Source organism: Stomoxys calcitrans, chromosome 3 (genome assembly GCF_963082655.1).
Source record: "Stomoxys calcitrans chromosome 3, idStoCalc2.1, whole genome shotgun sequence".
Classification (NCBI taxonomy): domain Eukaryota; kingdom Metazoa; phylum Arthropoda; class Insecta; order Diptera; family Muscidae; genus Stomoxys; species Stomoxys calcitrans.
The window spans coordinates 100,666,646-100,932,368 of NC_081554.1; the positions used below are offsets into that span (position 1 = coordinate 100,666,646).

The 265,723-nt window shown below is 36.4% G+C and overlaps 2 protein-coding genes and 2 long non-coding RNA genes across 7 annotated transcripts in view; 1 reads left to right on the forward strand and 3 right to left on the reverse strand.

The window, feature by feature from the left end:
- Window positions 1-56,910, reverse strand: part of LOC106095579 (embryonic polarity protein dorsal) — a 75,552-nt gene extending 18,642 nt beyond the window's left edge. The window contains exons 1-4 of one of the 3 annotated variants that reach the window (XM_013262813.2): window positions 56,627-56,910; window positions 40,307-40,822; window positions 4,382-4,429; window positions 1-421 (exon numbers count right to left, since the gene is read on the reverse strand). The exon at window positions 1-421 is cut by the window's left edge and continues 131 nt beyond it. In XM_013262813.2, the coding sequence (XP_013118267.1) occupies window positions 1-421; window positions 4,382-4,429; window positions 40,307-40,328 (491 nt within the window). In that variant the 5' untranslated portion in view covers window positions 40,329-40,822; window positions 56,627-56,910. Of the gene's footprint in view, window positions 422-4,381; window positions 4,430-40,306; window positions 40,823-56,614 lie in introns of all 3 variants that reach the window. The other 2 variants (XM_013262814.2, XM_059365803.1) reach the window with 2 other exon arrangements.
- LOC131996270 (uncharacterized) lies at window positions 23,197-25,130 on the reverse strand. Its single transcript, XR_009397740.1, has 2 exons — window positions 23,592-25,130; window positions 23,197-23,515 (listed from the first exon to the last, which is right to left on the reverse strand). It is a non-coding gene; the product is annotated as an uncharacterized LOC131996270 (long non-coding RNA).
- On the forward strand, window positions 25,150-26,948 carry LOC106095580 (uncharacterized). Its single transcript, XR_001222767.2, has 2 exons — window positions 25,150-25,826; window positions 25,887-26,948. It is a non-coding gene; the product is annotated as an uncharacterized LOC106095580 (long non-coding RNA).
- A 62,949-nt stretch (window positions 56,911-119,859) lies between the features above and the next one.
- Window positions 119,860-242,951, reverse strand: LOC106095578 (embryonic polarity protein dorsal). 2 transcript variants are annotated; one of them, XM_059365264.1, is made up of 11 exons: window positions 242,772-242,951; window positions 241,870-242,034; window positions 193,626-193,683; window positions 171,134-171,556; window positions 170,901-171,079; window positions 170,444-170,838; window positions 170,298-170,376; window positions 166,944-167,048; window positions 144,855-144,917; window positions 126,643-127,154; window positions 119,860-120,796 (listed from the first exon to the last, which is right to left on the reverse strand). In XM_059365264.1, exons 4-11 carry the CDS (start codon window positions 171,535-171,537, stop codon window positions 120,521-120,523), a joined length of 2,013 nt encoding a protein of 670 aa, XP_059221247.1. In that variant the 5' UTR covers window positions 171,538-171,556; window positions 193,626-193,683; window positions 241,870-242,034; window positions 242,772-242,951; the 3' UTR covers window positions 119,860-120,520. The 2 variants fall into 2 exon arrangements, with proteins under 2 accessions (XP_059221247.1, XP_013118266.2); XM_013262812.2 differs by lacking the exons at window positions 119,860-120,796; window positions 126,643-127,154; window positions 144,855-144,917; window positions 166,944-167,048 and having other exon boundaries at window positions 168,289-170,376.
- Between the last annotated feature and the right edge of the window lie 22,772 nt (window positions 242,952-265,723).

Genomic DNA, 265,723 nt, shown 5'->3' on the forward strand with positions numbered 1-265,723 from the left:
ACTCCATGTTCACAGCCCTCTTTTCCAACCAAGTTGTGGGGATGTGGTCGGTAGGGTTCATCGGCTGTCACACATGAGACTATAATTTTCACATTCCCTGTATAGCCAACAATTTCAATTGTGGGATAGGTTTTATTCTCCGGTGTCGAGTTAATGCCTGGAAGGGATCCAGCTGAACGCCCCTCACATATGTAACGGAAGCGGAGGCCTTTAGGGTGTGGCTGTTCAACGATTCGTATGTAAGGATTACCCTCAATTACATTGGCCTGGGGTGATCTTTGTGAGAGACTGGTATACGTGGGCGAAGACGACGCAGATGATGAAGATCTGGATCCTGGGCTGGCCATTGGCTGGGTATCCATTGCACTTGGCGTCTCGAAGGTTCCTGTGCCATTGTTCTCTAATATCTGCAAAATATCTTCTAAGAAGAAAAGCAAAAAAAAAAAAAAATAATTAGAAAGCAAGTAAAATCGTACAAGTTCGGCCGGGCCGAATTTTATATACCCTCCACCATGGATCGCATTTGCCATATTCTTTGTATGAATTTTTCAAATATATATGAGCTATATCAAGTTATTGCTCGATATAGACCGTACTTGTCATGGCTGTTAGAAGTCATAGAAAAACACCTCCAAAATTGTAGACGAATCGAGTAATAATTGCGCCCTCCAGAGGCTTAGAATGTCAAATTGGGAGATCGGTTTATATGGCAGCTATATCAGGTTATCAACTGATTTAGACCATCCTAGGAACAGTTGTTGGAAGTCATACCAACACGATATATGGAAAATTTTAACCAAATTGGATAAAAATTGCGCCCTCTAGAAGCTAAAGAAGTCTAATCAGGAGATCGGTTTATATGACGGCTATATCAGGTTACAGACAGATGTAGACCATACTTAGCACAGTTGTTGCAAGTCATAACAAAACACTTCTCACAAAATTTCAGCCAAATCGGATAAGAATTGCGCCCTCTGGAAGCTCAAGAAGTCTAATCGGGAGATCGGTTTATATGGCGGCTATATCAGGTTATAGATAGATTTAGACCATACTTAACACAATTGTTGGAAGTCGTACCAAATTTATATGTACAAAATTTCAGCCAAATCGGATAAAATTGCGCCCTCTTGAAGCTGAAGAAGTCTAATTGGGAGATCGGTTTATATGGCAGCTATATCAGGTTATAAACTGATTTAGACCACACTTGGAACAGTTTTTGTAAGTCATACAAAAATTATATGTGCAAAATTTCAGCCAAATCGGATAAAAATTGCGCTCTCTAGAAACTCAAGAAATCTAATCAGGAGATCGGTTTATATGGCAGCTATATCGGGCTATGAACCGATTTGAACCATAATCAAGAAGTCAATACTCAAGATTGGCATATATAGCCGTTGTATCAAAACATGAACCGGTTTGGTTCATTTACAATTTCAACCGACCTTCACTAATAAAAAGTATTTGTGCAAATTTTCAAACGCCAAGCTTTACTCCGAAAGTTAGACATGCCTAGGTCGACTTAAAATGTCATGACGATCAAGAATACTTTTGGGGACCTTGGTCGCATATTTCGAGATGTTACATACGGAATGACGAAATTAGTCTACCCCCATCCTATTGTTAAGGGTATAAAATAACCAAAGTAAGACATATATGTATGTAGGTACAAATCAAGTTCTTGCTATAAACCATTACACAATTCCCAGCAGTCCAAACGTCTATCATGACATTGTCTTCAAAGGCTTCTTTAAAATAAATTGAACTTTGTCATCGATATGGCATTTGTGCTGACATGTCTTGCATATTATCTGTTATAAAATTTTTATTGTCGACCAATTCACTAACCGTGTTCACAAAAAAGTCAGCAAAGCTTTTTTGTTTAATTTTCTCTCTCTCATTAAATATTTACACTCTTTACTCTGTAGAGGACATCTTAGGAGACAATTTAGTAAAACCATCATCAGACAAAAAAAATTCTTTTGTACATTAATGAAAAAGAAATCTAACTGTATCAAATAACAAAGAAGAATGTGATGTAACGTGACCAAGTCATTTGAGTATCAATGTAACCTTAAGGCCTAAACTGAAAATAGAGTTAAGTTCCGATAAGTGCACAGTGAACAAAAACATATAGACATATTTAAAAAGAAATTGTTGGTAAGTATACTTTTTATATTATACATAGGAAAATGTTCACATATTTATATATTTTTTTATTAGAAGGCGTAAATGACGAGGCGCTGGAAAGTATCCGAAAACTGTATTTATTAATTCGGAAAACTAACACCAGCCATCATAAACTAAATTCCAGAAATCTAAAGGAGAACCAATATTAAATAGCATCTTTAAAAAAAAATTTAATTTTTTTCTGCATAAAAATAATTTTAATATTAAATGAATTCGTCCACTCATAGAAAAAAGTTTGCTGAAAATAGCAAACACTTTCTGCTGAATATTAATAGTTAATTTTGCTGCTACTGTAGCAGTAATTCTGCTATTACATCAATAGCATTGCAATTTTAGGGTAGCAGGCTAACTGCTGAAAAGCCTGTTGGATGTTAGAAGAAAAAACTTGAACACATATATAAATGTGTGTCTCAGTGGATGTTTATAATCATCACTGAATTTATATTTTCCATAACCTTTTTTCTTTAAATTTAGATACAAAAGGACATGCCAGTCATGTGCACATTAGTACAGCAATAAAAAAAATGCGAGCTAGCTCGGCCACATTTCGGAATCTATATATGAATGAATGCATCAGGTGGCTTATTTACAGTAATATTCCACAAATTAAAATCATCTCTTCCAGCAAAATTTTTAAAAAAAGATTCTAAAAAATGCCTAAAGTAATCAAAACAAATAACAGGCAACCATAAAAAGTTGCATACCAATTTTTTTCAGCAGACTTGTGCACTAAAACAGCAGATTTTGTTAGTTGAAATAGCAGTAAGAAATGTTTGCTAATACAGCAGACCTATGTTTGCCGAAGCAGTAGTAATGTCTGCTTTCCCAAAACTGCTGCTTTAGCAAACATTTTTGCTGTTTTGAATAACAATTTTGGTTGAGTGTCAATAACAATTTTGTGGATCATTTCCTCTTTTTTTGTCATTGAAGACAAACTTGCAGAAATGTTGGGATATTGTCATTAACGAATATATGAGGGATACTGTCATCAATTGCGTTGCCCAAGAAGTAATTGCGGATTTTTAAAAAGAAAGTAAATGCATTTTTAATAAAACTTAGAATGAACTTTAATCAAATATACTTTTTTTACACTTTTTTCTAAAGCAAGCTAAAAGTAACAGCTGATAACTGACAGAAGAAAGAATGCAATTACAGAGTCACAAGCTGTGAAAAAATTTGTCAACGCCGACTGTATGAAAAATCCGCAATTACTTTTTGGGCAACCCAATACATATTCATTGAAGACATGTTCGTTCACAATGTCGCTTAAAATGGCATGCATGATTTTCGCGACAACTATATGAAAATGTCATCAACGATTTATATGAGTTGACGGCTTTATGTCTTCAACGAATTAACAAGGTCATGCACCCTTCTTTTAAGACGTCTTAACGGCGCAGCCTGCTAGACACGTTTTATGGCTCACACTAGCGCCGTTTCGCTCGTAGCTTACCATTTACTGTGACAGCATTTGCTCTATAGCATAACAAAACACACAGAGGTTTATAACGCCGTATAGCGCCATATCATAGCAGCCATATCATTCTGCCGTCAGACTTAGGTAGACGTTGTCAGAATGTGAACGGCTGTGAACAATTTCGAACGCTTCAGTCACAAAAAACTGTTGTTGATTCATGAATATTTGGGTTTGATATGTTAAAATCTGTCCGTTGATTCACTTTTATGAACCAATGGGGTCATTCGACAGCAGTGGGTTTGATTTTTCTACGCGTGTAAAGGTCCCGGGGTCCCTACTTCGATAACTCTTTTTTATATAATCGGTTGGGTCTACATTGTCCTAATGGGGGAATATGTCTACTAACGAACGAATGTGCAAAATAACTATTTTCCCATTTAAGTCCCATGTTATTCGAGTTTCTTTGATTTTCAAATGTATCAGAGTGCGGATATGGCTGAAGCGATTTAAACAACTTTTTGATTGCTGCCTTAAAGTGTATGTCCATAGTGGCATGGGGCGGATTAATATCTGCACCCTCTTTTCAACCTAACATAACCTATAGTAAACCAAAACACACATAAGAACTCAAGGTTTAATTAAACAAATTCGGGGCTGCCTTTGGAGATTTAAGAATACCCTCCAAACATTTGGTCTCAGTTTCTAATGTCAGAGTCTACATTCTACGAGCTAAAAGTTAGGTTAGATGTAAATTTGTTTTCATGCTAGATTACTTACTTAAAATTGCACTGTCCTGTTGTCCACTTTCCGGTTGGAAATTTGTATCTGCAAAGAGCAATAACATCACGTAAGTTAGTTCAAATGTGTGAAAATTATGTATATACTCTGATGTAAAAAATAATAGGGAATATTAACAAAAAAAGGAAAGGAAATAGTTACACTTCAATGAAAGGCTGAAGCAGACTATTCGTGCAATAGTTCATTTCCGTAGCGCAGAGGTAAGCATATCCGCCTATGACGCTGCACGCCCGGGTTCGAATCCTGGCAGGAACATCAGAAAATTGAATCGGACAACACTCATTGATTTGTGAGAAGTTTGCCCCAGTTCCTTAATGGAATGTTCATGGCCAAATTTGCATTTGCAATTCATTTCAGAAAGGTGAACTAAAATTTTATAATTAATCTCATTTAAGTTCAGTTAAATTCACTTCGAAGAAGCTAAATTCACTTGGAAGAAATAATAGGGACAATTATCAACATATTTTTATTGTTAAAGAATACTAGTTTATTTGTAACTCAAATTTTGAAAGGAGAAAACACCAACGGGCTGTGGTGATTTAAATGGTTTTTTGCAATATTCGTTTCGTAATTAAAAACTTTGACTCTTGAAGATGGTTTGCAGAGTAACACAACTGAAAACAGCAAACTAAGTGATTAAAAAAGTAAAAATTGGGGAAAAATTCATCAAATAAATCGCACATACAATGACTTGGTGGAGAATAAAAGTTTTCTATGCAATTCAATCAATAACATCTGTGGAAAATAGAGGATGAAAGCGAAAGACTTTACATCTTTTGATAAATATTTACTCAACCCATCAGCAAAATAATCCATTTATAACGTTTGAAGAACTACAACAGTTTTTATATGTGTCAATTGCAAGTCCAACAGTTTGAAATAGGCGTATGTCTGCCAGATTTATAGGTAAAAGTCCAAAAAGCGTTTTGACTCAGCAAAGGACGGCGTGCCGCAGTGCAACACCTCTTTGGGGGAAAAGTTTTTAACAGTTTTTAGCAGTACTGTTACTGATATATATTTTCCCAGACCAAGGGGCTGAACCTATAAACTTGTAATTTAGAATAGAGCTATATCCGAATATGAACCGATTTCAATGAAATTAACCTGTAATGTCGAGCGTCATAAGAAAATTCTTCCTGCTAAATTGCGAGCTACAAGTAGTATATATAAGGGGGTTCTGAAACTTTGAGTATCGAGAGTATGAGTCATCGATGACGTCATAACCCCACCCCACCCCAAACCCCACCCCACCCCAAACCGCAAACCCCACCCCACCCCATTGATGACGTCATAACCGCACCCCACCCCACCCCATTGATGACGTCATAACCCCACCCGACCGCAACCGCAGCCGATCGTAGCGCAGGTGGCGACCGCAGGGGGGTATGACCACATACGGGCCGCCGGTTGAAATGTGTGGACGGACATTAGGGTGCAGATCGCAGGGCGCAGATCGCAGGGCGCAGATCGCAGGGCGCAGATCGCAGGGCGCAGTGGCAGATTTCGATGATGACTCATCGCCCAACTTCAACTAGTGTTGGAGGGTGGGTGATGTAGATTGCTGACCGCAGGCTATAGTTTGGTTTGAGTGTGAGAGTTTATGATTAATGTTGAATGTTGTGTGACCACCACACTGGAGTGTGATGAAATAATTGTGGTCAGTGTAGTTCTATTTTTTCCCAGGAAGAACAAGAGTAAAAAATTATATTTGTTTTCGTATAAAAAGGGCAAACGGTTTCATATTGTAATCATTATATTAAAAATCATTTATTTAATCAAATTCAAAATAATTGTTATAAAAATGAGAGAATTTGTATGTAATATTTGACAAATTCATTTTCATATAGAATTTTTATAGTGGTTAATATTTATTTTTCATGAGCTAAATTTAATTCATAAAAATGTTTCAGTGGTTAACATATATTTATAAAAAATATATATTTCCACAAAACTCAGAATTTTTATAGTGGTTAATATTTATTTTTCATGAGCTAAATTTAATTCATAAAAATGTTTCAGTGGTTAACATATATTTATAAAAAATATATATTTCCACAAAACTCAAAAGTTTTTATGGTAGGGTGTTATAGTGGTTAATATATATTTATAAAAATATACTGTACCACATATGCCTGCAACAGTTTTTGTACTAGGGTGTTATGTAAACATGTTTTCAGTGGATAACATATAATACCTGCTATGCTTACTCATAATTTAAAATTTCAATCATTGTGGTGAAGAAAATAACAAAGCTCAAACTCAAAAGTGTTGCGATAATAAAAATTGAAAAGTTTTCTGTTCTAGGATGATTTAGTGATTGACTTATATTTATAAATATTTGCTATACCACACATATTACTAAACGCAATTGCGGTAAAGGAAATTAAAAAAATTCAAGTTGAAATTAATAATTGGTTTCAAGTTTTTATGGTAGGGTGTTATGGTGGATAATATATATTTATAAAATATACTGTACCACATATGCCTGCAACAGTTTTTGTACTAGGGTGTTATGTAAACATGTTTTCAGTGGATAACATATAATACCTGCTATGCTTACTCATAATTTAAAATTTCAATCATTTATATTTATAAATATTTGCTATACCACACATATTACTAAACGCAATTGCGGTAAAGGAAATTAAAAAAATTCAAGTTGAAGTTAATAATTGGTTTCACGTTTATATAATTCCACAAATGCCTGGTATGCTTTCTCATAATTTTAAATTTAAATCATGGTGGTGAAGAAAATAACAAAGCTCAAACTCAAAAGTGCTGCTATAACATAAATTGAAAAGTTTTCTGTACTAGGGTGGTATAGTGGTTAACGTATGCAAATGCAATGCAACAATGTAAATGTGCCCATGAACATTCCATTAAGGAAGAGGGGCGAACAGGGTGGTTAACTTATATTTATTAATATTTGCTATACCACACATATTACTAAACCCAATTGCGGTAAAGGAAATTAAAAAAATTCAAGTTGAAGTTAAGAATTGATTACACTTTTATTGCAAAGAATGCGATAGTATAAATTGTAGAGTTTTTGTAATAGGATGTAACGATTATATTTAATTATACAACTACAAATATTTATATTTATAATGAAGGAATTCATTGGTTTACGTTCAAAAATGTATTCAATTAAGATTGATAAAGTAGATGAAGAAATAAAGAAAATAAAAGGTGTAAAACATTGTGTTACAGCAAAACTTTCAACCAACGATTTTAAAAAATGTCTTTTTGAACAAATTAATTATTATGATTCTATGTATGTTTTTAGATCAAAAATTCATCAATTGTACACACAACATATACATAAATTAGTTTTAAATTATTTAGATGATAAGAGATTTATAAGAGAAAATGGTGTTGACACCTATGCTTGGGGACACTATAAAATAAAAAAATAATTAAAAGAAAAAAATGGTTTTGTTTGTTTTGTTTTTTTCACAAGATATTATATTTATTAAAGAGAAATTGTATACATAAATGACCACAATTGTAAGTATTAAATTTTTGTTTTTGTTTATAATTGTATTCGATAGGTGGTTTTAAATAATTAATAATTTCCAACGGTGGTTGTAAATTACCAAAACTATCAAAATATTCCTTATAGTTGTAATTTTTGTAATAGGCAACCCAATGTGTTCCTGGCCCATTAGTTGTATCTAAATTAACTATTCCACATTCTTGTCGTAGTGGTTTGTTTGGTAATGAGTCACGCATAAAAACCCCTCTAAAGTGTTTCAATGGCTTGCAGTACTTAACCAAATCGATATCCGTCAATGGTCGATTGGGTAATCTACTTAGAAGTTTTTTGGAGCTGGTTTATAGTAAAGTCCATATCCTTTTTTATAAGGTTTAAGATATAATCCTTTTCCCATAGCAATTGATTCCATATATCTGTTATGACGAGTAGCTTCAGCTAATTGTTCTTTCCCATTTTTGATATCCTTAACTGCTTTTACAATAGCCGATCCTCCAGTTGCTAAACCTCCAAGGGCTGATAACGCAGTTAAAATTGGAACTATTGGTAGAAATCCACCAATTTTTGGTACTCGAATGACTCTTGGTACACCAATATTACTCTTCTTTTTATTTTTAAAACTTGAATGTACAACGTTTTTTGCAATTTTTACAGCATCATATATATTGTTAGGTTTCTTATCTTTTAATACTTTTAAAGTATTCTTAACTGTCGATGCAAATAATTTTTGCTTACATTGCTTTTTCTTCATTTTTCTTTTTGTTGTCATACCGAGTCCGAATTTAACTTTTGCTTTAAGTAAGTTTGTTACTAACCAAGCGTTTGCTCGTTCTTTCCAATTGCTATCTGTTGATTTAACTCTTTGCCAAGCTTTTTCTATTAAAACTTTATCAGCTTGATGACGAGAATGAATATCTTTATTTTGTGAGTATACAATATCGTGTTCTCTACAAGCTGAATCCAATAAATTTATTCCTTTGTCTCCTTGTGCTAAACGTTGTGCTAACTTAGTTCCTGGTCCACAAAATTGATATCCAGGTAAATGCACTTCAAACGGAAGATTATTAATTAAGTTGTTTACCAATCCAAATCCAGTAACAGACTGTTTACATTTATTATAAATCTTGTAATTAATAACCATAATTTTTTTTTGATTATGTAGTGATAGGGTACACGATTTAAATGAAAATAAGAGTTTTTGTATATATATACTTAAATTTATATTGAAAAAGTTTAGTTAGCAATATGCGTTTAATAGAACAAACTAAACAGATTGCTGTGAAAAACATTGATAATGTCTGTTCACAGAAAAAAAGGATTGTACATAGTACTTTATTACCAAATTCTATACGTGCCCTTATAGTAGGCCCATCAAATTGTGGTAAAACAAATGTTATGATTAGTCTCATAGAAAGCCCTAATGGCCTCAAATTCAGGAATATATATATATATTCTAAATCTTTATATCAACCAAAATATCAATATTTAAAAAAATTGATTACTCCAATCAAAGGAATAAACCTATTCACATTCTCTGAAAATGAAAAAGTTATAAGTCCAGCCAAAGCAAATATGCATTCTATAATGGTATTTGATGATGTAATTTGCGATAAACAAAATACTATAAGGGATTATTTTTGTATGGGAAGACATAAACACATTGATTGTTTTTATTTATGTCAAACATATACAAGGATTCCTAAACACTTAATACGTGATAATGCAAACATGATTATCATATTTAAGCAAGATGAAATGAATATTAAACATATATATAATGATCATGTCTTGGGTGACATGACATTTAAAGATTTTTTAAAGCTTTGTAGTGAATGTTGGAAAGATAAATATGGATTTCTTATTGTGAGCAAGGATGATCCCATTGATAAAGGTCGATATCGCAAAGGATTCAATTGTTTTATTCAGTTATAATATAAATCAGATTGATAACAGATATAATGTAGATTATAAACAGAATAGAGAGCAGATTGGTGACAGAAAGAAAGCAGATCGGTAGCAGATATAAAGCAGATCGGTAGCTGATATAAAGCAGATCGGTAGCAGATGTAAAGCAGATCGGAAGCAGATGGATACATAACCAAAAAAAATAAAAAATAAATTATCCAATCATGAAGAGACACAATTTGTTGAAGGAAATTGTAAAAACACGAGCAGTATTGAAAGAAAAGTTAAAAAACATTAAACTTAATCAAATAGATAGGGATAATCTATTAGAAGATACATTTCAACCAATAACCAAACCTTTGAAGGATATTATAGGAAAACTAGATGAGAACAAAAAAGAAAGTAATCAGTATTCTAATAAATATAATGATAAAAATATTTATGATTATAATAAACAATATGAAGACGATGGAAAACTTGATAAAAACAATAAGGATGATGATGATGATGATGATAGCTTTATATCAGACATTTATAATGATGATGATGACTATATGTCTAGCAATGGACTTCAAATGAGAGATATTACCTCAAGTAATGATAATGAAAGATATAATAATCAACATTCATCAACAATATTTCCGAATATAGTAAATTCTACACATAAAGAAGATAATTCAGAAATAGAACAGATGGATATAGAGAAATTTTCACAAAAACGAAAATTTTCATCAGATGAAAATAACACTAATAAAAGGATAAGAAAAAATTATAATATTCCAGTTGATTTAAAGAGAAAAGATTATACACTAGAAAAATGTGGAGTGAATCGGAATGAGCTTAGAGAAAAATTAAAACGATCTAATGATAACAATCTCAGTTTATTTGACGATAACGATAATAAGCGGATGAAAAAATCACATCTATTTTCAAAACGAAAATGTGAATTTCAGTTAAATACTAATAAAAAACGTATAAAATTAACTAACAACAAAATCATAAATATAAATAAACGAAAAAGACCCTCACAATTAAATACTGATAGAAAACGTTTAAAATTGATTAATAACAACCAATTAAACTTGAATAAACGGAAAGGTGTTTCACAATTAAATCTTGATAGAAAACGTATAAAATTGAATAATGATATCTCATCAAAATTGAATAAACGAAAAGCTGTTACGCAATTAAATATTGATAGAAAGCGAATAAAATTGAGTAGTGATAATCTATCAGACATAAATGTAGCATCTTCATTACCCAACGTTCTACAAACACTTATCGATAATAGACAATTAGATAAAGTTTATGGATTTCATATAGATACAAATGGAAATATGTATTTTGGAAAAAATCAATTAAAATTTAATGGATGTAACTCTATTCAAATTGGGGAATCTATTTGGAAAATGTCTCCCGGACTATTTCAACTCATGTTTCACATTAAACCTCAACATTATACAAAGAAGGATTTAAATCAATATAAGGATATTTTGATGAAAACAAATGCTCATAAAAGAAATTATTCACCAGGAGAACAAATTAAGGGAACTCAAGCTTATAAATATCAATTTATAATAAAACGGTTATTTGATGTGAATTCAAATAGGATATCCAAAGGTAATGGATTGAGTTTGAAATCATTAGACAATCACAAACCAAATTATATATATTGGGATGACCCTAACGAATTGGTTGACAGATTAAGATTGCTCCTTTCATCTGAAGGTGTTGGTCACAACAATCACAAAAACGAAATTATTTCAATTGTTGAAGAATTGCGAGAAGCACATATTATTAAATAAAAAAATCAAAAATGTATACAATCAATAAATTTGGAGAGAGCGGAAGTAAAAACCAAGTCAACAATGCAATGCTAAAATTGAGTTTAGGTAGATCACTTGGAATTACTATTCACAACAATGCTTTAAACTTTCATGGGAAGAAAATAACTAATTTAAGTGCTCCCTCTGATCCTGATGATGCTGTAACAAAAATATTTTTGAAAAAAAAAATAGATAAAATCGAAAATAAAATCAAAAATCAGCAAGATGAAATACTTAGAAGATTCGAAGAATTACAGAACAAACTAAAAGAAGACATACATATAGAAAAAATGAAAGAATATATTTTCAAATGGGTTGAAGTGGAAAAAATTGTTCTAGAAAATAAAAAACATATTGAAGCTATAAACAGTGATTTAACTAAACTAAAAAGTGTGATTGATCAATTTAACAACAACTTGAGTACCAATTTGAATATTTTGAAAAATCATAATATTGAAGATACGAAAAAAATTATTGAAGATACTTTAAAAATAATAAATATCCGATTTGATTCCATCGAAGATTTTCTTTTTCAAAGTATTGGATATACTAGAAAAAATAAATATTTTAATTAAATATTTAAAATCAAAAATAAGATATAGTAGAGGGTATATAACATCAAAACAAAACAATTTTTACTTCAATCGACAACATCAATATGGAGCTTAACCAGGATAAGAGAGAAATTGTTAATGAACTACACAAGCAAGCACGAAAAAATTTTGGAAGGAGACGAGTGGTTATGAAGGGTATCGATGATTTGTGGCAAGCGGATCTTGTTGAAATGGGTAGTTATGTGAACTTTAACAGCGGATATCGATATCTTTTAACCGTTATAGATACATTCTCGAAAAAAGCTTGGGTTGAAGCAATAAAAAATAAAACAGCTCAAAGTGTAGTAAAGGCTATGCAGAAAGTTTTCAATCAAAGTAGTCGAAAACCCAAAAATTTACAAACTGATGATGGAAAGGAGTTTTTTAATAACAATTTTTCTCAACTTATGCAAACAAATCATATAAATCATTATTCAACATACAGCACTCTAAAAGCATCAATCATAGAACGATTTAATAGAACACTGAAAGGAAAAATGTGGAAAGAGTTTAGTTTTCGTGGAAATTATAAATGGATTGATATATATAAAAACCTAGTTAATATATATAATAACACATTTCATCGAACTATAAAAATGTCGCCGAATGATGTGAATTCCTTAAATGAGAAATCACTTTTAGATTCAGTCTACAACAACCTCAAGGTATTTAAAAGACCAAAGTTTAAAATCAATGATAATGTGCGAATAAGTAAATATAAACAACATTTTGAAAAAGGATATACACCAAATTGGACTACCGAAATATTTACAGTTAAATCTATTAAAAATACAAATCCTAATACATATATACTTAAGGACTATCAAGGAAGGGATATAGAAGGTGGTTTCTATGAATATGAGCTATCAAAAACCAAATTTCCACACACATATTTAGTGGAAAAAGTGATTAGAAGGAGAGGAAATAGACTTTATGTAAAATGGTTAGGATTTTCTTCAGAGCATAACTCTTGGATAAATGCTAATAATATTTCACAATAAAAGAATAATCAATTACATAAATCATTTATTCTAACGTCAACCGTAGAGATGTCGATAACATTAACCTTAAATGATGAAAAATCAGTACTTGTCGCCAACTACTTTCCACCAATAATTTTGAAACAAAGCTATGTTTGCGGTTTAATAAGTTTTGATACATATCACTCAATACCAAATGTTGATGAAGAGAACAATAAATTTCATATAGGTGGACATGAAATAACTATTCCTCTTGGATCATATGAATTTTCGAATATATCTGAGTTAATAACGGATGAATATCGCAAGCTTAATAAAAAAAATGGAAATCTTATTATGAAAGCAAATTACAATACACTTCAAACATATCTGAAGAGTACGCTTGATCCAATTTATTTTGATAAAGAAAACACTATTGGTTCATTATTAGGTTTTAGTAAAAGAGTACTTGAATCGAATGTTGATCACTATTCTGATAAAGTGATAGAAATTACAAAAGTAAACACTATAGTTATTGAGTGTAATATTGTAACAGGATCCTATATAAACAACAAGTCAGCGCACACTCTTCATCAGTTTTCACTCGTCGTTAGCCCAGGATATAAAATCACGGAAAATCCTACTAACGTTATATATCTACCTGTTAATACAAACACAATAAATACCATTGTTTTGAAAGTTGTTGATCAATCTGGAAAATTGATAAACTTTCGTGGGGAAAAAATTTCAATTAGATTACACTTGAAACCATCTAAAGAATGATAATATTTAACAAAAAGGAGGTATTTGCGGATATAACAATCACTCAACCATCAACTTTGAAGGGATACACAACTAAAATATCACATCACCACAACAGGAAACATAAAGGATTAAAAAGGAAAAAGAGAAATATTTTAAGTAAAACTAACCAAGAGTTCCTGGAAAGTTTGGGTTTCACACTAAAATAATAAAGGGTTGAGTTTAAAAATGAGTAACATTATTAATGTTTTACAAAAACCACAATTTGATAATGCTATAATAAGAAAGGAGTATCACAGCTATATATCATATTTACAATCATTTCAAAATAATGATGAAATTAGGATTTCCATTCAAAACCAAGACCTGTATGTCGTTCCTGGTGAGAGTTTTTTATACATTGAAGGTTTTGCAACAAAAGCGGACTCTACAGTATCAGCATCGATAAAGTTATTAAACAATTGCATAGCACACTTATTTGATGAGATAAGATATGAACTTAATGGTATAGAAATTGATCGTACACGTCATTTGGGTATAGCAACAGAAATAAAAAATTATGTATCATTAAATGAAAGCGAAAGTCGAAATCTAGTCAACGCAGGATGGGCTCCATTTAATACAGATGATCTTACTCTTGTGAGTGGATATTTTAATTTTTGTGTTCCACTGAAAATGCTTCTTGGATTTGCTGAAGATTTTGATAAAATTATAGTTAATGCTAAACATGAATTAATTTTATTGCGATCAAAAGATGATACGAATGTATTGAAATCTATCATTTCCAGTGAAACCTGTAAACTATCAATTTTAAATATTACATGGAAAGTTCCACATATTCAACTTGCTGATGTATACAAGCTGCAAATGCTTAAAGTAATTAATAACCGTCAACCACTAAATATATCATTTAGAACATGGGATATGTATTATTATCCTGCAGTTCCATCGAATACAAAAGTTTTATGGAATGTTAAGCTTGCAAATGAAAATGAGCGACCACGTTTTCTTCTTTTAGGATTCAAAAGTAGTGAAAAAAAATTTATTCACTGTGATATAACAAACATTAAGGTTCATTTGAATTCTGATACATATCCATATGATGATCTTAACCTCAAGTTTGATAGGAACCGTTTCGCCCTACTTTATGATATGTATATAAAATTTCAACAAAGCTATTATACACGTGAACCGCAACCTCTATTAACGCGCGAAAAATTCAAGGGTGAAGCACCGATTATTGTTCTTGATGTAACACATCAAAATGAAACAGTAAAAACTGGCCCCATCGATATACGAATTGAATTGGAAACATCTAAAAATATATCACCGAACACATCTCTATACTGTTTAATTATTCATGATAAAATGTTTGAATATATACCTCTAACAAATGAAGTAAGAAAATTATTGTAAATGTAACTATATTTTTTATCTATAGAAATCATAAAATAAATAAAAAGCAAAAACAAACACAAACAAAATGATTTTTTTTATTAATAATGTAAAATTAATATATAGGTGAGTTGTTTAAATGTAAAGAGGGAGAGGTAGAATTATTGTTTAAATATAAAGAGGGAGAGGGAGAGGTAGAATTATTATAAATATAAAGAGGGAGAGGGAGAATTAATGTCGAGAAGAGAAAGAGAATTTTTATTTCGTGTTTGCTTTACATTTATAGAATATATAAGGTTGGGTATTTATACTACATTAATTAGTATCTCTCCAACACACCTCCAATAGTGTAGATATAAGAAAATAATAAATTAACATAATGAAATTATATTGGGTATTACTTTGTTTTGTTATACTTCATGTAACAATTCATAATTCATTATCATTGCCAGTTGTATTTGATTCCACAACTGATTCAGCGTTATCCATTACATCTGATCCTACAATCGACTTAAATTCAAAAACCGTTGAATTTAATTTAACACTACCAAACAAAGATATTCTTAAAGTAAATATTTCATTTGTTATGATGAAAGAAAGTGAAATATTAGAAAACAGAGATGATTTTTATATAAAAAATGAAACAGATGATGCAGACTTATCAACTAGCACCACTACAATAATTCCTATAGAAAGTGAAGAAAAATATTTTACTGTCGATGAAGCTATAGAAGCATTTCGCAAAAGGTTAATTACAAAAGAAGCAGATATTGGTGGTATACTGGATGCTGCAGAACCTTTTTATCGTCATTTTAATTTACAATATGAAGATTTAAATATACCAATCCGTTGTACTTATGATAGTAACTACATGTTACGTCAACTAAAAATAAGTTGTTTTGAATATCGTGAAATTGAACAAGAACGAATTTTAAGTAATGGTGAAATTGAGAAAGTTCGAGTTCAAGATCTCAAAAAACATTTAGAAAATATTGTAATAACTGATATTGAGAACTATACTCAAACATATAAAATGGAAATAAGTTAGAAAACAGCAATTAGTTCTCTTATATACATTGAATTGAATAGTAGTATGTATTTAAATAAATTAATATACGTTGTTGTTTTAATTATCATATATAGAATATATCCTAGTATTCAACAACAACAACAACAATACTATCCAATACCTTACAATAGATGTAATCAAAATCATCAATATGATAGATATAATACCAATCAAAATGCTATTTTTGATGGTGACACTAGTAAACGTATAGAATTTCGAATAAAACTATCAAATAATACAGGAGCAAGAGTATATTTATCAATTCAATTATTAAATAATACAACAATCGATGAGTCACTAACAACAACAACAACACCGAGAAATAGTCAAACGGATAGACCTAAAATTTTTACTATTGATGAAGCCATTGAAGTATTTAGAAAAGACTTAATAGAAAAGGAAACTAATATTGGTGGGATCATTCAAAGTTCTACAGTATTCTACCGTCATTTCAACTTAAAATATGAAAATGTAGAAATTAGACTCATATGTAGCTATTACAGTAACTACACATACCGCAAACTCAACATTTATTGTTTTGAGTATAATGCTAATAAATTTGAGTATAATTACAAATATAATCAAAGTACGAATGAATTTAACCCATTATTTGAAAGGGAAGAAAATGGTATAAATATCAGGACGCTTGATGTTAATGATTATTTGCAAACGTTACACATGAGTATACAGTAGTTCTCACCGGAATAAGAAAAAAAGCAATATGATTAAAGAAATATATAATTTTTTAAAAACATTTACCAATATCGTTTCCGAAGAAGATAAAAATAAATTAATTAATATAAAATCTCATCTGGAATTTGTGGATAGTTTAAAATGTAAAGAAAGTAAATTTGGTAACCACTATGACTGCTGTGTTTGGTCAAATGATAACGCACAATGTGGTCCAGATACATGTAATTGTATATTCTATGATATGGATAAAAGAAAGGGAGAGGCAGCTGCTGCGAAAATAATTAAAAATTATAAAAATATTTACAATACAGTTAAAAACAATCATTGTAATTTTAACAACCGATGAGTAAAAATGTCTAAAAACAATTTCATAATTATAGATGTTCAAGGTTTTTTCTTAAATAATAAATTTATTGCGAAGGAAATTTGTATTTTTGAACATAATCAGACAATTAAAAAGTTTATTATATACCCCCCTTGCAAATTTTCTTCCTTATCATTAAAGGAAAAGATTACAAATAACTGGCTTACGAAACATTTTCATGGGTTGAGATGGAATGATGGTAACATAATTTTTAAAGAATTTAACGATTATTTAAATAAATTTATAAAAAAACAAGAAAATCTAACAATATTTGTGAAAGGATGTGAAAAACAAAAATGGATAAAGCAATTAATAGAAGAAGATATAAATATAATAAATTTAGATGATGCTAACTGTTCAAACATATGTAATCTTTATAAAAATAATTTGCATATGAAAATTTGTAGTTATCATAAACAACACCCTAATTATAGATGTGCTGAAAAAAATGTTATTTTATTAAGTCAATTTATTAATGTTTTTTTAAAATAAAGCAAATAAAATAAAAACATATCGTTTTTTCTTTATTTAGGATATATAAGGCTATGTAATGTAAGTATACATTAGTTCCTTTTTTCATTTTGTTGGGGTAACTTCTCAAAGAAAATGATATTATCAACGAATATAAAATATCTATTAAAAGAATACAACTCCTACATTGATAAGGAACATAAACAATTTTTTGAAGAGATGATTGAAGAATTAAGGATATATAAAAATGTATATACTTCATTTATACAAACAACACATGGAATTCATACATGGGACTGCAAGCTGAACTCGATAGAAAATATAAATATTTGTAGTTGTATAATTAAATATAATCGTTACATCCTATTACAAAAACTCTACAATTTATACTATCGCATTCTTTGCAATAAAAGTGTAATCAATTCTTAACTTCAACTTGAATTTTTTTAATTTCCTTTACCGCAATTGGGTTTAGTAATATGTGTGGTATAGCAAATATTAATAAATATAAGTTAACCACCCTGTTCGCCCCTCTTCCTTAATGGAATGTTCATGGGCACATTTACATTGTTGCATTGCATTTGCATACGTTAACCACTATACCACCCTAGTACAGAAAACTTTTCAATTTATGTTATAGCAGCACTTTTGAGTTTGAGCTTTGTTATTTTCTTCACCACCATGATTTAAATTTAAAATTATGAGAAAGCATACCAGGCATTTGTGGAATTATATAAACGTGAAACCAATTATTAACTTCAACTTGAATTTTTTTAATTTCCTTTACCGCAATTGCGTTTAGTAATATGTGTGGTATAGCAAATATTTATAAATATAAATGATTGAAATTTTAAATTATGAGTAAGCATAGCAGGTATTATATGTTATCCACTGAAAACATGTTTACATAACACCCTAGTACAAAAACTGTTGCAGGCATATGTGGTACAGTATATTTTATAAATATATATTAACCACCATAACACCCTACCATAAAAACTTGAAACCAATTATTAATTTCAACTTGAATTTTTTTAATTTCCTTTACCGCAATTGCGTTTAGTAATATGTGTGGTATAGCAAATATTTATAAATATAAGTCAATCACTAAATCATCCTAGAACAGAAAACTTTTCAATTTTTATTATCGCAACACTTTTGAGTTTGAGCTTTGTTATTTTCTTCACCACAATGATTGAAATTTTAAATTATGAGTAAGCATAGCAGGTATTATATGTTATCCACTGAAAACATGTTTACATAACACCCTAGTACAAAAACTGTTGCAGGCATATGTGGTACAGTATATTTTTATAAATATATATTAACCACTATAACACCCTACCATAAAAACTTTTGAGTTTTGTGGAAATATATATTTTTTATAAATATATGTTAACCACTGAAACATTTTTATGAATTAAATTTAGCTCATGAAAAATAAATATTAACCACTATAAAAATTCTGAGTTTTGTGGAAATATATATTTTTTATAAATATATGTTAACCACTGAAACATTTTTATGAATTAAATTTAGCTCATGAAAAATAAATATTAACCACTATAAAAATTCTATATGAAAATGAATTTGTCAAATATTACATACAAATTCTCTCATTTTTATAACAATTATTTTGAATTTGATTAAATAAATGATTTTTAATATAATGATTACAATATGAAACCGTTTGCCCTTTTTATACGAAAACAAATATAATTTTTTACTCTTGTTCTTCCTGGGAAAAAATAGAACTACACTGACCACAATTATTTCATCACACTCCAGTGTGGTGGTCACACAACATTCAACATTAATCATAAACTCTCACACTCAAACCAAACTATAGCCTGCGGTCAGCAATCTACATCACCCACCCTCCAACACTAGTTGAAGTTGGGCGATGAGTCATCATCGAAATCTGCCACTGCGCCCTGCGATCTGCGCCCTGCGATCTGCGCCCTGCGATCTGCGCCCTGCGATCTGCACCCTAATGTCCGTCCACACATTTCAACCGGCGGCCCGTATGTGGTCATACCCCCCTGCGGTCGCCACCTGCGCTACGATCGGCTGCGGTTGCGGTCGGGTGGGGTTATGACGTCATCAATGGGGTGGGGTGGGGTGCGGTTATGACGTCATCAATGGGGTGGGGTGGGGTTTGCGGTTTGGGGTGGGGTGGGGTTTGGGGTGGGGTGGGGTTATGACGTCATCGATGACTCATACTCTCGATGCTCAAAGTTCCAAAACCCCCTTATATATACTACTGCTACATCCAAATCTGAACCGATTTTTCTCAATTTCAATAGGCTTCGTCTCTAGGCCGAAAAACATGCCTATACCAAATTTGAAGACGATCGGATGAAAATTGCGACCTGTAGTTTGTACACAAATTAACATGGACAGACGGACGAACAGAAAGACACACAGACGAACAGACAGACAGATGGACATAGCTAAATCGAATCGGAAAGTGATTCTGAGTCGATGGGTATACTTATCAATGGGTCTATCTCCGTTCCTTTTGGGTGTTACAAACTAATTCACTAAGTTATAATACCCTGTACCACAGTAGTGTGTAGGGCATAAAAAGGATATGAAAAGTATACATTCAGTGGTGATTATAAACATCCACTGAGACACACATTTACATATGCGATTTATTTTTTCTTCTAATATCCTCTTCACTATAAAGCAGCAGTAATTTTCAGCAAACAACAGACTTTTCGGCAATAAGCCTGCTGCTCTGAAATTGCAGTACTACTGCTGTAATAGCTACTAAAATTCAGCAAATAGTGTGCTATTTTCAGCAAAATTTTTTCTGAAGAGCAGGCTTTTGGTATCATAGGCTAACCTCTGTGCCACGGTGGCCTTCTCGGTTAATGCTGTCTAGAAAAGGGAGATTTTTTAGCTAGCAGCTCACGCAAGTTTAGTGTTTTTTTTTCATTGTCAAACTTCTTCAGTTTGGTCGTCTTACAAACGAACTGAATTTCGCATCAAATTTACATTGTTGGACATTAAACCATTAACACACTTACGTAGAGTGCGAACTGAAGAAAATACCGCAGCTGCATCGGCCAGTGTTAATGATGACCATCAATTATCGATTCGTCGCCGTTCGCAGCAATAGGGCCTCTGTTACTCAATAACGTGAAAAATTTTGCGGAAGGATTTAGGTGTGAAGACGATGCCACATGCCACACAGCACGCGTAACAATGGACTTATTAAGAGGCGAGTTCGGTGAACATTTTATTTCACGTTCGAGACCGGTCAATTGGCCATTTTGTGGGGCTATGTTAAAGCTCATGTCTATACAGACAAGGCCGCTTCAATTGACGCCTTGAAAGACAACATTGAAGCATTTATTCGTGAGATAACGGCCGAAATGTTGGAAAGAGTATGCCAAAATTGGATTCAGTGGATGGACTATTTGAAGCGCATTCACGGTCTACATTTGCTTGAAATAATCTTCAAACACAAAATTGAATGGACCGTACTACCGATTCAAATAAAGATTTCAAGCAATTTTCTGAGTTTTATGTGTTTTTATACCCTCCACCATAGGATGGGGGGTATAGTATATATATTCTTGATCGTCGTGACATTTTATGTTGATCTAGCCATGTCCGTCCGTCTGTCTGTCGAAAGCACGCTAACTTCCGAAGGAGTAAAACTAGCCGCTTAAAATTTAGCACAAATACTTCTTATTAGTGTAGGTCGGTTGGTATTGTAAATGGGCCATATCGGTCCATGTTTTGATATAGCTGCCATATAAACCGATCTTGGGTCTTGACTTCTTGAGCCTCTAGAGTGCGCAATTCTTATCCGATTAGAATGAAATTTCGCACGATGTGTTTTGTTTTGATATCCAACAACTGTGCCAAGTATGGTTTAAATCGGTCCATATCTTGATTTAGCTGTCATATAAAACGATCTGGGATCTTGAATTCTTGAGCCTCTAGAGGGCTCACAATTCTTATCCGACGGATTCTCTCATGACCATCAACATTCGTGTTTATTATGGTCTGAATCGGTCTATAGCCCGATACAGCTCCCATATAAATCGATCTCTCCATTTTACTTCTTGAGCTCCCAAAGTGCGCAATTCTTATTCGAATTGGCTGACATTTTACACAGGTTTCCAACATATAATTTAATTGTGGTCCAAACCGGACCATATCTTGATATCGCTCTAATAGCAGAGCAAATCTTTTCTTATATCCTGTTTTGCCTAAGAAGAGATGCCGGGAAAAGAACTCGACAAATGCGATCCATGGTGGAGGGTATATAAGATTCGGCCCGGCCGAACTTAGCCCGCTTTTAATTGTTTTTGAAATACTTCCCTATAGCTTCTTGTTGATGTTTCTGTAATAGTGTTTTTAGATGGAAGGGGGATTGGGCCATCGCATCGGTACCTTGTGCTGGGGCTGCCAGCAACCCGGGCTTTTTTGATAGTAAATTTTCTGAAGATCCGTGAGCTCCACGTTGGCTCATCCGCTGCCGACCCTATTGCACAGTCCCATCGTATTCGCATACCTACAAGCGGTACACCCCCTTCTTGTGCTAACTAAAAGGTACCCGTCATATCTGATGAGCTCATCTACCACCTGAAGAAGTAGTATAAAAACTCAGCACGGACGTGAACATGATAAATTATATTTTGTTGCTGTCGCATACACATTTGTTTAGATAGAATGTCTGGTTAAAGTAGTCTGTGCATGATTTAAAAGTGGAGGAAAGACAAATACTTTTATTTTATGGGTTTTTTTTCTTAGCCAATTTTCTCCTTAGATGAAGTGAAGAAATATAAAGGAAGAAATTTAATATGAATCTACTGCAGGGGTATAGCAGCAATAAGTTTTCATCGTTATAGCTCAGAATAGTCTCATTTACAATGTCCAAAATGTTGGTAGACCTAACAAATTAAAATTATTCTCCGTTGGTTTAACTTTTAAAACAGAAATGTCAACTATAATATATTAATATATGAGATGCTTTCGATAATGTTTTATACTACTATTTACAGTAGAACCTACAGACTGAAAATAAAATTATGTATCTACACTAAACAGTCTAATTTTTTTTCAACAGTTTTTCTCTGATACTATGAAATATTGTGGCTAAGTCGTAAGAGAACAACTATGAAATTTGTCATGGTGCTCATCCTATTACGACTTACTTATGATTGGGAGTTTCTCCAAAGCTATTGAGAACTAAAAGCAATCTATGTATGTATACATGTTTTAAGTATTGAAACGCAACGAAGTAGTTTTACTTTCACTAGGAGTTTATTAATTAAAAGAAAATGTAATAATTTTACATTAATGATGTTTTTATAAGATACGAACAATTAAATTAACTAACACTCCTCTTCCACATCAGTCTTCATTCTGGCGAGTATCTTATTGTGCGGCTCCAACACTGATGGATCTACGTACTGGAACTTGGTTCCCCTGATTTCCAGCTCTTGGTTCAAGTTCCCTGTTGGTGTCGTTTTCGCTTGTTCTCATTAGAATAATTCTCATCGCCTTCCTTCTCTCCCTTAGAGGCAATTACTTGAAAGATCGATTGAGCTGTTGAAAATCCTGCAGGAGATGTAGCGTCATCATTAGAGTCACTCTATGGGGATGTAGAAAAATTGTTTGTAGTATTATTACTTACGACAGTAGCATCTCGAAGGGATGTAGTGGAACAATTATATTGGGATGTATTGTATTTCCGATTCGTTGAGACATCGGACTTACTCAACAAGGCGTTAAATGCTCTTTGCATCGTATCAATCCTGGCAACCATTTGTTTAAACGGGAGTTGTTGTTGTATTGGTTCAAAACTGCGGAAGGTTGCATTAAATTGTCTATACTGCTTCTCAGTAATCTTTGGTGTCAAATCCGGAGGTAGACGTAAATCCAAATAGGTCCATAACATTCGTCCAATAAACAATATTGCAGGCGGTTTGTCAGTTGTGTACTCAAATGCTTCTGTTTGAACCCATTGCCTTGAGTACACCTTTAACTGTTTGCACTGATCGTTCTGTCTGGCCATTAGTGGATGATTGGTATGGTACCCTGAACATATTTGTGAGTAACTCATTGAATTCAGCTGATGCAAAGTATGTTTCTTTGTCCGAAGTGACTGTATTCTGTACCCCGTAGATGGCGAATGGTTCATCGAGGATATTGATTGTAGCGGTTGAGCTACACGTCGGGGCTGTTTTGACCTCAATCTAATACTGTATGCATAGCCATATGCTCTCCAGAATCCTCAATATCTCTCCCAGCTCCACGTGTTTGCGTATTACCAAACCCACTCCATGCGCATTTGATGGCAGTTGTTTTATTACGAACAAATCGAAATCATAGTGTTCGACTTCCATTATCCTTTTCACGACATTCCCATCATTGGCCAACGAAGGCCAACGCCTATAATCCATATTGGCGTTGGCCTTCGTAGTCTTGAACACGACATCTCCATTAAAGTCGCTCAGGAAATTAGCATAGTTTGTCATACGACTGATGCACAAAACAGGTAGGGATTTAGGCGGATCCAACATTTGGGTAAATAGTATGTGATACGTAATAAGTGTGAAATGGTGGGCATAGAAGTAAAGGAACAATTTTTATACGGCCCACACTATTGAAAGGGCATATTTGTCTACCTGGGGTATTAAGATTCAGTGGCTATTGGCATTCGGCTCGCATTAGCTATGGGTCTCTCTTTACCGTCTGCACGCGGTGAGCCAAAACGGCGCCCTAACCCGTATTGCTGGCATCTGTAGCCATGATACGGGTTTGTACAGAACCAGTACTTGTGATAAGTGCAATCTTAAGGTCCTTGTATGTGTGCTCACTAGAGTTGGGTATTTCCGCATGGAACTAGTCCATTGAAACTGAATCAAGTTAGAAACTGCTGGAACTAGTTCCATCTCTTTCCTTCTCTTAGTTTCATAGTTCCTTTTTTGCATGTACACTTTTGTTAATTGTAGACCAGCCGATTGACATGCCATATTTTTCAGCTTCATACAACAACTAAATAAAAGCGTCAACTTTTTTAATGTACAACAACTGTGTACGTTGTGATTTAGGTGAAAGGAAAATAAATTATTTGTGACAAGAACATTAAAAGAAAGTGGTGGCACAAATATAGAAACGTGGTGGCATCCACATATTATTTTTTTTATTGTCAAAAAATCTAAATTGTTTTGATGCGCTCCGATTCGTGTTTTTTTCAGCATCGAGACTTAATACTTGTTTAAAACAAAGAACAAAAAATTAATTTTAAATTCAATTACATATACAGTCGGAATGTTTGTATCTACATGCACAATTAAAAACACTCATGTTAAGGTTCAAAACAAAATTCAAAGCTCTTTTTTTGTATAAAAGAGTCAAATGAAAAAGGAACTAGTTCCTTTTGTGAAGCGGAACTAAAAGGAGCGATCACTAAAAGGAACTAAAATGCTCACCTTTTGTTCACTGGAATGGTTTCTTTAACAACATATCATGCAGTGGTCTGCTACGTGCGGACAGATCAGGTGTGAACGACCCGTAGTATGATAACTACAATTCCTCATGGCTTGTTGGCTGAGGAGCATTCCGTCCCTGACAATTCTATGGTCTAAAAAATTCCACTGACGTTGCACCAAATATGCATTTAGAACGATTTAGCTTCAGTCCTTTATCTCTCAAGCGCACCAAAGCAGTCTTGAATACGGACATCAACTCATCAAAATCATTCGCATAGATTAATATATCATCGAAAAAGATGCACACGTTCGGAATGCCCTGCAAAACAGACTTCACAGCCCGCTGCCATATTGCTGCCATATTTGCAACGCCATACAATCATGGTGGACATATTCAATGTAAGGGCATGTGTCAAGTCCTCCTCGACCTTCAGGTGAGAATAAACATCAGTAATGTCAAGATGACAAGCAATTTTTGCTCCACTTATTTCCAGCGCCAGCTCTACTTAGCCATCCATTTCGTCCGGCTCTTCGGAAACTTGTGCAGTTCTTGATTTTCATACTTTTGTAATGTGACCGCTTTTTTCGCATCGGTAACATCTCATGTTACGGAATTTAAAAAAAGGTTCCTGGTTCCATGGTTTCCATCAAAAACTTAGCACTTTGACCGACCTATGTTAGTGTTTTTCACACTGTCCTTGCTGGCTCCACGTATGCTGACAACGAAACTGTAATCGCAGCAGAATCTAGAGATGAGGACAGCAGGATGGCGGTAGAAATGAGCGAGGGCTTTGTTAAGCTCACAAGAAGACCGATAAAGCAAGGAGATAGAAGAGTATGATACGTCGACAACGCAATCGGGCGAAAGTGCAGGATGCTGGAAGAGATAAAACTGACATTCCAGGCACTTCTACGGTATTCTGCCGAGGGAGACAAAGCCCGAACAGGAACGAAGGAAGCACGCATGGTCCCTGAGTCTTAATGGAGGACTGTGACTTCCAAAAGGAGGCTACAGCCATCACGGAAGGAGAAGATGTTCGCTGAGAAAGATAAGGAGCCGCCCTATTATGCTAGAGTGCCAACCGGTAGGATTCCACCAGATCATCGGTCCCAAGTAGAGCATCTAGTAAACGAACTGGTTTTCGAACATCTGTTGAACTCTGAAGAGGGTCCACCCATGCAAATTAAGAGCTGCGAGACTAGAGGGGATCTTTACGCTGCGCTTTGCGTCAACAGAATGTATTGATACTAGAAGAATCCACACTCCCTGTGGTGCAAAAGTTGCCCTTGTGAGAAAGATGGCGACGGTGTTCATTAGGGCCACGGTCTTCATCAAGAGTGAGGGCGGAAAATACGCAACGTAACGCATGATAGAAGTCTTAAATAAGCAAAACCAAGATTTAGTCGTGAAGAAATGGGAGGCCTTTAACAGGGAGGAGAAGGAAAAAGTAAGCAATTGAATATAAATAATTAAAACAAATGTTTAAATGTAAATATTTGAGTGTAGTTATCAATAGTATGAAAAATGTAAATAAACACTTTTTTCGTAATTAGGACTAATTCACACAGAATAAATGGGAAACAAAAGGTTGAAATGGCTCAACTCATGACCATCAGAATACGGCAATAAAAAATATGTTCACACAAAAAAATGTGGTCGTTTGAATTGGAAAAACTTCCTCTCAGCTACCCGATAAATCTAAATTAAACGCATTTTTATTGATATTATAAATGTGCTCATTTAGATTACGTTTGTAAGCATTATTCGGCAATTCCTTCGGATCACTTTTATCTATCATTTCTTTGCGAATACGCACTAAGCTATTGTCCTCTTCAGTTTCAGAGGACGACAAGCACGACAAAAGGAATGTGCAAAGTTTTTTTTTTATTTAAAAATTGCCGCATGTTTCCAAAAATTTCAACAAATTTACATTATTTTACAAAAGCCGGGGTAGATGTTATTTTTCATTTGTGTTGTTTTGTTTTGCCACAAACGTATGTTCAAATCAACTCTGAAGCAAAAACTAATTGGTAGCCATTTGAATGTATGGACTATGTCTAGTGAGGAAACACTAGAACTACTCGTTGATGGCTTTGAAGAAAAAGGTGTAAAAGTGGTCGCGTATGATGATGTGAATATTGCGGTTAGGGGAAAGTTTCCCAGCACTCTCAGAGATATACTTCGTGAAGCTTTACGTGCAACAGCAAAGTGGGTTACCGAAAGTGGTCTAGGTATAAATCCGTGCAAGACAGAAGTAGTTCTTTTCAGCAGGAGATACAAGTTGCCTACAGCGGAACCTGTTTCCTTGAAAGGAGAGAATGTTCCATTTACAGAAAGCACAAAATACCTTGGTGTTTTGCTGGACAGGAAATTGAACTTCCAATCCAACATTTTGGAAAGGGCAAGAAAGGCAACTCTTGCCCTATACACCTGCAAGAGAGCCATTGGCAAAAGTTGGGGGTTTAGACCGCGTTCCATGCATTGGGCTTATACTGCAGTTGTCAGACCTATAATGCTATATGATGTTGTGGTCTGGTGGAGGGCGCTTCAAAAGTCCACCTACTGCTCAATACTTAACCGGATTCAAAGGATGGGTTGATTGTGCATCATAGCCGCACTGATGACGACCCCATATAATGCACTGAATTTAATGCTACATCTTATGTCTCTTGTCATTGTGGCTAGACAAATTGCAGCGACCACTGTCGTGATGATAAGTGAGCTTTCTCTTTGGTCATGTGGCGGCTATGGACACTTTGATACAAATCCGATGTTTCAGACATTGCCTGAGCGGCTTATTGATAAAAAGTACTGTGCCACTATTCTTAATAGAAACAGTTGGAACTACGATATTCCTGGCAACAGAAGTTACATAGACTTCTATACGGATGGTTCCAAACTAAACGACCAGGTGGGTTTTGGGGTGTACTCTAAAGATCTAGAACTGGTCATAACGAAAATGTTACCCGACCACTGAAATGTGTATAAAGCAGTGATCCTAGCAATTAAGGAAGTGGTGAAAATTATGACGATTAACATAAATATCTTCTCAGACAGCCATTAAATCCCTGGAGAACGTATTTCTGAACACAAAAACCGCCTTCGACTGTCGCAGATCAAACAAACAAAAGTCAAACAACAACACACAACAAAGACAACATCATTGAATCAGAGTTGATTCATTCCCATTTAGTGATACATAGGCAATTAATTGAAGCGGAATTGGTGCAGCGACATGTCGCTACTATTTTGCTTATAGAACTCATTACCATTTCTACGGAATGTGTTCGGATTTTCTTCGTCCCCATTTTTTTTATAATGCGTTTTTACAGTTATTCGGCCGAAAAGTCAAAGTCAGTACTAGCCTTTAGGTTCTCATTTCCTTGATAACCTGTTGGACTTAGCAGATGTGAACATTCGCAAGTTATTGGGCTTTTTGAAGCGATCTGGATGGCTCAACGGTAGGAACTAGAAGGCATCCTGTGGTATCACAAATTAGTCTGATGGCAAACTGCCACTTAAACTTAACCTTAAAAACTTTCGATACAACAGCTTTCGGGTGCGATAATGCATCCATTCGATATGTGACGAAATCTCATTCGATTTAAAAACGTTCACGATCACTTTTGCGGTAATTTGGCGGCAGGTTAAAATCCGATAAGCTTTCATAATAAGTCGAAACCCAATTGCACAAAATTCGGAAGACTAATCAGAAGAAAACTTTGGCAAGATTACTTAGATTGTTCAAGCATGGAAGACATTGACGACAATGTCAAGAGGATTACGATTGCGATTGGAGGCCTTTCGAAGATAGTTGTCCTCATCGATAAAGGAAATCAGCCCAAGAAAAATCCTGGATGACCGGGGAGATTCACAACATTGGGAAAGAGGTCCGCAGATTTTGCAACGGAACACGTCGTTAAAAGGGCGAAAGTTTAGTGGGATGTGTATTACAAACGGCTTGAGGAATACAATAAGATTATCAGAGCGGCAAAACGTGCGTCCTGAAAGCTTTTCTGCGAACAGCTCGATAGCGTTCCTGATGCCGACAAGGAGAAAAAGTTTCGCTCAAAAACCCATGCCCAAACTGAAACTTAAGTAGGCGACATGGGAGTGAGAGCAGAGACAGCGGAAGCCATGTTGAGGCTTTTCATGAAAACGCTTTTTGCCCAGAATACGACGGGACTCACGGAGATCGGAATCTTGGAATAATGAGGTTGATCGAAGGCTAATCATTACGGAATTTATGGTAAAGGAAGCCTTGAGGAGTTTGAAACCATTTAAGTCACGCGGACCTGATGGAATATTTCCGACTTCGCCACAGAAGAAGGTCGACTATCTGGCGCCCCATCTGGCCACTATTTTCGCAGCGTGCATAGAACTTGCATATACTCCGAAAGCCTGATATCAAAGTTATTACGAATGTCTAATATTTACACCTATGTATGTATATTCACCTCCCTTCCATTGCTTGGGACAATATTTATGAGGATTGTTGATAGTATCTTTTTGATTATAACAATGGTATAATCCTGCTCTTTTTAGCACTTGCGTTCTTCCCGCTGACAGTTTTTCTCTGACGCTTTGACAATCCAAACTCAATTAAACATTGTGCTTCAAATATAATTCAATTCCATTCATTCGTACGCCAAGTTATCAACTTTTTTTTTCTATTTCTTTGTTCAATTTCAACAACTGTGGTCTATTGATACCATCAACAATGATTGTGATTTCTTGGAACACCTATTGCCAACATTTCTGTTTGATGTTCCATTATATATCGCTGATGCTGCTTCTTTAATTTGGCATTCCATTCAATACCCCAATTAAAATCCAATTGAAAATGGATTTCTTTGAGCAAAGAATGTTGGGCACATTTTAATGTGGCAGGATAGTCTTGAATTTAAATTTTATATTGTAATTCCTCGAAATGAGATTGCTTCTTTAAACTTGCGGTTAACATCGCAAATGTGCGTATATTGCACAATGTTTTGCTCAAATTTCATTTTAAATTTTTGTGGTGATTTTCATCGCATGCCCTCCCTCACACATGCACAACGAAACATACAATTAGCGTTAGCAAAGTTTGGGACTCCAATATTTCGGGTGGGTGTGTCCTGTTGTTACGGAATGGTATCGACAACGACATTGAACAATCAGTGCCGGCAGCGGACTAAATGACAACAACGTAGCAGTGATTGAGACATCAATGGAGGCTTTTCAGATGGTATCCTGTGGCGATACAAGCATCGGTACATGAAGAACCCTTTTCCCAAATTAGTTGTAGTTAAATATAGACAATGGGTTGCAGATACATATGTAGAGTAGATGTGTGCATGCATGGATTAGGGTATATTAGGGTATGCAAACATTAAATGAGTAAAAGAGATGGGAAGCTATCTTAGCCGAGTCTAAACGTATTTGTGAAGAAGATGTCGAATTTTAATGAATAAAAGTTGAGATATCCGTAAAATAAGGAAATGTTTCGAAGCAACATCGCCAGGAAGTAAAGGTATTTGTAAGCGGGTTAGGACAAAATCGAAAGTATTTAAAGTTTTAAGAAATCAAAAATAATGAATAGGTTGTAACTTACTGAAGAATACAGCTTTTAAAATAATCACATTTTTACGTTGGCAAAACTATTTAAGAGCTGTAGCATCGTAATATGCATGAAGAAAAATTCTTGTTTGAACCTTCTAGAAGGGAACTTTCTTTTCATAAAAGAGGAATCTTTGTGTTGCTGGTGCTATATTACGATGTGCCACACTAATATGCACACATTATTATCTCCACCTAATTCCAATGAATATACTTCATTAAATGATGGGTAAGTATCCATTACATTTTATCATCTGCACCCTTTGATGTTGTTAAAAACCTAGAGTACAGAATATCTGATGGAATGCCAATGGGAGCTTTTGGGTGGGCTTATGCCCTAAGACCTCACCGATGCTAAGCATAAGTATGTATTTCTCTTATACTATGGAATATTCTGTATATGCATTGATGAACATTTCGATTTGACACTCAAACAAAACATTTGTGATGCGAAATAATAATGACGTGTGCAGCTTCATCTTTATATCGGAAAATTTCATGAAAATCTGTGTTGTAACACGGTTTACTAATATGAAATTAAGCCCCCATTAAAAATTTTCATCTGTCAGTGCGTCATTGCACAATTTCTAAGAAACTGTAAAGAAAAAAAATCAATATAGCACAAGAGATTAAAAAAGAAGCCTTAATCTTTAAAAGAAATAAATTTTGCAGAAATTTTTCTTAAGGGTTGTACTTTATAGGTTTCTTACAATTAGATTTTCAAGGTCATGGGAAGAAAAGAAAATAGCAGTCGTTAGTGTAATGGAATTGAAGATTTGTATCATTTTCTCAGTTTATGTCCGGCCTTAAGTCATAGAAGGAATAAGATACTTGGATCTGGAGGTATTAAAAGAATTGGATACAGAAAAAAAAGATGGCTGAAAATATACGAAGAAGAATTTTATTAACGATTACGAGCCAAAGTTGTCTTTAACAACAAGACGCAAAGCCAAGGATCTATTAAACTACCATTTAAGATAAAAATTCTTATTATCAAGTAAAAAATCTTTCACCAAAGGAAATGTTGGAAAATGGGTTAATTTTAAATTAAGTTCGCGATCTTTGGATCGCAGGGAATTGTAAAGCGGACGAGCTTGCGAGACTAGGGACTACCTTACACATTCCAGGGAAACTGGAATCTGTGGGTATGCTTCTAGCGACATGTAAGCTGAGTTTTCAGGACCAGGCCCGAAGGACATCGAATGATAGATGGTCACTAAGAGGGGGCTGTAAGCATTCCAAAACTTTGTGGCCTAATCCAGACTTGAGAGGTCTACCGCTAGAACAGACGTCTCAGTCATTGTGTCCGTCATGACAGGTCATTGTGTAATCGGAAAACATGCTGACAGACTGAAGGTTTCCAGCAACGACTTTTGCAGAAGCTGTGAGGACATCAAAGGAGAAGAGACAATGGAACACCTTCTGTGTGTGTGTCCCGCACTAGCAGTCAGAAGAACGGTAGGCACTAGAAGGCATCTTCCTTCTACTGTTCCTGTGGTATCACAATGGACGAAAACGTGTATATATATTCTCAGGAAACCAAACTAAACTCAAAAGCTGCCCTTGACTGTGGCAAAACTCTCAACGAGATGATTAACAATTTTCAAATTCATCTGTTCTGGCTGAAGGGTCACAGAGATATCCAAGCAAATTGCAGATCAAATAAACTTCCCAGACTAGGAAGTAATTTACAAATTAGGAAGGAACTGATAAGCGTTCGTAAGGCTCTACCTATATTCAAACTATTTCTTCGAGATAAGGCCCGAAAGGTATTGAGTTGGGACTTCAAGCTTTTGTGACTCAAATTAAACTTGAAGACATCTCACGCTTTGCAGTTCTTGGTTAGAACAGAAGTCTGATTGGAAATTTGTTTTTGTAAGGCCGCCAACCTTGTACTGAACATTTGACTCATCGGGAATATCATTGGAGATATGTGTCTGGTTTGAAATTTCGTGCATATGTTTTCACATCTGATAGAGCACCCCTGTGGCTGCAAGTTACCTGTGCGATAATCGTTGGTACCATACCCTTATAGGCTACTACCGAATCAAAGTTTACTACCAATTGGGAATGGTATTATTAGCTAAACAAAACTGCACATCCATAGAAACATCTCGTGCTTTATCGAATCAGGAACAAATTCAAGCTCTTCTCCGTCTTCATAAGTAAGAGCATCACAACTCTAGTAAATACAAAAACACTGCGTTAAATTTAAGAACTTTAGAAACTAATTTTAAAGAAAACGCGCCATACTATGGTTAGTGTTGTGGTATCTTCTGGATTTACTTTTCCATATTAAAAGAAACTATTCGACCATTAAGCTCTTCTCGGAAGAAGAATAAAATCAAAAATGAGAAAAATAAGATAAAATGATCTTCGCCTGAGCCCGCCCGGAATTTGAACCTTTCGAAAAATGCACAGAAACATGTGTAAACCATGGAAATCATTGTAGTAGCGTTGACAAACACAAAAACTTGCATTGGAAAAAGAACAGCTAGCAGATAAAGTGTCGATTTCGATTAATGTCGACGATATGGGAGTGAGTGCAGAGATGCGAACTGCTTAAATAAAGATCCGAACCAGCTATGCAGAAGGGCCGAAAGGGTTTTGCATAGGGCATATGATTGGGGTTGACCCAGAGGTCTCAATGTTAACCCAGAGAAGACTGAAATATTCCTGTTCACGAGGAAGACGAAGTTGGGCCAATTTGACGCACATCGTTTCCGTAATAAAACGATTTGATATCTGACAAGGTCAAATACTTAGGAGTGATCTTTGATTGGAAACTTCTCTCACTTTAACACCAGAAATTCGTCTAGCTTGAGAACTGCAAGAAGCCGCTTGAAAACCACAAAACAAAGAATTGACTACTCTGGCAGTGTGGAATTCAATTGGGAGAAATACCAATGCATTGTCAAGTTTTAAAAGAATTGCTGGTACATTATTGAAAAATAATCGATCAGTATTTATTGATGATTTTTATTGTTGTTGCCAATCTGCTGCAATATAGCCATCTGAGGCATGAAGCAATTTAATTTTGAATTAAATTTTTTGTATATAATCGCTGAATATTTAAAAAAAGAGTCCACATAAAGAAATCGCCCAATGAACACTTAAAGGATAGGTGTTGCATATTTTATACACGGCACCGTCCGACTCTTGCCTCTTGTTTCACTTTAAACAGAAGTGCGACTGCATTTATCTCTTTAAAATCTACACTTTTCATGAAAACAAATGCACATCATTTTATTAAAGCATCGCCCAAACCAGCAGACAAATTTAAGTAAAAGAGAAAATCCAATATTGCAAGCATTTGCGTTAATTTAATGGTTAAAATCAAAATCAACGAAAATAAAGCATCCTTTGGCATTTTCTAATTATACCTCGAGTGGGGGAAGTATTTATGTTCCATTGTCTACTGTACTATGGAATGGAGCGGATGATAGAAAGAAGCCTTTTTGTCTCGTTTGTGGGCGAGACCAACCATTTTCGCTACATCGTTGGCTTTAAAGCAAATAACAGTTGACAAGCGCTTACACGGCCTCTAATGCGTATACATAGATAAATGGCCTTAAAAGCAGTTTTTAGGCCAAAAGCATGTAATTCAATTTACTTTAATTTATATTTTGTAGAAAAAGTTTCCCAAAATAATATGAGCTGGCAATATAGGCACTCGTTAGTGAAAGCAGTGTGTAAATGTCCTAAGCGAAGTGAAATTAATTGGAAAGGATATTCTAAACAGGTAGGATAAGCACCAGCTTCAAAAGATACAACATTTAAAACCGTTCTTTTGATACCCTACACCACATTGGGTATGCAGTTGCTTAAATCCGTACATATTGTAGGAGTCATATAGGAAATCGTTGTGCAAAATTGTAAGAAGATCGGCTGGCAAATGCGTTTGCAAAGGCCCTAAAAGTGAAAACCGGGGGATATACATATATATGGGAGCTATATTTAAATCTGAACCAATTGACCGGTCCCGAACGTGAAATAAAATGTTCACCGAACTCGCCTCTCAATAAGTCCATTGCAGACTTTTGCAGCTGCGTGGAGGATACATCTGAGGCCTCTAGGCTAAGGAAGATTCTGTCCTCGAGACCTATTACGGAAGGGTATATTCAGAAGTCAGAGAATGCATGGACAATGTCTAGTGAGGAAACACTAGAAGTACTCGTTGATACACATTTCCCGGGAAAATCTCCAACGGACAACGTGACGCCAGATGAGGTTTTCACTGGCATGCATTCGTTGGAGGCTATTAGGGAAATTGTGTCTGAGCCGAAAATCCTTTGGGCGAAAAGAAGTTTCGACTCCTTTAATTCGCAAGGCCTTGATAATGTATCACCGTTTGAATTACAAGCTGTGTCTGATAGACTGGTTCCCTGGCTTAGGGAGATATACTCTGCTTGTATCACAATGTTATATATACCTGTGTGATGGAAGGACACGAAGGTCATTCTCATTGCGAAAGCAGGGAAACCCTCCCACACCAAGGCAAAAGATTTTCGTCCTATTAGTCTGTCATCCTTTAAGCTGAAGACTCTTGAGAAACATATCTTAGGGCAAATATTCCTGGAGATCGCCTGTCGCGGCAGCAGCATTCATATAGTAAAGGCAAATCCACTGAAACAGCCCTTCACGACCTAGTCGGCTACATAGAGGGTTCTCTCGCTGTCAATGAATATACAATGGTAGCATTTCTTGACATTGAAGGTGCTTTCAATAATGTAAAACCGACGTCAATCATGAATGAGTTGGATTTCTAGACATCAACTCTACCGTAAGAGAGTTTATTAATAACGTACTTACTAAAAGATGCATTACGGCAGGCTTGGGATCTGTGGATGTTAAAAGATTGGTCAGTAGAGAAACACCTAAAGAAAGTGTACTGTATCCCCTACTTTGGCGGCGTATGCTGATGAAGTGCAATTGCGGTTAGGGGAAAATTTCCCAGCACTCGAAGAGATATAATTCAGGAAGCTCTACGTAAAACAGCAAAGTGGGCTACCGAAAGTGGTCTAGGAATAAATCCGTGCAAGTTGCCTACAGTGGAACTTGTCTCCTTGGGTGGAGAGAATGTTCCATTTACAGAAAGCACAAAATACCTTGGTGTTTTGCTAGACAGAAAATTGAACTTCAAATCCAACATTTTGGAAAGGGCAAGAAAGGCAACTCTTGCCCTATACACCTGCAAGACCGCGTTGCAGTTGTCAGACCTATAATGCTATATGGTGTTGGGGTCTGGTGGAGGGCGCTTCAAAAGTCCACCTACTGCTCAATACCTAACCGGATTCAAAGGATGGCTTGTTTGTGCATCATAGCCGCATTGATGACGACACCATATAATGCACTGAATTTTATGCTACATCTTATGCCTCACCAAATTGTAGCGATCACTAAAGACTAACCGACCACTGCAGTGTGTATCAAGCGGAGATCCTTGCAATTAAGGAAGTGGTGGAATGGCTAAGATATAATGTCATTACGACGATTGGAATAAATATATTCTCAGACAGCGAGGCAGCCATTAAATCCGTGGAGAACGTATTTCTGAACACAGAAACCTCCCTCGAATGTCGCAGATCTCTCAACGAGATGGCTGAACAGTCTCTAGTGACATGTAAGCTAAGTTTTCAGGACCAAGCCCGATGGTCACAAAGAGGGGGCTGTGAGCATTCCAAAACTATGTGGCCTAATCTAGTCATGAAAAGGTCTACCGCTTTGATGTCATTGGCTACAACAGACGTCTCAGTCATTGTGTCCGTCATGACAAGTCACTGTCTAATCGGAAAACATGCTTACAGACTGAAGGTTGCCCGCACCGATTTTTGCAGAAGCTGTGAGGACATTGAAGAAGAAGAGACTATAGAAGACCTTCTGTGTGTGTGTCCCACACTAGAAGTCAGAAGCAGTTCCACTTTAGGTTCGCATGTCTTTGAGAACCTGTCTGATTTAACGGATGTTAACATTCGCAAGATTTTGGGCTTTTTTAAGCGATCTGGATGGTGCAACGGCAGGAACTAGAAGGCATCTTCCTTCTTCTGTTCCTGTGGTATCACAATTGACGAAAAAGTCTAAGTGAGTCTGATGGCTGCCACTTAGACCTAACCTAAGTTCATTGTTAAACGTGCGGGGTGGCATGTGGCACCGTCTTTTTGAAACCTCATCACATGCAAGTCAAGCTCTTGCATTTTTGCCAAAAAAAAGTTGGATCACCACCACCATTCACAGTTACTTTACGATTTACATCATCTTTGAAGAAGTACGATCCAATGATGCCATCAGCCCATAAACCGCACCAAACTGTGAATTTTCTGGGTGCATTGGTAGCTCTTGCAATGATTCTGGCTGATCTTCACTGCAAAATCGACAATTCTGCTTATTTACCCATTGAGCCAAAAATGAGCTTCGTCGCTCAATGGAAGAAGCGCGCGATGAACTTACGTAACAGAGCACTCATTTTGACAATATAATTCAAAAATTTGGAAGCGTTGTTCGTTTGTGAGACGATTCATGATTAAATTACAGGCCAAACTGAAGATGTTTGACAGTGAAACAAAACACGAAATGTGCGTGAGCTGTGTAAATCGGACTTGCCAGAAAGATAATAGCTTTTTATTGGGTTGCCCAAAAAGTAATTGCGGATTTTTCATATAGTCGGCGTTGACAAATTTTTTTCTCAGCTTGTGACTCTGTAATTGCATTCTTTCTTTTGTCAGTTATCAGCTGTTATTTTAAGCTTGCTTTAGAAAAAAAGTGTAAAAAAAGTATATTTGATTAAATTTCATTCTAAGTTTTATTAAAAATGCATTTACTTTCTTTTAAAAAATCCGCAATTACTTTTTGGGCAACCCAATATATGGCAGCTGTATCAAAATCTGAGCCGATTTCTATGAAATGTACTTGTGACATTAAGAGTCATAGGCAAATCTTTTCTGTCTAACATGGACAGACAGACAGACGGACATAGTTAAATCGAATCAGAAAGTGATTCTGTGTCGATCGGCATACTTATCAATGGGTCTATCTCTCTTTCCTCTGGGTGTTACAAACAATTGCCCTAAGTTACACTGCAATGTACCACAGTGTAGGGTAAAATTAGTTGAAAGGCATAATTTTACTCTACGTAATAAATTTCAGCCAAGCCCGGCAAAAATCCAAGCTTCTAGGAACCGAACAAGGATAATCGAGAGATCGGTTTATATGGGAGCTACATCAGGTTAAAGACCGATTTGGACCGTATTTTGCGCAGTTATTGGAAGTCGTTACAGAACACCAAGCGTAAAGTTTAAGACAATTCGGACAAAAATTGTGGCTTCCAGAGGATCCAGACGTAAAATCGAGAGATTGGTTTATTTGGGAACTATATCAGGTTATGGACCGATTGATTTTAACCATACTTGGCACAGTTGTTGGATGTCGGAACAGAACACCACATGCAAAATTTTAGCCAAGTCGGATAACAATTGCGGCTTCTAGGGGCTATATATGTCAAATCGGGAGATCGGTTTATATGGGAGCTATATCCAAATCTGAACCGATATGGCCAATTTTCAATCCCCAACGACCTACATTAATTAGATGTTTCTGTGCAAAATTTCAAGTAGCTAGCTTTACGTGTGAGACCGCTATCGTTATTTCTAAATCGACTCAAAATGGCCAGACAATCTAGAATAGGTATACTTGATGGGCTATGAACGGAATAACTAGGTTAGTATACCCTCCTCTTATGGTGGTGGGTATAAAAACGATAGTAGTGATATAAAAACCTTCCATTTAAATATATTAAAGCATGTAAAGTAAGAACGCCGAAAAATGGATTCCATGGATCCTGTTAGAAAGTTATCCCATTCTGAACTGATAATGACTATTTGCAATCCCCAAAGAGGTATCTGTGGACATGTATATCAACTCAGAATGTTAAGACGTTCAAGAATATAGACTCCACAACATTTTTGACCACTACGGTTCAGATAGAACCATATTTGGATATATGTACCTGCCATATATGCCGATCTCTCGATGCAAGGCCTAGGGCTCGTAAAATCGCATTTCGGTGAAAATTGTTACGGAGAGTGGCAATCGGCACTTCGAAATACATGCTTAGAATTGTCTAGATCGGACCATATTTCAATATAGCTGTCATATAGACTGATCTTGCTGGCCCCATTAACCGCACATTGATTATCAAATTTCGCTGAAATTAAGCACTGTGAGTTTTTAAGGCTTCCCCCGGTTGTAGGCCTTTCACCAATTAATGGCGTCTTTATTACCCGATTTTTCTGAAATTTGTTACAGTGTTTTGAATAAGGCCCCTCCTCCCGACTATAGTACAGAAAAGACCATATTTGGATATAGCTGCCCTATAGATCGATCTGCAGTTTTTAACCCATAAAAGACCCGTTAATTGCCCGATTTTGCTGAAATTTTCCAAACGTTGTAGGGCCATCCAGCACAGAAAAGTGAATTTTAATGTCTTTTACATAAACTCGAACAAAGAAATTGACCATAAATGTGTTTCTGTAATATAGAAACCATAAATGCACCAGGACACTTAACTGCTACTAACAAGCCAATATCACCCCAAAATATGACCTTATATGACGAGCTTCACTTTATTTAACAAATTTCGTTTGTTTACTTTATTTTAAGGAAACCCGCATTGGAATGCCTCTTTCCAAACTCAAGCCAGAATTTTTCTGAGGCAGCTCTATTTTTGGGCGTTAATGGTTTAAGTACAATTTTGAATATCATCATACCATATAATTTTCAATTAGGAGACAGAATTTACCACCTACGCCTACGTTTAATTTCATCGCAACTATTTGTATAGCTTTTACCGAATTTCGCCCAACATTTGGGAATAATTTTTCTCATCGTTGCAGTGTTTCTTGTTTCTAGTGCTATTGACAGCGAATTAGACATCGAAACACCGTTAGAGTGTTTTATTTTGCAAGTGAACGAACTACTGGTGTTTATGAATTTAATGGTCGCAATTAATCATCCAGATTAGATTCCTTGGCTGACATGCACACATGTATGTGTATACTTGTACATCCAATTTGTCCAAAGTATCAAATGTTTCTAGTGCCCATGTGCGTATAAGTGTTGCGACTGATAAGCAAACGATTGCCGAAAAAATCGCAATTATCCGACACCGTGCATTTTTTCATGCTCTCAACCAATATCCAAATAAGAAACACTTTTGCATATACCAATCTCTTTGCATATTCCCACAAATCGCATTATGGCGATATGCATACAAACATACACATGTCAAATACATGAGAATAAATTCGCAGTCTAACTTACCCATAGCATCATTTGGCTCCATTGCTGTTGCGTGTTCTTATTTACGTTTGCTTTTATTTTGCGGCAGCTGCACTCCCTTAAACACGTGCGTGTGCAGGCTGTATATTGAGGCCACTGGTGGAGAAAGATGGAAGTGGCTGTAACTTGAATTCGTTAAAAGTGAAGCTACGATCAGCAGAATTACGAATGGAGTTCCGAAAAATGATTTGATCCGATTGTCACGACTTCTGTCAACCTACTCTCAGTGGAGGTTGTTGCTTTTTTTACTCAAACATCCCCCCACATACTTGAAGTTGACATAGTCTTCCACTGTCGTTGTGATTGATCGCCGATGACGCCGCTTTGATTATTTGACCTACAGTTTGAATTGAATTTACTATTCTCACACTTTACCTAATACCCATCTATGACATTTTCCGGGTCTTCAAAGTGATTTGGTTTGTGTGTTGACTTTCTTTTAATTCACTTGATTCTGGTTCACTTTTGTATCGAGATTTTTTTAAGCATCTGCAAAGACTGAAAGTAAAACAAAAGGTTAATCGCTCGTATGTACTCTGTTCTGGTTTCGCAATAGTTGTGCAAAACTTGAACACAAATATCTTGTTTTGTATAAACTTATTAATTGTTTCTAATTGTTCTTCTATAGCCTTTGGCATAGAGTATTTTAATTATTCCACACATTATTATACCCTCCACCAAAAGACGGGAGTGTACCAACTGTGTCATTTCGTTTGTAACATCTCTGTCAACCAGTCTGCCGATTAGGATAAGGTGGGAATGAGTAGAGAACACTCGAGAGTAAAGAGATTCACTCATGAACATATATCCCAGACAACTCAGTTTATGGTAGGTCATTTTATATCTTCCAATAGCCATCGCAAATACAGGGATGGTATCCAAGGCTCGGCCTGGCGAAACCTAATTCAACATTTCCACATAAATGCCTTTGGCCAGATTCCTAAAAACATTGAATAAGACAGTGTAGGTTTAATACACTGGTAGAGCCCAACCTGTTCCCATTTGAATTGTAAACACGGAATTAAAAAGAAAACACAGTTGCACAATAGTAAGGTAAACAAGTAAGAGCGTGCTAAGTTTGGCCGGGCCGAATCTTATATACCCTCCACCATGGATCGCATCTGTCGAGTTCTTTGCGCAGTATCTCTTTTTAGGCAAACAAAGAATAATGAATATGGACGGAGGAGGAGGTGGAGCTATATCAAGTTATAGCCGGATTCGGGGCTCAAGAAGCAAAATCGGGAGATTGGTTTATATGGGAGCTGTGTCAAGCTATAGATCGATTCAGACCATATTGCACACGTATGTTGATGGCCATGGGAGAAATCGTCGTACAAAATCTGTGCCAAATCTGATGAGAATTGCGTTCTCTAGAGGCTCAAGAACTCAAGATCCCAGATCGGTTTATATGGCAGCTATATCAGGTTATGGACCGATTTGAACCATACTTCGCGCAATTGTTGGAAGTGATATCAAAACCATATGTGCAAAACTTCAGTCAAATCGGATAAGAATCCCGCCTTCTAAAAGCTCAAGAAGTTAAGACCCAAGATCGGTTTATATAGCAGCTATACCAGGTTATGGACCGATTTGAACCATACTACGCACAGTTGTTGGAAGAGATATCAAAACACTATGTGCAAAATTTCAGTCAAATTGGATGAGAATTGCGCTCTCTAGAGGCTCAAGAAATCAAGACCCAAGATCGGTTAATATGGCAGCTATATCAAAACATGGACCAATTTGGCCCATTTAAAATCCCAACCGACCTACACCAATAAGAAGTATTTGGCTAAAATTTCAAGCGGCTAGCTCTACTCCTTTAAAAGATAGCGTGCTTTCGACCGACAGACAGACGGACGGACAGACAGACAGACGGACGGACGGACATAGCTAGTCCGACTTAAAATGTCACGACGATCAAGAATATATATACTTTATGGGGTCTTAGACGCATATTTCGAGGTGTTACAAACAGAATGACGAAATTAGTATACCCCCATCCTATGGTGGAGGGCATAAACATTAAAAGACGGCTAGTATTTATCGACTGCCATCAGGTGACGTGGTCGCGGTTGGCCTCGCCGCTTATCCAAACATGTTGGCGGTTTGGTTTGGGCATATTAACTGGTCCAGCTGAAGGTTTAACGGATGCTTATTTGCGGTAACTGCGATCATGACTACGGCGTTAGAGCCACCATACGCTTTGAATTTTCAAATAAAAGTAAATTTTAAGATTACAAGATTTCTTTTTTGAAAGGCCAAGACAGGCTAAGTCGGTCAAAGCCTACCTTTTGACACCCTACCCTAAATTGGGTTAGCAGGCCAAGTGTTTGAAATTCTTTTAATGTGCTTTAATTTGAAATAGAATCTCGACGAAATCCATACAAGTTGTGGGAGTCATGGAGGAAAACAGTCATAAAATAAGACATTGTACAAAAAACTGACAAAATCTGTTTAGGAATATACTAAGAAAGGCTCTAGAAGTGAAAATCAGGTGAGACATTTATATGGGAGCCACCGACGTAGCTAGAGCTTGTCTAAAGCTGAGTATTCTGTTCAGCTTTTCAGGCGGAATGCTGCCAAACTCCATATAAAAACTAGAAAGGAAAGGCAAAAGGCTACTAGACTATATATAATACCCTACACCTACCCTACAAATATAAATTCGGACAATTTATAAATATATATGTATACGAGAGCTTTATCTAAATCTGAACCGACTTTCAAACAGATCGTTTGAAAATTGTTGTTATTATGGCAATATAAGTTCAAATCCGGATATGTTAAGATCAGTAACAAAACAATTCGTGCCAAATTTTGTGCAGATCGGTCGAAATTTGTTGTTAATACGGCCATATAAGTGCAAATCGGGCGATACATATGTATGGGAGCTAAATCTAAATCTGATCCGATTTTGATGAAATCTAGCAGATATGTTAAGATCAGTAACAAAACAATCCATGCCAAATTTTGTGCAGTTCAGTTGAAAATTGTAGCTACTACGGCCATTTAAGTGCAAATCGGGCGATACATATATATGGGAGCTATATCTAAATCTGAACCGATTAAATTTTGCAGATATGTTAAAATCAATAACAAAACCAAAATCAATAGCGTCCGTCCTTGGGCCGAAAAAGTGATGTGTGGAAAATTTCGTGATGATTGGACAACAAATACGTTCTGCACTTTGATTACAAGAATACGTGAACTCACAGACGGACATGGCTAAATCGAATCAGAAAGTAATTCTGAGTCGATCGGTATACTTATCAATGGGTGTAGCTCTTCTCCTTCTTAGCGTTGCAAACAAATGCACAAATCTATAATACCCTGTACCACGGTGGTGGTGTAGGGTATAAAAAACGTCGGCGGTACGTTGGCTAAAAATAGGCGGAATAGTAGTACTCGGCTTATAGTGAGGAAAATGGCAAAAAAAAACTATTACAGTGGCAAATGCAAAATTGCAAATTTTGCCCATGAACTTTCCACTAAGGAACAGGGGCAAACTTCTCTCATATCATTGAGTGCAGTCCGATTCAATTTTAAGCTCAATGATAAGGGGCCTCCTTTTTATAGCCGAGTCCGAACGGTGTACGACACCTTTTTGGAGAGAAGTTTTACTGGGGATAAGATTCGGACCCAGGCGTTCAGCGTCATAGGCGGACATGCTTACCTCTGCGCTACGGTCTATTATATCATGTAAACTACGGTAACATATCCAATTACCAAAGAAATTTCAATTACTTCATATACTTAAAGTGGGTATACAAAGTTCCTACAATTTTTCCTTGCAACCAGTTTTAAAAAATTAAACTTAATTTCAAGGGAAACAAAAATTACATCCAATTTACGTTTTGGAAGCACGTAAAAAATAATATTTTAATTTTAATTAGTGTAGAATAAAAGGAGGTATATAATTAATGTCAAGTTCTTAGCTGCAAGTAAAACATATTCCCCCTTTACAGTCGGAATTTATTTAAATCTGGGGCCTAATTCTCGCATCCGTTATCGCGTGAGTTTTTGTTCGAAGATTAACTCAGTTCTATAAGTAAAGGGTGATTTTTTTGAGGTTAGGATTTTCATGCATTAGTATTTGACAGATCACGTGGGATTTCAGACATGGTGTCAAAGAGAAAGATGCTCAGTATGCTTTGACATTTCATCATGAATAGACTTACTAACGAGCAACGCTTGCAAATCATTGAATTTTATTACCAAAATCAGTGTTCGGTTCGAAATGTGTTCATTCACCGTAACGTTGCGACCAACAGCATCTTTGAAAAAATACGGTCCAATGATTCCACCAGCGTACAAACCACACCAAACAGTGCATTTTTCGGGATGCATGGGCAGTTCTTGAACGGCTTCTGGTTGCTCTTCACTCCAAATGCGGCAATTTTGCTTATTTACGTAGCCATTCAACCAGAAATGAGCCTCATCGCTGAACAAAATTTGTCAAAATTTGAACACATTTCGAACCGAACACTGATTTTGGTAATAAAATTCAATGATTTGCAAGCGTTGCTCGTTAGTAAGTCTATTCATGATGAAATGTCAAAGCATACTGAGCATCTTTCTCTTTGACACCATGTCTGAAATCCCACGTGATCTGTCAAATACTAATGCATGAAAATCCTAACCTCAAAAAAATCACCCTTTACAAATTGGATGATGGCTTACGATCGTTATTCGTCAAAACGTTATCGATTTTGGGGAAGGAAAAATCGATATGCCGAACATATTTTGCCATCTCAAAAGTAAACAAATCAAATGGTGGCTGTTGAAAAAAGTTTTTACACCTATAAAAAAAAATAATAAGAAAACGTTTTAAACAATATGCCATTGTTTTTTTTTTTTTAACAATATGTTACTATTTTTACACAATAAATTGTTGTTTTATGTACAAGAGGACAAACAAATATGCGGATTACGTCGCCTCTAGCACAGCCAACGGTGCTTGTTTGATGCTTGTTTTTTCGGACAGACACAAGAAGAACAACACCCAAAGTACAATTTGATAAAGTTACAAACTTTTCCCGGAAAAAATTTCCCGCACTCGAATTAATCGATAACGGATGCCGTAATCCAAAAAGTGCGAAACTCGATCGTAATAAGTCGATTGCGGACGCGAGAATTAGGGCCCTGTTTTGTTTTGTTTACATAAATATCATGTAGGCAATTATCTGCTTATTATAGTGTTGTTGGACGGCTTAGTCAGTTGGCTTTATTACAAATTCGGGTGCGCATCGCAAACAAACCTATTTTGGGCGTTTTTGTGGGGGTGGGGTGACCCCCTATACTACGACATAAATTTGTATGCCAGATTCGTTATATACCCCTCATACTTTTCATTTGATGCCCATATTGTCTTTATCGGTCCACTTTTGATTTTGGGTGGTGTTTTTGGGGTAACGGTGGAGGGTCTGCCCCCTTCCGTTATCAATAAATCATAAAACTTTTTCCTACTTCTTGATCGAATTCGTAAACTATTCCCGAATACCTTTCAATTGTGTCCCATATTGTCAAGATCGCCAAATAAACCTGTTTTAAAGGGTTTTGGGGCTTGGACCCAACTTTTATTATGAAATTGGTTTTCTACTCTTGAAAACCTTTCATTTGAATCCCATATTGTCCCGATCGGTCCCTCCCGATATCAAAAAAATATATAGCCAACCTACACAATCTGTGAAAATTTCAAGGTTCAGCCGTTTTTTGAATCTATACGGAACAAACAAACAAACACAAATTGAATTTTATATATGGGTTGCCCAAAAATTAATGGCGGATTTTTTAAAAGAAAGTAAATGCATTTTTAATAAAGCTTAGAATGAACTTAGAATGAAATATACTTTTTTTACACTTTTTTTCTATAGCAAGCTAAAAGTAACAGCTGATAACTGACAGAAGAAAGAATGCAATTACAGAGTCACAAGCTGTGAAAAAATTTGTCAACGCCGACTATATGAAAAATCCGCAATTACTTTTTGGGCAACCCAATATAAGATTAATTAATTTTTTTATTAATGTATTTATAAATTTAAGTTATTTATTTATCTTGTTTTGCGCTTTTGCCTAAAACTTTTTTAAGGGTTTTTATTTCGCTTTCCATTTTAAATAGAAACAAAAACGTACCCTATATTAATTTCAGCTGGACAAATGAATCCAACAACGTAATTTATTTATTGTTTGTTATTTATGTAATTATTTACCTATATTTATATATTATTTATTTTTTTTATTCATTTATTTGTGTATTTGTATATTTATATATTAATTAATTAATTAAATTATTTGTTTTTTTCATTTTATTTTTTTATTTAACTATGTATTTATTTCTTTATTTTGTTTCTTGAACAAAAATAATGAATTAATTTTATTTTATTTATATTTTATTATTTCATTTAGTTTCATGTTAATTTTTTATTTTAAATTGTTTTATGTTAATTTATTTTCGGTTTTCATTTTAGATATTCTAGGAAGGTAATAAAAATCCGGTTAAAATTATTATTAAAACCACAAGCAACCATGGTTTTGGCAGCAGATAGATATCCATTTTAGACAAGTTCTTATTTACCTATTGAATGTATATAAGTAGTTTATAAATAGAAACTTCAATTAATTGTTTGTTGTCTTGTTTTCATCATTCTATGCGGCAAATTAAAATTTCGGTTAATGCAGCAGATAAATATCCATAATTATAATTTTTACATTCCTTTTTGCAAATGAATACAATATATAGTAAATTAGGGTGATCATACGAGGAAATTGTTTGAAATTGGTAGTAAAACGCTTAAGAATTTTTCTTATAACTATTTTGAAAAATATGCTGAAATTAACTGAAGATATTCCAATGTCTTGAAAATTTCAGCTAGATTTTAGTTCACTCTAATATATTGGAATTGGGTATTGTACACCAAACGAGACAAAAACAAGTGAGAGCGTGCTAAGTTCGGTCGGGCCGAATCTTATATACCCTCCACCATGAATCGCATTTGTCCAGTCCTATGCGCGTTATCTCTTTTTAGGCAAACAAAGAATATTGTACAAGAACTGTTATGCTATTGGAGCTATATCAAGTTATAGTCCGATTCGGACCATAAATGAATGCTGAACATTATAGACGTCTTTGTGTAATATTTCAGTTCTTTCGGATAAGAATTGCGTCTTGTAGCGGCTCAAGATGCAAAATCGGAAGATCGGTTTATATGGGAGCTGCATCAAACTATTGATCGATTCGGACCATATTAGACACGTATGAAGAATGTAATGAGAGAAGCCGTTGTACAAAATTTCTTCCAAATCGAATGACAATTGCGCCCTCTAGAGGCTCAAGAAGTCAAGATTTCAGTTCGGTTTATATGGCAGCCCTATCAGGTTATGTCCCGATTTGCGCCATACTTAGCACAGTTGTTGGAAGTCATAATAAAACACCTCATGCAAAGGCTCAAGAAGTCAAGGACCAAGATCGGTTTATATGACAGCTATACTAGGCTATGAACCGATTTGAATCGTACTTAACACAGTTATTAGAAGTGATACCAAAACTCTACGTGCAGAATTTCAGCTCTCTAGAGGCTCAAGAAGTCAAGACCCAATATCGGTTTATATGTCAGCTATATCAAAACATGGACCGATTTGCCCCATCTGAATCTGAACAGAGCTGTAAAAGTTTACTTGATCCAAGAAGTCAAATCGAGAGATCGGTTTACATGGGAGTTTTATTCAAATCTGAACCGATATGTCCCATTTGCAATCCCCAACGACCTACATCGATAGTAAGTATCTGTGTATCAAGTAGCTAGCTTTATGCGTTCGACCGTTATCGTGATTTCGACAGACGGACGGGCGGACATGGCTAGATCGACTCAGAACTGGACCGAACTTGGTGCAGTTGTTGGAAGTCGTAGCAGAGCACCGCATGAAAAATTTCAGCCAAATCGGACAATAGGTGCCTTTCAGGGGCTCAAGAAGTCAAATCGGGAGATCGGTTTACATGGGAGTTTTATTCAAATCTGAACCGATATAGCCCATTTGCAATCCCCAACGACCTACATCGATAGTAAGTATCTGTGTATCAAGTAGCTAGCTTTATGCGTTCTATCCGCTATCGTGATTTCGACAGACGGACGGACATGGCTGGATCGACTCAGAACGTCGGGACGATCAAAAATATATATTCCTTATGGGGTCTTAGATCAATATTTCGAGGTGTTACAAACGGAATGACTGGATTAGTACACCCCTAGCCTAAGGTGGTGGTATAAGAAAGACAGCGCAAACAGATAAAAACAGTTACGAAAATGTCAAACATGTGCTGTTTTTACTTGTTTGCCATTTTAAACATAATATCGAAATAGAATGTGTGAAAAAGAAGGGGGACATTTCTGGTTTTTAAACGACAAACTGAATAATTAGAATAAGGAAGGCAAGTTTTGAGTTACGAATGTAGTGAAATTGTGTACTCTAACAACTTATTAGTTACTTACTGAAAATATCATATTTGACTAATTCGAATAAATCAACCTTTGTTGAATAATCTATTTTGACGACATTGATATCCATTTTATTCATAAACTTTCAAAAATTAAAGCTTTTGAAGAATTGAAGAAATAACCACGAAATAACCACTGTGGCGCAAAGATTAGCATGTCCGTCTGTGACCCCAAACGCCTGAGTTCAAATCCCGGCGTAAACATTGGACATTTTTTCGGCGATGGTTATCCCCTCTCCTCCTCTACCAAGTAGTGACGCTATGCGGCACACCGTTTGGACTCAGTATAAAAAACGAGGTCCCATATCATAGAGCTTAAACTTTAATATGACTGCACTTTGATATGAGAGAAGTATCCCCTGATCCATAATGGAATGTGTATGGGAAATTTGGAGGTATTTAGAAATATTGTAATAATTTTATTATGTAAACAGATTGATCGTTCTTAGTTTCGCCTCACAATTTTCGATTCTCTGATGCTAGTTTCTGGTTTGGGTATCAATTTCAGAATTTTTGAATCTGATACTAATCACACCGCTTCGATCTGTCTATATCTGCCTAGGTCACAAATAGAAAACTCAAATTAAATTTTTTGACCTAAACTCATGTTTTAACAATTCTACGAACAAAAAAACGGCTTTTTATTCACTTTGAGTAACAGTTTTTAATGAATTTGCTATATTTTTAAACGAATTGATTTACTGTCCCTATTATTTCGCCCAACCTAAAATTTGGTTTTTTGTAGCAATAGTGCTTTCTTGCGAAATACAGTACTTGTGTAGCATTTTCATAACGAAAGTTGTTTTTGCAGTGTATATGCAATAAAAAATTTCTTTAAACCAAAGCGGATTCCTAGTCCCGCTGGGATAGGAAAATCGAAAAGTAGCACACATACCGTGTAAGCAACTTCGTGTTGTTCCTATTTTACATATCTAGTTCACGCGGTTGACTGTCGGCTTTTACTGCCAATAATACAAACACATAAAACCAACGATTGAGCTTTCATGTTATACGCTTTAGAATCCTTCGTCTAGCCGCTGTCCCTATTTTTTCGCATATAAATCTGAAATGATTTCTATCAATTCATCAGTGATGTCGAGAGTCATAAGAGAATTTCCCTTGCCAAATTTCGTGCGAATCGGTTAATAAATGACGATATTATTGGAATTCTTGTCCAAATCGGACGAACATATATATACGAATATATGGGAGTTATATCTAAATCTCAACCGATTTCGTCCAATTTTAATAGGCTTTGTCTCTAGATCAAAAAAATAGCTGTGCCTTATTTGAACATAATCGGATGAAAAGTGCACCTTATACACAAATAAAAATGGACATTCAGACCGATTAACGGGCACATGGCCATAGCTAAAGCACCATAACTGAAACGAATGCACTAAGATACAATACCCAGTACTCTCAACAAAATTTGTTATACAAAACAGCTAAAATGTTTGCTAAAACAGCAGGCAGCGGATATGCTCCAACGTATCATCATCTACCCCCTTGCCCTCCCCACACATGCTACCATTTCCCGCACCGATTTTGCATAAGTGTGCTCGTTGTCTTATGTGTCCCGTTATGATACCTACAGCTATATTGACCTCTTTCTTACTTCCTTTCAGTAATAGCCTCGTCCTCTCATGATCAGGGTTAACCCATAGGATTTTCGTCGTCCTACCGACCATTTCGCTGTTCCACAGTGTTGGAAGGGGGTTTGTCGCCCACGCACTTAACCCGGAATACGGCGCCCCGAACAGCTTGGGTTTAACCATGTTAAATGACGCCAATCCTTTGACCTTTATTGTCAAATCATCTGTTCTTTAATTTCCCCTTACTTTGCTATGCGAATCGTTAATCTCCTTTCTACACTCCAAGACTGTTCGTGGCCTTACCGTCTTGGTTGTTATTGCCCTGATGGCCAGTTTACTATCCGTAAAGATTTTCACAATCGACGTTCTCGCGTTAACACCGTACCCACTGACATATTCCGTGATAGCCCGGATCTCCGCCTGCAGGGCCGTATTTTAGTCAGGCAGTCGAAAACAGATCTCAGTGCCTGGGTTCTCAACTACCTTGTCCTCTAATTCTGATTCATCTGTGTATCATGAATTTGCCGATGGCAAAACCAGGGTTCCGTCAATCCAAGACTGTGCCTCTGGTAGCAGTGTCTCGCACTCAACCTCAAGTTTAATCTCAGCTATTCGATCGGAAACCTCCTCTGGTTTCCTATCGTCGCCTTGATTATAAAGCTATGGCTCCTATCTTCTATCCATTCTTCCATTTAATCTGTATGGCTAAAGGTCGTATATTTAGAATAGTATCCAGTGCCCTAGTGGGCGTGGTCATCATCGCTTCGCCTATGCCAAGACAACATATTCTCTGAACCCGTTGTATTATCTTTATGTTGCATTTTTTCTCCATCGCAGCCCACCAAACTGCTGAGACGTAAGTAGGTATCGATCTAATAACGCTCCTGTAGAGCCAGTGTACTATCATCGGATTCAGGCCTCACTTCGAGTCTACTGTCTACATTATATAAAGGATTGGATCAGTGTGTCGGTCCGCCAAAGTGTACGTCTTGGTATCGAAGGGTTCTTCTATGTTATGCACAAACTCGTGCAGGGCAGTCTCCACCGATCTTCCCTTGACATAGGCACGCTGTTTGTATTTGAGCAGTTCGCGGGATGTCCTACTCTTTATTATGGTATCCACAAGACGTTCCTTGGTTTTGAGTAGAAAGGAAGTATGCTTATTGGTCTGTTGGCCTGAAATATTCCATCAGGTCTGGGCGACTTATATGGTTGGAAGCTCCTCAAAGCTTCCTTTACCATCAATTCCGTAATGATAAGCCTTCGATCAACCTCTTTATACTAAGATTCCGGCGATTCCGTGAGTCCCGTCGTATACTGCGGCTAATATCCTCAGTAGTCTCCGCTCTCACGTTTCAGTTTGGACATGGACGTTTGAGAGAAACTTTTTCATCTCAGGGGCGTTGTTAACGCTATCGATCTGTTCGCAGAAAAGCTTCCAGGAGGCACGTTTTGCCGCACTGATAGTCTTTTTGTATTCCTTGAGACCCGTGTAATACACATCCAAAAAAACGTCCGCTTTTTTACGCCCTCTGTTGTTGCTCTGTGGTCTGCGGACCTCTCCCCCCCAAAAGTTGCGAATCTCCCCTGTCATCCAGGGTTTTTCTTGGGCTGATTGGTCTGGCTGTATTGAGATAGCGTTTGTTATATGGCTCAACTCAGACCTCTACACTCGTAGCAGTAGCCATTCTGAACCCATTAATTGCTTTCCTAATTTGGCGTTTGACGGTCGACGTTGGAGTTGTTGTTTTTGTTTTTACTCACATATAAATACAATACTCTTTATTGTATTTCCAAGAAAATTAAGATTTTGAACATTCTTTGGGAACAGGTTTGTGGCTATTGTGATTTTATTTATTTTCGCAGTTGGTTGGACATCGGGTTTTGTTTGCTTGTTTGGTTTTGCGGAATGCGGAGGGAGGCTATTTAGATTAGAATTTAATTTCGGCTCCACCATCGCATCTATACAGAGGAGAGCAAACGCACGTTCGCACACAAATACTCGACATTTACCCGATTAAATATTTAAATGATATTCACTTCATTTGTATATTCGTAGTTTTTAGCTGCTTTTATTTTTATAAATATTTCACAACAAATATATGTAGCGATATCAAACGTATTCGCTGTATACACAGCAGCGCTGTATTCGAGGTGCGAGTACTGTGATGACACGCTAAAATCTAGCCATATGAGTTGGTCGCAGCGACTTCGGCGGCAGCTGCAGCTTCTAAACCACAAAGCTTTGCAGCAGGTTTCAATCAACAAAAACACTGGTCGCGCAACTGAAACACGAACAATTACAACAACAAAATAATAAACGGAACGAAATTTTACTAAGCCACCCAGTAAAGGGGCGTTTAGTGATGACGGTTCGAAGCGCATATTCATTGTACTTAGGTATGTATTACTCACTTAAATTCCAATAAATTACATTGGAGCCATCGAAGAGTCGAGATTTGAAAGCCTAACACTATCCGGCCACTTACGTCCATATCAGTCAGTTCAATCTAATTGTTATACATACATGTATATAGCTTCCATATGTCTTTCACCCGATATGGGTAGGTCCGATCTTCACAAAATTTGCTCGAGGAATTTTAGTTGACGTTTAAAAATGTGTGTGAAATTTCTTCAAAACCGAATCGGATTAAGACACAGCTCCTTTATATATATTTAACCGACACGCAACAATAGTTAAAAGTTGTGGCTACTAATTTTCACCAATATGTTCTTATTTGATGTGTTATCAAAAATTTGGAGAGCCTTTGATAAGAGGATTTTTGGAAAAATAAAAAAACCCCTTTCTACGCCATACTACAGGCTAATCGAACTTTAATTCAAGAAAAGAACTCATGATATCATTAAATATAAAAGTCAGTTACTATGTCACTATGCAAAACAAATTGCAGCACTGCAGCTGTTACAAATAGAAATTGACGGTTGGACAATTGAAGTAAACTACCAATTAGAGTTAATTACGATAGATGAAAAAGTTGCGCAAGCGTTGTCTGATATAAAGGGTTGATCAAGTTAAACTTTGGATAATACCTTGTGTATATTAACAAGAACACGATTTATGGAACCAAAACTTGAAACGCACAAGACCCACAGTGTCAATAAGAAACAAAACCACCAAAAGAAGTTTAAAGAAAGAAATATATTCAGCAAGAATTTCTCAAATGCTGGTTGATTATAGACCAATCACATCAAGGATCAAGCAATACGAATGATGAAAATGCGCCAATAGAGTTCTTTTACATTTCAAGAAACCATCTGATATTTAAGAATTATCGATGTGCTTATGCGCCATTTACAAATTGGTGGTAACGAAATTTGGAAAATAGTATATTCTGTAAGGAAATAGCACAAATACATACTACTAAATATTCATGCGACTGTTCGCAGAATTCCCTGTCATAAAGGGATCATTGAGCAATCTTTATTACCAATCGGAGATCTACCAGAAGAAGCCCAGTAAAAACCATACAACAATTAAAAATTTTATAGAAAGCATGACACTAAAAAAATATCACCTAATTGTAAAAACGAAGTTCTTTTTAAACTTTGGCCACATCAGATCCTCTCTTCTCTAGCGTTCGTAACCATTGGAAAGTAAAACATCGAGACATAGATACTGAAGCAGAAATCGACATCTCAATACGTCTCCAAAAGCTCATCAAAATCTAATCAGATTTAGCTAGAACACATAAACATATATTATTGATTCGGTATGCCAATTGAGTTGGTTGAAGTCACAATTTGGAGGCCACCGGTGCGCAAAGGTTAGAACGTCCGACTATGACGCCGAACGCCTGGGTTCAAATACCGACGAGAACATCCGCAGCGGTGGTTATGCACTTACTAATGCTACCTACATTTGAGAGGTATCCTGCCATGTTAAAACTTCTCTACCAAGTGGTGTCGCTTGAAGTCGGCATAAAAAGGAGGTCCCTTATCATTGAGCATGAACTTATAAATATGACTGCACTCATTGATATGAGAAATTTTGTTAGTAATAGTAGCCACAATTTTACTTGGATATTTATAGATCAATGGTAGCACAAAATTTTATTGAAATCGAGAAATATTTATTTATAGCTCCCATATGTATCTTCAAGTATATATATGTTGTGATCGCGGTAGCCATTTAAGCCTGGATGTAACAAAAACCTTCAAGATGTCGATTTAATATGCTTTGTCAATTTCATATGCTCTTGCGGTTCCATTCGACTTTTGTCTTCCCTTACTTGTTTGCCTTTGCTTCAGTTTTAGCAATTTTCTAAATAAGTTTAAGTATAATTTTTCCGCCATATTTCTCGTGGAGATTATATGGTTGGATACGGTTTTGAGACCCGGCTACTTCCAGACGTTAGTTGTGGAAAATGTTTGATAAATAAACAAAAGTTCGATCAAGTCGAATCTAATATAACCTCCACCATGAAACGCATTTAACAAGCTCCTTGTTCGGTATCTTATTAGGGAAACAAAGGATAATGGATGCGAATTGTTATGCTATTGGAGCTATATCAGGTTATACTTGTTTATACCAATTCGGGTCATACTTGGTTTGGATGTTGGAGACCATAGTATTGGGCAAAATTTCAACCAAATCGGATAGAAATTGCGCCCTCTACACAAAAATAAAATCGCCAAAATAAAAATTTAACTAAAAATTTAATTGAAAATAAAATTGTTTTCAATTAAAAAAATAATTGACTAAATAATTTTTTAATTGAAACGATTTTTTATCAATTGCAGTTGTGATTGAAATTTTTTACATTTTCAATTAAAAAATTAATTTATTCAATCATTTTCTAGTCGAATCTTAAAAAAATTTCAAATTTGGTGCTTAAGTAAACTCAATTAAAGGCTATTTCGTCTATATTTGTACAATATAAAGGGCGGGAAAGGGTACATTTCAACAAATCTAAAGCAATACCATGGCAGTCGGTTCAAGGATTAACCCGATGGAGTAGTTCATCGTCCTTGGGCTGCCGAAATTATTTGGAGAATCCCCGCGGGGGAGTTTCTTTTTATACAGGTGCCCATGGACCTTTGCCTAAACAATGCACCTGAAGTTCATGTTCCAGGAGGTGAACATCCGTGTACCTAATGTAGAAATTTTCAAAAATTTCAATTAAATAAAAAATTAATTGAACATTTTACAAAATTTTTTTAATTGACAATTTTTTCAATTACTTTTTCAAAAACGACGATTGATATTATTATTTTCCTGATTGAGGTAGTTTCAATTAAAGAATTATTTGGATCAATTAATTTCGTTATTGAAAACGATTTTTATTTTTTTCTTTTCTATATGAACCGATTCAGACCATGTTTGGCACGTACAAAGGTTATAGTATAAATCGTTTTGCAAAATTCCAGTAAAATCAGACAAGAATTGCGCCTAGAGGCTCAAGAAATGCAATTGGGTTGATCGTTTTATATGGGAGCTTCATCAGGTGCAGTTGAGAGAAGTCACAGTAAAACATTTCAGTCAAATCGGATAAGAGTTGAGCTTTCTAGAGGCTCAAGAAATATATTTGGGAGATCGGCTTATATGGGAGCTATATCAAAACATGGACTGACAGACGGCAGACGGAAGGACAGGCTAGATCGAATAATAAAAATGCCATGGCGATTAAAAATATACATATATACTTTATGGGGTATTACACAAATATTTCGATGTGTTAAAAACAGAATAACGAAGTTAGTATGCCCCCATCCTATGGTGGAGGGTATTAAGAGCAAGACAATAAAAACAAAACACCAATAACAACATGTACAAAGCTATAATGACGACATGACAATAAACACAAAATACAAGTCTAGTGCACATTTAATTATAGCCGAGCAATTGGAGAATGTCTGCTGATCGTGGTTTGTGTATTATTGGAATGGTTGGTGTAGTTGTTATGATGACTGTTACCGCTGCCATAGCTGTTTCTGCCGACGGTGTTGGTCGAACCAACACTGAACAATGATCGTGTTTTGTTTATAGCCCTAACCCTAAAACAGTTGACAGTGCGGATGTATTCGATTTTGCTACTGCTCGTTAACCATTTAGCTGTGGCCGAGATCAGAAGCGGATTGCTATATTTTCATATAATGGTGCGGTGCATATCTTTTTAGAATGAAGGATGCCTTAGCACCAATAACACGAGTATACAAACATATATCATCTCACGTTCACACCTGTATACGTACACTTTGGAATAGTTGTTTGTTTGAACGAGGGGGAGCGGTGGATGATAGATAGATTCTAATCGATTTAATATGTATTGCGCCACGATAAGGGAATACGCACACACACACACAGGCACACACGTAAACAGCGAGATACTTCGCAAAAAGCACTTGGAACAAGTCGTTTGTTTTGCTAAGACTACAACGATATGGAACGGGGACGCGGTTGCTTTACCGAACTCTGGCGCGTTAACAACGTTTAGCTGACGGTTTGAAAACACAACTGCGACCAACTACAAGCGTGCCATAGCAAATCGCTCAGCAATCCAGCCGATAGATCGCTACAGCGAGCGAGCGAGCTTGTAGCAGTGACGGAATTAGTATTTCATGTATGCTTTGCACCAAAATGTGATGGATAACGGAGAAGTATTGTCATATACTTACTTGCTTATAAATATACATACGTATATACGGATACAAAAATTTTCAAAAAGTTATAGAAAGCATTAAAGAAAACTCAATAAAATCGGGTTTGATGTATCGAGCTTACACAGAATTGATTACACTTACGCTGATAGAAAAAGGACGGTACTTTGCGTTATTGGCAAATATTCTTAATACAGTTTGGTATCAATTTAATACCAGACGAAGGATGATATTAATAATTGACGGCGTCTCATTTGTATTCTTGTCATCGCGGCAAAAATGTTGGTTAGCTTTGTACTCAAAATATTGACACCGTTATAAAATATTTATTTCAATAATTATAATTTAATAAAAAGTTTTAGTACGATTTGTGTGCGCAAAAACTTGTTCCAAAACTCGAAAGCGGTGAGAAAGGAAATAGTAAAAACTCTAAGGAAGTTATATGTATCAAAAATATGATAAAGTCTCTTGTGTGTTACACGATGTATATGAAAACCACTTGTAGAAATCAATGGTATGGAATAGATTGCTGAATACAAAGAATCGAGGTTACTTTATTGTAATTATTTATTTTAACAAAACAAATCAGTTCATTAGAGGGTGGAATATTCTAGTGATTAAGAGATTGATACTAAAACCAATAACAGTTTCGTATTAAAACGGTACTAATCAGTTTATGTTTCATCCATACCATGCGTTATTGCTTTGTTAACTTACGGTGTTGCTTTACTATCAATACCGTATGGTACTGACGTGAGCACATGAGGTATCAATTTTTCTATGGGTGTATAGAAAAAAGAAGGTACATAGCCGATACTTACTGGTATTATGTTATTAACATTTTTGGTAAGAATATGTAATACCATTTGAAATTAATTCAGTACCAGACAAAAGAAACTACTGGGATTGTGTCAATGAAAATAACACAAAGCTCTGAAGATATATTTTTTTTCAAAAAGCTTTTAAAAACATTACGTCGGGGTATCTATAGAATTGTTGAAGTCGAGGTTGGTAGGGATGTAAATTTGGAAATTTTATTTTGATTCATTGGATAATATGAGGTGTGGCAGTTACAGTTAGTGACTTTTGGGCTTATAGCGTGATAGGAAAATTAATATGGGAATTATACGTTCAGGTTAGCAAGAATGTCCGCAAATCTCCTGAGTTCGAATAAGGAAAGTCTCCCAGCTGGTAGCGGAATTAGATCACTAGCGGGTGTTGGTGTATTCAAATTCCAAATTCAAAATATAACACTATTTTTTGTTATAATTTTAACACAAACACATCCAATTTTTATGTAAGCATCATCTGATGTTGCCAAGTTTCACAAAATGTTGAAACAATACCACGAAATTAAGCTACAGTCTTGTGGACATAAGCAGAAGCAATGGTAGTGAAAAAAGTTAAGCCAAAATGAATACTAATGACTGCATTGTCTGCACCCAAGGATCAATTGATCAGGCAATATCTTTTCCGTAACTTTTTAATAATCAAATCGTCCCTCCTAACATAATTCGCATGGTCATTTAGCTAGACTCCATGCCATTGTTTTAATACCATACAGGTCTGTTTCAATATCATAGCAGTGGTATTGAAATAAGCACGTTTGGTATTAATTTTTCTATCAGTGTATATATCGGGCGAAAATATTTTCTTCTTTGGCAGCTGGTTCTTATGGAATTTTTTAGAAGTAGGTTTAGATTTAGATAAAGTTCCCTAACCGAGCTCATTTGGGCTACTCGATAGCAAGCTTATTTGTCTACAGATATTCCCGAAATTTTAAACAAAACTATTTTTCTATCACCAACACTATGCAAATGCAAATTTGCCCATTGATATTCCATTCAGGTACAGGGGCAAATTTCTCACATACTCGTATCTATGAGTGCAGTCCGATTCAAGTTTAAGCGCAATGACCTCCTTTTTTATAGCCGAGTTTTAACGGCGTGTCGCAATGCGACACCTCTTTGAGGAGAAGTTTTACATGCCAAAGTACCTCAAAAGTACCGCCTGCGATAACCACCAATCAGACGTTCAGCATCATAGGTGGATATATTAATGCCTGTGCTACGGACGGCCACCCACCACAACCTATATTCACTGAATATTGTCGAAATCTGTTCAAAACAGGTCCAAAAATTGGCTATTTAAGGATTGTCGATAATTGCTTTGAGTACATTTACGATTTTATCTTTTTAATGGTTCGTAAATGAGAAAATTTAATTTTTATGTATTCATTTATATAACACATTGATTTTAATTTGTGAATTATGGGAACGCGAACATATTCGATTGGATTGTCAATCCGATTAATGAATTTTAAATTTGAAGCACAGACTCTCTATAATATAGGTAAACTATCGTTCTCAAAGGGAAATGACAACTACGAACAACGATTAGAAATCTGACGTTTTCTTTTGTTTCATTCTAAAGAGTCACCTAAGTGAGGAGAAAAAGAAATAGGGGGAACATAAAAACTGTAGAAAAACACAAGTCAATTAACAAAATGAAGCTACAAATCGGATAAGAATTGCGCCCTCTATAGGGTCAAGAAGTCAAGATCCAAGACAACTACGAACAACGATTAGAAATCTGACGTTTTCTTTTGTTTCATTCTAAAGAGTCACCTAAGTGAGGAGAAAAAGAAATTGGGGGAACATAAAAACTGTAGAAAAAAACAACACAATTAACAAAATGAAGCTACAAATCGGATAAAGATTGCGCCCTCTATAGGGTCAAGAATTCAAGATCCGAGTTCGGTTTATATGACAGCTATATCAAAACTTGGACTGATACGACCCATTTACAGTCCCCATCGATCTACACTAATAAGAAGTATCTGTGCAAAATTTCAAGCGTCTAGCATTTCCTTCGAAACTTAGCGTGACTTCGACAGATGGATGGACAAGGCTAAATCGACTTAGAATGTCAAGACGATCAAAAATAAATATATACTTTGTTGGGTCTCAGATCTATATTTCGATGTGTAACGATCGGAATGACGTAATTAGTATACCCTCATCCTATGGTGGATGGTATTAAACATGTTTTGCAACAATAAATTAAAGTTTAGAACCAAAAAAGGTGCCACACTTGATTGAAAATTAGCTTAATCAGATTTATTGTTAATTCACAGTCTTTATATATTTTCTCTTCTCTTAATTTTCTGCGTTTATTTTTAATCTTAATAATTAATTTAATTTTAATTTAATCGGAAACCGAATTTTATAATTTTTTACTATATACGTATATTTATTTTAAAATTTTGTCTTTAAAGCATATTTGAATGATATATTTTCTTTGGAGAAGATTTGATTGATATTTTGTCTTCGGAGAAAATTTGATTTCATGAAAATTTAAGACCTTTTCTCAAAATTTCAACGATTTTTTCGGCAGAAGAACTGGCAGTACTGCCTCTCAAGTATATATGTATATACATTTTGTAAACCTGTGTTTCACTGTGGTGTAGGGTGGCAAAAGGTCAGCCTTGGCCAACATAACTCGTGTATTTCTTATTGAGTTCGAATAAATATTTAGTAAGAAAACTGTTGGCACCATTAAAGTTTATTCTAAATACATATGGATGGAGCAGCTGGCGGGAAAGACATTAGTCGAAAGTCGAGACGAATCGTGAGAAAAAATCTCGGTAGTGTATAGTTTGTCGAGTCTTGTATTTATGACAAACATTCTTATAAAACTCTAGTTCATATATCTAAGTTGTATTTCATCTTAGGTCCGATGTATGTATGTATGTATCTAAGGTCTTATGATGCCATACGATTTGAACAGTAGTTGGATCTCTAATGACTGGTACTCTGTAGGTTTTTCACCGTTGAAACCCCTTTTTTCGCGATTACTTTTTGAAACATTGTGAAAATAACAATGATAAAATAAAATTTTTGTTAAAATTTTATCATAAGTACTAAGGCAATGTCCTACTGAATGAAATCAGCAAGTTTTTTTGCTGTTAAATCTATTATCTCAAAATAGTAATAGGCGAAAAATATCACGAAAAGCGAATATAGTACCAGCCTTAAGGTGCCGTCCACCAAACCATAACAACATATATCTACACAGGTGTTACAAGCTAAACAACAATACGTTGCTTGAACTGTCAAAGAGGGGTTATTTTTACCAAAAGTTTGTACTACTGTACATATGTTTACCATCACTGGCCTGTACTTGGAAACTTTTTTTATTTGAAGCAGCTCACGGCTGTTAAGTTCTGCGCTATTTCGTACTCTTCACACGCCATCAGACATTGTCGTGTGTGTATGATGGTATATTCGCATACGGAGAGAGACGAGAGAGTTATAGCTTACCGCGTTGTAGAGCTATAACTTGATTTAACAGATGAGGGCTAAGCGTAAACAAAACAATTGAATCTTGTTCGTGTGAAGGCTCCTTGGCAGGCGGGAAGTATGTGGGGCTTGGGCCTGTATATCGATGACGAACAACATTCATGGCAGCACACACAATACATGTTTGTTTGATGGTTTGTCTGGCTTCCCGCTGTTTTTGTTTTCGTTTGCCAAAGAGATTAAGCCCCTCAATCAAAAGCAGTGATGCCAATAATTTTCAGCCATATACAAGTAAAAGGAGTCTAAAAAAAACCTTTGGATAAAAAGTGTAAAATCTTTACCTAACCCAAGGTCTTACATTCGATTGGTTAACCCATTGAATTTAAACATAGGTAAAATTAATTTGTAAGAATACTACTACTAACTTCTATCCTAAATTATCAATGAGTGCAGACCCATTAAAGTTTAAGCTCAATGAGATGGGGCCTCTTTTTTTATGCCGAATCCGAACGGTGTGCCGGCCACACCACTTAGTAGAGAATTTTTAACATGGCAGGTCGACGGACCACTTTGTATGGAAGTAATATCCAAATCTGTGCCGATATGGCTCGTCTCGAGATAGAAACAAAACGAAAAAATGAGAAATTAAATTGTCATCGCCCTAACAGGCAAAAGCAAAAACTTGAAAATAAAAATTCGGTAGGCCGGGCCGGGATTTAAACCTGGTCGCACGAAGCAGCAGCGATAGCCGTTTATTTATTTTAATAAAACAAAATGCTATAGAATTATGTCTTAGAAAAATGTTTGTCTTTCAGAACAATTTTTTTACAATTTTTTTTTTTGACAAGGAAATTCCATGAAGATTTTGGCTTAAAGAAACTTTTAATAACTTTTCGTTTAAAACAATAACAAAAATGTTATCTTGTGAAAAAATTACATTGCAATTCGGCCTTTACAAAAAATTTAATCAATTTATGGCAATAATTCTACTTCTATTGACAGCATGTGGTATTTTATGCCAAAATCATTAAATCCAACTTTTTTCGCTAAATATTTAAATAAATATTTTTAAAATTCAAAATATTTAAAAAACTTGCTATGTCAATATAAGTTCTCTAAATCATGAATATATAAAATTTTATAAAAATCGGTCACCGGAATCGAATATCAAAAATATTTATTGAAATTTGTACATATATAGGAAAAAATTTCAGGAAAATGTTGTTTGGTACGGATAAGCATAATAAGACTTTTATGCAAAATGTAGTGTCGCACAAGCAAAAGTTTATTGAAATTTTGGCTTTAAGAATTAATTTCGAGGTTAGGTTGTCTTCAGAGAGTATTTCGTTGAAATTTTTTCCTTAAAAAATTCATTAGAAATTTTTTTTTTGAAAAAATTTTTGAGGATGATATTTCTTGGTCAAAATTGAAATCGCGATACGGGTAACCAGTCAATTGTTTCTAGCAACAACACACTTTTGCTAACTTTTAAATGTTCTTTGCTATACTATTCTTTGAATAGAAAGCACTAAACAATGGTATTAAGGCGGCCCTGGCTCTAACCCTGGCCCCAGCAAAATGTTGTCTTTGTAGAATATTATAAATATGAAATTTTGTCATTTTAAAAAATGTTTCTGAAATTATGGGGGTGGGGCTCGGGCCCCCCTTCTGGTTACGTCCCTGCATACTACTATACAATTTGTTATATACATCACACAAAGAGCGAAGCTGATTGGTTAATTCGTAATAAGGTCTCACTAAAGGTAGTCTAAAAGGTATGTAATGTCAAGTATTCCAGAGAGGAATATTGAAACTTAATTCCCCAGTTAAGAATTGTGAATCAATCTGACCACGCAATAATTTCACAATAAATACGGCGTTGGTAAATCAACATGTTTCAAGCGGTCCTCGTAGGGATATTCAGCCGAATTCCATGGTAAGCCCCTAAGCGCAAAAAGAAGAAATTGTACCTGGACTGAATCAATCCCATATGAATAGCACTTGTAGAATGGGTTCCAAACTCACAACCGTATTACAATGTAGGCCGGACTAAACTTTTAAACAAACGTTTGGTCACATAAGGATCATCAAACTCCTTGGACCAACGTTTTATAAAACCCAACCACAAATTAAAACGTAACCCACTGTCCAAAGAATAACACCAAGATCAGTAAAAGAATCTACGTTATCCAATTTATAAGATCTTATATAATAGTCACCTAGAAAAGGTCTAGCCCTGAAAAGAGACATATTCTTGCACTTCTAAAGATTAAACGCCATGCCAGTAAAACTGCACCAGTCCACCAGAGAGTGTAGATCGCTCTGCAAGCACTGTGCCCGATATGGAGAATCCAAATTCCGAAACAGCTTCACATCATCGATGATAGAAGATCATTCAAGTAATGAAAGAAGAGCAATGGACCCAATGTCTGCCCTGTGGAACAGGGCAGCTATATCCTATATCCAGAATAAGCAGGTATATCATTGGAAAGAATATTATTAAAGTAAACTTACTGTCTTGTAAATAAGAAGCTATCCAATTCAAAAGAGCAGATGGGAAACCCATCACGTCAAGTGTAAGCAACAATAAATCGTACACCGCAGCATCGAAAGCCTTATTGAAATCATTGTGACACGTCAGTTCTAATAGTTTGGTCAAAGTCGACCTCCCCTTTCAGCAGTTCAAACAGCTTTGGTATAATTTTCAATAATACATCTGCTACCGTTTTTATGTAAAGGAATTATATAACTTGACCTCCATGAAAGAGGAAAATAGTGAATCTTTGAATATGGCCGTAAGTGACCTATGTATATAACTCGTCGGTACAAGATTAAAGAATATTCTTCGGTACACCATCTGGCAGTGGTGTCTTGGAACTCTTCAATGACTTTAAACCACTCAGCACATCATCTTCAGTAAGACTAATCCGATGGAAATAATTCAATCTATTAACTTCATGCAACAAGGGAATTCCCGAACCTTCCTCTTAGAATTCACAAACTTATAAAAGCTACTGGGATTACTGTAAAAACAAATCCTTAACCTGACAACATAATCAGAATATTCAGTGTTAGACTGAGCCCTCGCTCTTGAAAAACTGGTATAATACTATGAAGTACTACATTTTTAAAAAGGTCTATCTTTAACATTACGCAAGCGTCTCAGATACGGCTAGACCACGGCGGTTCCCTTTCCGAATTAGGCCCTACATCACATTATAAAAAGACGAAAGTCGCAATCAGAAACCCAAATAAAGAAACGTCCACGATCGAGGTAAACATCAGGTCCAAAATCCTACCACTAACATTACGAATGTTATTTATCGGAAACAGGCAGTAGCCAAAAACTTTCTCCCAGAATGTACTCATACCAACTGAAGAAACAGGCACATAGCTAACGGCGTTCTTTTTCGAGATTCGCGATATCTGGGGTAACTTGAAGTCACCGAAACAAATAAGTTCGGAATCTGCATGCAGATCCGATACCTCCCTTATCAATTCTGAATGTATCAGGTAGATATCCATCTCCGAATTCGGTGCAATGTAGGAGCACATTAAAATGAGAATCTGGCTCAAATATTTCGCTTTGACGCATAAAAACTCAATATCATCATAATCCGTAAGTATAGCCCGTTCAGTAGCCACGAAGTTTTGAACTGCTATAAGCACACCTCCACCAAGTCTACCTACTTGATATTAATCAGAAAAAAGTTCAGTGTTACCGATGCCAGGACCTTTGCGTCTGGTTAGATTGTTCATTGCAGTATGATCGAGATCAAAATATACATTCGCTTCGTACCAAAACAATTTAGTAATTAAACAAACATTTTTGCTGCTTTGGCGACAAGTTTTTTGCCTCCAAAATTTATCATCTGAAAAGTAATTGTGTAAATTTTTCAAATTAATTCCAATATGAAATATTCAGGGGACCAATATGCTTTCCTGTTTGTCACGCAGTTTTGGAATTTCTTGCAGCAAAAATCACTAAGTTGGCATCACTGAACTTAATTTTGTCATATTTCAATATACACTCGTTTGAAATTCTCGTGTTATTAGAGGGAGACGAATATTTAGTTTAGTTTCTGGAATCGAGTACCCCCTCACAATCTTTACAGAAACTGGGTTCAAGTGACGTCGTAGTTATGCTGTGCCATGGGCTTAACGTATGCAGAGTTTTATTTTTGCTGTTTGTTTTTTCATGTTTTCCAGTATCTTTCTGTTGCTTATGGTGCTTTGAAGCGATGTTCCATCGTCATGCCTCTCTTTACGTCATCTCATAGAATGATGTAATCGATCGATCAATACCTGTTTGCCTGCAATGCGAGTGTGCGCAAAATGTGTTCCGTCAAGATTTTCTCATTGATTCGCAGGAGCACATTTTTATTGGAGACTCGACCAACACAATGGCGGTAGCTAAGTGAGCACATAAGTATAGTTGCACTACAATGCTGCAGTAGCCACAATCAGTAAGCCTTGAAACATTATACATATGTATAGACCATTTTGATTATTATTGCAGCATTAAATAACGATCGAAAGTTAAAACATTTTTAACTATTAGAATTCTATGGAATGTAGATAAGTATCTCTATTTCGGAAAGGGGAATTTACATATTTTTTATAGCGTGAGCCTACATGCCAGGTAAAAGGTTTGCACATATGTATTATACATAATAAACTTGCTATTATTGCATAGGGCTATCCATTCCAAGAATCTAAGTACCTTTTCGAACAATTGCAATTTGACAGGTAAAACAGAGGACACTAAAGTTTCTGAAAAACTGTTTATTATATATAGTACACGTCTTTGGAACATTATCCCGTCAAATATATGTACATAAGTCATGATAGGTTGGAAGGCTGAACTCAATTTTTGGTAGTGTTTTCCATCATATAAAAACCAAGTTCATTACTGAAAAAATCGTCAATGACAACTCAAAATTCGTTTCTGTGTGATCGTTAAGAGTGAAAAACAAAACCATGGTTGTTGAGGGGTCAAATACCATTACAACGGGTCTCACTGCTTTAAATTTCAGTAAAAACGACGTAAGTTCTGATATTGACTGAAACTGGTAAAAATTTTAAGAGATTTCTTCCAAACTTCGTAAATTTTGCGTTGAATGCCTTCAATCGGAAATCAGCGCTATGAGCCAGCTGCATACAAATATGGTAAGATCTAGTCCATATTCAGATGTTGAGGGGTCCATGCAACTCACTGCAACAGTGAATATGGATAGTAAAGCGAATTTTTGGTATCAAACATTTAATTCGGCAGATCGCTTTATCCAAATTTGGTTCGGTTGCTCGCTGAAATCAGGGCAAAACTACAACTTTCTGGACTCAAAATTTTTTATCGGGAGATCGGTATAGATGGTGATATATCAAGACATAAGCCATCTTTGACCATTTTGCCATTCCATATGTGTTCCAAATGGAATGGCAAAATGGTTAACTCTTCGGTGGTGGGTTTAAAAACATATGCCATATATTTGGCTTTTAAAACATTTGGTAGGTTTTGGCCAGGTTTGGAGGATTTTTATTAAATTTTGGTAGCAAATAATTTTCTTGAGTGGCAACACTGGTCATGAGCAATGCTGATAAATTCAAAGTGAAGTTTATGATTATTTTAAGTACACTTTGTATATTTAGTAATATACGTTGTAAGAATTGTAGTATAATATGTACAGTCGAATTCCGTTTAATTGAATATATCGGTTAATTGATATACAAATTATGTTGGAAAAAAGCACATTTCAGGGATATAATCTTCTTTTAATTGAAAACATCGGATAATTGAAACAAATTTTCCATATTTTGCAGATTCGATTGTATATGATGCCAACAAAGTATTATGAATTATGTTTTGCGCAATATTCGAAAGATCAACACTAATCTGAACCAGCATATTTGATGACAAAGACAATATTCAAGCCAATCCATGGATTGGTAAATGGTTTTCTGATTCGGCTACGAGTCGAGTCAAACGGTTGAGAAGTTGTTTGCTAACTTCAAATCAAAGAAAAATCGTCCTACCAGAAAGGCATTGAAATGTTGGAGAAACGCTGGAATGATTTTATTATCTTCGGAAGAATAAAGATAAATGTTGATGGTTAGGTTAGGTTAGGTTTAATTGGCAGTCTACCATCAGACGGACTTAGACGTTTTCGTCCATTGTGATACCACAGGAACAGAAGAAGGAAGATGCCTTCTAGTTGCTACCGTTGAACCATTCAGATTGCTTTAAAAAGCCCAACAACTTGCGAATGTTCACATCCGCTAAATCAGACAGGTTCACAAAAAAATGAGTACCTAAAGTGGAACTCCTTTTGACTGATAGTGGGGAACACATACACACACAAAAGGTGTTCTATTGTCTCTTCTTCTTCGATGTCCACACAGCTTCTGCAAAAGTCGTTGATGGCAACCTTCAGTCTGTCAGCATGTTTTTCGATCAGACAGTGACCTGTCATGACGGACACAATGACTGAGGCGTATGTTCTAGCCAGTGATAGCAAAGCGGTAGACCACTTCAAGTCTAGATTAGGCCACATCGTTTTGGAATGCTCATTGCCCCCTCCTTGTGGCCATCTTACATTCGTTGTCCTTCGGGAAAACTTAGCTTACATGTCCCTAGAGATGGATGTCCACAGATTCAAGTTTCCCTGGAATGTGTAAGGTAGTTTTTAGCTCCGCAAGCTCGTCCGCTTTACAATTCCCTAGGATATCTCTGTGGCCCGGCACCAAGAACAGGTCAATTTTGAACTGCCATCTTGTTAAGAGATGAATGTTGATGAATACAGCAACATTTTTTTTTTTATCAATAAGTTATGTTTTATTCGTTATCCTATGGGCTTATGTTACAAGGTAATCGCGGTAGCACCTGTCTCCTTGGGAATGGGCTTACCTGGGTTTTTTGCTGAAGAACAAGTTGAAATTCCATTTGAAAGGGAAACTCTTGCAATATACACCAGCAAGGCATACAGCAGTCATCGGTCTCATACCATTATGATGTTGTGGTTTGGTAGGCGATGCACTGCGGCGCTTCAAATATCTACCTACTGTTCAATACTCAGCCGGATTCAAAGAATGGCTTGTTTAAGCATCATAGCCGCAATGAGGGCAACACCATCTGATGCACTCAATTTAATGCTGTACTTAATACTTCTAGACATTGACTAGCTACTACTTAACACATTCCAGGGGAACTAGATATTGTTGGTAAGCCTATAGCGACATTTTGAGTTCATTCGTTTTAAGGCCAGATAACAGTTTATCACTAATTGGTTGCTGTGAACTCTACAAGATTATGGAGCTCAATTTTGAGCTTAAAGTGGTGCTGTTCTTAGCTTGAACTGAAATCGCACTCGTTGTCTCCTTCATAAAGGTAATTATCTGATTTGTATATCCCACACCTATACTGCAGTAACGAGTACTATAACTTAGTGCGTTTGCTTGTACCACCCAAAAGGAAGAGAGATAGATCCATAGATAAATGTACAGATCAACTAAGAATTATTTTCTGATTCCATTTAGCTATGACCGTCAGTCTGTCCATGTTAATTTGTGTACAAAGTACAGGGTGCAATTTTTATTTAATCATCTTCAAATTTGGAACAGAAATCTTTCTAAACCTCTTGAAACCGGAAAAAATTGGTTCAGATTTGGATATAGCTCCCATATATATGTTCGTCCGATTTTGACTTATATTGCAATATTGTTCGCAATTTTTAACCGACTTTCACCAAATTTGGCACGAAGGATTCTCTTATGATTCCCGACATTGCTGTGAATTCCATAGAAATCGGTTCAAATTTGGACATATATGTATATGTATCACCCAATTTTCAAATCTGGTTTAACAATAAGTTAGTGTGTGTTGATGGCGGATGACCCATCAATTTGGCGTTTTGCCCGTTCAAAAAGACGCTACACAGTTGGCCAAACGAGATAAAAATTGGAAATAACCTAACAACCTTTTATGCATTGATCTTAGGGATACAAAATGTTCTAGACATTTGTAGATTTGTTGGTCCATATCTTAAATACAGGGCGATATACAGGATATCAAAGTTCAGCACTTTTCACTTCTCCAACCTTCTACTGAACCGATTTGCGTGATTTAGGACTGAAGAGAAAGAGCATGATGTTTAAATGAATTCTAATGAAAAAAAACATGAATAATGTACCATTGTTTAATTTAAATACTTGGTTTTCTCAGTGTTTTTTAATAACTCGTCAATTTTTGAGTTACATTCAAATTATGCCAATATGGAAATTTCTCTACATGGCAATCTCTACAAACCAATCTCTAAATTAAAAAATCTTACGCTTATAAAATTAATATTTTTTATCCGATTTGGCTGAAATGTGGAACAGGGAGTTTTTTTATACATATTAACTACGCCGAATATGATCCAGATCGATCCAACTTTATGTGTAGGTCCCATACAAACGTACCCCCTTGTTTTTGCTTTGGAACCACATTTTTGTTAAAATTTTTCTAAATTTGACATTGCGACATTTTCTCGGCATGGAAAAAGTAAATTTCATTATATGGACGAATCGATCAATACTTTTACGAAGCTCCCATATAAGGGTACATTTCAAAAATAGCACCTAGTTAAGTGAAGTGTAGATTGAATTTAGGGTAGATCGAAACCGATTTGGGAAATATTTTATTTTTTTAATGTACTTCAATTATATGTTATCGACAATATATATTACAAAAAATCGGATCGAATAGAAATATTTTCATATTTTTTGGGAACATCTCAAGCCTTAATTCAAGCCCAAAAAAAGTGAAAAAAATCCCCGTGGAACTTTTTTGCCAGTAAGAAACTTTTGAAATTTAATTACTTAAGCCATATTGGTCTTAAGACAACGGGATGGTTCGTTGCCAAAATGAGTCAAATTAGCATTTAAAATATTGCCTTCACTTTGTGAAAATTGAAATAAATGATAATGCTTTGACGACCAAAGTTTGCGAAAACTTGAAGGAAATGGAAGCATCTTTTTTTTAATAATTTTGTAAATTTTTGACAAAAAAACATTTTTCATATTGAAAACGATGTCATTTTGAAACCCCTAAAATATCGACATGGCTCTTTTTTAATTTGTGCATACATATACTGGTATAATTTGTGTGTAATTTTAAGGTTATAGCTCAAAAATTGTCTCTGTCATTTTAAAATTCAAGTCTATATTTAAAAATTAAACAATTCATACCTCGTTAACTGTACACCATGGCATGGTACATTATGCACTTTTTCTAGAGTCCTAAACCATGCAAACCGGTTCAATAGCTTAAAAGTTATGGCCACCATAAAGTTGAAGAAGTGAAAAGAGGTCAACTTTGACACTCTGTATCTCAACCTGTATTAAAGATATAGACCTACAGCAGCACTTTCTTGAAAGGCTATGTGCTCCTCTATAAATGTCCAGAACAGTTTGTAAGATCGCTAAGATAATCAGAGACAAGTTGTAGACTAATTTCCAATTTTTTGCCGTTTGGCCCACTGTGCTGGTTTGAGACGATGTGTGAAAGTGAACAATGTCATAGTGAACAATGTTTCGTCTTCTCTTGTCCGTTTTTCGAATTTCTCTCAAGACTTCAAGGAATCAAATTGTGGTGTACCACTTAGAATTGACCGCCCTACGTTGCTCAAGCGGAACAGTCGCCACATGACCAGTTTTACCAGAAAAACAGGCGGCGATTTGTTTTGAAGTGCTTATTCAACGGAAAACTTTCATTGGGTTTAGATCAACCGTGGTCGATTGCACAATTCGCCCCCTTCGACGATCTTATAAATTTATTTTGAAGCAACACGACCGTATTTTTTTTTTTAATTTCTTCGCTTTAATCGGCACGAGCCCTTTTTTGAGCGATTATCAAATTGTGCGGAATCCAATGAGAAAAAAAACCTTTTTAGGGCAAGGTGTTCATGCATTATCGAATGTATAATGGTGGAAGAAATACATGTCACTTGACGATCTTGCATTAAAAGTTCACGTTCTGGTACAATGCACGTTTTTGTATGCCCTTCACTGAATTCGACTTTGAGCGAGCGTCGTCCCCGACAGAATTCATTTAAACAGACCTTTTTGCAAATATTAATGCTATCTCGTGGTGATAATCTACATCGATAGTAGTGAAAATTGTAGCACAAATATGTTCACGAATTAATAAAATTTTTTGTCAAATTAACAACACAAATGATGGTTGGTAGTACGATTGCGCTAGAAAATATCATATGAAAATGTTAGATTGAACACGCCATCACTTAGTGTTGCCTAGGCCAGACACTTATATAGCAGTCCTCGGCCTTTGGTTTATGGTGGATGGTATAAAAAAATTGGTCCAGCCGTACTATTGTCGTTTTTACTTGTTTTTTGATTTATTTTTGATTGTTTTTATTAAAATAATTAAGAGTGTATACATTTCAGATTGACTATGTGATTTGATTAATTATTCTTACCTTCCCTCCACTTATTGAATCCTGAGCAGACTTCAAGTAACATCAACATTGTGCGGTTTTATATCGTCCGATAAAACGTATACTCCAAATCAAATATGGTTTGATATAGTCAGCGTATTTTTTGGCCGGCTTCAAACTCTAAATACCTATGTGATCTCGCAAATAGATCTGTAACCGTGAGTCACACAAAATTCCCAACAATAGCCTACCGGAATTCAATTTCCCACACTTGTGCCTTCTGTGCTGGAAACCAAGCTGCATCACCCGCTTCAATGTAGTCTACACGACATCTATCAATTAAAGGTTGCAAAATTGATCAAATTGTTTTTTTTTTAATTATTTTTTTGTGGCACAAAAATGATTAATAAATTAACGGCAAAATTGTGTGTAAATGCAATCTTATCAGCTCTGCTCTAATTCGTTATGATTGACTACATTGTGATCGGTCACATGGGTATCCAAATTAATCCCTATCCAAATAAATAGACAGTTAACATACAATGTGGTTGGAACGCCACATTTTCCTTTTATACCCAACACCATAGAATGGAGAGTATACGAGTACTAAACAAGTCAATACGTTTAGTTTGGTATTTAATTGGGCAAGTTGGGAATACATCTATATCAAAAGTTTTCTCATTTTCATTTCTCTTTCGAGGCGAGCTTAATGATCGAAGAATTTCTTTGCGATGGAAAAGTAAAGCCAGAAGAGGCCACAACGCCAACCATAGTGTGACGCGTTTCGATTTTTGGTGGAAATCTCATCGGACACTTTAACGAGTGAAAGGTTCAACCAACGTTGGTAGGTTGTACCTATATTGGAATCGAATTCATTGCGAAAACGCCTTTATGATATAAATACTACGCTTGCCAAGGTCGACATCCTATCTGCTAGCAGTTCCTTTTCCAATGCATGTGTTTTTGTGTGTTGTAGTGGTAGTCTTTTTTTCTATGCAACTACATTACTCCCATTTCATACACATGTCTCTGCAAACAAGGAGTGTCTTATTTGCTTGTAAAATATTTACCCAAAAATTGTATACAATTTTACTTCAACTTATGTAAGTTTTCTCTTTTGTTATGAAAATTTACTAAAATACGGAAATCACACCCTAATACTAAATATATAGCAATAAGTTTATATAGTTGGAATAAGTATATAAATTTCCTTAATTTTTTTCTCTTATACCAGCTAAAAAATATATGTAAAACCCCTTTCGCACAATCCGGTGAAAATTGGATAACTTATGCACCCAAATTCGAAACGGGCATTGAGTGGTCTAATAAATATATGTCATTGTTGGATTTTGTATTTAAAATTTCAACAAAGTCGGGGAACAAGAACAAGTCGGGGCACAAATAAAGCTTCAGACCCTTAATCGACATATCGGTCTATATGACAGCTATATCTAAATACAGTCCGACCATATTTGGGTCAGATGACGGGTGGCCTAAAACTACTTATTGTTTCAAATTTCAGCTAAATCTGATTAAAAATAAAGCTTTTATGGGCTACAGACCCTTTATCGGCAGATCGGTTTGTATGGCAGCTATATCTTAATTTATTCCGATCCGAACCATAATTGGGACGGGTGTCCTAAAACTACCCACTGTTTAAAATTTCAGTAAAATCGGCTAAAAAATAAAGCTTTGGGCTTCAGATCCTTTATCGGGAGATCAGTCTGTATGACAGCTATATCAAAATGTAGTCCGTCAACCATATTAAACTCGGATATCGGGAGGCATAAAATAACCTACTGTTTCAAATTTCAGCGAAATCGGGTAATAAATAAAGCTTTTATGGGCTTCAGACCCTTTATCGGCAGATCGGTCTGTATGACAGCTATATCTAAATATAGTTCGATCTGAACCACATTTAGGTCAGATGTCGGGAGGCTTAAAATAACCCACTGTTTCAAATTTGGGCTTCAGGCCCTTTATTGGCAGATCGGTCTATTTGACAGCTATATCTTCATAACGTCCGATCTGAACAATATTTGGGTCCTATTTTGGGAGGCCTAAAACTACTCACCGTTTTAAATTTCAGCGAACTCGGTTAAAAAATAAAGCTTTTATGGGCTTCCGACCCTTTATCGGGAGATCGGTCTATATGGCAGCTATATCTAAATGTAGTCCGATATGAACCATATATAGATCAGATGACTCACTGTTTCGAAATCGGGAAATTAATAAAGCTTTTATGGGCACTAGACTCTTTATCGACAAATCTGTCTATATAGGAGCTATATCCAAATATGGTCCGATTTGGGTCGTTCAAAAACTTAACCAGCGTGCATCAAAAATACTTAACTGTGCCAATTTCAGCTCTATATCTCAATTTTTGAAGGCTGTAGAGTGATTACACGGACGGACGGACAGACACACGAACTTTGTTAAATCGTCTTAGAATTTTACGACGATCCAAAATATATACACTTTGTAGGCTCAGAAATTGATATTTCGATGTGTTGCAAACGGAATGACTAAATCAATATACCACCTATCCTACGGGGGTGGGTATATAAGTAATATGTATGAAAAACAAAATTATTTAAAATTGGGTTGCCCAAAAAGTAATTGCGGATTTTTCATATAGTCGGCTTTGACAAATTTTTTCACAGCTTGTGACTCTGTAATTGCATTCTTTCTTCTGTCAGTTATCAGCTGTTACTTTTAGGTTGCTTTAGAAAAAAAGTGTAAAAAAGTATATTTGATTAAAGTTCATTCTAAGTTTAATTAAAAATGCATTTACTTTCTTTTAAAAAATCCACAATTACTTTTTGAGAAACACAATAATTTTTACTGAAAGTTATTGCCATCGAAATTGAGGACTAGCTCGTTTGAAGTTCATAACGTTGTAGAAGCAAGTAAAAGATATTTGCTACAACAAATCGTTTTTAGTGTAGAATAAAAAGAGGTATATATGTTGCTAAAAAATTTTAAGTGCACTTTTAAGATATTTTTCATAGCTTCCAGATTTACGGTAAGAATCTGCTTTGTTTACGTTTTTACAATTGTCATCAATGAATATATGAATGGCAGTGTCCCTCATATATTCGTTGATGACAATGTTCAAAATTTTCAATTTTTTATTTTTTTTTTATTTTTTTTAAAATAATATAACAAAGGTTCTGAACACGGCAGACGTTTATACTTAAATGACTTGGTCACATTCCATTACATTTTTTTCTGTAGTTTGTAACAGTTATATTTCTTTACCAATAATGTACAAAACAAAGTTTTTTGTCAAATGACGGTTTACACGATACGGCCTGCTTAGATGTCCTCTACAGAGAAAAAGAGTTTTTTTTGAGGGAGATGAGAGAATGAAAAATTGCTTTGATAATTTGTTTGTGGACACGATTAGTGAATTTGTTGACAGTAACATTTTTTAACAGATAATATACAAGATTTGCCAGCGAAAATGCCACATCGGTGACTATATTCAAATTGTCTTAAGGAAGTCTTTGAAGAGATTTAAAGAATCTGACATTAAATGGCAATTGCATTACATTAAGGAACAGCGGGGATACTTCCCTTATATCAATGAGTGCCGACCGATCTCAGTTTAAGTTCAATGATAGGGGTCCTTATTAAGATATTCCGTGGAATATCTTTGGGACAAACAAATCTGTTTTATTGAGGAAGTTCTATGTAACATTCCTCGCAACGTTGAACGTTAGTAGTGAATTTGCTACTTTTTGATATAAAAGTCACTTCGTTTATAGCAAAACCTTAAATGTTTGTGTAGTAGAGCAAGTTTCCTTTACGCTTAAATTCGAAAATTCTTTTAAGTCAAAATTGTTTTGTTTACTTTATTTATGTCTTTACCATTTGGCAGAGACTGTGAGCGCAGAAAGGCGTACGATCAAAAGACACAAGGAATACAACAGATGGCTTTAGCTTTTGCTATGCATCATAAAATCCAAATCAATGTTGCAAAGTTAATTTGAGGCATAATCAACTTTCAAAATAAAAAATATATATATATATATATATATATATATATATATATATATATATATATATATATATATAAAAGAAGACAGTTTTTTTAATGGATTTATAACGAAAAACCATGTGAAACTTCTAATAACATGTTGAGTATTATTTTCTAGGTATAAACGGTATTATCTGGGCAAACTTTATATTTGTCATAAATTCTTGCATAAAGTTATTATAAAAAACGCAATTTATTCGTAACAACCATTTTACTTGTCAGAAATTTCGTTTATGGCTAGTGAATTATTTTTTTGCGTGCAGTCACAGGAACAGGAGAAGGTCGACGAATTCGAATTTTTGCCTCGAACTTTCCAGATCGCTTTGAAAAGCCTAACAATGTGCATGAGGGGAGAAGTTTTCACATGGCACCTCACAAATGTCGTCAGCATTAGGAGGGGTTAACCACCGATGAAAACTTTTTTGTGATGTTCTTGTGAGGATTCGAACCCAGGTGTTCAGCGGCTTTGGTGGACATGCTAACCCCTGTATGTGTAGATTGCAACCTATTATATATAATCGTTAGAAGGCAAAAGTCGAAGAATATCTGCGGAAAAATATGAGACTGACTATCGTTGGATTAGCTTCAGCCTTTGCGAAAATGCTGCTATGTTTCCGAATGCTGATGAGTTTTCGAATGCATTCTACGGCAGTGTCCCTCGTTGACCTGGGAAAAAATTGAAAACTGCCCTTCATGAGCTAGTCGACTACATAGAAGGATCTCTGGCAAGCAAAGAATATACAGTGGTGACGTTAAGGGTGCCTTCAATAAAGTAAAAAAAAAAAACGGATATAAGAAAGTCCAAACAAGTAAGAGCGTGCTAAGTTCGGTCGGGCCGAATCTTATATACCTTCCACCATGGATCGCATTTGTCGAGTTCTATACGCGGTATCTCTTTTTAGGCAAACAAAGAATATTGGATAACAACAATTATGCTATTAGAGCTATATCAAGTTATAGTCCGATTCGAACCATATTAAATGCTGAACATTGTAGAAGTCATTGCGTAATATTTCAGTTCATTCGGATAAGAATTGCGCCTTGTAGGGTCTCAAGAAGTAAAATCGGGAGATAGGTTTATATGGGAGCTGTATCAGGTCATGTATTTGCGCCATACTTAGCACAGTTGTTGGAAGTCATAACAAAACACCTCATGCTAAATTTCAGCCAAATCGAATGAGAATTTCTCGCTCTATTGGCTCAAGAAGTCAAGATCCAAGATCGGTTTATATGACAGCTATAACAGATTATAAACCGATTTAAATTAACACAGCTGTTGTAAATCGGGTGAGAATTGCGCACTCTAGAGGTTCAAGAAGTGAAGACAGAAGATTTTAATTTTATGAAAAACTTATTATTCATTTTTCAATGTAATCATCTAATGTTTTTTATATTTTTTTCTTCTTCTTTTTTATACCCTCCACCATAGGATGGGGGTATACTAATTTCTTTATTCTGTTTGTAACACCTCGAAGTATGCGTCTGAGACCCCATAAAGTTTATATATTCTTAATCGTCATGTCATTTTAAGTCGATCTAGCCATGTCCGTCCGTCCGTCTGTCTGTCGAAAGCACGCTAACTTTCGAAGGAGTAAAGCTATCCGCTTGAAATTTTGCATAAATACTTTTTATAAGTGTAGGTCGGTTGGTATTGTAAATGGGTCAAATCGGTCCATGTTTTGATATAGCTGCACTATAAACGGATCTTGGGTCTTGACCTCATGAGCCTCTAGAGTGCGCAATTCTCGTCCGATTTGACTGATTTGACCGATTTGCGCGTGGTGTTTAGGTATCACTTCCAACAACTGTGGTTAGTATGGTTCAAATCGGTCAATGTTTTGATATTGCTGCCTTATAAACCGATTTTGGGTCTTGACTTCTTGAGCCTCTAGAGGGCGTAATTCTCGTCCGATTTGACTGAAATTTTGCACGTGTTGTTTTGGTATCACTTCCAACAACTTTCCTATGTATAATTTAAATCGGTTCATAATCTGGTATAGCTGTCATATAAACCGATCTTAAATCTTGACTTCTTGAGCCAATATAGCGCGCAATTCTCATCCGATTTGGCTGAAATTTTGGATGAGATGTTTTGTTATGACTTCCAATAACTTTGCTAAGTATGGCGCAAATCGGTACATAACCTGATAGCTGCCATGTAGACCGATCTGGGATCTTGACTTCCTGCGACTCTAGAGGGCGCAATTCTCATCCGATTTGGAAGAAATTTTGTACAACTGCTTCTCTCATGACTTTCAACTTACGTGTCTTATATGGTCCGAATCGATCAATAGCTTGATGCAGCTCCCATATAAACCGATCTTCCGATTTTGCATCTTGAGCCCCTATAAGGCGCAATTCTTATCCGAAAGAACTGAAATATTACACAATGACTTCTACCATGTTCAGCATTCATTTATGGTCCGAATCGGACTATAACTTGATATAGATCCAATAGCATAACAGTTCTTGTTCGATATTCTTTGTTTGCTTAAAAAAGAAATACCGCGCATAGAACCCGACAAATGCGATCCATGGTGAGGGGTATATAAGATTCTTGATAAGATACTTGTTAAGACTGTATTTTTTATGGATTTTAATAGGTTTTACGTAAGTAGAAAATAGAAAAATGTAACAGGAAAATAGAAAAATGTAATAGCAAAATAAAAAAAAGAAAATAGGAAATATGTATTCCTTAATGCAAGTAAAATATACTTCAACTTATTCTATCCTTACTATAAACGTTGGAAACCACTTGCGCAGTAAAGAATAAACGAATTACATTAAAGAAATATTCCACTATATTCTAATATTATATGTATTACATGAAGGCTTATCATTAGACTTCATTTGAAGAAGTTTGTTATAAAGGATATGAAAAACGCCTTGTCATGAGAAACTGTGCGAAATTTCGCGCTCATTGAAAAAATAAACATAGTTTTCTGTAATTTTTTTTTAATATTTTCCGGATATTTTTTTACGGTATCTTCCCCTTTTTGGTTTGGAGTTTGTTTCAAAAAGGCTTCCCGTTTCTGCATCTTTTCCAAGTTGGTATTGTTTGCTAGACTCGTTTTATTTGCTTGCTTTCTGTTTTTGAGCTTTGCTGTATGCAGAATTTTGGTTTTCAATGGCTTATGTTTCCAAGTCTTGAAAGTGTCCAGTATGCAGCAAGAATATTAGTTAAATTGTGTATAGTGTCGGCTGCAGTCCGCTTTGTGTAAAGCAAAAAAGACAGGTAAAAGTTTGAGTGTCGATGCGTTGGATTCTAGAAAAGGTTCCCAACAAGCTGGGGTGTTTCCAGAAGGGGTAGTGATGTGGTGCCAGAGAACAACAACGATACTGCTAACGACAATGTTGGTAGGAGTATGCAAAATTTGTTCGACAGTGTGGCAGCGTTTATGAAGAAGAAATTCAATCAGCAAAAGCAGAACTGTTTGTCTGACGTTCAGCAGCTGATCGATAAGGTGGTTGGAAACTCTCGCAATGAATTTTTGGCGGCTTTAAAGTGTGAAAAGTCTGAGATTCTCGTGTGGGCAATGGAAAAAATATTTTGATTAATGTTTTGCCAAGTTCCATTATTGACTTGCGTGATCCGGTTGCCAAAATTGCAGATAAATGCAATTTTGTTTTGGGTCCGGCTGATTTTCAACATTGTTGCAATGTTTTTGGCGCTAAATTAGTTTTAGTAAAAGTTTAGTTCTGTGCATACTCGCGATATGGTAATGGCCAGCTTTTCGCGCATGGGGCCCATTTATCAAAAACATCGTCTGCTGCCAACCTGATTTGCGTATTTATCTTAATGATCATTCAAGTCTTTTCGTTTCGAAATGTCGCAAGACGAGAAAGAGTAGTAATTAAGTTTGTCTTAACATGACGTGCGGAATGTCGTACTACTTTGCCAAATAATTGAGAGAGTGATTTCACCAAATGAGTTTGCTGAATTCTTTGGATCAAGCTGCGAGAGTAGTTAGCTTGGAGTTGGGATTTTTTGTTTGCTTATTTTTTTATTTATTATTTATTTTGTTTCTTTTTTCTGAAATCTTTTTATTATTATTTTTTGTTTTATTGGGTTGCCCAAAAAGTAATTGTCGGTAATATACAATAGTAGTAATATAGTCGGCGTTGACAAATTTTTTCAACGGCTTGTGACTCTGTAATTGCATTCTTTCTTTTGTCAGTTATCAGCTGTTACTTTTAGCTTGCTTTAGAAAAAAAGTGCGCGAAATTTTGTTTACATTTGTTTGTTTGGCGTCAATTTTAATTTTGGGTACCACATGTATTGAAAGAAATTCATTTAACAAACCGAATCAACGCTTGTGATATGCACCTTAATCCGAATCATAACTGGAGATGAAAAATGGATTGTTTACAACAACGTTAGTCGAAAACGATCATGGTCTAAGCATGGTGAACCAGCTCAAACCACTTCAAAGGCTGATATCCACCAAAAGAAGGTTATGCTGTCTGTTTGGTGGGATTGGAAGGGTGTGGTATATTTTGAACTGCTTCCAAGGAACCAAACGGTTAATTCGGATGTTTACTGTCAAAAATTGGACAAATTGAATACAGCCATTAAGGAGAAGCGACCAGAATTGGTCAATCGTAAAGGTGTCATATTCCACCAGGACAACGCTAGACCGCACACATTTTTGGTCACTCGCCAAAAACTGAGTGAGCTTGGCTGGGAACTTTTGATGCATCCACCATATAGCCCTGACCTTGCACCATCGGACTACCATTTATTTCGATCTTTGCAGAACTCCTTAAATGGTAAAACTTTCGGCAACGATGAGGCTATAAAATCGCACTTGGTTCAGTTTTTTGCAGATAAAGGCCAGAAGTTCTATGAGCGTGGAATACTAAATTTGCCAGGAAGATGGCAAAAGGTTATCGAACAAAATGGCAATTATATATTTGATTAAAGTTCATTCTAAGTTTTATTAAAAATGCATTTACTTTCTTTTAAAAATCCGCAATTACTTTTTATGCAACCCAATACTTTGTATTTAGTTCTTGATTTATTTTTGCCAATACAGGTTGTTTTGTGATATGATTAATTGTAACCACGGCAATGTTATTTATGATAATTCGTTTCTTCGTTAAGTGCTATTCCTGAAACTCATTTTATTGTTGATCATTTTAACTGTCGGACTCTCTGAGAGGTCCACGAAGCTTTCTGAGATTCGAAATATTGTTGAGGAGAGTATGCTAAGTGGTGTGGGTGTTAGTGAAACTTGGTTTAAGCCTAATGTGTCTTCGAGTAAGGTAAAAATAGCCGGTTATTCACCACCCCTACGCCCTGTCCGTAGGGGTGGTGGCGTATCTTTATTTGTGTCTAAGTCTTTAAAGTACAATGTTGTTTTTTTTGCTAATTTTTATGTGGCGGACAGCTTGTTTATTGAATTATTAATTGGGAATCGCAAAGTTGGCGTAGTGTTTTAGAATTGAGAATCCATTTACTTTCCGCTATGTAGATGGGAATGAGGTTTTCGAAAGCATTCACAAAATAAAATCCAATGCTATGGGATTAGATGAAATTGATGCACGCTTTGTGAGTCTATTACTACCTGTCTTAATACCCTACATAACTTACATTTTCAACTCTATATTGACTAAATCGATTTTTCCTACTGAGTGGAAAGTCGCAAAGATTTTACCAATTCCTAAAGCAAATAGAGAGTACCGCCCCATAGCTATACTACGTTTCTTGTCTAAAGCTTTAGAACGCATTATATCTGATCAAATTAGTAATTTTCTAACTGAGAATGACTTACTATGTGACAGACAATCTGGATACCGAAAGAAAAGGGCTGATGCACCGCTCTGTTAAATGTTAGTGAAAACCTTCGCCAAAACATGAATGACAAAATGGCGTCGTTCTTACTTCTTTTGGACCATAGTAAAGCATTTGATACCGTTGATCATCATATTCTGATTAAAACTGTAAAAACTGTTTAATTTTTCTCATACCGCATGTAAACTTATGCTATCATATATGTCACAAAGAGCACAAGCGGTAGTAACTGACAGTTGTTGCTCCAGTCTACTTGAACTATCCAAAGGCGTTCCCCAAGGATCCATTCTTGGCCCTCTTCTGTTCTCCATTTATATAAATGATCTTCCGGATGTTGTAGCTAACTGTAAACCACAAATGTATGCTGATGATCTGCAGCTATATATTGGTACAAAAATAAGCGATATTCAAAAATGTGTATCTGATATAAACTATGATTTGAATCAAGTTTATAAATGGGCAAAAACAAATAAACTTTGCATAGACGTAAACTAACTATCCTGGATAATTTAATTATACATCTTAATAACACTTCAATACCACGAGTTGAAACTGCTTGTAACTTGGGTTTAACTTTTAACTGCAATTTAACCAGGACTAATCACATCAGTAAAACTCTTGGCAAAGTTTATGGAATGCTGCGTAATCTGGGGGCAGTCCACCTCTCTACACCATTTCAAATCTGCATGCTGCTTGCAAAATCATATCTTATTCCCACTCTCCTATATGGCTGCGAAGTTTTCTGCAACTGTGATTTTGAAGATAATCGCAGATTTACTGTTGCCTGCAATGACATTACCAGATATATCTTTAATAGAAAACGTCATGAATTTGCGCTACAAGTTTTTAATATATCATTTAAAAATTCTCTAAATATTAGAAGTCTAATTCTGTTTCACAAAATTATCCAAACGAAAGAACCTGGGTATCTCTTCGCTCATCTAAAACTTGCACGATCTAATAGAGGACTGAAAATTATACCACCCAGAATAAACTGCCTGAAGTCAGAGAGACAATTCTTTATTGCTACAATACGTCTCTGGAACAACCTTCCTTCGAACATTCAACGCATAAGCAATTTTACAACTCTCAGAAAAGAGCTTTTCTCATGTTCCAATAATAATTAAAAGTTTTTTATTTTTAAATATTAAATTATTGTATTATTTAAAATTTAAATCTATTTTTTTATTTAATATTTTTGATTACAATACATAATGTTTCAATTTTTTTGTAATCTAGACTTAATTATTGTCTACACATCTATGAAACCAACACTTTCATATATAGGAGCATCTCTTGTTGTGTTATTATCACAAATAAAATTAATCGTAAATCGTAGTTTATTTGCCCCGTCGTGATTTTCGTGATTTTGATGCAGACATATCAGATATGCTAGTGCGATATTCTGAGGTGGTCTGTGTTAGGTTGAATGTTGAAGTTGTATATAAGAGTTGGAGTGCAAAGTTCTACGTCTCCTTTTGATTTCTCCTAGTTTAAATTTTAACCGTCATGATCAGTTTGCCTGGCCTTCCATTTCGGAAAATTCGTTCATATATTTGTCCTTTGATGATAATGATGCGGTGGATTTGAATGATTTCGAAAACGTTGCTAATTCTTAAAATTTTTTGGATTTTTTTGCTTCTGGCGATGTTAACCGGCAGTGTGATCGTCTTAATGAGTGTCTTTCGATTCTTCATTCTACGTTTCCTCTTAGGAGAGTGAAGTATTCGGAAAAGAACCGATGACTGGATTAACTGTCCCGCTATTTCCTTCCCTATCTTCATGCGTGATGTAGCGTTTAAGACTTACTTGGATAATAAAACTCCCCAGAGTTGGTGAATTTTATCAAGAGCTAGGAATGAGGCGAAATCAGTGATAAGACGGGTGAGACGAGAGGAGCATTCCAAAATATTTGAATGAATTTTTCAAATCTAAGTGTTTTGGGTGTGATTTTATTCCGAATAATTTGAATGAACAATTTGTCTCGAATCAGCTGGAGTCGTCTGTTAGATTTGTTGGGCATTCTGTTCATTTTGATGGTTTCTCATTTCAGTGCATGAATGTCTATGATTTGGATGAGGCATTTGCTTGTGGCCTGAATGATTTCACCCTGAAGTTTCTAAGGGTTATGTGTCCTTGCATATCTGGTAATTTTTGCATTTGGCCAACAGAATTCTGTTGCCTCGTATTTTCCCGCTGCGTGGAAAGTTTCACAGATAGTTTCTGTGTGTAAAAAGGATCCTAGTTCTACAAATGATTATCGTCCAATTTTAATACTTGCTCTCCTATCTAAAGTGGTGGACAATTTAATGAAGTCGCAGATATTGATTTATTTAGAGAGCAATTCGACCTTGCATGACGCTCAATGTGGTTTTCGAAGCAGCAGTAGCACAAAGTCTTTGTTTTTTGGTTTAACTGATTGAATTCGAAATAATTTTAGTGGCGACAGGTTGTATATGCTCTTGTCTTTTTTAAAAGTTTTTCGACCGAATGGTTCTTATTTAAACTGCAAAACCTTTATGGGTTCTCGTGTAGTGCGTCTTGTTGTCTATTTACATATGTGGCACAAAACAAATGGTTTGCATTAATGGTAATAGTAATGAAGTTCTTAATGTAAGAGGCGGAGTGTCGCAGGGGTCTGTAATGGGTCTCCTTCTGTTTATTTTATTTATAAATGATGTCTTGGGTGGATTGTCCGATTGGTGTGTCCTTTTTGCGTTTGCAGCTTCTTTTTAAGGGATTTTGTGCTTGTTCTGCTGTCCTAGAATGATTTGGTTTGCTCAGGTTCCGTTCTTGGATGATTGATAATCTCCTCTCGATGAATCCATCTAAAAGTAAGGCCCTTTTGTTTTCACCCGTTGGTATTGAAGGAGTTCACATCAGGTACAATAACGTAGAAGAAAACTTTTTAAGTCAGATTAATTGACTGGGTGTGTTGTTGGATGATAAGCTGGCCTTAGACCGCCATGTAGAATGGGTTGCTTCCAAGTTTGACTTGAACTTAAAGAATTTATACAGTACCAATTTGTTTTTGCTGCTCTCTGTCCGACTCCATCTCGGAAGGACGCTTATTATGCCCATTGTGCTTTGCTGCCTTGTAGTTTATTCTGGGACGACGTTGTCCAGCGTGAATGCAGTTCAGTTAGGGTGCCATCACACTATATGTTCTGGTCTTATGACATGTCCAATTTTGTTATTGTTAGAGTTGCACACATAGTGTGATACGAATTAAACTAACGCACCAAAATCACTTTTCAAAATAGCACTGTTATATTTTCGATTAGAAAATCAGTTTTTAAAATAGCACTGTAATTTTTTGCGATTAGAGCGGTGCGCTATTAGGTTAGGTTAGGGTTAGGTTGAAAAGAGGGTGCAGATATTAATCCGCCCCATGCCCCTATGGACATACACCTAAGTCAGTAATCGGCTTGTTGTAACAACCAAAAAAAAAATTAAGTTAGTAATTTTGTTATTGTTAGAGTTGCACACATAGTGTGATACGAATTAAACTAACGCACCAAAATCACTTTTCAAAATAGCACTGTTATATTTTCGATTAGAAAATCAGTTTTTAAAATAGCACTGTAATTTTTTGCGATTAGAGCGGTGCGCTATTAGGTTAGGTTAGGGTTAGGTTGAAAAGAGGGTGCAGATATTAATCCGCCCCATGCCCCTATGGACATACACCTAAGTCAGTAATCGGCTTGTTGTAACAACCAAAAAAAAAATTAAGTTAGTAATTACAAAATCCTTAATTATTTTCAATACCACTCCCCTAAGTTGGTCCATGTCCGGTATTGTGTCTCCACCTAAGTGGTGATATCTGTTAGACGCGAAAGCCGGGTAATGACAAAGGAAATGCTCCAACACTTCATCATCTTCCACGCATGCCGTACACATGCTATCACTTGCCGCACCGATTTTACATAAGTGAGCTCGTAGTCCTATGTGTCCCGTTATGATACCAATAGCTATTCTGACCTCCTTCTTTCTTCCTTTCAGTAATAGCCTCGTCTTCTCACTGTTCGCTGTTCCACAATGTTGCATGCACATTTGTCTATGGGTTAACCAAGTTTGTTGATGGCAGTCCTCTGGCCTTCACCGCCAAATCCCCTGCCCTTTCATTTCCCCTTACTCCGTTATGGCTTGGCACCCAAACGATGAAGATGTTCACTCGACGTGAACCACTTTACTGCTCTATTCCTTCTGATAAAAACATAAAGAAATCTGCTCTTTTTGTTGTAAGTTGAATGAAACCAACCCCAAATGAAGTTACTTCAACAATTTGTAGCCATAAAAAAATCAGCTTTTGCTCACATATTTAGGTTATGTCGTACAAATATAACATACTAGTCTGATAGCAAAAATGATGAATCGTATGTAAATTGTCAATTTTGACACACATAATGAAATACCAATGACATAAAAAAGATAGAGCCTTTAGCGGCTAACCGTGTTTGTTTGAGTTGTGTTCAACCTTAATCGTCGTGCACATGTCACACCATATGTTGTTAAATTTCTTTGTAGTTCCTTTCCCGTGCATGTCAACTTAACGTTGCTTCTATTATTTTTATACCCACAACCATAGGATGGGGGTATTCTAAACTAGTCATTCCGTTTGTAACACCTCGAAATATTGATCTAGGACCTCATAAAGTATATATATTCTTGATCGTCTCGACATTCTGTGTCAAACTAGCCATGTCAGTCCGTCCGTCTGTCGAAATCACGATAGTGGTCGACCTCGTAAAGCTAGCCTCTTGAAATTTTCACAGATACTTCATATTGATGTAGGTCGTTGGGGATTGCAAATGGGCCATATCGGTTCAGATTTGGATATAGCTCCCATATAAACCGATGTTTCGATTTGCCTTCTTGACCGAATGGGCTGAAATTTTGAATGTAGTGTTCTGTTATGACTTCCAATAACTGTGTACTCCTTTACGTTCGAAGGTATTTCAAGCCATGTCTGAGTTTCGTATCCCTGCAAAATTAATAAGACTCTGCAGGATGACGCTTGCTGATACGCGTTCCTCAGTAAGAATAGGAAAGAATCTCTCCGAACCATTTAATACCAAACGAGGTTTCAGACAAGGAGACAGCCTATCGTCTATGCCTATGATCTCTTTAACATCCTGCTGGAGAAGATTATACGAGATGCAGATGTGAATAGATATGACACAATAATCACAAGAGAACACATGCTACTCGCCTATGCCGACGACATCGATATCATAGGTCGGTCACCGGAAGTAATAACAGCAGCCTTTGAAAGAATCGAAAGAGAGTCAAGGAAAATGGGTCTGGCAGTAAATGGAGATAAGACGAAATGGATGATTTCAGCTCCCAAAAAGCCTTGCACAACCGAACAGATAAAGAAAACGGAGAAAGTTGGGAACCACAACTTTGAGACAGTCAGTAACTTTATCTAACTCGGCATCGCTGTACCCGAAACGAATGACACCAGTTTTGAGATAAAGCGAAGAATAATACTGGCAAACAGATGCTACTTTGGACTAAGTAGGCAGTTTAGAAACAAGGCCACCTCTCGACAGACGAAGATTATATTATACAAGACACTGATACTACCCGTGCTGTTATATTGTTAAAGCAGATGAGGCAGTGCTTGGGGTATTTGAGAGAAAGATTCTTCCTAAAATATATGGACCAGTTTGCGTTAATGGAGAATATAGGCGACGTATGAGCTGTATGACGACGATAGCATAGTTACACGCATCAAAATACAACGGCTGCGTTGGCTAGCTCATGTTGTCAGAATGGATGAAGAAGCTCCAGCAAAGAAGTCTTTTGAAGGCAAACACGGTGGTAGACACCTCGAAACTTGGTGTAAGAGATTTTAGAATGAGCGCAGAAGATCGTGGCCCTTGGAACGCTATTCTACGTTCGGCTAGTGGAACAAATATTCTGTCATAGCCAATTTAAGTAAGTAAGTCTCTTCCACTAAAGAGAAAGAGTGAGTATTTGAGCATATAGACCAGTGGTTGGCAAAAATACTTACTCTATTGCACATCACTTTGTATGTACACAAGAAATAACCCCAAGGAGACCCAAAGGCTTGCAAATAATTGTAATTGTGTGCTCATCAGCCGTATAGACACGTTCACAAACACATTTTCTTCTTTTTTTGTTTTGACTGAAAAAAGAAAGAGTAGTTCATTTTAACTCTACCATTGGGTCACTTTTCTTAAGTGTATGTTTGCTTATGGCAATTGAAAATCAATATTTTTTTGCGATTACTTTTTAAATGACAGATTTTGAAGCAAAATCATTCAGTAGGTCTGTATGGCAGTTATATCTAAACAGGGTCCGATCTGAACCACATTTGACGGGAATGGTTGATAATGACCAACCAGAACTCAGTGTGCCAAATTTCATCGAAATCGGATATAAAACCTATAGATATAGAAACTATACTCCGATTTTATGAGATCAAAAGGTGATGTTTATAGACAAAGAATACGAAATCATAAAAAATTGTTTGCAAAGTGTTTTATATAGCCCAGATATCTGCAAAATTAAACAAACTCAAATTTTGGTTTTGGTATTTTCCCAATTTACTGGATAAAAACGTTTTGGGTATTTACCCATTGCCCACCTTTTCTTTTTTACTTATGAAATCATTTTAATAAGAGTAGTATGTTATCATTTAAATTTTTGTAGGGCTTCAAAAATTAATAGAGAAAAATAAAGATTTTCAACGAAAAGCGACTTTGCTGGCCCCATCAGTACACAGAAAAAATATAGACCTACATTAACATGGTATTGACTTATAAAAATCTTTTCAAGCATTTTTATTTAATGCTATAAATTGTGTATTGACCAAGATTATGGATAAATGCCAAACGCAACAAATTGGTGGACATTGTAGAATGTAAACAAGTTATTTATAAATACATATTATTAATATATTCTTATTTTATTATCCATAGGTTATAATGACTTGGGCGCTGAGGATGGAAGATAACACATGTGGATCTAAATTTCGTGGTATTCCACGCAAAATGCTAAGATTGGCATTTATTACGATGCATTTTTAATATGTATGTACAGACGGTGTCGCCGACAACGAAGAGAGGCTCAGAATGGAATCGACAATTTCTTGTTTTTAGAAGCCTTGAACCATTAAAAAATAGAAATATTTTTCATGTTTTATACGCAACTAGTCTCACCGGGCCGCTCCGCTGCGCCTTCTTTAACTCTCTAATATCTTTTTAGGTGGGGACACTTCGCCCTGAATGCGGATATCGAATTCTTGCCATTATAGCATATGACGCTGAACTAGTTCGAATCCTGGCGATATCATCGGACAAAGCGGTGGTTATCCCCTCTTAATGTTGACGCATTTGCGAAGCAAAACGCCATGCATGATCATTAAAAAATTTTTCCCCAAAGAGGTGTCTCACTGCCGGACGCCGTTCGGACTCTGCTATAAAAAAAGGTCTCTCATCATTGAGTTTAAACTTGAATCGGATGGCACCTCAGACATTTAGACTCAAATATTGATATCAAATTCGTGCTCCACTTCCAAATCCCTTTAGTTTGAGCCCCATATTGCCATGGCCGGTAAATAAGAATCGTTTGGAGGGTGTTTTGGGGTTGGGTGCCCGGCACTTTGCACTGAAAATAGATATCAAATTCGTTCTTCCTTCCCAACGGAAATGAAGTTCAGTTTAGGGGGTGCTTTACGGGGTACCCCAAAACACTTGGCTCCAAAAATCGTATCTTTAGGAGGAAAGGCGCCACCTATTCTTGAACGCAAATTGTAATGTCATATTCGTAATCTACTCCCAAATACCTTTTATTTGAGTCCCATATAGCCATGGTCGGCTAATATGCCATTTGGGCCTTTACTTGGACCTAATGTTTTATGCCATATTTGTAATCTACTGCCTAATACTTTTCTTTTGAGTCCCATATTGACATGAACTTCGAATATATCTGTTTAGAGGAGTATTGGAGTTGGGCGGGGACCTCTGGGTACTTGGACCCAAATTTTAATACCATATTCGTTTCTGGTCTCCAATACCTTTTATTTGATACCCTTATTGTGACCATTGGAGCACTTTCGGATATGGGTGTCTTTTTTGGGGTACGGGGGAGGGTCCGCCTCCACCCGATATCTAAAAATTATATAGCCTATGTTTCCTTCTAGACAAACGTACACAATCAATGAAAATTTTAAGAAAATCGGTTTAGCCAAGTAGCATATAGTCATAAAGGGTCTAATGGTGTTTTTGAGTAGTGGCGAGACCCCTATACTTCAATCTGATTTATGCCAGATTCGAAATCTACTCCCGAATACCTTTCATTTGAGCCCCATATTGAAATGAACGTCCAATATGTCAGTTTTTGGGAGTTTTGGGATGGGGGCGGCTTTATGGGTACTTAGACTCAAATTTTAATACCATATTTGTTTTCTACTCTCCAATACCTTTCATTTGATACCTATATTGTCCCGATCGGTCCACTTGGATTGTGTTTTTGGCATAAGGCATAAATCCTTCCGATATCGAAAAATTATATAGCCTATGTTTCCTTCCAGACTAACCTACACAATATGCGAAAATTTCGAGAAAATCGGTTCTGCCGTTTTTCAGTCTATACGGAACAAACAATCCGAGTCCCATATATCCGTTATTGGCTAATGTGTATATTTTGTGCGTTTTTGTAGGGGTGAGGTGACCCCCTATACTTCGACATGAATTTGTTTACCAGATTCGTTATCTACTCCCGCATACTTTTCATTTGATACCCATATTGTCCTTATCGGTCCACTTTTGATTTTGGGTGGTGTTTTTGGGGTAGCGGGTGGGTCCGACCCCTTCCGTTGTCAATAAATTATGAAGCCTATTCCTACTTCCTGACCATATTCGTAATCTATTCCCGAATACCTTTCATTTGAGTCCCATATTGTTCCGATCGGTCTACTTTTATTTTTGGGTACTACTTTTGGGGTGAGGGGGAGGGTCCGCCGCCCTCCCGATATCAAAAAATTATATAGCTTTCCCGACCAACCCACACAATCTGTGAAAATTTCAAGGTAATCGGTTCAGCCGTTTTTAAGTCTATACGGAACAAACAAACAAACCGACAAACAAACACAAATTGAATTTTATATATATGATTTAATCTAATGAAATGAAAAGTTATTTATTAATGTGAAAAATGTCAATTATTTTATTTTTATCAAAACAGTTATTTAAAAGAAATGGCAATTTCAATTGAATGGTTTGTTGAGTTATTAACCACTTTAATTGGACTTTTGAGCTTTTCATAAATCCAAAGTGTAAAATTGTTAATCAATAATACAGATTCCTTTATAGGTCCGATTTCAACAAATCTTTTAATTGAATGTACAAAATTAATTGAACATAGTTTTTAATTTTTTTCTGTGTAATTGCTGGTTATCCGACAACAACATACAACAACATAAAAAAGAGGCTCGTAAAGTTTTAAGCTACTCCAAGAAATATTTATTAAAGAAGGCAATAACATTTGGTTCCTAGCTTTGCTCATATCCACGATGATGTATAGATACGTTTATTGCAAAAAAAAAAAATAACTGGCAATCTCAAGGTCGTTTAAATTTCAACGTTAACAGCTCGGGGGGAGAAGCAAAAGTTAAAGATCGTGTTTGGAGATCAGGGAAACTTATTGCAAAATACCAAAATTATTTGTAAGTCGGCTCAGAGCTGTTGCATCTGTTTGGACTGGCCAGCAAGGTTCTTATCAAAGTGTGACCATTCAATGCCTTTCTTTCTCATACCAGTTGTCGACCATGCTCTATGAGTGAGTATGTACTAACGAAACCAGAAGGAGACCCAAACCCCCCTAAGTGGCGTGTCCATAAATATTTAACATCAGCTTGTAAAGTTTGTTTGTTTGTTTATGCAAAAGGTCGTTTGTGTCGTCAAAGAAACTAATTTAAATTCACGAAGCAAGAAGAATGCCATTAAAATACGCAGCGGCGCATCATTATGTGTCGATTCTGTTTGGAATCTGCTGCCGCTGCCATTACCTGCGCTCGTTGGGGAAGTTGTTGCCATATTCACTATATAAAATGTTTAAAGGCAAAAAGTAAGAGTAAATAAAATTATGCTCACAGTAGTCTAAATGGCCAAAAACGTGTTAATCTAAAAGAAGCGAAATGTACGTATACGCCGCTAATTAAGTCGACCTGGCCATGTCTGTTTGGTGTGAAGCATGCTATCTTTCGAACGGTCCATGTAGTTAATCGGTTCATGTTTAGATATAAGTCCAATTTATACCGATTCCCCCGAATACGCTCCTTGAGCCTGTACAGAGGTCAATTCTGCTTCGATTGGGCTGAAAGTTTGCACATGATGTTTTGTTATGACATCCAATCGCGCCTAAATTGGTTGCATCGCGTGAAAACGCTCCCATAAATACAGATCTCCCAGTTTGACTTCTTAAACCTTTAGAGGAAGCATGTTAGCCGATCGAAAAATTCTAATTGGGAACTCAGATTATGTGTAAGTTAGTAAATATGGACTGATTTAGCCCTATTTGCAATCCCAAACAGTCTACAGTAAAAGGAAGTAAAATTCCCATTTGTCCATGAACATTCCATTTTTGGGGCATTTTTTCAAGCAGCCATTGGGGTCAAGTAAATCAAAAATTTTCAAATTAAATTGGGAGGAAATTAATATTGGGGTATATTTTCATTTTGCTGCGGGGCCCTTTTCACTTTTTTTGCGGCTATGTTTATGTGAACAAAACGGATTTTTTTTTAATAAAAGGCAAAAAAAGCAATAACTGTCAAAATTGGCATTTTTAGCAGAGTGGATCTGAAAAAGTCCGACTTGGGTGACCCCAGTTCTTTTTCAGTGTTCCTCAGTGAAGTGTTCTGCATCAAAAAGGCTAAATTTCAGCTGCACGAACTTGCACCATTTGTCTGGAAATCTTTTCGTTCCCATTTTAAAAATATGGTTAAAAACTCCTGAAAATGGGATTCTATTATATGAAAATATTCTACAAAAAGGTACGCGGGAAAATTCTCCTATAGTCCCTTGAATACACCAAAGCCCAAAATATAAACTCCGTGAATACAACAAAAATGACATAAGCGCCGAAAATCAGTAAAACGCAATTCAGGGATAATGCCGTATGTTAAAGTAAACGTCTTCTATGGGATTAAAAACTCAAATCAGGAGATTGGTTTATATGAGAGCTATATCGTTTTATATATTGATTTGGACCATACTTGGCAGAGTTTTTGAAAGTCGTAGCAGGGATCATTATGCAAATCGGGAAATCGGTGTATATGAGAGCTACTTATATCATTGAACCATAGTTCACTTTTGTCTATATAACACTTAAATATAAATTTGTGCAAAATTGTAGAGCTCTATGTTAACTCTAACTATTTTTGTCCAACGAATGTATGAAGAGACAACACTGTGCGCGGTTCGGACTCGGCATAGTATGCCCCATATCATTGAGCTAAAACTTGAATAGGACTACACTCATTGATATGAGACAAGTATTCCCTATTGCTTAATGGAATGTGCATGATAGAAATGTGTATGAACATTTACATTGGTTGCATGAGATATCCCTTTCGCTGTGCAAAATATGAGAGGATCGATTGAGAAATGCGTTTGCAAAGGCCTTAAAAGCGAAAATCGGGAAATAAAGGGTGATTATTTAAGGGCAATGGGAAAGTTAAAAAAAAAATACACAACATTCAGAAAAACCCATGAAATCTTAATTCGAATCGATAGTACGGTCCATATACTTTAAAGTTTGAAGGTTATTTCATGAAAATGTTGACCTTGACAGCGCCTCAAATGGTCCATCCGCTTAGTACAACTTTGGCATACTCTTTCCAACATTTCGGCCGGTATCTCACGAATAAATGCTTCAATGTTGTCTTCCAATGCGCCAATTGAAGCGAGCTTGTTAGTATAAAATTCTTTCATTTTGGGCAAAAAAAAAAATTGATATCATCTCACGGTAGCGCTCACCATTCACTGGATTCGCATCATCTTAGTACTGTCCAATGATGTCACCAGCCCATAAAACGCTCCAAACTGTGACTTTTTCATGATGCATTGCTTCTCGCGGATCTTCACTCCAAAATCGACAATTCTCCTTATTTACATCCCTATTGAGCCAAAAATGAGCTTTGTTGCTCAATGGAAGAAGCGCGCGATGAATTTTCTTAACAGAGAACGCAATAATTTGCAATTTTACGGATCAAACTGAAAATGTTTGATAGTGAAACAAAACTCGAAACGTATGTGAGCTGTTTAAACCAGTGTTGCCAAAAAGATAATAACTAAAAAATCACCCTTTACACATACATGCGAGCTATATTTAAATCCTAACCGATTTCGACGAAATTCATCCGTATTGTCAAGAATCATAAGAGAAACCTTGCTCAAAATTTCGGGAGAAGCGGTTTATAAACTTCCACATTATTGAAATATTAGGCCAAATCCAAATTTAATTCGCCTTTGGACCAGCAATGATTACTGTACCAAATTTGAAGTCAATCGTTAATTGCAACATGTACCTTGTACACAAGTTAACATTGACAGACAGACGGACGGACATAGCAAGATCGAATCAGAAAGTTATTATGAGTCGATCCGTTTACTTATTAACGGGTATTATAACTTACTGCATTTGGTGTTAACAACAAATGCACTAAGTTATAGTACCCTGTACCAAAGTAATGGTGTCTGTAGTGGTCGATTGAAATTCGATGAAAAAATTGATAAACACCTTACGACTTGTGTGTCACAGTTGTATATTAATATTATGTTGATAAACTTCTTACGGTATAAAAAATATTTTCAATAAAATCCTTACAATTTCTGACGTTGAATATTTAAACAAGTTTATCGCAGGATAATTAATAAATATGTCCATGGGTCTTCGTATTGTGTATCATAACAAAACAATATTTTGAATTTAATCATAACAAAACAAATATTTAAAAAAAATTGCGCGGTTTTGAAAATATTTATCGATGGCGGCGCATTCTTCATCGTTAAAATATAAAATGTTTGACTGCGGCACAAGTCCAAAACAAAATTAAAAATATTTTCAAAAGACAAGCGATTTTTAAAAATATTTTTGGCTGCCGTACTTTATGACATGTACATGGAATTTTTAATATATTTCTTGCCTGCCGCCTTTTCTGAACATTAAAAAAAAATTAAATATACTTTCCATATATATTATGAAAGTATTTTTGGCTGCGGCTCCTTGTAACACTCTGAATAAAAAATATTCAAAAAATTGAACCATTCTTGAAAATATTTTTCGCCTGTGGCTCTTTCTTACTTGTACATATCAAAAAAATAAATAAAAATATTTCCAAAACATTGAGTTATTTTTATACCTTCCACCATACGATGGGGGTATACTAACTTCATCATTACTACCTTCGTAACACATCGAAATATTGGTCTAAGATCCCATAAAGCTCGTCTCGAAAGATAAATAAAATGAGAATTATGAAATAGAAGTGATCTTGAACTTAACAGGCAAGAAAATTGAAAAATAAAATTCGGCGTGATTCGAACCTGAACACTCGGTGAAACAGTGAGTCTGGCTTTCAAAGCTACACAACTTCCGAAAAATCGATAGAAATATATGTAGGTATACCATGGAAGTCATAGTAGTTGCATGGACAACAAATCTATCACTACAACGCTAACATATCCATTGGAATATGAACAGATAGAAGACAGGGTGCCGAGGTTGGTCAATGTCGTTTGTACATCGTAACAGCGTTTTCGCAATGAATTCGATATATGTAAGTACAACCTACCAATATATAGCCTTTAAAAACAGACTAGTTTGATTGTTTACCGTTGAAAAATGTAAGTATTCTTGTCCTATTACTTCTCTCTCTTACTTATTCTTCTCTGAGTTCAGTTAACTTTCAAGCTCGTTATTGAAATTATTTGCAAAATTGTTCTATGCGTTTACACCCCAAGTGTGAACTGTACTTACTTACTTTGCATTAATTGGCTAAGACAGAATATTTGTTCCACTAGCCGAACGTAGAATAGCGTTCCAAGAGCCTCGATCTTCTGCGCTCATTCTAAAATCTCTTACACCAAGTTTCGAGGTGTCTCCCACAACTTGATCTTTCCATCGGGCTTTTGGTCTTCCCAGTTTGCGTGTACCACCGTGTTTGCCTTCAAAAGACTTCTTTGCTGGAGCTTCTTCATCCATTCTGACATCATGACCTAGCCAACGCAGCCGTTGTATTTTGATGCGTGTAACTATGCTATCGTCGTCATACAGCTCATACAGCTCGTGGTCACTGGTACATATATTTTACGAAGAATTTTTCTCTCAAATACTCCAAGCACTGCCTCATCTGCTTTCACAAGTACCCATGCCTCAGAACCATATAACAGCACGGGTAGTATCAGTGTCTTGCATAGTATAATTTTCGTCAGTCGAGAGGTGGCCTTGTTTCTAAACTGCCTACCTAGTCCAAAGTAGCATCTGTTTGCCAGTATTATTCTTCGCTTTATCTCAAAACTGGTGTCATTCGTTTCGGTTACAGCGATGCCGAGTTAGATAAAGTTACTGACTGTCTCAAAGTTGTGGTTCCCAACTTCTCCGTTTTCTTTATCTGTTCGGTTGTGCAAGGCTTTTTGGGAGCTGAAACCATCCATTTCGTCTTATCTCCATTTACTGCCAGACCCATTTTCCTTGACTCTCTTTCGATTCTTTCAAAGGCTGCTGTTACTACTTCCGGTGACCGACCTATGATATCGATGTCGTCGGCATAGGCGAGTAGCATGTGTTCTCTTGTGATTATTGTGCCATATCTATTCACATCTGCATCTCGTATAATCTTCTCCAGCAGGATGTTAAAGAGATCATAGGCATAGACGATAGGCTGTCTCCTTGTCTGAAACCTCGTTTGGTATTAAATGGTTCGGAGAGATTCTTTCCTATTCTTACTGAGGAACGCGTATCAGCAAGCGTCATCCTGCAGAGTCTTATTAATTTTGCAGGGATACGAAACTCAGACATGGCTTGAAATACCTTCGAACGTAAAGGAGTATCGAAGGCGGCTTTGTAGTCAAGGAAGAGATGGTAGGTGTTGATTTATTCTTCTCGGGTCTTTTCCAGGATTTGGCGCAGTGTGAATATCTGGTCTAGGGTGGAATTACCAGGTCTAAAGCTGACATATTTGCAAATTTTATTTTCTGAAATTCGAACATAAGTTTTATAATTTATTTGGATTTATTTTCTATTACAATATCCATAGAACTTTGTATATTTAGTCTGAACACTTTAGGCATAGGCAACACGAGCCGCTATTGTAATTGGGCCAAATCATTTTATATTTCAACTTCATGAGTAACTAGATGTCGTAATTCTTAATCGTTTTTAGTAAAATTTACATATGGTGTTTTTTTGAAGATTCGTGCTGCCTACAGAAAAATACTGTACCGAGAACATAACACCGCATCCTATGGTTGAGGGTATATAAGACATGGTCCAGCCGAAATGGAGTTTTTCATATTTTCAATTTATTCTCAAAAGCTTATCAATGTTAAAGTTTATCCAGTTTATTAAAAACATTGAAAAAAACATTAAAAGCGTTGAAGGCGGCTTCGGTTTGTTCAGTCATTTTGGTTAAGTCCGTATATATTCACCCATCTCTTAAAAATTGCCTTCCTGAGGGGGATTCGCTTCCCCTTTACAGTTGATGTCTGAATGTGGCAGAAATGAAGCACACCAATTTTAGTACACAACCAAAATCATACTTCTTAAGTAAGCAAACACGTAATGATAAGTGATGAATGTGTATGAAATTTTGGCTATTCTGACAACTGTGCGATGACAGACTTCTTAATAGAGCTTAAACGTCAACGTCTGACAATCAGACAGCAGTAAAAACGGCTGCCAAAGTTATCGGCGAACAATACACACACACAGATGCATTTCAAAATATATCGAGCTATGCATAAACAGAAGAGTTCAAAATCAATGGAAATTTATAGCGGCCAACCAGTTGTGGTGTTGTTTTCGTCGTTGACAAGTTTCATTGGGACGAGCACCAGAGTTAGTTTTGTTAGCACCTCTCTTCTTTGATTTGGCTTTGTGGATTCCCCGAATTATAGTATGAATCATCCGTCCAATAATAGTCGAACTGGCCATGCCGCAGCCGTAATAAAAACACGCGATCTATTCGTTCACTACCAACGCCAGCTAAATACAACAACAACATCGTCCAAAACTAAACACAAACTAGAATCTATATGCTGCTCACAAATGGAAGGCGATCAATTTTTTCAAATTATGACTATGAATTATCACAAAAGCTGAGAGTTAAATAAAAATAAATTTTTTGGTCTCTGAACTTCGAAAGAAGATTTGGATAGACTTTTTTTCAAAATAACTGGTGAAGCGGCTGCTCCAGGCTCCACTAGCCGACAGACAACTGGCCAGCAGGGGCTTTTGATGAAAACGACTGGTTCGATTTTTAAGGACAAGACCGAACCTATTCTATCATGCTTATAATTTGGCTAGGCCATTCCCGCCTTCTCCGGCAAATCTACACGCTCTTTAAGAGGTTGGAATAATATAAAACGCATCGCTCTCAGGCTTATTGAGAGGCTTGGTGCGGATGATCCTAAGACTCTCACTAATAGGGAGAGAGACTCCCTAAATTGGGTTCGGGAATTTGCTGAACAGGCTACCCCAAAGACTACACGTCCAGATTCGGAAACTGCACCGCAGTTAGCCAAAAGGCTGCGGTCACCTGGAGGGCATCCCAAGCCTAAAAGAACTAGGACGAACATAAGTAATATGGGTCCAAGAATTTTTGGCAATGTCGCTAGGGAAAGTTTGGTGATGGAAGTTGTTGACAAGGGAGAAGAACAGGGCATCATACCTAGGAATAATTGAAATGGGTTAGTCGATGGACTGTCATCAGTATACTCCGATGTCCATGCGAGATTTCCTGGGTCTCCTCCAGTTTGTGACGATGCAGGCTGGTATCGGGCCGATACAGACGAAGTGTCTTCGGGATCAACGCTCAATTGAAATGTATCGTTGGGCCCTAAAGAAGATTGGTGAGATCTGGCCAGGGGCAGCACTAGATTTAGTCAGGAAGGACGATATTGCTTCTCGACCAATGGTGCATACTTGGATACCAAGGATTCCCTCAGATCCTGAATCGATACTTGGAAGACTAAAGGAATGTAATCCCAATCTTTCAACAACAGACTGGAAGATTGGATGAGGCTGATGATGACCGGACACATGCAGTTTTCATACTAAACTCCGGCTGTATCACAGATCTCACCAAGTCTGAAGGAGTTGGGAATCAGGAGACGACTCAGCAGTTGTTGCTGAACACTTGCCTGAGAAACTATCGACCACATCGCTAAGGTCTGGCTGATTGCAGGAGACTGAAAATCCCCCTACCACAATCGAGACAGGAGGGGCGGGTCATCTGGTTGGACTGGGCACAAGGGGAAGCACGGAACTCAAAAAGTACTTCGTCAGCAGCAGCTAGTGAAGCATCTAAGGAGGAATCGTCCACACCGCAAGTGTCCAGTGTCCTGAGGAAGAGTTGTTCCACTTCTTTCTTACCTGTCCCTGGATGCGTATGGAAGTTCATCATGACAAGATCTTACGAATCTTGTGAGGATGAAATTCTTGCGGAATCAGAAGGCGAGGCTAACGCAACAGTGGTGGAAGTTCTAACTACTGACGATGGTCCGGTTTCTGCAGATAAATCTTCACCATTGCAAGGCAGCTTCGGCGGCACTAAAGGTCCTCCTAATGGCAGGGGGATTTGACGTGGTCTTATCCATGAACCATGGGTGTTGAGGAATTGTTAGTGGATTTAAACTACTCAAGGGCCTGTATACTTGCAAAGAGCAGTGTTAATGTTTTTCTTCTTCCGTGGCTAAGCACTGAAGATTTAGTAGTAGCCAGTCATTACTGACTGGCTTCCCTATATACGGCGCACGATTCAGAGATGCCGTCTTCAAAGAAGAGCCTTATTGTAGGAAGTGATGCTAATGCACATCATCAGATATGGGGAAGTTCGGATGTCAACGAAAGGGGTGAGCTCTAATATATTATAAGTTGCAATCTGGCGATATGTAATAAAGGGGACCACAGCTTCTCTAATCATCTTTATATTAGTTTCAGCCTTGGTAAAAATATTGCAGAAGTGGTCCCTCGGCTAAACAGAAGAAAGGCGGATTGGATAAATTTCGGCATAAATTCTGCACCCCTATCCCTCCTAGACCAGAACAGGAAGTGGAAACTGCGGAGGATATAGACATAATGGTCAAGCGAATCACGAAGGCCCTGAATGACTCGCTTGTGTCAGAATGTCCTAGTGCCAAGCCAAGGGGCAAACAGCGACCGCCATGGTGGACCTCAGAACTGGTTGGTCTTAGGAAGGACTGCAGAAAACTCTTCAACAGAGAAAAAGCCACAAGAGCACTACACGATTGGGACATCTATAAGGCTGAGCTATGAATATATGAGGGCAAACTGAGAAAGGTTTAGAAATCTCTTAACATTGAAGGTGCTTTCAATAAGGTAAAACCGACGTCAATCATTTAGGAGTAGGAGTTTCTAGGCATTAACTCTACAGTAAACAAGTTTATTAATAACTTACTTACTGAAAGATGCATTACGGCGGACTTGGATCTGTGGATCTAAAAAATGGGTCAGCAGAGGAACACCTCAAGGAAGAGTACTGTATCCTTGACATATGTATGATAACCATTAATAATATGTTATTGGTTCGAGAAGAAAAGGTGTAAAAATGGTCGCGTATGCTGAAGACGTAGCAATGGCGGTTAGGAAAAAGTTTCCAAGCACTCTAAGAGATATACTACAAGAAGCTCTACGAAAGTGGTCTAGGTATAAATCCGTGCAAGACAGAAGTAGTTCTTTTCAGCAGGAAATACAAGTTGCCTACAGTGGCACCAGTCTCCTTAGTAGGAGGGAACGTTCCATTTAGAGAAAGTACATAATACATGGGTGTTTTGCTGGACTGGAAATTAAACTTAAAATCCAACATTTTGTAGAGGGCAAGAAAGACAATTCATGCCTTATACAACTGCAAGAGCGCTATTGGTAGAAGTCGGGGGTTTAAACTGCATGCCATGCAATGGATATAAACTTCAGTTGCCAAACCTATTATGCTATGTGGTGTTGTGGTCTGGTGGACGGCGCTTCAAAACTCCACATACTCTTCAATACTCAGCCGAAACCAAAGCAAGGCTTTTTGTGCATAACAGCCGCACTGAGGACGACACCATCTGATGCACTGAATTTAATGCTACACCTAATGCCTCCGAACATTGTGGCTAGCCAAATTCCGGCACCTACGCCTTTATACAATGCCCTATATTCCAGGCAGTGTGGATTACACATTGCCTGAGCCAAAAACCATCCTCGATTGTCTCAGATTTCTCAACGAGATGGCCGAACAGTTCAAAATTCACCTGTTCTGAGTGCCGGTCAACAGAGATATTGTAGGGTATTGTATTGTATTGTAGAACACACATTCCAAGGGGACTGAAATCTATGTGTGCGCATCTAGGGACATGTAAGCTTAGTCTTCAGGATCAGGCCCGAAGGCAAGGATGATATATGATCACAAAGGGTGGGTTGTGGGTATTCCAAAATTATGTGGTCTGTCTTGGACTTGAAGAGTTCTACAGCTTTGCTCCCACTGGCTAGAACATACGTGTCAGTTGTTGTGACCGTCATGACATGTCACTGCTGACAGACTGAAGGTTGACAGCAACTTTTGCAGAAGCTGTGAGAACATCGAAGAAGAAGAGACAATAGAATAACCTCTGTGTGTGTGTCCGCACTAGCAGTCAGAAGGAGTTCCACCTTAGGTTTCCATTTCTTTGTGAACGATCTGGATGGTTCCACGGTAGGAACTAGAAGGCATCTTCCTTCTTTTGTTCCTGTGGCATTACAATGGACGAAAACGTCTAAGTGTGTCTGATGGTCGACTGCCATTTAAACCTAACCTAACCTATATACAATTTGAATTTATTTTATTTACCAATATTGAGTACATATTTTATGATTCTTCTATTTTGTTTTGTAAAATATTTCAGTTTTATTAAGTTTTTGTGGAAAACCATTCCTTTGTCCTTATAATTTGTAAAAGTAAAACGAGTCGTTTACACTGCTTTATAAAGGGAAAATGAGCAGTTTACTTAAAACAGCTGTTGGGACTGAACTCTTTATTTTCACATAATTTAGTGAAAAGAATACCCAAAATTGGCTTAAAAATTATATTACGCTTTTTGAACATTTTCTCTACTTTTATGAAATTTTGCGAAACTGAGGGAACATATCCACTGTTTTCAAAGAAATTGCAGTCATATTTTAAAAGTGGGTATAGAAATTTCCTAAAAATTTTTCTTTCTAAACTGTTTAAAAAACTTAAATTCTCGTTTAAAATTAGTCACCGAAGGGACAATTACATCTTCAATTTTGATCTGGGAAATACCAAAAACAAGTTTTGTATGAAAAAAAGAAATCTAAATCTAGCAAATGTTTACTAAAGCTCATTACCATATATTTTGAGTAGATGTCAGTATGAAGTCCGCCACGTTGAAAATCGCAAGTTTAATATACGATTTGATAGTCAGTGGGGAATGAAACATGGTATACATGATCAAACATATACAAAACAGTTAGCATGGTTTGTTATGACTTTTTTCATTAACGAAAATAATTTAGTTATTTTGCTAAATGTTATGTTTAAAATAATATTTTTCATAAATGGTGGCAAGTGATGATTGATCACAGTAATCCCAATTTAACACTTTTCAACAGGATTTCAGCAAAGTTGAGAAATTTGTTTGTGTTTTTGAAGTTTAATGTGTCTTGTCTTTCATTGAATTCGTTTGTGTGGGTTTTTTGTGGTTTTCTCTTAGAATTAAAAATAGGCTGGCATTTGTGGGTGTCTGTATGAGTCCGTAAGCCCGTTAAAAAGTGTGTGTCTGGTTGAAAAGTGTGCGCTAGAAAAGTGTAGGATTTTTAAGTGTGATTTAGTTGCTGCCCACACGTGTGTATATAGCGGCGTGTCGATCGGAGACTGTTTATTTTTATACCCACCACCGAAGGATGGGGGTATATTCATTTTGTCATTCCGTTTGCAACACATCGAAATACCCATTTGCGACCCTATAAAGTATATATATTCTTCATCAGCATAAAAATCTAAGACGATCTAGCCATGTCCGTCCGTCTGTCTGTTGAAATCACGCTACAGTATTTGAAAATAGAGATATTGAGCTAAAACTTTGTTCAGATTCTTTTTTTGTCCATAAGCTGGTTAAGTTCGAAGATGGGCTATATCGATCTATATCTTGATATAGCCCCCATATAGACCGATCCGCCGATTGAGGGTCTTAGACCCATAAAAGCCACATTTATTATCCGATTTTGCTAAAATTTGGGACAGTGAGTTGTGTTAGGCCCTTCGACATCCTTCGTCAATTTGACCCAGATCGGTCCAGATTTGGATATAGCTGTCATATAGACCGATCCCCCGATTTGGGGTCTTAGGCCCATAAAAGCCACATTTATTATCCGATTTTGCCAAAATTGGCGACAGTGAGTTGTGTTAGGCCCTTTGACTTCCTTCATCAATTTGGCCCACATCGGTCCAGATTTGGATATAGCTGTCATATATACCGATTCTCCGATTTAGGATCTTAGGTCCATAAAAACCAAACTTATTATCCGATTTTGATGAAATTTGGGACAGTGGGTTGTCTTTGGCCCTTCGACATCTTTCTTCAATTTGGCCCTCATGTGTTCAGATTTGGATATAGCTGCCATATAGACCGATTTCTCGATTTAAGGTTTTGGCCCGTAAAAGGCGCATTTATTATCCGATATCGCCGAAGTTTGGGACACTTGGCCCAAATTGGTCCAGGTTTGGATATAGCTACCATGTAGAACGATATCTCGATTTAAAGTCTTGAAATTTGACACAGTGACTTATGTTAGGCTTTTCGACATCCGTGTCGTATATGGTTCCGATCGGTTAATTTTTAGATATAGCTATTGTACTTACAAGTATATGGTCCAAATTGGAACATATTTCTGCTATGGGACATAAGGTATGCAATTTTCAGCGGATTTTGTCGAAAGATGGTTTACATATATACCCGATGTGGTGGGTATCCAAAGTTCGGCCCGGCCAAACTTAACGCCTTTTTACTTGTGTCTATTTGGCATGTGTTTCCTATTTTACTTGATAGAATGCGGAAAAATGTAACAAGGTCAGCGATGTCAAGCCCCTTACGGTAGCGTTGATGGCGAGTCACACGTATTCTTATTCCCTTTGTTTCAGTCGCTGTTGAGACAGCAACGAATGAACATGCGCTGTTTATATCCTACACCACCACTGTGGTACAGGGTATTATATTGGGTTGCCCAAAAAGTAATTGTCGATAATATAGTAGTAATATAGTCGGCGTTGACAAATTTTTTCACAGCTTGTGACTCTGTAATTGCATTCTTTCTTCTGTCAGTTATCAGCTGTTACTTTTAGCTTGCTTTAGAAAAAAAGTGCGCAAAATTTTGTTTACATTTGTTTGTTTGGCGTCAATCTTAATATGGGTACCACATGTATTAAAAGAAATTCATTTAACAAACCGAATCAACGCTTCTGATATGCACCTTAAACGCAATGAATTCGATCCGTTTTTAAAAGGAATCATAACTGGAGATGAAAAATGGATTGTTTACAACAACGTTAGTCGAAAACGATCATGGTCCAAGCATGGTGAACCAGCTCAAACCACTTCAAAGGCTGATATCCACCAAAAGAAGGTTATTCTGTCTGTTTGGTGGGATTGGAAGGGTGTGGTATATTTTGAGCTGCTTCCAAGAAACCACACGATTAATTCGGATGTTTACTGTCAACAATTGGACAAATTGAATACAGCCATCAAGGAGAAGCGACCAGAATTGGTCAATCGTAAAGGTGTCATATTCCACCAGGACAACGCTAGACCGCACACATCTTTGGTCACTCGCCAAAAACTGAGTGAGCTTGGCTGGGAACTTTTGATGCATCCACCATATAGCCCTGATCTTGCACTATCAGACTACCATTTATTTCGATCTTTGCAGAACTCCTTAAATGGTAAAACTTTCGGTAATGATGAGGCTATAAAATCGCACTTGGTTCAGTTTTTTGCAGTTAAGGCCAGAAGTTCTATGAGCGTGGAATACTAAATTTGCCAGGAAGATGGCAAAAGGTTATCGAACAAAATGGCAATTATATATTTGATTAAAGTTCATTCTAAGTTTTATTAAAAATGCATTTACTTTCTTTTAAAAAATCTGCAATTACTTTTTAGGCAACCCAATAGATATGTGCATTTGTTTGCAACGCTAAGAAGGAGAAGAGCTACCCCCTTGATAAGTATACCGATCGACTCAGAATCACTTTCTGATTCGATTAAGCCATGTCCGTCTGTGAGTCCATGTATTCTTGTAATCAAAGTGCAGTTCGTATTTGTTGTCCAATCATCTCGAAATTTTGCACATATCACTTTTTTACCCAAGAACGAACGCTATTGATTTTGATAAAAATCGGTTCAGATTTAGATATTGCTCCCATATATATGAATCGCCCGTTTTCACTTAAATTGCCGAGAGTTTTTTAATGGGCATTAAAACAGTGATCTGAGAGAATCAGACCAATAAAACTATATTTTAAGTAAAAAAGTCAGGGTTAAACGCAACTGGAGCCTTATTTTGGATTATTATCGTGCATTAAAACGAAATATGGCCCTTAAAGTATACTAAGAGTCGTGTTTCTCCAAAACGATTATCCTATATTTTCATCCATTGTATTCATCACAAATTTCTGAAGTTTTATAGTAAACCAAGTAGTAAACATATTGTTTACTACTTGGTTTACTATAATAGTTCAGAAATTTTTGTACGAATACAATGGATATATATAAAGGGTGATTTTTTTGAGGTTAGGATTTTCATGCATTAGTATTTGACAGATCACGTGGGATTTCAGACATGGTGTCAAAGAGAAAGATGCTCAGTATGCTTTGACATTTCATCATGAATAGACTTACTAACGAGCAACGCTTGCAAATCATTGAATTTTATTACCAAAATCAGTGTTCGGTTCGAAATGTGTTCAAATTTTGACAAATTTTTTTCAGCGATGAGGCTCATTTCTGGTTGAATGGCTACGTAAATAAGCAAAATTGCCGCATTTGGAGTGAAGAGCAACCAGAAGCCGTTCAAGAACTGCCCATGCATCCCGAAAAATGCACTGTTTGGTGTGGTTTGTACGCTGGTGGAATCATTGGACCGTATTTTTTCAAAGATGCTGTTGGACGCAACGTTACGGTGAATGAACACATTTCGAACCGAACACTGATTTTGGTAATAAAATTCAATGATTTGCAAGCGTTGCTCGTTAGTAAGTCTATTCATGATGAAATGTCAAAGCATACTGAGCATCTTTCTCTTTCACACCATGTCTGAAATCCCACGTGATCTGTCAAATACTAATGCATGAAAATCCTAACCTCAAAAAAATCACCCTTTATATATATATTTTATGTTGCAAAATATTGTCAAGCAATCTATATGCTGCAGAATTTCTTGTTGCCTCCAGCCTGGGCCCGTTACGTGCGAGGGTTTTTGTTGCGGTATTATAATTACGATCATTTTTTCACCTCAAGTAAAATTTGAAAAATTTTCACATTTCCAGTTTTCTTCCGAGTACGATCGCGAAACTCCCAATACTAAATTATAGCTTTCTGAACCTCTGCCAAATGGAAAAAACATAAGATATAAACAAAAGAAAAGAATCATCATTATCTATTTTTGGCTTAAGAGAATTTGTGAGGTTCAAAAGCTCATCAAAGCTTTACCATAACCGAAGTAACGTTAACTTAAAAATGTTAAAAATTCACAAATAACGTTCAACGATGAAGGGAAATGTTGCACAAAAACTTTACTTTCCTCAGAAAAGAGTCTTCTTTGTCGCAAATATATTCCAAGCGTTTAATTTATTGCGGGTAACACGGTTATTAAAAAAATATATCTTTATCATGTCATATCACTAATACGTAGATTTTTCAAAATTAAACACTGTGGGTCTATGACTACCACTGTTCCTTTTTTTGAGCAATACAATTTGAAAAATGCCTTATGGTTTTTCCTCACTTCTTCAAAATTCATTCAAACATTTGTGATACTGGACTAGAACAAATCATAGATGCCACTTAACTTACCAACTGTCTGGTCGATATTCACTTCCCTGGAGGGAGGCTGCCTGCTTAAGGTATATGCGTCAGTTTGTGATTTTGAAAATCAACTTCACATTCAATTAGATTTAATTTGAAAGCGTATGCAGATTAATATACTGAGCTAAGCGCTTATGTACATAGGTACCTGTGGCAGAGAGTGTTTAATTATATGTCATTATGTATTGTTTTTACGAATCGAATTTTTATAAACGGCACTTAACCGACGCTATCGCATAGCACGATTATCAAAGGACTTTTATGAGCGGAAACGGGTACGAAATAAGGTGGTGGAAAAGACGATGCAACAAGTAACGGTGATAACGACTATGTCAACGAACCGTAGACAATGACTGCCGATTGAACAATGAGAATGCGGAACCCACTGCGTGCTTGTCTGCTTGGCAAAGTTGATGTTCCTACTGTGTTCTGTGCGTAACGATGCGAGTGAGTAATGTTGTTGGTGGGTCTACTACGAAAGGAATATTTGCGCATACGCAATGCGATGGGAAGACCCCGACCCCACGCAGATGAGAACAACACAGATTTGTTTTTCGCTGTCGGCTATTATTACCCAATAACCAATATTCTCATCCCACAACTGATGAATCTTCCGCCCATCATCTGATACATGGGGCATACAGAAGTTCGACATGCTTTCTTGTTTATGTTTGGCGCTTGTGTTCTTCCTTTTTAATGTTTTTTTGAGTATTTGTTTTGGGAGCGTACAAGTTATGGCCAGATATATTTGCTACATAAATAGGTATATTCTTCCGCCCTACAGACGTTGCACATTGGGCTATTTGGAGTTTTTAATATAACATTTATTTAGGGGGAGCACAGTTTTCAGTTCCATTTTGGTTTTTATTCGTATTTGCCAAATAGTTTGTTTCCACATTTAATGCCAACAAAAAGGCCAAAACATATTTTGATTGAAATACACTAACAAGTCGTTGAAATTATGTTAAATTATTTACAGTGAATTTTATTCATGGAAAAGTGGTTATCGTCGTAAGCGTAAATAAACGAAACAGTGAATTTTATTCATGGAAAAGTGGTTTTCGTCGTAAGCGTAAATAAACGAAAGACGGGTAATTTTCAGTTGGCAATTGAGGATAGGCGTAAGCTTTACTAGACTTTCAAAGAATGTACGAAAGGGGTAAACGAGGTAACCTTTTTATACACTCAAAGAGTTTTGAACCTCAACACTAGTTAAAATTAACTTAATTTGGGAAATATTGAACTTCTCTTAGCGCTAAAGAATTATATGTTCGAGATATTGGTGGGTACATCTTAATTATACAGCAAATTTTGTCCACCCTGTCTCTCGGCCCCACGTTCTCGATCGTTTAGCTGCTCTGTTGTTGAGTTGAAGCAAGAAACTTCTTTTTACAAAACAGATTCTTTACGCATTCATCCAAATTACTAAATCTACGACCCAACAAAAAATTCTAACAATTTTTTTTTTGCTTTCTTTTAAGAATACAATATTTCGTGTACTTATGTCTCATAAATAAATCCATAGGATCGTTTTCCACCACATTAAAGGTCTTTATATTAGTTTCACGAAAGCAATCAATCACAGAAAAAAAAAGAACTAATGTTTCCAGTACTTTTTGTCGATTTTTTTTAGCAGAAACAAAGTTTCTTAATTCAATTTAAACAATTCTTATAATAGAAAAAACTTTTTCTGCGTAAGCATTATTGCTTTCGTCGTCACAACAACAGCTTAAAGTTATTTTGTCCATACGCCATTTTTCGTTTTCAGAAATTCAGAGGTCTGAGTCTAACAAAGAGCAAAAGTCGGCAAAATCGATCGCACAGGTCGGTTCTTATGATAATCTTGACGATCGGTTACCGATAACACGTGCTGCAGAGGCATTCAAAATTGGAATATTGAATTTTTGGGATCCATTGGATGATTTTATTTTTTAGAATTTAATTTGAGCACAAAGTAAACATTTATGTGGCACTTATTGTCAACTAAACACAAGTTACACCTAGAACCACTAATTTGCCAGTTAATAGTGTATCGATCGACTGGGGCGACTACGACCATTTAAGCGAAAATAGATCGATATATGTATATGTATAGGAGGTCACCGTAGCGCAGAAGTCAGCATGTCTGCATATGGTTTCGAATCCTGACGAGACCATCAGAAACAATTTTTAGCGTTGGTTTTCCCCTCCTAATGCTTGCAACATTTGTGAGCTCCTATGCCATGTAAAACTTCTCTCCAGAGAAATATCCCACTGCGGCACGCCGTTCGGACTCGGCTATAAAAAGAAGGCCCCTTATCATTGTTCCTCGGTGAAATATTCATGGACAAAATTTGCAGTATGTATATATATATGAGAGCTTTATCTAAATATAGACCGATTTTTTACCAAGTTGTAGCGTTTGTCTTTGGGCTTTAGAAGGGATATATATGCAAATTTTCGTGATTGGATAGCAAATGCGATCTGCACTTTTGTTACAAAAAACGAAAGACGGACTATCAGTATAGAAAAGATATGCGGACAGACGGACATGGTTAAGCCAAATCAGCAAAAAGATCTGGATCGAACTACACATTTTATCATAGCCACAGTAGTGGCGCAGGGTACAGTTTGTGGTTTTCTAATCAATTTCATAGAAATGTACACCTAGTTTTACAATTTCATGCTAGGACCTAAAGTACTCAACTGATTTTTTCGAAAGCATACATCCAACTTCGGACGTCGTGACGGCACGGGTTGTCGTTAGCCGATCGCCATAATATTTCGTATTTTGCTTAATGGGATCGAAAGCAAAAAATTTGGAGGGCATTCGTTTCAAAAAATACTTTTTGTGCTTGGGTACAATTTATAAATATTGACGAAAATTGTGGAGGGTGAGGGCTGCATATTCTCTGGGGTTGGCTAAGCCCCCCCCTAGCTACGCCGATGGTATTATGTAAGAAAAACTTTAATGAAAGGATTAATTCGCCCATTGCCACTATACTCATTAAAAAAATCAATCACGGCGTTGACAAAATTACCACATTCGTTTATTAAGTGAATCAATTCACAGATGTCATTGGATCGACCACAAATGTTTATAAACCAATAACAGTTATTTTAAACAAAAAGTCCACATCCGTTCCACACATTCACACACACATCCGTCCCATCCACATTCTGACAACCTCAAGTGCAACATTTTTTAAAAGATTCCAAAAAGATTTTCTGTGCCCCTTAGTATCGAACCTGTGTTCCATCCATCCCATTGTGTGTTTACAAACGCCTTTCCACATTGTACCACGGCCGCATTACTTACAAAATATTTTAAAAATCAGTTGAACTTAAGGTTTGTATACATACACATTGCGATGTTTACAACGGTTGGTGCATGAAACAAAAACGCGTGTTCACAAAATCATCCAGGCTTGTTGACGTTATTTTCAACAATGCAACATATTTTGCCTATCAGTGTATGGGCATACACCTAAGCAAGGAAATGTGTTAAAATAGCAAAGATTTCTGTTAAATCCTATTAGTCAGCAGATTTTTTCTATGAGAGCAAGTTTTATATTTATAACACTTACGGGAACACTTGCCGCTAGGACATTTAACATCAATTAGTGGGCATCTTGGGCTAGTTGAATGAAAAAGTTTTCTAGAGAAATTGCTTTTGAGAATATTTGAAAACTTATTGAGATTCCATTGCAGGATATAGTCCGACTTAAGACCATTGCTTAATGCTTTCTATTCAAAGAATAGTATAGCAAAAAACATTTAAAAGTCAGCAAAACCTGTGTTGTTGGTAGAAGCATTTGACTGGTTTCCTTTATCGCGATTTCATTTTCGACCAAACGCGCCGCCATGCCGCCTATGGGACAGGGTCCGGTGATGACCCCTGTGAACGGACTCATTGCCCTCTTATCGAACGCCAGCATCAATCAACTAAATGATTTCGTATAATTTTCATACGATATCTTTTTTGAAAAACCATAAGTCATAAGTCCTTAAAACTTTTCTTCAGTGGAAATCATAATTTCACATTTTTATGTTTTTTTAGAAAAACATGAAGAAATAGCTGGTTATTTGAACAAATTAAGCTTTAAATCTTGGTTTTTATAATTCAGGGGATCGTGGATTCAAAAAAGCTTTGGCCGTGTTTTCCCATTTGGATTTTCAAAACTTTTTTTTTTAAATAAGTCGATGCCAAAAATCACATATATCGTGTATAATTGTGTAAGTTTATTACTAGTCTGCCCATTTGGCTTAACCAACTTTCACATATTTTCGGTCCAATCGGTTGTTGTTTGTAGGTGTAATAGCATTGAATATATATATATATATATATATATATATATATATATATATATATATATATATATATATATAAGCCGACTATAACTGTAATATCTTTTTAGAGTGGGCGGGATGGTTCCTGGTGGCTGGTGGTAATGTTCTTCCTTAGGGTAATGTTCTCATTAAGGGCGGGATGGCACCTCAGATATTTCGTTATCTAAAAAAATGACACAGATCAACTGAAACTACAATCCGACCTTGACCGATTATACGATTGGTGTCAACTTAATCTAATGGAATTGAACATAAAAAAATGTTAACATATATCGTTTTACAGATTAAATCATCTAACAACAATTTACTCTATAAACGGTTCGCCCCTAGAAACTGTGGAATCAATCATGGATCTTGGCTTCTTGTTAGATCAAAGGTTAAACTATAGATCACATATATCTTTGACGATCAATAAAGCCTATGGTTCTTTAGGATTTGTTAAGCGTTGGAGCAAAGAGTTTGTTGATCCAATCGTCACAAGAAATCTATACACATCCTTGTTCGACCGATACTGGAGTATGGTTCTATAATATGGTGCTCAAATTATAAAATCCACTGCAATTCAATTGAGTCTGTGCAAAAACGGTTCGTGTTATTCTGCTTACGTAGACGTAACTGGACATTTAATACTTTACCATCTTATAAAGAAAGATTAAATTTGATCAAATTGCCTTCGTTGGAAAGTCGGCGTACAATGCTGAATCTGAATTTCATGTTAAATATACTAAACGGAAACTTGAAGTCGGAGTTTCTGCTGGACCACATCTACTTGAACGTGCCGCTGAGACCTTCACGAAATTTTAATCTTCTTCATGTTGAATACTATCGTACGAATTTTGCGAACAATGACCCATTTAGGCGTTTATGTGTTGAATTTAATAAATTTTACAATAATATAGATCTGTGCGAAAACAAATATTCTTTAAAGAAAAAGATTATTATTTTGCTGAATTCGTAGTTATTAAGCTTAGTTTGTATATATTGTATATAGTCTAGTCTGTAAGGATTATAATATCTATAGACTAATAAATAAAAAAAAAAAAAAAAAGATCGGTTCTGCCGTTTTTCAGTCTATACGGAACAAACATACCGAGTCCCATATATCCGTGTTTGGCTAAGCGCCCATTTTGGGCGTTTTTGTTGGGGTGGGGTGACCCCCTATACTTCGACATGAATTTGTATGCCAGATTCGTTATCTACTCCCGCATACTTTTCATTTGATATCCATATTGTCCTTATCGGTCCACTTTTGTTTGTGGGTGGTGTTTTTGGGGTAACGGTGGAGGGTCCGACCCATTCCGTTTTCAATAAATTATAAAGCCTATTCCTACTTCCTAACCATATTCGTAATCTACTCCCGAATACCTTTCATTTGAGTCCCATATTGTCATGATGGCCAAATAAACCTATTTTAGGGGATTAAGGGGCTGAATTTGAAGTCTTTATATAAGATATATATATCTTTATATATAAAAATCAATTTGTGTTTGTTTGTCGGTTTGTTTGCTTGTTTGTGTGTTCCTTATAGACACAAAAACGGCTGAACCGATTTTCTTGAAATGTTCACAGATGGTGCGTAAGGATCCCGTGGTGAAAATAGGGTCCCTCTCCCTTACCCTAATTTTCAGAAATACCAGATCTCGAAAATGGGTGGTGCGATTTAGGCGAAAATTGGTTAGCTCTCTTATAGTAACCTAAACACAAAAATTTGGTATCCAAATTTCGGATGGAGTATCTAGGGGTGGGGCGGCCCCACCCAAAACCTACCAAATATATATATAGACCAATCACGACAATATGGGACTCTAATGAAAGGTATTCGAGATTAGAGAACGTATCTTATATCCAATTGTTGGACCAAGTGTTTGGGTGGCCGCCCCACCCCAAAAACTTCTCCCAAAGAGGTCAAATTTACGACCCTAGAAATTTGAGGCTCAAATGAAAGGGAGTAAAGCACAAATCTGTTATCAATATTCGGGAAAAAGTGTCTATGGGGACACCCCACCCCCATAACACCACCCATATAGGAAGGATTTGCTGACCAATGCAATATGGGGCTCAACTAAGAGATATGTTAGAGTAGAACACGAATCTGATATATATTTTCGAGGCCAAGTCACTGAGTGGCCGCCCCATCTACCAAAACACTCCCCGAACTGGTCATGTTTGCCGACTAAGGAAATATCTCGCACAAATGAAAGGTATTTGGGAGTAGACCACGATTCTGATATCAACATTCGGGACCAAATGTTTAGGGAACGTCCCACGACCACACTAACCCCCAAGTAGGACGTATTTGCAGTGGAGCTCGTGTTGATAGTTTTTAGGGTCCATACCACAAACTGGATATATTTACTGACTTTTGCAATAAGGGGTTTAAATGAAAGGTAAATATTAGTATTTGGTCCAAATCGGATCATATTTCGATATAACTGCTATGAGACATAAGGTATGGAATTTTCAGCGGATTTTGATGAAAGGTGGTTTACATATATACCCGAGGTGGTGGGTATCCAAAGTTCGGCCCGGCCGAACTTAACGCCTTTTTACTTGTTTAGGTAAACAAGTTTTAAAATAGGGGTGGGAAACTTCATTTGACTGCAAAGAAAAATATAGACCTAAATTTGACCGACTAAACATGGTATTGAGTTATTAAAAATATATCAGCACCGTGCTCTATTCTCATATATCTATATGTCATTTATTTCAACCCCATATTGCCATTGGCCCCGAAATTGTTGATATCAAATTCGTTTTCTTATCTCTAATATGGTTGCCCAAAAAGTAATTGCGGATTTTTCATATAGTCGGCGTTGACAAATTTTTTCACAGCTTGTGACTCTGTAATTGCATTCTTTCTTCTGTCAGTTATCAGCTGTTACTTTTAGCTTGCTTTAGAAAAAAAGTGCGCAAAATTTTGTTTACATTTGTTTGTTTGGCGTCAATCTTAATATGGGTACCACATGTATTAAAAGAAATTCATTTAACAAACCGAATCAACGCTTCTGATATGCACCTTAAACGCAATGAATTCGATCCGTTTTTAAAAGGAATCATAACTGGAGATGAAAAATGGATTGTTTACAACAACGTTAGTCGAAAACGATCATGGTCCAAGCATGGTGAACCAGCTCAAACCACTTCAAAGGCTGATATCCACCAAAAGAAGGTTATGCTGTCTGTTTGGTGGGATTGGAAGGGTGTGGTATATTTTGAGCTGCTTCCAAGAAACCACACGATTAATTCGGATGTTTACTGTCAACAATTGGACAAATTGAATACAGCCATCAAGGAGAAGCGACCAGAATTGGTCAATAGTAAAGATGTCATATTCTACCAGGACAACGCTAGACCGCCCACATTTTTGGTCACTCGCCAAAAACTGAGTGAGCTTGGCTGGGAACTTTTGATGCATCCACCATATAGCCCTGACCTTGCACCATCAGACTACCATTTATTTCGATCTTTGCAGAACTCCTTAAATGGTAAAACTTTCGGCAATGATGAATCGCACTTGGCTATAAAATCGCACTTGGTTCAGTTTTTTGCAGTTAAGGCCAGAAGTTCTATGAGCGTGGAATACTAAATTTGCCAGGAAGATGGCAAAAGGTTATCGAACAAAATGGCAATTATATATTTGATTAAAGTTCATTCTAAGTTTTATTAAAAATGCATTTACTTTCTTTTAAAAAATCCGCAATTACTTTTCAGGCAACCCAATATATTACCGACAATTACTTATTGGGCAACCCATAGGTACATGTCATTGTTCAATTGTGTATAACAAAATATTGGTGTTTTTATTAGCTATATCTAAAAATAAACCGATCTAACATGAATGTCGAAAAGCCTAACATAAGTCATTGTGTCAAATTTCAGTTAAATCAGATTATAAATGCCCCTTTTTTGGGGGCAAGGCTTTAAATTGAGATATCGGTATATATGGCAGCTATATGCAAATCTTCGGCGATTTGGACCAAATAGCAGAAATATGTGGAGGGGCTTAACTTAATTCTCTGTCCCAAATTTCGGCAACATTGGACAATAAATCCGCCTTTTATGGATCCAAAACATTAAATCAAGAGATCGATCTATATGGCAGCTATATCTAAATTCGGACCGATCTAGGTGAAATTCAAGAAGGATGTCGAAGGGCCTAACACAACTCATTTTCCCAAATTGCGGCGACATCGGACAACAAATGGGCTTTTTGTGGCCACAAAACCTAGAACCGAGAGATCGGTCTATATGGCAGCTATATCCAAATCTGCACCGATCTGTGCCATAATGCAGAAGTATGTCAAAGGGCTTAACTTAACTTACTGTCCAAAATTTTGGCGACATCGGATACTAAATGCGTCTTTTATGGGCCTATCACCCTAAATCGGAGGATCGGTTTATATATATCCAAATCTGGACCGATCTGAGCCAAATTGACGAAGGATGTCGAAAGGCCTAACATAACTCATTGTCCCAAATTTCAGCAAAATCTGATAATAAATGTGGCTTTTATTGGCCTAAGACCCTAAATTCGCGAATCGGTCTATATGGCAGCTATATCCAAATCTGTACCGATCTGAGCCAAATTGACGAAGGATATCAAAGGGCCTAACACAAATCACTGTCCTAAATTTCAGCAAAATCGGATAATAAACGTGGCTTTTATGGGTCTAAGACCCTAAATCGGAGGATCGGTCTATATGGCAGCTATATCCAAATCTGGACCGATCTGAGCCAAATCGAAGAAGGACATCGGGGGGCCTAACACAACTCAATGTCCCGAATTTCAGCAAAATTGGATAATAAATGTGGCTTTTATTGGCCTAAGACCCTAAATCGGTGGATCGGTCTATATGGGGGCTATATCAAGTTATAGTCCGATATAGCCCATCATCGAACTTAACCTGCTTATGGACAAAAAAAAAAAGAATCTGTGCAAAGTTTCAGCTCAATATCTCAATTTTTGAAGACTGTAGCGTGATCTTAACAGACAGACGGGCGGACATGTCTAGATCGTCTTAGATTTTTACGCTGATCAAGAATATATATAGTTTATAGGGTCGGAAATTGATATTTCGATGTATTGCAAACGGCATGACAAAATGAATATACCCCCATCCTTCGGTGGTGGGTATAAAAAGAAAATATATACATATGAATATATCAGAGCTCAGAGATATTATATGGAACAATTAAAGGAACTTCATATATAAGACTTACCTGATGTTCAAGGTACGCCTGAACAGTTTTGAACATTATATTACCGTTCGTTGAATGATGTTCCTCAGTGTATGGAGTAAGATTATTAATGTTCCTTAAATTAGTGTTAGATCTCTAATCCAAAGCAGGAAAATCTTTCCAGACCATACGGGGTTCACCATACACGAGCAGTCGTCATATGCACTATTTTTTTAATTGTATCCGGCCTTACTTCGGACATAGCGATCTGAATCAAAACGTTTTTTTTTACTTATACTAAAATCAAAACATTTTAAGTCCATGATACCTGAACTTAAGCTCCGCGTTCCTTTTGTGGGATTTGTGTTCAGAGTAGCATTTTTGTAACGCGACACTCAAAAAGAAAGCTCAACGCAGCAGAAAGCTGAAAACAGCATTGGGCGTTCAAATAAGTTAGAAACGTCTACTTTCTAAACGATCTAGGGTCTTGACTTCTTGAGCCTCTACAGGGAGCAATTCCTATCCGATTTGGCTGAAATATTGAATGTCGCGTTTTGTTATGACTTCTAACAACTGTATTAAGAATGGTTCAAATCGGTCTATAACTTGATATAGCTGCCACATAAACCGATCTGGGGTCTTGACTTCTTGAGCCTCTAGAGGACGCAATTATTATTCGATTTGGCTGAAATTTTGCATGAGGTGTTTTGTTATGACTTTCAACAACTGTACTAAAAATAGTTCAAAACGGTTCATAATCTGATGTAGCTGCCATATGAACCGATCAATTATTAACCGATTTAGCTGAAATTTTGTACAACGGTCTCTCTTGTGACCTTTAACATACGTGTCGAAAATGGCATGAATCGGCTTATAGCCTAATGCAGCTTCCCTATAAACCGATCTTCCTATTTCACTTCTTCAGCCCCTAAAGTGCGCAATTCTTCCTAGATTTGGCTGAAATTTTACACAATGACTTCTACTATGGTCTTCAATATTCAGTTCAATTATGGTCCGAAATGAACCATAACTAGATATTGTTCCAATAACATAGCAATTCTTTTCTTTTATCCTTTGTTTGCGTAAAAGAGAGACAGTGGCAAGAGCTCGACAAATGCGATCCATGGTGGAGGGTATATAAGATTCGACCCGGCCGAACTTACCACGCTTTTACTTGTTTTATTAATTTGCGAAAAAATGAATGAAGTAGAGAAAACAAAAAGTGGAGATAAAAAAACGTATTTTGATATGGAAACTAAAACATTTGATCTCTGTCAAATTCTGCTCGTGGAACAATTACAAATTTTCGCGACTACTCCGAAAGCAGGATAGAATACCAACCCTATGACGGCTAGGTGTTAGTATTCAACACCTAGAACGCCAATCTTGTTGATCTAGATTCGTCTACATAGACATCTTTTGGTATTTATTTTCGATGAGTTATAGCCTCTTAGACACCGACGAATCTACAAATCGACATGCCTTCTTCTTGCTCAAATCAGCGCCTTTCGGGTCGACGCAGTCCGAGTTAAGGGAGTGGGCGACGAATGCGCATGCAACATTGTGGAACAGCAACACGGTCAGTAGGACGGCGAAAATCCTATGGGGGATCCAGATCGTGAGAAGACGAGCCTATTACTGAAAGAAAACAAGAAGGAGGTCAGTATAGCTATTGGTATCATAACGGGACACACAGGACTACGAGCTCACTTATGTAAAATCGGTGCGGTAAGTGATAGCATGTGTAGGGCATGCAGGGAAGATGATGAGACGTTGGAACATTTCCTTTGTCATTGCCCGGCTTTCGTGTCCAACAGATACCGGTACTTAGGTGGAGACACAATATCAGACATGAACCAACTTTGGGGAGTGGTATTGAAAACAATTAAGGATTTTGTAAGTAGCACGGAATTCCTAACTTAAAATTTTCTTTTTAGAGGTTACCTTATAGTTTTTAGAGTGCACAACAATCCGATTACTGGCTTAGGTGTATATCCATAGTAGCATGGGGCGGAGTAATATCTGCAGAAAATTCTGGTGGATGCTACAGATTTGCTGTGGGGTGCCAATGGTTGCGATATAAGTAACATAATGGAGTTGCCAATGTGACAACACGCCCTGGTGTTGTCCAGAATGACTAGCATCTTATTCCAGATCAGGAAATATTTGTTAGTTTTTCTTTCAATTTAATGTCGTTTAAGATGGGGGTATATTCATTTTGTCATTCCGTTTGCAACACATCGAAATATCCATTTCCGTCCCTATAAAGTATATATATTCTTCATTAGCATATAAATCTAAGACGATCTAGCCATGTCCGTCCGTCTGTCTGTTGAAATCACGCTACAGTGTTTGAAAATAGAGATATTGAGCTAAAACTTTGTTCAGATTCTTTCGATCGATCTATATCTTGATATAGCCCCCATATAGACCGATCCACCGATTTAGGGTTTTAGACCCATAAAAGCCACATTTATTATCCGATTTTGCGAAAAAAAGATTTGGATATAGCTGTCATATAGACCGATCCGCCGATTTAGGGTACATAAAATCCACAGGCCCATAAAATCCACATTAATTATCCGATTTTGCTGAAATTCCAGACAGTGAGTAGTGTTAAGTCACTCGATATCCTTCTTTAATATGGTCCAGATTGGTCCAGATTTAGATATATCTGCCATATAGACGGATCTCTCGATTTAAGGTCTTGCGCCCATAAAACGCGCATTTATTGTCCGATTTTGCCAAAATTTGGGACAGTGAGTTGTGTTAAGCCACTCGATATTCTTCTTTAATTTGGCTCAGATCGGTCCCGATTTGGATATACCTGCCATATAGACCGATATCTCGATTTAAGGTCTTGATCCATAAAAGGCGCATATATAATCCGATTTCACTGATTTCGTAAATGGCTTAGATCGGTTTATTTTTGAATATAGCTACTAAAAAAAATCAATATTTTATTATACACAATTGAACAATGACTTGTACTTTTTAGTATTTGGTCCAAATCGTAATATCGAAATATTGCAGCTATAGGGGCATAAATTAAGCATTTTTCACCGGATTATGACGTAAGGTGGTTTACATATATACCCGAGGTGGTGGGTATACAAAGTTCGGCCCAGCCGAACTTAACGCCTTTTTGTTTGTCTTTTTTTATAAATGTTGCAACGCGTTGGTTGAATCAAAACTGTGTCCGAGGTCGTTGCTTGTAGTATCACATATCACTGATTTCAACGTAAATTAAGGTCACATGTGTCCTTGTGTTGAGTTCCCTTGAGATAATTTCTTCTCAATTCATTTTGTGGTAAATGAAGTCAGGACATATCGCAAGTTTCACGCCTACACCAATAAAAAAAAGGTACTTGCGAGTCATAGAAAGCTTAACAGCCTCAACCTTATTCATTTAATAGAATTGCATTTTGATTTAAACGAAATTTTTTACAGTTTCACTTTTATTCATCACCAAACATTGAGTACCGAATAATAGTTCTCAGAAAAAATCAAATGTTCAATTTTCTAGTAGGCCTACTTTTTATCCGATTTCATATAGAGAAGTCGTCTGATTTGAAGTCTGAGAAAAAATAGACCTCTGACATCCGATTTCCATGAATGCCAGGGTATATTAGCTGTCTTATATACATCGACGTTTAAGAATCTTTGTGTTGTCAGCACCAAAAATATTTGCACATTACTTTATATTCCGATATGATAAGAAAAAAAAATTCTCTAAAAATATGTAATCTTGTTATTAACTATTTTCTTTTTTTTTAATTGTACAGCGGTATAAATAAATAAAACTTATTACGAAACTAGTGGTATAATGGAAATTCTTCATGGAAATTTTAACAAAAGTGCGAGAGTATAACTTAAACAACATTAGTGAAAACATGACTTCATTTCTTAGTATATTCGTTGTTTTAGCTTGTAATTGGTGAATATTAAATTTGGAAAGAAGTGCTTAAGGCGAAGTATATAAGGGGTAGGATGAGGAAAAGAATTTAAATGATGGTATCTTGTATCTGCGGTAAAATCGTATTGTCCTTGTCCTTTTTGTAGGCCCATCTTCATCCTTTGACAATCACGTAGATATGGATAAATTGGATATTTGGAGGTCTTCTGAGTTGAGTCGTAGCATTTGCTGGTCTTCAGAATTGATGCGAACCAGTTGCTCACTGTCAAAATTCAATAGGTTGCTCAGGCCATGCTCGGTGTTGTTATTCGTATTGTTGTTATTGTTATTTGTATTGTTGTTAGTGTTATTCTTAGGATTGGATGCTGCAACCGCATCGTTGTTGTTTGTTTGGTGTTGTTGATATTGCTGATGTTGTTGCTGTTGCAGATGATGTTGATGTTGCTGTAATAAAAGCAGAACATATTAAATGAGTTGCAATGTGAGTTAACAGTTTCCAGCACGAAGCAGAAACAAGTATAGAAACTAGATAAGGTAGAACTTCGGAAGGCGTTGTGTTATTAAAATAGGCGACGATTGGACTACTATCTCATTGCTTTAAGGCTCTCTCACCGATACTATAGTGCAAACTGTTACTTGATGTCAAAACCACACGGACAAACAGTCAGGCAAATGCAATTTGCGCAGAAACGTACCATTAAAGAACAGGGAGCAACTGCTCACATCACAATGAGTGGTGTCTTGGGTTTGGAATAGCAAATTCGCGGGACAAATTTTCATTTTCCCGTAACAACGGAAATAAACAAGTTGGGCATTCTGATCAGAAATTTAAAAATTTTCTTTTAAGAATTTTAAAAAATTTTCCTTAAAAAAAAATCTTTTAAGAAATTTAAAAATTTTTTCAAATTTGTTTGGCTTTACGTCCGTGATTAAAAACAAAACAATATTTCTAATTTATATTTAAGTTGAAAATTCTTCCCGATAAACAAATTTTAAGCAATTAAAAATATTTGTTTTCATTTAATTTTTTTTTTGCGTTTGTTTCTTTTTCGAGACGAATTTAATCATCGAAAATTTTTAGCATTCGAAAAGAAAAAGTCAGAGATCACAACACACTAACCACTGTGGTATACGTTTCGTCCTGTATTGGACGACTTTTCAACCACATTAAGTGTAGAGGCTTCAAGGGTCATACCGCGAAAAAGTGGTTACGAAGTAATTACGACACTAACCAAGCTTGACACTTTTTTTGTTTCTTTCCAACGTGGGTGGCTGATACCCTCCACAAGAAAAAGAAAAATTTAAATAAAATTTTTTTACAAACAAAATAATTCAGCAAAAATTTTTAATGTGACAAAATATCATTCAGCACGAGCCGGACCTCCCTCCAAATTATTTTTTAAAAACAAATTTTCTTTATAATCTTTTCTAAAGACAATTTTTTAATAAATTTTTTTCTCAAGACAAAATTTTTGTATAAAAAAGTTTCAATGAACTTTTTTTCTAAATTGAGGTTCTATTGCACGATTTTTTCTAAAGACTAAACTTTAATGAATTTATTTCAAGGACTAACTTTCAGCGAAAATCTCTCTTCAGACAACCTAACCTCAATATTATTTTTTAAAGTCTAAATTTCAATAAAATTTGGTATTTTGCAACATTTTCAAATGTTTTTTATTATGCTTATCTGTCCCAAACAACATTTTTCTAAAATGTTTTCCATAGACAACTTTCAATAAAAACAACATGTTAACCCATTACGCCTGACCCTCGATTCCGTTGTCCGATTTTGATGAAATTTAGATTCAATTGCAGGATATTGTCCGGCTATAGAAATGGTTTTCATTCAATGCTTTCTATTCAAAGAATAGCGCAGCAAAGAACTTTCAAATATCTGAACATTAAAAATGTTTGAAAAAAATCTTTTTTTTGCCTAAGCCCCAACAACAACAAAATAATTTTCTTAATATTTTATGACCATATAGCGAAGAAAGCGGGATTTAAGGAAATTTTGGCATAAAATCGCACCTGCTCTCAAAAGAAGTAGGATTTTTGTCATAAATATATTTTTATACCCTCCACCATAGAATGGGGGTATACTACAATAATTCGTCATTCTGTTTGTAACTTCTCGAAATATTCGTCAAAGACCCCATAAAGTATTGATCGTCATGACATTTTAAGTCGAACTAGCCATGTCCGTCCGTCCGTCTGTCTGTCAAAAGCACGCTAACTTTCGAAGGAGTAAAGCTAGCCGCTTGAAATTTTGCACAAATTCTTCTTATTAGTGAAGGTCGGTTGGGATTTTAAATGGACTATATCGGTTCATGTTTTGATATAGCTGCCATATAAACCGATCTTGGGTCTTGACTTCATGAGCCGCTAGAGGGCACAATTCTTATCCAATTTGGCCGAAATTTTACATGAGGTGTTTTATTATGACTTCCAACAACCGGTCCATAACCTGATATAGCTGTCATATAATCCTATCGTCGGTCTTGACTTCTTGAGAATCTAGAGTGCGCAATTCGCAATTGTGCACGACGTATTTTGTTATGACTTCCAACAACTGTGTTAAGAGTTGTTTAAATCGGTTCATAACCTGATATAGCTGCCATATGAACCGATCTGGAGTCTTGGCTTCTTTAGCCACTAGAGGATGCAATTATTATCTGATTTGGCTAAAATTTTGCATGATGTGTTTTGTTATGACTTTCAACAACTGCGCTAAGAATAGTTCAAATCGGTCCATAACCTAATATAGATATTCCAAAATGTTGGATTTGAAGTTATATTTCCTGTCCAGCAAAACAGCCAGGTATCTTGAGCTTTCAGAAAATGGAACATTCTCTCCACCCAAGGAAACAGGTTCGATTGTAGGGAACTTGTATCACCTGCAGAAAAGAACTACTTCTGTCTGAACGGATTTATACCTAGATCACTTTCGGTAGCCCTCTTTGCTGTTGCACGTAGAGCTTCCTGAAGTATGTCTCTTAGAGTGCTCTCTAACCGCAATTGCCACGTCATCAGCATACGCGACCACTTTTAAGCCTTTTTTCTTCCAGAGACAATAATCTCATCTTTTAGTAAGTTATTAATAAACTCTCTTACGGTAGAGTTGATGCCCAGAAACTCAAACTCCTTCATGATTGACGTCGGTTTTACATTATTGAAAGCACCTTCAATGTCAAGAAATGCTACCATTGTATATTCCTCGACAGCGAGAGAACCTTCTATGTAGCTGCTGCAACGATTGGCGATCTCCAGAGATATTTGCCCTAAGATATGTCTCTATCAACCTCTCAAGAGTCTTCAGCATAAAGGATGACCGACTAATAGGATGAAAATCTTCCGCCTTCGTGTGTATCAGAATGTCATATATACCTATGGGATGGAGGGACAAGTGGGTTATTTTCATTCCGAAAACAGGAAACCTTACCTGTTTTCGGAATGAAAATAACCCTCGTGTCCCTCCATCCCACAAGTATATATGACATTCTGATACAAACAGAGTTTATCTTCCTAAGCCAGGTAAACAGTCTATCAGACACAAATTGTAATTGAACCTGTGATACATCATCAGGGTCTGGCGACTTAAAGGAGTCGAAACTTCTTATCGCCCAAAGGATTTTCGGCTCAGACACAATTTCAGTGACAACCTCTTCCGGCGCCACGTTGTCCGTTGGAGAATTTCCCGGGAAATGTGTATCAACGAGTAGTTCTAGTGTTACCCCACTAGACATTGTCCATATATTCTCTGACTTTTGAATATTCCCCATCGTAATAGGTCTCGAGGGCAGAATCTTCCTTAGCCTAGAACCCTCAGATGTATCCTCCACAGAGCTGCAGAATTCCACCCACAATTTGTTCTGAGCCTTTCTAAGCTCGCCCATATATTTTTTTAACTCAACCTTATATATGACCCAATCGTGTGGTGCTCTTGTGACTTTTGCTATGTTGAAGAGTTTTTTGCAGCCCTTCCATAGACCAACCAGCTCTGGGGTCCACCATGGCGGTCGCTGTTTGCCTCTTGGCTTGGAACTAGGGCATGCTGACACAAGCGAGTCTTTCAGGGCCTTCGTGATCCGCTTGACCAATATGTCTATATCCTGCGCAGTTGCCATTTTCTGCCAAGTCTAGACGAGCAGAATTTGTGACGAAATTTATCCCAATCCGCCTTTCTTCTTTTTAGCCGAGGGATCACTTAGCAGTATTTTCTCCAAAGCTGAAACTAATACAACGATGATCAGAGAAGCTGTGGTCATCCAACACTCCCCAGTCGCATATTCTTCCACTTATATCTTCCGATACAGAGGTAATATCTAGTACCTAGGGCTTATAAAGTCATGATGGAAATTGTTACCGGACATCTTTTCCATCAAATACAGATTTTCGATCGATTTTATTCGCCAAAACTATCACTATAAAACTAAGATATTCGCAAAGACAACCACACTTTGAATGATTAGGATCGGCCTATAAATAGTGTGTTGGCAATGAGTACAAAATTTATCTCTGACTTCATGATCAAATGTCACCGCCGATGTGTCAGTTCCTGCACCAAATAGCGACCATAATTTAAAAAAAAAATCGAGGTAAATTTCCAATTTCAGTTTTACTAGTTTTTTCGCTCCTAGTCCACTGTACGGCGTTGAAAAAGCTCAGAGCCATCATTAAACGGGAAATAGCTACCGTTTCGGCTGAAATGTGCGGTGAGTCACCGAAAGTAGAGAGCTTCTTTTCTAACGGTCGCCCACTTGCAGATACGCGACATACCTTCCCTGCTCGCTTTGAAATTTCTCCGTATAGATTAGTTCCCAGACGCAATTCTATTCTGACGCGGGTTAACTGAATTCGGGAGTATGGAAGTGTCGCTAAACCCAGAAATGAGCTTCAACGGACCATATCGAAAGAGCGAGGAAGTCAGTTGTGCGTTCTGCCCGGTGTTCGTCTCGCAAACACGCTGTGACACTACTGTTCGACGAACTCTCCATCAATACCTTAGATTTCATACCTATAAATTGGCTGCTGTGCAAGAATTAACGGAACGCGATTTTGTTTTTTGTTTTTGGAGAGCCTGTTTGAAGACGCGGTAGTTTTTTCCAGTGACGAGGAGTTATTTGAAATCCCTGATTTATGTCGATGGACCACGGACCATATCACACCTCAAGAACAACATTCGCGTGTTGGCCATTGCCAACACACCGATTGATGTGCTGCAAAGAGTGATCATTTATTTCAAAAATCGGCTTAGTGTATGCGCAATGGGGTTCGCAATTTACCCGAGTTCATTTTCAAGACTGCATGAAAAAAAGGGACATTGTATTCTAAAATAACAAAAGAATGAAAACAATAACTGAAAAACTTTTGATTCCATTGACCTTTTAAATAAATAAATAACAAAACTTCCCGGGAACACGGGAAAGGCATTTTTTATTCCAATTTTCACGGGGTTCTAAAAAATCGGGAAATGCAATGGGACGTCCTATTTATAGCCTAGTCCGAACGGAGCAAATGTTCCTAGCATTAGAAGGGCAAAACCACCGCTGAAAATTTTCTCAGATGGTCTCGCCAGGATTCGAACCCAGGTGTTCAGCTTCATAGGAGAGAAGTTTTTACATGCTTGTAATACCATTTATTTTAAATGGCATAGTACCTCATAAATGTAGGCAGCATTTGGAGCGGAATACCGTTAGCATAGAAGGGATTTTGGAACGTGTCCTCTTAGGCGGACATGCTCAGCTCTGCGCCACGGTGGCTTCCGCAGACAGTCAGAAGGACATGCCTATGTCGAATTCGGGATTGTTGTAAGTCGGTGGGAATTCTACATCTTCTCTTTCTAAACGTTGCAAAAAAATTCACAATGTTACAATACCATGTGCCGTGGAGTGGTACGAGTATAGTCTGTAAAAATGTTTCACCAGTTGAAGATTGGTGCCGTCCGAGTTTCAAATCGTATTACATTCAAACATTATACATAGGTGTGAACAACAGATACATTTTCAGTGGTGGTTATCTCCTTACTATTGCTGGCAACATTCGGACTAAAAAGAGGGCCCTATTCATTGAGCTTAAACTTTAAACGCACTGCATTGCTTAAACTTTAATTGGGCTGCACCCATTGTTATGAGAGAAGTATCCCCTGTTCGTTAATGGAATGTTCATGAGAAATTTAGTAGCATTATAAATAGGGCTACTTGCATGTTTTTAGAATAAACAGGCAATGAGGTATTTTAAAAATGTGTAGAACGCTTATACTTGTAAATATTAAAATTTCTGGATATACTTACGAAATGATTTGGTGCCAAATTCCATCCAGCTCCTCCAGCATGTCCTGTGCCTTGAGATCCGGGTGTACCTGTGCCTGGACCACCAGGTCCATTCGCTGACGTCAGCAGATTGGGCATTGTAAATGCAGTTGTATTATTGAGATTTCCCAAGTTATTGTTGTTGGTATTCGTGGACGGATTGTATTTAGTCTCCCAATGGGAGGCGCCAGCGCCTCCAAAATTATTCCCATGATACTGCTGTTGCTGTGTTTGTTGCCCAAATGCATTGTAGTCATTTATATTCGACCCGCCTCCGCCGATATTCGCTGAAGGGGCACCATTACCTGCATTGTATGGTTGTTGATTGGGAGAAATCATTTGCTGGTTATTTCCCTGGGTTCCTGTCGCAGTCGTTGCTATACTATAAGGCGAAGGCGTGTTGTGGTTGTAGGCGCTGTTCGGTGACAATGGTTGCGGGGATGGTGTAAGTTCAGGTGGAGCTCGATACAGACCAAATGGCTGTGGGGAAGTATCTGTCAAGAGTATTGAAATTTTACAAAAACACTTAAGTTAAAAGCAACGTAAGGGTTTAAAAATTTATTTTTAAGACAACAAGAACTTGCAAATTAAAATTAATTACATCAGCCATCGAGAAAGCATAAACGACACAGAAGACTATAGCGTCCAAAACATGTAATATGCAGGGCAATTATAACAAAACGATATTTACTGTCGTTTCAAAAACTCTTTTTCAAAAGCGAACCAGTTTAATCTTTGCAAGTCCAAAACCCATCCGGGTGGGATCTTCGATATTCAAACATCAATACTCATCGAATTTTTATCAAATCAAAAATAGCTTTGAACTCAGTGACTAAATTTGTTTTCTCTACAAGAAAATGATATCCGAACGCTAACCTTGATCTTCCGTAATTTTATTTTTAATTTTTTGTCGATTTTTATACGTCGTAGTCCAAAACCCACCCGGCTGGGATTCTAATTTTCTACAAAATATTTTGTGCCCCACCATTAAAAGAAATAATATTTTATTCAAAAAATAAACATAACCTGAGTTACGATCTATAAAATAAAAAATCCAATAATATATACAGATAATATGTACTTGTGGGATGAAGAATGTGTTCCCATATGGTTAAGTGCGTGCCTTTGCCATACTCATGCAGAAACTTTCTTAGTGAGGAAATTGTTGACTTGGGGTAATTTTTCTTTTTAAGAAAACCTACTGACCTACTGGAGGGGGAAGTGGTTGGAGAGGATTTTCTATTATGCTGTCTTCTTCAGTTTTTCTTCTACAAGAATGAAATTTTGGGATAGATATGATAGCTTCCGATTTGGAGGAAACCCACCCAGGTGGGTTCTAGACCACGGCATAAATGAAAATCTTTGAACCTGCGAAGGTGAATCACATAAATAATACACCCTGTGTCTCAGAACATCAAAATAAGCGCTGGGCAACGTTTTAAAAAGTAAATATTTTCAAAACATTCATCATAAAAAGTAACAGATCGAGAAGTGCGCAAATATAATACATCACGAGAGACCAATTGCAGTGAGAGTAAATGTCAATAGAGTCGAACACGATTGCTTGTAATTTAAACAAAAAAGAGATCTCAATTAGGTATAAGTTCTGTGCATCAGCAGATCTAGTGATATTTCGCAACATTTGTATGGAAAATATTCTATTCTCGATTACCTAAGCGGCAAATCTTATCACCGCTTACTATCGCCGTTTATTAAAACATATGTTGTTACCATTTAATTGGAATGACAAAACTAAAAGAGGAAGAACGCAACATATTTATTCAATGATTAAACGTTCTGGAATGCAACAAATAAATAAAATCACATTTTTTAACTCCGAGAAACATTTATTTAAAATTAAAATGACTTATTTTGTTTGTTTTGTTGATATTTGATAGTTTCGGATGTGTGTCAGTGTTGCCAACGTTAAAGTACAAAGCATTTAGCGGAAAAAGTGTTTTATTCATCCATAAGCTAGTGAAAACGCTAGACTGGAAATCAAAACAGCAATTATTAATAGTAATTTTTTTTTAATACGTCCCTAAAAAATACTTCAAATTACAAACTAACGTAATACTATCTTTCAATATCCACATTTACATATTTATTCAAAAATAAATATGTACCATGATGGAGGCAAACAATTGTGGCATTACACAAATAAATTTGCCTGTTGAAAATGACAGCGTGGTATGAGACTCAAGAGTTCCCAAACGAGATAGAGAAAGTCTAATTCAACGGTCGTTTAGAAATGCATCAAAAACACCACGTTTATTTGATTCTCCCTTCTGGACGATAGATTCAATAAACTGGAAAAGGAAATTCGAATCCTGAGCGAGTTCGACAGAATACTTTTACAACTGAAAACTGAACTAAATGATGTCCATGAACGAGTTTCCAATCTGAAAAGAAGAATTTACACTTGTTAAATCAGACATCGAAGACTTCATAATTCAACTCTTAAAGCAAGAAAATTCTTCTGTTTGTGCGAAATCAAAGTAAATGGTATACCATATGATAAGGCTGAGAACTTGATGGGCGTTTTTGAAAACATCTGAGGCTCTATGGACGCAAACATTCCCATGTATAAAATCAAATTATCGTCTGCGAAAGAAAAATAATGCTAAGAATATAAATTATCCGGACGTTAGCATCGTGCACTTGTTTATGTTAAGACCAACACCAGCAATGTACCTATGTATTTGGATCTTTCACCCCAAAATTATGGATGAGTTGCATACTAAGGGAATAGTTCGAGGACGTAACTACACAACCATATACAATAATTTCATATCAATATTTCTACATACTTGTATTGTTTTCTTATTATATTTATTAATTTTTTGTTTAATTATTAATTGTATTTCTCTCATGTTTTTACATTACATGACCTTTTTAAACTCCATGATATTATTTTTCACGTTGTCAATTTGATTAATAGGCTTGCCTTACTCTATAGTCCTAGTAAAATGAATTATGATCGAAATCGGTAGTAGAGATAGAAATTCCAAATACGTAACGGGAAATTCAGTAAGAATATTATTTTATTATTAAATGCTATTACAAGGCAATAGAAAAACACATTTTCTGCCTAACTTTAAAAAAGTTTTTTTTGATATTCTATTTGTAATAGAAACAGAACTTTATGAAACTTAATATTTCCAAATGCAAACAAATATCTTTTTCAAGAATAACCCCTCTTAAAACTAGCTATATTTTGGGTTCCAATCAACTTGAAGTAGTCTATAGCTTTAAAGACCTTGAATTGCTTCTAGACCAGCGCTTAAACTTCCGTCATCACTTCTCAATGGTTGCAAAGCACGTGGTGCTCTTGGCTTAATGAAACGCTGGAGTAAATGATTTATAATGACGAAAAACTTATATACTTCTCTAGTCAGATGTAATCTTGAGTACGGTTCAGTGGTCTGGTATCCGTACTACAATATTCATTCTGATTTGATAGAATCGGTTCAAAAACAATTTCTATTATTTTGTCTCCGTCGAAATGGGCGGGACAGAAGTTCATTACCTTCGTATGAGTACCGATTAAATCTTATAAAGTTTTGACTAAATTAATTCATGGTCAAATAGATTCCTGCTTTCTTTTGAGTCGAATTTTCTTGAACGTTCCTATCAGACCTTTTGAAAATTTCTTATTAAAGAACCAATTATGCCTAAAATGACCATTTCAGCACCTATATTATCAATTTAATCAACTGAAAAATATAATAGATCTATCTGAGAATCGAGAAAATTTAAAAAGGAAAATTGTATTATTTTTAAATTCTTAGGTTAATATATTTGTTAATGCCAAACCTTGTTCCTACCTGGTCCCCCTAATCTACTTTCTAAGTTTCGCAGCTATTTGCATTTGCATACACCCACATACCTCATACTTTATATGTGTGTGTGTGTGTGTCTCTCTTTGTACTAAAGATGTCTCGCTTTCAGCAGCCTTGTGTACTCCGTCGGCCTTTTCCTTTTCTTTTTCCTATTTCAAACTTACTTATTATCTGGGCTTCAACCACTGCTGTTCTTCCTGGTAAGAGTTTCGTTCAATCTCCAATTCAGAGCTTTCTTTTCCATCCAATAAAGAGATAATTGTAAATTCCCAATTTCTAACCCACCTGTGTTTTCATTTTTTCCTATTCTCCCCAAACTCACCTTGCGAGGAAAATATTTCTACTCCGAGAAATATTTTCCACGACTCCAGTGATTAAACCATCCACTTTCCTCCAGAGCTAACCCCCAACATTTTCATTGTGGTCCTTCGAACCGGATATATTACTGGAAATCATCCCTTCATCACCATTTCATCCAACACACATATCATCATCGTCATCATAGAAAAAAAGGTGAGTTTGTGCTTTGTTCTATTCCATAAAAAGTGAAAACAATAGTGCTTTTTTCCAAATATTCATTGTGCTTCAGTTGTGTTTTGCCGACGGCATTTCGACATTTCCTAAACAGTGCTTCGAAATAAAATTTTTCAAAAACCGTACTGAAAAAAATTTTTTTTTCCAACTATTCGGTTATTAATTTTCTTAAAATTTGGTGGAAGTGAATTTCATTAAATTCCATAGAGAAATTTAAGTAACAGTGTGCTTTGCCTCTATAAGAATTGCCATTAATTTGCAAAAAAAATAACATAAGATTTTATATTTCAATCGGTGTCGCGGCAGTGTGTTCCTTTGGTTTCTTTTCTTTTTCAATCGTGGTGCATTGAAAGTGATCTTTGCCCTCTTTCATATGCTGCAGTCGCGCTGCCCATAGCATTATTTCGTCGTTGTTAATAGTTCTCGCACTTCCACAGCCTTTCCTACAAGCACAGTGATTGTTGTTATTGTTTTTTTTTTTTTAGAACTAACCAACGTTGATCTCCATAACTAACATCCAATATACATACATCCATATATACACACAACTGAACGTACATACAAACATTTCTTGTTATTCGCTTCTATTGAGTTTCGTTGCGGGTGACATTGCTACTGCGAAGAGAATAAGAGACTTCTGTGTTGCTTTGAATTTGTTCATTCGCTCTTATATACTCTTTGTTTGCCGTGCACCCTACAGTCATTCCGTTTGTGTGGTCGCGACTCGGGGCGTTTGAGACATACCTTATATTTTGGTTCCATTGGCATATATATGCATTTGTGTGATACCCTGATCGGTCAGAGATATATATAGTGCACCCTACAGCCGGTCATAGTCGACTTTTGGTACAAAACTTTGATTTTTTCGAAAAGTAAATTTTTTTCTGATTTTCTTCACGAGACTGTTTTCGTTTGGTGTTCGTGTAAAGCAAAAATCGTATTTGCACCCTACAGTGAGCCAAGGTCGACTTTTGGATCCAAAAAGTTCGAATTTTCATAATTTTCAAGAGAATTTTTTTTTCCTCTGCTGATTTTAAGAGTTTCAATACTATAGAGGCATTTCGAACTTATTTCAACCGGCGCAACTGTTCATTCTTCTGTTCTCCGGAAATATTACGCATACGCCTACGTCATTTTCAACGTTTTTTTTCGATACCAGTTCCATTTTTTCGGATTTACTGTTCATTTAGATAGGTTTTTTCCCTAACCTATTTAAGAGAGTTAAGTGCGTCTGGTTCAGAGCTAATTCTACTTTTTTCTTTCAAGTTCGAATATGTCTTTAGAGTCGTTCATTCGCTTAGCTGATCGCCTTGTCGCATTCAATGCTGATATAGGTGATAATACGCTTCCGCTCTCATCGATTCACTTAATTAATATACACATGACAGAGCTGAAGTCATTATGGAGCGACATTAAGTCCACTTTCGATTCATTCATGGCTGATCGTGATAGTGAGCAAGACGAAGACGAGGGCGGTGCAGACGATTCCGTAAATGCATCCGAGCTGGAGACCTTCCGAGCCAAGTTTAAGAGTTCTTATGTGACTTACTGCAACTGCTTGGCGACATTGTCACAGCTCGCGGAGGAGTTTCAGTTGCCGGCAACTAAGATTTCTCCAAGCCAACGTCTTGTCGCAAATCCACCTGTTTCCGAAGGTCATCCAGAATTTCAAGACACTCCGTCTTCTACGGGAAGGACTGATTATTCCTTTCATCTCCCGCCATGTGATACAGAGGTTTTCCACGGTGATTACATGTCCTGGCCTACTTTCAGAGACATGTTTACGGCAGTGTACATAAAGAATTCCAGACTTAGTTTTGTCGAGCGTCTGTTTCACTTGACGCAAAAAACGCGAGGCGAGGCTCGTGACATTGTTCAGAGGAGCCCTTTGACGAATGATGGTTTCCATTTGGCATGGAAAAATCTATGCGCTCGTTATGAGAATAGACGAATCCTTGTTAACGGGCAGCTAAAGGTTTTGTTCAATCTTCCTTCCATTTCCAAAGAGTCCGCCAGTGCACTTAAACAGTTGCAGCGCGACCTTACTTCTTGTATCTCGGCCCTAGAGTTGTGTGACATTGATGTCAGAGGTTGGGACCCTCTATTCGTATTTCTCTGTTCGAATCGTCTTCCAGAGTCCACACTTACCTTATGGGAGCAGGGTCTCGCAGATAAGACTGCAATTCCTAAGTGGTCTGACCTTGACTCCTTTCTTACGAATAGATACCGGACACTGGAGTCCGTTTCTGAAATGCGTGCCAATCCCAATGCAAGGGATCAAGATTCAAAATCCAATAGCACGAATACTAAGAGTTCGAGAAATATTAATTCATTCCAAGTGAGAGTTTCGGTTCCACAATGTCCTTTATGTCCAAGAGAGTTCCATGTGATTAGGAAGTGTCCTAAGTTCATAGCAATGGACATTAATCAGAGAAAGTCCGAGATAAGGAAGCAAGGTCTGTGTTTGAACTGTTTTTCTAAAACTCATCACGTTCGAAATTGTACAAGCAAGAACACTTGTTTCCAGTGCCAGAGGAAGCATAATACTTTGCTTCATGAGAGTTCCGCTAATCCAGAGGCCAGTAACTCAAGAGTGCAGACTCCGGCAAATACAAATTCAGGTTTGAATGCAAACTCCTCACCTTTCGCTCCTAGTCCTATACAGTCCACTAGTTCTGGTACGGGAGTCGTTCAAACCTATTTCTCTTCCAGTTCTCGTGGCGTTTTGCTGGGGACTGCTTTGGTTGATGTGTTGCACTTGGGTGTTACGTACCAGGCACGAGTGCTTTTGGATTCTGGGTCGCAGGGTACATTCATTTCAGAGAGACTTTTCAATAGATTGCAGCTCCCATATAGAAAAGTCAATGCTCAGATTTCTGGTCTGAATGATTCCATGGCTGCTTCCGTTCGAAAGGAATGTACTCTGCTTCTATGTTCGAGATATGCAGATGCTCAAATTTCGGTTAAGGCCTTCGTTATTACTAATTTATCTGGTGCCCTTCCATCTCATTCAATACCCCCCTCCATCTTCTCTCAGCTGCCCCAATTCGAGCTGGCAGATCCACTATTTCACAGGAGTTCCAGTATTGATATTCTGATTGGTGGTGACTTCCTTCCTTCCATCATGCGGTCCGGCGTGAAGCATGATATTTGTGGTTCCTTGATGGGCCAAAATACCATCTTTGGATGGATTTTGACTGGCCCCATTCCGATCCAATCTCCATCTCCATATTCCAGAATTATTTCCAACTTTTGTGAAATCTCTTTGGACAAAGAGATTTCGAGATTTTGGGAGGTGGAGAATCTTCCAAGGAAGAACTTTGTGTCAGCAGCTGATAGATTTTGTGAGGAATTGTTCGTTTCAACTACTAAGAGGGATGAAGATGGAAGGTACGTTGTTCATCTTCCGTTCAAAAGAGATTTTCCCAAGAGTATATCTCTAGGTAATTCACGGACAAGTGCTATGGCCCAATTTTTGAGAAATGAAGTCCGCCTCCTTCGCAATCTTGCGTTCAAGGATGAGTATGATTCCGTTATCCAAGAGTACGCGAATTTAAGCCACATGTGTCAAGTTGAGACTTCTAGTTCTATGGGAAGTGCGTCTCATTACTACCTGCCGCACCATGCGGTTATAAAACCAGAGAGCACTACCACCAAAGTTCGGGTGGTTTTCAATGCTTCTTCACCTTCCTCTAATGGCGTGAGTCTTAATGACACTTTGCATACAGGTCCTGTGTTGCAGAGTGATCTGACTGTGTTGATTCTCAAGTGGCGATTCTTTCGGTATGTGTTCAATGCCGACATTCAAAAGATGTACCGGCAGATTAGAGTTCATCCCAATCACACACCGTTCCAAAGAGTTCTATTTCGAAGAGATCCAAGTGACGACGTTCAAGATTTCGAGTTGAAGACTGTCACTTTCGGTGTGAATTGTGCTCCATACTTAGCTATTCGCACTCTTTTCCAACTTGCTGATGACGTTCAATCCAGTCATCCTATTGCCAGTGAAATACTTCGCAGTTCTATGTACGTGGATGATGCCCTAGTGGGTGCACATTCGCTGCAGAAGGCAATGCAGTCTAAGGAGCAGTTGATATCCGCTTTGGCTTCGGCCGGCTTCCTCCTGAGAAAATGGACAGCAAATTCAAAGGATATTCTAGCAGGTCTTCCTTCCGATCATTTGCTGTGTGAAGATTTTTTGGACTTCGACGACAGTAGCACAGCAAAAATGCTAGGAATTCGTTGGAATGCTCGATCCGATTCGTTCTATTTCACTACCAAGCCATTCCCAGATTCATCCAGAGATACTAAAAGAGAACTCCTTTCCCAGATTTCAAAGCTTTTCGATCCTGCTGGTTGGCTATCGCCATGTATTGTGGTAGCAAAGATTCTTATGCAGAGGATATGGTCAGAGGGTACGGGCTGGGACGAGGTCGTTACCCCTGGCACACTTGCAAAGTGGAAAGAGTTTCAGACGTGTTATTCGGCTATAAATGAAGTTCGAATTCCGAGGTGGCTTCATTATGTTCCTTCCGCCGATATTCAATTCCATGGCTTCTGTGATGCTTCAGAAAGGGCATACGCAGCAGCTTTGTATGTGCGAATAGCTACAACTACTTCGGTCTCCACACATTTGGTCTATTCAAAGACAAGAGTGGCTCCTGTTAAGACATTGTCCATTCCGAGGTTAGAGCTTTGTGGGGCTGTTCTATTGGCAGAGATGTTAGATACATTACTTCCGACACTTAACATTCCCAAGTATTCTCTTTTCTGTTGGACAGACTCCACTATTGTCCTTTCCTGGCTTTCGAAACCTCCGTGTTGTTGGGCAACATTTGTTGCAAACCGAATTTCAAGTATAGTTCAAGTGGTTGACCCCTCCAAGTTCGGTCATGTTCCTTCAGAGACGAATCCTGCCGACCTCGCTAGCCGAGGTCTCCTGCCTCAGGATATCGTCGCAAATGAGTTGTGGTGGTCGGGACCTGAGTGGCTCCGCGACTCCCCTGAGTGTTGGCCTAATTCTGTTCAATCCACTATTCCCGAGATAGATTTGGAGCGTAAAGCCATAAAGGTTCATCATACTTACTTTCAGAACTACCAGGACGTTCTTGAACGTTTTTCTTCCTATCCACGAGCGCTACGTGTACTGGCTTATGTGTATCGATTCTTCTATCGTACTCATCCAAGATTTCGTTCCAGCTTTTCAAAGCAGTCCACTTTGATCACAAGTTCTGAGCTTGTACTGGTTAGAGATGGATTGATTCGAGTGTGTCAAAAAGCGTGTTTTCCAAATGAGTACAAGTGTTTGTCGTCACAAGAGCAAATTTCGAAATCAAGTTCTATTCTGAACTTAAACCCGTTCCTGGACGCTGAGGGGCTAATTCGTTCATGTGGCCGGCTGGAATCGTCAGTCGGCCTTCCGTACAATGAGAGACACCCGATAATAATGCCCTACGGTTGTCAATATTCCAGGCTGCTCGTGAAGTTCATCCACCAACTTACTATCCACGGTGGGAATCAGCTTGTACTTCGTATGGTCAGATCACAGTACTGGATCCCGAAGGTCAAGAATTTAATCAAAACGACCATCAATAAGTGCAAGCCTTGCATTCTCTACAAGAGGCGTTGTCAGCAGCAGCTCATGGCGGCTTTGCCGCCAGAGCGCACCGAGTTCACTCGTCCATTCACTCGAACGGGTTTGGATTTCGCGGGTCCTTTCGACATAAAGAGTTACAGTGGGCGGGCCTGTCGTATTACGAAAGGCTACGTCTGCGTTTTCGTGTGCTTCTCCACAAAGGCGATACACTTAGAGGCGACGTCCGATTTGTCCACTCCCACGTTCTTAGCGGCTTTCCATCGTTTTGTTTCTCGGCGGGGTTGTCCGTTGCATCTATATTCCGATAACGGTACAACTTTCGTCGGAGCTTCCAGGATCTTAGAGAGAGAATTTATTCATGCTGCTCGTGCTGGAACTGAGTCGAACTATGCGCACCAGTCTTTGAGTTGGCATTTCATCCCGCCTGGAGCTCCTCATATGGGAGGACTCTGGGAAGCGGGAGTAAAGAGTTTTAAGTCCCATTTTCGAAAATTTGCTGGTTCCTTCAAATTTACATTTGAAGAGTTCTCGACAATCCTGTCGAGAATTGAAGCATGCCTCAATTCGCGCCCGTTGTCTCCTATATCCAGTGATCCTAACGATTTCGCTGCCTTAACTCCAGGTCATTTCTTGATTGGTACTCCCATTCTTGCTCCGATCGATCCACGCATTGAGGAGAGTCCTGTATCGATTTTGAACCGATGGCAGAGACTTAAGGCTATTCATCAGAGTTTTTGCGTTCGATGGAAGAACGAATATTTACGAGAACTACAAAAGCGAGTTAAATGGCAAAGTTCAGAAAAGAATATAGAAGAGAACACACTAGTCGTTATTCAAGATGACAACCTTCCACCAAATGTTTGGCGTCTAGGCAGAGTTTGCAAGACGTATTTCGGCACTGATCGCAGAGTTCGGGTTGCTGACGTGGTGACTCAGAAGGGCACCATTACGCGACCCATTACCAAGCTTGTCGTCATTTCCTCTCCGAATTAAACACAGATTTTCTATTCTTTCCCATCACTTCCCTATTGTTTGTTTTGCCACCATAGATTATCATGCCCAAGTATACCAAAGAGACACAAAGGAAGTCATCCGCGGTTCCCTACAAGAAGGAAAAATACGATTGCCGTATCTGTCACCGGTCTCATGCCCTACGATCTTGCCAAAGGTTTTTGGAAATGAAAATGGCAGATCGTTTGGAAGCAGTTCGAAGGCATAGTTACTGCTTCAACTGTCTGGCTCATGACCACTTGGTGGTATCCTGCTCTAGCAGTCACCGGTGTCACCACTGCAAAAAGAGCCATCATACCCTCCTCCACGTCGATCCGAAACTACGGGATGCCCTTCTTAAGAGCGATCGGAAGCAATCGCGTCCCAACACTCCTGAGCGGAAGTCAAAGGATTCGTGCCCACCGAGGGATTTTTCGCCATCACCGTCTTCTAAGCAGAGGACATCTCTTTCGGCTATTCTTCGACAGAACAGTATTGTGTTGCTTCCTACGGTGCTCGTTAAGGTAAAAGGCAAGTCTGAACGATCCACAGCCCGGTGCCTTCTCGACTCGGGGTCTCCGGTGAGCAGGATCTCCAAGAGATTGGTAGATTCGTTGGCGCTCACGACATTGAGCCTGAAAGAGGAGACCATATGCCCACTTCGCCTGACCTCCAGATTCGACGAAACGGTAACCATTGAAGGCACATTTCGTGTGAGTACCCGCATTTCAACGGTGACGCCAGCTGAATCGCTTCCGGAATCATTTAAAAGACATTTCCCCCACTTATTCTTTGCGGATTCGAAATTTTTCAAATCGGCCCCGGTGGATATTGTAATTGGTGTCGATCTTTATCCCAGGGTCATCGCAGAGGGTGTATACGCCCAGAATGGTTTGCCTACGGCACAAAGTACTATTTTTGGTTGGGTGATCTATGGTGTCTGTTCGCACTGAGCGCACTACAGCGTTCTCATTATTCTTCGGTATCAATGAATTTAATCCAAACTGAATAAAAGAGTTATGAAATGCACTGTTGATTTTTACTTTACTAGCGAAGCACAAGCTCTATCTTTTAAACAGGTCCATTGAGCGGTTTGATTCATAGAAGGATGTCCACTACTGACAAGCTTGCCTTTTCCATGTACCAGCTGGATCCTGATGAGGGAGTGATCCTTTGGCTATTCTACGGAGCTATACAACTATTATGTCAACATTTCCTTTCCTTACTAGAGTAATTAAATTCATAACTAGAGTAATTAGATTCATAACGTCCGTTTTCATAGAATTTTCAATTATATTCCGTGCGAGTAATTGTAAGCTGGTGCGAGTACACACAGTTGCATTTTTCCTTTTTTTTTATTGCAGGTGTACTGCAAGGGGGCCGGTAATGTTAATGCCAAACCTTGTTCCTACCTGGTCCCCCTAATCTACTTTCTAAGTTTCGCAGCTATTTGCATTTGCATACACCCACATACCTCATACTTTATATGTGTGTGTGTGTGTGTCTCTCTTTGTACTAAAGATGTCTCGCTTTCAGCAGCCTTGTGTACTCCGTCGGCCTTTTCCTTTTCTTTTTCCTATTTCAAACTTACTTATTATCTGGGCTTCAACCACTGCTGTTCTTCCTGGTAAGAGTTTCGTTCAATCTCCAATTCAGAGCTTTCTTTTCCATCCAATAAAGAGATAATTGTAAATTCCCAATTTCTAACCCACCTGTGTTTTCATTTTTTCCTATTCTCCCCAAACTCACCTTGCGAGGAAAATATTTCTACTCCGAGAAATATTTTCCACGACTCCAGTGATTAAACCATCCACTTTCCTCCAGAGCTAACCCCCAACATTTTCAATATTTGTAAATATATTGTTATTAGTCTGTAGTCTGTAGTAAAAAAAAAAAATTTCCCTATGGTTTGCAGCCGGACAATATCCGATTGGATGAATTATTAAAGACCGAATAAATTCAGCGCAAATGGTGTGATTGAACGGGAGTCACGCCGCAAACAGTGTAGACTGCAAATATGCTTACATTGGAAACTTACTCTTATGACATCACATTGAAAACTACTCGGCACAACAAGCCGATTACTGGCTTGGGAGTATATCCATATTGGCATTGAGCGGATTAATATCCGAACCCTCTTTTAAACCTATCCTCACCTACTCTTATGGCAACCGACGGTTGTTTAGGGTAGAAGTTGGGCAAGTGTGTTTTGTTGTAATAGTTGGATGTCTTCACTTGGTAGAAAAATATGAGGTGAAGAGATTTTCTTTCTTGCTGTGCTACAAATAAAAATACTCTTAAGAGCATAGAAGACATACCTTTTTTAAAAACTCCTACAATCAAAATCGCGATCTAGGAAATTAGTTAAATGCTTCTCGTAACACAAACCAAAAAAAAACACATATTCTGCCTAACTTAAAAAAAGTTTTTTGGTATTCCAAAGGGTGATTTTGTAGCTATTATCCTTTTGGCAACACTGGTTCAAACAGCTCACGCACGTGTTTTGTTCACTGTCAAACATCTTCAGTTTGGTCTATGATTTAACCATGAATCGCCCTACAAACGAACAACGCTTCTTCGATTCAACGGCGAAGCTCAATTTTGGCACAATGGCTACGTAAATAAGCAAATGCAAATTTTGCCCATGAACATTCCACTAAGGAAGAGGGGCAAACTTCTCACATACCAATGAGTGCAGTCCGATTCAAGTTTAAGCTCAATGATAAGGGGCCTCCTTTTTATAGCCGAGTCCGAACGGCGTGCCGCAGTGCGACACCTCTTTGAAGAGAAGTTTTACATAGCATATTATCTCACAAATGTTGTCATTAGGAGGGGAAAACCACCGCTGAAAATTTTTTCTGATGGTCTCGAACCCAGGCGTTCAACTTCATAGGCGGACATGCTAACCTCTGCGCTACGGTGGCCTCCCGTAAATATGCAGAATCGTCGATTTTAGGGTAAAGATCAGCTAGAAGCATTGCAAGATCTACCGATGCATCCAGAAAAAGTCACAGTTTGGTGCAGTTTATGGGCTGGTGGCATCATTAGATTGTTGTTCTTAGAAGATGATGCGAATCGTAACTCAACTGTGAATGGTGAGCGCTATCGTGAGTTGGTATCCAACATTTTTCTTGACAAAAATGCAAGACTTGCATGACATGTGGTTTTAACAAAACGGTGCCATATGCCACAGAGCACGAGTAACAATGGACTCATTGAGAGACGAGTTTGGTGAACATTTTATTTCACGTTTGGGATTTAACGCCTTTAGACTTTTTTTTGTGGGGCTATGTTAAAGCTCATGTCTGTACAGACAAACCCGCTTCAATTGACGCATTGGAAGAGAACATTGAATAATTTATTCGTGAGATACCGGCCGAAATGTTGGAAAGAGTCACGGTCAACATTTGCATGAAATAATCTTCAAACATTAAATTATATGGATGGTACTATTGATTCAAATAAAGATTTCATGCATTTTTCTGAGTTATGATTTTTTTGGTGAAAAATTTTCCTATAGCTCTTAAAATCACCCTTTATTAGTAATAATAACTATTGTATGAATATTATCCAAGCAAAAAGAGGGGGTAAAGATATGACGAATTTAGATATATTGGGTTGCCCAAAAAGTAATTGCGGATTTTTCATATAGTCGGCGTTGACAAATTTTTTTACAGCTTGTGACTCTGTAATTGCATTCTTTCTTCTGTCAGTTATCAGCTGTTACTTTTAGCTTGCTTTAGAAAAAAAGTGTAAAAAAAGTATATTTGATTAAAGTTAATTCTAAGTTTTATTAAAAATGTATCTACTTTCTTTTAAAAAATCCGCAATTACTTTTTGGGCAACCCAATATATTCGAAAATTCCTGAATTGGCATTTTATGTATTCCCCGACATGGCTTAACTCTTATATACCAAATAGTTGAGTCAATTTACAGGGATATTCTGTGTTTCGATCGGACAGCGAATACCGTAATGGTGGTGTTGCAAATTTTTCCAAAATTATATTGAATGCCAAATTTTGAATGGAATCTAGCACAGGTGATGAGATTCAAACAGATGTTGAACTCAAGCCCGACACTGGGAAAATGTTAATTGGTTGCATTTATTGGTCAAATAATAATATTGACCTTGACATAATCTTTTGGAGAATATATCATTGGGTAATGATGAGGTGATGATTCATTTCAAATATTCTATTTAATCCTACGTTGGTAAGCAATATGATGTCCCTCGGTTTATACACCACCAACGATACGAACGCAACACTCTTCGAGTGTTACCACCCCAAATTGATTTATTTTTCATCAATAATACTATTATATTATATTATAATATTATATTATATTATACAACTAATGTTGATTTCGATTTTGAAAAAAAATGTTACACTAATATCGCACTTATACAGGACATACATAGTGTTACACTTTTGGTATTTTCAATCGAACATATGTTCATATGTAGCCATTTCAACCAAATAATACGGTAAAATTCGCATCCTTGTCTTCGGATGAAGAATGCATCTAATATGACGTTAGCTAAATACAACGCGTTCATATTTTTCCATTTCTAATATATTTATTTTTCATATTTTGCCGCTTTTTTCCAAACTTTCAACAAATGTTGTCTTCTTCTTTGTTCAAACAAAATTTGCTTGATTGATAGCCGCTGATTTAAAGTTCGACATTCTCCACCGTAGACGGTGAAAGAAATGCAACATTTTGCCACTCTCGGTAGGCAACGCCATTACAAACACACACTACACCTACTGGTTGGGTTAAATTTTTTTGGACAAACGAACACAAAATTTCGATTTCCGGGCTTTTTTGCACAATCGAAATCACCATAAGCCTCGACGCTATGTTTCTCTAAACGTGACTCAATATTCCTGTCTTATGACTTTAGTTTGCGTACGGTTGATCAGACCTTTTCTTTTCGTGACTACAATATTTTGGAGGAGAAATACCATGAAATTGATTGGAATGGAATGTTTGGTTGAATTTATGTTGTCTTGAATTTCTTCAGGAAAATATCCTTATTTTATACAACACAACAGTTCATATTAGGAGTAAGCGTCAGACTTCAACTTTAAGCCTTGATTTAATTCGGCCATTAGAACATCAATTAGTGGCAAAGATAGAGCATATTCGAGATGGAAGAGCTACAAAACTCGGACCGACATACTTGTGGAGTCTTATTTGTCTAACCGTTCTAAATCGATTTATTCTGGAGACATGAAATCTGAACCATTGTCAGTACCTAAGGTAGGACACAGGCATCTATCATAGACCCGCTACTTCTCTTCATGTATGCGAATGATCTTCCTCATCAAATGGTCCATAGCCGGGTACTCATATATGCTGATGACGTGCAAATTTACCTAAGCTTTTGAGTGAAGGACGCTGACCGGAGCATCCGTAGACTTCAATGTGTATGTAGATGGACAAGAGCAAATGGTTTACTGATTAATCCTCATAAATAAAATGTGTGGTTATTCATACGAATAAAACGTTGTAGTTGCCTAATACTAAAATTTTTGTTAATCTGGAGAAAATTGCCTTAAAATTTGGTCGTGGTATTTTACAACTCATTAAGTTGGACAGATCACGTAAGTGCAGTGGTTGGGTAAACTTATGCAAAATTACGTGAATTGAAGCTTACTCACTCGTTTACTCTACCCAGTATTCAAGTCCTTTTGGCTAAGCCTTTCTTGGTTCAGGGCTATTATATGGTTGTGAGCTGTTTGTCAATTGTGATATGTTGAGCCGCAGGAAACTAAACGTGGCATTTAATGGTTTTATTAGCTAATATATACTTGGTATGAGAAGAACGTAACGTGTTTAGAAATTGTAAAATTCCCTTTAGAGAATAAGTTTTAACTTGCTAATGAATATGAGATGCTTAGTATTTACGCACAAGATTATTTACAAACAGGAACTTTAAACTCTTTTTGATCGACTCGAATTTATTAGATTTAGAAGGAGAAGAAGAATTATACCCTTGAGATGCTAAAGCCTAGTGCCGGAATGGCAATTTTTTGTCAGTACAATACGTTTTGGAACTCTCTTCCTTATGAATTACAAAGTATCAGCAACGTACTAATATTCAAAAGTTAATTTATAAACTTTTTTCAGGACATGGATACGGCTTAAAATTTTTATCATGTTATACATTTTTATTGAATATTTATCTCTTTGATTCTGTTACATTTTTGATTAAAAATCTGTCATTCAAATTAAATTAATTCATCTTTGGTATTTCTGGAATCATTTATCTTGTTGTATAGGAAAAATCAAATAATAAATAAATAAATTCATTGAACAAGTTGCCATTGACCACTGGAGCATAGTATTGCAACAGAAACATGATAACTCCACATCTAGAGACAACATAAAGGGTGCAATTCCAATATCCTGGTGAAACAAATAGTTTCGCTAACTCCAAAAGCTTAAAGCTAACAGATTTCGATCCCGGACTACTATTCGTCGGAAGAGGTGATGCTATAATTTCTCTCTCCCTTATCTTCACAATAGTAATGAATATATGAACGATGTTTTTCAATGACTAATCTATTAAATGCCACAAGACGGGTGTGCACAGAAAAAAAAATTGGTCGAAAATTTAAGAGTTTTCCTTATTCGTAGTATTTTAGCAATGTTAACGACCCAAGGATCAAAACTTTAAAATAAAGATGCTATCTTTATATTGAAGTTCCCTATATACTAATGGACACGACCATTCTTTTGACATAATTTTCCAACTGATGTTTTAAAAAAAATGTATCAATCCTCTATGAGCCTCCTTTTAATCAATCCCCTATGAGCCTCCACAATTTTCTGTAAACAAAGTTACAGTTTGTTTTCAAGTTTTTTGCCTGTTAAGGCGAAGATCATTTAAATTCACTATTTTCGTTTGTTTTCGAGCGAGCCAGAGCTCGCAACACACACCAACCACTATGGGACGAGTTTCGTCTTTGGCTAGAAGATTTTTTAACCATATTAGGTGTGATGGCTTCAAGAGCCGTACGTTCAGCTGATCTGGTCTCGAAAGAAAAACAAACGAAAATTGTGAAATGTGCTGATCTTCGCTCTGAAATTACCCTAGTTTACTATTATAGACAACTTATTATTCTGAGTGTGCGATATAACTCAAGAACTGAAGCCTCAATGTCAGGTATAGGTTACAACAATTTACATTTCGATATATTACAATTTGTTTGGATGTTCTTACCTCTGGGTTCCGTTTTAATCGCAGGTATATTTAGTGGATTCCAACACGCCATGTTTCCTTGTCCTATAAAAAATGGAGGGAATTAGCAAAATACTGAAAACAAATGATCGCATACATAAAATTGGACTTTTTAAATTGAAAGCGAAATCCAAACTGATTAGTAATTCATAACTTCGAGAAATCCATTGCAATATAAAGCTCAACCCCCTAATTTTGTTAGGTTAGGTTAAGAAGTGGGTGCGGATATTATTCCGCCCTATGCCACTGTGGACATACACGTAAGCCATTAATCGGCTTGTAGTGCACTCTAAATACTAAAATGTAACCTCGAAAAAGATAATCTAAGTTATATATATCCTGAACTACTTTAGGTTAGGTTAGGTTTAAGTGGCAGTCTGCCATCAGACTCACTTAGACGTTTTCGTCTATTGTGAACAGAAGAAGGAAGATGCTTTTTAGTTCTTACCGTTGAACCATCCAGATCACTTTAAAAAGCCCAATAACTTGTGAATGTCCAAATCCGCTAAATCAGACAGGTTCTCAAAGAAATGAGAACCTAAAGTGGAACTCCTTCCAACTGCTAGTGCGAGACATACACACAGAAGCTGTTCTATAGTCTCTTCTTCTTCGATGTCCCTACAGCTTCTGAAAAAGTCGTTGCTGGCAACCTTCAGTGTGTCAGCATGTTTTCCAACTAGACAATGGCCTGTCATGACGGAAACAATGACTGAGACGTCTGTTCTAGTCATCTCTTTGTGACCATCTATCATTCGTTGCCCTTCGGGCCTGGTCCTGAAAACTATGTTTTCATAGTTTTCCAGATTCTAGTATCCCTGGAATGTGTAGGGTAGCTCGTCCGCTTTACAGTTCACTGGGATATCTCTGTGGCCCGGCACCCAGAACAGCTGAATGTTGAACGCTAAGAGATCTGCGACAGTCGAGGGCGGTTTTTGTGTTCAGAAATACGTTCTCCAGGGATTTAATGGCTGCCTGGCTATCTGAGAAGACATTTATGCCAATAGTCGTAATGACATTATATCTTAGCCATTCCACCACTTCCTTAATTGCAAGAATCTCCGCTTGATAAACACTGCAGTGACCCGTTCTAGATCTTTAGAGAACACCTCACAGCCCACCAGGTCGTTTAGTTTGGAACCATCCGTATAGAAGTCTATATAACTTCTGTTACCAGGGAATAGTGTTATAGTAATTTTTATCAAAAAGCGGCTCAGGCAATGTGTAATCCACACTGCCTGGAACATCGGATATTGTATCAAGGATAAAACAGTGTCCGTAGCCGCCACATGACCAATGAGAAGCTCCCTTAACCTCACGGCAGTGGTCGCTGCAATTTGTCTAGAAACAATGTCCAGGTGCATAAAATGTAGCATTAAATTCAGTGCATCAGATGGTTTCAGGCGATCATTTTTTTCATCAGATTTTTGTACTTAAAAAAGCAGATTTTGTTCGCTGATTTATCTGACCGAAATATTTGCTTATACTGCAGTCCTATGTTTTCTATAGCAGAAGTAATGTCTGCTTTCTCATTTCCAGCAGACAAAAACTGCTGTTGTAGGAAACATGTTTGCTATATTGAATAACAAATTTGGTTGAGTATAGGCAAAACAAAAAATGCATGTGCCATGGCCGAATGAAATTTGCAACCTGTACCTTGTACACAAATGCACGAGGACAGACAAATGGACATTACGAATCAGAGTGTACGTTTGTAATCAAGGTACAGGTCACATTTGTTATCCAATCATCACGACCCATATCGTTTTTCAGCATAGGGACAAGCGCTATGAATTTGGATGAAATTCGGTGCAGAATTAGATATAGTTTCCATATATGTATATCGCTCGATTTCCAATTAAATGGTCGTAGTTGCCCTAATTTTTAACCGATTTGCAAGAAATTTGGTAGTCTTTAATTCATCTGAATACTTCTATTAAATCTCATTCAAATCGGTTCAGATTTGAATACAGCTCCATACTTGCAAGAACATCAGAAAAAATATCGGCGGTGGTTATCCCCTCCTAATGCTGTCGACATTTGTGAAGTACAACGTCATGTAAAAACTTCTCTGCAATGAGGTGTCGCACTGCGGCACGCCGCACTGTGTGTTCTCTTTGTGTATTCGTTGGACAAAAATCGTTAGAGTTTACATATAGCTCTAAAATTTTGCACAGAGGTATATTTAAGTGTAATATAGAAAAAAGTGGAGTATGGTACAAATCGGTCTATAACCTGATGTAACTCCAAAATAAACCGATCTCCCGATTTTACTTCTTGAGCCTCCAGAGTTCGCAATTATTACCCGATTTGTCTGAAATTGTTCATGATAACACCTGATAAAAGTCTCAACAACTACCACAAGTATAGTCCAAATAGGTCTATAAGCTGCTGTAGCTCCGATTGAACCAATATCTTGATTTGAGTTCTTATGCCAATAGAAGGAGTTTACTTTAACTTACGACTTTGTCCCTGATTTGTACTTTCCATTTTACTGATTTCCGGTGTTTATGTAATTTATGTTTATGACTATAGTAGAATTTTAAGGGGATTTAACCCTAAGGGGGATTTAACCCTATTTCCAATTTTTTAAAAATAATCCAATGTTATTTTTTTAATCTCCTTATTTGAAGAGTTTTTTAAACGATTAGTAAAAAATATTAATATCAATTTTCATTTTCGATTTTTGCATTTTTGCCCACCGGGGCAACACTATGTGCCGGACTCAGCTATAAGAAGGAGGATCCTCAATACCTTTGAGATTAAACTTGAGTCGGACAGCAATAAGTGATATCTGAGAACATCCGTTAAAGGTAGTGAGCTAAAATGTGCCACGAGTTCACCTGTAGAACGATAAAAAGATGCGTTGGGATGTCGGGTTAGTAGCTCATCACCCGGAAAACTTCAAGAAATTACTATGAAAAAATGAAGAAGATTGATAAACGATTCCCCCTATATTGACGACCCCCGCAAACGTTTTAAGGACCATGATTTGCGTATCTGCACCTTGAATGGCCACACTCTTTATAGAGAGGGTGCAGTATACGAACTAGCTATGATACATATAGTGTGACAAAGATACGAAAAGAACACTTTTCCCAGTTGCTGGTATCCGATGATGTTGGTCGTGAGTATTCCGCAGAACCAAACCCTGACGATGGTGTTGAATGTGTACCACCTAGTCAAAACGAGATCCACGTAGCAGTAAACCTGCTGAAAAACAAAAAGCCAGCAGGAGCCGATGGGTTGCTAGCTCAATTATTTAAGACCCGAGCGACACATAGGCATAAGCATCAGCTCGTCTGCGCAATTTGGTTAGAAGTACCCATACTCGATGACTGAAACCTCAGCATACTATGTCCCGTACACAAGAAAGGGAACAAGATGATATGGGCCAACTACAAGATACTATCGAGCGAACTGTGTGAAAGATTTAAGTCTAACGAAATATTTTGGTTCCTATTAGGGTGGCTTTAGATCTGGTAAATTCACCCTAGACCAAATATTTACTCGTCGCCAAATCCTGGAAAAAACCCGAGAAGGCAAATCATTACCTACCAAATTTTCGTTGACTACAAAGCCGCCTTCGACAGCCATATACGTTCAAAGTTATGTCAAGTATCCCTGCAAAACAGATAGGACTTTGCAGGATGATGCTTGCTGATACACGCTCCTCAATTAAAATAAGAAAGAACCACTCTGAACGGTTCAATATCAAACGGGGTTTCAGACAAGGAGACAATATATTCTTTGATCTCTTTAATATCCTGCTACAGAAGATTATACGAGATTCACGTGTGAATAGGCATGGCATACTACTCATATGAGAAAATATGATTCTCGCCTGTGCCGACGGCATCGATATTATAGGTCGGTGATCAGAAGAAGCAATTGCAACCTTTGAAAGTATCGAAAGAGAACCAACGGAAATGGGTTTGGCAGTAAATGGTGATAAGACAAAATGGATGATATCAACTCCCACAAACCTCTGTAAGCCTGGTCCATTCTTAGATGTTGTGCGGTCCATGGAACTCACTGTAACGGCAAAAATGGGTAGTAAAAGCTTATTTCTTGGCTCAACCCCTGAAACTGGTAGATCGCTTCTTCCAAACGCGGCACGGTTGTTCATTGAAATCGTGAAAAATTAAAATTTTTATAAACTCAAGTTTTCTTATCAGGAAATTGTGCTGTATCAAGACATAGGGCATCAAGCTGTAGAGTGATTTCCACAAACAGATGGACATACATGTATAGATCGTCTATGAATATAACGACGATCTAGTTTATATACATTGTAGGATTGAAAATGTATAAATGGATGTTTTGCAAATGGAATGGCAAAATGGGCAACTTTTCGGTGGCGGGTATAAAAACATATACCGCATTCCTGACTTGTAGAACATTTGGTGGGTTTTGGTCGGATTTGGTAGGATTTTTCTTAAATTTGGTAGGAAATAATTTTCTTGAGTGGCAACAATGTCCACAATATTTTCTATGGTTTTGAGTAAAAAGTTCGTAAGGCCTAAAGGTCTGTAGGCCTTTGGCGTCGCATAACTTGCCTTGTCGGGCTTGATTTGCAATCGGTTTGTTATTGTTACTTCAATTACATTGGTATCTGATGCTGATACCAATTTTGGTGTGATAATATATCTCTGCTCAAGAATGTTCCATTCGAATGTATTCTTTGAGTTAGAATTGAAAAATCTTCTTCTAACTACACGATCTAAAACTCAGAAGATATAAGAAGGAGGATCCTCATTACCTTTGAGATTAAAGAAGGTAAAGAAGTCTCTTGCGGCGGGTCATATGATGATGTCAACGGAGTTATGTATGGAACATATTAAGCAAGGCGCTGTTCCTCCTTCATGTCCCTCCCATATAAGTGGCAAAGTCTACCAGGGTCCCTCTGCCTTTGTTAGAACTTTCTTTCTTCATTATGCAATATCAACAAATTTTCTAAATTTTTTGACAAATACTTGATGCTGCAAATCATTTGAATGAAAATCGGATTTTACTAATATACATACATATGTATATGTTCAGCGGTGGTTATCCCCTCCTTATGCTGGCGACGTATTGATACATTATAAATAAATAGCATCTCTTACCAAATTTGGTAATAACCGGACCTAAATTGTAGCTACTGCAGGCATAAAAGTGAATATCGGACTAAAAATATGCATGGGAGCTATAACTACATCTGAACCGATTTTAATGATATTTGGCAGAACTATTGAGAGAGATCAAACAGTACTTCTTTTCACAAATTTGGAAAAGTTCGGACTAAAAATGAGGCTACCACAACAAAAAAAAAGCACAATCGGATGAAAGATATATAAGGAAGCTTTATCTCAATCTGAACCGATTTTTATGTAATTTGGCAGACGTACGAGTAATTAGACATCAAATATCTTTTACCAAATTGGATAATGCTCGGACTAAAAAATGTGGCTACCACAACCATAAAAGCATATATCGGATGAAAGATATATATGTATATTTGACCGGGTCGATTTTTTTAAAATCATATAGCAAAAACATAAACAACATACAATTCTAAAAAGTTTATCCGTAGAAACCAAGTAAATTTCTTTTCAAAATTTTTCTTCAAATTTTTTTTTCGTTTTCTTGCGATATTCGATATTCTTGTGATCAAGGTACAGGTCGCATTTGTTGTTCGATTATCGTAAAATTTTGCACAAGTCACTTTTTAGTCCAAGGACGAACGCAATTGGTTTTGCGCAAAATCGGTTCAAACTTAGATATAGCTCCTATATAAATATTCCTTTCGATATGGGCTTTTAAGGCTGTAGTAGCCACAATTTTGAATCGATCTTTACAAAATTTGCACAAGGTGTTCTGTTTAATGTTCCAACATGTGCGCATAGTTTTATCAAAATCAGTTTAGTTTAAGATATAGTATCCGTATATATCTTCCATCCGATATGGATGAAGGCTCTAGGTGGTCTGAGCGGTTCTTGGCAGGGCCTTAAAATTTAGTAACCTCCGTATTCCGAAAATTTGTTTGGGCTGCCAAATCTTCATTTGTTGTGCTATTTCCTAAACTTTTTTGCTGGACAGTGCTCAAAAATCCTTACAAAAAAATCTGCTTGTCTACTGGTTTTGGGGATATTCTACATTTAATTTTTGAAAAAAATATAAGTCAATATAAACGGTTGCTACATAAACTTCAAAATAGGTATTTTTTTATTAAAAAATTGTAATTACCCATTGAGTAAACGCAAAGCCCAAATGACCCCTTTGGGCTTATGATTTTTTTAATCCATATGTCTTCGCATCAGAACATTTTTTGGAGCAAGAAATATTTGTAGCCTTTAGAAAATTTACTAAAATCTTCTTATTTGGAAACTATCTTTTAGGTATTACTGTGAAAAATTTCCGGTAATATTTGTTTTGGGATTTTTAAGGACACATTTATCTGCAAAACTCAAAATTATTGAGATATCTCTATTCGTTTTTTCTTAAAATTTTTATAATTTGAATTTTCGTTTTCAAAAATTCGCCTTTTCTCCCCTATTGGCACAGGAAAAGTGACCCAAAAATAAATACTGCCCCTAATTATATTACACTTACATTTGGATTAAAGAAATCATATGCCCATATGGGGGATCTGGACTTTCAAATTTTTAATGAAAAATTACTAGTTTTTGATTCTATCCCACTCTGAGTTGATTCTCTTAGAAATTTATTAGCTTTGCAGGCTTTGACCGTAAATTTGCTCACAGTGAAATATTTTTTACGAAATGTTAACTATTTACTTTTGATTTTCTTCCAAGAAAATCTTTTTAAAGTGAAAAGATTTTCCGAATAATAATTTCTTTAAGTGTTAAATACGAAAAACGATTCCATGTTTACAAAAAATTCAAAATTTCCTAAGTAGTGAAATGTGTTAAAATAGAAAAGATTTCTATTAAACCCTATTAGTCAGCAGAATTTTTGCTACGAGAGCAAGTTTTATATAACACTTACGTTTGCCGCTACACTCAAAGAAATTTGTTAGTAGCAACAACAAAAAGTCAGCTAAAAAAGGGAAAGCAGCAATTTGTTGCTAAAACGGCATTGTCTTTTGTTTTAAACGATAAACAGTTTAAAAAAGCCCAAAAATGCCAACAAAACTTATATTCCATCTATCTTTCAATTTTACAATTTCAAATAACACCAGACAAAATAACTACTAATTTTATATTGATGCTTTTAAGCAAAAAAGTTTTTTTATGTATATATTGAGTTGCCCAAAAAGTAATTGCGGATTTTTTAAAAGAAAGTAAATGCATTTTTAATAAAACTTAGAATGAACTTTAATCAAATATACTTTTTTTACACTTTTTTTCTAAAGCAAGCTAGAAGTAGCATCTGATAACTGACAGAAGAAAGAATGCAATTACAGAGTCACAAGCTGTGAAAAAATTTGTCAACGCCGACTATATGAAAAATCCGCAATTACTTTTTGGGCAACCCAATATAACAAATGCCTCAATTGTTGTTTAGAATTTCAATTTTTTTTTTTTTTAAATTCAAAAGTTTAAAATTTTTAATTTAATATCACCAGACAATGTTAGCTGATATCAGCAGACTAATTTCTCTGAGTGTAGAACATCTAAGTTTACATTTATTGAAACTTGAAAGAAAATTAGAAACATAACAAAGAAAACTTATTACTATAATGTATTATCGTTATAACATAGTAAGTTTATTCAGCACCTTGCTTTAGCATAAATGGTTAAATGTATATGGATACAAGACATTTGTACAATCGACGTCCATGCCCGCGAGACTACTACATTTAATAGAAAAATCTTAATTTAGCGTTTGAACTTAAAGCTAAAATAATAATAAAAATTAAAAAAGTAAGTTAAGATGTAGCTACCACGGTGGGTGCCGGCTAGTGCCTTCTCGTAAAAAGCGATAATTCCCGACTCAGGCTCGTTAATATATCCAAAGGGAGTTAAATACTGAGTATTAGACCAATCAATGTTCGCATGACAGTTCATAGCTCCAATCATATGAGAATTCTCATGAAGCCTTAATCTTAACTTTTGAACTTTTTTAAAATAGCACAGATATAGGAAGAAAGCCGCTTTAACTTGGAATTCAAAAAAAGAAATTATTTGAATATCTTCTGTTTATGCGTTTAAAATTCTTTCCTAAGCAAATTCTCAAAAATTTCCGCTCAAAAATCTTAAGCTCCTCCATGACAGTGGGGGATATACTGAACCAAACTGGAAAACCATATAAGATAACAGGCCTAATACAAGTATTGTACAAACATAATTTTGTATTTACTGCAAAGATTTGTTACAAAAAATTTTTTGAAATGATGCGAAAATTCCCTTGGCCTTATTTCGGACCTTTCTTGCGTGTATATTGTATAAAAAGTTTGTTAAACTCTACACCCCAAATATTTAAGTGTATCCTTAAATGGAAATTCAATGGCATTTAAAATAGCTTCAAGGATTTACTCTCGAGTACAACAAAGCGCATGCACTTCTTATGTAAATGGCTTCGCACTTTGAAGTATTTATTCTTATACCCCATTTAACATCAAATAGTTTAAACTTATGGAGGTATTGCGAGATTTGGACAAAAGCTCATTCTGGCGATTCGTTGTGTAAAATAGAGAATCATCCGCTTACAAAATACCAGTTGAATGTTTCGAGTTGTAGGGGAAATCACATATAAAAATTTTATACAAATGTGGTGCTAAAAGAGGTCCCTGCGGAACACCACAATTTACATTTGCAAAAACCGACAGCTGATTGTTGAAATAAAGCTTTTGAAAAGTTGTACAACCTAAGGACTAATCCCAATCCTTATCATTTTAGTCAATACACCATAATTAGAGGCATGATCAAAAGCCTTTTCAACGTAAAAAAAAAAAACAGCAACAGTATATTTTTTTGCTTTCAAATTCAACACAATATCATTAGTGAATTTTGTCATCAACTGTGGAATGCCCTCTTTGGAAACCGAATTGTGAGTTTGGTATATAAAGTAAAGTGACTCTTTCATCCATTTTAGTACGTAAAGTTTACCAAGATTTGACAACAAAGATATAGATCTCAGTTTGGAAATCTCGTCACTATTGGCTTTTTTCTGAATTGGAATTATCTTAGAAGTTTTCCTAGTATCTGGAAAATACCCGTTGGAAATGCAGTTATTAAATATGATTGCTAAATATTCAAATGCTTAAGTTGGAAGTTTACGAATAAGAAAATTAGAAATAGTATCAATACCGGACGATTTCTTATTTTTTATATATGTGGAAATATTAAGAACCTCATCCAAAGTTGTAAGATTTTCCAGTCTGTCTTGATTTTTAGCATTTGAATCAATCGAAAATAAACAACAGTGTTGCGGAACGTTTTCAATGAAGTCATTCACAAAATCATCCCTTACAGACGAGAGACAAACGGAATTATTCTAAATATATAGATAGATATATATATAGAGAAATACGATTTCAAATGAAAAAGAACTTCCGTCTCATTTGTTATTAACGCACTATAAACAGATAATTTATCCAAAGGTAGAAAGTTTTGATTACCAATAATCTTTAAAACGTCCCGATGCGCCCTTGGCCCCGGCTTAATTCCTCTAAGTTTATCTATAAAAATGAAAATCTGCTCAAGTTCAACCTGCCTCTTAATAATAATACTTAGTAATTGGATTTGCTAGATAAAGTGCGATATTCTGGGCTGCACCTGTTACTGGACACGCTATCTATCAGATATCAATTTTTTGTCGCCCAATTCAATTTTCTTAGAATGAAGTTCTGAGACAGAACTGACAACAGAAGTAAACTCTTCAATGTACTGATCAATTTTATTGTTGCTCAAATTTCTACTTGAAGTGGGATAATGATTTAAAATTCGTTGAGTCACATTTTACTTGAAATCATTCCAATTTGTGCTTTCGTAACTTAAAAGTAGGAGGAGGCTGCAAAACAATTTCAACACTGTCTGCTGACTGTTAGTAGTTAATTTTGCTGCTATTACAGCAGTAGTGCTACTATTATAGCAGTAGTTCTGCAATATCAGAACAGCAGTCTTACTGCTGAAAAAAGATTGCTGCTTAATTATGAAGGGGATTTTAGAAGAAACAAATAAGAGCGTGCTAAGTTCGGCCGAGCCATTTGTCGGGTTCTATGAGCGGTATCTCTTTTAGGCAAACAAAGAATATGGAATAAGAACTGTTTTGCTATTGGAGCTATATCAAGTTATAGTCCGATTCGACCCATAAATGAATGCTGAACATTGTAGAAGTCATTGTGTAATATTTCAGTTCATTCGGGGGGCTCATGTAGGGCTCAACCATTTTAGACACGTATATTGAAGGTCATGAGAGAAGCCGTTGTACAAAATTTCAGCCAAATCGGATGAGAATTGAGCCCTCTAGAGGATCAAGATGTCAAGATCCCAGATCGGTTTATATGGCAGCTATATCAAGTTCTATGCCATACTTAGCACAGTTATTGGAAGTCATAACAAAACATCTCAAGCAAAATTTCAGCCAAATCGGATGAGAATTGCGCCCTCTATTGGCTCAAGAAATCGAGATACTCGGTTTATATGACAGCTATACCAGATTATGGACCGATTTAAATCATGCTTAGCACAGTTGTTGGAAGTGATTCCAAAACACTACGTGCAAAAATTCAATAAAATCGGATAAGAATTTTGCCCTCTAGATGCTCAAGAAGTCAAGACCCAAGATCGGTCTATATGGCAGCTATATCAAAACATGGACCGATTTAAACCACACTTAGCGCAGTTGTTGGAAGTAATACCAAAACACTACGTGCAAAATTTCAATAAAATCGGATAAGAATTGCGCCCTCTAGAGGCTCAAGAAATCAAGACCCAAGATCGGTTTACATGGCAGCTATATCAAAACATGGACCGATTTAGCCCATTTACAATACCAACCATACCAACCCATTTACAGTACCAAAGTTAGCGTGCTTTCGACAGACAGACGGACGGACGTACGTACGGACATGGCTAGATCATCTTAAAATGACATGACGATCAAGAATATATTGGGTTGCCCAAAAAGTAATTGCGGATTTTTTAAAAGAAAGTAAATGCATTTTTAATAAATCTTAGAATGAACTTTAATCAAATATACTTTTTTTACACTCTTTTTCTAAAGCAAGCTAAAAGTAACAGCTGATAACTGACAGAAGAAAGAATGCAATTACAGAGTCACAAGCTGTGAATAAATTTGTCAACGCCGACTATATGAAAAATCCGCAATTACTTTTTGGGCAACCCAATATATACTTTATGGGGTCTTAGACGCATATTTCGAAGTCTTACAAACAGAATGACGAAATTAGTATACCCCCATCCTATGATGGAGGGTATAAAAATAAAATACAAATGTTAATGTGTGCCTCAGTGGATGTTTAAAATCACCAATGAATGAATGTATACTTTCCATAATCTTTTTTCTTTAAATTTAGAAACTAAAGGCCATGCCAATCACGTACACAAATTTCGAAAAAAAATTCTTCAAAAATGCTTTACTTAAGCAAACAATAAAAGGCAAGCATAAAAAATTGCATAAACATTTTTTCAGCAGATTTTTGTACTGGAAACGGCATATTTTGTTTGCTGATTTAGCTGACATTTTTGCTGTTTTTAATAACAAATTTGGTTGATTGTACGGCAATAGTTTGATGCAACTTTTATCGAGCATCTCTTGCATCAAAAACGGATTTTTGATCAATTTTATTAAAGATCGAAGGAGAAAAGTGGTCAAAATTTATTTTGGTTTTTAAATATTTTGCAATTATAGTTGCTTATGTATTCAGCTTGTTTGCAAAGAATTTTTCGAAAATAAAAGTAATTTAAAACCAGTTAACCGATACCGATTAACAATAACCTGTCAAAATTATAAAGCAAGTTGAGAGCAAATTTAAATGAGCACAAGAGAAAAAGTTTTATCAGAATACTGAAACATATATAAACTAAGATATACGCAATACATCTCATTATAACCATGTCTTATATATAAAAATCAATTTGTGTTTGTTTATAGGTGTGTTTGTTTGTTTGTGTGTTCTTTGTAGACTCAGAAACGGCTGAACCGATTTTCTTGAAATTTTCAGTGATGAAAATACGGTACTCCATTTTTTGATATCTGATATCAATGAAAGGTATTTAGGATAAGAAAACGTATATGATATCCAGCCAAGTGTTAGGGGGACCACCCCAACCCCCAACCGAGTGTAGAATATGAATCTGATATCCAAATATGGGACCAAGTGTTTGGTGGGCTGCCTCTCACCAAAAACATCCCCCAAAGGAGACAAATTTACGATCATAGCAATATGGGCTCAAATGAAAGGTCTTTGGAAGTGAAGCACAAATTTGATAGCAATATTCGGGAAAAGTGTCTACGGGGCCACTACACCACCCAAATTGTAAGTATTTTCTGACTATTGCAATATCGGGCTCAAATAAGAGGGTTTTTAAAGTGGAACACGAATCCGATATATATTTTCAAGGTCAACTCACTGAGTGGCCGCCCCATCCTCCAAAACAACCTCTCAAACCGGTCATGTTTGCCGACTATGGAAACAGGGGCTCTAATTTAAGGTATTTCGGAATAGACCGACCACTTATCTGATATCAACATTAGGAACCATCTGTCTAGGGGACGTCCCACCACCATAACAACCTCCAAATAGGACGTACTTGCTCACCAAGACAATTTGGGTATTAAAGAGAGTGGAACTAAATATTTATAGTTTTTAGGGCCAATACCCCGAACCGGACATATTTGCTGACTTTTGCAATAGGGAGTTTAAATGAGATTAGAAAATGAATTTTATATCCAATTTTGAGGCCAATGGCAATATGGGGTTTAAATAAATGATATATAGATATATGAGAATAGAGCACTTTGCTGATATATTTTCCGGGCTTAGTGTTTGGGGGACCACCCCAACACACCCCTAAATCAGAGAAAACATGAGAATATTAGGCTAAAAAATACCTGTTCATCATTTTATATTTTATCCATAACAGGCGGTATTGTATTGGCACCATATGGGGTTGCCTCACTATCATATTGAAATAAACAGTTTTTCTATCAGTGTAGGACTTTATGTAAAGTGTGTTTGTTTTTAGAAATTTGATACCATTTTCCCACGAATTAAATGAAAAACAGTTTACTATGTTGTTGAAAAGGGTTAACTTTGATTTATTAGTCGTTACAAAATGTTTTTAAATCCTAGGAACTTTTGTAGAAAAAAATTAGCAATGCGTTTTATAAATTTCGTACAAAATTAGTCTAAAGTTATCGAGTTTAGTTTGTTTTAACAAAACACCATTCAAACAAAAAAAAAAATATTCATATTCGATATCATAAAGTGGCTGATCGTTTAAGGTGTTAAGTGCAAGACATATCAATTTGGAATTTTCCCATATAAAAATAACAATTTCAAATTCGTGTTTTTAACAACGTTTACAAATATATAATTGCTTATTAGTTATATCATATCCAATAATATTGTATGTATGTGTATCAAAAAATTACCAATAAACTCTTAGTTTGGTTTTTGTTTGCAATATTTGTTTTTATAAAAATTTCATTAATCATTATTTTTTTTTTTTTGAAGTCTTGATTGTTTTTCTTATTGCTCTCAAATTATTGAGAAACATTTTTGTAATAGTAGAAGTTGGGAGATGGTAAGGGTGCAAAATCTTTTTTTTGTGCTGTTCAAGTGCGAGCATTTCGTTCTAAACATTATCCATGACTAGTTATATTTCAAATAATTTGGTTAATGCAATTTGTTGTACAAAAAGGTACTAGGTTTTGTTTTTTGTTTATATATAAAAACATGTCAAAAAATAATGCTCATATGATAATTTGCATTTAGCGCAAACATACCGAGGAAAAGAGTGCTCTTTAAATGGTAAATTTTTTTTTATTATTTATTTGCAAACCACAACTCCTTAGCAAAAAGATCCTTCTTCATATTACAACTAAAGATTAAATGTCCGATATTTTTATTATTACCAAGTCTTTTAATACAGACAATTTTATTGATTACGTAAAGTGTTATGATAACATTTGTGCAAAGGTATTTTTTAAACGCTATTGCATTTAGTTTCTTTCAGTTAATTATTTTGTTTTGAATCTTCAATAGTTGATAGAAATGAATCTTTCGTTAGTTCCAATGGAGTTTTTACGTGTGAGTTGTCCTTCCATGCTGAATTTGAATCTAATTTTTTTTTATTAATTTACTAAGGAAAAAAGTTTTGTTCTTTCGTGATTTGTACTTTGGCTTTTAAATATTTTAAACATCAGAAAAACCCAATTTTTGATTTCATAGTTTTAATGAAAATGTAAACGCTCTTCACTGTTAAAAATATGCAATAATTCTTTACCGATATAAGGCAAATACATGAAGTGTTAATTAGGTTCTATTAAGTGAAATTTATATGTACTCGATAGAATTCCAGTGCAAAATTATACTGGATAGTTATGCAACAACTACTTGATTTGTATACTATGTTTTCAGTAATTTCACTGCTTTTTTATATCACTGGATACTCAAGCGGCGAAGGACAAAAAGTAAACGCAAGTCAGTTTATTCGAGATACAAAGTAAAGCGATTTGTAAATGAAATTGAAGCGATTAAAATTTAGTCATTTAAACCATGATCCATACATTCATTTTGCTACGTGGTTAATATGTCATGGTATAAACTTCACTCTGCGCCATTTACAATAGAGGGGGAAAAACAACATGGCAATTCTGGAGACGGATGTACACCATAATTGAATACACTTAATTTGTGAGAAAAGTGTAAATGAATTTTAAACCGCACACGCAAATACCTCAGGGGTGACTGAACAGTTCACAATAAGCCTGTTCTGGGTGCCGGGCCACACATATACCGATGTTGCTGGAGTATAAGTAACCTAACACATTCCAGTGGAACTAAAATCTGTGGTTACGCCTTTCTGAATCGATCAAATGCAGATTTGCAAATTTTGCCCATGAACATTCCCCTAAGAAACAGGGGCAAACTTCTTACATATCAATGAGTGCAGTAAGATTCAAGTTTAAGCTCATTGATAAGAAGTCTCCTTTGGAGAGAAGTTTTACATGGCATAGTACCTCACAAATGTTGCCATCATTAAGAGGGGAAAACCACCGTTGAAAATATTTTATGATGGTCTCGCCAGGATTTAAACCCAGGCGTTCAGCGTCATAGGCGGACATGCTTACCTCTGCGTTACGGTGGCCTCTCTCAATCGATATTTTATTTATTAAAGTTCTTAAACACCTGGAATGTGCAATTTTTATTGTTTTTGAGTGTTATTTTGCAAGTTAGGATTTGTTATGCATTTGAAAATTCATGTAAAATATGGATCCACAACTTGGGCCGCCTCCCATGTAAACCACTCTTCCAATTTGATTTCACACAAAAATATCCAAGTTCTGATTCGAATTGGATACATTTTTTCATATGGGCTTTTGCTCCGATATCAACATTCATGTCAAGTAGGATTGGTTCATAAGTCTACTGGCCGTAGACGATTGGCCCCCCGTCAAACTTAACGTCTATTTTCTTGGTTTGGATAGTCCTAAAGTATTTAATCTTCTCTGTGGGTGTGACCTTTAAAAACAAGTATGATGTCCGACTTCTTCGAACTTGCACTATCCACTATCGGCATAGATTCAATACAAATTTTAAAGAAGTTAGCTCATATTTTTTGAAAATTATTTTAGAATTTTATGTAATGATATTATTCAGTGGCAAAGAGTAGTCTACAAACCCTACGCAAAATACAGATTTTTTTTTCAGATACAAAAGATAAGTTATAAGATACAAAAGATAAGATAAAGATAATAAGTTGCCCTCGTAAATATGATTTTGCTTGGTAAAAAATACCACGTTTACACTAGAGCCCTAATTCACTTGATTTGAGCAAATCTCCCAAACCCGTTTACACTACATTTGAACTGAATTGGACTTCGTATTTTCGAACAAAAATTTACAGCAGCAATGTTGTTTACAGCATTTTTATTGTGGTAAGCGGTTTTATTTTACCAAATTCCACATCAAAATTTAATAGTTTCAATTAGAATATGTTTTGAAAAAGTACTGTCAAGAATATCGACATTAACCGGTAGTCACTGCAATCCGAGTGTTGTTTTTGAATTTTTCGTATTACAAACCCACTTTCGAAGAAGATTTGTTCCATATCTTGTCAAATAAATGTACCCACACTGCAAACATGAGATATCCGAAATCTTGTCGCAGGTCTAGATTTGCGATAAGTGTAAACATGATATTAGTCATACAAAAGTGAAGGGTAGGAGGTAAGTACCTTGAACCACCGGCGATAAATTCGACTCGTTAATGCACAAATAATGTGCCAATTTATATGAACCTATGTGTGTTATAGTCACCTCGAGCGGGTCGAAAACTTCTGCACCATCCCACTAAAGAGTACACATCCCGCTAAAAGCCCATCTGCCACAACTTGAAGTGTTTCTTTGGGCATATACAACCCATATTTCGGCCTAAATTTCTTCAAGGCTCTATATGCACATTTTATCCCTTATACACCACTCCCGAGTGGTCAGTTGTGCGGGGAGGGTGTCGATAGGTATCGCATCTGCAGGGGTATGTCTCCAAGTTTGTTTCTTTCTCCAGTCAATTGCCATCATGCTCTGGTCTAGGGAGCAGCGAGCATTCGCCGTCGAAAGCTTCTTTTCTAACGGTCGCTCACTTGTTGCTACGCAACGTGCCTTCCGGGGTAGCTGTGAAATTCCTCCTCACAGACTCTTTCCTGGCCGTAATTCGATTCTGTCGTAGGTTAACTCATTTCGATGATAACCTGCCTGAAGAAGCGGTAAATTTTTTCCAGTGACGAGGCCCACTTTCACATTTCTGGATGTGTCAACTTCACACAAGCCACTTTATTGGGTTCACGAGTTACTGTCTAGTGTGCAATGTCGGTAATGGGAATAATTGTCCCTTAAATGACCCAATCAGTGTATCCGCAATGTAGCCGTCATTTATCAGATGTCATTTTCTGCATGAAAAAGCACTTTTGTTTTTATTGACCTTTGAAATAAGTAAGTTTCTCTGGCACACCCTGTACCATGGGATGGTTTACTACATATATTTATCTCATTGATATGAGAGATTTATCCCCTGTTCCTTAATGGAATCAAACATAGTACCAGCCTTAACGGTGCGTGCTTGTCAAACAATAAATTAGGTAGGTTTGTATTGTGTGATTTAAGCTGGGTACTCTGTTCTGCTTTCGGAACAGGTGTATGAACCTTTAACAAAATATCTGTGTTTTTTTTAACACTTACAGGAAATTTTTGGTATCAACATATGATTTGGATTTGTTTATTATTCAATAATTATTTTGCAGTCTATAAAATAGAGAAATTCTTTTATTAAACTTATTTAAATTACAGTATTGTCTATTTTTATTAAAATAAAGGTTGGAAAAAATATAAATTCGTGTACAAATGTAACTTCACCTTGTATGTAGTGATCATGAACTTTTAATTATAAATATTTTTACGGTGGTAGTTTTAGAGCCAGTTATCCAAGTCCAAGTTTTAGAGCCAGTGTGTGTATCCAAAGTAAATCAATATCTACATATAAGGTAATGTCATGTGCCCAGATGGGTACAATTTTTCGATTTTTTAATATTTCTTCTTAACCCCTTTCTTTAATTGTCGTGGGTTCCTTAAACACCTTTGACTGTTTTGTAATGGCCGTTTCCTCATTCTCCAGTTACAAGTTATCGTTTCGATATTCAATTAAACCATGTTTCCACTAAAGCCCAAATCCCCTTGATTAGAGATAATCTCCAAAACCCGTTTCCACTACGATTTATGTGGTTTTTATTTGTCAACAGTGACGTTTTAGCATTTTTATTGTGTTCAGCATATACATTGCGGTCAGCAATTAAGTTTTTATTTTATTAAATTACTACTAAATTTTATAATTTCAATAAGAAATAATCTGATGCTGAGAAAAAGTACTGCCCAAAAATCCCTATAATAACCGGTATTCAATGCAAACGCAGTGTTGCATTTGAATTTGGCAGGAGATTTGCTGCAAATCTCCTCAAATATGTAGATTTCCTCACATTGATAATGTATGGGAAACCTCGTTGCAAAACACGAGATTTCCGAAATCTCGTCGCAAATCTAGATTTGCTCCAAGTGGAAACATGGTATTTGGTTAAAGGAATTTGATATCTGAACATAAGCTTATAACTTATCCTAACGATAAACCTTAGCCGGTAGATCGGTTCTGGTTAGTGACTTATCCCCCCGATAAATACAGCTGTATTTTTTTTTGTTTGCCGATTGCTGCGTAACATAAGGTGTGTTCGTGTACTTATCCAGTAACGGTTTTCCCATAAAAATTAGACGAAGAGTAAGAAACTTCTGCTGGGGAAAAAAATTCCAGCAGAAATTTTGAATCTTTCATTTACAAAACTCTCCAAATGTTTTTTGCTATCATACTCTATATCACTGCAAAACCAACGACTTTCCATAAAAGAAATTTAAGTACGCGAACAATCTGGTTGCTAATGTTGCCATATCTTCTGAAATACCTCAAAAGTGAACGAGAAAACGCAAGTTAAATGAAATTAGTTTTTTTCCAAACCATAAAAAACCGTTCTTTCCTTTACGTACTCTTCGATTTGTAGCAGGATTTCTACACACCCACGATAAATGTTCCGGTTAGGTAACACAACATTTATTTTTTTTTTGTACAAGAAACCCGCTATAAAATACTGCATTAAGCTGCTATCACACTATATGTTTTTGTCTTTTGACATGCCACTATTTCCATCCATACGCAAATTGCATATTCAATTAATTTTTTTTATTGAAACTGCTTCAATCACGAAAATGATAATATCAATAAAAGTTTTTAAAAAAGGTGATTGAAAAATTTTTCAATTACATACTCAACTCAAAAATGATTGAAAATGTTTGAGAATTCTAATTAATTTTTTGATTGATCCAATTAAAAAATGATCAACATTTCTAAAACCTTTTTTAATTGGATGAATTAATGAAAATTGGATGAATTATTGAAAACATTAAAAATATGCTAATTTTATCAACATACAACTTTTTGCGAAAGGCACGCTGTATGGGGCGCACCACCCATTTCTATACAACTTGCTTCACGTATGTTAAGCTTCTGGAATACAAATTTATGATGGACGTATTATGTCATATCATATTTTAATCACAAAGAAGATTAGAATTGCGTCTAGAAATTTAATAAGGAATTCGAAATACTGTTCCCCTCCTAATACTGGCAACATTTGTAAGGTACTATGTCATGTAAAACTTCTCTCCAAAGAGGTGTTGCACTGCGGCACGCCGTTCGGGCTCGGCTATGAAACTTAAACTTGAATCGGACTGCACTCATTGATATGTAAAAAGTTTGTCTCTGTTCCTTAGTGGAATGTTCATGGGCAAAATTTACATTTGCATTCGAAATACTGTTAGTGTGGGTGTTTTCTTTTATATATGGAAAGAAAATTTTGTGCAGCTAGACGTTTTCAAAAAAATTATTGAATCAATAAATTTTTTAATTGAAAATTACAAAAATTCCAATTAAAAATTTCACAATTGGAAAAAAAATTTAGATTCAATTAAAAAAATTATTGAATCAATTAATTTTCTTATTGAAAACGTTTTAATTTTCAATTACATTTTTAATTGTATATGTATGTTATTTTCGTTTGACATAACCTAAAAATTAAAACAAAATCTGATTTTTTAACGCACACAAATTGTTAAGGCTGTGAGAAAGGTGGCGTGGTGGAGGTAGCGTCATTAACACAACAACAATGTAACTACCTTAATTGACAAATGCCATAACTTCAAATGTCAAAGTGGTTTTAGAAATAAACTTTGTTTTACGACTTATCTACTTTAAATGTGTTTTATATATGTTTTTTCATCTGTTGCTGATGTGAGGAATATCAGAACAAATAAAACATAGATTTAAGATTTTAGAACAAAATTACAGCTTTGTAAACAAGCATCTGAGATTTAGAGCTATTGCAAAATCAAAACAAAAATGATAAAATTGTACTCAGCTGTTCGCATAAGTGCATCTTGAGAAACTGGTAACTCATAAAGTTGTGAAAACAAACTACTTTGGGGTTGTTTTCATTCGACAGACAATAAACAGCTAATTTCTTTATCAGAATAAATAGAGCAGACTCTAAACGAAAAAAGAGCATGTGTTATTTCGAAATGTGTTTGTCATATGTTAGTTTAATTCGTATCATTTAAACAAATGTACAATTTGATATGTCATAAGACAAAAACATATGTTGTGATAACAGATTTACTTTCCCAAATGTACAAAGAAAATGCATACAAACGGTCTTATATGCGGAAAAACATGTAGTGAATTCCCTGCACATTCAAGCAAATTATCACCAAGTAGACATTACCCCAGCGATCGGATTAGGTACCGGAATGATATTGACCCGCAAAGAGAGCTTGCCAAGGACCGCTTCCCCCAACAACCACTAAATTGAAATCTAATGATAATTTCAAATAACAAAAGTAGGAAAGAGCTTAAGTCGGCCAAAGCTGACATTTTGATACTCAACACTACCTTGTATGCAGGCTAATTAGAAATTGAAATATGATTAAATTTGAAATGAAGAGTTCTGATAAAACACTGTGCATATTGTGGGATTGATAGAGTTAAGTTTGATAAATGCTCTGCAAAGGCTTTATAAGTAAAAATCGATACAGCCAAGTCAGAGACCCAAGAAGTATAATCCGGAGGTTATATTAGGTTATAGACCGATTCTTACCATATTTGGCACGTATGTTAGAGGTAATAAAAGTCACAATGCGAAATTTCAGCCAAATCGGATAGGAATTAGAAATTAGAGGTGCAAGAAGTAAAATCGGGAGATCGTTTTATATGGGAGCTATATCTAAATATGAACCGATATGGACAACCTAATATAATATTGTGCAAAATTTCAAGCGTCTAGCTTTACTCCTTCGAAAGTTAGCGTCCTTTCGACAAACTGGCGGTTATGGCTACATCGATTAAAAATTTCATGGCCATCATGAATATATATACATACTTTATGGAGTCTTAGACCAATATTTCGATGTGTTACCAACGGAGTGCCGATAGGTAGACCCCATTCTATGGTAGAGGGTTTTTTTAGTTTGCTACCTGAGAGGTATATCAATAAAAAATAGTGCTGGCATATAACGAAAAAGTTTCAAAGCATACCATTTGCTTATTAGGGTAATGACCTTTACCAAATCATATCCCTGTGTCATATTCTCATTAATTTTATTTTAAGATTGGTTAAAATCTTATATATTAAGTGATGCCTAAAATTAAAACTTCACTCAAAATGATTTAAAAAAACTGACAAAAATTTAATTACAAAGTGCTTTGCTGGTTACTTGTTTAATACTTTAGTGGAATAAGTGTTATTTTAGTGTTTAATGGACGAACGTTCATTCATTCGTGCAACAGGGAAAAAAATCAAAAACTCATCACCCTAATGAACAAGGTCCTATATTGACTTGCCTGGTAGAAACGTAGTGTAGCCAAAGAATCCTTATTGAATTAGTCTGATGACTTTTATACAACTTAGTGTCTCTGTATCACTCTTTGATGGGTTTTTATTTAAGATTAGAGAAAATCTTAAACATAGGGCGATTTGGTAAAAAAAAACCTCACGCACAAAACGATTTGAAAATATTTAATTTCAAAGTGGTTTTATTCGTGATATATGTATATGTATATGTATTCATTGATAGGCAAAAGTTCATTTACTCGTGCAATAGGAAATAATTTCTGAGAAAAAGAAAAAACTCAAAAAGTCATCACCCTACTGCTTATACTTTATACAGGTTTTTACACCACCACCACCATTCAGACAAAAAAAAAGAACTCCAACACCAATCTATTTGAACAAAGTCTACACTTGTCCTTGGCATACAAGGACCACGTACATAAATGAAAATAGGACTTACGAGCATCTGAGTGATCATTCTGATGTTGCTTCTGCCGCTGCTGCAGTAGCAAATGGACCGGATCGCCATTGGTTTTCTGGCGTTTGCGTCTCAAGTGCGCGGGATCTACAATTAAAAAGGTTGATACATTTATATTTCTTTGTCCTTTGGAACGTTTACAAATTCACAACTATAATTCTGATTAAATCCATTTAATATAAGCCACAATGGGGTGGAAGGAAAGCTCCTTAATCCATCTCCATATGTGTTATTTTTAACTTACAAATATACACCCAAGGGTTTTGGGTCAGGTTACAATTATAAATACAAATAAATTCATATGTATATTGCTTTCTTACATTCTAACAATTCAAAAGACAGGCAACCCCACTAGGGTTCCTCATACAAAAAATATTATAAATACAAAACGTCAATTTGCCCAATTAGCTTATTTGAGGGCTCCCCCCAAGGGGGGATTGAGCCAAAAAATGTTCCAACCAACGACCAAAACAATTGTCAGATTGGATGAGAAGGTATGCTCCTCGGGCACATTTAAATTCAATTTGTTTTCCAAGTTATTTATAGGTACAATTTTGAGTGTGACTAGGATGATAACAAGAGTACTTTGGTAGTTAGGTATTATTAATTAACAATTTATATATAATAAATAATCATATAAAAGAATTGCATAAATAATTAATTTAGTTTTTATGCTACAGACTAGAATGAGACTAGACTAGATTCGTTGGGCTCCGTTTGGGGTAGGTTGAGCACCGTCAACAAAAATACAAAATTTTAACATTCATACAAATTTAACAATCGATAAGTCTGCCTGATCGTAATCGCTCAAATAAATCATTTTAGATAATACAAAGTGTTGCCATCAAAAAATTATCGATCAGACTTCCTCTTATGCTTTATATGCTCTACACAATACTCTGTGGGGGCATTCTTTTTCTTTTCAACAAACAAACAATAACAAAGAACACCTGGGAGAGGTGATCTGATTATGGTTTCTCGTACAAACAACAAGTGTTGGCACTGCAGCGCGATTCTCAAACAACTGTTTCCTAGCGAAGAGCACTATGTCACAAAGAGAGTATGAGATTGAGAGTGTATGTAGTAGTACAGTACGCAAATACAGTTTGTAGTTGTTGCAATGTTGTTGTTGAGTGTGGTTGTTTATAGAAAAATATTTTTGGCAAGTTACACAATTTCAAATCGTCATCACCGCATTTGTGTAGTTGGCGGCATTCAATCAAGTACAATTAGTAGGAGAGCAAGAGAGTGATGAGCATATTCATAGCTAGAGCAAACGCCAACAGCAAAGCCCCTCACCCTCAGCCATAAGAAAGTCACATAGTGATGGTGGTTGCGTCGTTCCTTCGATCGCCAGTTACGGCATCTGAACGGTACGACGTGACAAACAGACACCCAAGCAATGGGTTGAGTGGCACAACTGAAATTAGTTCTGACGGTTGGCGGCCAGTAACCGCTGTGCCACCTCTTCGGGTGTAAGAATTTCACCCGCATCCACGGGCGCATAGTAGGCGGAGGCTTCATCAAACTCACTGGCTGTTGCCTTGAGTGGCATTGTGGTATAAAGGGCATAGTGTTCTGCTTCGGTTAGGTCCATGCTGGGGTCAAGTTCCACATTGAATTGACCCTCGGTCAAATTGCGCAAGCCCTCACGATCCGCAATGGCCACCAGCTCCATATTGCCATCTGTAATGGGTATTTGGGCCTGTTCCAAGGCAGATACTGTACTCTGATCCAGTGTATTGGCCAGTGTTATAGTGCTCGCATGTGAATATTCCTCATCGGGGTACAATTCACCCTTTAGGGGAATGTGTATAATGTCGGCATTCGAGTGGTACAGTAGTCGTCGCTTACCCGAAACACTACTCACACTGCGGGCCACAGGTTTACCCAGCTTCTGATTGTTTTTGGATGGTGAATTTGGGAAGGAAGGTGGTTGAAGCGATTTGGCCGACCGCAAGGACGAACGATGAGTGTCCTTCATGTCGAAATACCCAATACTCGGTTCACGGCTAGCAACTGGACTGGTTTTCGAGTTGTCCTTTGATGTAGTTTCTTGCCCGCCACCCTGAGTGAGGTCGGATTTACTCTTGCGTCTTGAAAACAGTTTGGAAAAGAACCCTGGTTTCTTTTGTCTAGGCAAGGTGTTGCTGGATCCAGGTTTCTGTGGCAAGCGTTTGTTTGGTGGCAATGACTCGTCAGAGGGCTTGGTAATCAGAATCGGTGCTTGTTGGCGTGACTTACGTTGAGCATCGCCAATATTTGCCTCTATTGATCTGTTTTCGGCATTGCTGTCTTGTTTGCGTAAACGCTTCGGGGGTAGCGGAGGCACTTTTTCCTCCTCAACTGCTGTTATGTGCATGTGTGGCGAGATTGTTTTGGGCGGTGCTGGCCTAGGTGGAGTATTTTGGATTTGCGACTGCTGCATTATATCGGGAGTTGATCTCGTTCTCACCTCGACGGGGTCATAGTTACTACATTCCCCAATATCTGTTTGAACGGAAGCGGGCGGTGTGGGAGGCATGATTTCCTCCATAGGTATAGATATAGGATTTTTAAAGGCAATCTGTAGACTGCTATAGGTGGCGGCATCATCGAAGCTATCCTCAACCTCCATTGCAGTTTGCCCACCATCAACAAAGCCAGTATTTTGTTCCGGTACACAAGCATCGATGCCATTTAATTCATTGATCAGGGCGTTATTGTACGTGTCGCGCCTCACAACATGTTCAGAATAAATTTCATCCAATTCTGCCACCTGCTCTAAAAGATCGCTCAAAGTTTTGTCCTCTGATTCCATGGCACTGGGGCTGCCGCCGCCACCTTCGACAGATTTTTGCATTTCATTGGAGTGTATCCATTCGGTGATTTTTTCGTCCGCATTCATTTCATGCGCAGACTGGGGTTTGGGGGAGACGTTGCCTTCTTCGGGATTGATTATATTGGCCACTTGTTGTATGGCACCTAACTGCTGCTCTTGCTGCTGCTGCTCTAACTCTCTCATTTTCTCATCAATGATGGAGTCAATTTCTTGCTGACTTCGTCGTTTAGATTCTTCGTCGTAGTCGACGTCTATATTTTCGTTGGTCGTCATTGTCGTTGGTTCGTCCGTCGAAGTCACAGTTTGCTTAGCTTCGGAAACAATTGTTTGATCTGCTGCCGGTTGTTGGTCAGTGGTCGGTGTATTCAAATCAATGACCTCCATTGAAGGAGCGTTGAACTGTAGCTTCTTATCGCCAGAGGCGATGCGGCTGTCCACACCTAGTATTTCTTGGAAGATGTCATAGTCGGGTTTCCTCTTGAGGTTCCGACGTAAATCCAAAAATCGAGCCCTACCTGAGTCTAATGGAACATATTCGAATGGAAGTGCTTCACTGGTGACACCATCCGATGGCCGCTTCAGCTGAATGAATACCTGGAAAATGTGAAGAGACTCGTTAGTGAGTTTTAGTTTTGGAGACAATAAACCGGCCCACTCCTACCTTAGCCGGCTCTGTTATATCCATCGTGTGATATCGTGGCGTCTTAAATGCTATGGCAGTCTGCTTGTGCACATCGGTGTGTTGAAATTCTCCATAAGACTCCCAGACTAATTGACCATTCTTCTCTTCGAAGAAACGCACTGCTATATCTTCTTTGGCTACCTTTTCGCATAACAAAATGATTTGAGTGTTGCCCAGCACTGTGGCTGAACAACTGCACAGGCGACAGATCACAAGATCCGACATGGCTTTCTTGTCGTAGATTGGTTCTGAGACTACGGGCGGAAGAGGCTGCGTAAAACGGCCCTTTTGATCACTCTCCATGAACACTTGGAAACACAACCGAACTGAGTTCAGATCAATACTTGAGGGTTGAAATCTGTGAGCGAATCCAGCTGAAAAGAAACACAATCAGTACATTTCCATTTGGGGCAATATTCTACTCGTGTCAACTCACTCTTGAATGGGTCCACTCGAATCTCTTCGCGTGCTTTGAGAGCTGCTTCAATGTCCTTCTTTTTGACGCACTGAATGCCCAAATTGCTAAACACAGCTCTCATGGTTTCGGAGTTAATTTCCAAGGTGCAAACACCCTTTTTGCAGCCCTCCTTGCCCACCAGATTATGCGGATGAGGTCTAGGGGAAAAATATGAAATTCGAACCGAACTAACGTTTGCATGGCCAACTCACCGATAGGGTTGATCTTTGGTGACACATGAGACAACAACTACAGCACGTCCTTTATAACCTACTATTTCAATCGTGGGGTAAGTTTTATTCTCGGGCGTGGAGTTGACGCCTGGTATTGATCCGGCCGACCGGCCCTCGCATTCATAACGGAACCTTAACGCTTTGCCGGCTGGCTGTTCGGTTATTTTAACATACGGCTTCTTACGCATATTCTTATTGGTATTTGAGGCCTGCTGTTGCTGTTGCTGCTGTTGTTGTTGCGGCATGCCATTGTAATTCATGTTCTGCTGTTGCATTGAATCCATATTTATTTGGGCGTTGGGATTGCCGGGCGTTGATGAACCACCTGCTCCTCCTCCTCCTCCTCCAGCTAATGCGTTATTGTTGCCGGGATTGTGGTACATCAGACGTTTTATCAATCAGCTGAAATTAAAACAATAACACAAAATGTCCACGTTTAATAAATTTACTTTGGCCAGAGGTTGTTCTACACTAAATTCGACCCACTATGGCAGTCTAAAACTGTGCAAATTTTCTTTGAGAATTTTCCTTTTCTTCTCCTCCGCTATGATAAATTTCGTCTAAAAATAGTCGATAATACGTCGGCCACAAAAAACAAAAAAAAAAAAAAAACGAAATGATAAATAGAAGAATATATCTGCGCCTCGTTTTTCTCATGCAACTCAACTCACACAAACAATGAAACAAAAAACAACCAGGCGACAATCAGTGAAAATGGGCGAACAGTGCTTGTGGCGCTCTCGCTCTGGGATCGCTGTGAAATTTATCCAACAAATTTTTGTGGTGGAGGTCTCCGATGATTACGGTGGAAAGTGTCGAAAGATACTAAAATTTTAGCACAATCTCAAAACATATCCGACTAAAACGAACCACCACCAATGCTATCTAAAATGAATTTAGCTACTCTCTGTAGCATGATCACTTGACTCTGAGAGAATTTCGACTGTCCGTTTGTTTCTGAACGGATATCTGCGCCAAGTCTTGTTCTCATCTCTAACGCTACAATTATGTGGAACAAATAGAACAAGTTTTTTTTTAATAGAATCATTTTAGGATTTGGAAAAGTGCTGTATTTCCTTCCTAATTAGGCCATAGATCCATGGGTCTCGTCTATTGGAAGTAACGATATGAGCCAACTTGCCGTTGACATCTTAAAATTTTACCAAATATCTGGATCTTGAGAATTTGTAAACACAACATTACGTGATTGAAGACACTGCATTTGTATATCCATATTGTCACAATTGTTTGAATGATGGTTTTTCTATGTTTGATTAACCCATTTCGTTGGTTTTTGTTTTTTTTAATAAAAATAACAGACGAAATCAATAAAAACTCTATATTTGAATGGAAATTTACACTTGTCAACAAAAAATAACCGGTAAATTTTACTAATTTTTAAATTTCATTACAAATTATCTGCGAAGAACAAATTTTTTTTACCAAAATTTATGTAGCATTTTATTAAATTGATGCAACCTTTATGCTTAACACATTCCTATGTTTATTTTTTTACAGAGATACAAATTCTGTTTGTAATAATATTCTTGATCTCATGATATTTTACGTGAATGTAGCCATGTCCGTCCGTCCTTCCGTCTGTCGAGAACAATCTAATCTTTGAACGAGTTAAGCTAGCCGATTAAAATTTTGCGCAAATACTTCTAATTTGAGGGTATCTGTTGGGTGCAAATGGGACAAATCGGCCTATGTTTGGATATAACCCGATCTCCCAATCTTACATCTTGAGCCTTTGAGGGGCGCTTTAACTTGTACTTGTACCCTTAACTTGTTATTGTGAAACGTGCTTTTCGTTATTCCATTCGTTATTTACCGGTGATGTTCCTGGTAAACCCGAAAAATAAAAGACAATGTTACTTTTTTATTTGGACCCAACGCAGAATTACGAAATTCATATTATTCCAGTCGTTGATTTTGTCGTGTTTCTTATTTTTTTAAATAATTATATTGTTATTCTCGTAAAAAAGTGTTTTCTTGAAAAGACATCTGTACTTCCCTCTACGTCCTCCCACATCGGGACTCTTTCAATAAAAACCACTCAAACCACTATTTGTATTTGTTCAAAATTTCAAGCGCCTAACTTTACTCCTTCGAAAGTTAGCGTGCTTTCCACAAACAACCAGAGGGAGAGACGATGTTAGTGTACTCCCATCCTATGGTGGAGTTTATAAGAATCTTAATTGGTAAAATTAAGATTCTTATAATCAAATGTTAACAACGATTTCATACAGCACTCATAAGAGATTTGCTGGAATCGAAGCCAAGAATGATTTTGCTCCAACTCTTGTTAAACAGTGTATGGAGAGTACAACTCGACAGCAATTTGTTAATATTCTCCTTGTTTCCAAATTGTTTTGCGAAGAGCAACTTTGTTATGCACAGACTCTATAATACGAGTGCCAGCGATTTTCTTCTGTTTGCTCCGAAACAGCATATAAAAATAACATTTGCGCAATTTTTGGTGAGAAGAAAGCAAGATGAACGATCGATCGTCTGACAACAGAAATGTATTCACACACTTTTGATTTTCACATGGACGACTCTTCGTTCGCACAAATGGCCTCCACCACCAAATGGATAACCGAGATACTGTCGGACTGAATAAAAACCATTTTTATACCCTTACCTTTGGGATGGGGGTCTATTAATTTCGTCATATCGTTAGTAACACATCGAAATATTGGTCGAAGACCCAATAAAAAAATCGAAAATTGCCAAAATTTTCTGTTACTGTGCAATTTGTAAAGATATTTATTTTTTTAAATGTGGTCGCTATTGGGTGCAGGAACTGACGCATCTACGGTGACATTTGGTCATAAAGTCAGAGTTGAATTTTGTACTGATTGTCAAGACACTATTCATAGGCCGATTCTAATCTTTCAAAGTGGGGTTGTTTCGGCGTATCATCTTCAGTATTTTGATGAAATTTTTGTCATTTGCGCTCATTTTTGCTCTCAAACTAGTTTAATGATATAAACAGGTTATTGTTTGTGTCGGTCTATTGGTTTTAAATTACTTTTATTTCCATAAAATTGTACGCAAACAAACTGAAAACATAAAGGAACTATAATTGTTAAATATTTCAAAAAATAAATGTTTACCAATTTTTTGCTTAAATGATGAATTAATGAAGGTCATCAGTCGAAAATCCGTTTTTAATGGAAAAGATATCTGGTAAAAATTCCACCCAACTATTGTCGTATATGGCTACGATTTGCATAATGTCGTTGTAAGTCCTAAAGTTTTCCTTATTTATTGGAGATGAAATAGGAAAAGGTGGTAGAACTAAAAATCAGAAACACGAAGAGATTTCTACGTTATTGCAGTTGTAAGCATTCTTCGCCCACTAATTGATGTGGCAAGACTTAGCTGCAAACGTAAGTGTAATATAAAACTTGCTCTCATAGAAAGTCTGCTGACTGATGTTATTTTAACTTATTTCCTCGCTTAAGGTGGATATTAAGTTCGTGTTTCACTATGAAAATTAATATTTTTACGATTACTTTTTTTAGATAATAGATTGTTTTTGTAATAAAAATTTAATAAAAGTTTTAGTTATCAGTGATATTTTTGTAGTTTTTCAAAAAAGTAATCGGGATAAAACATGAGTATTTCACTGTGAAACACCAACTTAATACCCACCTTTTTGTAAACATGCAATTTAACTCGTCCTATTTCATTAAAGTTTTTCGTGCATAACATATAAGAAAATCAGTATTAGCAAAATCTTTTCAATGTGCAAAGATTTTCTTCGAAGAAGTAAATCAAAAATTCAAAAAGCTAATTTAAGCCAACAGAACCAACAAATTTCTAATAGAATTTTCGTTCCTTAATCATTATGAGCACCGTATCAATTGTCTTAAATACTGAATTGTGAATTATGGAATTCCAAGAAAAAATACGAAGTGGTTTTATTTGAAATAGATATTTTAAAATGTAAATTAATCTGGATGATCATTTATTATTGTTATTTTTTAAAATTGTGTTTCCGAGTCTTTAAAATTTTTCATTTTATTGCTGATGTAATTTAAATAATTTATAATTAAATATTACTAATTGTTACTTGGAAAAGTTTTTCAAAAATTTTTGTTAAATGTTTGTCTATCCGAACAATTTTTATAAAACAAATTGGTTAATGTGGTAATTGTATCATGGATGCTTTTCGCAATTAATACGATTCAAATACAACATACCAACGCACGACCCATCACACATAATATGGTTAAAAGTCTTCTAAACAAAGACGAAACGCGTCCCATAGTGGTTGGTGTGTGTTGCTATCTTTGGCCTTTCTTTTGCATTTGTATCTCCGATCTTTGAGCTCGTCTCGAAAGAGAAACAAACAAAAAAAATTTTTTGCCGAGAAAATTTCATGAAGATTTTAGCTTAAAGAAACTTTATATAACATTTCGTTTAAAACAGTCACAAAAATTATATGTTTTGAAAAAAATATTAATTAGAATAAAGCTGCTAAAACTAAGCTAAAAACTCTTTGGATTTGTGGATTTGTGTTAAGTAGAAGACTGAAATCAGTTGCAAATTGGCTTGTCGAAAGTCTGCGATTTTTCAATCCCAAAAATCAAACGAAAAAGATTTTAAAAATTCTTAGAAGTGAGATTTCTGGAACCCCTTTTTAATGTCTTGTTGCATTTGATGATTTCTATTTAAAAAAAGTAAATTTAAGCAATAATCCTAATTCTTTTGAGGTGCGATTTTTGACAAAATCATTAAATCCAGTTTTGTTTGCTATATGGTCATAGAGTATGGAGAAAATGTTTTTTTTTTTGTTATAAAGGCTTAGGAAATAAAAAAGATTTTTTTTACTCAAAAATTTTTATAATTCAAAATATTTTAAATTCTCTTAATTAATAATACATAAAATGTCATCAAAGTCAGACAACGGAATTTTTATTGAAATTTGTCTATAGAAAAATTTTAAGAAAAAGACTTTAAAAATGTTTATGAAAAATTTAATGTCGCAAAGTGCAAAATTTTCTTAAAATTTTGGCTTCAAAAATTAATCTCGAGTTTTATAGAGAGTTTCTCGCTGAAACAGTCCTAAAAAAAATCATTAAAATTTACTCTTTAAAAAAAATTTTATTGATACTGTTTTTATAAAAATTTTGTCTTTAGAAAAAAATTAACAAAAAAAATTTGTCTTTAAAAAATAATTTCGAGTTGGGCCCGGCCCGTTCTGAAGTTTTATCATTAGAGAATGTTACGCTTAAATTTTGTCATTAGAGAATGTTACGCTGAAATTTTGTATTAAAAAATTTCATTAAAGTTGGTTTAGAAAAAATTTTATTTTTTAATTTAAAATTTTTCTTTTGACAAAATAATTCTGGCCGCCATTAAAACCGCAATTCTTATCCGATTTAGCTGAAATTTTGCAAGAGAGATGTTTTGTTATGACTTCCAACTGTTAAGTACGGTCCAAATTTACCTATAATCTGATATATACGCCATATAAACCGATCTCCAGATTAGACTTCTTGAGCTTCTAGAGGGCGCAATTCTTATCCGATTTGACAAAAATTGTGCACGAGGGGTTTTGCTATGACTTCCAACAACTGTGTTAAGTATGGTCTAAATCAGTACATATCCTTATATAACTGCCATATAAACCGATCTCCTGATTTGACTTCAGAAGTTCTAGACTGTGCAATTCTTATCTAATTTGGTTGAAATGTCGTTTTGGTATGACCTTTAACATCTGTGCCAAGTATGGTGTAAATCGGTTCATAACGTAATATAGCTGCCATATAAACCGATCTCCCAATTTGACATTCTGAGCCTGTTGAGGGGGCAATTATTACTCAATTTGCCGGAAATTTTGGATGCGATGTTTTTCTATGACTTGTACAGCATGACAGTACGGTCTATATCGGTCAATAACTTGTATATATATTACAAGTTATTGACCGTATATATATTAAAAATTAATTCAAAAATGCGATCAATGGTGGAGGGTAAATAAGATTCGGCCCGGCCGAACTTGGCACGCTTTTACTTGTTTTGCTTATTGTGGAGATTTCTCTTTTAGATTTTTGTACTATTTTATGAAAAAATCTTATATCCAACATAAACACAAAAATTGTGTATCTAATTGGAAATATTTGTATATGTATACACATCTAAGGCTTTTATATTTGAGTATGTATATATACATACATTTTGCCGCAAACACATCCCAAGGAAACATAGAACAGACGAGCTTGTATTACCATGTGGGAATCTAAGGGTATGGCTCTAGCGAAATGTAAGCTTATTTTTCGAGATAAATCCCAAAGAGCAACGGATGGCAGATGGTCACAAATTGGTGGCTGTGAAAGCTTCAAGATTATGTGGGTCAATCGTAGATACAATAGAAATTCACTGATATGTTCCTCATGACCAAAGTTTTGCAAAGTGCAAGTTACAGAGTTGTATGAATATTGAAGAAACGGAAACCTATGTGTACATTCGGAATTCTTAAAGCTTTTTGAGCCGATCTAACTGGTTCTACAGTAGAAAGGTATATTCTTTCTCTTGTTCCTGTGGTACAATAGTCCCAATTTTCAATTTTTTCTTTATTTTGTGCCCTTTTTTTAATATGCGATTTTATTCATTTGTTTGACATTTATAACCTTTTCTAGCAGAATATTTTGAAATATATCCCCACTGCCATTACACCCGTCATACAGGACGTATTTGCTGACCATTCCAATATGGGGCTGTTATAAGAAGTATTTTAGAGTAGAACACGAATCTGATATATATTTCAGGGCCAAGTCACTGAATGGCCGCCACATCCCCTAAAACACCCCCGAAACCGGGGGTTTGCCGACTATGTAAATATGGGGCTCAAATGAAAGTTATTTAGGAGTAGACCACTAGGCTGATATGAACATTCGGGACCAACTGTCTAGGGGACGTCTCACCCCCATAACAACGCTCGAGTAGGACGTACGTGTATCTCGATATTGATAGTTTTCAGGGACCCCCACCAAAAAAAAAGTTTAAGAAGATCGGTAAATAAAAATTGTTGGTATGGGACTTTGTACTTTGATCACAAAGTAACAAATTAACGGACAAACATGGCTAGATTGACCCAGAGAGTGATTTTTAATCAATGAGACCCAGAAAAAGTAATTCGTTGATTTCAGCAAATACTGCCTACTGATTTTAATTAACCTATTTTTAAATGTTGAAGGAAACTGGTTCAACTTTTCTAACATCTAAACATTACCTATCCAATTCTTATTAAATTTTGAAATTTTTAGAAATTTTATGCGTTATTTTATTGTTTAAAATCGGTAATATGATTTTGTGCCCAGTATGGGCTAAATCGGCTCACAACCTGATATAACTCCCATATTAACCGATCTCCCGATCTCTTATCCGATTTGGATGAAATTTTGTACAACGACTTTTTCTATAACCTTCAACATACGTATGATTCGAATCGGTCCATTACTTGATAAAGCTCCCATATAAACCATTCTCCTGATTTTACTTTTTGAGCCCCTATAAGCCGCAATTCTTATTCGATTTGGCTGAAATTTATCACAAAGGGTTCTACTATAGTCTCCAATATCCAAACCACGTATGGTCCGTATCGCTCCATAACCTGATATTGCTCCAATAGCATAGCAATTCGTATCCATTATCCATTGTTTGCCTATAGAGAAATACCAGACAAAGAACTTGACAAATGCGATCCATGGTGGAGTGTATATAAGAATCCTCCCGGTCGAACTAAGCACGCTTATACTTGTCAAACCTACAAAGTATACATACTATATGGTCGTTATATATTTATAGACGATCTACATATGTCCGTCCTTCCGTCTGGTTGGTCAATTCACTCTAGAGCCTAGAATTCAAAGATCATGATATATCACGATATAGCACCCTTTATACTGATCTTTTCGGAAGAAAACAAATCCAAGTTCATAAAAGTTGTATTTTTACCCCGATTTCAATGAACAACCGTTCCGAGATAGGATTAAACGAGTGAGATCCCATGTAACGACAACTAGTGGAATAAGTTTGAATTACGAGTATCCCCGGCGATTTTTTCAGTAATTTACTTGGTATTCATATGTTGGAAAAACCTACCAAAATTGGAGATCCGCCTACCAACCTACCAAGAGAATAAAAACCTACCAATTTTTGTACGAACCTACCAAAAACGGCAACACTGGTGGTATTGCGTACAGAAAATCTGAACGCTTTGACTCAATATTCTATGTTAAAGTTTCACCAAAACCCATAATCGTTATCCCATGTGTATCGATAAATATGCTAATTTGTTTACTCTTCCCATAATTTTAAAATACACAATATGAATTCTTTTTAAAATTGAACAGTTGGGTAATTAATGCTTTCCAACAAACACACATCGTGGTGTTTAAATATACATTCATGTGTATGTTAGGTCTTAAATAGCACAAACAACATCTGATTTTATTGTAATTCATTTGTAATTTAAAATTTTTGGCAAAAAGCGAAAGCGTTTTTGTTGTAGGTACAAATCGGAAATGACGAAATTTCAAAAACAACAAAATCAGATTAACAGCCAAACTCAAAACAACAACATAAGGTGGATGGCATATGTATTCAAAGACCCTTTTGTTTAAATCTTATGAGCTAATTACATTGAAACGTTTAACGTGGAAAACAAGCAACGCTACCAGTAGAAAATGCGAATTACTTTTGCCCAACACTGTATATATTTTATGGTTTGGCCTACTAAACATATGTAAGAAAACTTGTGGTTCGTTGAAAATCTAAGAGAGCAACTGCGACCAAATATTTTTTAATGAGAATCATTTTATTATCTCATACCGAAGAGCAAAATGGATTTTGCCATTCTGTTTGTAACACATGTTTGTAAAATATGTATATTCATTTCCGACCCAAGTGTATTAGAGTGTCGCAAAAAACAAAAATTATATTTTTGAAACGCATACCATTAATTTTTTTCTTTTGATCCCAAAAAGCAAAATACGATAGCAGCATCGATTAAAGTTAACCGTGCCGACAGGACGACCAAAGTTGGATGTGATAGTTTCTCAGAGATCTAGCTGATGATTTTAAATCTTAGAGTGAAATTTGTAAACAAAGTATACATTAATATGACATTTATGGCAAAAAAAAAAGTGAACTGTGGCCTGCGCCACTACTTGATATAATATGTACGGTTCGTCTGTCCGCGTATCCTTTCTGTACCGTCTGTGCATCAGTAATTTTTATACCATACACCACTACTGTGGTACAGGGTATTATAAATTAGTGAATTAGTTTGTAACACCCAAAAGGAAGAGAGATAGACCCATTGATAAGTATACCGATCGATTCAGAATCACTTTCGCAATTTTCATCCGATTGTCTCCAAATTTGATATGGGCATGTTTTTCGCCCTAGAGACGAAGCCTATTGAAATTGGAAAAAATCGGTTCAGATTTGGATGTAGCTTCCATATACATGTTCGTCCGATTTGCAGTAACAATGCAATAAAATAGTCATTTATTAACCGATTCTCTCGAAATTTGGCAGGAATGATTTTCTTATGACTCTCAATATTACTGGCGAATTAGATATAAATCGGTTCAGATTTGCATAAAACTCCCATGTATAATTTCGTCCAATTTGGATTAATACAGCAATAAAATGGTCATTTGTCAACCGATTCTCTCGAACTCTATGACTCTCAATATTACTGGCGAAATAGAAATCGGTTCAGATTTGGATATAGCACCCATATATACGTTTTTCCGATTTACAGTAATACAGCAATAAAATGGTCATTTGTTAACTGATTCTCTCGAATTTCGACAGGAAGGATTTTCTTATGACTTTCGATACTATTGGTGAGTTTCATAGAAATCTGTTCAGATATATATATATATATCGCCCGATTTTCATTCCTAGACCCACTGCAAGCGCATTTATTGTCCAATCTTCTCAAAATGTTGTACAACGGTTTCCTCGACGAATTCTACAATATCCATAAAGTTTGGTCGAAATCGGTTCATATGTAGAAATAGATAATTTGTTGTCATTTGTCAACCGTAGTTGTTACATTTTGAACATATTTGCTTTGCTCGAAATTTAATGCAGGAATTTAATAATCTATCTGGATACATGAAATTTGTTTGAGAATTAGATGTAGCCCCCCTTTTGTGTTTATAGGGTAGGTGTAGGGAATTATAAAGCCGCCCGACTTTTGCCTTTGGTGAAGACCGCATTCGGTACCCATTCAAAGAATACAATTGCAGAGTCACAAGTTGTGAAAAAATTTGTCAACGCCGACTATATGAAAAATAGTATATATATATATATATATATATATATATATATATATATATATATATATATATATATATATATATATATATATATAAATTTGAACCGATTTTCGCCAATATTCATAGCGTTCAACCTTGGCCGCAAAAGCGGAGATCTTTCGTCTTCTTGTGAGGCCTTATTATAAAGTTCGCAAATTTCAGCGACATCAGACAAAAATGCGGCTTTTATGCGCATAAGACCCTAAATCGGCAGATCGGGTTACATGGCAGCTATATCCAAATATGAACCGGACATTTCGTAGAAGTTGTACTGAGTTCTATGGGCCAAATAGTATCGACATGTCGCTACGTCAGTATAAATTTCGGTTTAATTAATTGCCAATGTAGTTAAATGCTCATGCACTGGGTCGTAAACAATAGAATGCAACATATTCCGTACTAGGCTTTAAACTCTGTACTAGGCTTTTAACATGAACTACCTATGACTCTGAACGTCTGTGTCCAGATCCTGGCGAGAACATAAGAAAAAATGTCAGCGGTGGTTATCCCCTCCCAATGGATAGAAACTATGTAAAAACTAAAAACTGAAGGTGTCGCCCTGCAGCACGCCGTTCGGATTCGCCTATAAAAGGAGGTTGCTAATCGTCGAGCTTTAAACATGAATCGGACAGCACTCATTGATATGTGCGAACTTCAAAAACTCAGCTGTCATGACTCAAGTTATAGATAGGTACTTTAAGTGGTTCGATTAAAGGTATTCGACTGAACCAACTTTAAACTAAAAGGTCTTAGACCTAGCACTTTATTTGAGATTCTGAATTTTCAATGTTCCTCGACAATACAAAACTAAAATAATCTGTAGAGATTTTTAAATACATCCACTTTGAAAATTCGTGCGCACGAAGTGTGATCAAATTCTGTTTTTGAAAACGAAAACTAAGTTTGAAAGAATTCAATTCTAAGAAAAAATGGAATAAAGGTATCTCAATGGCTTTTTCTGCGTTTTGTAGTTAATGTGTCCTTAAAGACCAAAAAAAATTCTGCCCGAATTTTTTTGACAACAATACCCAACAAACCCATTTCAGGCAAAGATGGTTTCCAAACCGCCATTTTCTGTAAATTGGCTGTGGAAGCTACAAATATTGTTTGAGGCAAAAAATTTTTTTCATGTGTTTAGGTGACATAAAACCAACATAAGCCCGAATGAGGGATCTATTCAAAAAAAAAAACAGCCCGAACAACTTTAAGGCCCTGCCAAGAGGCGCCTGTAACACCTACGGCCTTGAAACTTTGCACATGATCTCGATACCTCAGCCTTAACCGTTATAAAAGTTATCTTTACCCGTTGTCAAATGACATATTTGTACTAGGATTATCCTAACTCGGATTAATCATAACTCGGATTATCCTAAACACCTTTTAAGCGCTGTTTATAGGTATAACGATTTGCATGTTCAGGCTGATGTAATAATGTTATTGTTGTATCAGTGTGTTGTACAATGAGGCGACAGCCCTTGCCGATGAAGGAATCCATCGGGTCAATCCGGTTCGTACGTACGGCTGCCATGGGAATGCATAATAATAATAATAATTAAATTAAATCCCGTTTACACTGTTCTTTAAAACCGGATTTAATGACTCTATCAACCGTTTTTGCTTCATAAAATCAGCTGACGAGAGCCTTAAATCCGAATGTAATGAGCTGTGTAAACGGGGTTTTATGTTACATTTATATACAATACATATACTCGCAGGCCAGGTGTGCTTCGCAACACCCTAAAGCAAATTTGCCCATGAACATTCCATTAAGGATCAAACTTCTCACATATCAATGAGTGCTGTCCGATTCAAGTTTAAGCTCAATGATAAGGGGTCTCCTTTTTATAGCCGAGTCTGAATGGCGTGCCGCAGTGCGACACCTCTTTGGAGAGAAGTTTTACATGGCGTAGTACCTCACAAATGTTGCCAGGAGGGGAAAACCACCGCTGAACATTTTTTCTGATGGTCTCGCTAGGTTTCGAACCCAGGCGTTCAGCGCCATAGGTGGACATGCTAACCTCTGCGCTACGGTGGCAACACCATAAAGTGGCTAATTAATGTTGAATGTTTCTTTAAATGATATGAAGCTGGTTCCCAGAGCCATGGATCTTTTTCGGATCTACGTTACTTTATTTGTTTATCGTATGTGCTTACTAAATCCGAATAAAAGTTGTAAAGTCTCATAGGAGCTTACTGGGTCAAAGCTATTCTAAATGTTACACTTATACGTAACAACGTTTTGCAAATTTCGCCCCAATCCTTTCAAAGTGTTTTCACCACCTCTGAAATTTTTTCTGATGTTCTCGTCAGGATTCAAACCCAGGCGTTTAGCGTCATAGGTCATTAATTTGAGTCCCATATTGTCCCTATTGCCCTTCATCCCAGAAAAGGGATTTTGTGGCGAGCCCCACATATTGTCCCCAAATTCGAATATCCGTTTTTTTAAGTCCTACATTGTCCCGGTCGTTCCGCATAAGCGTTTGTAGGATACTTCGAGGATCTCAGACTCTTGTTCCCCCATTTTCGTACTATACTTTCAAAGATCTCTCATTTAAGTCCCATATTGTCCTTAACCTTCATTTTAGTTTAGAGTTTTTTCTTAGTCGTCCAGCTCACTGGACACATGTTGTCTTAAATGTATGTTTTTGTAGTTCCCTTTAACATGTGCAAACATTTTTTTTGCCTGAAAACAATATTTTTAGCTTCCACAGCCAATTTACAAAAATGACGATTTGAAGACCATATTTGCTTGTAATGGGTATTTTGGATATTTTTTGAAAAAATTTGGGCGGAATTTATTTTTTATTTTTTAAGAACACTTTTATATGTAAAACACAAAAAAATTAATAAGATATCTTTTTTCGTTTTTGTTTATCGTAGGTTAGATGAGGAGGAAAAGAGTGTGCGGATATTAATCAGCAATCAGCACTCTAAATACTTAAATGCTACCTCAAAAAAGAAATCTAAGTACGAAATTCCGAATTGTGTCTCCACCTAATTACCGGTGTCTGCTAGGCGCGAAAGCTGGGCAATGACATAGGAAATGCTCCAAAGTCTCACCTACACATGCTATCACTTAACGCACCGATTCACGAGCTCACTTATGAAAATAATCCGTTTTTTTAAGTCCTACATTGTCCCGGTCGTTCCGGGAGTAAGGCCTTTTTTCACTTACTTGGTGTAAGACCTTTTTTCACTTGATTATTATTAATTAAAATTTTAATTGTGTTTAATTATAAAAACAACAACAGTAAATGTGATTGTCTGCACTCTTGAGTTAAATCGCAACAGCCTAATCACTTCTGGCTAAGTTGTAAGTAAATGTTGCTTTAACGTGTGACTTTTCGAAAGTCCTGCCTACAGTTTCAGCTCTCATCTGTGACTTGGATTCCATGTTTCGAAAGGCTTTCAAAAAATGAAAATGTCAATTCAATCTAAATATTTGCGTAAGACTCCAGCCCGCATCACAGCCACATATACTGTCAAGTTTGAAGCATTGCTTTATCATCTGCGCCAACAAAAAGTGCGTTGCTTACTTACTTGATGGCGACGGCGTTGGCTGCAGCGCTAGAGATTAGAAGCAGAACGTGCTTGTCCAAAGGGTTAGCTCGCACTCCAGTTTAAGATTTATTAACTGTCACCGCCTCTGCTGCTACTGATATGTGTGAATACTTTTGTTGTTTTGTGAATGTGTGTGTGTTTATTTACTGTTTTTTTATTGCTTTACAATTGCGCAATTGATCGGTATTTTATTGAATGTCTGTCTAATCTTGTGGCGATCAGAGCTATCGGCGAAATCAAAATTATCACTAGTGTCCCATGTGATTTGCGGTTTATGATGTCTTCTTGGGTTCACTTTTCCGTTTGTTTTTGTAATTCCACTTGTATTTACGTTAAGTAATCGGTAAAATCAAAGTCGCTCAGATGTTGTGAATTTCTTGTTTTTGTTTTAAAGAAAATTTTAATTCATTTTTTGGTTCAGGCCTTTATTTTCTTTTGGGCAGAAAAAGAATAAACAACCGTTGTACATCTCTCGAGTTTGAGCACTGAAAACACAAAGGCATCGCGATGGCTGGCGATTCTTTCTAGGGGGGCTTCTGCGACATTTAACGATGGAAATACACCAACGATCGCCGAGGGATTTTGGTGCCAAGTCTCTTTTACACTAGAAAAACGCCAACCTGCTATACAGCAAAAATGACGTGTACATATATTGTTTGTACTAAATGTACAGGACAGTTACATACATAATTTAAAAACTTACTTATATATTCTCTAGAAATGAATGAAATAGACGAATGACAACTTTTTTTGCGCTTTTTAAAAAATTTTTCCCACATCTTCATACGACTCATATTATGAATGTAGGTATTGATGAAAACAATCTATGATTGGTAAATCCGCACTGACAAAAATTTTGTCATAATTTTTAAGACATAAGCCAAATATCACGAACTTAATAAAAGAAAACCAATTTTCCAATTTTTTAGGAAACATTTTTTTGTTGATATATAGGATATTTTTAATCCTAAATGATAGCTCAATAAATCCTTAACTGTGCGCCTTGTTATTAAAGACACAAATATTTTAATGAAGGTAAGAAGTCGTTGAAGATTGAGAAATTGACTTTGGGAAAGTCAATGTTGGACCTTAGCTAAAGACACAGAATTGCCTTACAAAAAGGAACGTCTTTAAATGTTGATTTTTTTAAAGCGATTTTTCAAAATATAATAATTGAATTGGGTCATCTGCGAAGTAAAATGATAATAAATGAGCGATCGAAATTCGAAACGAAAGGTTGTATCCGTAAGTATGTATGGCAAATTAAGGACAGCATCTTTATTTTGAAAAAATCTTTCCGATAAGGAAACAAGTTTTTTTCTTTGCAAGTATTAAAACGGATCGAAAAGAAACGGAAGTAGATCTACTTTTAAAAGTACTGGTCGACCCAAATTCTGATCGTTGAAATCATGACTTACTATCTGTCGACAATATAAGCTGTAATTTAAACTAGGTCTGCCATCAGACCCACTTAGACGTTTTCGTCCATTGTGATACAACAGGAACAGAAGAATGAAGATGCCTTCTAGTTCCTACCGTTGTACCATTCAGATCCCTTTAAAAAGCTCAATAACTTGCGAATGTTCACATACGCTAAAACAGTCTGGTTCTCAAAGAAATGAGAACTTAAAGTGAAATTCCTTCTAACTGCTAGTGCGGGACACACACCCAAAAGGTGTTCTGTAGTCTCTTCTTCTTCGATGTCCCTACAGCTTCTGCAAAAGTCGTTGCTGGCAACCTTCAGTTTGTCTAGCTGCCTGGTTGTCTGAGAAGATATTTATGCCAATCGTCGTAATGACATTATATCTAAGCCATTCCACCACTTCCTTAATTTTAAGGATCTCCGCTTTATACATACTGCAGTGGTGGGGTTATCTTTTCGATATGACCAGTTCTAGATTTTTAGAGTATACCCCAAAGCCCACCAGGTCGTCTAGTTTGGAACCATCCGTATAAAAGTCTATGTAACTTCTGTTACCAGGGATATCGTAGTTCCAATCGGTTCTATTAGGAATAGTGGTACAGTAATTTTTATCAAAAAGCGGCTCAGGCAGGGTGTAATCCACACTGCCTGTAACATCAAGGATAACACAGTGTCCGTAGCCGCCACATGATCAATGAGAAAGCTCCCTTAACCTCACGGCAGTGGTCGCTGCAATTTGGGTAGCCACAATGTCGAGAGGCAGAAGATGTAGCATTAAATTCAGTGCATCAAATGGTGTCGTCCTCAGTGCTGCTGTGATGGATCCTTTTGATCCGGTTAAGTATTGAGGAGTGGGTGGACTTTTGAAGCGCCGACCACCAGACCACAACACCATAAAACATTATAGTTCTCAAAACTGCAACTTTTGTCAATGGCTCTCTTGCAGGTGTATAGGGCAAGAGTGGGTAACTCCTGCTGAAAAGAACTACGTTTGTCTTGCACGAATTTACGCCTAAACCACTTTCGGTAGCCCACTTTGCTGTGGCACATAGAGCTTGAAGTATACCTCTTAGAGTGCTGGGAAACTTTTCGCTAACCGCAATAGCCACGTCATCAGCATGTGTAACCACTTTTACACCTTTTTCCTACAGAGACAATAATACATTGTTAAAGGCTATGTTCCAAAGTAGAGGATACAGTACACCACTTTGAGGTGTTTCTATGATGATCCATCTGTTTAAATCTACAGATCCCAAGCACTATACATCTTTTAGTAATTCGATCGCACAACAATTTAGGTGTATGTCCATAGTGGCATGGGGCGGATTAACATCCGCACCCTCTTTTCAACCTTACCTGTAGCATTTAGCTATTGTATATTTCTTGACAGTAGACTTGGTCTACTGTGTGCATGTTGTTGTCGAGTCTGGCGATCTCCAGGGATCCTTGACACAAGGAATGTTTCTATCAACCTCTCAACAGTCTAGCATGAAGGTTGGCAGACTAATAAGGCGAAAATCTTTCGCTTTTGTATGGTTTTTCTACTTTTGGTATGAAAGTGACCTTTGTGTCCATCCATCACACAGGTAAAAGCAGAGTATATCTTCCTAAGCCAAGGAACTAGTCTATCAGACATAGTTTGTAATTCAACCGCAGTTTCCCTTTCCAAAATGTTGGATTTGAAGTTCAATTTCCTGTCCAGATAACAGTGTCCGTAGGCGCCGCATGACCAAAAAGAAAGCTCCCTTAGCCTTACATCAGTAGTCGCAGCATTTTGTCTAGCCACGATGTTCAGAGGCATTAGGATTCAGCATTAAATTCAGTGCATCAAATGGTGTCGTCCTCAGTGCGGCTGTGATGCATAAACAAGCCATCTTTTAGATCCCGTTAAATATTGAACAGTAGGTGGACTTTAGAAGCGCCATCCACCAGACTATACCACTAAAAAGCATTATAGGTGTGACAACTACAGTATATACATAGTCCATCACACGCGGTTTAACCCCCAACTTTTGCCAATAGCTTTCTTGCAGGTGTATGGGACAAGAGTTGCCTTTCGTGCCTTTTCCAAAAAGTTGGATTTGTAGTTCAATTTCCTGTCCAGCAAAACACCCAGGTTGCGCTTTCATTCTCTCCTTCCAAGGAGATAGGTCCCAATGTAAGTAACTTGTATCCCCTGCTGAAAAGAACTACTTTTGTCTTGCACGGATTTACGACTTTCGGTAGCCCACTTCGGTGTCGCACGAAGAGCTTCCTGAAGTATGTCTCTCAGAGAGCTTGGTCATTTTTCCCCAACCGCAATTGCTAAGTCATCAGCTTACAGGCCAACTTTTTACAACTTTTTCTTCCAGAGGCAATAATAAATTGTCAATGTTCCAAAGTGGAATAGACAGTACACCTATTTGGGGAGTTCCTCTGCATCTTTTAGTAAGTGGGTTATAAACCAACTATCTTACGGTAGTGTTGATACCGAGAAACTCCACATCGTTTATGATTGACTTTGGGTTTACATTATTTAAAGCACCTTCAATGTTAAGAATTGCTACCATTGTAATTTCCTTAACAGCGAGAGAACCCTCTATGAACGATAAGGTCATGAAGGGCTGTTTCAGTGGACTTGCCTTTACTAAAGGGTGATTTTTTTGAGGTTAGGATTTTCATGCATTAGTATTTGACAGATCACGTGGGATTTCAGACATGGTGTCAAAGAGAAAGATGCTCAGTATGCTTTGACATTTCATCATGAATAGACTTACTAACGAGCAACGCTTGCAAATCATTGAATTTTATTACCAAAATCAGTGTTCGGTTCGAAATGTGTTCAAATTTTGACAAATTTTGTTCAGCGATGAGGCTCATTTCTGGTTGAATGGCTACGTAAATAAGCAAAATTGCCGCATTTGGAGTGAAGAGCAACCAGAAGCCGTTCAAGAACTGCCCATGCATCCCGAAAAATGCACTGTTTGGTGTGGTTTGTACGCTGGTGGAATCATTGGACCGTATTTTTTCAAAGATGCTGTTGGACGCAACGTTACGATGAATGAACACATTTCGAACCGAACACTGATTTTGGTAATAAATTTCAATGATTTGCAAGCGTTGCTCGTTAGTAAGTCTATTCATGATGAAATGTCAAAGCATACTGAGCATCTTTCTCTTTGACACCATGTCTGAAATCCCACGTGATCTGTCAAATACTAATGCATGAAAATCCTAACCTCAAAAAAATCACCCTTTATATGCATGATGCTGCCAGGCGATCTCCAGGGATCTTTGCCCTTTCTAGAGTCTTCAGCAAAAAGAATGACAGACTAATAGGACAAAAACCCTTCGCCTTCGTATGGTAAAGTTTACCACAAACAGAGTATATGTCCCTAAGCCAACAAGCCAGTCTGTCGGACACAGCTTGTAACTCAACCGGTAATACATCATCAGGGCCTGGCGACTTAAAGGAGTCGAAACTTTTTATCGCCCAAAGGATATTTAACTCAGACACAATTTCCCTAATAACCTCCGCCGGATGCATACCAGTGACAACCTCTTCTGGTGCACATTTTCCGATGGAGAGCTTTTCAGAAATATGTATCAACGAATAGTTCTAATGTTTCCTCACTAGACATTGTTCATACATTCTCTGATTTCTGAATATATCCCATCGTAATAGGTCTCGAGGATAGGATTTTCCTAAGCTTAGAGGCCTCAGATGTATCCTCCACGGAGCTGCAGAATTGCACCCGAGATTTTTTCATACCCTTTCGCAGCTCGCCCTTGTACTTTCTTAGCTCAGTCCTTAAGATGTCTAAATCGTATGGTGCACTTGTGGCTTTTGCTCTGTTGAAGAGTTTTCTGCAGCCCTTCGTTAGACAAACCAGCTCTGGGGTCCACCATGACGGTCGCTGTTTGCCCCTTGTCTTGGTACTAGGGCATGCTGACACAAGCGTGTCATTCAGAGCCTTCGTGATACGCTTGACCATTATGTCTATATCCTCCGCAGTTTCCACTTCCTTTTCTGGTCCAGAAGAGATAGTGGTGCAGAATTTGTGCCGAAATTTATCCCAATCCGCCTTTCTTTTGTTTAGCCGTGGGACCACCACTTTAGCATTTTCTCCAAGGCTGAAACTAATATAACGATGATCAGAGAAGCTGTGGTCATCCAACACTTCCCAGTCGCATATTCTTCCGTGATCTGGTAATAAAGGTCGATTAATTCACTTTATTACAAATCGCCAGATTCCAACTTATAACATTCGATAAGCAGCGCATTGCCTTCATTGATATTCGAACTTCCCCATATCTGGTGCTGTGCATCAGCATCACTTCCTACAATGAGGCTCTATTCCCTGCAGAAGCGGCTTCAAGCAACTTAAGGCTTGAAGGCGGCATCACTGAATCATGTAATGAGACTTAGTAATTTCAAGGGTGGCTACTGCTGAATCTTCAGTACTTAGCGTCGAAGAAGAAAAACGTTTAGACTAATCTTTGCAAGAAAACAGGCTATGTATGTCCCATTCTCCGTTCCCTTCAGAAGTTTTAATCTAGGAATTCGTAATTCACGAACTATTCCTCCGCACACCCATGGATCCTGGCCAAGAACCACGTTAAATACTCCTACCACCAGACGCACCTTCAGTGCAGCCGAAGCGGACTTGCTATAGTGGAGATTTATCTGCAGAAACCGGGCCAAGATCAGGATTCAAAATATCACCTCCGTTGTGTTTGCCTCATCTTCTGAGTCCACCAAGAGTTCATCCTCACAAGATTTGTTCGATCGCGTCATGAGACCATTGTTGAGAAACCATTTCTCTTCTAATGTTGAGAAACCATTTCTTTCTAATGATAAGAATCGGGCGCCGTTTACACAGTTGAACTTCTTTATAACGAACTTTCTCATTACGGGTTGTTATTGAATAAAAGAAAAACGATTCGTTATTGATACGAATGAAAATTGAAAACGCAACTTTTTTTCATCCTTTTTTTCATCTTTTTTGCCAACTTTTCTCTAACAAATATTTCTCTGTAATTAATTGTTTAAGAGCTCAATTTGAAGTTCTCACAAGAGCTAATCGCTCATTTAAGTTTAGAACAGTGGTACCCAAAATGAATATGAGAACTTGTGTGTGAGAGAAAGTAAAAGTGCACAGCAAGAAATTCTCAGCCAGCATTCAGTGGTCAAACAGACAGCGACCTGTAAACACGTAAGGGGTGTGTTTTTTTCTCACGCTTTGTAAGAAAATTTTATTGAAACGTAAATTACAATAAAAATGTTTTGATATACCTTTTTTAACAATATCAAATATCTACCTTTTTTAACAATAACCAAGCATATAGCTCTTGCTAGCTCCTTCGCTAATTTTGTTTTTTCATTTATTTCCTTATTTTCTAGTTTATTTATCCATTCTTTAAAATTTTATACCCTCCACCTAGGATGGAGGTATACTAATTTCGTCATTCTGTTTATAACTCCTCGAAATATTCGCCTGAGACCCCATAAAGTACAATATTCTTGATCGCCGTGACATTTTATGCCGATCCAGCCATGTCCGTCCGTCTGTCTGTCGAAAGCACGCTAAAAGCTAGCTAGCCGCTTGAAATTTTTCACAAATTTTTCACTTGAGCCACTAGAGGGCGCAATTCTTATCCGATTTGAATGAACTTTTGACACGAAGTATTTTGTTGTGATATCAAACAATTGTGTCAAGTATGGTTCAAATCGGTCCATAACCTGATACAGCTGTCATATAAACCGATCTGGGGACTTGAATTCTTGAGCTACTAGAGGGGGCGATTCCCATCCGATTTGGCTGAAATATTGCATGACGTATTTTATTATGACTTGCAACAACTGTGCCAAATAAGGTTCAAATCGGTTCATATCCTGATATAGCTATAATTTAATTGTGGTCCGAACCGGACCATTTCTTGATATCGCTCTAAAGCAGGGCAAATCTTTTCTTTTAACCTTTTTTTTGTCTAAGAAGAAATGCCGGGAAAAGAACTCGACAAATGCCATCAATGGTGGAGGTTATATAAGATTCGGCCCGGCCGAACTTAGCACGCTTTTACTTGTTTTCAAATAAGTTATTTCTTTTTCATCGAAAAGGTTTTCTTTTACTTCAGAACTTAAGTTATTAGTTTCGCTATGAAATTTATTAAAATACCTTTTAAATGTCTTGTAACAAACGAGGCATTGCATGTTTCTAAAAGCATTCTAACGATAAGAACTAACCTGAATTAATTATTTGATAGCAACATGTTTTTTCGTTGAGTGTATTTGCAAAAATTATGCGTACACCCCAAGCGCATGTTCATTCATTGCTGTCTGAACAACGACTGAAACAAAGAGCGTAAGCGTACGTGTGAAATGGGCATATGAACTCGAGCGTAAAGAAAATTTTCTTTTGGCCACCACTGCTTTAGGATCTATGAAAATCTATTTTTAAAATGAGAATAATATTTTATTTCTAAACTTTCGAAAACTTAATTCGCATTCACCGCTTATGAAAGGGTTTTCCTCTTTTGAACAAAGTGAATTTGAAAAATGAAGTGAGATTCAATGCAAGGGCTTATATAATGGCAATATTTGGAAGGATGTTTAGAGTATGTTTTGCTTTGTTTGAGGTTGAATTACAGGCTTCATGGGAGGTTTCTAAATGTGGGTCATTCCTGGGATACACAGACTTTTAGCTCCGATCTATGTGGTGTTTATTGTTATCACGAGAAGCTTAGCTGGGAGCTGCGGCGCGCATCCACGGGTTGTGGACAGTGTAATGCTCCATACGGAGTAGCTCTGAGAGCAGTCACGGACAATCAGCGGTATCCAGTGGAAAGTATCAATGAGGGGCCGGTTGAGTTATTGGCGCCTTTGAATAACCAATGGCCATCACGTTCTCGCGGCGATCGGTCCGATTTATTGTCTCCACTGTATATAATTCTACGCAAAAAAAATATGCAAAAACTTTTTGTAGTCGAAAAATTATATGTGTACACATTAAAATTTCAAAAAATTTTAATTTTTTCGATTGATTTTTACGATATTTATTATAAACATTGATTAATAAATAAGCCCCTATAGTTGTTTGAAAACATGTTTATATCTTACTGAACAAAAATAAAAATAACATACTCATGAACTTACATTTAACAAAAGAAGTGGCCTATACATTTGATTCACATAAAATGTGGTGGCAAATAATCTGAAAAAATATAAGAAAGAAAGATTCGCATAAATAAAAAATAATTCACAGAGATATGTTTATATATTAAAAAAATATTTCATTCATCCCAGCAGAAAAATCATCTCCCAAATATTCGCAAAACAGTGGTCACGCATTCAAGTTGTGAACTCTACAGAATTTTTTCCAAAGAATTTCCTTAGAAAAATTCATCGAAAATTATTTCCGAATGAATCATGAGAATTCATTGAGAAAATGTATGTACAAGCAAATACGAGGCAATCATTTGCACAATTCTATATAATAGGCAAATTCATATACATGTACATGAGTTTATATATGTATATATAAATAATATTAATATTGTTTGTGAAAAGCTATTAAGAAGAGTATATGAATTTAAATGTACGAAACATATACATCGCAACAAAATGCATGGGCAAAAGTATAGTAAATATACTTTTTTTCAAAACAAATATACTGATAACAAGTGTTTCATGGATGTCAACATGCAAACATGAAAAAGACTTTTGCCACAAAGCTTTAAATGGGCATGGTTCGCAAGAAATGAAAAAACCGGATGGCGCAATCCGACTGCGCACAAAATATGAAAAGCAACTAAGTACCGACTTTTGATACTCTACTCTACAATAAAAAAATACAAAGTCTATTAAACGAGTCGGTGAAGTGCAAGTGCAAATTTTCTTGCAGCGGTTAACTTAAATTTTCGTCTAAAAAATAAAGTATTTTCAAAAGAAATACAGATTTCACAAACGGAATAATGAAGGTTATCAAAGTTTAATTGCGGGAAGAAATTTCCACAAACAAAAGTTTTTATCTAAAATTTTATTATTTATGAATGACGTTGTAGTTGCGCTCTGTTTTATAGTTCATGTATTGATGATGTGCAGTAGAAATATGCGTGAGTAGCAGATAAGTCAAATGATAAAAATGCCCGTATTTTGTTTGTTATCCATAATATTCGGTTAAATGTTGTTCGGATAAGAGAAATTCATATCCAGATAAGCCTCTAGCCATATATGAAGACGAATTCTAACTTCATTGTTCCAAACATGTATAAAGTGTCGTGTGTTGAAAAAGAGCAATTCTCAGTAGCTCCCTCAAAACCTCAGAGACAATAATTTGAGGGATGACAAGAACTTGTTTTTGGAAATAATATTGTTCCAATTTGGTTTTATTAATTTAAAGGTCCCTTTAGTGTAATTTTCGTTATTTAAATTTAAAATTGTAACGAGTTTTCTTATAACGTCATTACACATAGTAGTATTCCCTCGAATTTCATTATTGTTCTTTTTTGTCAGTCTGTTGTTCGTAATGGTTTATGTTTTGCTGAACATAATCATATAAAATTATTTGTACTAAATCAAACTTGCATTCATAATACACTCGGCATTTATTTATTTCACATGTCTTAAACTTATAAGTTTTTATTCACTACACCACTACTGTGGTACAGGGTATAATAAATAAGTGCATTTGTTTGTAACACATATAAGGAACAGAGTTAGACTCAATGATAAGTATACCGATCATCTCAGAATCACTTTCTGATTCGATTTAGCTACGTCAGTCTGTCTGTCCATTTTAATTTGTGTACAAAGTCGTAGGTCGCAATTTTCGTCGGATCGTCGTCAAATTTGGTACAGGCATGTTTTGCGGTCTAGAGATGAAGCCTATTGAAAGTGGAAAAATCGGTTTGGATTTGGTCATAGTTCCCATATAAATTGTTGTCCGATTTACAGTAATAATGCAATAAAATAGTAATTTGTTAGCCGATTCTCTCGAAATTTGGTAGAAAGGATTTTCTTTTGACTTTCCACATTTCTGGCGAATTTCATGGAAATCGGTTCAGGCTTATATATAGCTCTTATACATATATCGCCCGATTTTCACTCCGAGAGCCACTGCAAGCTCATATATCGACCAATCTTCTCAAAATTGTGTACAACGCTTTCCTCGACGATTACCACAATATCCAAGAAGTTTCGTCCGATTCGGTTTAGAATTAGATATGGTTCCCATCCGATTTTGAGAAATATTGCATTAAAGTGCTTATTTGTTAACCGATTCTGTCGAAGTTTGGCAGGAAGGACTATATTATGGCTCTTGAGATTATATATGAATTTCATAAAAATTGGTCCTGATTTAGATATAGCTGCCATATATGTATATCGCCCGATTTTTACTTCTGGAGCCACAGCAAGCGCATTTATTGATGAGTCTTGCCAAATCTTAACCAATCTTGCACAAGCCTTTCCTTCGACGACTACCACATTATCTCAGATGTTTCCTCGAAATCAATTCAGATTTAGATATAGCTCCCTTATATATATTCGTCCGATTTTGGGTAATTTGCAATAATATTGTTATTTGTCAACCGTAGTTATTACAGTTTGAACATATTTGCTCGAAATGTGATACGGATTGTGAAATAGCCCATCTGAAAACATCTGGCGAGTTCCATTAGAATTGGTTCAGAATAGGATATAGCTCCCACTTTGTACTTATAGGGTAGGTGTAGAGTATTATACAGTCGACACCGCCCGACTTTTGCCTTTCCTTACTAGTTTTATATGGAGTTTGACTGTTGTTCACATGAAAAGCCGAATAGAGTACCAACCCATAGATGTGGTAAGATTATGTGTTTGTTGCCATGTAAACATGTATGCAGAGTTCGCTTAAGGATTGATGTTATCAAAAAGATACTAGATATCGAAGTTGGCAGCATGGGTATTCTCGAATTATCGATGTGGCTGGTCAGCAAGAGGTATATAAGGCAGTGGCACAACGTCACACAAGTCGGTCTTATTAGAACGTGTATTGTAAACGTAAGAGTAAACTAGGCGAGTTTAGTTTCTAGTTCATGAAACTAAAATCGCATAAACAATAACAAAATTTGGAATGTAAGGATTTCAGTTAAACAGTATTTTCATTTATGTGGTTTAGACGGCATTTTAAAATTAAAGGTAACAATAACAATTTTAAAATGTTCAACAATGTTTCCAATTGCAAAACACTTTATATATAATTCAGCCGAAGTGATTTTTTTTTTCTTCTTAATAAGAGTGAGGCACTGCTGTCAGCGGCACAGTCTTGGACTGACGGAACTCAAGTATTGCCGTAGGGAAGATCATGTTACACGGATGGATCAAAGCTAGAGGGCAGAGTGGGCCTGGGGGTTTACATTGAGAACCCAGGGACTGAGATCTATTTTAGACTGCCTGACCACAATACGTTCTTGCAGGCAGAGATCCGGGGGAACACGGAATGCGTGAGGTGGTATGGTGTTCACGCGAGAACGTCGAGTGTGAATATCTGTATTGACAGTAAACAGGCCATAAGGGCAATAAAGGAGATTAACGTCCAGATTATAAAGGAGTATGGGGGAATGAAAGCGAAGACGATTTGGCGGCGAAGGCCAGAGAACTGCCGTCAATAAACTTGGTTAACCCAAAGCCATTTTGGTCGACGCAGTCCTATTTAAGGAGTGGGCGACAAACGCACATGTAACACTGTGCAACAGCAAAACAGTCGGTAGGACTGCGAAAATCCTATGGGGCGATCCATATCATGAGAAGACAAGGCTATTACTGAAAAGAAGTAAGAAGGAGGTCAGTATAGCTATTGGTATTATAACGAGACACATAGGACTACAAGCTCACTTATGCAAAATCGGTGCGGCAAGTGATGGTATATGTAGGGTATGTGGGCAAGATGATGAGACGTTGGAGCATTTCCTAAGTCATTACCCGGCTTTCGCGGCCAACAGACACCGGTACTTAGGTGGGGACACGATGCCAGACATGAACCAACTTAGGGAAGTGGTATGGAAAACAATTAAGGATTTTGTAAGTAGCACGGAATTCGTAACTTAAAATTTTTATTTTTAAAGTTACTTTTTAGTATTTAAAGCGCACAACAAGCCGATTACTGGCTTAGGTGTATGTCTGTAGTGGCATGAGGCAGATTAATATCTGCACCCTCTTTTCAACTTAAGCTAACCTATCCTAATAAGAGCTGAGACGCCTATGCAGAATTAACGTAAACTGGTCCGCATATTTCACGAAGGATTTTTCTCTCAAACACTTCAACTACTACCTCATCCTTTTTGGCAAGTACTCATGTTAATGTAAGTGTCTTGTAAATTGTAATTTTCATATTTCGAGAGGTGACTTTGCTACTCATCTGCTTACTTAATCCAGAGTAGCATCTGTTCAAAATAGGCGTCGTATGAATCACGAGCTGGATGACGACGATGGCATAGTTACACGTATTAAAATACAACGGTTGCGTCGGCTAGGTAATGTTGTCAGAATGGTAATGGTAATGGTAATCAGGGTGGTACACGCAAACCGGGACAATCAAAAGCACGATGGAAGGATCAAGTGGTGAAAGACATCTCGAAACTTGGTGTCAGACATTTTAGAATAAGCACAGAAGATCGAGGCGCTTGGAGCGCTATTCTGCGTTCAGCTAAAATTTTCTGTCATAGCCAATTAAAATAAAGTAAGTAAGTAATAAGATCTGAGACGCCACCATAGCTATTATCTAATTCCTCGTTAACAGAAATCACTATCTGTTTTTGTCTTCTTTGATAACTCTATCCAAAAAAAAAAACGAAAAACACAAAGAGGAAACTACAAAAATAATAAATTTTTTTCTCATTGCCTGAAATTCTTCTTACTTTAATTAAAAATCATCAAAAATGAACTAAATTATTAAAAAAAGGTGTTATCAATTACAATTTATTCGTATTATTCATTCATATTACCAGAAGCACGCATATTTTTTGATTGCTCAGGCAACAAAAATGTTTAAAGAAAAATTCAGAAAAAATATTAATTTGTTTCAATACTTCTACTAAATATAAAACTAAATAAGGGATATAGAATTGGCTACAACGGCCTTCAGCCAATATATTTTTATATTTCGGACTCGGCTATAAAAAGGAGGCCCCTTATCTTTTAACTTAATCTTAAATCGGACTGCATTCATTGATATGTGAGAAGTTTGCCCCTGTTCCTTAGTGGAATGTTCATGGGCAAAATTTGCAATTTGCAAAACCTGCCTACTACAATGGGGACCTATCCTCATAGAAAAATGTATACCGTAGGTATTGATCGAGAATTAACCCCGCTTGCCGGGTCACTATCATTACCGTATGATATACATTTTTCTTTCAGTGTACCACCATGGATTTCGCTAAAATATCGAACAAATTTGCTTAGTAGATATGTGAACTAATTTGAAAAGCGCTTATTCAAAACAAAATAAATTTTGAATCACTACTGTGCTTAATGCGGATTAAGTGCAACGCATTTGTAATAAGCTTTACACTCTCCAAGGCGTTTTATTACAATTTGCCCCTTGCTATCAACACAGATGAGTAGAAGACTTAAGGCCGGTACTCTATTCGGGTTTCGTGTTGAAACTCCATATAAAGAAAATAAACGGAAAAATTTGCCGAAATGTGTTCGTTTCGACATAACTTGTTTTTTCATCTAGGGACAATTTACATTTCGGGACGCCCATTGAGGCACAACCACAGCCGCTGTGCAACAAGTTTTTTTCTTACGCAAAATAAACGCGATCGCCAAACTTCTAATTGTAACTGAGTGTTTGTTAGTGTTAGTGATGTTGCTTACGTGTATTTACTCTGGGTGGAAAAAAAATAAAGTGCTTGTGGATGCATCAATAAGAAAGTATTTTTTAAAAATATAAATAAATATACCAGAAAGAAAAACAAGTAAAAGCGTGCTAAGTTCGGTCGACCCGAATCTTATATACCCTCTCCAATGGATCGCATTTGCCGATCGCAGCAAACAAAGAATAATGAATAAGAACTGTTATGCTATTGGAGCTATATCAAGTTATTGTGGAATATTTCAGTCCATTCGGATAAGAATTGCGCTTTGTAGGGTCTCAAGAAGCAAAATCGGGAGATCGGTTTTTATGGGAGCTGTATCAAGCTATTGATCGATTCAGACCATATTAGACACGTACAGGGTGGCTGATGAAAGCCGCTACCAAAAAAAAATGTAATAACTTTTTTTCTATTTAATAATAATAATTTAATAATTAATTTAATTAATTAATTAATTAATTTAATTAATAATAATTTAATAATTAATTTAATAATTTAATTTAACATGAATAAAAGAAAAATGTATTCCATACACCGAAAAAAAAATGTAGCAATATTCATCATTGTAGCAATATTCATCAGCCACCCTGTATGTTGAAGGTCATGAGAGAAGCCGTTGTACAAAATTACTGCCAAATCGGATCAGAATTGCGCCTTCTAGAGGCTCAAGAAGTCAATATCCCAGATTGGTTTATATAGCAGCTATATCAAAACATGGACCGATTTGAACTATACTTAGCACAATTTCAGTCAAATCGGACAAGAAATGCGCCGTCTAGAGGCTCAAGAAGTCAAGACCCATGATCGGTTTATATGGCAGCTATATCAAAACATGGACCGAATTGGCCCATTTACAATCCCTACCGACCTACACTAATAAGAAGTATTTTTGCAAAATTTCAAGCGGCTAGCTTTACTCCTTTGAAAGTTAGCGTGCTTTCGACAGACAGACGACAGACAAACGGACAGACGAACGGACATAGCTAGATCGACTTAAAATGACATGACGATCAAGAATATATATATGAAATATTTCTTTCACACAAGCAACACAATCAATCTGAACGAAATAATAAGGTTTGTGAAAGAATTTGTTGTGCTTTTAGTCTTGCAGTTACAACAACAATATTTTGATAAAAGTGGAAGATGCTGACAAAGGCTTATGGAAAGTTGTGCTTATTTAACTTACCAGTGAAAATACTACAAAATCTAATTATTTTTATAAATAAATGCCGCATTTGTCTGTTTTTAAATTGTTTTGTGTTTCATTATTTATTAATTACGAAGGGGTGGGCCTTGGTTGAAATTACAACAACATACATTAATTTCAGTACGACCCACACACTCACATTTGTGTGTACACATGCACGTAAGCAGCTGATAATTAGTTTGATGCCATATTAATTTTTATATGTAAATGGCAACATTTTGACCAAAGAAACACAAAAAAATCAGGTGTGGTAACCTTGTCAAACCGCCGAAAGAAAGATTTTCGGAAAATTTTCCGCAAAAAAGAACGTAGTACCAGCCATTATACGAAAAAATGACTAATAAAATGCATGTATGCAGGTTCAAGAAACTAGGAAAACGTACATAAAACTTATTGGGTTAGGACGGTCAAACACGGTCGTGGCAACGTTATGGTCTGGGGTTGTTACGGATTGCGTCCTCTTCATTGAATTCATTATAAAAGGGATACATGAGTCTAAAAAAGACATCCTTGAAAACGGGTTAACGATCCCAAGCACTGCTCAAAGTTGGCGAAAGTTGGGTTTAGCAGAAAAAATGTAATGCAATGGCCACCTTAATCACCCGTCCTTAATCCTATTGAATACATTGGTCAACAGTAAAACATAAGGATAATCAACGTTAAACAAACTATGTGCCAACGAAATGGAAATAATTTAATTTTGTTAAAGCATTGTGTTGTTCTTTTTTTATACGTCAAAAAAATCAATATGTGCACATTACAATTCCTTAATTTATATATTTTTTCTTTAACTTTCAAATGTTTAAATTTCTGTGGTAGTTGCCACGATACACTTATAAGCTATCAAAGGCTTGTTAACACAGATGTGATTTTTTTTTCTAAGGTCTTTAAAAGATGTTTTATTCTATCCCATATTCCATACATAAGCAACAAAACAGTGTTATAATGATGAAAATACAACTTTAAAACACATTTGAAGAAGATAAATTTTAAAACAATGGTTATTTCTAAAACCACTTTGACATTTGTATTTACGCCATTTGCCAATCAAGGTAGTATCTTTGGGGGTAGATTTTTGTTGTTATGCCAATGACGCTACCTCTTAATTGAACAATGGGTAGTTGCAAATGTTTTGTCTGATTCTCAAAGGGTATACCCTATACGACTTTAGAGCAATATTTCGAGGAGATATTTACATTACTAACTACCTGGTGACGGAGATCTTTGCGATTAAATAAGTGTTGTAATGACTAAGATTTCATAACGACTATTGGCAAAAATATCTTCTCAGACAGCCAGGCAGCCATTAAATCCTTTCGGAATTCAAAAATCGCCCTGGACTGTGGCAGATCTCTCAACGAGATGACTGAAGTTCAAAAATCACCTGTTCTGTGTGCCGGCCAACAGAGATACCCCTGGGACTTGTATAGCGGACGAGCTTGCGAGACTAGGAACTACCTTATACATTCTAGGGGAACCGAAATCTGAAGGTAAGCCTCTAGTGATATGTAAGCTAAGTCTTTAGGATCGGGCCCGAAGGGCAACGGTTGATAGATGGTCACAAAAGGGGGGTTGTCGCTGGCTAGAACGGACGTCTCAGTCATTGTGTCCGTCATCACAGGTCACTGTCGGGTCGGAAAACATGCTGACAGACTGAAGGTGGCAAGTAACGTATTTGCAGAAGCTGTGAGGACATCGAAGAAGAAGAGACTATTGAACATCTGCTGTGTGTGTGTCCCGCACTGGCAGTCAGAAGGAGTTCCACTTTAGGTTCTCATTTCTTTGTCTTGTCTGATTTAGCGGATGTGAACATTCGCAAGTTGTTGGGCTTTTTAGAGCGATCTGGATAGTTCAACGGTAGAAACTAGAAGGTATTTTCCTTCGCCTGTTCCTATGATATCACAATGAATGAAAGCGTTTAAGTGTGTCTGATGGCAGAATGTCACTTAAACCTAGCCTAACTTAACTACCTAGTAGTGAATTGGTGGTTATATTGAAAGTATTACAGGGGTTCGCTCCTATAATATTCCATTATGCTGTGTGTTCTGACCAGTGTTGCAACTCAAGAAAATGATTCCCAACAAAATTTTGAAAAATCCTACAAAAACCTAACAATTGTTAGATAAACAAGAACAAGTAAAATCGGCAGATCCGTTTATATGGGAGCTATATCAGGTTTTAGGCCGATTCAGGCCTTACTTGGCACGTATATTTAATGTCATAGTACAAAATTGCAGCCAAATCAAATAAGAATTGCGCTCTTTAGAGGCTCAAAAGTCAAGATCCGAGATCGGCTTATAGGGCAACTATATCAAAACAAGGACCGATATGACCCATTTATAATCCCAACCGACCTACACTTATAGTAAGTATTTGCGCAAAATTTCAAGTATCTAGCTTTACTTCCTACGTACGGACATGGCTAGATCGACTTAAAATGTCATGGCGGTCAAGAATATCTATTTTTGCGCTACTTTTTATTTTGGCCGTTCGTTTCATTGTTGGATACTACTGCTTCCAAAACAAATACAAACCCCGTTTTAAACAGTTAAGGCAGAAAAATATAAATATATGAGTTATTTCAATGTTATGATGCTTAAACAAATATCACAAATTTCTGCAGCAAGTTAGTTATTACTATTATTGAAGGGAAATCGACTAAAATAGAGTTGCGCCTATCAAAAGAAGAAAACATACCTACCAAGTTTGGTAGGAACCTACAAAAATCGGCAACATTTGTTCTGTCATATAAAATATTATTGGCATCAACCAACTCTCAATGGGTTGCTGCGCAACTCGAAAGCCACACAAACACTAGCAAGCAATGAGAGTTTTCAATAAATTCAAAAAAAATTGACAAAATTTTCTCCTTTCACAAAATTTGGTAAGAATTTTTGCTTTGTCATGTTCAAAACAAGTTTTTTCGAAAATCCACTGTATATACCACCTTCTGTAGTCGTCTTCTGTCAGTTAACTCGACATTAATAAACATTTTGGATAGCGGCCAAAAATTTGGGAATTTTCTTAGATATAGGAAAAAATAACCCACATTAATAAAATCATATGTACGGCTGTGTGTGTCCAAAAACATTTATGATTTATATGTATATTTCTATATCTACTCATACAGCTAATGAGCATTGTGGTCTGTTTTGATAAATATATGAGGATTTGCTTATTCATTTGATAATAGAAAATTCTTTGAATTCTAAATTTACATGGATCGAACCCGCACAAACCCTTTGAGACAAGCCATTTTGCAAGTCTTTTTCATTATAGTGGATTAAAACTCGCATGTAAGGCGTAGAGCGATGATCAGTGTTACTGTTGTGCAAATTTAGTACCAAATTTCACACTATTTCGGACGATGACCTACAGAAGAATCATATGGCAAACATTCGTGGAGAAAATTTTTATCAGCGACAAACTCACTCAAAGAGAGGTATCTCAAAGACCTCCTCAGTAAGTTATTTAGGATTAAAACGTTCCACAACAATGTGCCTCGCATTGTTAGCAGTAACATTTCGTTTTGTATATAAAAAAGGCAATAAATGATATAAAAGGTTTACATATTTAAATATTTACAAATCAAAAATTCGGAAGGGGAGTACTTCCCCTTCTCGTCTTTCAAAAAACTGTTCTGGGGTTCCCGTTATTTACGAAAAATTTAATTTTGTTCCACGCGACTCGTTTCGCCAAAACTCACCAGCTCTAGCTGGATCATGCACCAAGGAACTGTGAGCGAAAGTAAGACTCATATCATCTTTGTAATTATCTTTCTTCGTTGCTTCCTTAATTGGCCATGAGTGCCTTTGATAGAGTTATTAACGAAATGTAGATTACCATTATCGACCGATAGACTCACTGGCCTCTAATTGGGTAAATTAATTTAGTTTCATATTTTTTTAAATTATTTTTCAATCAAATTATCGCTTCTAATCGAATTTTCAGCAAAGGTCATCAAAGAACTAGAAATTATATTACAATTGCTTTCAACAACAACAAATCCTCAACCAAAAAATTGGTCAAAGAAATTTTCTTTAAAAACAAAATACAATAAAATTTTGACACTTAGTTTATACCAAGAAATATTTGTTGCAGTTTAAGGGCTGGCATTCTATTCTGCTTTCGGAATAGTGGCGGATTTTTTAATTGTTCCGCGAGCGGAATTTGACAGCAATCGAATGTTTTTGTTTCCATACCAAAACACGTTTCTTTATCTGCACTTATTGTTTTCTCTAATAAATAAAAAAAAACGAAAGACAAAAGTCGGGAGGTGCCAACTGTATAAAACCCTACCCCTTAAGTACAATGTGGGAGCTTTATCTTATTCTGAACCAATTTTAATGGACCTCGCCGGATGTTTTAAGATGAGTTATTTAACAATCTCAATCACATTTCGTGCAAATATGTTCAAACTGTAATAACTACGGTTGACAAATGACAACATTATTGCAACTTATCCAAATTCTGACGAACATATTTATGGGAGCTATATCTAAATCGGAATGGATTTCGAGCAAAATTCTGAGATAAGGTGATTGTCGTCGGAGAAAAGCGTTGTGCAAAATGTTGTCAAGATTGGTAATAAATGCGCTTGCAGTGGCTCTGGAAGTGAAAATCGGGCGATATATCTAAATCTGGACCGATTTCTACGAAATTCACAAGTAATGTCAAGAGTCATAAGAAAGTCCTTCCTGCCAATCTTCGACAGAATCGGTTAACAAATAAGCACTTTATTGCAATATTTGTACACAAATTATCATGGACAGACGGACATAGCTTAATCGAATCAGAAAGTAATTCTGGGTCGATCGATTGAGTTTGACAGCATTCCGCTTGAAGAGATGAAAGGGATACTCAGCAATGACTAGCAATAACTTCTGGTAGTAAATACACCTTTGTGGGCTAAGACCTTTCATCAAAATTTCGGTCAAAGGCAGCTACATCCACACACATAAAAACATACCATTAGACATAAACGAAATTTTCGACAAGTAAACTTCATTTCCAAAAAAACCTTGGGACTTTGCTAATGATAAAACTGTAAAATCTTTTATGATAAATGAATGCAAGGTTTTGTAACGCATGTAATATTTCAGGCAAATCGGTAAAACTTGCAATAACTGAAGCAAAAATAATCAATCTATTGCACATTACTTTGTACGTACACAAGAAAATAATCCCAAGCAGGCCCATGGGCATTCAGTATATTGAGCAGCTCGGTCGAGAAAGTGACAATTTTTAAAGTTTCGCTCTAGGTACAAAAGCAACACACAAAAATTCATTAAAGCAACACACACATAGTACAAATAAACACAACAAGAATTTCTTAGGCACAACTCTTGTAAGCAGTTTTTTTGTCTTGTTTATAGCATACAAGATCGTAATACAAAACCATAATGGAGGTATGCATAAGTGAAAGGCTGAAATAAATCCAATTAAACTCTGAAAGGGTTTGATTTACCAACTGCTTATAATTGGTATATATTTGAGCTTTGCCAAAATTTATTATTATTTCTGGGTGTTACAAACATATGGTTTCATCTGGACTTATTTCGCAACGATTTCGCTATTTCTATTACAACTCACAGCGACTTAGTTCAGTGAAATCGAATCAAACAGGCTTCATTTAGGAGGCTAAGATGGGTTAAGATATAGTCTCATGGGCTTATACAAGATTTTACAACAAAAATGTAAAGATCTTTACAGCGATCAAGAATATAAGAATATTTCAACGCTTGGTGGTGGTAAGCATAAAAAAATTTAAAATATTCAATTTGAAAGCAAAGGAGCGTACAGCAGATCGCAAAAAATGTACTCACTTTCATCCCTAGTTTTAAGTTTCTCCTGCCTAATATTTGCTTTATTGTGAGTTGTTCACTTTTTTTAACACACATGACACCAACTCCCAATGTGTAATTTTGTACAAATCCTTCTTATTAGTGCAGGTCGATTGGATTTGTAAACGGGTCAAATCGAACCATGTTTTGATATAGCTTATATGCCGATCTCCAGATTTGACTTCTTGAGCTCCCAGAAGGCGCAATTATTCCAATTTAGCACAATGACTTCTTCTGTGACCTCCAACTTACCTGAATCGGTCTAGAACCTGATATAGCTCCCGTATAAACCGATTTCCATATTTGGCTTCTTGAGCCACTAGAGAGCGCAGTTCCTGTATGATTTGGGCTAAAATTTTGCACCATGACATCTCCTATAGCCTTCAAACAACATGCCTGATATAGCTCCCATATAAAACGACCTCTCGCTTGCACTTCTTGAGCCCCTAGAGGGTACACTTTTTGTCTGATTTGGCTGAAATTTTGCACAATGACTGCTTCTATGACTTCTAAAATAGGTGGAAAGTATGGTCTGAATCAATATACAACCTGATATAGCTCCCATATATACCGATCTCCCGGTTTTGCATCTTGAGCCTCTAGAAGCTTATCCGATTTTGCTGAAATGTTGTACTACGACTTCTTCTATGACCTCCAATATACGTGCCAAGAATGGTCTGAATTGGTTTAAAATCTATATAGTACCCATAAAAGTCGATCTCCCTATTGCACTTCTCGATCAATTAAAGATCACAGTTCTTGTCTGATTTGGCTGAAATTTTGCACAATGACTTCTCCCATGGCCTTTAACCTTCATCATATACGTATAAACCCATCATACTTCTTGATCCCCTATAAGGCTACTCTGAAATTTCGCGCAATGACTTCTACTATGGTCTCCATCATCCAAACCAAGTATCGTCCCAATTATCTGATATTGCTGCAATAGCATAGCAATTCTCATCCATTATTCTTTGTTTGCCTGTAAAGAGATAGCGGGCAAAGACCTAGACAAATGCTATGCGTGGTGAAGGGTACATAATATTCAGCCCAGCCGAACTTAGCACGCTTTTACTTGTTTTATTTTGTAATTCAAAAGTGGAAAGGAAATGTTTTTTTTAGCAAGGGCATACGCAAGTTTCACTGATACAACTTAATAAATAACGTACACTTTTCAAAAAATGTTTCATTGTCTTTGTGTCTATGTGTGGTATCTAGATGCATGCCTTCATGACAGTTTGTGCCACCATTGACGTCATGCTATAGAAGATTAAATAAAAAAACTGCTTAATTTGGAAATAGAACATCTTGTGTGTCTCGAAAATAAACACACAGCGCGCTAACTTTAAACAGCTGGTTCCCATTTGACACTGCAGAAGTGTCTTCCAATGCAAATAGATTTTTTTCAATACTCGTATGCGGACTACAAAAATAGTCATGTTTAACGGAAAACTCTACGCTTGGGCAGATGGCGACCAAAACAACAAAAAGGCTTTGGAGCTATTGGTTCTTGACGACTCAAAGTCTACAATACAAAGTCAGTTATATAAAATTTTCGGTACACATTTTCCCCGCAAAAAATCACTTTTTTCCAACTTTTATTAAATTTTCGAGTGTTAAGCCATAAAATACACCATCTGGTCCTTTAAAATTCAATGTAAATTTTTTATACCGGTGTAATACATATATATGATATACAGCAACGCTGGAGCAACGCTGAGTGGATGCTTCAATATCTCTACCTTTATCGAGAAATAAACAATAAGAGAAAGCAAAAGGGGGCATATCATGAAAGTGACGCTATATCTAAATATGAACCAAGTTTCTGCAAATGGGTTAGAAAACAATTCCTGCCAAATTTCAGGGATTGCCGTACAAAATTGTATGGTCGTGTAAGTAAAAATCGGACGATATATGTATATATACTACGGACTTTGAACAGATGATATTGTACGGATATTAACAGATGAGTGAACAATGCAGCTATGACCTTATAATAGTAAATCGAGCGAAACCTATATGCATATATCTAAATCTGAACCGTTTTGGTCAAATCTCACTGGTAATATCAATAGTTTTTCGTAGAGATTATATAAATGATCACATTGTTTGCAACATACATAAGTCCAAATTTGATTACAATTGGACACAGTGGAAACCATTAAAGAATTCATTGTGCAACATTTTGAGAAAATCGGTTGGTAAATGCACTTGCAAAGGCCATAGATGTGAAAGTTGGGCGTAACATATATATTGGTGCTATATGTAAATTTGAGCCGATTTCTACGAAATTCATCAGTAATTTCAAAAGTCATAGAAGAATTTTACGCGCACTGATTCGGACCCATCTACAATCTCTGAAGGACAGACAGGGATCGAACGACTTAAAATGTCATAACGATTTAGGGTTTTTCAACCGCATTTCGGAGTGTTATTACGGAATGTTGAAATTAGTATTCTATTGGGTTGCCCAAAAAGTAATTGCGGATTTTTTAAAAGAAAGTAAATGCATTTTTGATAAAACTTAGAATGAACTTTAATCAAATATACTTTTTTACACTTTTTTTCTAAAGCAAGCTAAAAGTAACAGCTGATAACTGACAGAAGAAAGAATGCAATTACAGAGTCACAAGCTGTGTACAAATTTGTCAACGCCGACTATATGAAAAATCCGCAATTACTTTTTGGGCAACCCAATAGTATATCTTATGATTTAGGATATTTAAAAATGAAGATAGAAACCCGGGTTAAAAAGTTTCAATCACGAAATTAATTTTGGAACACGAATTTTAGGTTTATGTTGGGGTCCATGATCACTCCTTGAAACAAAGCACCCCATAAGTTCTCCATAAAATTATGGACGTCGGATGTGTTTTGATACAGATTTGCCGAAATGTAGAAGTAGTGTGTACCTAAAATACCCTACAGCGCACAACAAGCCGATCACTAGCTTAGGTGTATGTGGATAGTGGGATTGGGCGGATTAATATCTGCACCCTCTTTTCAACCTAACCTAACCTAAAACACCCTTCCTATGTTATATGGGGCTAAAAGAAAGAGTAGCGAGTTATAATATTATTGATGCTGAAGAAGCCGTAATGCTATTAATACGCATGTCATCATATATGAGATTACAATTGCGTCTAGAAATTAAATGAGACTGTTTGCGTGGGATTTTTATCTCATAAAGAAGTATTTACTAAATTTTTAAAACGGACTGTCACAAAAGTACTGTTAGTTCTAAAAAAATAGTCCGATTCAAATAAAAAATTGTTTGACAGAATTTATTGTTCAATTGAAAGAGTCAATTTTTTTAGGTTCAATTGAAAGAGTCAATTTTTTTAGGTTCAATTAAGAAAATAACAAAAATTATTAAACCAATTAATGTTTTAATTGAAATGAAGAAAAAAATCAGATTCAATTAAAAAAATATTGAATCAATAAATTTTATAATTAAAAATGATACAAATTTCAATAACTATTGTAATTGAAAAGTGGTTCAGTAAAAAATATTAATTCAATTAATTTAGTGCGTATTTATTGCGAAAACGCCTCTATGATACAAATACCACATTAACCTCGACAATCTCGACAATCCTGTCTATTAGCTTTACTTTTCCCAATGCATGTGTTTTCGTGTAATGACAGATGGGTCGTCCATGGCTCCTGAATAAATGCAATGTGAATCTTGCACTTGCTGATTTTCTCCATCAGAGCGTGTGCAGCTGTCTCGCTTCGGTAGAGGTTTATCTGGATGAAGTCAGTCATTGGTCCGTCGTTCATTAAATGGGCTTTTTGGGAGTGGGTGATGATCTCATCGTCCACTCCCTGTTCTTTAGGCTGCATTGACTTTCCCGTCACTTCTCTGCCTGATGTTTTAATACTAAGTCTTTTGCCTATCCTAGTCTTCCGAATCTTGATAATGTCTGTAATGGTTTCATCGTCGAGTTGCTGTTAGTTAGGCTGTGTTGAGTCTCTCGCCCCTGCACTGCCTATTGTTTTAATATTAGGATCTTTGCTTATGCTAGTCTTTCCATTATAGTGATAGGCGGTGATGGTCTCATCGTCAGCCCCCTGTTTGTTAGGCGCTATTGAGTCACCTGCCATTGCACGGCCTAATGTCACAATATGGGGGACTTTTGTTTATCCTAGTCTTCCCAATATTGAAGACAACAGCCTTGCTCCTGAGACGCCATACCTTTAGTATTAGCCAAACTTGTCACGTAGACTTGAAAAATGCCAACCACAAGGAGAGTTTCTTCCTCTCCACCCTGGGGAAGACCTGTCATTTCTCTGCGACCAAACCTTGGTTTTTCTGCCCCATCCCTTGATGAAGACATTCCGTCGACACAAAACGCAGCATAAAGATGTCCCCTCTATACTTGCAGCTCATCATTTGAATAGTTGGGCGCTCTACAGAGTTCCACACATCATCAAAAATTCGCAGGCTTTAAAATTTTTCGTAACAAGTACTACCTATTCCGAGATGGGGATATTTTAGATGGAACACGTGCGCTCCAGTCAACGATCAACGGCGATTAAAGTGGTTATTAACTCTGTAAACCAATTTATTTGAAATTTGCCCTTTCTTTTAAATAACGGTTTTACTGTTTTAATAATTTAATTTCTTATTTAATGATCTCAGGCTTCGAACATTAAGGTGAAAAAGTTTTGATTCAATTATAACCATTGTCGGACGCATCGTCTGTAAAGAGTATTGTTAACAAAATAATTTACATTAAAAGTAACAAATACCAATCTTAGAATTCTACGTACAACATCACGAAATCTACATCCACATGTGTTATCGTTCGTCCCTAGCTCCGTTTCCAATCCAATATGATCACTAATGGATAATAAACAAGTAAGAGCGTGCTAATTTCGGCCGGGCCGATTCGTATATACCCTCCACCATGGATCGCATTTGTCGAGTTCTATGCGCGGTATCTCTTTTAGGCAAACAAAGAATATGGAATAAGAACTGTTATACTATTGGAGCTATATCAAGTTATAGTCCGATTCGGATCATAAATGAATGCTGAACATTGTAGACGTCATTGTGTAATATTTCAGTTCATTCGGATTTGAATTGCGCCTTGTAGGGGCTCAAGAAGCAAAATCGGGAAATAGGTTTATATGGGAGCTGTATCAAGCTACGGACCGATTCAGTCCATATTAGAGTCGTATGTTGAAGGTCATGAGAGAAGCCGTTGTACATAATTTCAGCCAAATCGGACGAGAATTGCGTCCTCTAGAGGCTCAAGAAGTCAAGAACATAGATCGGTTTATATGGCAGCTATATCAAAACATGGTCCGATTTGAACCATACTTAGCGCAGTTGTTGGAAGTGATTCCAAAACACCACGTGCAAATCCGGACGAGAATTGCGCCCTCTAGAGGCTCAAGAAGTCAAGACCCAAGATCGGTTTATATGGCAGCTATATCAAAATATGAACCGATTTGGCCCATTTACAATCCCAACCGACCTACACTAATAAAAAGTATTTGTGCAAAATTTCAAGCGGCTAACTTTACTCCTTCGAAAGGTACCGTGCTTTCGCCAGACAGACGGACGGACGGACATGGCTAAGGTAATATTAACAACATTTAGAAATACCACGTTTGCATACTAATCCTAATCCTATTCTATTTGTTCACAACCTTCTTTTTTCTGCTTTACACTTTTGCAGGGTAACATTATTGACATTAAATTTATTTTGTTTAAAAATTGTAGTAAAAAACTACATAAAGATCTTTATATAGAGAAAATAAAAAACCATAGATTATATTTTTCTTGATACAATTTTTTTTGTCTAGCCACGCCACTTTGTGCCTATATGTGATAGAAGCTAGACTCAGATATATGTCTAGCCTCTACCACTTCAATCACACTTCTTTTCGCATTACATATCGGTGAAAGGGAACACAATATAATCTTGATCAATACCCAATACCCTTTCACCGATATGTAATGCGAAAAGAAGTGTGATTGAAGTGGTAGAGGCTAGGCATATATATATATATATATATATATATATATATATATATATATATGTATATATACATATATATATATATATATATGTATATATATATATATATATATATATATATATATATATATATATATATATATATATATATAGGCATATATATATATATATATATATATATGCCTATATATATATATATATATATATATATATATATATATATATATAGGCATATATATATATATATATATATATATATACATATATATATATATACATATATATATATATATATATATATATATATATATATATATATATATATATATATATATATATATATATATATATATATATATATAAGGAAGAGGATATGATTTAGATGTATTTTAAGCGAAATTTTAACATATGGCATCTTAAACGGGTGCTATATGTACTTCTAAATAGGCCATTTTCCTACAAAAATTGGAAAAACCCACCAGTTCTCAAAACTTTAAATGCCTCCTAAACATGCCAACAGCAAAACATTTATAGCCTCAACAACCAAGAATTCAAAAAATTTAAACGAAAATTATTAAAATATCGCTGTTTGTTTTTTACAAAGTTTTACATTTGAAACCCCATCCAGAAGCAACGATTCTTTGGTTCTACTTTTTAGTACAAAAATACAAAAAACCTAAATGATTTCCATGAATTTAGCAGAAAAAATAATAATAATTTTTTAGATTACTTTCTAAAAATCTCAGAATCTCCTTGGTTTAGAATAATGAAAAAGTTCATGTACTAGAAGACCTTTCATTGGCAGATCGGTCTATATGTAAATACGGTCTAATCTGTACGGTCCGTATGTGGGAAAGATGAAGCGGGATCTAATATAATTTACTGTTTCAAATTCCACCGAAATTGGGTGGAAAATGTGCCTTCTATGGGCGCAAGACCTTCAATTGGGTGGTGGGTCTATATGGCAGCTATATCTAAATATGAACTGATCTCGACATATTCAGTTCTACATCGGTAGAATGTATACAATTCACTGATCCAAATTTCAGCGAAATCGGCTAATAAATGTGACTCAAATTGGTAGATCGGTCCATATAACTGATATATCAAGCACCATCTAATCTGGACCATATTCCGGTCGGGTGCCACGAGTCCTAAAACGAATGCGGCATTTATGGCATTAAGACTCTGAATCGGCAGATCAGTTTTAATGTCTGGATAATATTCGGGTCGGATCACTGCAGGATTAGAAACGCTGACGGTTCCACATTTTGGCAAAATCGGATAATACATGCGCATTTTATGGGCTTTTGACCCCAAATCAGAAGATCGGTGTATTAACAAAATACGAATCTGTGCAAAATTTGATCTCAATATCCCAATTTTTAAAGAAACATGATAGCAAACTCAAATTCATAACTACTATCCAAGATTACGCAAGAAATAATAAGTGTTGACGGAAGCAGAAGACAATGCTGTTTGTTCTACAAATAGACAGTTGTATTTGTTTACCTTTAGCCACGCACTCTATAAACAAGTGGTTGGCTAAGTTGTTAGCACACCTTACTAGCAAAATAGAAACCCTATGTTAAACTCAAAGAAGTTTGCTAGTAAAAACAGCAAAAATGTTTGTTGCAACAGCAAACTGTCTGCTGAAAATAGGACAGCAGTAAGTTTTTCAGAACCAGCAAACATTTTTGCTGTTTTCAAATGGGAAAAAAGTTAAGAAAAATGGCTCAAAAATTGAAAAAAAATTTATATCTCATTTTATCTTCGAATTTAACAATCATGTAAGGTACATTTTGCTCATTTTTGAACGAATTCAAATAACATCAAACTTAAAAACTACTACTATTATAAATATGCGTTGAAACGAAAAATGAACGCCTAAAATTAGCTATATTTTTTTTATTGAAATATTGTAAATGCTTTGTAGGATTCATTCAAAAAATTAAAATTTTTAATTTCACACCAGCAGACATTGTTTGCTGATATCAGCAAACTTATTTCTCTGGGTGTAGCACTAATATGGAAAAATGGTAAAGAATTAGAGTTTAATAAAAAGCAACCACATTAAAATGTCACATAAACAATAAAAGGGAATTTTTCTAATTGAAGACTTTCTAAAAATGAGGAAAAAAATACCCATTTTCAGCAGTATTTTAGAAGGCATTATTAACCCACTCTATATAAGTGCTAATTGTAGAAGTGCAAATTTGAAAGACAGAGCCTCTTGAATTCTTTGCAGGCATTTTAGAAAGCCTGCAGGCCACAACTTTCCGCCGCTTTATATATTTATGTAAATTAATTCTAAAACTTTTGATTGTCTTTCACACAACTCTATATATTATTACAACTGACCGGTGGTAATACATATATGTTTGTAATCACCAATACTTCGCAATACAAAAGCAGTGAGCGATATAGGAGTAAAATCTGTACGATATTCTGCATCATTCTATAAATGGATCATTTGCTTTCCCATACAAATGTCAAATGTCAAGATACATTTCAACTAAGGTTGCTTTTTTTTGAATTAACACACTTGTTAGAGTATCAAACTATAGTTTCGCGGTAAACGAAATCAGTTGCAAAATTAAACGACTATTCAAATAAGAATCCAGATTATGAACAAATCAACAGTTAGTTGTCTAAACATTTTTTTGGGAACACTTTAAATAGTTTCAATATACGATAAATTAAGGCATAAACGAGCTACGCACGTATGGATTGAATCTTGTACTACATTGCACCATGGAATTATATTTGAATTGTTTTACAATAATATTCACACGACCAATTTCTTGCAGAAGTACTTACCACGCACCTTAAAGGTACTTTGGTTAATTTCGAATCACAAAAGCATTAAAAGTATTTAATTGGAACAGCCCTCCTTTCATTTAAAAAAAAACTTGGTGGTTTTGTTAAGTTAAAAATCTCACAACCGGGGCAAATATATCACTTATAAAAATTGCTTGCTTGATTGCTAACAAAGACGAAAACGTGTTATGCCGTCTGCTTTTATTTTTGAGTGTTATTAGGAAAATAAAAACAACCGAGTCTGATAAATGCCGCACCAACAATGCCCGTAGCAATGAACTTGTCGCAGCAGAATTTTACCAATTTATGCCACTGATGTGATTGCCGTGAGGACGCGCAATCGGCGCAGCCACCCCAAACACCCCACCATCTGGCGCTGAGTTGGGTAACGTTCAGTTGTAAAAGCTTTTCGCCTTGCAGAGTCTGCACAGTCGAATGCTTTTGGAGGCTCGCGTGCCATTTGGTGTGAGTGTTTGCCAAAAACACTTTCCCACGATATACTTTGATCACAGGACCTTTGTTTTAAGATAACGACAATCACAAAACAATAATGAATAATAGTCCTCTTCCCCTTTTTTGTGCATTTATTCATTACTATTTCAGTGTTGTGATGAATAAACACCCATAGAACATTTTCACAATTGTATATTACTTGAATAATTAGTCTGTACTTGCGGCAAATCCTAGAAAGCTTCAAGTTATACTCGATTTGTGGTGAGCAACGTCAAACCTCCTAAAGGTATGTATGTTGCTCATAGTGGGATCAGGGGCAAAAGAGACGAATTCTTTGAATTTGACTCATTTCGGAGGCCACCGAAGCGCAGAGGTTAGCATGTCCGCATATGGCGCTGAACTCCCTTGTTCGAATCCTGGCGAGAACATCAACAATTTTCTGCGGGTGTTATCCCTCCTAATGTTGGCGACATTTGTAAGGTACTATGCCATGTATAGAAGCCGTGTAAGAACTTCTGTCGCTCCATGGCACTCCGTTCAGACTTGGCTGTAAAAAGAAGGACTCTTTTCATTGAGCTTAAAACTTGAATCGGACAGTACTCATTAGTATGTGAGAAGTTTGCCACTGTTCCTTAATGGAATGTTCATGGGCAAATTTGTATTAGCATGTCAGAGTTAAAAAATGTTATATTGAGGTAGGTAAGTGCTTTCGGGATAAGAAAAAAAAACAACAAAAAAGTAAATAATCAAAACTATTATACAAAAAAAAAAACTGATGGGTATATTTTGAATATAAATATAAATATTATTAAACAAATATAAAACGGTCCTGATTCGGCGGGAGCAAATCTTAGTTACCCACCGCAATGGACTCCGCCGAGAATTTACACTATATTAGCTATTTTGAAGAGATCAAATAAGAAACAAGCGATACTTCTCTCATATTTATAAGTGCAGTTCTGTTGAAGCAGAGCTACCAGGTTTGCCGTTTTTTCAGCATTTTGCCGACTTCTAGCTTCAAAAACAATGATTTTTACTCTAAAATGCATATTTTTTAAAATTGAAAAATATCTATTGTAAGTAGTTATTTTTATTTTGGGCAGATTAAGTACGAAGATAGGCCATATTTTGATATTATTCCCATACCAACTGATCTGCAGATTTAACCTATTCAGTTCACAAAAGTCGTATTCTTTACCAGATTCGGCTAAACTTGGGTACAGAGAGTTATACGGTTTTCCTGATGAAATTTATTTTTCTCTTTTAAACCTTTGTTTGACCCTACACATACAAAAGTAGTACTTAAGTTAATGTTCGAATTCATATTTTAAGCTTGGAAATTCAAGATGAATTCTAACAAAGCGGACGGATATTAATCCGCCTCATGTCATTATGTGCATACAAACTTGTAATCGGCTTGTTGCGAGCTCTAAATACTATAGAGTAACCTCGAAAAAGAAAATCTATGTTAGGAATTCCCTGCTACTTAAAAAATCCTTAATAGTTTTCCATACCACTTCCACTAAGATGGTTAATGTCTAGTATTGTGTCCCCACAAAAGTAGCGGTGTCTTTTAGTTGCAACGTCTCGTTTACTCACATGTCCAATTTTTCTAATTATTTTTTTTTTCTTTGTTATTTTTTTTTTATAAATTTTGTCATTTGCTTCCCCTATTTATGTTCGAATCAAAAAGTTATAACTTGTTCTTCTTATCAATAAAACTATTTTTACAAGTCATAGTTTATTGCATTCTTCTTTTAGGTTTGGGGGAATAAATGAAGTTCCAATGGTACTTGAATCAAGCCTTCATTAGGTTAAATAAAGTTCTAAAAAGCCTTCAATCAAGCATAAATGGGTAAGAATTTAATCCTATATGGGATCAAATCAAATATTTATCGGCTTAATTCAAATATGTCAGATAATATTCAAGTATGTATTGTATGATGCTTGAAACAATCTAGAACGCACTTAAATTAAGCTGGAGTGTGTTCTTAAATCAAGATGGAGATTACTTATATCAAGCGCTTATTGTCTAGAAAAAAAAAACATTGGGTCGGATTAAATGAAGTACGATCATACTTAAATCAAACGGTAGGCAGGCTTAAATCAAGCGACAAAGTTCTTAAAAAACTCTGAAATCGAGAAATTCGCTCCTGATTTTTCATACTTGAATCAAGAATTAAGCACTTGAATTTAGAAAACCCGGTCATACTGTACTGATATCCTTGCCAGAATAGATTAAATTGTGGCTTTAACTCTTGGAGGCCACAGTGGTATGTCCGCCTATGACGCCGAACGCATGGATTTACTTCTCGGCGTGACCATCAGAAAAAAATTGTTAGCGGTGGTTATCCCCTCACAAATGCTGGCGACCTTTATAAATGTTAAAACTCCTCTATCAAGTGGTGTCGCTAAGCCGCACGCCGTTAGGACTCGGCATAAAAAAGAATCCCCAAATCTTTGAGCTAAGACTTGAATAGGGCTGCATTCTTTGATATGAGAGAAGTAGAAACAGTAGTAATGACTGCTTCCCCACATTCAGCAGACGAAAACTGTTGTTTTAGCAAACATTTTTGCTATTTTGAATAACAAAGTTCGTTGAGTGTATATACAAATTTGTTAGATATTTTTAGTTCCGCGACTTTGAAAACACATTTCTCATCTCTTCGAAGAGGTCGACCGTTTCGGAACCCATAATTTCAAATTTGTTTATATTGACCTCTAAACTCCACAATTCACAATATTTCCCCAAAATATTTATCATCCTCTGCATGACATTATCCGCTAAAATCACTTGTCTCCATTAAGTCTTATTCCCCGCTTAGGTCATCATGCATATCATTTAAATAGAGAACGAAGAGTAAGAGGAGAGCGCGCATCCTTGTTAAACACCCGCTTTTGTTTCAAAGTATTCAGAGGTCTCTTCTCCAGTTCAGACTACCGATATTGTGTCGGTGTATGTTTCTAAGAACTTGAACAAACTTTGAAGAGACGCTGATAGAATATAATTTTTCTAGAAATTTTTCGAACGATTCTTTGAGTCGACAAAGCATGCATACCATTTTCGTTATTCTGCTAACTTGATGTTAACTATAGCTACTAAATGGTATATGTTATCAGCAGTTGAATAATTTTTTTCGAAATCCAGCTATTTATTTCAGTAGGACGTTCACAGAGATACCTTTGAACGTATATATGTAAATTTGCCTTCTGCATCGTCCTTAGTCCTACCATTCATTTAAAATAAGCATGTGATGTGCAAAATTTCAGATGTGCAAAAAGACAGAGAATGAATCCCACTTGTTTTTTTTTTTTTCAAACAAGTATTTAGAGTAGTCTTACAAAAACGTAGGCAGGTAATGTGCGATATGAATTAATTTTTATACCCACCACCGTGGGATATCAATTCCGACCCTACAAAGTATATATTTCGGATCGTCGTAAAATTCTAAGACGATTAAATGATGTTCGTGTGTCTATCCGTCCGTCTGTTGTTATCACTCTAGAGCCTTCAAAAATTGAGATATTGATATATTTTTGATGCATGCTGGTTAAGTTCTTGAACGGGCCAAATCGGACCATATTTGGATATAGTTGCTATATACATCGATTTTCTGATAAAGGGTCTAATGCCCTTAAAAACTTTTCATCCGATTTTGCTGAGATTTGAAACAATGAGTAGTTTTAGGCTTCCCAACAACTGACCCAAATATGGTTCAGATCGGACTATATTTAGATATAGCTACCATATAGACCGATCTCCCGATAAAGGGTCTGGAGACCATAAAAGCTTTATTTATTACCCGATTTCTCTGAAATTTGCAACAGTGGGTTATTTAAAGCCTCCCAATATCTGATCTTAATATTGATTAGATCGGTCCCTATTTAGATATAGCTTCCATATAGACCGATCTCCCGATAAAGGGTCTGAAGGCCATAAAAGCTTTATTTATTACCCGATTTCGCTGATATTTAAAACAGTGGGTTATTTTAAGACTCCCGACATCTGACCTAAATATGGTTCAGATCTGACTATATTTAGATATAGCTGTCATATAGACCGATCTCCCGATAAAGTGTCTGAAGGCCATAAAAGCTTTATTTATTACCCGATTTTGTTGAAATTTAAAACAGTGGGTTAATTTTAGCCTCCTGACACCCGATCTAAATATGTTTCGGATCGGACTATATTTAGATATAGTTGCCATATAGACCAATCTGCCGATAAGGGGTCCGAAGCGAGTAAAAGCTTTATTTATTACCCGATTTCGCAGAAATTTGAAACAGTGGGAATTTTTCAACAAAGGGTTTAATGCCCTTAAAAACTTTATTTTTCATCCGATTTTGCTGAGAATTGAAACAATGAGTAGTTTAAGGCTTCCCGACAATTGACCCAAATATGGTTCAGATCGAACTATATTTAGATATAGCTGCCATATAGATCGATCTGCCAATAAGGGATCTGAAGCAAATAAAAGCTTTATTTATTACCCGATTTCGCTGAAATTTGAAACAGTGAGTAGGTTAAGACCTCCTAACATCCGACCTAAATATGGTTCTGATCGGACTATATTTAGATACAGCTGCCAAATAGACCGGTCTGCCGATAAGAGGACTGAAGCCCATAAAAGCTTTATTTATTACCCGATTTCGCTGAAATTTGAAACAGTGAGTTTTTCTGAGCCTCACGATATTCGACCTTAATATGGTTAAGATCGGTTTATAATTGGAAATATCTGCCAAAAATACCAATATTTTGTTCTACAAAATTGAATAATGATATATATTGGGTAGCCCAAAAAGAAATTGCGGATTTTTTAAAAGAAAGTTAATGCATTTTTAATAAAACTTAGAATGAACTTTAATCAAATATACTTTTTTTACACGTTTTTTTCTAAAGCAAGCGAAAAGTAACAGCTGATAACTGACAGAAGAAAGAATGCAATTACAGAGTCACAAGCTGTGAAAAAATTTGTCAACGCCGACTATATGAAAAATCCGCAATTACTTTTTGGGCAACCCAATATATTAGACCACTCAATGTCCGTGCCGCATTTGGGTCCTTAAGTTATCCATTTTTCAACGGATTGTGACGAAATGGGGTTTACATATATACCCGAGGTGGTGGCTATCCAAAGTTAGGCCCGGCCGAACTAAATGCCTTTTTACTTGTTTTTTTTATATTGTTAAGTTTTTGTTTCCTTAAATTTTTATGTTTTTTTTTTTTGCAATTAAAAATAAGGCTTGTCCAAAAAAGTGACCGTTATTTATTGAAAGTACATAAATGTTTTCGAAACTTTGTTTTACTTAATTCTATATAATGTTATCTAATCAACGAATATAATAATGTTTCAAAAATAGTATAGTTTAGTACCACGTAACAAAGTACATACAATTGTTCACGTAACCTGTTAAAGGTAAAATTAATACTGTGGGAAGCAGCGAAACTATGGCGGTAACGGTTATAAACATTTACGACTTATCTATAAATTTGTCTAAATCCAATGAGATTTGAATAGCAAACTACATGTTATGTATATGAAAATAAGTTTTTTTTGTTTTCTAAGCACAGGTTTTGCAATATGTTTGTTAAGATTTATTTACAGTAAAAATTTAAAAAAATTCATTCCAAGAATTACTTTTAAATGAGTTGTAATTTTCTTACTTGATTTTTTTTCATATGCTCAAAATAACGAATTATTTCTTGCGGTTTAGTCAAAATTGGCTAAAATAGAAAACAAGATTTTGCTAAATATTTGTACATTCTAATTTACTTATAGTAAAAAATTCAAACATTTTATTCCAAAAATTAATTTCAAATGAAAAAATTTAAGTTGTCATACACGAATTTTTACCATATGCATAGAATGAAGAAAAACCTAAGCTGAAGTTCATTTGCTTTCGCTATTTTTTAAAAACAGCATAAACTAAAATCGAATAAGAATGTCTTTAGCGCTCTCCATGGTTTCAATGGTTCGTTTTTTACTTTTTACTTTATTTAATTGCGAAAAAAAAATAATAAAACCATAAGGCAGATAAAAAGCGTCTTATGGTATGAAAATAAAAACAAAACTTAACTTTCAAATTCCGCTCGCGGAGCACTTAAAGATTTTCGCGACTATTCCGAAAGCAGAATACCAACTTGGAAAATACAGAGATATTACAAAAAGAGGACAACTAAAGCAAGCGTTTTACATTAAAGGCTTCACATCGTAAATGTAGCGCAAGAAAAGAGAATAAACTTTAAAACTGATGTAGAGCACTGTGTACCGAGCTATAAGCATCTATTATATAAAACTTAAAGTGTGTTTGTTGGTCTGTTTGTTTGATTGTTCCGCACAGATTCAGAAACGGTTGAACCGATTTTCTTAAAATTTTCACAGATTGTGTAGGATGGTATGGAAAGAAAATAGGCTGACCTATTTTCTGATATCGGATGGGGGCGGACCCTCCCATTTACCCCAAAAGCATCACCCAAAAATAAAAGTGGACTGATCGGGCCAATATGGGACTCAAATGAAAGGTGTTCGAGAGTAGAGTACTAGGTTAGGTTTGGTTAGATAGGCTATAGAATTTTTTGATATCGTTAGAGGGCGAACCCTGTCAATTACCCTAAAAGCACCACCCAAAAATATATGTGGACCAATCGAAACTCAAATGAAAGGTATTCGAGAGTCCATGCACCTAGGGGGCCACCGCGACCCAAAACCTCCTCAAATAGGTATATTGAACGGTAATAACAAAATGGGGCACCAAAACCTCTTCAAAAATGGGAATATTTGCCAATCATGGCTATATGGGGTACATATAATAGGTATAGTATTTGGGAGTAGATAAACAATTTATTTACGCGTGGTGATAGTAAAGGCGGAGCGGGCCAGGTTCGGCTATCTATTATATAAAAATTAAATTGTTGTGCTTTGTTTATTTGTTTGTTTGTCTGTTCCGCATAGAATCAAAAAAGGGCTGAAACGATTATCATGCAATTTTCGCAGATGGTAGAGTTTGGTATACGAAATTGGTATAAAATGTTGGGGTCAAATGCCTCATCTCAAAACTCTCGCAAACGGACCTGTCAAATGAAAGATATTTAATAGTAGGGTACCAACTTGGGATACAAATCTCAACCTAAGTGTTCGGGTTAGTCCCCCACTCCAAAAAAACCCCTGCGGGGCACTTTCACCGCTTCGGGTATCAAATGAAAGGTATTTAAAAGTAGAGCACAAATCAGACATGAAAAATATTGGGTTGCCCAAAAAGTAATTGCGGATTTTTCATATAGTCGGCGTTGACAAATTTTTTCACAGCTTGTGACTCTGTAATTGCATTTTTTCTTCTGTCAGTTATCAGCTGTTAAAAAAGTTGATTTGAAAAAAATGTGTAAAAAAGTTTATTTGATTAAAGTTCATTCTAAGCTTTATTAAAAATGCATTTACTTTCTTTTAAAAAATCCGCAATTACTTTTTGGGCAACCCAATATATTCCTTAGTGTCTGAGGTGCCTCCAACTCCCAAAACCCACCCAGTATGTCATATTTACCAACTGGGACAATATGGATATCAAATGAAAAGTATTTAAAATAAGAGTAAGAATCTGATATAAAATTGTATTCCTTGTATTCCCTCAAAACCCCTCATTGTATTCCCTCAAAACCCCTCAACAAGACATATTTACCGATTGGGGCAATATGGGTATCCAATGAAAAGTATTTGAGTACACACCTGTTATAAGCATTTGGTCAAAGGTGTCAACGGGACATCCCCAACCTTAAAAACTCCCAAAATGGGCATGAATGTCCAACGTCACAAAAGAGGTTTTTGGTAGTAGAGTACACCAAACTGTTATGCAGGACGAGTAAGAGTTATGCAGGACGAGTAAGAGTTATGCAGGACGACTGAGAAGTACACAAATGAAAGGACGTGTCAAAGGGCAATCCCCCTCCCCCCATCCTACCCAAAACAAAAAGGAATTAAAAATAATATATGAATAATATTGGTAGTAGAGTACACTTTTTGCTCTTAAATTGGGATAGACACAGGAAGGACCTGCGGATCTTTAAAAATATGCTATCCCAAGTGGTAGCTTTGAAATATGATTTTGAAAGTACATAACCAATACACAAAAAAATAAATAGTGTGGATCTGAACGAGACTCGAGGCCCTGAATGTCTTGATCACCAGCTTAAAAATGCTTAAAGAAAAAAAATTTATCAAAAAGCCATTTATGATGTAGCGAAGCCCACTGGGCCAGCTAGTATTATAAATAAGGGAAAAATGACTTGTAAATTCAATATAAAATGCTGTGTCTGTAAGACGTTTGATTATTGTTACTCTGTAAGATTTTGTTTATGTGAAATGTGTGTGATTTGGGTTTAATTAATTTATACATTATATTTATATATAAAAGGCAATCCTTTTGTTTTAGGTTTAATTGAAAATGAAGACAATATTAAGGTAATATTAACCCCCGAATTAAATTAATAAAAAAAAACAGTTAGGAAAGGCAAAAATTGGGCGGAGTATATGAACCGACTTTTTTCGAACCGATCTTTTGAAAATTGTTGTTACTACGGACATATAAGTGAAAATCCGGCGATAAATATATATAGGACCTATATCCAAATCTGAACCGAATTTGATGAAATATTGCAGATATGTTAAGATCAGTAACAAAACTATTCATTCCAAATTTTGTGCAGATGGGTTGAAAATTGTAGTTACTACAGCAATTGAAGTGCAAATGGGGCGATATATATATATGTATGGAAGCTATATCCAAATCTGAATATATTTTGATGAAATCTTGCAGATATGTAACAGTAACAATACAATCCGCGCCAAATTTAGTGCAGATCGGTTGAAAATTGTAGTCACCACGGCCATTAAAGTGGAAATCGTGCGATACATATATGTGGGAGCTATATCTAAATCTAAACCGATTTTGATGAAATCTTGCAGATATGTTAAGGTCAGTAGCAAACCAATCCGTGCCAAATTTAGTGCAGATCGGTTGAAAATTGTAGTCACCACGGCCATTTAAGTGGAAATCGGGCGATACATATACATTGGAGCTATATCTAAATCTAAACCGATTTCAACCAAAATCAATAGAGTTCGTCCTTGAAATCTTGACCATTTGACAACAAATACGAACTGTACCTTGATTGTAAGAATTCATGGACTCACAGACGGACATGGCTAACTCGAATCAGAATGTGTTTCTGAGTCGATCGGTATGCTTAGCAATGGGTCTAGCTCTTCTCCTTCTTAGCGTTGCAAACAAATGCACAAACTTATAATACACTGTACCACAGAGGTTGTGTAGGGTATAAAAAGAACATAATTTATTTGCGTTTTTATTCTTCTCCTATTTTGGTAATTATTTTACTTTAATTCCTCGCATTTTTATGGTCCTTCGAAACGGATAATCCGTCCATCTTTTAAAATAAAATAATTTACCAAGCTGAGATTCTCTTTACAGAGCCCAAATATCCCCAACAATTAGTTGTTTTTATTCCCCTTATTGGTTACTGTATTTCCCCATAATAAATCATCACACCAAGGTAAAGCTGTCGATGGCTGTTGATATTTATTTGTGACGTGCAAGGCACAATACAGTGCAAGAAAACCGCGTTTGAAAAAACAAAATAAAATAAATAAAGCCCTTCTTTCGTTTGCCTGCATTGTTGTTGTTAAACTCGAAATAAATAACCAAAGCCCTTACTTCGTTGGGCTGTGTTATTATTGTTCTATTCGCCCAAGCAGTGGCTTCGAATACTAAAACCAAACAGACGCTTGCTTTGTTATCCCCACTCCGTCTTGCACAGTCTTCACTTCAGCTGACTACTTCTGTGTACATAAGTGTGTGTATATTACATTGAATGAGTTGCGTGTTCGATTGAGTTGTAATCGAGCACTGCACAGTGGGCCCGATAAGAACACCAAGTATTTTTATATCATAAATTATTTCAAATTAAAAAGTATAATTATTAATTTAATGTAATAAAGTTATGACCTATTAAAAACAGAGCAAAGCAAAGCAAATAAAAGTTGTTTTGGTGGCGTTTGTTTACTAAACACTTTAACGTTTTCGAAATAAATTTTGTATTTTGCCGTAATTATATTATTGGTTTTTGCACACTTTATCGCATATTGACTCAATATTATTGATACGAAGTTTTGTTGCACAGTGATATTGGTTAGACCTTAATTTGTTGAGCACTTTTTGAAGAATTGAAAAGATGAAATTTTATTTTCGACCCCGTTTTGAAAGAAATTTAATTGTTTTTGCCGAATTTTTTCATACTTTTCGAATTTCTGAGACAACGTATGTCCAATCGCTTGAGTAATTTGGAGTTCTTTGTGACATATTGTTCACAGCCTCCAAGTCCATATGAAGGTTATTGCTCGCCTTTATAACGATTTCCGTGGTTTTCACGTAGTTGTAAGTGATACGGTGGACCTAAGGACAGTTTTGCCGAAATTAATGAAAAGTATATAGCGGTGCACATAACGCTTTCAAAGAAGACTTGATTGAGAAATTTTGGCGAAAAAGAAGCCTGCTTTTCCCCTTGTGACACCGAGATTTTTAACGGTGATTATAAATCATGTTCTTTGTTTAATGACCACATGAAGGCTTCGAAATAGTATGGCAGAATTTTCTCGAACGCTTTGAAAATAAAAGGGTTTTCGTTAACGCCCAACTTAAAACTGTATTCAATCTTACCTACGTTATTGAGGAATCTGGTCACTCGATTAAGCAATTGTAGCGGACTATGTGTGACTGTATCACCAATCACTCTTTATTGGGTATAGACACCAAGAATAGGGACGTAATATTCTTTTTATTTGTTCCACCCGTCTTCTAGTTGGTAAGTGGTTACATTGGGATCAATAGAAATGGAAAGCAGTGGATAAGTTTCTGACTGCCAGGTAATAGACCCCTGAAGTTTTATAAAAGCATCTCTAACACTGTGTCATCTGCGCTTATTTAGCAGAAATGTCCTTTCTTCAAATGTCTACACACGATTGTACTAATTGTAAGCAAAAGCACCATTCTCACCTTTATAAGAAGGAATCTTCGGCGCAACCAAGTCGAGAATTAAGCTCAAGTCCCGGATTTCCACGAATGGCCCCTCAACTTCAGAGGCTGCAGTTCCTTGCAAAATTTTGCAACTTCAATGCAAAGTTTCCAATACTCCACGGTTCTTCTGGGAACGACCGTGGAGGATTTATACTGTCATGGTGTGAGGTGTTCGACTAGGGCATTGATAGATTGATGCAAGTTGTCGTTGCCCATAATTTCCGTTTCTACGGCGAACATCGTTGGCTTGAATGACGCTATTTTGTCCACGTCGGCTAAAGTGTGCAGGATTCACATGGACCTTTTGTTAAGTGGCGACATTTACTCCCAGATAATGCACATTGATGTTCATAAGCATCCTAGTGGGTATTTTATTGCTCAAAGATCTGTTTCGGATGGATCGTAACGGGCAAAGTCGCTCAAACTAAGTCCCCGGTTTTCTGGTGCATTTTATAACCACAAGGTGTGGAATGATCAACTTGCTCGATGTGCCTAAGATTTGCACTATGTCCGAGGATGATAGATGGTGTGAGAAGTTGTGTCACCGTACTACTCATCGGAACAAAGGCGGTCGATATATAGTTTCACTGCCTTTTAAGCCTGACTACCCTGCGGATGTACAGCTAGGTCTATCGCACAATAATTCTGTTTCTCAGTTCAAACGAAATGAGTACCTGTTGATAAGAAATACCGAGTTGAAAAACCAATACGATAGCGTCCTTCAAGAATACTCTGACTTGAATCATATGTCTCGAGTTTGTCCTGATAGTGACAAGTCCCCAAATACGACATATAGCGCTGGTAGCGCTGCCACCAAATTACGTGTAGTATTTAATGTTTCCAGTCCCACTTCGAATGGCGTTAGCTTTAATGATATTTTTTGTACTGGACCCCTTCAAGCAAACCTAATTGTTCAAGTCCTCCGCTGGGGACTAATGCCGACATTGAGAAAATATTTAGGCAAATTCTTATGAACCCCGATAAGACCTCATATTAGCGAATTGTTTTCTGTTTGACCCCTGATATTGATATTCAAAATTTTGAATTGAACACGGTTACCTTCGGGGTGAACTGTGTCTTTTTCATGTTAGTTTCAGCCCCTAATAGATCGATTGTCACCAAACGTGCCGTTTTGTCTGAAATTGCAAAGTTGTCCGATTGGGACGAGTGCTTGAAACCGTTGACTCTCAATAGATGGTTAGCGTTTTTGGCCGATTATAGTGAGATCGAACGGATTTTAGTCCCCCGATGGGTTGGTTTCAGTCCAGACCAAGAGGCACAACTACATGCCTTTTATGATGCTTCGGAGAGGGCATATGCGGCCTGATAATATATCCGAATTTGGAACACCCCTGGTGACTATGTCACGCATCTACTCACAGTTCGAACAAAGCTAGCGCCAATCATGTTTGAATTCTTGCCCCGTTTAGAGCTCTGCGACTCAAATGGATAAGACTCTTCGTTCAGAATTCACAAACTATGATTGGATCGATTCCAAAATAGTTTTGTCGTGGTTCCAGAAGCCCCCGTGTCACTGGCCTACTTTCGTCGCTAGTAGATTAGCTAACATCGCGGTATATTCGTGTGGGCACTCCTTTAGTTTAAAGTTTAATTGAATTGTTAAATACAACTCTGTCTTGTAAATATTATAACGAAAATAAAAAAGAAACATTAAAAGAATAGCAATAGCTAAACGAAACAAATACAAAAATACCTTATCCGAAGGTAATATTAACTAATATATGTAATATCCACCTTAAAGACAAAATTTTAATGATACTCTTTTCTAAAGATAAAATTTTAATGACATGTTTTAAAGACAAAATTTTAATGCAATTTTTTCTTAAGACAAAATTCTAATGAAATCTTTTCTAAGGCCAAAAGTTTTATGAAATTTCAGCTAAACACAAAATTTTAAGAAATTTTTTCTTAACACAAAATGTTTATAAAACTTTACTGTGCATAGATGTACAGAAATATAGACGGAAACATTAATGTTAGTGGTAAAGTCACTCCGTGGTGTACAAGTCAATTGTCTCGAGTAAAACATGTAACTATGGATTGTTTGTTTTTTGTTTCTTGTTTTATGTAAAAAGAACTGATATATTCCCCGAAGAAGATCATCGACAATGTATCGAAATATTGGAAAAATAAACAATTAGAGAACCAAACCATAATTTTTTAATAAATATACAACCTCAAGCCAGACAAACAGCGACGAATATTTTTTTTTTTAAATTTCAAGGACAGTTTTGGGAATGATTGTTAAAAGATTCTTTAAAGACAACACATCAACATATATCTCCAAAAACAATATTTCGATAAAAAATCTCTAAAAAATTTTTTTTAAATGTTCGCTGTTTTTCATTTTAATTTCGCTGTGTAGGCCGCTTGTATTATTAGTGTAGGTCAATTGGGATTGTAAATGGGTTATATCGTTCCATGTTTTGGGCGCAATACTTTAGCAATACGATTTGGCTAAAATCTTGTATATGTTTTGATGTTGCGACCAACAACTGTACCAAGTATGGTCCAAATCGGTTCACAACCTGGTATAGCTCCCATATAAACCGATTTGGCGATTATAAATCTTTAGCCTAAAGAAGGTGTAATTCTTTTTTATTGCTGGAATTTCCGATCCATGGTGGGAGGCATGTAAAATTCGGCCCGGCCGACTTAAGCACGCTTTTACTTGTTTTATTTAATTTATGTATCAATATTTCAATGGAATGAATTTTCGAGATATGATATACCCAATTGAGATTCATATACGAAATATCGCTAAATAATTTAAATAAAAAAAATCACAATCTCGCATTTAAAAACAGCCAAATTGAATACAACAGTATAGTTAAACAAAAATAAACATATTATTCTATCATTCTAAAATTTTTTTAAAGTTAAATTTTGTTTTGTTGAAGCGTTTTTTACTACTTTGTCTGGAGTCGGAGTCGAGAAAATTATCTCGACTCCGACTCCGGACTCCGCGCAAAATTGCCTGACTCCGACACCGAAGCCCGGATTCTGGTAACGTTTAGGTTTTCTTTAAAGATGTCAAAATATATTTGTGTGCTTCTGAGGATCGAACCTGTGTTCCATCCATTTCTCTAAATGTTTACAAACATCTTACCACATTACACCACAGCCGGATGTGTGCACACAATGTTTTAAGAGTCATTTAAACTTAAGGTTGGTATACTGAAACATTTTGTAGGGATGATGATCAGAACGGTCGGTGCATGAAACAACAACGCGTGTTCACAAAATCATCCACGCTTGTTAACAATATTTCCAACAATGTCTGCTTATGATAGTAACTACAACAGTGTAGTTTAAAACCATCATGACTTTAGCATACGCAGTTGCTTCCTGCATTCATGATTTTTAAAGGCGATGTCTCACTTAATTGCTATCGTTTAAAGATCTAATATGCGGTTCTTGTTTAACATCAAAAATGCAACATTACCACCACAAATTTAAATAAATAATTTTTTAATTACATTTTTATACCCTCCACCATAGGATGGGGGGTATACTAATTTCGTCATTCTGTTTGTAACTACTCGAAATATTCGTCTGAGACCCCATAAAGTATATATATTCTTGATCGTCGCGAAATTTTATGTCGATCTAGCCATGTCCGTCCGTCTGTCCGTCCGTCCGTCCGTCCGTCCGTCTGTCTGTCGAAAGCACGCTAACTTCCGAAGGAGTAGAGCTAGCCGCTTGAAATTTTGCACAAATACTTCTTATTAGTGTAGGTCGGTTGGTATTGTAAATGGGCCATATCGGTCCATGTTTTAATATAGCTGCCATATAAACTGATCTTGGGTCTTGACTTCTTGAGCCTCTAGAGTGCGCAATTCTTATCCGATTTGAATGAAATTTTGCACGACGTATTTTGTTATGATATCCAACAATTGTGCCAAGTATGGTTCTAATCGCTCCATAACCTAATATAGCTGCCATATAAACCGATCTTGGGTCTTGACTTCTTGAGCCTCTAGAGTGCGCAATTCTTATTCGATTTGAATGAAATTTTGCAAGACGTATTTTGGTATGATATCCAACAATTGTGCAAAGTATGGTTCAAATCGGTTCATAATCTGGTATAGCTGGCATATAAACCGATCTTGGGTCTTGACTTCTTGAGCCTCTAGAGGACGCAATTATCGTCCGATTTAACTAAAATTTTGCACGTAGTGTTTTGGTATTACTTTCAACAACTATGCTAAGTATGATTCAAATCGGTTCATAATCTGGTATAGCTGTCATATAAACCGATCTTGGATCTTGACTTCTTGAGCCAAGTGATGGCGCAATTCTCATCCGATTTGGCTTAAATTTTGCATGAGGTGTTTTGTTATGACTTCCAATAACTGTGCTAAGTATGGCCTAAATCGATATAGAACCTGATAGCTGCCATATAAACCGATCTGGGATCTTGACTTCTCGAACCTCTAGAGGGCGCAATTCTCATCCGATTTGGCTGAAATTTTGTACAAGGCCTTCTCTCATGACCTTCAATATACGTGTCTAGTATGGTCTGAATCGATCAATAGCTTGATACAGCTCCCATATAAACCTATCTCCCGATTTTGCTTCTTGAGCTCTTACAAGGCGCAATTTTTATCCGAATGAACTGAAATATTACACAATGACTTCTACACTGTCAATCAGCATTCAATTATGGTCCAAATCGGACTATAACTTGATATAGCTCCAATAGGATAACAGTTCTTATTCAATTATTATTATTTGTCTAAAAAGAGATAGCGCACATAGAACTCGACAAATGCGATCAATGGTGGAGGGTATATAAGATTCGGCCCGGCCGAACTTAGCACGCTCTTACTTGTTTTTTTTTTTTGATTTTATCTGCAATGTGTAATTAAAAATAAATTGGCAATAACATACAAAACTCACAAATTCAACTGGAGATATTTAACTCTCTTTAAAATAAAGATCGCCCAAGCTCATCGTTCAATGAGCTCAAAACACTATTTGCATACACAAGCGCTGATCAGAAGCAATATAGATGAAAAACAAATTCGTCTTTACCATACTTTGAAGCCATGTTTCATGCATACCCTATGTAATAGATTACTGCACAAAAGTATGTTAAAACCATATTTTTTGTAAACTTTTAAAGAAAATTACTTTACATTATATTATAATTCCATGCAAACTTATTGAGCATTCAAAATGCGCGTTAGTATGCCAGAATATTTTCGTACTGCTTCCAAGGCAGGAACTATTTTTTGCCGGGTTGTGCATGATTTTGACACGTCTTTTTTCTATCAGTGTAGAGTCTTAAGCATAAAGGATGACAAATTAATAGGACGAAAAACTTTCGCATTCGTGTGGTAAGATTTTCCTGCTCTTAGAATTGAATGTCCTCTGTGTCCCTTAATACAACAGGTATATACGACATATTGATACAAGCAGGGTATATCTTCCTAAGCAAAGGAGCCAGTCTTTCGGACACAACTTGTAATTCAACCGGTTATATACCATCAGGGCTTGGAGACTTAGGTTAAGTTAGATTGAAAAGAGGGTGCGGATGTTAATCCGCCCATGCCTCTAGGGAGCCTATGAAGCCAGTAATCGGCTTGTTGTGCGCTCTAGGGACTGGGGACAGAAAGGAGTCGAAACTTTTTATCGCCTAAACGATTTTTGACACAGACACAATTTGCTCAATAACCTCCGACAACGCATATCAGTAAGAACCTCTAATTGTGCCACGTTGGTCGTTGGAGAGTTTCCCGGAACATGTGTATCAACGAATGGTTCTAGTGTTTCCTCGCTAGACATTGCACATACATTCTCTGACTTCTGGATATATTCCACCATAAAGGTTTCGAGGATAACATATACCGATTGCAGCGGGAACATCATAGCCATTGGTTAAATAAAGGCGTCAAAAAAACTCGCCTTGTCAAATCGAGCATCATATGCACTTAGTATTTAAGAGCCGGTGGCGCCCGGCCTTACACTGGGACTCTCCACTCGATACTACTGATTATCCGCAACTGCAGTTGCAGCTACTCCGTTTTCGAAGCATCCAACTGTCGACAACCTGTGGACGCGCATGGTAGCTCTTAGCTGAGCTTCTCGTGATATGGTCACCACACAGATCGGAGCTCAAAGTTCCAGCCTGTGGGGTGTTCATAGTTATCTCGTTCCGAGATATACAGGCAAGAATACAGGCCCTATATATCCTATCCCCCGTACCCTTTAGTAGCTTAAATCCAGGAATTCTTAGCCCACGAATCATTCTTCCACACACCCATGGCTCCTTAATAAGAGCCACGTCAAATCCTCCTGCCATTAGAAGGACTTAAGTACCTCCGAAGCGGCGTTACAATGGTGGAGATTTATCTGCAGAAACCAGACCATAATCAGGATTCAGAATTTCCACCACTGTTGCGTTAGCCTCATTCTCTGAGTCCGCCACGATTTCATCCTCACAAGATTCTTGCCACAATGGGTTTCCTTACGCATCCAGAGGCATGCAATGAAACCACTCTTCCCCAGGAAACCGGACACTTGCGGTGTGGAAGATTCCTCCTTAGACGCTTCACTAGCTGCTACTGTCGAAGTATCTTTTAAGTTCCGTCCTTCCCCGCTGGCGCACACCTTGAGCCCAATACAACCGAATGACCCACCAGCACAGGGCTTGTTGGATCCCGTCTTGACGTCTTACCCCCCTGTTTCGATGGTGGCAGAGGAAATTTCAATCTTCTGCAATCCACCTGACTTAAGAGATGTAGTCAATAGTTCCTCAGACAAGTGTTCAGCAAAACAGCTTCTGATTCCCCAACATATACATATTCAGTCTTAACGGTCGCTATCAGCCTCATCCAATCTACTAATGTTCCAGTCGGTGGTTGCAAGATTGGGATTATATTCCCTTTGTCTCCCAGGTATGGATTCAGGATCTAAGGGAATCCTTGATATCCAAGCGTGCGCCATTGGTTGAGAAGGAATATCTTCCTTATTGTTTAAATCCAGTGCCGCCCCTGGCCAGATCTCGCCAATCTTCTTTAGGGCCCATCGACATATTTCAATTGAGCGTTGATCCCCGAAAGAAATTAGTTTATATCGGCCCCGATACCAGCCTGCATCGTTACAAACTGGAGGGCCATTCCGCGAGGACATCGGAGTACACAGATTCACTGACAATGTCACACCAACTGTTCCTAGATATGCAGCCCTGTTCTTCACCATTGTCGAAAACTACCATCACCAAGCTGTCCTTAGTGATATTAGCAAAGGTTCATGGACCCCTATCACTATTGCCTTCCAGGTGACCGGAGCCTTTTAGTTGACTGCCGTGCCGTTTCCGAATCTATATGTGTAGCCTTGGAGTAGCCTGCGCAGCAAAACTCTGTGCCCAATTAAGCGAGCCTCTCCCCTTATTTGTTAGTTTTACGTTCATTCGCACCAAGCCTCTCAATAAACCTGAAAGCGATGCGCTTCTTGTTATTCCAACCTTTTAAATAGCGTATTGATTTGCCGAAGAAGGCCGATGGTGTAGTCTCAAAAGCAGACACTGTCTGATACCACTACCTCAGCTGTTGGTTCTTTGAAGTCCATTCTAAGCTTACTCCCGGGCTCTTGATCTGCCACTCCACTGGAAACAGATGCAGATCATCAGCTGGTAATGCGTAACACTTCATACCTAGCCTTGAGTGACTTAAAATGTTTTCCGAAAGTAATAACCTGTTATGTTCGTGAAGATAAATTTGAATATAACTTAGCCAAGACACGAACCTGACATTTTTAAAACAGATATTGTAAGTGGTCAATAGAGCACTGTTAACTAATTTTCTTTTATTTTTTTTAATAAAAAAAATAGTTTTAAACCATTTCTTAGCTAATATTTTATAAAATCACTGTATATAAAGAATCTCTACCACCACATAATGCTTAATAATAGCCAAACCCACAAACCTCAATGTAAAACATATATCTTGACGACCTATATGACCCATTTTTAGGAAGGCATTGCAGTTAACTCGTCATAGATATGTGATACAAACTAATACCAGGATTAGCTCCTGTCAAGAGCTTTTAACATCAGTAGTACCCATATTCAAATTATATTTCAGATCGGTGAAATTCGGCACCTAAAGTTATATTTGAATTTAACATGATGGCCCACTTTGCTGGACTGGTCATAGATAGGTGATACAAACTAGTACTATTATTAGCTCCTGCCAAAAGCTTTTAGAATCAGTAGTCCCCATATTCAAATTTGGTACCTAAAGTTGGTCATAGATAGGTGATACAAATTAATACGAGGATTTGCTACTGCCAAGAGCTTTTACAATCTGTAGTACCCATATTCAAATTATATTTCAGATCGGAGAAATTTGGCACCTAAACTTATATTTGAATTTAACATGATGGCCAACTTTGCTGGACTGGTCATTGACCCCTAGAGTACATATATTCTTAATCGTCTTGACATTCTAAGCCCAATAGACGGACGGGCTGGATTAGCCCGTCCATCTGTCGAAATCAAATAAAAATATATATTTACAGGTATCCGAAATTTTATACTATAATATGATCCAAATTGGCTACGAGTATAACCTGATGAATGTAGGTCCCATATAAAACAATATTTCGATTTGACTTGGCATATACATTTAATGGTTGAGATTACATACATATGATTTGGCCCTGCAAACTTATGCGCTTTTACTTGTTTTAATTTTGTAAAGATTGTGCAAATTGAAGCGAACGACGAATCTGCATTGGAAATTTAGTAGTATGGGCTAATATAAAATTTCTTGCTTCTTTCCCACACAATCACATTTTCATATTGTGCATCCCTGGTGAATTTCAAGAAAACACGTAGCTACACGAGAATGTAAATTTGATAAAAAAATGCATATAATTCAATTATTTTTAAATAAAATAAATTAATAGTGTGAATGGGAGCAGTGCAAACAGAAAAATTGAGGATGTGATAATACAAATGCACGACTTGCATATACATATACGAAACGTACCAGAAAACAGAGAACATTACAGAAATTATATGAGTTATATAGGTATTTTAATATTAGCCTATTTTTCGAATATTTAATACTTCATAAATTGGAGTTCTTAGTATTGACTGGCAGAAACACAACTATCTAACTACATCCCCTCATATGGATCAATATTTCGAGATATTATACGCGAAATGTTGAGATTGATATTCATAACGATTTATTTCAATACAGAAATAATTTTTAACCATAATTTAAAGGATTGGCGTGTGTGAGGGGGCGACAAGGAAGTAAACTACCTAAGGGAACAACATGGAATTGTACCTGTTCTTTTAATGACTTTGGTTTGAAGCATTTTCAAAATAAAATTGCAGTGTTTACCCAATAAGTGGATTTTCTCGCTTAGTTTGTATGGAGAAAAAACTATCCCCGTACTGCCAACGTTTAAAGTACAAATCATTTTGCGGGAAGAGCGTTTTATTTATCCTTAAGCTAGCGAATCTGAATAAAACAACCCAATTATTGACAGCAGTAGAACAAAAGTCATTATTGTTGATATAGGTATACTTTTTTGTACTATTAAGATCCATTCCTCTTGTAAAAATCTTTATTTATTCTGAAATAAAAATTCTGAGGTAAACCATTTTTTTACTTAGGGAAAATATATCAATTATTTCCAAATGCAAATTTTGCCCATGAATATTCCACTAAGGAACAGGGCCCTTTATTTACTTTAATTAATTCAGTTCAATATTTTTCGAAGGAATAAACGATTTTCAAATAAATTGGTTTAATGAGTTGATAACCGCTTTAATTGAACAATTCAGATTATCAGAAATCCAAATTGCAAAATCGTTCATTAATAAAACAAATTTCTTGATTCTTAATACAATCAGATGGGCCACATCGGTTCAGATTCGGATACAGCCTCCATTTTAACTGATCCATTAATATGAGCTCCTAGAAGGAGCAACTTTTATCTTATTTTTCTGAAACTTTTCATAATGTCTTCTAGTATGACCTCCACCACCTCACATGCACCGATCTCCCGATTGTCAATGCAAATTATTTTCTGCAGTCAAACCTATTGAAAAAACATCCATAGCAGTAACATTAAAAAAAATTCCTGTTAGCGGTAAAATCCTAGGTGAATTTATACATATGTGCGTGGCCACAACGACTACTCTTAAACCGATTGAATTATCGGATTTTCTAAGAAAAGAACTAAAATTTCTCCAAGGATATTAAATACAAACAACTATTTATGTGGTTTAAAAAATTTTACAAAATACAGTGTAAAATATGAAAGTCCAAACTAGCTTATTTTTATTAATGGTTCCATTGAAAATATGAAAAACCACATGCATGTATGTACAAATGTATACAAAAGTGGCAATATACGCGCTCTAGCCGATAGCAATGCATAGCTAATAAAAAAATAGATCTTTGGCATGACTATATGACAAGTATGGTTCTTTAAAGTCGCACAATTTAAATCAAAAAGGATTCAGTTCGATTCGTTCCCCGCCTTTATGGACCGGGACTTAGCAGATCCTGAAAGCATTTCCCATGATTCAAAGAAGCTCCTTACATCTTATAACCAGTCTTGAGCTCAAATAGCCCAACGCCAGAGCTTTAAGCTTCGCCTAATTGTCCATGTATATCGTTATAGTTCGTTCAGGCAGGCGCTCCAGCATCGAAGTCGTTTCCGATGCAATCTGTGCAGCTAAGACCTCCACCTAAAAGACGTTACACCTGAAGCCTTTATCATTATGTAATTGATCTCTTAGCAAAATACGAAATATTATGGCGACCGGTTAACTATAACCCGAACCGACACCACGTCGTAAGGAATTCAGTTGATTATTTGAGGACCTGGTATACAAAAGAAACATTTATATGTAATTTATTATAAAAACACAAACTGTAACGTACAACACTATCGGGACTGTGATCAAATGTATGGTTCGACTCAGAAAATCCTCCGATATTTTCCACGTATCACTTTTTCAGATTGAGATATTGCTCCCATATATACAACGGTGGAAAAAATAATAGAGACAACAGTTAACAAGAACATGTTGGACAAAATGAGTAAGAACACATGGTTAGTTATGTTAAAGGCTGAACCTGGTAATTCGTAGACCTCTTTTTCACGGTAAACTAAATTAGAATTTAAGTCTCATTTAATTCACGGATGCTCGTTATGGTGATTTTACCGGTAAATTCCCTTTAAAAAAATAATATGGACACTTATCAAAATGTTGTAATTAACTATGAATTCTTTTCGTAACTTAAAATCTAAGAGGAGAGAAAAACAAGTGATTAATATGCATTCACATGCTTTATTACAATATTCGTTTCTTAATTTAAAGCATTGGCACCTAAAAATGATTCGCGAAGTGCACATAGATGAAGAAGAGCAGAAAGTAATTAAAAAATTAAAAGAAAAACAAATGAAGACCATAAGGGAAATTTCAAATCTTTGGTTTTTTATGCCCCAGAGGTTTTCAATAAGGTTTAGGTGCCATGATTGCGAGCGGACTTCTAAACTCGGTTCAGAATGCTCCTGGAACTAGAATTCCGCTCGTCTGGAAGAGAGCTTTGATTCGTTACATGAAAAGTCACTAAATCGGAATTTTTTCTAGGCAAGTGGAAGCATTTTATCCGCTAACCATCGTTGTAATCCACAACAAACATTTTGTCCCTAATCCAGAAAACGGGGTGTTTTTCTGTATCTGATCCATGATACAGAAAAACACCCATAAATCATCAATGAGACACCACCATGCTTCTCGGCCTTCTAGAGGTGCTTGAGATTATATTCTTTGATCCTGGGTCGACATACGTAAGTTTTCCCGTATGATAAAAGAAACATATTAATACCACGAACAAAGATTATAATCCTAAGCACCCCTAGAACGCCGTGAATCATGGTAGCGTCTCATTGATAATTGGTAGGTGTTTTTCTGTATCTGGTCCATTTTCTGGATGTGTGTTATGGATTACCACGATGTCTTAGGGAATAAAATGCTATCATTTGCCGGGAAAAAATTCTAATTTAATAAAATCGTTAAAATAAATTGAGTTAACGACTCAAAGCTCTCTTCCAGACTAGCGGAATTCTAGTTCCCAGAGCTTTCTGGAAGGCTTATCGCAATCATTGGACCTAAACCTTATTAAAAACCTTTTGGGCATAAAAATACAAAGATTTGAAATTTTCCTTATTATCTTAATTTGTTTTATTTTTTAATCACTTTTTGCTTTTCTTCAGTTACGTGAACTTTGCGAACCATTTGTAATAAAGCATGTGGATGAGTAGTAACCACTTGTTTTTCTCTCACCTTAGATATTAAGTTAATAGAAGAAGACATTTCATGGGTAATACAATTATCGAAGTGTCGCTATTATTGTCTTCCCAAGTAAATTTTGGAAAAAAAATCGGCAGTACGAGTATCCATGGATTAAATGAGATTTAATTTTTTATTTAAGTTCACCATTTAAAACTCAACAGGTCAGCCTTTAACAGAAGTGATCATGTTTTCTTACTCTTTTTACTCAATATTGTTCTTAGTAACTGTTGTCCCTATTATTTTTTCCACCACTGTATATATAACACGTCTGATTTACATTTATATGGCTAACTACATATTTTCACAGATTTGCACGAAATTTGGTATGGAATATTGTATTGTCCATCTGAAAGTCTCTGCTAAATTTCATTAAAATCGGTTAAGATTTATAGCATGGGACGGTCTAGTTTACATTGTACGGTCTCAGATCAATTTTTCGATGAAATACATAGGGAATGACGAAGTTAGTATACACCCATTCTATGGTGGAGGGCTTGCAAATAGTATTTATTTATTTATCAAATTACAATTAACAATTTAAAATGCATTAAGTTCGGCCGGGCCGATCTTTCCAAACATAAACCGATCTGAACCATACAGGACACGGATGTCTAAAAGCCTAACATAAGTCAATGCGTCAAATTTCAACGAAATCGGATAATAAATCGAGACTTTAAATCGAGAGTTCTTTCTGAAGAGTGATTTTTTTGAGGTTAGGATTTTCATGCATTAGTATTTGACAGATCACGTGGGATTTCAGACATGGTGTCAAAGAGAAAGATGCTCAGTATGCTTTGACATTTCATCATGAATAGACTTACTAACGAGCAACGCTTGCAAATCATTGAATTTTATTACCAAAATCAGTGTTCGGTTCGAAATGTGTTCATTCACCGTAACGTTGCGTCCAACAGCATCTTTGAAAAAATACGGTCCAATGATTCCACCAGCGTACAAACCACACCAAACAGTGCATTTTTCGGGATGCATGGGCAGTTCTTGAACGGCTTCTGGTTATTTACTTAGCCATTCAACCAGAAATGAGTCTCATCGCTGAACGGTGAATGAACACATTTCGAACCGAACACTGATTTTGATAATAAAATTCAATGATTTGCAAGCGTTGCTCGTTAGTAAGTCTATTCATGATGAAATGTCAAAGCATACTGAGCATCTTTCTCTTTGACACCATGTCTGAAATCCCACGTGATCTGTCAAATACTAATGGATGAAAATCCTAACCTCAAAAAAATCACCCTTTATTAGCACCCTTAACCAAATCTGGACCGATGTGGACCACATTAAACAGGGATATAATATTCATCCTATTTTATTATAACTCCGCTACCATATACGTTGTTGTATGTTAATAGAGGCTGTTCTCGATTTTTTTTCAGGTCCCTAGAGTAACATTTCAGGTCCCCTAGAGTAACATTTTTTTCCCTACAAGTAACATTTTCAGACAATAAATCAGCTATTTATGGGATTAAGACGCTAAATTGGAAGATCGGTTTATATGACAGTTATATCTATTTAGTCTGATCTGACCCATATTCGGGGCGGATGTCGGGAGGCCAAAAACAACTCACTATTTCAAATTTCGAAATTGGATAAAAAAAATAAAGCTTTTATGGGCTTCAGACCCTTTATCGACAGATTGGGCTATATGACAGCTATATCTTAATATAGTCCGATCTGAATCATATAAAGGTCGGATATCGGAAGGTTCAAAATAACTCACTGTTTCAAATTTTAGCGAAATCGGTTAAAAATAAAGCTTTTATGGGCTTCAGACCCTTCATCGGCAGATCGGTCTATATGTCAGCTATATCTAAATATAGTTAGATCTGAACCATATTTGGGTTAAATATTGAGAAGCCTAAAACTACTCAATGTTTCAAATTTCAGCGAAATTGGATAAAATATAAAGCTCGTATGGGCTTTAGACCCTTCATGGGGCAGCTATATCGAAATATAGTCCGATATAAACGATATATAAGTCAGGTGTCAGGACGCTTAAAATAACTCACTGTTTCAAATTTGAGCGAAATCGGTTAATAATAAAGCTTTTATGGGCTTCAGACGCTTTATCGGGAGATCGGTCTATAGGGCAGCTATATCTAAATATATTCCGATCTGAACCATATTTGGGTCAGATGTCGGAGGCTTAAAATAACTCACTGTTTCAAATTTCAGCAAAATCGGATAAAAAACCCTTTATCGGCAGATCGGTCTATATTGCAGCTATATCCAAATATGGTCTGATTTGGCCCATTCAAGAACTTAACCAGCGTGCATCAAAAAGACGTATCCGTGCCAAATTTCAGCTCAATATCTCAATTTTCGAAGGCTGTAGAGTGATTACAACAGACGGACGGACAGACACACGGACATCGTTAAATCGTGTTAGAATTTTACGACGATCCGAAATATAAATACTTTGTAGGGTGGGAAATTGATACTTCGATGTGTTGCAAATGGAATGACTAAATCAATATACCCCTTATCCTACGGTGGTGGGTATAAAAATTGTAGCTTAATTATTAGAGCTACAGCAACTATGGCCTTAGCTTAAAAATAGCATACTTCAGAAAAATCAACAAATTGTTGTAGACAGGTATAAATTATTTGAACAACTATGTTTTAAATGCAACATTGCCCATAAACATTCCATTGAGGGGTAAACTATGTTGTAGTTGTTTAAATAATAGTTGTTGTAGTATTATGTTGACGTTTAATTCAATGGATGGAAAATTTTTTATGTAGTTGCCGTACTCACCACTCACCATTTCGTTTCAACTCGTCAGAACTTGTTCAAGATTAATTAACCTCCGTTGTATGTTTTTCATAAATCATTTATTGTTTGCTGGTAGCACCTAGGTATTATGTTCTGCAAATTACATCAATTGTCCAACTTTTTCGGTGTCCTAGGCAGCTGATCGGATAGATTGCTGGAGAAAAATTCATAAGATTTTTATTCAAACAAACATGTTCGAAATAGACTCTTCTTCAAATAAACGAAAACAAACTTAAACAAAACAACGACAGCGACAACATTGAACGTAATGGCATAACAAAGCAATAATCAGAAATTATCGGAAACCGGTTTTATATTTCGTCGATCATTTTTATTTCGCCCATTTCACATTATTTTGCTCCTCTCTTTTGTACTAACTTTTAGTCCACTGCTTGTTTTCCTTTCTACTTTTTGGCTGTGGCAACCGCCAGCTATGCATTAACGCCGATATTGCGCTTCGAGCATAACAACGAGACAAACACTTATAGAGGTAGGTACGATAATGGGAAAGAAATAAAGAAAATACGAAAGATTATGAAGGCGTGTAACTATGTTTGCGCGTTCATGTGTCTGTATATTCGCTTGCATGTAGAAGCGCGGCTCAGCGGCATTAGCAAAGGGCTATGGAACTTGTAGTGACGTTTTGGGGAAATCCCAGTCGGAATGCTCAATTGGTTTACTCTTAAAGGCAACACGATGTGATCATCATCATAATCGGTACCCGCTAAACCAACAACAAATGCGGCAAAGTAGTGTCGGTCTCTAAGCAATGTGTGAGAGAGAGAAGAGAATACACAGTACAAAAAGCTTGGATTAAAGTTATTTGTGTGAAACATTGCCAAGCTGGTATTAAATGTAGAATTTTGTTTCATATAAGACATGGGAACATACGTGCATAATTTGTGTTTGCCCCAATTAATGTGAACTCGATTGGTGTTTTTTTATTCAAACGTGTTGCTATTCACAATAACAATGTGGTTGTTTTTTTCACTTTTTCCCGAAAATATAAAATCTTCCGTTATCTCCAAATGCACACATTCGTGTATATGTAAACTCAATATTTTTACATTTCTATAAAAGCAAACAAAAAGTGAAAATGGAACAACACAATTTTGGATTATAATTCTTAACTTATCAGTTACAATTTTCCAATATTTTAGTATTGAATGACCCAGAGTGGCCAAATTGACTCAACGAAATTTAAACTTCACACACGATTCGTCAATAAATAATAACAAAATCATGCAAATAATATGCAAGACCACACTCGCACACCCACTATGGAAGCACCGACCGCTCTACGTACGTAGTATGAATGTTCGCGAGGGGAGGGCGAGAAGGTGAACCGAAGACCGAATGGCTATGTAAGTAACCGGACGAAAATCCGCTTTCTACCGCGATTACGACGAAAGCTGAACACTGACTAACAATCATCGTAAAATGTGGAGAAGAGCAGAAGAAACAGTGAAAAGCCGAATGCCATATAAACTCACACAAGTAACTGACATACTCCAATGGCACACACATACGATCGACATTCTCTCGATTCCTAACAACCAATTTCAAATTTGCTACTGCTTATCACAGCTGCCAGATTTTTTTGAGACATATCCCCAAAATTCCACAAAAAATCCCCAATTAGAATGTTTTTTACCTAAGAAAATGCCCTTAACCCATTTTCGATAGGTTTTGCGTTTTCCAATCAGTGACTTGGCAAACATTTACGTATATGTATTGGCTGTATGTTAGTAACTTTTATTGAATTTTTATGAGTTGCTCTGACTCTGCAGAATAATATAAAAATAATATCTTTTTATACCCACCACCATAGGAAGGGGAGTATACCCCCAATTGAGATTCTTAGCACGCTTTTACTTGGTAATTTTCAAAACACTTCAAAGTCCACTAAAATATAAGAAAAATTCAAAAAAGCAAATAAATCTTTTCAATTTTTTTATATCCTCCACAATAGGATGGGGTTATACTAGATTCGTCATTCTGTTTGTAGCTCCTCGAAATATTCGTCTAAGATCTCGTCCGTCCGTCTGTCGAAAGCACGCTTACTTTCGTGGGAGTAAAGCTAGCCGCTTGAAATATTGCAGAAATACTAGGATTGTAAATGGGTCATATCGGTGCTTGTTTTAATATAGCTGTCATATCAACCGATCTCGGATATTGACTTCTTGAGCCACTAGAGGGCGCAATTCTTATCCAATTATGCATTAGATGTTTTGTTATGATTTCCGACAAATGTGCTAAGTATGGTTCAAATCGATAACCTGATATAGCTGCCAAATAAGCCGATCTGGGATCTTGAGTCTCTAGAGAGCACAATTCCCTTCCGATTTGGTTCAAATTTCGCATGACGTGTTTCATTATGACTTCCAAGTTGCTAAGTATGGTTGAATTCAGTCCATAACCTGAAATAGCTGCCATATAAACCGATCTTGAATCTTTACTTCTTGAGCCACTAGAGGGCTCAATTCTTATCCGATTTTGCATCACGTGTGTTGTCATGACTTCCAACAACTGTGTCAAATATGGTTGAAATCGGTCCATTAGCTGCCATATTATTATCCGATTTGGCTGAAATTTTCTACAACGGCTTCTCCCATGACCTTCAACATACGTGTGAAATGTGGTCTGAATCTGTCTATAGCCTGATACAGCTCGCCTATAAACCTATCTCCATTTTTTACTTCATGAGCAGGGGCTTATTCGCTTATTCTTGAGCACGGCGCGTATTCGTATTCGATTTGACTGAAACTTTACACAATGATTTTTACTATGGTCTTCAACATTCTATTCAATTATGGTCCGAATCGGACTATACATTGGTATAGCTCAAATAGCATAACAATTATTTTCTTTTATCCTTTGTTTGTCTAAAAAGAGATACCGGGAAAGGATCCATGGTGGAGGGTATATAGGATTCGTCGCGGCTGAACTTAGCACGCTTTTACTTGTTTATATTAAATATAATGTCTGTCCTATCTTTTTTTCCAACCATGATTACTTGGGAAATATACTACATAAAAACAACGAGTGTACATTTTGTTTATCAGAGAAAGCTTTTTAAGTATAGAGTTTGAAATCCATTGCACCACAAGAAGGGGTAGTGGTCTTAAATGGGTTTAGAAAAAATTTACAGATTAAAGTTTTTTCTATAAAAAAATCAGATTTATATCAACAACCAAAGTATTGAGCATTTTAATTATGTCATTGTAATAATAAAACCTCTGCGTGCAATTGCGACTTAGGGGCTCAGGTCTCAAATCGGGAGATGGTTTTATTCGGTTTATATGGGAGCTATTATATCAGTTTTTAACCGATTTCGACTATACTAGGTACGATTATTAGAAGTCGCAACAGAACACTGTGCATTTCAGACCAACAGAAAAAAGTTTGCAGTTCCTAAGGGTTTAAAAGTCAAGTCGAAAGACCACCTCATAAGGGAGCTATATCAAAATCTGAAACGATATGGCCAATATTCAAATGACTCAAAATGTTAAGGAGATAGTTTTTACTTTTTTCCCATTAAAATCTCCATACCCCATATGAGAAATTATTCCCCAATTACGAAAACATATCCCCGGTTTGGGGAAATTTCTCCTAATCTGACAACACTGCTGGTAATAAGGTTCTCCAAATATGTGTGCTTTCGTGTTTGCTGTTGATTTTATACCCTACACCACCACTCTGTACTACAGAGTATTGTATCTTAGTGCTTTTGTTTCTAACACCCAGAAGAAAGAGCGATAGACCCATTGATAAGTATACGGATCGAATCAGAATCACTTTTTGATTCGATTTAGTTATGTCCGTCTGTCTGTTTGTCCATGTTAATTAGTGTACAAAGGGCGGATAACAATTTTCATTCCATCATCTTCAAATTTGGAGTAGGTATTTTTATAGCCTATTGAAACCGGAAAAATCGGCCCAGATATGGATATAGCTTCCACATGTACGTAAATTTACCCGATTTGGACTAATTTCATTTGTTAACCAACTTCCACAAAATTTGGCAAGAGGGATTCTCTTATGACTTTCGTAATTACGAGTGAATTTCATAGAAATCTGTTCAGATTTAGATATAGCTCCAATATATATGATTCAACCGATTTTCAGTTATAAACCGTATTTATCAAACGATCTTCTCATAATGAGATCACATTTCCAGTCGATCCTCACGAAAGTGGGTACCTATGACAGTTGTAGTGGATTTTGATCCAATTCGAATCAGATCAAAATATGAAATATATGCATGGACCGGTTAAAACTTAATGAGCAGTAGTTATTATAATTTGGCTTAAATTCTTGCTACAGATTTTTTATTACTAAATACAAAATTTCCCATGAACATTTCATTAAGGAACAAGTAAAAGCGTGCTAAGTTCGGCCGGGCCGAATCTTATATACCCTCCACCATGGATCGCATTTGTCGAGTTCTTTTCCCGGCATCTCTTCTTAGGCAAAAAGGATATAAGAAAAGAGTTGCTCTGCTATTAAAACGATATCAAGATATGGTCCGGTTCGGACCACAATTAAATTATATGTTGGGGACCTGTGTAAAATTTCAGCCAATTCGTATAAGAATTGCGCCCATTGGGGCTCACGAAGTAAAATAGAGAGAACGATTTTTATGGGATCTGTATCGGGCTATAGACCGATTCAGACCATAATAAACACGTTTGTTGATGGTCATGAGAGGATCCGTCGTACAAAATTTCAGGCATATCGGATAATAATTGCGACTTCTAGGGGTCAAGAAGTCAAGATCCCAGATCGGTTTATATAGCAGCTATATCAGGTTATGAACCGATTTGAACCTTATTTGACACAGTTGTTGAAAGTAAAAATAAAATACGTCATGCAAAATTTCAGCCAAATCGGATAGGTATTGCGCCCTCTAGAGGCACAAGAAGTCAAATCCCCAGATCTGTTTATATGACAGCTATATCAGGTTATGAACCGATTTGAACCATACTTGGAACAGTTTTTGGATATCGTAACAAAATACTACGTGCCAAAATTCATTCAAATTGGGTAAGAATTGCGCACTCTAGAGGCTCAAGAAGTCAAGACCCAAGATCGGTTTATATGGCAGCTATATCAGGTTATGGACCGATTTAAACCATACTAGGCAAAGTTGTTGGGTATCATAACAAAACACGTCGTGCGAAATTCCATTGCATTCGGATAAGAATTGCGCCCTCTAGAGGCTCAAGAAGTCAAGACCCAAGATCGGTTTATATGGCAGCTATATCAGGCTATGGGCCGATTTGAACCATACTTGTCACAGTTGTTGGATATCATAACAAAACACGTCGTGCAAAATTTCATTCTGATCGGATAAGAATTGCGCACGCTAGAGGCTCAAGAAGTCAAGACCCAAGATCGGTTTATATGGCAGCTATATAAGGTTATGGACCGATTTGAACCATACTTGGCACAGTTGTTGGATATCATAACAAAACACGTCGTGCAAAATTTCATTCTGATCGGATAAGAATTGCGCACGCTAGAGGCTCAAGAAGTCAAGACCCAAGATCGGTTTATATGGCAGCTATATCAGGTTATGAACCGATTTGAACCATACTTGGCACAGTTGTTGGATATCATAACAAAACACGTCGTGCAAAATTTCATTCCAATCCGATAGGAATTGCGCCTTCGAAAAGCTGAAGAAGTCAAGACCCAAGATCGGTTTATATGGCAGCTATATCAAAACATGAACCGATATGGCCCATTTACAATACCAACCGACCTACGCTAATAAGAAGTATTTGTGCAAAATTTCAAGCGGCTAGCTTTACTCCTTCGGAAGTTAGCGTGCTTTCGACAGACAGACGGACGGACGGACGGACGGACGGACGGACAGACGGACGGACATGGCTAGATCAACATAAAATGTCATGACGATCAAGAATATATATACTTTATGGGGTCTCAGACGAATATTTCGAGTAGTTACAAACAGAATGACGAAATTAGTATACCCCCCATCTTATGGTGGAGGGTATAACAAGGAATACTTCTCTCATATCAATGAGTGTAGTGTAGATTAAACTTTAAGCTCAATGATAAGGGGCCTCCTTTTTTATGCCTAGTTCGAACGGCGTGTTGCATAGCGAGAGAAGTGGTAGAGAAATTTTCAACATGGCAGAATAACTCACATGTAGCCACCATTAGTAAGGGGATAACCACCGTTAAACACTTTTTGCATGTCCGGCGTCAAAGACGAACATGCTAACCTCTACGCCACGGTGACCTTCACAGCTTTTTTATTAGCCATCTGGAAACCTCTGTCGAAGTCCATCAAAATCGGTTTTGAATAAGATATAAAGTATACAGTGGTATTGTCCAATTTCTACCAATAGGGTAGGTGTAGGGTATAATATGGGTGGCACACCCCCTCCGCCCCCACCCTTTTACCTTTCATTCTTGTTTTCGTCTGGCGTAGTTGTGGTGAGTTAGATATCGGCGCCAGCGAGAATATCAGTAACTTTACACTTATTTATCTTTATTCACATGTTATCAGTTTTCAACCGCCGAGAAGTGTTTCCCAAACATTTTCACTCTGGGCAGACAGTCACGAACAAATTCACTTGCGCAAACTTTAGTGCAAGTGCCCATTATCTCTATCAATCAAAGTCGTACCATTTGTTAAAACTCACCGTTCAAAACGAAAAATCCTTTCGCAACATAGAAACAGAGAGAAATTCTTTTCTTCGCTGAATGTTTAAGTTTTTGTTATAATCATGGAAACTTGTGGTCGCTAGAACACACACCTGAATGGCTTAGACCGATTTTCAGATGAATCGACGTTTCAAAAACCTACTAAATGACCTTATCTGTACGGGTATCTTAATTTTATGTTTGGTCTCACAATCGTTTCACATTTTTATTGGATATAGCTTTAAACAACCGGATTTAAATGCCTTTTTATTTTTAACTGAAACTGAGCTTAGGTTAGGCTATGTTTATGGAGAGGTCTGTCATCAGTTATCAGGTTCTCAAATAATGAGAACCTTAAGTGGGTCTTCTCTGAGTGCCAGTATGGGACAAACACACAGGCGATATTCTATTCTATAGTCTTCTCTTCGAGGTCCTCACAGCTTCTGTTGAAGTCGTTACTTGCAACCTTCAGTCTATCATAATGTTTACGGATCAAACGGAAACCTGTCATGGCGGACACAATGACTAATTCTTGTGTTCTAGCCAACGACTGCAAAGTGGTAGATTTTTACACAATTGGTACTATCTGTCATTCGAACTGAACATAAAGGAATTATAAATTTTATACCCTCCGCCATTTACAATCACAACCGACCTACACTAATAAGAAGTATCTGGGCAAAATTTCAAGCAGCTAGCTTTACTCTTTGGTTAGCGTGCTTTCGACAGACAGACGGACGGACATGGCTAGATCGACTTAAAATGGCATGACGATCGAGAATTTATATACTTTATTGGCTCCTAGATGAATATTTCGAGGAGTTACAAACAGAATGACGAAATTAGTATACCCTCATCCTATGGTGGAGGGTATGAAAAGGGACGCTATATAGGCCGGTTCACATAAGTCTAGCTCCTGAAGCATATATAAGAAGTTTGCTGTCTATTTTAAATGGAATGTTCGTGAGCAAATTTGCGTTGAATTTTTTTGCAACACCCAAAAAGAGAAGAGATAAACTCATTGATAAGTACACAGAAAAAATATCTCAAAGATTTTTTCAATTAAAATTTTATTTGAAAATAAAAACGCTTTCAATTAAAAAAATATTTGATTCAATCATTCTTTTAATGAATCTGAACTATGCATTTTACGATAAAAAAAAACATGTAAAAGTGCTAAGTTCGGCCAAACCGAATTTCATTTGTCAGGTTCTTTGCCCAGTATCTCTTTATAGGCAAACAAAGGGTAATGGATAAATATTATCATACTATTCGAGCTTTATCAGGTTATGGACCGATTGGGACCATACTTGGTTAGGATATTGGAGACCGTAGTAGAAGTCATTGTGCAAAATTTCAGCCAAATCATAAGATAAGAATTGCGACCTATAGGATCTTAAAAAGTAATAACGTGAGATCGGTTTATATGAAAGCTATATCAGATTATCGACCGATTCAGGATATATTTGATGTTAAGAGAAATAATTATAAAAAATTTCAGCCAAATAGGAAAGGAAATATGGAAATATGTTAAAAAGTTAGAATGCTTTCCACAGATAGACAGACAGACGGACGGACATGGCTAGAACTACTGAAAATGTCATGGCGATCAAGAATATATAAATTTTATGGAGTCTTAGACCAATATTTCGATGTGTTACAAACGGAGAGGCGAAATAAGAAATTAATTGGATCAATAAAAAAAATTATTTAAAAACAAACATAGCAAGTAAAAGCGTGATTAGTTCGGCCTGGCCGAATCTTATATACCCTCCACAATGGATCACATTTGTCGAGTTCTTTTCCCGATATCTCTTTTTATGCAAACAAAGCATAAGAAAGAATTGCTATGCCATTGAAGATATATGAAGTTATGGTCCTAATCGTACCATAATTGAATTGAGTGTTGGAGACCATAATAGAAGTCATTGTGTAAAATTTCAGCCAATTCTAATAAGAATTCCGCCTTTTAGGAGCTCAAGAAGTAAAATAGGTTGATCGGCTTATATGGGAGCTGCATCAGGCTCTAGACCGCTTCAGACCATATTTAACACATATGTTGAACGAAATGGTAGAAGCCGTTTTACGAAATTTTAGCCAAATCGAATAATAATTGCGCCCTCTAGAGGCTCAACAAGTCCAGATCCCAGAACGGTTTATATGGATGCTATATCGGGTTATGGATCAATTTGGCACAGTTGTTGGAAGTCATAACAAAATATGTCATGTAAAATTTCAGCCAAGAGAATAATAAAAATTGCGCCCTCTAGAGGCTCAAGAAGTAAAGATCCAAGATCGGTTTATATGGCAGCTATACCAAAACATGGACCGATTTGGCCCATGTACAATCTCAATCGACCCACACTTAAAAGAAGAATTTGTGCAAAATTATAAGCAGATAGATTTACTCCTTCGAAAGTTAGCGAAGTCCATCAAAATCGGGTTTGAATAAGATATTGGGTTGCTCAAAAAGTAATTGCGGATTTTTTAAAAGAAAGTAAATGCATTTTTAATAAAACTTAGAATGAACTTCAATCAAATATATAATTGCCATTTTGTTCGATAACCTTTTGCCATCTTCCTGGCAAATTTAGTATTCCACGCTCATAGAACTTCTGGCCTTTATCTGCAAAAAACTGAACTGATTTATAGCCTCATCATTGCCGAAAGTTTTACCATTTAAGGAGTTCTGCAAAGATCGAAATAAATGGTAGTCTGATAGTGCAAGGTCAGGGATATATGTTGGATGCATCAAAAGTTCCCAGCCAAGCTCACTAAGTTTTTAGCGAGTGACCAAAGATGTGTGCGGTCTAGCGTTGTCCTGGTGGAATATGACACCTTGACGATTGACCAATTCTGGTCGCTTCTCCTTGATGGCTGTATTCAATTTGTCCAATTGTTGACAGTAAACATCCGAATTAATCGTTTGGTTCCTTGGAAGCAGCTCAAAATATACCACACCCTTCCAATCCCACCAAACAGACAGCATAACCTTCTTTTGGTGGATATCAGCCTTTGAAGTGGATTGTGCTGGTTCACCATGCTTGGACCATGATCGTTTTCGACTAACGTTGTTGTAAACAATCCATTTTTCATCTCCAGTTATGATTCGTTTTAAAAACGGATCGAATTCATTGCGTTTAAGGTGCATATCACAAGCGTTGATTCGGTTTGTTAAATGAATTTCTTTCAATACATGTGGTACCCATATTAAAATTTACGCCAAACAAACAAATGTAAACAAAATTTCGCGCACTTTTTTTCTAAAGCAAGCTAAAAGTAACAGCTGATAACTGACAGAAGAAAGAATGCAATTACAGAGTCACAAGCCGTTGAAAAAATTTGTCAACGCCGACTATATTACCGACAATTACTTTTTGGGCAACCCAATATAAAGTATACAGTGGTATTTTCCAATTTCTACCAATAGGATTGGTGTAGGGTATAATATGGGCGGCACACCCCCTCCTCCCCATTTTACCTTTTATTTCTTGTTTTCGTCTGGCGTAGTTGTGGTGTGTTAGATATCGGCGCCAGCGAGAATATCAATAACTTTACACTCATTTATCTTTATTCTCATGTTATCAGTTTTCGACCGCCGAGAAGTGTTTCCCAAACAGTTTCACTATAGGCTGACAGTCACGAACAAATACACTTGCGCAAACTTTAGTGCAAGTTTCCATTATCTCTATCACTCAAAATAGTACCATTGGTTGAACCCCACCGTCCAAAACGAAAAATTCTTCCGTAAAATACACTAATGAAACACTAATTTGAGAGTTACGTTGAACGTACAAAATGCCACCGAGGATTTTTTTCAAAAAATTTACGGATGTCGTTATATGATACTAAAATGAAAACAAAGGCTACATTGTAGAAATGCAAGAGAAAATATTGTTTCCCGAATTATAAAAGAAAGAACAGCAAGGCGTGTTTAACTACTGACATATATTAACAGTAATTAATATATTTTTATTGCAGTGAACTTATGAAAAATCTTACCTTTAACTTCCTTCCTTCCTTTGCTGAATTTCAATAAAATCGAAACATAATTGAAAGAGCTATTGTAATATCAACAAATAATATAAACAATATATATATATATATACATATATATATATATATATATATATATATATATATATATATATATATATATATATATATATATATATATATATATATATATATATATATATAGGGTGGCTGATGAAAGCCGCTACCAAAAAAAAATGTAATAACTTTTTTTCTATTTAATAATAATAATTTAATAATTAATTTAATTAATTAATTAATTAATTTAATTAATAATAATTTAATAATTAATTTAATAATTTAATTTAACATGAATAAAAGAAAAATGTATTCCATACACCGAAAAAAAAATGTAGCAATATTCATCATTGTAGCAATATTCATCAGCCACCCTGTATATATATATATATATATATATATATATATATATATATATATATATATATATATATATATATATATATATATATATATATATATATATATATATATATATATATATGTATACTTATAGCGTTCCAATGGAATATACATATACACAGAGATTATACAAACATTGATTATAATTCACAACTTTGTGAAATTGGCACCGTTGAGTGACAGGAGCTTTATGGTATGCATTTCTTCAACGTAATGTGAGTCAGATTTTCGACAAATGTGCTCCGATGAAGACCCGAACTGTTACGAATGAGAATCAGTGGTTTTGTAATGATATTAAATTATTGATACGGAAAAGAGATTGTGCGTACTCTCGATGGAAGCGCTTAGAACACATGAACTCTTTAATGCTTACAAGCGTGATAGGATAGTCCCAATACCAAAGAATAACCAGGAATTTAGGCCAATTGCAATACTTCCATACATTTCTAAGATATTTGAGACTCTAGTCAACCGGAAAATATCAGGATATATTGCGAATAATTCGCTGCTAACAGATTTTCAATCTGGTTCCGAGCCAAAGCATAGTTGCCCTACTGCACTTTTGAAACTAGTTGAAGTGTAAGGAGTTATATTGACAGCAATGTATGTAGTTACTTTTCTTGTTCTTTTAGATCATTCGAATGCATTTGATTCCGTTGATCCCAATATACTTTGCCTTAAACTGAAACATTTCCCAGCAAAAACTTTCATTACCAAATATCCTGAAAGGTAAGCTCATTCAAAAACTAATAATTACTTATTTTTAAGCATCGTTTCTAATTACTTTTACATGGCGATGTCCTTGTAGTAAAGTTGAACCAAGAACCTTCCGTTTCAAAGCAGACGCTCTACGCGTTCATCCACATTACTGTTGTTTGAATAATACACTATTTTCTCCTTTCAATATAAGCTAAAAAAAAAAAGAAAACTTTAATTCTATTTCATCAAAGATGGCCATGCCTTTGCGTTTATGTTTGACATATTCTACTTATGGACAAAATATTCTAACACATGGGAGTAATTTTATTAGTTTTGTGGCACAGAGCGTACATCAGAAGATTTACAATACAAAATTCCTGAGTTCGAACCTCGGACCACCAAAATATTTTTTATATTTATAACGCCGCAGTATTTCCCTCCTAGTGCTACTAAGTGGTGTCGCTTTGCGGCAAGCCATTCGGACACGCTAATAAATGGAGGTCCCTTATCATTGAGCTTAACCTTTTGACGGACAGCACTCATAGGTATGAGATAATTGTGCCCGCAGTTTCTCAATGGCATATTTATCAATCCATGGTTATAATAATGATTTTGTTTCTATTAGTACAAATGCGTATTCTCAAGCCTCATGTGATGACATTTGTACTACCGGTAACACAGATAGTATTCCTGTTGAATACTCGTTATATTTTAGCAGCTAGTAAATCTAAGGATAATGAGTTATCCATTATTTTACATTCCAAAAATAATGGCATGTACTTACCAAGTTTTTGCTGGGTTATTTAAATTTTCTGAAAGCACAACGGAACATATATTTTCCTATATTTCGAATAGAAACTAATCGGTATGTGCTGATAGCCGGTATTCTAGTTATCTTCCAGTCTCAAGAGGTGTTCCGCAGGGGTCTGTATTGGGTCCACACCTTTTTTCCTTATATAGCAATGACCTTCCTGGACAGTTGCGGAACTGTGGTATTCATATGTATGCCGACGACGTACAGCTGTATATGAGCATGAGCATGGTACATGGCCAAACGCCAACGGACTACTTTTAAATCCAACAAAGTCAAAGTGTCTTGTGATTGGTAGGAATCGGGTGACAATGCCGCCCAATCTTGATGTGGAAATTGCTGGAGCCCCAATAGAGATTGTTTCATCTGCACGAAAGCTTGGGTTGGAGTTTGATGATAGGCTTTCGTGGAAGACTCATGTCAGTACGACAGAAGGCAGGACCTATGGCGTTTTACGGAACTTATATATGAGTCGACAGTACACCTCTTTGTCCATAAGAACTTTGGCTAGGACATTTATTCTGTCGAAACTATTATAGTCTTGCGAGGTATTTTACGGTTGTGATATAACTCATAGGAAAAATTGCACGTAGCCTTTAGCGATGTCGTTGGATACATTTTTGGTTTGCGTAGAAGAGACCGGGTATCAGACTTTGTCAGACAAGTACATGGTGACTTATTTGACTCGTACCTTAAAATACGCTCGTTGCAAATGATGCACAAGATTATTTATACCAATGAATCGTCATATCTGGTTTCTGTATTGCGTTTTGCCAACTCTACAAGATGTAAACAAGTAATACAAATACGTCATCAATATCGTGTATCTGAACAACAGTTCTTTGTTAATGCTATACGTCTATGGAATAATCTTCCCAATAGTATTCAAATTATAAGTAATGAACGATAGTTCCAATCTTCGATTTACAAACATTTTAATTATTTTTTGGTTTTGTCTTTTTTATAACTTTTTGTTATTTATTGATTTTATCAGTAGCTTTGATTAAATTTATTACATTTTCTTTTAAGTGTCTTTCTCTGTTTTTTAATTTTTTATACCCACCACCGAAGGATGGGGGTATATTCATTTTGTCATTCCGTTTGCAACACATCGAAATATCCATTTCCGACCCTATGAGGTATTTATAGTCTTGATCAGCTTAAAAATCTAAGACGATCTAGGCATGTCCGTCCGTCTGTCTGTTGAAATCACGCTAAAGTCTTTAAAAATAGCAGTTTAAAGAACAGGGAGCAGACGGTGAGATCATTACCAACTCCCAAGATGCCAATGATTGAGGTAATCCAAATAAACCTTCACCAGAGCGAGACTGCTGCACACGCTTTGTTGGAGAAAATCAGCAAGGGCGAGATTCATATTGCCTTAATTCAGGAGCCATGGCCGACCCGGAACAAAGTTTCTGGACTGAACCATATTAACTACCAATTATTCTATGCTAACATTACCATAAATGACCTACTAATATGACCATAAATGACCTATTACAGATGCTGACTGAGGAGGGACTTGAACCCGTCTGCTACGCAGCAACACTTCTAAGGGGCAAGGATCCGAACGAGCTATGCAGAAGGGCCGAAAGGGTCTTGCATATGGCATATGACTGGGCTAGACTCAGAGGTCTTAATGTTAACACAGAGAAGAATGAAATATGCCTGTTCACGAGGAAGACGAAGTTGAGCCAATTTCGATATCTGACAGAATCAAATACTTAGGTGTGATCTTGGACAGGAAACTGAATTGTTGGTGTCACATTTAAGAGCGTATTGAGAAGGCACTATGTAGACGGGTCGTAGGCTCGAAATGGGGCCTGAATCCGAGGATAGTCCACTGGTTTTTAGGAGCGTGAGTAGACCAATACTTATGGTACTTACGCCTCAGTAGTTTGGTGGACTGCTATGGAGAAAAAGTGCAACATAAGGACCATACAACAGGTTCAGGGAACATGATGTCTTGGCATAATTGGAGCGATGAGGACCACGCCCACTAGGGCACTGGAGACTATTATAGATATCCGACCCATTGACATAAAGATTAAGTGTGAGGCAACCACTGCGGCTATGAGACTTAAAGCGATGAGAGAATGGATTGGTGATGAGAGCAGCTCATACCATCGCGGTATAATCGAGGCGACGATAGGAAACCTGGAAGGAAGGGAAGAGGTTTCCGATCGAATACCTGAGATGAAAAATGCAATGCGTGAAGTGGTGTGGTGCTAACGCCAGGATGTCGAGTGTGAACATCTTTACCGACAGTAAAATTGAAAAATAACAACCAGGACTGTAAGGTCAAGGACAGTCTTGCAGTGTAACGCCTCGTTTGGGTGCCGGGCCATAACGGAGTAAGTGGAAATGAAAGGGCAGGCGATTTGGTGGTGAATGCCAGAGGACTGCCGTCAATAAACTTGGTTAACCCGAAGCCTTTCGGGTCGACGCAGTCCAAGTTGAGGGGGTGGGCGACGAATGCGCATGCAACATTGTGGAACAGCGAAACGGTCAGTAGGACGGCGAAAATCCTATGGGGGGATCCAGATCATTAGAAGACGAGGCTATTACTGAATGGAAGCAAGAGGGAGGTCAGTACAGCTATTGGTTTCATAACGGGACACATAGGACTACGAGCTCACTTATGTAAAATCGGTGCGGAAAGTGATAGCATGTGTAGGGCATGCGGGGAAGATGATGAGACCTTCCTTTGTTATTGCCAGGCTTTCGCGTCTAACGGATACCGGCACTTAGGTGGAGATACAATACCAGACATGAACCAACTTAGGGAAGTGGTATTGAAAACAATTAAGGATTTTGTAAGTAGCACTGAATTCCTAACTTAAAATATTCTTTTTAGAGGTTACTTTATAGTTTTTAGAGCTCACAATAAGCCGTTTACTGGCTTAGGTGTATGTCCATAGTGGCATGGGGCGGATTAATATCTGCACCCTCTTTTCAACCTAACCTAACCTATCTAATAAACTGTTCGAAGTCAGCTGAAATTTCTCTATAAAAATCCAAAATGCTAAGGCACGATAAGCCGCATTACATTTTATTGTTGTAATAGTAACACTAGCTCCTTATATCTTACGATGTCCAGTACCTTACTAGCGATATCCAATGAATGTTGAAAGTAACTAAAACCCCTTATATATGTCATTACATGTGATTTAAAACATTATTACAGAGTTCGAGATTTAACGACTTGTATTTCTTGGAATCATTTTTAATTGAGTAAATGCAAGTACGTACATATGGGCTTGTATTATATCGAATTGAATATAGTAAATTCCTTCTTGGAATACAATTTCTACGAAACAAACCCTGCTCAATGGTCACACAGATATACGTACACTGTTAAATAAAACAGTATACATTGCACTTACTTGATATCAATATTGACAACGTCTAACAAATGGGTAAGAGCAAATGTTATTGTGGGCACTGCCTCAAAAATTCCCAACATATTTAATTGACATTTATTGTATCCATCTCTCTTCCCAAAGTTAGTTAGTTAAACTGCTGATGGGAGTAGAAGGGATTGCAAATCAGCTTTTAACATACACGCAAATCAGTTATTACATCAAATAATTGTTCAAATTATTATGCATGCCATATAGAGGAGCAGTTGGGATTGCAGGACGCTCCAGAAGTAATTTATATCAAAAATCCAATTTTCGTTCCCTCAGAATACTATCTGTTGCAAGATAATACGGCATATTTTTCCAATTTTTGTACCCTACACCACCACTGTGGTGCAGGGTACTATGACTTTGTGCATTTATTTGCAACGCTAAGAAGGAGACGAGGTAGACCCATTGATAAATATACCGGTTGGTTTAGAACCACTTTCTGATTCGATTTAGCTATGTCCGTCTGTTGGTCTGTCTGTCTGTCCATGCATTCTTGTAATCAAGGTACAGGTCGCATTTGTTTTCCGACTGTCAAAAATTTTGCACAAGTCACTTTTTGGCCCATGGACGACGCTATTGATTTTGAAAAAACTCGGTCCAGATTTAAATATAGCTCCCATATATATCTTTCATCCGATATGGCCTGTTAAGGCTGTAGAAGCCACAATTTTGGTCTGATCTTTACAACATTTTGTATGATGTTTTTTTTCTTAATGCGTGTGCAGAACTTCATAAAAATCAGTTCAGATTTAGATACAACTCCCATATATATCTTCCATTCGATATGGCCTTTGAAGGCTATAAAGCTACAATTTTCGTTCGATCTATACAAAATTTTGCACGATATGTTTTTTTTTTATGTCTCGATACGTGTGCAGAATTTCATAAATATCAGTTCAGATATAGATATAAGGCTGTAAAAGCTACAATTTTTTGCAGTGGAAAAGAAAAGCTAGAAGCTATAATAAATGCGCTTTTGACAGCCCGAACAAAATTTTGTAGGCCGAGATGACCAACTTTGAAGGACAACCAATGGGCCCCTGGGACTTCTAGGGCCCTAAAATTTTGCAATTGGATAACACCTCAGCTATAACCATGTAAAATTTCATGAAGATATCTCTATCCGTTCCAAAATGGCAGACTTATTTCCACTTATTTTTTTTTTCATCCCAGTGTGCGTTGGTAGTTTGTACTTACAAATATCGAATTCATTGCACAAGCGCATTTCTTATATATTTAAATACGACACTAACCAAATTCGACACTCCGTCTGCTAACTGTTCTTTATCCAATACAAGTCTTTGTGTGATGTTGTGATAGATTTTTTGTCCACGCAACTACAATAACTTCCATGGTATACACAAGACTCTCTCTCGAACGCTAGACTCAATGTTTTCTAGCGTTCGGAGCTAATGACTTGAAAGAGAAATATATAAATTGAGAATTGTGAAATAAAATTATCTTCGCCCTAAGCCCAGTACTGGCTTTCGCTTCAATTAATTGCCAATGTAATTAATTGCTCACGGCTAGACCCTGAGAAGACTGAAATATGCATGTTCATGAGAAAGACAAAGGTAGGCCAATTTAACGCACCACGCTTCCTCAATGAGATTTCGATATCTGACAAGGTCAAATATGTAGGTGTGATCTTGGACAGGAAACTGAATCGAAAATGTCACATTCAGGAGCGAACTGAGGAGGCTCACAGATGTTGGGCACTATGTAAACGGGTCGTAGGCTCGAAATGGTTATAATAATGGATAATCGACTTGCTCTACAGGAGCGTGATTAGACCAATACTTATGATACTTACGCCTCAGTAGTTTGGTGGACTGCGATGGAGAATAAGTGCAACATAAGGACCATACAACAGGTTCAGAGAACACGTTCTCTTGGCATAGGCGGAGCGATGAGAACTACCACCACTAGGGCACTGGAGACTATTCTAGATATCCGACCCATTGACATACAGATTTAGTGTGAGGTAACCGTACCGCTTAAGCAACGTAGGACGGTGAAATCTACTATTGATGTGTCATGCCCCGTTTTATAGGCGTCGCAGTCGGAGTGGAAAAAGTACTTCTATAATTGGATTGAGCGCATGCAATAGTGTACATATCATTCTAGAGAATACTTTGAAAAATAATAAAAACAAGCAACTCGTTTATATTTTTCATTTCAAATTTATTTGCCTGTTAGGTCGAGAATCATTTTTCATGATATGTTTATGATCGTCTCGTTGATCTAGCGATTAGCACAAACAATTATGTCTTACATTTTTTAAAGATGGAACATTACGATCCACATTTGCTCCTGGACCTGGACCTGACGGTGTCCCAACTAGCGTTTGCAACCGGAAGTAGTCCGGCGAAAAGTTTCCCGGGAATTCCCGTATTTTCAAATTCCCGCTTCCCGGGAAAATTGATACGGGATGCCGCGTGATTAAATATTATTTTTTCATTTTCAAGTTTTTTGCCGGTTAGGCGGCTCTCGCCGTTGCTCCATTCCGTGTGCACAGGCTCGAATACGCGCCGGGATCTGCCGAACTTTTTCATATTTCAAATTTTTTGCCTGTTAGGGCGAGATCATCAAATTTTACAATTTTTGTTTGTTTCTCTTTCGAAAAAAGAAAAGGAAAGTCAGAGATAGCAACACACACCAACCACTATGGGACGCGTGTCGTCTTAGGTTGGAAGACTTTTCAACCATATAAGATCGATCATTGAGCTCGTCCCTGAAAGAGAAACAAACAAAAATTGTACAATTTAATGATCTCGCCCTAACAGGCAAAAACCTTGCCATTGTCTAGCGTTCTTAGCCATCAATGCAACTTCAAACAGATGCACAGAATCATGTGTACCACGGAAGTAATTTAATTGTCATAGCAGACAGGGTTGTCGAGCGTGGTAATTGTATCATAGAGGCGTTTTCGCAATTAATACGATTCAAATTGATCAAAACTGAGCTCGTCTCGAAAAAGAAACAAACAAAAATTGTTCAATTTAATGATCTTGCCCTAACAGGCAAAAAACGTGAAAGATCGGAGATTTTCTTTGCAAATGGGAAAGAGAACGCGACATCCCTCTCTGGCTATCCCTTTCCATATGTCTCAAAAGAGAAACAAACAAATTTTTTTTTTGTTTTTGCCAAAAAAAGTTCCATTATTATTTAAAATTTTTTGTTTATTGAGTTTATCGATCAATTCGTCGTACGATAAAGAATTTAAGTGCTTCCATTTAGTTCTAGCCGTGTAGCGCTATTAATTTAAATCAAACAAATATAAATGAGGTTAGTTAACATGGATGAATAAAGCAAATTAGTATTTACTTAATGGCTGGTACTATGTTCGTTTTTGGCAACATTTTTTCATGATTACTTCTTTAGATAATAGATTTTGAAGCTGATTGCATTCAGAGGACATTCCCTCATTACTTATGAAAATTTTTTCTTAAAAGTGTTATGTTTTCATTGAGATTTTTGTAGTGTTTCAAAAAAGTAACCGTGAAAAAATACTTATACAACTTCCACACGGCGTGAAAATATAATACAATGCAAAAGCAACAGTATGATTGGTCTTATAAGACACCTAAAAAGTGTCCATAAAATTACCATTGATATTATAAAAAAATTTCTGCCACCGTCGACACATCACGAAAAAAGCTTATTAATGCAATGTCTACACTGACTCGCTTTGCTTAGATGTTTTAGAACCAGATTTGAATGACTCGTTCTTGTGGCAAACGAGTCGTTTTTTCCTTACAAAATGTAAAGGAAAAATGAATTGATACCCACTTTCGGGACCAATTTTCTGGGGGTCTACCCCTTTCTCGAAATACCCCATAAACAGCAATATTTTACTGACCATCGCAATATGGGGCTCAAAAAAGGTATTTGCGAGTAGATTACGAATTTAATAACCAAATGCAGGACCATGTATTTAGGGCATCACCCCTTCCCCAAAGCACCCCCAAGAGGGTACAAATTTTTCGTCCATGCCAATATGTGATTTAAATGAAGGTATTTGAGATTAGAAAACGAATTTGATAACCAATTTTGGGGCCATGTGTTTGGGCGACGCCTCATCGTGTAAACTTCCCTAAACCAATGGCAATATGGGGTTCAAATAAATGGTATTTGAGAGAAGAGCACGAAGCTGATATATTTTCAGGGCCAAGTGTCTGGGGGACCACCTCACCCCCGGAAACACTCCTAAATCAGACATCATGAGAATATCGGGCTGGAATAAAGTATTTTAAGAATGGAGTAACCTTACATCCAAACTTAAATTCGTAGACCAATAAAGATCATATGAGATTCAGATAAAGGCACTTATATTGTGTTATACTGTTAGTCAATTTTGCTCTAGATAAAGTAATATATAACTACTCATTGGATGAAGCACGCATTTGCATATCGAGTTTTGTTTTGTAATAGATGTTTTGTAGATAATTAAAGGTGTATCGCCAAATTAAGTGTTGTTCCTAAGCTTATCGAACTTCTGGTTTGACGAAGAAAATATCATGTTTTCTGGAGTGCTATTTTACTTTTTCAGCACGGTTTTGTATAGGACAGATCCACATCTTCTAACCTCATAGAATTTGTAGGACACGTTGATAAAAGTTTTGCGAATAGACAAAAAACAGACGTTATTTATACCAATTGTTGTTGGTACTGTGATACACAAGGTGTTGCTTCTTAAACTCGATGTTATGGCTTTTCGGACGGTTCTATTAGACTGGATTTCATCTAAGAGGACCGTAATCAGAGATTACAATTCAAAGGGTTTTTTTCGAAGAATGTTATTGTTTCTTCTTGTGTACCACAGGGAAGCCACTTTAATCCATTACTTATTGTTATTTACCTATGCTACCTTCCTGATGTTATTCGTTTTTCCAAGGTGCTATTGTCAGCTGATGATGCCCAGTCCCTTAATCGGAAGAAATATAAGAAGTGGTCTTTGTTTAGATTACAGCCAATACTTTCACACTTCTGCATTGGCTCGTATAAATTGTATAATGCTGATTCTTATAATGATTTAGACCCTAAATTACAGTTTCATTTATGCATCGATTTTTTTGTAATTTTGTAATAAAGATTCATCTTTATTAGATTTCATTCAACGTTGATCAAAGGAGTTCAATGACCCTCATGCCACTAAAACATTAAATTTTAGCTTGTTTCGCCTTGTAATTACTATGTTAAAATCGTATCAGTTCCCGTCGGAATTACTTCCGCTTTACGGGGGTCGTTTGCTGTTAATTGATCTTCTGACACTTGAAAGAAGATGTTTTGTGTTCAGAGTACTATTTGTCATTGAATTACTACGCTGTCTAATTGATTCTCCTTTCCTGACAAGTGAGATAACTTATAAAGTTCCTCTTCGGAGAACTCCCAATTTTGAACCTTTAAAGTTTTCGCTCGCTCGCGAGAAGATGAGTAACCCAATGAGGTATTTATGTGATATATATGTATAATAGCTTATGTCCAACAAAAAACAAATTTTGCTCATTAACATTCCACTAAGGAACAGGAGCAAACTTCTCACATATCTATGAGTGCAGTCCGATTCAAGTTTAAGCTCAATGATAAGGGGCCTCCTTTTTATAGCCGAGTCCGAACGACATGCCGCAGTGCGACACCTCTTTTGGAGAGAAGTTTTACATGGCATAGTACCTCACAAATGTTGTCAGCATAAGGAGGATAACTTATGTCCACCGATCGAAAAATTGATACCAACGGTATTGATAGTAAAGTAATACCAAAATAATACCGTATGGTGTGGATGAAGTAAAGCATTATAAATACGATACGGTATTGTTGTGGTATTAATTCACGGTGTTGGTTTACTATCAATACCATTATTACCATACATCATAAAGAATTTGATATTGCATATGGAACATTGTGCACCAAGTAACAACATTGTTTGTTTATTTTTATAATAAAGGTTCTTTGCCCTAATTATTAATTACTCTATAGTTAATTGCTAATTTGATTCAGCTTTCTAGGCTCAATATTTACGGCATCTTATTCTACAACTCTTGCCGCGGAACTGGGAATGCCAAAGTCGACTTTTGCCTAGTTGATTAGTCGAATTTTTGTGTAAAAGGTCGAAGTCGTCTTTCAGTGATTATAAAGTCGAATAATCAATGTTGAAGTCGAATAATTGAAAACCTAGTAGAATTAGATGGTAAAGTCTCTTGTCCAGCTCTTTCAGAGTTGAGTTTTTTAATTTTGTTTATTTTTCTAAATTTTTAATTTTTATTTATAATTTATATATTTATAATTTAAAAATTCGAGCCAAAAATTAGAGAACTTATTATAAAAATGATCAATTTTCCAACTTTTAAAGGAAACATCCCCTTCGGTGAAAAATATTTTCCTTTATATTAAGGAGTTTTTATTTGAAATGGTAAGTTAATAAATCCTGTACATTGCGTCTTTTTATTAAAGCCATACATCAAAAATGAAAATCAAAATGTCATTGAAAGTTATTGAAATTAACTTCGTACAAGACAACAGTAAAACATAGCTACAAAAGCAAAATATTCTTACAAATAGGAGCTTCTTTAAATGTTAATTTCTTTTTTCAAAAAATAATAATTGAACAGTCAAGACAACATTTTTATTCTAAAGTTTTGTTTCTTTGTCTCGTTTACATTGCAAAACTTCTGCGAAGTACGAATTTTGGGCCAACTTTTTATTCAGTGTAGGTTTGAATCTTTTGGCCGTGACAATGCAAATAAAAAATAGAATGCCAATTTGACAGTATATAGAAGAGTGGGAATTTCTACCCCCATCCCTATTATATCGTATAATCGGAATATAACCGTAATAATCGGAAATGTGGAAACCTTTCGGTTCGACGCAGTCCGAGTTAAGAGCGAGGACTTCGAACGCTGTGGAACCGCGAAACATTCGGCAGGACGACGAAAATCCTGTGGGGAGATCCGGATTGTGAGAAGACAAGGCTATTACTGAAAGGAAGCAAGCAGGAGGTCAGTAAAACTTTCGGTGTCATAACCGGACACATAGGACTACGAGCTCATCTAAACAAAATTGGTGCGGCAAGTGATAGCCTGTGTAGGGCATGTGGGGAAGATGATGAGACGTTGGAGCATTTTCTATGTCAATTTCCGGCTTTCGCGGCTAACAGACACTGGCACTTAGGTGGGGACACAATACCAGACATAAACCAACTAAGGGGAGTGGTATTGAAAACAATTAAAGATTTTGTAAGGAGCACGGAATTCCTAACTTAAAATTTTCTTTTAAGAGGTTACTTTGTAGTTTTTAGAGCACACATGAAGCCGATTACTGGCTTATGTGTATGTCCATAGTGGCATGGGGCAGATTAATATCTGCAACTTTTTTCAACCTAACATAACCAAGTACAAAAAAAGCCGTATTGGCTTAAAGATATCGGGGTGGTGTGATATAAAAATGCGGCAATTTTGAATTTAAAAATAAACCCCATACCGCCTGTCGGCGTAGGCTAATTTTATATTTCGTGGTATTATATAACCTTCGACAGTTTGGTTGTAATAAATTGAAGTAAATAACGAAATAATATAATACAATAGTAAGTTTCATACTCTTTCAACAAACAGACGTGTTGAACTTCAGAGTGCAAATAAAATATATATTGATCGTTTTCGCCAAATTTTACAGTCGAATTCGATTTACGTGATATCAAAAATATTCAAGATTTTTCGCCTTCGAAAACCGTAGTACCATTTTGAAAAATTGTCGAAATTCGACTAGGTCAATTTTGAAGAATCGTT

Bases quoted from the DNA above. Each gene is read 5' to 3' on its own strand.
- LOC106095578 (XM_013262812.2), bottom strand. From the start codon at position 171,537: ATGTACCACAATCCCGGCAACAATAACGCATTAGCTGGAGGAGGAGGA. The intron at 170,839-170,900 runs GTGAGTTGACAC...GTTTCTTTTCAG, and splicing joins TCGAGTGGACCCATTCAAGA to CTGGATTCGCTCACAGATTT. The intron at 170,377-170,443 runs GTAGGAGTGGGC...CACATTTTCCAG, and splicing joins ATATAACAGAGCCGGCTAAG to GTATTCATTCAGCTGAAGCG.